Source organism: Gambusia affinis, linkage group LG05 (genome assembly GCF_019740435.1).
Source record: "Gambusia affinis linkage group LG05, SWU_Gaff_1.0, whole genome shotgun sequence".
Taxonomy (NCBI): domain Eukaryota; kingdom Metazoa; phylum Chordata; class Actinopteri; order Cyprinodontiformes; family Poeciliidae; genus Gambusia; species Gambusia affinis.
In genome coordinates, this window is record NC_057872.1 from 27,340,041 (window position 1) to 27,571,898 (window position 231,858).

At 36.2% G+C, this 231,858-nt stretch overlaps 19 protein-coding genes and 5 long non-coding RNA genes across 44 annotated transcripts; 11 read left to right on the plus strand and 13 right to left on the minus strand.

Moving 5' to 3' along the window:
* Positions 1-2,500: 2,500 nt before the first annotated feature.
* On the plus strand, positions 2,501-7,493 carry LOC122830743 (B-cell receptor CD22-like). Its single transcript, XM_044116394.1, has 10 exons — positions 2,501-2,522; positions 2,622-2,990; positions 3,076-3,372; positions 4,188-4,445; positions 4,550-4,810; positions 5,372-5,638; positions 5,720-6,016; positions 6,109-6,196; positions 6,712-6,781; positions 6,972-7,493. Exons 2-10 carry the CDS (start codon positions 2,651-2,653, stop codon positions 6,972-6,974), a joined length of 1,881 nt encoding a protein of 626 aa, XP_043972329.1. The 5' UTR covers positions 2,501-2,522; positions 2,622-2,650; the 3' UTR covers positions 6,975-7,493.
* A 26-nt stretch (positions 7,494-7,519) lies between these two features.
* si:dkey-24p1.1 (uncharacterized protein LOC556718 homolog) lies at positions 7,520-16,225 on the minus strand. Of its 2 annotated transcripts, none has more exons than XM_044116376.1 (17): positions 16,026-16,225; positions 15,285-15,421; positions 14,774-15,175; positions 13,941-14,237; positions 13,295-13,564; positions 12,787-13,059; positions 12,418-12,693; positions 12,042-12,329; positions 11,042-11,311; positions 10,625-10,876; positions 10,415-10,493; positions 10,255-10,330; positions 9,948-10,096; positions 9,687-9,747; positions 9,002-9,093; positions 8,858-8,915; positions 7,520-8,743 (listed from the first exon to the last, which is right to left on the minus strand). In XM_044116376.1, the coding sequence occupies exons 2-17, from the start codon at positions 15,337-15,339 to the stop codon at positions 8,531-8,533; spliced, it is 3,111 nt and encodes a 1,036-aa protein (XP_043972311.1). In that variant the 5' UTR covers positions 15,340-15,421; positions 16,026-16,225; the 3' UTR covers positions 7,520-8,530. The 2 variants fall into 2 exon arrangements, with proteins under 2 accessions (XP_043972311.1, XP_043972312.1); XM_044116377.1 differs by having other exon boundaries at positions 14,774-15,172; positions 16,026-16,224.
* A 1,486-nt stretch (positions 16,226-17,711) lies between these two features.
* irgq2 (immunity-related GTPase family, q2) lies at positions 17,712-18,930 on the minus strand. The gene has a single exon (XM_044116416.1). It carries the CDS (start codon positions 18,928-18,930, stop codon positions 17,791-17,793), a length of 1,140 nt encoding a protein of 379 aa, XP_043972351.1. The 3' UTR covers positions 17,712-17,790.
* A 1,746-nt stretch (positions 18,931-20,676) lies between these two features.
* LOC122830738 (basement membrane-specific heparan sulfate proteoglycan core protein-like) lies at positions 20,677-28,308 on the minus strand. 2 transcript variants are annotated; one of them, XM_044116382.1, is made up of 11 exons: positions 28,119-28,308; positions 27,719-27,854; positions 25,280-25,417; positions 24,943-25,206; positions 24,403-24,666; positions 23,868-24,131; positions 23,450-23,662; positions 22,554-22,829; positions 22,358-22,469; positions 21,959-22,004; positions 20,677-21,788 (listed from the first exon to the last, which is right to left on the minus strand). In XM_044116382.1, the coding sequence occupies exons 2-11, from the start codon at positions 27,765-27,767 to the stop codon at positions 21,450-21,452; spliced, it is 1,965 nt and encodes a 654-aa protein (XP_043972317.1). In that variant the 5' UTR covers positions 27,768-27,854; positions 28,119-28,308; the 3' UTR covers positions 20,677-21,449. The 2 variants fall into 2 exon arrangements, with proteins under 2 accessions (XP_043972317.1, XP_043972316.1); XM_044116381.1 differs by having other exon boundaries at positions 23,450-23,704; positions 28,119-28,305.
* A 647-nt stretch (positions 28,309-28,955) lies between these two features.
* Positions 28,956-33,790, minus strand: LOC122830753. 2 transcript variants are annotated; one of them, XM_044116414.1, is made up of 9 exons: positions 33,685-33,790; positions 33,262-33,329; positions 33,045-33,140; positions 32,639-32,941; positions 31,977-32,264; positions 31,871-31,897; positions 31,519-31,657; positions 30,593-30,659; positions 28,956-29,936 (listed from the first exon to the last, which is right to left on the minus strand). In XM_044116414.1, exons 2-9 carry the CDS (start codon positions 33,302-33,304, stop codon positions 29,580-29,582), a joined length of 1,320 nt encoding a protein of 439 aa, XP_043972349.1. In that variant the 5' UTR covers positions 33,305-33,329; positions 33,685-33,790; the 3' UTR covers positions 28,956-29,579. The 2 variants fall into 2 exon arrangements, with proteins under 2 accessions (XP_043972349.1, XP_043972350.1); XM_044116415.1 differs by lacking the exon at positions 31,871-31,897.
* Positions 33,791-40,654: 6,864 nt separating this feature from the next.
* LOC122830741 (sialic acid-binding Ig-like lectin 5) lies at positions 40,655-46,391 on the minus strand. Its single transcript, XM_044116390.1, has 8 exons — positions 46,260-46,391; positions 45,542-45,946; positions 44,919-45,242; positions 44,097-44,357; positions 43,742-44,026; positions 43,474-43,588; positions 42,632-42,698; positions 40,655-41,976 (listed from the first exon to the last, which is right to left on the minus strand). The coding sequence occupies exons 1-8, from the start codon at positions 46,318-46,320 to the stop codon at positions 41,587-41,589; spliced, it is 1,908 nt and encodes a 635-aa protein (XP_043972325.1). The 5' UTR covers positions 46,321-46,391; the 3' UTR covers positions 40,655-41,586.
* A 2,292-nt stretch (positions 46,392-48,683) lies between these two features.
* Positions 48,684-82,178, minus strand: LOC122830734 (hemicentin-1-like). Of its 4 annotated transcripts, XM_044116358.1 has the most exons (16): positions 81,875-82,178; positions 73,424-74,275; positions 72,936-73,256; positions 71,013-71,315; positions 69,748-70,050; positions 68,485-68,787; positions 59,333-59,635; positions 58,084-58,386; positions 56,835-57,137; positions 55,586-55,888; positions 54,338-54,640; positions 53,076-53,378; positions 51,967-52,245; positions 51,607-51,721; positions 51,462-51,519; positions 48,684-50,613 (listed from the first exon to the last, which is right to left on the minus strand). In XM_044116358.1, the coding sequence occupies exons 2-16, from the start codon at positions 73,563-73,565 to the stop codon at positions 50,305-50,307; spliced, it is 3,951 nt and encodes a 1,316-aa protein (XP_043972293.1). In that variant the 5' UTR covers positions 73,566-74,275; positions 81,875-82,178; the 3' UTR covers positions 48,684-50,304. The 4 variants fall into 4 exon arrangements, with proteins under 4 accessions (XP_043972293.1, XP_043972294.1, XP_043972296.1 ...); XM_044116359.1 differs by lacking the exons at positions 68,485-68,787; positions 69,748-70,050; positions 71,013-71,315; ... (1 more) ...; positions 73,424-74,275; positions 81,875-82,178 and adding exons at positions 60,596-60,898; positions 62,523-62,843; positions 63,011-63,403; positions 63,736-64,197; XM_044116361.1 differs by lacking the exons at positions 69,748-70,050; positions 71,013-71,315; positions 81,875-82,178 and having other exon boundaries at positions 73,424-74,764.
* Positions 53,589-54,806, plus strand: LOC122830769. The gene is made up of 3 exons (XR_006370593.1): positions 53,589-53,706; positions 54,530-54,576; positions 54,747-54,806. It is a non-coding gene; the product is annotated as an uncharacterized LOC122830769 (long non-coding RNA).
* Positions 56,087-57,465, plus strand: LOC122830768. The gene is made up of 3 exons (XR_006370592.1): positions 56,087-56,217; positions 57,027-57,073; positions 57,244-57,465. It is a non-coding gene; the product is annotated as an uncharacterized LOC122830768 (long non-coding RNA).
* Positions 58,585-61,278, plus strand: LOC122830766. The gene is made up of 5 exons (XR_006370590.1): positions 58,585-58,715; positions 59,525-59,571; positions 59,742-59,964; positions 60,788-60,834; positions 61,005-61,278. It is a non-coding gene; the product is annotated as an uncharacterized LOC122830766 (long non-coding RNA).
* On the plus strand, positions 67,655-69,971 carry LOC122830767. Its single transcript, XR_006370591.1, has 4 exons — positions 67,655-67,853; positions 68,677-68,723; positions 68,894-69,116; positions 69,940-69,971. It is a non-coding gene; the product is annotated as an uncharacterized LOC122830767 (long non-coding RNA).
* Positions 70,069-71,581, plus strand: LOC122830765. Its single transcript, XR_006370589.1, has 3 exons — positions 70,069-70,379; positions 71,205-71,251; positions 71,422-71,581. It is a non-coding gene; the product is annotated as an uncharacterized LOC122830765 (long non-coding RNA).
* On the minus strand, positions 77,317-81,326 carry LOC122830749 (sialic acid-binding Ig-like lectin 14). Its single transcript, XM_044116409.1, has 8 exons — positions 80,901-81,326; positions 80,499-80,625; positions 79,770-80,162; positions 79,215-79,535; positions 78,432-78,737; positions 78,009-78,314; positions 77,797-77,905; positions 77,317-77,702 (listed from the first exon to the last, which is right to left on the minus strand). The coding sequence occupies exons 2-8, from the start codon at positions 80,593-80,595 to the stop codon at positions 77,621-77,623; spliced, it is 1,614 nt and encodes a 537-aa protein (XP_043972344.1). The 5' UTR covers positions 80,596-80,625; positions 80,901-81,326; the 3' UTR covers positions 77,317-77,620.
* A 4,993-nt stretch (positions 82,179-87,171) lies between the features above and the next one.
* Positions 87,172-109,674, minus strand: LOC122830740 (myelin-associated glycoprotein-like). Of its 5 annotated transcripts, none has more exons than XM_044116386.1 (13): positions 109,636-109,674; positions 100,922-101,048; positions 98,123-98,225; positions 96,740-96,815; positions 96,267-96,635; positions 95,890-96,186; positions 95,524-95,781; positions 94,022-94,282; positions 93,483-93,791; positions 91,108-91,207; positions 90,428-90,524; positions 90,111-90,164; positions 87,172-89,843 (listed from the first exon to the last, which is right to left on the minus strand). In XM_044116386.1, exons 4-13 carry the CDS (start codon positions 96,783-96,785, stop codon positions 89,685-89,687), a joined length of 1,950 nt encoding a protein of 649 aa, XP_043972321.1. In that variant the 5' UTR covers positions 96,786-96,815; positions 98,123-98,225; positions 100,922-101,048; positions 109,636-109,674; the 3' UTR covers positions 87,172-89,684. The 5 variants fall into 5 exon arrangements, with proteins under 5 accessions (XP_043972321.1, XP_043972320.1, XP_043972322.1 ...); XM_044116385.1 differs by lacking the exon at positions 109,636-109,674 and adding an exon at positions 105,327-105,472; XM_044116387.1 differs by lacking the exons at positions 90,111-90,164; positions 109,636-109,674 and adding an exon at positions 105,327-105,472.
* A 2,129-nt stretch (positions 109,675-111,803) lies between these two features.
* Positions 111,804-123,476, minus strand: lsr (lipolysis stimulated lipoprotein receptor). Of its 2 annotated transcripts, XM_044116396.1 has the most exons (11): positions 123,269-123,476; positions 122,075-122,398; positions 120,768-120,887; positions 120,418-120,474; positions 119,404-119,550; positions 118,415-118,609; positions 118,275-118,325; positions 117,201-117,317; positions 115,906-116,191; positions 113,104-113,551; positions 111,804-112,431 (listed from the first exon to the last, which is right to left on the minus strand). In XM_044116396.1, exons 1-11 carry the CDS (start codon positions 123,306-123,308, stop codon positions 112,396-112,398), a joined length of 1,821 nt encoding a protein of 606 aa, XP_043972331.1. In that variant the 5' UTR covers positions 123,309-123,476; the 3' UTR covers positions 111,804-112,395. The 2 variants fall into 2 exon arrangements, with proteins under 2 accessions (XP_043972331.1, XP_043972332.1); XM_044116397.1 differs by lacking the exon at positions 120,418-120,474.
* A 12,176-nt stretch (positions 123,477-135,652) lies between these two features.
* Positions 135,653-141,201, minus strand: LOC122830757. The gene is made up of 8 exons (XM_044116420.1): positions 141,083-141,201; positions 139,971-140,001; positions 139,430-139,842; positions 139,278-139,328; positions 137,982-138,233; positions 136,725-136,778; positions 136,350-136,388; positions 135,653-136,266 (listed from the first exon to the last, which is right to left on the minus strand). The coding sequence occupies exons 1-8, from the start codon at positions 141,114-141,116 to the stop codon at positions 136,244-136,246; spliced, it is 897 nt and encodes a 298-aa protein (XP_043972355.1). The 5' UTR covers positions 141,117-141,201; the 3' UTR covers positions 135,653-136,243.
* A 3,864-nt stretch (positions 141,202-145,065) lies between these two features.
* LOC122830739 (meprin A subunit beta-like) lies at positions 145,066-152,572 on the plus strand. The gene is made up of 14 exons (XM_044116384.1): positions 145,066-145,224; positions 145,993-146,011; positions 146,113-146,142; positions 146,270-146,295; positions 146,392-146,476; positions 146,772-146,889; positions 147,145-147,323; positions 147,682-147,900; positions 149,133-149,303; positions 149,927-150,157; positions 150,381-150,833; positions 150,936-151,109; positions 151,751-151,859; positions 152,068-152,572. Exons 1-14 carry the CDS (start codon positions 145,162-145,164, stop codon positions 152,144-152,146), a joined length of 1,956 nt encoding a protein of 651 aa, XP_043972319.1. The 5' UTR covers positions 145,066-145,161; the 3' UTR covers positions 152,147-152,572.
* Positions 152,573-155,330: 2,758 nt separating this feature from the next.
* tomm40 (translocase of outer mitochondrial membrane 40 homolog (yeast)) lies at positions 155,331-159,965 on the minus strand. 3 transcript variants are annotated; one of them, XM_044116419.1, is made up of 9 exons: positions 159,122-159,965; positions 158,029-158,261; positions 157,740-157,900; positions 157,540-157,641; positions 157,336-157,441; positions 156,767-156,889; positions 156,584-156,660; positions 155,941-156,043; positions 155,331-155,836 (listed from the first exon to the last, which is right to left on the minus strand). In XM_044116419.1, exons 2-9 carry the CDS (start codon positions 158,240-158,242, stop codon positions 155,697-155,699), a joined length of 1,026 nt encoding a protein of 341 aa, XP_043972354.1. In that variant the 5' UTR covers positions 158,243-158,261; positions 159,122-159,965; the 3' UTR covers positions 155,331-155,696. The 3 variants fall into 3 exon arrangements, with proteins under 3 accessions (XP_043972354.1, XP_043972353.1, XP_043972352.1); XM_044116418.1 differs by having other exon boundaries at positions 159,727-159,929; XM_044116417.1 differs by having other exon boundaries at positions 159,784-159,910.
* A 1,855-nt stretch (positions 159,966-161,820) lies between these two features.
* Positions 161,821-184,955, minus strand: bcl3 (BCL3 transcription coactivator). Its single transcript, XM_044116410.1, has 9 exons — positions 184,156-184,955; positions 182,827-182,944; positions 173,863-173,971; positions 167,048-167,249; positions 165,202-165,290; positions 165,002-165,079; positions 163,183-163,350; positions 162,697-162,796; positions 161,821-162,613 (listed from the first exon to the last, which is right to left on the minus strand). Exons 1-9 carry the CDS (start codon positions 184,667-184,669, stop codon positions 162,507-162,509), a joined length of 1,485 nt encoding a protein of 494 aa, XP_043972345.1. The 5' UTR covers positions 184,670-184,955; the 3' UTR covers positions 161,821-162,506.
* On the plus strand, positions 184,552-205,822 carry cblc (Cbl proto-oncogene C, E3 ubiquitin protein ligase). 8 transcript variants are annotated; one of them, XM_044116398.1, is made up of 15 exons: positions 185,014-185,080; positions 190,014-190,207; positions 190,494-190,618; positions 190,731-191,180; positions 196,774-196,920; positions 197,014-197,170; positions 198,278-198,399; positions 199,132-199,269; positions 199,371-199,458; positions 199,563-199,694; positions 202,386-202,577; positions 203,571-203,696; positions 203,785-203,813; positions 204,581-204,639; positions 205,686-205,822. In XM_044116398.1, the coding sequence occupies exons 4-15, from the start codon at positions 190,807-190,809 to the stop codon at positions 205,814-205,816; spliced, it is 1,695 nt and encodes a 564-aa protein (XP_043972333.1). In that variant the 5' UTR covers positions 185,014-185,080; positions 190,014-190,207; positions 190,494-190,618; positions 190,731-190,806; the 3' UTR covers positions 205,817-205,822. The 8 variants fall into 8 exon arrangements, with proteins under 8 accessions (XP_043972338.1, XP_043972340.1, XP_043972333.1 ...); XM_044116407.1 differs by having other exon boundaries at positions 202,389-202,577; XM_044116406.1 differs by having other exon boundaries at positions 190,800-191,180.
* Positions 205,823-207,773: 1,951 nt separating this feature from the next.
* Positions 207,774-209,944, minus strand: LOC122830761 (trypsin-like). The gene is made up of 6 exons (XM_044116423.1): positions 209,813-209,944; positions 209,468-209,624; positions 208,883-208,981; positions 208,260-208,426; positions 208,037-208,173; positions 207,774-207,956 (listed from the first exon to the last, which is right to left on the minus strand). Exons 1-6 carry the CDS (start codon positions 209,850-209,852, stop codon positions 207,804-207,806), a joined length of 753 nt encoding a protein of 250 aa, XP_043972358.1. The 5' UTR covers positions 209,853-209,944; the 3' UTR covers positions 207,774-207,803.
* A 705-nt stretch (positions 209,945-210,649) lies between these two features.
* On the plus strand, positions 210,650-224,044 carry LOC122831140 (transmembrane protease serine 9-like). Its single transcript, XM_044117093.1, has 16 exons — positions 210,650-210,722; positions 210,810-210,963; positions 211,046-211,305; positions 212,274-212,410; positions 212,504-212,651; positions 218,095-218,245; positions 218,352-218,602; positions 218,711-218,847; positions 219,001-219,102; positions 219,230-219,264; positions 222,462-222,634; positions 222,717-222,867; positions 222,974-223,224; positions 223,333-223,469; positions 223,623-223,724; positions 223,852-224,044. The coding sequence occupies exons 1-16, from the start codon at positions 210,686-210,688 to the stop codon at positions 223,897-223,899; spliced, it is 2,274 nt and encodes a 757-aa protein (XP_043973028.1). The 5' UTR covers positions 210,650-210,685; the 3' UTR covers positions 223,900-224,044.
* Positions 217,878-219,377, plus strand: LOC122830760 (trypsin-1). The gene is made up of 6 exons (XM_044116422.1): positions 217,878-218,012; positions 218,095-218,245; positions 218,352-218,602; positions 218,711-218,847; positions 219,001-219,102; positions 219,230-219,377. The coding sequence occupies exons 1-6, from the start codon at positions 217,892-217,894 to the stop codon at positions 219,275-219,277; spliced, it is 810 nt and encodes a 269-aa protein (XP_043972357.1). The 5' UTR covers positions 217,878-217,891; the 3' UTR covers positions 219,278-219,377.
* Positions 224,045-226,119: 2,075 nt separating the features above from the next.
* mrpl17 (mitochondrial ribosomal protein L17) lies at positions 226,120-228,817 on the plus strand. Its single transcript, XM_044116427.1, has 3 exons — positions 226,120-226,530; positions 228,233-228,301; positions 228,397-228,817. The coding sequence occupies exons 1-3, from the start codon at positions 226,357-226,359 to the stop codon at positions 228,655-228,657; spliced, it is 504 nt and encodes a 167-aa protein (XP_043972362.1). The 5' UTR covers positions 226,120-226,356; the 3' UTR covers positions 228,658-228,817.
* The last annotated feature ends 3,041 nt before the right edge of the window (positions 228,818-231,858 follow it).

A 231,858-nucleotide genomic window follows, 5' to 3' on the forward strand; every position in this document is an offset into this window, starting at 1 on the left:
GTATTGAATATACCAGTAGATTAAAGGGGAGTATTATGTAAAATTAACTTTCTTAGCTTTATATTGTGTTGTAATGTTGTTCCCTCATCAAAAAATACCTGGAGTGTTTCTTTGGTGCATGTTTGATAAACCCTCGACTCTGACAGTCATTTTGAGCTGTCACTCTAGACTGCCCTCTAGATTTTTCTTTCTATTTTTTTTCTCTAACTCTCCCTCCATACTGGGAAGCACTCTAGTTCACACACATTCATACAGACACCCAATTTCATTGGACAGTCACATTAAGAAGAAGCTTGTAAATCCAAACCATAGTTTAACCAAACCTACAATATTCCTACCTAAATAGGACCTGACACTTCTGTCAACAGGCAGTTGTCTTTTTCATGTTATAAGTTTTCACTGTGACATGCAAAATTATTAATGAAGCCATATGTAGACAGAAGTGTTTTTTCTAACTAAATCCACATATTTCTGCTGGCGATAATTTGTTTGAGTGTAAAAGTAGCAATATCAAGTTACATCTGTTGATAAATTGTGAAACTCCTGATCGTTTGAGAACTTCCTCAGTTCATTGCACATGTTAAGAAATAATTTTCCTGTAAGCAATTTCCTGTTGAGGCTGCACAGTGGCGCAGTTGGTAGAGCTGTTGCCTTGCAGCAAGAAGGTCCTGGGTTCCATTCCCGGCCTGGGGTCTTTCTGCATGGAGTTTGCATGTTCTCCCTGTGCATGCGTGGTTTCTCTCCGGGTTCTCCGGCTTCCTCCCACAGTCCAAAAACATGACTGTCATGTTAATTGGTCTCTCTAAATTCTCCCTAGGTGGGAGTGTGTGCATGAATGGTTGTTTGTCTTGCGACAGACTGGCGACCTGTCCAGGGTGTACTGCACCTCTCGCCCGGAACATAGCTGGAGATAGACACCACCAGCAACCCTCCCGACCCCACTAAGGGACAAGGGTGAACAGAAATGGATGGATGGATGAATTTTCTGTTGTTTATTTCTTTTTAAGATTCTTGCTGATGGAAATTTAAATCTTTTGACCTAAGTCATGCAAGTTTTTGAAATGTTCCTCCTTGTATTTGTATTTCCTTTGAAGCCATCTTGTCTGATGATTGCTGCTCAAACATTTAAAGGTATTTAACATACTTTCTCTTTGTGAAATATGTGTATTTTGTAGGTCAGCAGTATAATCATACCAATGATTATAAAAATTGAGTTAATTTATGCAAGTGCTTCTACTCACTAATTGAAACAGTTTATGTAAATTAATTTCACAGACTGTTTTCAAACTGTTGTTTTTGTTCCACTTACAGCTAATGACATGCCATTAAAGATGAGAATGTTACATCAATAAAAAAAACATCTTTTTAAGCGGAAATGTTAACTTGGTGAAAAGCATGTTCAATGCCAGATTACAGATTATTTTCAAAAAGGACTTTTAATTTGACAAATGATCTCCATTAGAAGGCAAATCCTAATTTATTAACCATTACTGTCTTGCTGAAATATAAGTTTTAAGGATTAAATTTCCATTGTATCAATGTTAGATTTTAAATTCTCTGCTTTAGGGTATTTCTTAAGGTTTATCTCTCCTACAGTTTCTTTTTTGGTGCAGTTCATTCATTCTACTTTCTCTCACTGCTGATAATATTATGTTAGATTTATGTTTTGCTAGAGGGAAAAAAATCAGTTTTGAAGAAAATGTGTCAGCCAGTGGACTCTGTATCAAAACCCTGTTGTTTTCTGGTTGCCAGAGTCCAGTAGCACAGCTGCATGTTCTCGTCCAGACAGACACGCAAGGAGACTGGCAAGACTCACTCGCTGAATTGGAAACACTGCAAAGTCAATTCTGGTAAATCTCTGAATTTTTTTTATATTAGATTCCATTAAATACATATAAAGTCTTTTTTTGAACTCTGTAGTAAAGTGAAATAAGTTTATTCTCTTCTGTTTTTTATAGAAAAACTTTGCTAAATTCCACCAAAGTTAAGTTTGGATTTAACATAGTAATTTACTGAATGTTTTTGTATTTATTTATTTTAAATTAAATTATAAGACAAATAAAACAGAAAACAGATTATAGATATCATTTGTAATGTCCGTGGGCAGATACTAAAAGTAAACACAATTCTGCTCAAATCAAACTTTATTGCTCACTCAGGTTGTTATTTTGATTATTTTGTAAAGCAAAGTTTGGTATGACTCCCCATGAAAGACAATTATTCAACTAAAATAAACTGAATAATGTAACATTGGTATTATTATTATTATTATTATTATTATTATTATTATTATTATTATTATTGCAATGCTTTGATGTAAACATCTGTATTAATAATGCTTCAGATGTTTATAACTGATCTTTACTTTTATTTCAGTTACTTGGAAATTAATAATAAAAAATTAAGATTAATCCTTTAATTTGATTCTTTTCTGTCCATTCTGTTCATTCTAGGTTTAATAACGTGAAAAAAATCAATGATGCTCATTGTAAAACTTTTGTTCATATATTTTTCATTTCAAGGTAAGACTTTTCATGCTATATGTTTTTAATAAAAATCTGCTTTTGTTGAAACCTTGCAGTTGTTGAACCTATGTTGATGGACTCATTGTTTTTCCTCAGGCATCTTTAGCCAGCAGTGGTCAGTCTTCATGCCTCAGACTATAGAGGGGCTGAGTGGATCCTGTGTGATCATCCCCTGCACTTTCAGCTTGCCTTCTGAATGGGATCAACACCTGGACCACTCATGTAAAGCCGTATGGAAGAGAGGCAGCTGGAGCCAAACGCAGGTGTTTGATTCCAGCCTGACTGGAGCGAGTGTGAGCTTAAATCTCCTACAGGGAAAGCTGACCGGGATTCTGCGTGACAAAGACTGCACCACCATCTTCACAAACCTGCCATCTAACCATTATGACAACTATTACTTCAGATTGCAGTGTGACAACTCACTGAAGTTTAACTTTAGAAAAAGTGTTCGTATCACCACTAAAGGTCTGTTTAGTAGAGGCTTAACCATGAAAAGCTATATTTTTTTTGTTTATGACCCACAGCTTTTCCTTATTGTTTTCCTTTTCAGATACACTCCCCCAGCCTACCATAACTCCCCCTAGGCTGGAAGTTGAAGAAGGCACTGCAGTTTCTTTGAGTTGTTCAGCTGTTGTCCCCTGTCCTACTCTTCCTCCACTTGTGACATGGACACCCAGTTTAGGGGACATCGAGGAGAATATGGAAGCAAAATCTTTAAACTCTGTCATGAACTTTAATGTTTCTTACCTCCACCATGGACAGAAGGTTTCCTGCAGTGCTGCCTACAACAGACAAGCTGGGTACAGTGACCTTGTCTATGAAAGAAGTTTGACTATACAGGTTTTTTGTGAGTATATTTGTGAACAGTTTTATTTTTGCTTTAATTCAAAATATAATCTAGAGTGAATTGGGTTTATAAAAGTAGAAATAATAACCCAATCAAAAGGCAATCTTGTCATTCTTTTACATATGCAATGGTCAGGTTTTACAATCAATTGTAGCAATTTTTTTGTCTGTAGTTTTGGAGATTATAGTGACACATTTGACAACTTTTTGGAAAAGGATTACAGTTTGAAAAAACACTAGTAAAAATTATATGCTGAAAGTTTTAATTTAAATTCCCTTTAATTATCCAATTTGCAGTTTTATCTAAATAGAAGATACTGACAGTCATGCTTTTTTGATGAGGTAGATATTGCATTCTTCTCAAGGGGGCGCAAAGTCTCCTGTCAGTGGAACCTGAACAAGTCTTTTGTTGCCTGTTTGCATGTCATGTTAATGTGTGTATGCATGGTACTATAAGAAAATATTGTTGCTTACCGTAGGTGGCTGATGATGCTGAAGTTGATACCTGATAGTCTTGATTAAAAAGCTGTTGCTGTGTGATTAATGGATCACAAATTTATTGGATCATCTCTAGTTTCAAATTTTAGATATTAATAAATGTCAGACCTCAGCGAAGTAATTCATAAAAAAGATTCTTTAAAATACATTTTGAGATTTTTGACACATTTGCTTCAGCTTTGAAAACTAAAGGAGCTTTTTAATAGTGTTAGTACAGTGATGTAAAAAGAAGAATAGTTACTATTATAAAAAAAAAAAACATATAATCAACATGCATATGGACTAGATTTGTATTTCCTATTTCTCACTTTCTTCCAGACCCTCCACACAACACATCAGTCAGTGGTTCTGGTCCAGTAATGGAGGGCAGTTTGGTGATTTTGACCTGCAGCACCAACTCAAATCCAGAGGTGGACAACTACACCTGGTACAAAGTTAATGGCGAGCAAGTGGAAGTAGTTGGATTTAAGAACAAACTTTCCACCACAGCTACAGAAGTTGACCGGCAGTTTTTCTGTCAAGCCGATAACGGATATGGAAGCCAGAACTCTTCCATCGCTTCTATAGATGTGCAGTGTAAGTATGTGCTTACTGACACATACTTACACTGCACATACAGACACAACACAGTATTCCCACAGCCTAAAACTAAACTGACTGATACTTGTTTGTATTTGCAGTTTCTCCAAAGGACACAACAGTTCTTGTTGAACCATCCGGTCCAGTAGTAGAGGGCAGCTCTGTGTCTCTTATATGTAGAAGCCGTTCAAACCCTCCAGTGACTAATTACACCTGGTACAGAGATGGTGAAGTGGATCAGGAGACTGGACCGGTCTTGGTTTTAGACAATATCAATCCCAGCCATAGTGGTGGCTATCGCTGCTCTGCAAAAAATGATCTGGGAGAAGAAGCTTCAGCAAAGACTCAGCTGGATGTTCAGTGTGAGTTTGTGCAACTAAGAAAAAATGTTGAGCTACAGTCCTAACAAAAAACAGAGCAGTACATTGTGTGGATTATGGCTTTGCTGTATGTCCAGCTGTGAAAACCAAAACATGAAGTAGAGCCAAGACTTGTTCACAATAGAAGTCTGGATAAATGGACAGTGACACATTGTCATGTTGCCTGACAACCTCAGAACCCTCGCTGTGTCTGACTGACTCTGCTGTGCAAGTGTTCAGACTTATGTGGAAATGTTTTGTTTGGTTGGTCCCCTAATTGGGATGTTTTTCTTTTCATTTCTTCATTTTACCAAACCATGAAGTGTAATATCTTAATTTTATGTAAGGAACACATAAAATACCAAATTATTACGTTTGTAGATGTACTTCTATGTACCTTTTCAATTAGGAAGAAGGAATTATCAAGTAAAAGATTTTGAAAGTGATTTACAACCACCAAGGCCAACTCAAAGTTAAATTTTCCAACTAGATAGAATCTACAGTACATTTCCCATAAGAAAGCAATGCAGCAAAATCAAAATAAAATCAACTGATTTCTTTCAGATTCCCCTAAAAACACCACGGTGTCTGCTGACCCCTCTGGTCCGGTTCCTGACGGCGACTCTGTGACTCTGACCTGCTCCAGCGTCGCCAATCCAGCAGTAGCTAACGTTACCTGGTTCCGAGCTGCTGGAAGAGAAAAGGAAGTTGTCGGATCAGAGCAGGATTTCACCTTCAATGTGACCAAACGCTCAGAAGATCTATATTACTGTGAAGCACTAAATATTCATGGAAATCAATACTCAGAACCTGTCACTGTTGATGTCCTATGTAAGGTTGATATCCATAAAATATTTCTAATTTTCCCAGAATTTTCTCCAGCAAATCATATCTTATCATCTTTGTTTTCAGATTCTCCAGAGATCCTACCGTCTTCCCTCTGCGTTAGAATATTATCCCAGTTCAGATGCTCCTGTGACAGTCAGGGTAACCCGCTTCCTTCCCTGGTTTGGGAACTGGCTGGAGAACCTGTCAATCACTCAGCTGACATCCCAGTACGGGAGATAATCATGGGACATGGGACCATGAGGAGTGTCATCACTCTGTACCGTCTGAGTGCAGACATGCCCACTTTAGTGTGCATCAGCAGGAACTCACTGGGCTCAGACAGTCTGGCTTATAATGTTTCCTCCAGTGAAACTCAGCTGGGTGGGATACTTTAAGATGCTGCATTTATTTCTGTGATGCGTCATTTATATGGTTTTGTTTGTCATCTAACATGGTTTGTTTTGGATCTTCAGCTGTTCAGGTTGTGTCTCTGCTAATCGGATCAGCTGCTGGAGCACTAGGGATGATGATTTGCATCCCATTGCTGATCTTTTTTTGCAGGTAACAAAATAAATAATTCAGCTGGCACTTGTGAAATTATTCACATTAACAGAACTATCATAACAGTGAGGGATGTGTTCATTTAAAGACTATTGTCACAAATATGGCAATTTTTTACCCATAGTTACCTATTTGTTTGTTTTTATGCTATTCTTATTACCCTCCTAGTTATTTTTCTACACATATGAAATAAAGTATTTAATTTCCTTGAAATTAATGATAGAGAACTGTGACAGCAGCTTTATCATTATTGACCTGATATATGACCAACCTTGTAGATGCATGTAACTGTCTGAAAATGTTTTCTATGAAAGTTGTTTTTCTTTTTGACCAAAAAAGGCAACAGGTCTAAAATTGATACATATGTCAATACATTTTTGTCAAGTACATCCAGATCATGTAAGCTTCATAACACTCTGTAAAAATACATTGTGGGCATGCTTTATAAATACTGAGTCAGTTTAAATAAATTTCTTCTTACTCCTCTCATAATCAGGATTTTTCTTTTGTTGTAGGAGAAGAAAAGACAGCTTTTCACTCAACAAGGAGTTGATGGAAACAGAAGAATGTTTAGTCACCAATGTGGTGAGTTTAGTTTTTTGCAGAATCATGACTTATAAATATGCATTAGGTTACATGTAAAACCAGAAGGCATCCATGCATAAACTAACTCTGTGATGCAACATAACATTTTATTGAGAGCCTTCATACTCCCAGACTTCCTTAAATAAATGCAAGTGATTTCACTTCCATTTATTGTACCCTGGTCTTTTAGTAGGTCAGTTCTTCCCCAGAAGACAAAGCTGCAGTGAAAGAGGAGGAAGGAGAGACGGAAGAGCACCTTAACTATGTCAATGTGGATTTTGCTAAACTGCAGGCCAGATCAGAAGGTGAGCTTGGAGAAGGTGCTATCAGGGGACTGGAGTCAAAGACAGCTGAGAATACTGAGATCCGCATCCAGTGCAGAGAAAGTGATGGTGTGGATACAAAACAGCAAGGACATTTCTCAGACACTTCCTTGGGACAAGGAAAAGGCAATAATGATCTTACAGAGGAGGTCATTGCTTAATTTTAAGTAGATTTGTAGCAGAGAACAAGATCCAGGACTTTAGTTTTAGTTCAACATGATTCTGAATGAGTTGATTCTGAATATTTAACCTTACAATGATGTAAGAAAACTATAACAACAATGACTATTAATAATAATAAGTCATATTTGTAAATCAACTGTTTGTCTAACACTGTATTTTACTAATAACTAATAATTTTGTCTCTTTATTAAAACTTCTGTCTGAAATAAAAGCAACAAAGAGAGATCTGATAAACATTTTTCATAACTTTGTGTGTTTTTATTAAATTTACATGTGCGGCTAAATAAAATGTTCTTTTACAGTGCAAAAACATAGACATACAATACAATATTTGTTTCATTTTGCATACATCAGATACAAGCCTCATCATTGTAAATATAGCATAGCTTAAAAAAACAAAAATAGCAGTCTCAGTTTTTAGCTTCTTATATATAGAATTAAATCTTTGTTAAAGCTCAACCTATTCATATATTGTAAAAAAGTATTTGCCACCTTGCAGATTTGTTCTCCATATCCTGAAGCATCAAAGCAGGTCAAGACTTGTACACTATCACCGCCAATTCTGCCTGTTGGTTTTATGCTCATTTTTTTAAATGCTGTGTTAATCTTAGTGCCCTTTAAGTAACTTTGGTTAACGGGTCACTCCTGAGAAAGTTTATGAATCTTTTATCTGTTTGTGAATAATGGCTTTTACTGTGGTTTGCTGGAGATGCAAATCCTAACATCTGACTTTGTAACCCTTTGCAGACAGTTCTTGAGTTGCTTCTGGTAGAGGCTACTTTTTTAATCTTTTAGTTACATTCATATGGTCAGTAATATTCTATTTAAAAATATTTACAATCTGCAGGTTACATCTTAAGACCTTGTTATGTGCATTTACAGTTCATTCACGGTTGAAAAATGTTGTTTCCTGTTTTCACATAGGGTAAGCGTGCTTTTAATAGCTTTTTTTCTTTAATAAGTCAAGTCATAATTTGACTCATTGTTTTATCTATTTACTTAGTTTTTTTTTCTTCAGTAACTTTAAATCTGTGTGACAAAAAAGCAAAAACAGAAGAAATTAGTAGAGGGGCTTTTTTCTGACACTATACATGTTAATTACAATTGGAACACTATTCACTTCCTTATCTCTTCTAATACTTTGTTATTGCACACAAATTGAAACTGTGAATTGGATATTTGCATATCTTTTTAAAAATATGACAGTTACAGCTCCCAGTGGGATTTTAAAGAGTGTATTAAATCACAGTTTGACGTCAGAGTACTGAGTCTCATCGTCAGACGTGCTGGAGTCTGTTGAGTCTGTCTGGCCGGAAGGTTTTGGAATAATGTCCACCTGAGTATAGTTGACCTCCTCTTCATCACTGGTCTCTGAGTCATCGTCAAAATTATATGGAACTTTGAATGGTGATACCACGTTGATGTTCTCATAGTCCTCCAGTTTTTCCTGTGCTTGCTAAAGCAATGACAGAAACATTTAAGAAGTGAACAGTAGTTGGGTTTCATGATCACCAGATACCACATATTTGTTCTGCAATGTAGTTATTTCACATGCAAAGAGATTGCTGACCTGTTTGCATGGGTTTGGCGTAGACACTTGTGAATAGACAGACTCTACTTCTTCTTTCCTGAAAAAAACTCCCACATCAGTACAATTTTGTATATTTATATATTTATTTACAAAAAATGAAAACTTAAAAATACTTTTGCTCACTTCGTTTTTTGAAAGTGTATAGAGGCGTAGTTGAGAGAGTCATCCGCCATACATTTTTGCTGGCTTCCTCCAGGCCTTTGTGCGGATGGAGCCTGAACAGATGCAGACAGAAGGCAGCAGTGACTGTAGTGGAAACTGAATGAGTTCATTCATACAGTAAAACAGAGGCCGTAAGTTGGTTCATTATTCTGTGCTGCAGATTAGTAAATAATTACTGCTTTTGCAAATATTATTGACCAGACAAGCCGCAAGGACACAGCTGCAGCACACAAGCAGCAGCTTTACTGGCGTCATACGCTTGGATGTAATGCAAATCTGCTAAGTTTCTTCACACAGATTAAGACTCGTTTTAAAATGAAAGTAGGCCTCAAGAATCAAATAAACTCTAACACTAGATTTGCCAGCAATAGAAATCTTCTGTTGAGGTATATATTACATAAAATTACCCAAAAAACATTTCCCTTCACTGATGTTTGTGGTGTAAATCTACATTTTCCTAATCGTTCCACTTTGAAGAGGTTACAGTCATTAGCAATGTGTGATCTTGCCAGATAAAAAGAAGTTATTAATGCATTTTTGTTGGAGCTAAAAATTATATTTATTTGAAATTTAAATTTGAAATTACCTTTATCTAGTTATTCACTGAAAATATTTTAGTTCTCTGCTAGAAGTTAACTTGACTCACTTGTTTTTCATATGGCACATTGACTGTAGAATAAACAACGTTAACATGATGGGACGTAGACCTGCAGAACAAGAATAAGGAAAAAAAAAAAACACATGTTGGCTGACGGTTTATTTTACTTGAAGACACTTGTTGTTCCATGCATTCTGTATTGGTGTGATCGTAAACAGATTCTTTTCTCAGAGAAGAAACAGCTGTGTCTCTCTGTAAAACACAATGTCTGTTGTTCTGTGTGGAGACAGCGCGAGGCTGCTCACTTACGTGACGTCTGGACAAGGCTGCTGATGCTGAGCCTTTGGACGGCAGTGTTGCTGTGGCAATAAGTCATCTCGGCTTCTAGAGGTATCTGTTAAGATATTCTCGTTTCTTGCATTTCTCCTTTCAGGCCTTTTGCACAAGCTACAGAAACCCTGAAAAGACAATAGAAGTGTGTAAGTGGGTCCTTCGGAAAAATAAAAGTATTCCCTAGCAGAACTTCCACAACAGCCTCTGTTAATACATGCACACAAACACGCAACACAAGTGTTTCTGTATAGTTTAAAATATTTCAGCAGAAATATAAAAATACCTCAATTATCAGCAAAAAATTACAGCAGGACCATCTATTTGTTGTCCTTTGTCGATTTGCTTTATTCTTTCTGTGCCTGAAAACAGTTACATTCATATATTCTTACCACTTGAATACATTTTAATTAAAAATATACTTTGACATGTTTTTTTTTTTTTACCTGTACAACCAAATAAAGCCGATGATGAGCAAGATCAAGCAAAGCCAGCCAGCAACTTTCATAATCTTCATAATTGTGTCTGTGGTTGCAAGAGACAGAGCATTAGCTTCAAACAGTTTTCAGATAACTGAAAATGATTTCCGTAGTTTTGTACTGTCTTAAAGAAAGAGCAATGAGCACAAAGGATTGTACCCTCCAAATTTTACTTACCATCAAACAGGCTGACTGAGTCTGACTTGATCTGACCCATCTCATTTCTGGCAGTGCAGTAGTACTCCCCTGCTTGATGGGAGTACACCGTTAAGTTCTGCTTGCGAGAAACCTCTGTGTTATCTGTCTTATTGTACCAGATATAATTAGCAGGAGGATAGGAGTAACTGCTGCAGCTAAGTGTCACAGAACGTCGTCCCCCTTGGTGCCGTTGCTCTTCTCCTTTAATGATTGTCGTCCATTTTGGTGGATCTAAGCAGCAAGATTTAATAAGAAACCACAGGGTTTTTTTAGTATAAGAAAATGAATACATGGGCTAAAAGGAAGAAGGAGGGATACAATCAAGGAGCAATTGTTCATCATGTTTCATCTCCCTTTTGCATTAAAATATACACTCGCGTTTTGTTTTATACTCACACTTTATATTAATCTTCACTTGTGATTTCCCACTTCCAATGACATTTTGGACTTCACAAATGTAAAGCCCACTGTCAGAGGGCTTAGAAGAATGTACAGTGAAGGTCTTCTCGGTGCTCACAGTAATGTCCTTATTACTGTTATTCCTTTTTATCCACTTGAACTGAGTTATCAGTGGATTGGAATGGGCAGTGCAGGTTAATGAGAATGACTCATTTTCTTTTACATTTTCTCCAGGTTTAGGTTCTACTCTCACATCTTTGGGAGCATCTGAATGTGGGTCAGAAACAGGGAAAAATTGAGAGGATCAAGCATACTTAGATCTTTAGATATGTGAACATAAATCTCTCTTTTAAAAACTACAACCTCATAGAAACAACTTGGAAATTTGTATTTTCATGTGTTTCAAAAAGACAAAAAAGAGTAATAATAGTGTTCCTATCCATTTTCATTGTGTTAGGCAGAAGAATGCGGTGCATTCAGTTCTTACTCGATTTTTACATCTTAAGTCAAAAAGTTAGACAAAATGTCATCAGATAACAAAATCCCACTACAGAAATTTGGTTGTTTCTTGTGAGTCTCTGCCTTATAATCCAACATGCTTCATGATTAAATCAAGATCTAACTGCAGGAACAAAGTCATCACAGACATCTGCTACTTTGATTTATCAATATACACTTCATAACATTTCTCATTTTAGGAGTTCTGTACAGAGCAAACATCAGTGGGCTTTGACAACTTGACCATCTATCTTGTATGTGATTCATTTCAAAATTTCTCTTGATTACCACTACAAGTACAACCAGTGATTCTTGTAATAGAGTTTGAGAATCTGGGTTCTTGAACAATTAAATGCATACATGTGTGCAGTTTGAATACCCTACTGGTTAGAAACTAGAAACAAAAGCAACTTTCTTTCACCTGAGATTCAGGAAATACTTCTAAAGTAAACTAAAAGGCTTTGATATTCAGAAAACTGTTCATCACAACATGACTCACATTCAACCTCCAGTTTCCTCTGGTTGCTGCTGTTGCGTCCTTCGCTGTTTGATGCAATGCAGGTGTACAACCCTGCGTGGGTTGAAGTTACATTAAATGTGTGGGTGAAAGAGTTTTGTTCATTAAAAGGTGGAGAAAAAAAACGTTCTGAGGATGAAAGGTCAGGTGTTAAAGATTTTCGCAACTCAAATCTTGACAAAGGGAAGCTTTCAGCATTACAGGTGATTGTTACAGACTGGCCTTCTTTAACTTTAGAAACCACAGACAGAGAGATGTTGGTGGGAGGAACTGTGGATAAAAACAACAGAAAGATGATCCTGTAGTGTGGTCTGTAGATGGATATGACACAATTTCATAAATTAACACAATTACTTACAAAGTACTTGAATGCACTTGGGCTGACTGAATTTCCCTCTACCAACTGTGTTGCTTGCATTGCATATGTAACAGCCTTCGTCTGTTCTTTGCACTCTCTCTAAAGTTAGATCCTTTTCAAGATTCAGTGGTGTCCAGTTGGTGGGGTTGGACTGTTTATAACGGTACCAGGAGAACCAGGGCTCTGGGTTTGCCTTGGTGTCACAAGTAAATCTAAGGAAGCTGTTCACTTTCACTTTATTTGTGGCACTGGTAGAAACCTTGCTTTGTGGCTTGTCTTAAAAAAAATACACAAAAAAGGCAGATTTTCAGATGTTTAGATAGAGTTTCAGAGAACATACTAGTGTATAATTGAAAGAGTAAAACTCACATTGAACGTTAAGCTGAAAAGGTTTTGATCTTCCTGAATCAACACTGTTTCTGGCTATACATTCGTAAGTGCCGCTGTCTTCTGGTTTGATGCTGGAGAAAACATATTCCTTCTGACTCCAAAAATTGTTTCCATCTTTACGCCAAGTAATGTTACTTGGTTGTGGATTGCTTCTATTCACATAACAAACAAGTTTAATCTTGTCCCCTTCTGTTATGTCGGTGTGGTATCTTGTGATCAGTAATTTTTTTTGGATTTGAACTGAAGGTGGATCTACAGAGAAAATAGATATTCATTTGTTTTATTTCCTTTACAGCCACTCCTTACCTAATCCCAATAAATGACAAATTTGCAAAAAATATATAAACATTCACTTTCTTATATCATATTTTCTATAAAAATATAATTAGAAAATGTTTACTAGACTTTGTATACAAGCTATAATTGTATTTACTATACATAAAAAAGCCATGAAAAAAATGATTTATATAAATCAAAAAATACTCACAGAGCACATTAATTTGTAATTTGTTAGACTGTTTAGTCCCATGGTTGTTCTGAGCTTGGCAGAAGTAAGATCCGCTATCTGATTCTTTAATTGATGTAAAATGAAGTTGATCTTCTTGAATCTGTTTGCCTTTTTTAAGGCAAACAGATTCATTTTTAAACCAAGAGAAAGTGACATTGGGTCTTCCATTAGCAGAGCATGTGAGAGTCACAGTGTCTCCTTCCTTTACGGGTTTGTCGCTCGTATTAGCAAGTACTTCGTTAGGAGAATCTGTTTCAAGCAAGACATGGCAAGAAGAAAACTCAGTCCACACATAGCAAATACACAAATGGTAGTTAGGAATCTGACTCTGAAAACTTTAAAGCAATTAGAAAAGTCAGCAAGTACCTATAAATATAGTAAATCAAGTAGATAAACACAGCTTGTTCAAGCTAAATGGAACAGCAGTGTACCTCCACATAATAGCATGATTTATTTGGTATAAAATAGTTTATTAAAAAAATATCAAGTCTCTCCAGCATAATGAGTTGTGGCTTAAAAGGAGTTATTTGGACTTCTTGAAATACATACAGTTCAACAAGTTTCTTAAATCAGCAATCATTCAACAACGTCAAAAAAGACACAAGAATATATTTCAGAGACTTACATTCTACAGTCAGGGTTACACTCCGGTTCAAATATTTGTCCTTGTTTCCTGATGTTTGGCATGAAAACACTCTCCCATCGTCCTCCCAGCTTGCAGTAAAGCTATAGTCTGTGCTTTTGGTTGTTTCATTTTTATTCACAATGTTGTGAGAACGTAACCCTTTTGGTGAAGGCTGCTGCTCCAGAGTGTTAATTTGAGGGTCAGAATCACATGAAATGGATGTAGAGCATGTGAGTGTCACCGTATTATTTGTCATCACAGCTGGTGGTTGGCTAAAAGTGATAAGGCATGGGTTTTCTGGAAATAAACACATCAATTTATTAATAAACAATTGAAGATAAATTGTGGCTAATATAAATAGTATTTAAGACATGATTTTTATGACATGAACACATGAATTCATTAAAATCAGTTGATGTTGGTCCTCTGTGGCTTTTTATCAAAACTGTCACAGAATCCTGTTGGCACATTTAAAGCTGCAGATATGTTGATTTCTCCATCTTTGTAGAAATGATCTCTAAACTCATCCTTGGACTTTTAGAGTTAAATTAATCACAAAATCAACTCTTTTTGCTGATAAAGCAAAAATGTTTGAATTTCCACTTTAAAATGTTAAACCAGTTTAATAAAAAAACCTCACTTGGGAACAAGATATAAGCCAAAGAAAGGTACCTTCTTTTTAGAACTTTTTCAAAAATTATTTCTATTTTCTCTCAAAGTTAAAACAATGGTTTTCATTCAGTTCACTAATTGGGTCGATTTGATCACAATATCACAATAGGATTTTCTCTGTACATCCTGAAAATGTTTTGGTTTTTTCTCCTTAAACTTACCCTGGACAGTTAGATTAAAATTTTTTGTTCCCCATTTGTAGGTTTTCCAAACATATCTGAACATATATTGTCCGCTGTCTGTTTTCTTCAGATCGCAGATCAATATGTTGCACACTTCTGATGAATACCGCTTCCCACTTGTCGGTGAGCTGAGATACTTGACTCTGTTTTTAAACTCTGAACTGACGGGACGTTCCATTTCATTCGAGCTGAAAACGTTGGTTCCAACAAAATCCATGGCCTTTGTCCAATTTGCATCCTTCATCCAGAACCAGAAAGCATCTTTATTTATGGGAGAATGACCCTCTGCTTTACATTTGATTTCAATGCAGGATCCCTCTGTAGCAGTTTGAGCACTGCTCAACAAATTGAATTCAATTTGTTGGCAATAATGAAAATCTGCTATGGAGAAAAAAAATTGAAAAATAAAAGACAAGTAAGTAACTTTAATCCATAAGAAAAACTATTTGGTCAGTATATAAGTGCAATGTGTAAAAGAAAGTGTACGTACAATTTATCAGGGTCACAAATATCACCCACTTTACAAAAAGAGTGTTCATTGTCATGCTTCACGGAGTGTCTTTCTTTCTTCTGTATTAGGTTACTTCCTAGGTCCAAAGGGCTTGTGATCTTGATGTTAGAGACATTCTAAAGCATTATGAAGAAATACAGTTTATTTAGAAAGATACAACGGCTAAGGTGTTCATTTTAAATAAAGGATAAAAAAAGGTTCAAAATTGTTTCCTTCTGATGTGTATAGTGGTTGTAATTATATAAATGCAATTAAAGTTAAATAGTTTTTTTGTAGATAAAGAGGAGGATTTTTTTGTAAAATAACTGTGCTGCTTGCATGTTCTTCATTTGCATGCATTTGAAGCAGAATCATAACACGTCAACATGAATATTAAGAGAATGTCTCTCTACATATACTTTGTTTTATATAAACGCAAAGGAAAAACTTTAGACTTGAAGTAGAATATTTAACACAGCATCTGTCAAAATGTCTAAATGTGAAGTATAGTTGAAAAGACTCTTAAAACTTCTGTGAAATATTTTACTTTTTTTGTCCAAGTAAAAGCTGATTTCAAATCAGAAATATTTTAAATCCTCCATCAAAGTGTTTGAGACAAAATACAAACCTTTACTACATACAGACTTTGCAATTAAGCACAAGAGATTATTTAAACTTGATTGAAAAGGGAACTAAGTAAAATAATGTTTAGACAAAAGGAAAAGGAATGTTTGTTCCTACCTCAGACGGGCTACTTGATCTGCATGCAGAACACTCTTCTTAGTGAAATAAAAATGTTCTTAAAAAAGGAAGTTTTCACAGTTTGTCTGAATTCTTAAAGGATTTGCATGCAAAATCGCACAAGCAGGAGGACACAGATACTTCATGACACGTTTGAACAAAACAGTTTCCTTTTTTCAGTTTGCCTGCTCTGATGCACACGCAGTTAAATTTCCTCCCACTTCCTCTGCTTGTTTGATACTGAAACATTGATCAAAGGATCTACAATAATATCTACAAAGCAACATTTGTGCTTATTTTGTGAGTCTTTAATAGAATTTGAATTTATCTTGCACACAAGTCAAAATGCTTATTTTGAAATTATTCCATCACAATGCAGCAATGTAAAAATTAAACACATTAACACAATGTTGTTGTTTTTTTTTTATTATGTGATGGCATTTTAATATGGTTGTTGGCATCAAAGTACCATGTGTCAGAACAAAACAAAAGACAAAGTAAACATTAGGTAACTTTATTGCTTCATCTAACTTAACCTACTGAACTTATTTGAACCAATTTTGTTCAAATAGTTAAGTTAATGAACTTAATTCAAATGGTTATTAAGTTTTGCCCAATTACAAAGAGACACATGGAGTAAGTATTGAATGCATAATGAAAAACTCTGCAAAATAGCACAAAAAGTTAAACAGCAGACATAAAGCAGTATTTACACAGCAATCCTGCTTCCTTACGCCAGTTAGTTTTGGTTTGGTTTAGCTGCAGGTAATAAAAATACTGTTTATGTGGCTCATACACACTGATACTCTGGATACAGATATATGTTTAAATGTCAGAATTTTTCTGTGAACCTCATCAGGGCCATAAGAAGACAATTTCAATTTAAATGAAACAATCCTGTTACGGAAGATGACAAAAAACAAGCAATGCATATATAAGAAGAGTTGCCCATGTGCCATAGTTCACTCCCAGGGCTTCAGAAATTTGAATTAAAGGTTTTTTATAAAAGCATTTAATTATACATAATTGTAAATGCCTCTCTGCACACTTAATGTGTTAACTTCACTGCTGAACAAAGAAAAAGAATGCTGACGCTTTTTAATGTTTGCTATTAGACCAGGCAAAGAAAAGCTAGGAAACATTAATCAATTGGGAGTATAAATATGATTAAACTGAATTCTGGATATCACTACACCCAGCACGCGACAGAGGAGTCCCAAAGCACCATACCAACATTAAAGTCTGGAAGTCAGAACATCATGCTGTGTGCCGAATGCGACAGAACAATACGAAGATGAAACAAGGGCAGACAAACATGGAGCTTGAGGAACTCTTTATTGGTGCCATAATAGTAAATAAAAGCTGTTAGAATCATTCAAATGGAATCAAAGAAAATAAGTCAGAACACCTTAAAAGTTCAAAAATTCAATTATGTAATTAATTTGGCCACATGGGAGATATTCTGATGCTGTCTTTACAAAAAATCTATTCTCTTATGTACTAAATTCATTTCAGAACACATATTCAATATTTATAACCTGTGCTATTTCAATTTGACATAATTTGTGGTATAATTTATTTAGATTTATTTATATATTCGGGTTATCTGGGCAACATCTGATGTGAATTTAATGCCATATATACTCACTACGAACAACAGCGGAGTGTTCAATACCTATCTATTGATCCATAAATAAAAGCCTTTAACATAAAAGTGATATTACATTGCGTAGAAACAAGAATGGACATACACAGGTGTTTACTTTTATTTCCCCTCTCCCAAAGCAGCTGCCACTATCTTCTCAGCATCAGCAGCCATTTCATCAATAGCACCATTCAACGCTTGCAACATCGCAGTGAAGGAGCGACTGGCTGAACGAGCATGTCTAGGCAATGCCATTTCCACTAACTTTGATGAAACTGTAGCCAAGTCCTTCTCAGCTGCTGCAAGCCTTTTTTTAACTTCCACCTTAGTGACCTCCACTGACAACACACAAGTTCTCAGCTCTTTAAATCTTGCTGGCTCCAGGTGCCGCTGTCGAGCCAGTCGCTCGACCGATTCATCATCCACGCACAGAGATAACTGGGCTTTTGTCAAAATCCGCACAGCAATGCTTGAGTCCACCATGGATGCCACAAGGGGAACAGGAATGGCTGACATCCCGCCGGATAGGGAGGCAGCTGCCCATATGAGTGCTTTAAATGCCTCCTTTTTCTTGGTGACCATTCTTAATGTGAATGTCGGTAAAGCCAGCAGAAGGGCATGAGCTCGGATCTCAGGAAGGTCTGTGGCCATGCATGCCAGGAGGTCAGGAAAGTCAAACTTCTCAAGATTGGAAGGTTTAACCAGGAAAACTTTAGGTTGTTTCACACCCTGTGATTTCAGTACTTCTAGACTGGCTTTCCTCTTTTCTTCCAGGCTCTTGTCTGTGTCTTTTACCGAAGTTAAGAGAAGAAAGTACACTGTTTGTTGCTGCAGAGAAAGAGCCTTCAAAAAGACATCCACACTGTTGGGTTGTATTATTTGTGTGAATGTCATAAAAACAGCATTATAACGAAGGAACTTATATCTGTTTATGTATCCCTCTGGTTCAAATGGGGATGTGGCTGGGACAGGTGGTAGGTCCCAAAGTCGGAAGTCAGGGTGTTTCGGATGTGGGTAGCCATCTATTTCCTCTGGTTCAACAGGAGATTGAGAAGGGGCTGAACCGTCATCTTCAGGCCCAAGGCCACGAAGGGAGTTCATGAAGGAGAACTTTTCTTCTCCACGGTCCCCCACAACAGCTAGGTTTATCCTACTGATGAGAAGATCTTCCATGGCCTCCTTTACATCAGATAACTTGTTGTTCTCCATTGACTCTTTGAGAGTTTCAATCAGGTTTAGACCTTTGAAGACATCCGCCATTCCTGTGAGAAAATGAGGATGGATATTACATTAAGGTAATTGACATTACTTTGATCAAAAAGTCTCACATAGATATTTAAGATAATAAAATCTGCAGTTAATAGTTCTGTGTACCCTTTTACATGAACCTTCATAAACCACTCTTGATGAGAAGTAAAGGCATCTTTCCACACTACATTGCTCAGATGATGATTCGTGAGGTAAATAAAACATATCTCCAAACTTCAGATACCCAGAGGCGTTTGATCATAGGACCGTCTGTCTCATTTATTGCAAATTGGACTGCTCTTGTGTTCATTGTAATTTAAATCTAACAAGTGAAATATGCTAATTCTCTTAAAAAATGCACACCATTGTTGAGAAACAATGAGTGGACATATTAAACTGGGACAATCTTCCACCTTCAGCTGACATTCCATTTATTGCAAATAGGATGTTAGCTTGCAGACTATGTTTGATGCAGGGTCACTACATTTTGCAATTTTCAGTTATATATTTTGGTAAATTAATGTTCAACTTCAAGGCAATAAGATGCTTCTGGATAAACAACTCATTACTTTTTATAATCAGGACCTTAAGAACAACAGTTTTTTAGGGGCCAAGCCTCTACTGCAGGATGCAGTTGCCCCTGCTTGTCCCCATGCAAATCAATTCCTGAGCAGAAAGGACTGAGAGATAAGCAAGCGGATCCACATTGTCCGGTAAACATTTTGAATACAATGAAATCATGAAGTTGATTTTAAAGATTTTGCAAAGTTTCCAAATTCTTAATCCTCCTGACCTTCAACATGTTGCTGTTCATTCATAGAAATGGTTTGAGCCTCACAAAGCCTGTGTGACAAACAGCCTGCACAATAACACATTGAAAACAAAACTACCTCATTTTATGCCTTAAAAATTTCACACACTTACCTGACTATTGGGAGTAGGAACAGCTCCCTGGATTTAATTAGCTGTCGGTGCTGATTCCTGCAGCACATGGCTGATCTATTTAAAGTGTTCGTCCAGCTAGTGGAACGTTCTAATCCTACTGGCTCAGCCTTAATCCTATATTAGGTAAATCCAATACATGCATACTGTGTATGTACATAATACTTACCTGAAGCCACGACCCCACCTAAAAAAGTAATACCCATTAACTTGTTTGTTTTTTTATTTTTTTTATTTTTGTTACATATTTTATTGGTGTCCTGCCTACAAATTGATATTGTTTTTCAACATAAATATATCTTTTACTATATGTTCTATTACCTCTGAGGCATTTTTGGGGGGGTTTTCATCATGTCTTCTGGTTCTGACTCATCTTGTTCCAAGATACTGACTGCTTCTTCACCTGGGAAGATCTGGTCCTGGGCTTCTCTGCTCCTTCACTAATAAATGCTCTCCCCACCATGTCAGTTTATGTATGTAGCTATGTATAGGTAGGCTTCCTGTTGTGGAGTACTCTTTCCATTGTTAGCTGATGGATGAGCAGTTCTTCTTGAGGAGCTCAGAGTTTGGGATGTTTTACACTCTTACCGAGCTTTATGTCTCTCCACAACTTTATTTTTGGCCTATATGGTGTCTTAGTTGGTCTTCATAATGCTGCTTGCTCTCTGATAAGCCTCTGAGGCACAGAACAACTCAATCTTAAATCACACAAGTAATATTTGTGTTTACATATTAAGTGGATTTTGGAGGAATTGTTTATTCTGAATTCATTGTAGGGGTGAAAGAATTAGAAGACACTAATAAAGTTTTCAGACATTTTATTTGTCATTTCTTTCCATGTCACAAATAGGTTTCATACTTTTTGCTTGTGTATTATTACATAAAATAAAAGAAGCTTGCAAATTTTACATTACTATGTACAATAGCATTTATGCAAAGCAGTCTATGTGCATGGACCAATTGACAAAATGTGATTTGTTGTGCAAACAAAGGCCTTTTCTCAGCAGGTTGCAGTTACTTAGGTGCTGCAAATTCTCACTGGGAAGCACAAATTTAAGGAAACATGGTATTTATTTATAAAATTACCAGCATGTCTAATAGCCACATTTTTTTTCACAGGTAAGTAAACAAGCACTTAAAAAGTATTTTCTTTGTACATAACATTTCTGCTGCAATGCAACTTGAACAGTTATAAGCAATCTTTTTGTTTAGCTAAGACAAACAAACTGTCACTTCCATACCCACCCCCCAGCCCCCTAAAAAAAAAAAAAAAAAAAAAAAAAAACTTTTTTCAGTCTTACAATAAAGAGGAACAATGTTATGGGGACATGCACTGCTGTTCAAAAACCTTTTAACTAACTCAGGCCAGTTTCACTTTGTTCCTAAAGAGGAACATGCAAAACACATCTGACACCTGTCTGCTTTCCCAGAAGCCACTTTACCATCTTTCAGCACCGTGGTTTCTTGCTAACTTAAACATCCATCAGTTTGGATTGTGAATATAATATTTCTATCTTTTTCTTTCTTGAATTTTTGTTTTATGTTCAAGACAGTTGATGCATAAATACAGTCAACTCCATCTTTCATCTTCAATCTGCTAAAGTTAATGTTTCTTTCATTTGATCCTTCAGTTTTTTCACATTAGAATACACTGCTACAGTCTCGCTCTCCTCAGCCTCTGGCACACAGAGTTTTATCTCCTCCTCTTCTTCTCGCCCTTCTCCCTCTTCCATTTTGCTTTCTTTTTTTGGATTAATCTTAGCATACTCTGTGTCTTCTTTCTTTGGTTTCTTCTCTAAAGGGTTTGCAATCAACAAATGAATATCAGAATATTCTATATCTGATGTTCCAGCTTCTGGGTCATTGGATCCTCCAGCTGTCCCTCTGGCCAGAATGGGCTCATAATCCACAGTGTGACCACCATTTGTCTATGTAAAGCATAAAATGAATTTAAGCGGAAGAAGCAACATTTTAAGCAATATTAAATGAGCTGACATAACTCAAGGCCTTTAATACTTTCTGATCATAACCACCAGATGTCACTAAACTCACAGTGATGGAGTTGCCTAATAATATGAATTACATCTTGAGTCATTACCATTTCTAGAGTCTCAGATGTTCTTCCATGAGACTTGTGCTTTTTCCTACAAAATAAATAAATAAATAAATAAATAAATAAATAAATAAATAAATAAATAAATAAATAAATAAATAAATAAATAAATAAACAGCAATAGTTATTACAGTACAATTGGCATGGAACTTCAAATCATATCTTTGATTAATAAATCTTTAGTTTTCTTGTTTTAATTTACTTCTATCCTGTTCAATTAATTTAATGAAAGACTTCTATCATCACCAATGAGCATTAAAATTGTTATCTACAAATCCTGCAAGTAGAACACGTAAAGAAATAAGTAGGTGATCTCGTTCAGTGACTCATTCTTACATTTGGATACATAAGCAAAAATCTCTAAGGAGTAAATTAAAAGTTTACCTGCAGCACAGCCACAACCAGGAGAAAATAAATGCTGAAACTAAAACCCCGACCAAAAAGGGAATTATTATACCCATCTGTGTGAAAGTCTGTAGAAAGTTTGTGATTTGTCCTGCAACAAGGAAAGAATTACTACAGCAAAAACATCTATTTGGATGGATTTAAAGATTTGCACATTTTTAGGAAATCCACTAACCTTCATCTTCCACCTCATTTACAGAAAGATTCCTGCTTGTTTGCCCGTTTGTATTACTGCTGAAACAAACAGCAGAAATATTGGAGACGCCTTTTATATTTATGGAGACGGTGCTAGTGACCGTGTGGTTTGACACAACAGTGTTGAAGGAGTAGTCTACGTGATTCGATAGTTTCCATGTAATTGTGGGTGAAGGAAAGCCCTGACTGATGCACACACAGGTCAGGACATCCTGCTGAGACTTACAGCCAGACTTATCTAGGATCTGAGGTTGCACTGCAGGGAGACAGAATCATGGTTAAAAACAAACAAACAAACAAAATCAATCATGCTGCATAAGATGAGAATTAATATTGGATATAATTAATTGGAGAAGTTTCATAGTTTCACACATGTAATTTCAATATGTTAAAGTTATCAAAAGAAAATTAAGTGTGATAAAATTACATTAAACAGTACACTAACTTTTCCCCATATATTATGTAAATGCTTTTTTTTCTTTTATGTTTGGAAGAGGTAAGATTTTTTTTGATATTCTAACAGGTCTTCAAAATCTTGTTTTTCAGGGGTTTTTATGTTTGTATAGATTTGATTGTTTTTAATCCTTTATAAAATATAAAGATGATTCCCTTATTATTGACTGCTTGGCACATCTGAAATGAAGGGTGAGTGGCTGTCTCGCATATCTTTTACGTTTTATAAAGTTTTTGCCGACTTTTGTGGCATAAATTTAAGATGTGAGAAGTTCTAACATTCTTCTAGGTGAAACCCATAATTAACAAAAACTAATTCATAGATCTATCAAATGAAGATCCTGTTTTATTTTAAGTGAGTAAGCTTTTAAAAGATTAAAAGAGAAACAAATGGAATTAGAGAAAAAATCGTTATATTCTCACTTTTCACTTTTATGTGAACCTCCTTGGTAAAGCTGATGTTCAGATGTTCTGATGTGCAAATGTACAATCCGCTGTTTTCAGCTACCACATTGAAAATGAGAAGTGTGGCTGAGCCAGTGTCATTTTTTAACACTGTGCTCGAGTTAGATTTGGTCCAGGTGATTAAAGAAAGAGGCCAACTATCGACGCTGCAGGTCAGATTCAGAACATGGCCTGTAACAACAATGTCTCCAGTTATTTCAGGCATCCTCCAATCTGTAAAATGAGATTTTGTACAATTTATGAAAAATAAAGGTGAAATGTTCAGAGAATGCAAAATTTTGTCAGAATATGTAGAAGATGTTATTTAACATAGTTTGATTTATCAAGTGAAAATGCCTCCAGATCAGTCAGTCAAACATCACTATTAGGTACTTACAAGTAACAGTAACATTTATGTCTTGGACTTGTGACTCAAATATTGTTGTACAGGAATACTGTCCAGAGTTGCTTATTGTCACATTTTGAATGATGAGGGAGGATGTTCCGACTTTAATTCCAGTTTCATTGGTCAGGGTTTTGTTCATGCCGAGTTTAACCCAAGTGATCGGAATAGAGTGGGAGCTGTTAACAGTGCAGGTCAAATTCAGAGTACTTCCCTCTCTAACAGTTGATTCTCCCGTGATCTTCATTTCCCATACATCTTTAAAAACAAAGTTGGCTCAGGTGAAATTTTAAAATTTATTTTAAAAGCACACAGAAAAGAGGCATAGAGGTTTTTTTTTATTTTTTATCTTAGTTAGACTTCAAAGTCTGAAATGCAAGTAGGCATTACTGGGATAATGCTACCCCAAAACCTCTCAGTACAAAAGTAGAAAGTGCTAGCAATAAGATAATAAGCACTTATTCATGAATTGTGACACTTGTGAATTCATGTAATATCACAGAAACATTGAAAGGTTTTGTATACTTACTTATCACCGTGATGTTAATGTCTTGCTCCAAGGTTTTGTTTAGATGGTTTGCATGACAAACATACTGTCCAGAATGCTGTTCAGTCATGTTATGAATCACAAGAGGTGATGTTCCATATTTAGTTTCATTGTTTAGAGTTTTGTTGATGCCACGTTTAGACCATGTGATGACGGATAGAGGAAAACTGTCGACAGTGCAGGTCAGATTCAGAGTACTTCCCTCTCTAACAGTTGGTTCTCCCGTGATCTTCATTTCCCATACATCTTTAAAAACAAAGTTGGCTCAGGTGAAATTTTAAAATTTATTTTAAAAACACACAGAAAAGAGGCATAGAGTTTTTTTTTTTTTTTTTTTTATCTTAGTTAGACTTCAAAGTCTGAAATGCAAGTAGGCATTACTGGGATAATGCTACCCCAAAACCTTACTTAGTACAAAAGTAGAAAGTGCTAGCAATAAGATAAGCACTTATTCATTAGTTGTGACACTTATGAATTCATGTAATATCACAGAAACATTGAAAGGTTTTGCTGAGTACTTACTTATCACAGTGATGTTAATGTCTTGCTCCAAGGTTTTGTTTAGATGGTTTGCATGACAAACATACTGTCCAGAATGCTGTTCAGTCACGTTATGAATCACAAGAGTTGATGTTCCATATTTAGTTTCATTGTTTAGAGTTTGGTTGATGCCACGTTTGGACCATGTGATGACGGATAGAGGAAAACTGTCGACAGTGCAGGTCAGATTGAGACCTTCACCTTGCTTAATTGTAGTTTTGCCACTGATTGTTGGTGTCTTTACATCTTCAAAATACAAGGCAGAGAAGTTAAGAAACAACAGCTTGAGAAGAAACCATTTAATAAAGTGTAAACTCACATGGCACTGCTTTGTCCACTGTTAGTTTCCTGTCCTGGTTCTGTGTTGTACAAACGTACTGACCAGAATCGTTTCCTGTCACATTGCTCATGGAGAGGGTGGCTGCTCCACTGTCATTGATCATGCTTGTGTTGGAGCCTAGTTTGGTCCAGATAAGGAGAGTTTGAGGAAAACCATCAAAGCGGCAGGTCAGATTCAGAGTGTCACAGTCATTAATGGTTTGATTTCTAATTTGTTCACATCTGAGACAAGATATCAAGAGAATTACTGAACAATTTTAAACAAAATAAAAACTTTTACTAAATTCAGTCTGAAATTAGATCTTATGCATAAGTCACTTTTTAAGAAGTCAAATGCAAGAAAAAGAGCATTTTAGAAAAAATACTCAACTAAATAGAGATTTAATTAGAATAAAACATATACAAGACAGGAAATCATTGGAGACAAACTTAAACAAAATAACATTGATATCATAAAGTATGAAGTAAAGAAAATGTAGAACTGTATAAATTTCAACAAATAAATCTAGAATTTACACAAGTAAATGAAGTTGGAAAAAACTTAAAGAAATTTCAGTTTATTCAGGCATGTACAATAAATCTAAAATACTGGGGGAAAATAGATGAAAAAAATATATACAAAGACAGGAGTCTTTGTATGGAAATGGATCAAGTCCATGGATAACATTTCCTTTAACATAAATAAAGTCTCAAAATCTAAGAAACGAAACTCAACAGTGACATTTAATCCTTCAGCCAAACATCATGTCTCTGCAGTCACCTGTCAGGTCACCTGCCCAAATAACATAACAGCAAATGTGACAAAAGTTCTCAATGTAACCTGTGAGTAAAACGCCTTTTTATTTTACTTTTCTTTTCAGTGTTTCTGAAGCTCAGCTAAAACTTTTGTCAATGAGGATTTTTATGATTAGATGATTGTTTCAAGCAATCTTACATTTTGAATCCATCCGATAGAACGTAGCTTGAAAAATGACTTTCATTTGTTGCAAAGTGAAGCTCTGCAAGAAAGCCAACCACATATAATTTCAGAATTACCTGCTGTGAAATTACCATCTATTTTTCAGATGGCCGTGTTCATTTGATTCAATTCCTGCAGTTACTCTGTCTGCCAGTAGACGGAGACAAACTTTCTCTGCACTTTAGCTTCAGAAAACAACAGATTCCTCTTTTTATAGAATAGTTTGTATATTAATGACAAAACATCTGAACAACTTGACTTAAGGGATTATTCTTATTGTTACTGTCATAAGTAAGCATACAGAAGAAAAAGACTAAAATATTAAGTTTTTTTGGCAGCAAATTAAAAATTATTTTTAGTTGAATTAAGGATTTTTTTTGCATTTTGTGTTTATTTAATATTTTTATGTTTAGCTTTGTTTTAAATTGTATTTTTATTTTTGGGGCAAATTTTTTTTTTTTTTGCCCCAATTAAACTTCTTTATTAATGTAGTTGCTTCTCTTGTGTTTGGAGGAACCACTCCTCCTCCCCACCCGTCACCCCAGGCCGCAGTAAAATTACCAAGCCTTGACCGGTCCGCGGTGATAAAAAGGTTGGGGACCACTTCCTTAGAGCATTTGGTGTTGTGTTTTCTGTAGTCATCGAGGCAAAACATGAAAACTTTCCCCCCACTTTGTATATTTCCAATTGCTTCTCATAACACACACACACACAAATGTTTTTACTTTGATGGCACCAAGTAATGAATAGTTACATGAGTTATTCGGTCACTTTTTAATGGTGCCCAACACAACAGGGTCACAGTCCCATTTCTACCCCCTAACGTTTCCCATATTCTCTATTGGGGAGTGGTGAAAACTGCAGGCTGGTTCAAGAGCTAACCATCAAAGTGTTACGCAAAGAATTGTGAAAAAAAAGAAAAAAAGAAACACTACAAAGGGAGAAATAACAGTGCAAAAATTAAATGGTTTTTAAAACATAACAAAAATATCTAATATTACCAAAAGTATAGTATCACTCCTCCACAACATTAATTTCAGGTGTTTTAATCACCTGATTAAAACACCTGAAATGCATGTCCAAAGGTGTGATCAAACACCTGGACATGCAGACTTCCTCTACCAACATTATGAAGCAAAACCATATAGATTAAGATTTGGATGTTAATCAACTTCATATACATGATATCTGATGAGAAAACACTTTTGATAGTGTAGTGTATTTGTTTGAAACAGAAATATAGTAATGCAACACCCGCATACTTTTTTAGTCACGTCACATTAATAACTTTAGTTAAAATGACCAAATCTTTCTAAAAATTGCCCTGCAGTTTTATGTTGTTTAATGCTGAATGGAAACTGGACAAGAGAGACTAGAGTATTCAAAAAGGTATGTTGGATTTAATAAGTTAGGTTTATTTATTTTTAGTAAAAGAGAGTTCTTTTAAAATGTGCTTTATACCTGAGCTGGAACTGGTGAAGAGTAAAATTAGCCAGGAGAGAATAAACATCTTGATTTAGTCCAGTCACTCTCTGGGTGAAGACAGTTATTTCTTGCGTATACAAAGAGGTTCAAACTGAATCAGGAACAGCCACACCTGTCAACACAGATGTTCATACAGGATGTTCATGTAATTCACACTGATCTGCATTCAATTTGACTGCACCAGCCCCACAGGAATTAATTCAAGCACCCAAAAATTCCCCTGTAACAGCTCCAAACTTCACATCTATGGGTATTATTCATTCCCCATGAAATAATTTCTATTTTACCCAGCACATGACGGCTAACATTTTAAAAATGTCAACAAATATTTAATTAACTTGATCTAGAAATACATTATAAACATATTGTCTTTTACCTGCATGCCTTTGTCTTCTCTCTCTGCATTTCACTCTGGTTATTTTTAATATGTGACGCTTTCTTTACTTCCCCTGTCTCTTCCTTCTTTTGGTATGCACCCTTGTTGCCTAATCTCGTCTTCCTTCTCACTAACTACCCAGACAGACAGTAACAAACTTAACTTTAGCAGTTTTCCTTTTATGCATCTGACTTCAAACAATTATTGCAAGAAGAATAGCAAAGTCTTTTATTGTAGTTTGTAGGAAAGGAAAGTTTAGGGCACTAACATGAACGCATGCGCACATAAATAAACAAAGAGGAAACTAGTCATCTTGTGGCACCAACAGTGTAGTACTCTTTCTCATTTCCTTCAACATAGATTTAAAAAAATGTGCATAGCACTAATTGCTATTAATGATTGAGGGGTTTTTTCTGCTATAAAGGTGTGAAAACAAAACAAAACTGTTACTTGATGAATGCAATCATTATATGGAAATTAAAACCTAGTTTTCAACTTGAGGAAGCACATTTTAGGTTTCATTTGGTGCAATGCCTGCAGCTAATGTTCACAGCAAAGTCACTCTGTTGAATATTTCTGTACTTCCCCAAAGGACTTCACTATATTTGTCCATTTTTATATTGCTATTCCACAGTCTACCTAAGAGTGACACTTTCCTATAATTGGTGTTGCATATATATATATATATATATATATATATATATATATATATATATATAAGACTCAAGAAACTGAAGTCTTGAAACTGCTCTACTGTAGCCCATTTTTTTAGACCACTCTTTCATACATGCCCAAAAAGGGAAGTAGGTATTGTTCAAGAAAATTGCGTCCTACATTTCAAAGCAATCAAGTGTAACGTCTCAGTTTATTGCAGCAAAAGGGTATGTACAACAAACGTACTGCCTAAAGAAAGACACGTTTTATTTCATAATACTCTATACATAGTAAATGTAACACACATTATAGCTTGTCAAAATATATGTTTTTGTAAAAAAATACTACTTAAAAATATTTGTTTTGTAAAAAGAAGCGTGGCTGGAACCTGACTTGCATTTTTTTTGCTTTGTGAAGATAATACACCAGTCAGCCATGTACCAAAACCTGAAACATCGTTATATAACTTTACATTCTTCAGCTTGGTCATCTTCAACTAGTCAGAGGATGAATTAGGTTTTGAAATGCAAACTGCCAAAGGATTCAAGCTTTTTTCTGATTTGCCTTCACCCTACCGTTTCTTATGTACAAGCTCAAATTTAATAAATATTATTTTTTGTTCTTCAAGAGCTCATTATATATTCACCCACCTTCTTGCTTTACTTGTTCTAAATATAAGCACTTAAAAATGCAAGAAATGCCTCTCCCATGCAAATATGTCTTCTACAAAGAAGAAAGACGTATGCTTTCTAAACTGATGTACGGTGTTCAGTTCTGATCCATGACTTCCTTTTTGTTGTAATAAAGTTAGTCAGCCTCTCCTACTACCTCTTCAGGCACCACAATCTCTTCTGCCTCTTCCTGATGCTCTATCATCACCGCTGTCTCATCATTTCCCTCCAACATTTCACAGTCCATTCCTTCATTTTCTTGTGCCTCCTCTATTTCCCCCCTCTTGATCTCAGCATATTCAGTCTCAGTTTTATCCTCCTTCTCCTTGGCATCTGCAGGATTCTTCTTTTTCAGCGCACAGAAGTCAATGTCCGAGTACACAGTTTCCTTTGGTGACATGTCTGAGTCTATCAAGTCCCCACAAAGCTCTTCACATTCTGCAGCTGCTTGGTTTAGGATGCCGTCATCCTGGAAGAGTAGGGTCCCATCATCCTGTACGTCAAGGATACCATTATTATCTATGTGAGTTATCTAGTTATCCGTAAAATGTAAGAATTAAAAATGTCAGATAATAGTCAGCAAATCACTGTCCAAAGACAATGTATAATGTAAAGACAAATGAAGATGAAGTAATTCACAACAAGTCAAAAATATTTCCAAAATATTCTCTACTGAAGTTCCAAATCAAGGTTTAGCTTGCTGGTAATGTCAATGTAAGATGACCTTTGTAAAGTTTTCTAAAAGTGTAAAGTTTCGTTTCTTCATTACCTTTGATGAGAATCCCACACCATCCTACTGATTAGACTAAACATAGCTGATTTTGGAAAAACTGCTTTAGGTAAGAAGGCTTATTGTGCTACTATACAGCTAGATACACTAACCATTTTATTTTTATATTGTAGTATATGGAAATCTGTCTGAACAAATTTAATAAAAATCTTTTTTCATGACATGAGAGCTTTGTATTTGATTTTTAATGTAAACATAGGATTAATATTGTCGTAAATTAGATATTAAATTGATGAAATTGGATTACTGTCAATACAGTCAAAACTAATATCTTTATTATTTTACTATATGTTCTGATAAATACTGTAAGTAAATTGCCCAACATTCTGCCATGTTTAAAAATGAATAAGTCAAAGTACCTTGAAAACAACTTCAGTATTTACCAGTTCCAATTCTTCAGTAGAATAAGAGCTTTTCTTTTTCTTCCTAAAAAACAATCAAAATTAAAAAAAATTAAAACATTATTTATTAATATTTATGACTTTAGGATGTTATTTTTAACCCCCCGGATTTAATCATTTTTTAATACCACAAAGAACTTCATCATACAATCACACTATGACCGATCAGCCACAGTAGATGGTAAATAGCCATTCACACACACATTCACACACTGATGGTGATGAGCTACCATCAGTGCCCTAGGGGACGCTGGCTGCCATGCACTGCCACCAATGGTCCCTCTGACCCTCACCCATAGGCAAGGTGGGTCAAGGGTCAAGCCCAAGGACACAGCAGAGATGGATGGAGTGGGGCTCGAACCAGCAACCCGCCAATAACAGGTTAAAATCCCACTGTCTCCATCAACGCCCCATAGGATTTTCTTTCCTTTATAGGTCATCAAAAAACATAAAAATAAACACTAGAAAGTGAAATATATTTGTATAGATTGAGAAAATCATTTGCCTGCTGCATATTAATAAGGCATGTTATGTTAATTATTATGTTGAGGTTTCATTTTTCTACATCTTAATGATGATTAAAAGTATAAATATGAACCACAAATGTGGCCAATAATAAAGACAAAAAAAAAAACAAGAAACAAAAAAATAGAAACAAAAACAGAACTGTCACATTATAATCTGAAAAGTATTAATTTATAAGGCAGTATAAATAATTTCTCAAAATTTGTTTGATAACTGAAGTTGAAAAGTGCAAACAAATGATTAAAAAATAACTCTTGATATTTGGAGGAGTTATTTTTAGGAAAAGAAGGAGGTGATAAAATTAATTGGCAGAAAAACTTTGACCAGTTATGTAAATGTTTAAGAAAAACACACACTACCTGTTGCATTTTGTCGCAAGGCAAGCAATCAAAGTTGTAACCAATAATCCGACCAGAAATCCAACTCCAAAAACAATCAGGACAGAAATCATCTTTTCTTTAAAAAGTTCCACCAAATAACTAAAAATATTTAGATGTTCTGCAGGAGAGAAAGAAAAAATCAGAGTCAAATAAATTTAATTTGATTAATAATACAGGCTTAAATTAAATATTTAGGTTATATTGTAATTACAGTATAACTACAATATAACAATATAACTACATGTTATAAATATATAACAGTATAACTACAATATAACAGTATAACTACAAATATACATATATAATGTATATTTTTATACATTATACTTACTTGATTTGTCAGGAATATGTACCACTTCTAAGATTGGAGTAAAATAAATTGAATGTTATATACAAGCTTCCAGTTTAATGTACAGAATCTGTTTGAAAAGACGTACCTGAATTTATTGTCTGATTTACTTCTGAGATGGTAAAGTTTTCTTTAGTTTCACCAATATCATTCCTGCTGACACACTCAACAGTAACGTCCCTAAATTCTTCTAAAGACACAATCATGTTACTTGTGACTGACAGAGCTGAGAGTTTGGTTGACAGGCTGTACTCAGAGATTTTGTTCAACAGCGGCCAAGTGATGTTTGGTGAAGGAAACCCTTCACTGATACACACACAGGTCAGGAGATTTGACTGATTCTGACAGCCAGAGCTGCTGCTGATTCTGGGAGAAACTGTCGACACAGAAAAAAAAAGTTATCATTTCTGCATCAAAAACGAAGTAGATAAAACAGACAGCTACTCATCTTGTGTTTAGCTGTTGTTTTCACATTATTGTAGACAAGAGGCAGAACCTTCTGTCTAAATGCTTCAGACATTTTATCAAACAATCACAATAAATAAATGTTTTTTTACTCAAATCTATTTATCTTGTATGATGTTAAATATTTTCAAGATGGGAAATAATAATTTTATTATGGTTCATTATATGAAGCAAGTTAATTTCAGCATCAAGATCTCTATGATTTACCTTTTTTTTTTTTTTTTTTTTCATAAACCAATTTTTCTTAAGTGAATTTTAAAATGAAGAAGTAAAATTAATACTCACAGCTCATGTTAAGCGTTTTCTGTACTGGTTTGTTGCCAGGAAAGTCGACCATGCAGGTAACGTTCATATTGTGATGTTTAGGTGAGGCTTTAAAAGTCAGGCTTGAGGTGTGGTTCTCTGTCATATTAATCATGAATTCAGTGTCATTGTCTGTGATTCTGAGATTGTCCTTTCCTGCTTCTTGGTACATCCAGGTGAACTGAAGTTTAGATCCAGAGCAGAAAGCAGGAGCAGAACAGGTCAAAGTGATGTTCCTTTTGTTCTTCAGAGAGGCGATCTCTAAAGTCATATTTATTTCCTCAACTGTTTGAAGAATAGAAATGAAAGGTAGCTGGTGAGAAGTTACAATATCTTGGAAATGGGAATGAGACCTACTTTAATTTATTTTAACTGTTTTCTTGTGTACCTTCAACAGTAATGTTTGCTGCTGTTTGGTTTGTCGGTTTTAGAGTAACAGTCAATGTTTGGCCTTTAGATGCCTTCTCACTGCTTTGTGCTAAACCTGAAATGGCGAAAAGAAACAGAAAAGCAGCAACAAAAAACTTTTATTGTGAATAAAGCAAAGCTTTTGGATAAGACAGACAGGTACTTATCAAAAATGTTTAAACATTTTTTTCTTTTACCTGTTGTAGTAAAGAGCAGAGTTACCCAAATCAGAGCAAGCATCTTGTCAATATCAGCCAGTTTGTTCCTGGAAAGAATACATTCTATTATTGAGCTTGAACAAAATGTAGTTAGGACACAAAATTAATATTTTGATGAAACTGGTTCAGAAACCCCTTCATGCCTGTTAGCCCAGATTTAAATACAGGATGCGGTAAGCTTCACTAGTCTTATATTGCATTGAATACTTTTACCTGGATTTTTAAAAATAACTTGACAAAATTTTCTTACTTGAGGCTATAAATCATCATCACATAATCAAGTATATATAGATGTAATTCTGAATTTAGCCTAGTAAATATGTTTCATTTTAAAAATAACATTAGGACATCACTACAGTCATTATAGGAATCAGAGAAAATGTGTTGAAAATGAGATCTTACCTTATTCTTTCTGAATCTTTAGCTTGTTTCCCCTCACTGACCTCTGCTTTCTGCTTTCTCTCTGAACTGACTCTTATTCTCTTCCTCCTCCTTTTCTACATCTTTCTTCTTTACATTACAGGAAGTCTCTCTGCACATCACTGCTTCTTAGTTCCTCCTGAAAGCAAACTTGCTTTGCTACAATGCCACCTTTGGACGTCGACGTTGACTCCCAGGGATGTTGTCGTCCCCCTACTGGCCACAAACAGGAATTATTTCAAGTGATAATTTCTAAACTAACTGGATAACAGTGAACTTTTTTTTTCTTATTTAAGATGACAATAAATATTGCCCCATTTATCATGTTATTAATTGAGCACTTTATTATGTATTGTGCATAGAATCAGTGAATCTTCAGTCAGTAAGAATCTTTGAATTTAAAGTAGCATAAATACAACTATTGGTTATTTCAGTGCAGCTGCTTACTCTGTCAAGGGTCAAACCCAATTATTCTCCTCACACTACCTAAAATGGCAATATGTCATCTCATGAATAACTTCCTGCCCTAAATGAAATCTTGTAAACAACTCTTTCAAGCTGCAGATTATAACTTTCACAAAAATAAGCTTTACAAATATTTCTTACATATTTGCTCGAAATGTCATCATGTTGTGAACTCCTCCCATCGCTATTATTAGAAATCTGCAAAAATGCCCCTGGACAAAAACACTCAGAGACAGGAGAAAGGTCGCAGTGCTGCCAGCCACTTTCACGTACGTGCTGCTCAATGTGCTAATGGTGGCAAAACAACTTGCTTAATAATTGTAACTTAATAATTGTAACAAATATGTAAACATTTTTCACAAAAGCTATACACTGCAGCTTTAAAAACTAAACAGTTTTTTCTTAGACAGATACAGAGGTGGCTGAAAGCAAGAGAACATTTATTTAACAATAGAAGTAACAGTGGACTGATAGTTTTAACATACAGTAGACATCATGTATAGATCCCAAAGGTTTGTTAATTTTAAATTAAGTAGGTCTATAGTTTATTCTTTCTCAAATCTGAGGTTGCTCTGAGTTTCTTACTGAGCTTCTTTTACCTTCCTCCCAGGTCAGGAAACGTTTAATAAGCTTTACATTTCCTTTTTTTGACCAAACAAAGACCCTACTCTTTTTGAACAATCAAAACCCTTTTCACTTCAGATTATTTTAATTAGTTTGATTCAGTCCTCATGATTTCTGATAAAGCGTGCATATGTTCACTCAGTTTGATTTTAAGAGTGTAAGTATCTAGTTCAACATCCTTTGCATTTTGTTAAGATGGATTGTCAATCCATCTTCTATGCTCACTTGTCCGTGCAGGTTGTGTGGGGCTAGTGCCCCAGTGGTCACTAAGCAAGACCCAAGGCTTACCACTCTGTTGTGGAACTTAAAGAGCTCATTCAACCTAACAATCATGTTTTTGGCCTGTGGGAGTGCCAGAGTGTGTGCAGAACTCTTGTATGCACAGGAGCAACATGCAAACTCCACGCTAAGTCCACAGGCTGTGATTCAAAACCAGGACTTTCTTATTAGGAGGCAATAGCACTCCCAACTGTGCCACCTGCAGCCTACTTATTAATTCATTTATTTATCTATTTCTAAGATCATAATAGGTTGCTAATTATTATGAGTCTCCAACTCTCACACACTAAATGCATTAATACTAGCATCACCTAAAAACAAAGAAGTCAAACATTAATGAACACACTTTATAACAAATCTTTTTCCAAACAGTGAAACAGTTCCATTTTTATTTAAAAATACTCCTAGTGGACAACATTATTACTCTGTTATATATGAGAAGAAAGAGTACATTTGTGCTCTAGTGTGAAATAACAGAAAATGCATTAAGCTCACTTTTTCATGCACCACATTACATTTTCTGTGTGTCATCTGTAAAATGAAATGATGGAAAATCCACCTCATATAATCAATCAATCAAACAAACTTTATTTGTATAGCACATTTCAGCAGCAAGGCATTTCAAAGTGCTTTACATCAAATCAAACACAGAAACACAATGCAACATAGAATCAACAACAAAAACACAACATCAAGTCAGATTCCGTCAATAAATTTGCAATTGATTACGTTTCAAATACAACTCTAAACAAGTGGGTTTTTATTTGAGATTTAAAGGAAGTCAGTGTTTCAGCTGTTTTACAGTTTTCTGGAAGTTTGTTCCAGATTTTTGGTGCATAGATGCTAAATGCTGCTTCTCCTCGTTTGGTTCTGGTTCTGGGGATGCAGAGCAGACCAGAACCAGAAGACCTGAGAGGTCTGGAAGGTTGATACAACATATAACCAATGAATTCATAAAGATGGACATCAGGACAAGTTCAATGTGGGAAACATTTCTAGAATAACTGTTCACTACAGTAACTCTTTTAGTTTTAACATCACTTTTTCTAAAGCATGCAACCCAGATCAAATCCAAACTCCATTTTTCTTTTTCTGTTAGTGTCGTAATGATGGTAGTGGAAGACTTGTTTTCTATTAACATAGGAGCACATAAAAGATTACTCTGCACCTCAACTAAATTCAAGCAATTGAGAATCTTGGAAACAAAATTTCATGGGAGAAGAATGTTGTACAGTTTTTATGTTGATTGCTTCATTTTTCTTCATTATACAAGACACTGACTCTTGAGCTGCTTAGCATGTTCAGTAATGGCGATTAGAAACAATTAAGATTTAGCAGAATTAAAAATGAACTTTTTACACCCATTTCATCTGTTGTTTACTTGATATTGCTGATTCATCTGAAAGTAAATTCTTGATGATATGTAAATTCTACATGTATCTGGAGATAAGTTGTTTTCCAATAATATCACTAAAGACGGCTTTTAAAAATAGTTTTAATAAGTATTTTTTTGTCATAACAGCAGTATCATTTGCTGATAGTGATGAGTTCCTATCAAGGGCAATATTGGACAGTTGCAACCATAAAACGAGAACACAGTTTGCATTGAAATGCATCCAGACTGAATAAGTTATCTGAATCAGAAATGTATCAAAAGTGAAAAAAAAATTGCTTCTTAAACAGGGGGTGCATGAAATATTCAAAAAGAACTGTAGCTTTCTGTTGGTTTTTGAGCAGTATGACTATTTTTTCATCCATCCATTGTCGATGTTCACTTATCCATGTAGGGTTGCAGTGGGGCAGGTGCCTTGCTCTAGCAGCCATTGGCTGAGATGCGGCATAGTTGCCAGTCCGTCACAGAGATACACAGAGACATAGAGGACCAATAACCATACATGCACACACTCAGTTTAAAGCTTTTGGACTGTGGGAGGAAGCTAGAGTAACCACAAATATCTCACACATGCACAGGGAGAAAATGCGAACTTCTTGCAGAAATACTTTCTTGCTACAAGGCAACAACACAACCAACTGCCCCATTGCACAGCTTTATATTTTAACCGCTAGTTTATAGAAATATTAATAGATAAAACCTGAAAATATACAAATTAATCAAAATATTTACCTGTTACATTCTATAGTGGAACAATACATGCTTACTGACAATAGAACAAAATGTTTGTTATTGGGCTCTGAAAGGGCAACAAAAACAGAGAAACAGCAGCTTTAAACCATGCCAATGTAAATGTTGAAATGGACTACACTTGGTCATCTAACCACAAGGGCCATATTAAGAAATGAGTCAAGAGAGCTTAATGTCAAAACAGAGGAAACAAGTAGTGGTGTAGCTGTGAAAAATGGGCGTCCCGTGACAAAGTCGTGTATGTCTGTGAGGTTTTCTTTTGTTTCCCCACTACCATGGCAACGGAAATATGCAACACTGATGCTCTTGTGCCTTTTAGAGTTGTGGTGGCTGTTTGTCACCATGTTAATAACAGAGTGCATGAGGTGCTGTGCAGACATGTTTGAGAATACAAAGGTTTGATATTTGAAATTCCCTTGTTGGCTTATCCAGCATCTTCACTAAGAAACATTTGCACTGGGATAATATTTGGCCTTCATGATGGGGTGGGGCGGTGGGGGGAATTTCAACTCTGCCAATCAGACTTGGGACATCTACTGCCATTACAGTTGGATTTCAAATGATTTGAAGTTTTCTTTTGTCACTAGATGACAACACAGATTATTTTGAATGAGTTTATTTTAAGGACAAAGAGAAAAGGGGCAAGACAAGGATCATGCAAATAAAATTCTCAATTTTTTGGCAGCCTTTACAAAGAGTTGCACAGATGAGTGCTGGGCCTCAGGGCTTACAGGACTTCATGTTTTAGATCTGTCTCTGCTCCAGTAAACCAGATCCAAGTGATTGCTTTTGCCTTGTCAGCATGCCATAATATGCTGCAGAAGTGTGTTAATAGTCATCTATTCATTTAGGTTTGTGGCAGGAACGAAGCACTTAAACACATTGGACAGCGGGACCTGGTGACCGGGGTTGAGAAACCCCAGCATAGATTACTAAAACATTGTGCACACTTAAATGGAAGAACCAGCATATGTTTCATACATGTGGATGTGCCATCAGTCTTGACTTGATGCATAAATCCAAAATGTTTTCCTTTGAATAGCCCCTGTTAAAATGGAATTGAATATTTCCGGGGATTCAATATGCAAGTAGTTTCAAGTAACCCTGGATGTTTGACTTGTGGACTGTTGCAAAGATTTTATCCCACTGTCCCTGGATATCCAGCCAAATTTACCAACACAATTAAAAATCTAAAGAATCTATTCTGTATTCTTAGGAAATAAATATTTAGAATAAGACTTTTTTTTTTCTTTCAAACCCTTTAGATTTTCTGTTTAAGTTTGAATGCAAAAAGGTTCTTTGTACCATAAGTCTGTGTCATCTGGTTCTCAGAAGAGGCACCATTTCAATGCGTCACTTCTGTGTGAATACTAAATAAAACTTTGAGACATTTTTCTAAAAGCACAGCCCTAAACATATTCACCACATTGCCCACAATAAACGTTCGAACCTTGCACATACAAAGAAAGAAAAAAACCCGAATCCCCTTTCATAAAAGAATTAGAAATATCACATTACATATGACAAAAAAAATTATCTTTCTTAGCAAACTTTCAGAGACGAATAGTTTCTGCATAATTTGGGGTTGAGCCAGTATCGCTGATGCATGAAAAAAAAGCTCACAGCCTTCTGTTTTAATGGATCCTTCTTACATTCTTGCAGTTAAACTTGTCTCTTACCATTTGTATTTAATGCACTTTCTGTTAAACAGAAGCTTATTTTTTACTTGGTAAAAAGAGATCATTTCCTGTTATTTACAGGAAATGATTGTTTTGGACTCAGTCACTACATAAAAATAAGTTCAAATTTGTTTCAGTTTCTATAGTGCAACTTACAGCAGTCATAATTTTGTAAAACTTACAAAATGTAAAAATAAACAGATTTGTGCAGCATTAATTTTCAGACAAAAGGGGGAATTGTTTTAAAACTGTGGAATTAAATTTAATTTTAATAAACAAGCTTCTTGTTACCATAAGTAAAAATCATATTTCAATCTGACATGCTAACATGTTACTAATATGCTGATTTCTGTAATCAGCATGTTAGTATGCATGTTATTTATAGGTAATGAATATTATAAAACATTGTATTGTCTTATGGTGCATGTTTTACAGCCTAAAAGATCAGCTGTTGTTGTATCAACCTTCCTGACCTCTCAGGTCTTTCGATTCTGGTCCCCAAAACCAGAACTAAACGAGGAGAAGCAGCATTCACCACAAATTTGGAACAAACGTCCAGAAAACTGTAAAACAGCTGAAACACTGACTTCCTTTAAATCTCGACTGAAAACCCAGAGTGAAATTCTGTGAAAGAGGTGTACGGAGCCTCGTGCCAGAAGCCCGTTGAAAGACTGTTTACATCGTTTTAAACTGCGTGATTGTGAGAGTGAGTGGCAATAAAAATACCAATAGGTATTTTGTTCCATATAACACAGTAGGAGTGTAACAGGTAAACTTTTATGGATGCAAAAGCAAGAACCCACCACTTGATGACTTTGAGTTTCAGTGTTTGATATGATGTAAAGCACTTTGAAATGCCTTGCTGCTGAAATATGCTTTACAAATAAAATATGATTGATTGATTGATTGATTAAACCACTACAAATTGCATTAGAGATGAGGTCCCTTTGTTTTTCTGCAGAAGTGGTAGAGTGTAATTTTGTAACTTATGTTCTTTCTTATATTTAGCCGATAGTTTAAGTAGCTACAAGCCAAGGCTTGTAGCTACTTAAACTATTATTTATAGCCTCAGCAGTCTTATGTCCAGTGTTTATTTTGGTTAATCTACACTGAAGTTTAGATTGAAGAGCTCCAGGTACCATTACTCTGGTATCATTAGTAATTTTAGCTTATCTTGGATTTCATTTTAGCTTTTTTTAGAAGGTAGAAAAAGATGCTATATGGTTTGTAAAAACCACTTAGCTTTTGAAACAGTTTCTATACAGGTTCAGTCTCCTCACGGCTATGCTCGTTAATGTTATTGTTTTAACGTCAGTGTTGTTGAGTATCTCTATAGAAAATGTCAGATTTTCAGTTTGTAAAGTAGTACATTTCCCTGTAATGTTTGACAAAATGGCCTCCCACTCCACACCCATCTTATGCTAAACAATCTCCTGGAACTCAAAGGTCAGTGTGGCAAATCAATTGAATAATTGTCAGTGTGGATTTCTGATGGAAAAGAATGCATTAAATATTAAATGATTGTTTCTTACGGCTGAAACAAACATCTATTTTGACAGATTTTTAAATGTGAGTAAACGTGGATTTTGTGAGCATATGGTGCAGTTTGCAAAAGCTCCTAAAAGAGGGTGACAAATAGCAAGTCAACTGATTCTAAAGTTCTGATATTTAAAATACTATAAAGATCAACACTTTATGTTCTTTAAAAACAGGAGATGAATAAGTGTTTTCACACTTATATTTATTAATTCAGATTCATTCATTTTTTTCATTCAGATAAACTTTATTTTGGTAAATTTACAACATTACAAAAAAAAAAAGAAACCAAAATAAATTAATCAAAAAATGAATTGGGTCAAGCTAGGGCTTGTAGCTACTTCCCCACATTATTTATAGCCTCGGCAGTCTTATGTCCAGTGTTATAAACACATTGGACATACATGATTTGTCATGTGTTTCACACATGTTAATCCACTGTTGAAAGGATTCTGTGGGATTAGAGAGTCCTATAACTATCTGATGGTGCTAACTGGATTTCTTAATGCAAGCTTAGTTTCCTCAACATTCTTCTTTCTGCTTAGTCAAAGTGAAGTGTCTGGGCATTCTTTGTTGTTTCCCTATTCTGACTGTACGCTCCGTATCAAGGCTCTCTTTAGAAGTCTTCCCAAAATGCTTAAAACTAGTTTTATTCTGTTCACTGCTCAATGTTTTTAAATAAGCTCTTATACATTAAAACATACAGACAAATGAGACATAAACAAATCAACCAGATCGTTTTCAAAAATTATTATTATCCGATAAACCCTTTAAAGCTAGCTTTATATTTACAGTATGAATACATTTTACATTTTAGCTTACCTGTATTACTAAAGTACAAGTATGATATTATGCATATCCCAGTGTGGAAGTAAAATCTGTACATTTCTTGAACCTTGCTGTCAAATTGGAATCAGCAAAACACATAGCACATCCAGGGAATTGCTGCAAACATCACTAAATCTAAAGTTTCTCCTCCTTTTTCTATAAACTTTAAGATGAGTAGATGATCAAGGACAAGTGGATGTATGCAAAGGACAGATGGATGCATGATTTTTTTTTTTACAATGGAAAACGGCATAAAAATGCTGTAATGCCATTGTCGGAGTGTGCACAGAATACAAATAACATATTTGTCTAGCTAATGAAGCTCAGTTCTTAGATCTCATCTAAAACATCTTTGACAGTGGAGTAAACTGCCTCCACTTCACTCTGGTCCTCTGAGAGACAATATTTCATCTCCTCATCATGCTTTGTTACCAAATCCTCTTCGCCCTCCAGCGTCTCACTTCCCTCTTCAGTGCTATCTTTCCTTTGCTCTTTTGGTCTAGTTTTAATCTCTGCATACTCAGTCAAAGAGCTCGCTTGTTCCTTTGTTGCCTCTTTTGCACTCCTTCTCTTCATGATTGAGAAATCAATGCTAGCATACTGCACATCTTTTGGATCATTGCTGATTTCTGAAGCCCACTTCTCTCCTGCCATAGGTACGTTCTCAGTTTCCTCTTGCACAAGGGATTGGTCATTTTGAACCTCCTGACCATCGTCGATCTGTCAAGTACAGGGAAAAACTAGATATAAAAATAACACACAGCACAGAAATTCCACACAAAGTTTTTTTCTTCAGACACCTAGTAATAGAAGTTTTTCCACTATCAGTGACTCATTTATGACCAGTCTGAAAGGTTGAAATACTCTCACTGATGAATCTTTACTCAGCAGCTTTAAGATTTATTGAGATGGTGACATGCAGCTGCATAAATCACTTATTTTGATTTATGAAGAGGTAAAAAGAAAAGTGTTTCCATTTATCTTTTCACCAACAAATTAATTCTCATATACTACAAGAGCTGCAAACGTGTTTAGAGGTTTTTTCTTTTTTAGCCATAATTTTACTTTTGTTGTAGATGTGACGTCAACCCTGTTAAAGAGTACATATTAAACTGCTTTTCCACACTGTGCCATCATTCATTAATAATGGTGTGCTCTTTTTTTGAACAATGGTAGTACACGTCTTGATTTAAATCCTGTTCAAATATTCACACATTTGTATTTTTAAAGAGGGCAATGCAAATGATGTTAAGAAAAACAGTACAAGCTCTGAAGAAGTGTAGCATTATTTGTGCATGAATATCCTGAATTTGTTTTCTGATTATTTTGAACTGATCATTAGATGTTTTACTTCTAGCAGTGCAAATATAGGTACCAGTGGATCATGTTGAGAGATCACCTCCAGAGTTTCATCCTCATTCTCAGACTTCTTCAGTGCCTTCCTGTGGAAAAATAAATTGTTACATCAACAGATTGAAGATCAATATGCTGGCATCTTTATAGTTTACTAAAAGAATGCTTTATTTCTCCTGAAAAGGGATTCAGTAAAAGCTACTGTCTAATGTATGTCTGCATTCCTCTACTATGTGATAAGCTACAATAAAAAAACTTCAAAGCATCTTGTTGCTTATTCTACAAAGAAAAAAAAATCAAATGGACAGTCTGTATAATCAGCCATTTAATGTATTTAAAGTGGAAGGAACAATATGGTAGTTTGTTATTGCTGAATCACAGTGAACATAAAACAGAAAAGGCAAAAACAATGTCTCTCTGACAAATTCACCCACATAAGGGTATATAGGCTCCCCAATTTGACAATGTCCCAAAATATGAAGCAAAAAGCATGATGGCTGAGAAAAGAAACTGTTCTAATTGTAGTCCTACAGAATATTTATAAAGGATCAGAGAGTGTAGTTAAAAATGCAACCTTTCAAACCTGAGACAGTTTGAGCAATTCATTCAGCAAGAACGGGCCAAACTATATCTTTGTAAAAGCATGACTTATTGTAAAGAAGAGAAGCTGCTGCCACTAACTGTTAAAATAGTGCCATCTTTCTATCTTTTTCTAGTTTCATTTCAGTAACTCTAGGAAATATTGAAATATAAATTTTTTGAGGCAGCTGATTATGTTTCTTTTGGAAAAGTAACAACAAATTTATCTTTATTCTAATATGTGAAAATATTCTTAGAAGTTAATTAAAAACTAGAACAACATACCTGTTGCATTTTACAGCCAAATGACAAATGATAGCTGAAAGTAGAACTCCAATCAGAAAGGCAACAATGACTTCCAGGCTGAAAACCTTTTCTAAAGTAGTTTTAGACTGAATGGCTGTGAGGGGAAAACAGAAAGAGAAAACAGCTTCAAGCCAAGTTATTATAGATCAAATCATGACTGCACTGGCTTTGTCATCTGGTCACAATGATTGAAATGAGGCAGCAAAGAATGTCAAAGCAGATGTGACAAAAAGCTGTGAAGAGGTACCTTCTTTTTCTGTGAAGTATTCTTGGACTGTAAGGGTTTCTTTTGCTTCTTCATTTTCATGGCTGCTGTAACATTCAACACTGACATAATGGAGATTTTCAAGGGACATGATGACAGTGCTGTTAACAGTGTGGTTTAACACAGTGTTAATGACAGAGTACTCTGTGTGGTCTTTCAGTAGAGGCCATGTTACAGTGGGTAGAGGAAACCCCTCAGTGATACACACACAGGTCAGGAGTGCTGACTGAAGCACACATTCAGAACCTTTCAGTATCTTTGAAAACCCTGAAAAAAATTAGAAGTTATGAGTGTAAGAGAAATTATGACTTAGTGCTCTATACTAAAGTTTACTTACAAGTCACTTTTACATCACCATATACAGACACTGTTTCATTTAGGTGAGTCGCTGTGCAGACATATCGCCCAGAATCCTCAGCTGTCACATTCCAGATGACAAGTGTTGCTGATCCAGTGTTATTTTGGAAGTAAATCCCACTTCCTGAATGTTTAGTCCACACAACAACTGATTGAGGAAAACTTTCAACGTTGCAGGTCAGATTCAGATCATCTCCTTCCTTCACAGTAGTCTTTCCACTGATCTGAGGTTGTCTTTTATCTATGGGACCAAGATTGCATTTTAAACAGTGTATTTTTTAAAGTAAGATCCCACTCCATAATGTATAATGGATACTGGATAATGATGTTTTGAGGTAGCTTTGGCTCTCAAGTGGGTAGCGTTCAGCAAAATAAATCAGTTGTGAACAAATGGGAAACACTAGAAACTAGAAACTAGAAAACTATACATTCAAAGCTTGTTATGTGAATAAACAAAAATGCTTTGTCATTTATAAAAATATTGATGATTTTCTATCACTTGCAGTGTTTGACATGGCCAATGATTCTTTTTGAACATCTTACAAAAATATATTTGGGGTTAGGTTAGGGTTTACTTGGTTTCAAAGGACACATTCACACAAACTGGGTAAATATTGGTTTCCTCAGATTGTAAGAAAAACCTCTGATAAACATTAGACACTGCAGTTTTAGTATTTATTGTCACCTTAATTCACATTTGTATCCACAGTGATTTTAGTCATCCTGTAGCCTATAGAGATTCCCTAAATTTAACTGATGAGGCAAATCACAAAACCAACGACCTTCCATATAATATACTCACAGTTTACTTTCAGGGTCACAGTCTCCTCTGTGGTTATGCCACTCATGAAGCTGACCTTACAGGTTACGTTGGTGTCATGATGCTTAGCTGAAGAGTTAAAGGTAAGAATCAAACTGTGCCTCTGTGTGACAGCAGTCAGATTCTCAGTTTTAAAAGAAGTAGTCGTGTTTCCTGTAATATTAGCTTCAATTTCTTCTTTTCCTCTCCACATCCAGGTGATGATAGGAGGAGACCCAGAGCAGAGACCAGGAGCAGTGCAGGTCAGAGTGGCCTGCTGTCCCTCAGTCAGTGGAGGAATCGTCAGTGAGGGCTTCTGGTTTAGATCTGATGGAAAACGTGGTTGATAAATAAAAGCAAGTGGATACATTATTATTTATTTTATATTTAAATTAAACAAGCTAATTTTAGCTTAGCTATAAAGATATTTTCATTGGGCAATCAGAGTGGATTTGCTTAGGTACTGATGCCGTTTCTACAATCTGTCAACAGAGGTCAACAAACACTGACAGATTCTGGCAAGTTTTTGTAGACGCTGTAATAAAAAAAGACTTGAAACAGATTGTACATTTATACAAATCACTGAGTTGAAGAACCATAGATGTTCTTATGATTGCCTTTTATACCTTTCACAGAGAGAATTGTTCTTGAAGAGAACGTAAATCCATCTGATCTTCCATAGTAAAGACCATTAACTCTGAGCTGATATGATCCAGAATCAGATGTGGTGAGGTCATTGATCATGATGCTACAGTTCCCCTGACTCACATCAGGATCCAACTGTAAAACCCGTCCTAGAAATTCTGGTGGAACCTTGTTACGATTTATGTGAAATACTTTGTCAGGGTCACCACATCTCCCTTTCCAGGAGTCACATTTAAACCAGACGATACTTTTTGGTGTAAATCCATCAGCGGTGGTGAAGGAACATGGTATCACAACACACAGTCCAGCTTCTGCACTTATTTCTCCCTCATTGAGAGTAATGCAGTATCCATTGTAACAGGACGGTCTTCCAAGGGCTGATTCAACTGTTAATGTGAAGGAAAAGACCAAAGTAAAAAAAATATATTTGTTTTTGTTATAACTGTGACATCTGCAATATATAGTTTGCAAACTGGGGATATTTTCATCTAACAAATCATTTTTATTAGTACAGAAACAAACAAACTGTATAAATATTTCAGGATTTACAAGCTTTTTAAAAACTTGACCAGGATAAACAAACATTTTGTGATTACATTTATCAGCAAAACAAATTGATTTAATATCAAAGTAAAATATTGTCACATAAAAATTGCTTTAAGCACTATATAATAATAAAAAAGAAAATGCTCCTGATACCTGTATATGTGGTGGAACCCCACAAAAAGAAAAGAAATGTCATCCAAAGGACAGTAAACATGGTTTGATTCCTTAGTGGTTACTCTCCTGCTCCTTCAGTGCAGCATAACTTTTTAAAATGCAGAAATGGATTCAGTGGAAAGTTCAATCTTGAGTAACCAAAATATAGCAATACAGGATGTGGCTGTTTTCCTCAGTTAAACCATTGAGACATTCCACCAAGGGGAGGGGCACTTTCTGGCAGTCAGTTAAATTAAGATTGATCTTTACAACAGATTAGTTAAAGGCATAATTAACACTATGAGCTAATGCAGTAGTCTTTACTATCCTAATTCAGGATGATTTTAACCCAGGCTTTCATTCATATTTAATAAGTTAGTTAACTCATACTTTTTCTTGCAGATCGATGTCTGTGTGAGGACATAAAGAACTTAACTCTATAGAAAGTATCATTGTTTTCTATATTTCGCTGTTTTGAAAATTCCCAGAAACATTCTTCACTAAGATTTCTCTGCCTTCCTTCTCTTTTTTGACTCATTTCCTTTTTGGGAAACATCAGCATTTCACAAAGTTTGTTACCACATTGTTAAAAAAATCCTTTTTTTACAAACAGGTTGTGGCCCTGATTACTAAATGACACTCTATGCTCACTGTATTTTGAAAAACAATACTTCAGGAAGCAAAAATTTATTGGTTGCTGTGTTTTTGTTTTTATTGTTCTCATAATTACTGAAGGGAGGATAAATTTATTTTTGCAAACACAAAAACTCAGGCATCAAAAGTCTGAAAGAAAGATTTTCCCAAGACTTATCATAACAATAAAAACGTTGTTTTTTTGTAGTTTTGGTGATTTGAATCTGATTAAAATCACTGTCAGAGTACTATGCTGTCTGTTTGTCAGAATGTCCATTTACTGATTGAATGAATAGAATAGGAGACATTTCTCAGCTGGGTGTTAAATACTTCTGACAGTTGCTGGCACCACAAGATCAAAATCCCAAGAATTTTCAATCTTGCAAGGATTGGAATGTCATTCCCAGACATGCACTCTGTCTTCAATTTCTGCTCGCTCATCAGTTTGAGCATAAATTCACTAGTATTCATCTTGTTTGAGAAGATGTATAATTTTATAAGGGGTAAAGCAGGACAACTACTATCCTCCAGAATCCAACATTTCCCTTAACCATTGTAAATCCACAGAATTATCTCCTTAAAGTTGACAGTGAATCAACATGCCAAAGTCAGACCCTGACTTTTTTTAAAAAATGTTACTATTCATGGAATGCCTGAACACAGCACTAATTCCTCTTTAACCACTGATAATATCAGATACAAACTAGTGCTCTATGTGTTACCAAAAAAAAAAAGATGTTATGGCTTTGTGTGCTTCTGATACGTTAATTCACAACAACCAACATAAACTGAGAAACACGTGTGTGTTTGAGGTGATTTTCACTTTATTTTTTTATAAGTATTGCAACTAACTAAATTCAACAACAGATGGCGCTAGAGAACTACTCAAAATGGAACAGAAAAATAACTGAATTGGTGGGGTATACATTAAAAATGTAAAATCCATAGAAATATGTAATTTATTCGCAGCTCCTAATAGGCAAATAATTTAATCTCTAAATTTAATATCTATAAAATAATTATCATAATAAAAATATGTAATAAAAAACAAAATGACAAATTCTCCAAATAAAAATAGTGCAATCTCTAAACATCCAAAACGTAAGAGAAATACTTTTGCGACTCCTACCTGACCTTTAAACAAGAGACGTTTAGTCTGATTTTGTGTTTTTAACTGGACTGTACTGTGAAGCAGATGTTACAACTTAATTACCATGAAGCAAAAATGTATAGTAAATGTGTAATTGAGTTTGATTTCATCTTCACCTAACAAACAATCTATACGTCTTTGGTGGCTACTTTCATTTTTATGAACTTCTGATTAATGGTACTTATTGAAACTCTATCAGAAATGTGTTTTGTTGTTGTTGTTGTTGTTGTTTTTTTGTTTTGTTTTTTTTTTACTGTATTCTATCATCTTGTCCTGTGGGGTGTTAAAATGCTACTAAATAATAAATGAATATTGCTTACTTATTGTAGCTGACAAGAGTCCACAGCAGGCTGCAACAGAGATGAATACTACAAAACCACTTTCCAGGTGTGGAAAAAACAAACAAACAAACAAAAAAAAACAATGTCTATAATATAATGCTAACATTGCTTTAACATTGCAAAGCGTTTTGAGACATGGAAAGAGATTGGTTTAATACTTTTAACTATAATTGAAAAAGTTACAAGATAACAAAACCCCATACATATTAGCCTTGACAGAGAATGTTTTATCATGATGGTTGTGAGACTGAGTCAGTCTTAAAAAATTAGGAATCAATGACATTTTCCAGATGTATTGGTACCAACAAGTATATTTATTATGCATTTACTTAAAATGAATACAATAAAAATATATAAACAAAATATTCCATATTTGAGCTATGCCACATTACTTTTATATTATTTTTTAGTCAAAAGTTTTGACTTGCAGGATCATATAAAAGCATCAAATACAGTGCAGCTGATTAATGACAGCAATACAAATCAAAAGGATGAACGATTTTGTGAATGGCATAGTGAGAGTATACCAAAAATAAATATAAATATAATTTCATTTAAAAAGTTGCTCTTTAAGTTTCATCAGATACTATTTGAATACCTCCTGAACATGTTCCCCAAGTCAGAGTCTTATATGTTCTTTGTTTTTTCTCTGCCTTTGAACTTTCATGGTAATGGGTAACAGGTTCAATTTCACATTCAATACATTTAATATCTCTTAGTACACTACATAAAATACATTATTTCTAATTACAGGCATTCTAAAGTGTTTCTTTGACTGGTTACATTAGGAGCTCATTACAACATTGTGTAACATCCAAATGGAGGGATCACATTGGAATGGCATCTTCAAAGTCATAAGTGGTGCTGCAGATTGTCAAAATACAGTAAATGATGCATGTGTTTGCCTGATTCTGTTTGCCATAACAAGCATTAATAAAAGTTCAAATGTAGCAGTTTCTAAATGTATTAAAAAGATCTGTACAAATATACTACACATATACTAACTTATACATAATTGAATATGTGAAAGAAACAATTTTACAATTAATCTCACCCAATAAATTAAAAATAGAAGTCCATTGAGTTTTATTGCGCCGTGCTCACATCCTGCATAATGGACCCAGGTGGCAAGTGCCTCAATGTGAGAGTTGTAAATACATCATATTAAAGTTTTACATGTAGATTTTATATTTTAAACAAAAAGAATAGCATTCATGAAAAATAAGTTAAGTTTATAATTAAAGCTAGTTAAAGGCATGATGGTTATGAAAACATCAACACAGATCTACAAGATTACACACTCTTGCTTGAAGTCAGAAAATTTGGGAGATGTTCTTGTTCATATGTTAATAACCATTTGATCTGCCTTTTATGCATTCAAGCACTAAATCAACATCTTTACAGATAGATGTTCTGAACCATGATTTGTGCAACTGGTTTCAGGAGAGACAAAACATGACTATCATTGATATTTAGCTCTGGGTGTATTTTATAATCATGGCATCCATATTGTATTCTTCAGTATCATTCTGTCTTGCCACTTATACTGCTATGAAGTAGGTAAGAATCCCTGAGTTCATTAAACCCATTAATTTAAAAATAATAACTCTAAAACACTCTCATGTTTAAACTTTTGTTATGTTTCACTCTTTCTCCTATTCCCTCCTGGCCCTCAGCCAACCATGGACCAGTCAAGTTGTTTGCCCTACCCCACTTCCTCTTACAAACATCAGCCTTTCAAAATAAAATATGGTGAAGATTACTTTCCTATAAAATGATTTTAAGTACATTTCATTTTGTTAACACTTATTTATAACAATTTTAACATATTTAAGGAAACATGCCTAACACATTCTAAATTATTATTCCTTCCATGAACTTAACTCATTACAAAATACCCTTATTTTGGACTGGGTTACATTCAACTCTCCTTAACTTTTGCATACACTGGTTCCTCAACCTCTTCTTTCACTTCTTGGACACAGTTTTCCATCTCGCTATCCTCCTCAGTCATCTTCTCTACTTGATGACCTTTTTTCTTGTTTATCTTGATTTCTGCATATTCTGTGTTTTTGTTTTCTGAACTCTTTATCCGTTTTGTGGGAATCTGGTTCAGAAGGGAAAAGTCAATGCTGGCATACACCAATTCCTTTGGACCATTGTTAGCTTCAGGAGCTCCTGCCAAAGCTTCTTTCCTTTCTCTCCCTTGAACAGCTTGGCCATTCGACATCTGCCAGGTACAAAGAAAAACACATCAGTAAAGTTGAGAACCAATAACTAGATGCACAATGCTACCAAACTTTCTTTACCTGTTATTCAGGTGGAGTCAGAGTTTCTGGTTTTCTGATTTGCCTTTTCATATAATCATAGCTTTAACAGCTTAAATAGCTATTCTGTTTTTTCATCCTTCAGAATCCAATTATCAATAAATTCTAATTAATTCACATGAGTCTCAGTTTGGATCTGAGACATTTTCATGTTCTCACAATGTCAATGATTTAATAAACTTAAGAACCCATTGAAGGGCTGAATTCGACTTGTCACTATTATGCTTTTATACTGCTATTATAGCTGAAGAAGGAAGTCAGAGTCATGTTGTGACACGCAGCTCTCTGTTATGACCAACAAAGCTGCGATTCTTTATTTCTGGAGTGCTGCTTTAAGAAAGCACCCACTGCAGGCAACAACTGACCAACTTGTGAAAGATCGAGTGATTTAGTGAGACTTGTTGCAAGGTGACACAATTGTTTTTTTAAAGAGAAGAGAAGGGAAGGGAAGACTACATTTTCATTTTTCTCACAAAATAATCAGTTTCTCATAGAAGTGTCATTTGCTTGTTTATTAAGACTGTACAGATAAACAACTTCTCACACATATGGTAAATATGAGCATGTGTTGCTGTCTATTTTATGTATAAACCTGTAAAATTTTACAATTTTAAGAGACGTGTAGAATATTAAAAACTATTTATGGTTCTGAACCACCGACATTGTGTTATTTCACTTAAGTAGATGTTATTTAGATACTTTATTTTACAGATAAATGCAGAACAATCATTGATATTAAAATTCATCATACCAGTGGCGTAATCATCTCCAGAGATTCACCCACATCTTCAGAGTTCTTCCGTTTTATTCTAGGGAGACACATTATCTTTATAGTAACGAATTAAATATATGTTTATGGTTGAAAATGTAAATTAAGTTCTAAATGTATGATGTACCTGTAGAATTTCATCAAGAAACAGTAGATGATAGGTGCAAGAAGGAACCCAACCAAAGAGGCAATGATGATAACCAGCATGGACCTTTTTTCTGAATTAGTTGTTTGCTTGCTTACTAAAGGAAGAACAGAAAGCAAATGTGACACAACTGTTACTTGTTTATGGGGAAAAATTGCTAAAATAAGGTCAAATTAGTATAACTTTTTACAGCTATGTGACTGTATGTAACTATGTATTTTTGTAACTCAAAAGATGCTTACACAACCATCTGTCCATACAGATGCCAAAAAAAGAATTAGCAATAAGCACCTTAAAGCAGAAGTTACAAATAGCAGAAGTGTTAAAGCTGCAAAAATGTACCTTCTTCTTTTGCCCAGAGGACTGTGAGGTTTTCTTTTGCTTCCCCATTTTCATTACTGCTAATGCATTCAAAACTGATGTTGCCATGGTTTCTAACATTTATGGTAACAGTGCTGTTGACAGTGTGGTTTGACACAATTCTGGTGATTGAGTACTCAGTCTGGTCTTTCAGTAATGGCCATTGGATGTTAGGTAGAGGAAATCCCTCACTAAGACACACACAGGTCAAACCGTCTGGCCAGAGCACACATCCAGAACCATTCAGCACCTTTGGAGGCCCTGTAAACATATAATAATCATCGGTTTCGGATAAACCATGTGTGGCTTAATTGTGCATAAAATATGTTTTCTTATAAGTCACATTTATGTCAACATATTTAGTCTCAGTGATGTTCCCATATATTGCTGTGCAGATGTATTGTCCAGAATCTTTCACTGTCATGTTGAAGATGACAAGAGTAGCAGATCCATTGTTGCTGGGGGAACTACCTCTGTTGCTTGGATGTATGCTGAGTGAATTTTTAGTCCACATGATGAGTAAATATAGTCAAGTTCACTTTAACGTGAATTTTTTCTGCCATGCTGTCATTCTGATATGTTGCTGTACAAATGTAACATCCAGCTTCTTTTGTTGTTACATTCATGATGGAGAAAGAGACATTTCCACTTTTTTCCTGTCCGTAGAATACTGTGCTGTTATCTGTTTTACTTAAGATATTCTCCTGGCAATTAATATTTGTTCCATATTTAGTCCACGTAATAGCTGATGGAGGAACACTGTCAACACCGCAGGTCAGATTCAGATCAATGCTTAATGCTTCCACTTGAGGTAGGACCTCATCCCTGATGTGAAGAAGGTGCTCTACCCTAATCCAGCTCAAGATCACAGCCTCCCTCTGTAACCTTTGTTCTACCAAATATCTTAGGTGTGTATCTATCTAAGGTGTATTGTCAGATATTTAAAATAAGGCATTTTAAAACAGATATTTGATTACATTCAAAATGCTAAGTATTCTGAAGAAATTACAAAACGTTACACTAAATAATCCTGACTTAGAAGCCCAAATAATTATATGCCTTATACAAATTAACTATGAAAATGTACTTACAAGTCACTTTAACTTGGACTTCTTCTGTCATGCTTTCATTCTGATATGTTGCTGTACAAATGTAACGTCCAGCTTCTTCTATTGTTACATTCACGAAGGAAAAAGAGACATGTTCACTCTTTTCCTGCAGGTAGACTTTTCTGCTTTCTGCTTTGTTTAAAATATTGTCCTGCCATTTGGTTTCTGTTCCAGGTTTAGTCCATTTGATAACTGATGGAGGAACACTGTCAACACTGCAGGTCAGATTCAGATCGTCTCCTTCCATGACTGTTGTTCTGCCAGAAATTTGAGGTTTTCTAACATCTATGGAGTACAGATTAAGCAAAAATGTTTTAACCCTTTTTAATAAACTAATGAAACATATGAGGTTGAAACTTAAATATTCATCCATTATCTTTTGCTTATCCAGGGTTGGGTGATGAGGGCAGCAGCCTAACTAAGAAGTCTAGGAGAGGGAGACATTAAAGTCTCTCTCTCCCCAGTCACTTGGGCCAGATTTTCAAAAGCATTCCCAGGCCAGCCAATAAACATCGACCCTCCAGCATAACCTGAGTCTTCCTCTGGGTCTCCGCCCTTTGGGATATGAGTGGAACACCTCACCAGGGAGACGTCAGGGAGGTATCCTAACCAGGTATCCAAGCCACTTGACTGGCTCTACTCTGAATTCCTCCCGAATGACCGAGCTACTCATCCAGGAAACCCAGACACTAATTATGGCCGTCTGTGTCTGGTCTCATTCTTTAGGTCACTATTCAAAGCTCATGACAATAGTTGAGGTTAAGAATGCAGATCGACTGGTAAACTGAGAGCTTCACTTTTTAACTTAGGTTTCTCTTCACAAAAACTGACTCATAAGGCACTAGCATCACTGCAGATGCAGCACCAATCTGCCTATCAATGTCCTGCTCCATTTTCCCTTCAATAGTATCATCCATAAGAATAAGACTTTGAGACGCTTAATGCTTAATGCTTCCACTTGAGGTAGGACCTCATCCCTGATGTGAAGAAGGCGCTCTACCCTAATCCAGCTCAAGATCACAGCCTCCCTCTGTAACCTTTGTTCTACCAAATATCTTAGGTGTGTATCTATCTAAGGTGTATTGTCAGATATTTAAAATAAGGCATTTTAAAACAGATATTTGATAACATACACAAGTACTAAGTATTCTGAAGAAATTACAAAACCTTACACTAAATAATCCTGATTTAGAAGCCCAAATGCTTATATACGTTCTTCAAATAATCTATGAAAATGTACTTACAAGTCACTTTAACATCGACTTCTTCTGTCATGCTTTCACTCTGATATGTTGCTGTACAAACGTAACGTCCAGCTTCTTCTGTTGTTAAATTCACGAAGGAAAAAGAGACATGTCCACTCTTTTCCTGCAGGTAGACTTTTCTGCTTTCTGCTTTGTTTAAAACATTGTCCTGCCATTTGGTTTCTGTTCCAGGTTTAGTCCATTTGATAATTGATGGAGGAACACTGTCAACACTGCAGGTCAGATTCAGATCTTCTCCTTCCATGACCGTTGTTTTGCCAGAGATTTGAGGTTTTCTAACATCTATGGAGTACAGATTAAGCAAAAATGTTTTAACACTTTTTAATAAACTAATGAAACATATGAGGTTGAAACTTAAATATTCATCCATTATCTTTTGTTTATCCAGGGTTGGGTGACGAGGGAAGCAGCCTAACTAAGAAGTCTAGGAGAGGGAGACAGTCAAAGTCTCTCTCCCCCAGTCACTTGGGCCAGATTTTCAAAAACAATCCCAGGCCAGCCAATAAACATCAACCCTCCAGCATAACCTGGGTCTTCCTCTGGTTCTCCGCCCTTTGGGATATGAGTGGAACACCTCACCAGGGAGACGTCAGGGAGGTATCCTAACCAGGTATCCAAGCCACTTGACTGGCTCTACTCTGAGTTCCTCCCGAATGACTGAGCTACTCATCCAAGAAACCCAGACACTAATTTTGGCCGTCTGTGTCTGGTCTCATTCTTTAGGTCACTATTCAAAGCTCATGACAATAGTCAGATCGACTGGTAAACTGAGAGCTTCACTTTTTAACTTAGGACTCTCTTCACAAAAACTGACTCATAAGGCACTAGCATCATTGGAGATGCAGCACCAATCTGCCTATCAATGTCCTGCTCCATTTTCCCTTCAATAGTAACATCCATAAGAATAAGACTTTGAGACGCTTAATGCTTAATGGTTCCACTTGAGGTAGGACCTCATCCCTGATGTGAAGAAGGCGCTCTACCCTAATCCAGTTCAAGATCACAGCCTCCCTCTGTAACCTTTGTTCTACCAAATATCTTAGGTGTGTATCTATCTAAGGTGTATTGTCAGATATTTAAAATAAGGCATTTTAAAACAGATATTTGATAACATACACAAATGCTAAGTATTCTGGAGAAATTACAAAACATTACACTAAATAATCCTGATTTAGAAGCCCAAATAATTATATATCTTCTACAAATAATCTATGAAAATGTACTTACAAGTCACTTTAACATCGACTTCTTCTGTCATGCTTTCATTCTGAAATGTTGCTGTACAAATGTAACGTCCAGCTTCTTCTGTTGTTACATTCACGAAGGAAAAAGAGACATGTCCACTCTTTTCCTGCAGGTAGACTTTTCTGCTTTCTGCTTTGCTTAAAACATTGTCCTGACATTTGGTTTCTGTTCCAGGTTTAGTCCATTTGATAATTGATGGAGGAACACTGTCAACACTGCAGGTCAGATTCAGATCTTCTCCTTCCATGACTGTTGTTCTTCCAGAGATTTGAGGTTTTCTAACATCTATGGAGTACAGATTAAGCAAAAATGTTTTAACACTTTTTAATAAACTAATGAAACATATGAGGTTGAAACTTAAATATTCATCCATTATCTTTTTCTTATCCAGGGTTGGGTGATGAGGGCAGCAGCCTAAGTAAGAAGTCTAGGAGAGGGAAACATTCAAATTCTCTCTCTCCCCAGTCACTTGGGCCAGATTTTCAAAAGCATTCCTAGGCCAGCCAATAAACATCGACCCTCCAGCATAACCTGGGTCTTCCTCTGGGTCTCCACCCTTTGGGATATGAGTGGAACACCTCACCAGGGAGACGTCAGGGAGGTATCCTAACCAGGTATCCAAGCCACTTGACTGGCTCTACTCTGAGTTCTTCCCGAATGACCGAGCTACTCATCCAGGAAATCCAGACACTAATTTTGGCCGTCTGTGTCTGGTCTCATTCTTTAGGTCACTATTCAAAGCTCATGACAATAGTCAGATCGACTGGTAAACTGAGAGCTTCACTTTTTAACTTAGGACTCGCTTCACAAAAACTGACTCATAAGGCACTAGCATCATTGGAGATGCAGCACCAATCTGCCTATCAATGTCCTGCTCCATTTTCCCTTCAATAGTAACATCCATAAGAATAAGACTTTGAGACGCTTAATGTTTAATGCTTCCACTTGAGGTAGGACCTCATCCCTGATGTGAAGAAGGCACTCTACCCTAATCCAGCTCAAGATCACAGCCTCCCTCTGTAACCTTTGTTCTACCAAATATCTTAGGTGTACATCTATCTAAGGTGTATTGTCAGATATTTAAAATAAGGCATTTTAAAACAGATATTTAATAACATACACAAGTACTAAGTATTCTGAAGAAATTACAAAACCTTACACTAAATAATCCTGATTTAGAAGCCCAAATGCTTATATACGTTCTTCAAATAATCTATGAAAATGTACTTACAAGTCACTTTAACATCGACTTCTTCTGTCATGCTTTCACTCTGATATGTTGCTGTACAAACGTAACGTCCAGCTTCTTCTGTTGTTAAATTCACGAAGGAAAAAGAGACATGTCCACTCTTTTCCTGCAGGTAGACTTTTCTGCTTTCTGCTTTGTTTAAAACATTGTCCTGCCATTTGGTTTCTGTTCCAGGTTTAGTCCATTTGATAATTGATGGAGGAACACTGTCAACACTGCAGGTCAGATTCAGATCTTCTCCTTCCATGACCGTTGTTTTGCCAGAGATTTGAGGTTTTCTAACATCTATGGAGTACAGATTAAGCAAAAATGTTTTAACACTTTTTAATAAACTAATGAAACATATGAGGTTGAAACTTAAATATTCATCCATTATCTTTTGTTTATCCAGGGTTGGGTGACGAGGGAAGCAGCCTAACTAAGAAGTCTAGGAGAGGGAGACAGTCAAAGTCTCTCTCTCCCCAGTCACTTGGGCCAGATTTTCAAAAACAATCCCAGGCCAGCCAATAAACATCAACCCTCCAGCATAACCTGGGTCTTCCTCTGGTTCTCCGCCCTTTGGGATATGAGTGGAACACCTCACCAGGGAGACGTCAGGGAGGTATCCTAACCAGGTATCCAAGCCACTTGACTGGCTCTACTCTGAGTTCCTCCCGAATGACTGAGCTACTCATCCAAGAAACCCAGACACTAATTTTGGCCGTCTGTGTCTGGTCTCATTCTTTAGGTCACTATTCAAAGCTCATGACAATAGTCAGATCGACTGGTAAACTGAGAGCTTCACTTTTTAACTTAGGACTCTCTTCACAAAAACTGACTCATAAGGCACTAGCATCATTGGAGATGCAGCACCAATCTGCCTATCAATGTCCTGCTCCATTTTCCCTTCAATAGTAACATCCATAAGAATAAGACTTTGAGACGCTTAATGCTTAATGGTTCCACTTGAGGTAGGACCTCATCCCTGATGTGAAGAAGGCGCTCTACCCTAATCCAGTTCAAGATCACAGCCTCCCTCTGTAACCTTTGTTCTACCAAATATCTTAGGTGTGTATCTATCTAAGGTGTATTGTCAGATATTTAAAATAAGGCATTTTAAAACAGATATTTGATAACATACACAAATGCTAAGTATTCTGGAGAAATTACAAAACATTACACTAAATAATCCTGATTTAGAAGCCCAAATAATTATATATCTTCTACAAATAATCTATGAAAATGTACTTACAAGTCACTTTAACATCGACTTCTTCTGTCATGCTTTCATTCTGAAATGTTGCTGTACAAATGTAACGTCCAGCTTCTTCTGTTGTTACATTCACGAAGGAAAAAGAGACATGTCCACTCTTTTCCTGCAGGTAGACTTTTCTGCTTTCTGCTTTGCTTAAAACATTGTCCTGACATTTGGTTTCTGTTCCAGGTTTAGTCCATTTGATAATTGATGGAGGAACACTGTCAACACTGCAGGTCAGATTCAGATCTTCTCCTTCCATGACTGTTGTTCTTCCAGAGATTTGAGGTTTTCTAACATCTATGGAGTACAGATTAAGCAAAAATGTTTTAACACTTTTTAATAAACTAATGAAACATATGAGGTTGAAACTTAAATATTCATCCATTATCTTTTTCTTATCCAGGGTTGGGTGATGAGGGCAGCAGCCTAAGTAAGAAGTCTAGGAGAGGGAAACATTCAAATTCTCTCTCTCCCCAGTCACTTGGGCCAGATTTTCAAAAGCATTCCTAGGCCAGCCAATAAACATCGACCCTCCAGCATAACCTGGGTCTTCCTCTGGGTCTCCACCCTTTGGGATATGAGTGGAACACCTCACCAGGGAGACGTCAGGGAGGTATCCTAACCAGGTATCCAAGCCACTTGACTGGCTCTACTCTGAGTTCTTCCCGAATGACCGAGCTACTCATCCAGGAAATCCAGACACTAATTTTGGCCGTCTGTGTCTGGTCTCATTCTTTAGGTCACTATTCAAAGCTCATGACAATAGTCAGATCGACTGGTAAACTGAGAGCTTCACTTTTTAACTTAGGACTCGCTTCACAAAAACTGACTCATAAGGCACTAGCATCATTGGAGATGCAGCACCAATCTGCCTATCAATGTCCTGCTCCATTTTCCCTTCAATAGTAACATCCATAAGAATAAGACTTTGAGACGCTTAATGTTTAATGCTTCCACTTGAGGTAGGACCTCATCCCTGATGTGAAGAAGGCACTCTACCCTAATCCAGCTCAAGATCACAGCCTCCCTCTGTAACCTTTGTTCTACCAAATATCTTAGGTGTGTATCTATCTAAGTTGTATTGTCAGATATTTAAAATAAGGCATTTTAAAACAGATATTTAATAACATACACAAGTACTAAGTATTCTGAAGAAATTACAAAACCTTACACTAAATAATCTTGACTTAGAAGCCCAAATAATTATATACCTTCTACAAATTAACTATGAAAATGTACTTACAAGTCACTTTAACTTGGACTTCTTCTGTCATGCTTTCATTCTGATATGTTGCTGTACAAATGTAACGTCCAGCTTCTTCTGTTGTTACATTCATGAAGGAAAAAGAGACATGTCCACTCTTTTCCTGCAGGTAGACTTTTCTGCTTTCTGCTTTGTTTAAAATATTGTCCTGCCATTTATTTTCTGTTCCAGGTTTAGTCCATTTGATAACTGATGGAGGAACACTGTCAACACTGCAGGTCAGATTCAGATCTTCTCCTTCCATGACTGTTGTTCTGCCAGAGATTTGAGGTTTTCTAACATCTATGGAGTACAGATTAAGCAAAAATATTTTAACACTTTTTAATAAACTAATGAAACATATGAGGTTGAAACTTAAATATCCATCCATCATCTTTTTCTTATCCAGGGTTGGGTGATGAGGGCAGCAGCCAAATTAAGAAGTCTAGGAGAGGGAGACCTTCAAAGTCTCTTTCTCCCCAGTCACTTGGGCCAGATTTTCAAAAGCATTCCCAGGCCAGCCAATAAACATCGACCCTCCAGCATAACTTGGGTCTTCCTCTGGGTCTCCGCCCTTTAGGATATGAGTGGAACACCTCACCAGGGAGACGTCAGGGAGGTATCCTAACCAGGTATCCAAGCCACTTGACTGGCTCTACTCTGAGTTCTTCCTGAATGACCGAGCTACTCATCCAGGAAACCCAGACACTAATTTTGGCCGTCTGTGTCTGGTCTCATTCTTTAGGTCACTATTCAAAGCTCATGACAATAGTTGAGGTTAAGATTGCAGATCGACTGGTAAACTAAGAGCTTCACTTTTTAACTTAGGTTTCTCTTCACAATAACTGACTCATAAGACACTAGCATCACTGGAGATGCAGCACCAATCTGCCTATCAATGTCCTGCTCCATTTTCCCTTCAATAGTAACATCCATAAGAATAAGACTTTGAGACGCTTAATGCTTAATGCTTCCACTTGAGGTAGGACCTCATCCCTGATGTGAAGAAGGTGCTCTACCCTAATGCAACTCAAGATCACAGCCTCCCTCTGTAACCTTTGTTCTACCAAATATCTTAGGTGTGTATCTATCTAAGGTGTATTGTCAGATATTTAAAATAAGGCATTTTAAAACAGATATTTTATAACATACACAAGTACTAAGTATTCTGAAGAAATTACAAAACCTTACACTAAATAATCCTGACTTAGAAGCCCAAATAATTATATACCTTCTACAAATTAACTATAAAAATGTACTTACAAGTCACTTTAACTTGGACTTCTTCTGTCATGCTTTCATTTTGATATGTTGCTGTACAAATGTAACGTCCAGCTTCTTCTGTTGTTACTTTCATGAAGGATAAAGAGACATGTCCACTCTTTTCTTGCAGGTAGACTTTTCTGCTTTCTGCTTTGTTTAAAACATTGTCCTGCCATTTGGTTTCTGTTCCAGGTTTAGTCCATTTGATAACTGATGGAGGAACACTGTCAACACTGCAGGTCAGATTCAGATCTTCTCCTTCCATGACTGTTGCTCTGCCAGAGATTTGAGGTTTTCTAACATCTATGGAGTACAGATTAAGCAAAAATGTTTTCACACTTTTTAATAAACTAATGAAACATATGAGGTTGAAACTTAAATATCCATCCATTATCTTTTGCTTATCCAGGGTTGGGTGATGAGGGCAGCAGCCAAATTAAGAAGTCTAGGAGAGGGAAACATTCAAAGTCTCTCTCTCCCCAGTCACTTGGGCCAGATTTTCAAAGGCATTCCCAGGCCAGCCAATAAACATCGACCCTCCAGCATAACCTGGGTCTTCCTCTGGGTCTCCACCCTTTGGGATATGAGTGGAACACCTCACCAGGGAGACGTCAAGGAGGTATCCTAACCAGGTATCCAAGCCACTTGACTGGTTCTACTCTGAGTTCCTCCCGAATGACCGAGCTACTCATCCACTAAACCCAGACACTAATTTTGGCCGTCTGTGTCTGGTCTCATTCTTTAGGTCACTATTCAAAGCTCATGACAATAGTTGAGGTTAGGAATGCAGATTGACTGGTAAACTGAGAGCTTCACTTTTTAACTTAGTTACTCTTCACAAAAACCAACTGATAAGGCACTAGCATCACTGGAGATGCAGAACCACTGTTGTTCTGCCAGAAATCTGAGGTTTTCTTGCATCTGTGGAGCACATTTTAAACAAAAGGTTTAAACACTTTGGTAATGAACTATATATCAAGTTCAAGCTTAGATATTTGTATGTAATTGTTTAAGAAATATTTCTTTAAAAATTAATCAACACACGTCACTGTTACAGTAATATTTTCTCTCTGAGTTGTTCAGATGTTTTGCTGTGCAGATATAATGACCAGCATCTTCTGTTGTCACATTAGTGAAAGAAAACAAGCAACTTCTTTTTTGTTGCTGACAGATTTTTCTGCTGCCACACTTTTTAGATACATTGTGACTCTGCTGTTCAGCTTGTTTTCTAGATTTACTCCATGTGATAACTGATAGAGGGAAACTGTCCTCACTGCAGGTCAGATTCAGATCACTTCCTTGTTTAACTTTTGATCTACCAGAGATCTGAGGGTTTTTGCATCTGCAGAGCAAATATAAACAAAATATTTAAATTTTCAGTAAAGCAGACACACAAAGAACATGTTCTTATGTTACTGGCCAATTTATATACCAATTCATAAATCAAGATAGCATTTTAGATTGGAATTTGTTATGGAGCTATTTATCTAAATAAATATATGTTTTCATGTTTGAGTTTTGAAAAATCTCAGCCAACATACCATTGTTATGTTGATTGTTTTTCTCAGAGTGTTATTCAGATATTGTGCTGTACAAATGTAAAGTCTAGAATTATTTGCTGTCACTAAGTTTAGCACGTTAAAAGGGAGAACTGCACAATTTTTCTTCTATTAAGTCATCTTTTTTTAAATTGGAATTATTTCATAATGCTGAAGGGAAAATGTCAATACTCAAGGTCACATTCAAAGTCTCCCAACTTCACCACAGCATTCTCTGTTATTAAAATGTACTTCACATCAATGAAATAAAAATAAAGTATTACAAGAAAATAAAACTAATTTTAAAAGAGGGGTATTTTATAAGCAAATGTTCTTAAGTTTCAATTAAAACATTATCAGCAGGATTTGTGAGACAATGAGGTACTCACAATTCACATTCAGAGTCACAGTCTCTTCTGCAGTTATGCTGCCAGTGAAGCTGACGTCACAGGTTATATTGGTGTTGTGGTGATCAGCTGAAGAGTTAAAGGTCAGAGTTGAGACGTGTCTCTTTGTGAAAGCAGTCAGAGTCTCAGTTTTTAAAGCAGTAATGTTTCCTATGATGTAAGAGTCTTTCTCTCCTTTTCCTCTCCACATCCAGGTGATTTTTGGAGGAGACCCAGAGCAGAGACCAGGAGCAGTGCAGGTCAGAGTGGCCTGCTGTCGGTCAGTCAGTGGAGGAATCATCATGGAGGGCTTCTGGTTCAGATCTGATGGAAACAGTTCATTGAATGAAATCTCACAAAAATGTTTATCATCTTAAATTTGATGAGACAGATTGAAAAAACTAGATGTTGCCTTACACTTGGGAAAATAAAACGATAAAATCCTAATGTTTAGAATATGATGTGACATTATACTGAAGTTTTTTTCCTACCTGTTACTAAGAGTTTTGTTTTATCAAGATATGTAAATCCATCATTTGATCCCTCAACTCTGAGCTGATACGATCCAGAATCAGATTTTTTGAGATCATTGATCATGATGCTACAGTTTTTCTGAATCACATTCGGTTCCATCAGTGACACACGACCTTTGAACCCAGGCTGAATGTTTTCTTCATTCTTGTGAGAGTGAAATATAATCTCAGACTTGTCACATTTGGCCTCCGATGGTTCACATTTATACCAAATAATATGTTCTGGTGCCAAGGCAAATGTGAAAGAGCATGGTATCACAGCACAGAGTCCAGCTTCTGCTCTTATTTCATCCTCATTGAAAGTAACACAATAACCTTCCTGTTGACAGAACGTTTTCCATTGTAATGCATCTGTTAATAAGAAAGACAAGAAAACTCAGGATTTGTTCAAAAATTATTTCAATAAAATTAAACAATGCCAAAGTAATGACAGTTTCTTCCTGACAAAAGTTTCTTGTAAGTCAATGTCTTTACAAACCAGATATTATTTATAAGATATTTAAACACTAACCATTAATCTTTCCTTAAGTTTCTCCACGTAACAGAAAAACTGTATTTGCAAATTTGTGAAACGGATACATAAACTTTAGGGTTTTGCTATAAAAATTGTGGATACATCTACATATAGTGTATTTAATTTTAGTATTGATTCATGATCATAAACTAGACGATTCATACATTACCGTTGTTAGTAGGGAGAGACACGATTAACCAGATGAAAACAAACATCCTGATATGAAGCTTGAAACATTCAGTCCATTCCAAACAGGGAAGAAACTTTTAACCAGGAGTTTCAGAAAAATACTGAAACTGGAGAAAAGTGCAGACATAACATCACACATGCAATGCAACATTTCTGTACTGGATTTTATTTCAGTATATATAGCTGCACTTTATGAATGTTTTAGATAAAGTTTTGCTACCTAATTATGACTTTACATCTTTTCAGTAAAAACAAACAAATGTGACTGTGAATAATTAAAATTTGAAATCATCTGTGGAATAACAAGGCTGAATAGATTTGTAACCTTGTTCAGTAAAAAAGCACTGATTTTTCTCTTTAACTCTCCCACACCCACAAACACACACAAACATTAAATTCTTTTGTTGATCAGTATGATGAGAGCTAAAGAATTGTGTTAATCAAAGTTTTATTTACCTCTTTTTTTGTCCACCCTTCCACTCGTCTTCAGTGGCTTTCTTCACAGGCGTCTAAACTGCCTTCTTCTTTTCTATTTCATATTTCTTCCTTATTTGCTTCATTAAGAATTGGGAAGTTGGTTTGTGAGCACTTTTATGAAAAAAAGCTGCTCAACCAATGAGTGAGACTTGGGCTTTATAAACTATAAATTTAATAAGTTGTGATAATGCATGTGTTTGTAAATTTTTTCATTATTTTATCATCATAAATCATTTACTAAAAGGTTGTTTTGCATTATTTTTATGATTAAGAACATGGAAAACTTTGAAAACAGTATTTTTTTATGCATTTAAATTGCACACATTATTGCGTTTATGCCTACCATTTCATTTCACTGCTTATTTAAAGAAAACATAAATAAATCCATATTTGCAGAGACATATGAGTTTGATCATCTTCACTAGTTTTTTTATTTTATTTCTTGTGTTCCTTTGAAGAAAGGAAAACCATTGCAAATGTATACCCTATATACAGTAGTTCGTCCTGTGGTAGAAGCCCCTCTCAGTCTGTCTCAGTCATTGTGTCCTTGGGCAACACATTTCACTCATTTGACTGCTGGTGGTGATCAGAGGGCCTGATGGCACAGATATTTGGCAGCGTCACTTCTATCAGACTGTCTCGTAGAAGCTGTGTCTACGATGTATCTTACCACAATCATTATGAATGTGCATCTGAATGGCTGAATGAAAAATTATAATGCTAAAACACTTTGGAATAATTTCATTTACAGGCCACTTCCTAATAGCCACAGACACCCAACTACAACGGTGCTGACACCACTTTAAGTAAAGGATTATTGCAAAGTAGAGTCCTCTACTGCTCACTATGTTGCCTCATGGTTGTTCAGGAGCAGCTGCAGGTAAAGAAGCCAGAGTAAGTTTTCTGATGGCACCATAGTTGTAGATCTTAGTCTTGGCCAGATCTCTCTTGAAAAAGACATTTTTAATCTCACTGAGACACAACTGGGTAGAGAAAGGATTACATTCATACAGACATTACCAACAGCTCCCCCCACCTTTCTGCAGGTTTGAGGTAGAGAGGTTGACAGCATCAACTTCCTGTAGGTTTCATCTGACAATCCAGTGTTGACAAAGCAATTTTTCACAATGCTGCCCCCATCAGGAAAAGTATGTAAACTAAATTTAGGGACTGACATGTTTTTCAGTAGTTATGGAAGAAATATTTCTGACATTTTTGTTTATTACAAACATTGTTTTACTCGATGATAGCATCCGCTGTCTTCTGTACTGTGTTGTTCATCAGCAGCTAAGAGGAAGTGGTTTCATAAGCTCCAAATAAAGATCAGTTTAGTGTCTTATAACAGATTTTATCTCATGATCTCAGTTATGCAGTCTCTTGTCTATTTTTAAGACAAGAGACTGACATGTTTAAAGATGGTCAAAGCTGTAGGCTGCCATATATGGATATATTTACTGGTAGATATTACTGCTAATAATAAAATACCATCAATGATGAATAACGTCTCAAGGCAGGAAACTGTTGAAGAACTATAGAGTTCATTCAGTGACTGATGCATCCTTGGTGTACAAAAGAGCATTACCGAATACGAATATTAGAGTAGAATAAAAATAATCTTTAATGTCTCTTGGTTTGGTAGCAGCAGCAAAGTAACAAGCAAGTTAAAGCATCTAGGTTCAGACAAAGAATAAAAAAAATATTCAAAAAGAAAACAAGAACAAACTGTGCAAAAAGAACAAACTTAAAGCACAAAGTTATACTGTACAATTTTCAAAAACAGTATAATCAGACTCAAAGAAATGTCCAACAGTGTAGGAAAATAAAAAATGTGAATGTACGTTTCTTAATCAAAAAAAAAAAGCATACGATTTACAAAAAAATAACGAATTATAACAGCAGAGATATGAAGACTTTTAGAATATAAAGAGAGTTATGAAATCTAACAGATGCTCGGAGAAGTACACGACAATAGATAATTACAGAGTTTACAAATATTCAACAATTTAAATATACTCTACAAAAACTAAAAATAAACAATATAACTTCAGTAGCAAAATCTAGAAGGGAAAACAAAACTAATTACAAATAAATTGGGAGATCCTCATTTTTTCTTTCCAGTTGTTTTCATGATATATTTTATTCTTATGCTAAGACAGTTACTATGTCTGTATTTTTAACAATTTTAGTGGGACAGATTTCTCTACTCCAGGAAACATAGACCACATGTTGTTTTCTGTTGTGTCTAAAACAGTAGTGATATGAATCTAGTTTCAGCATGTAGCATCCAATTGATAGTAATCCCTGACAACACGTCAGTGTGGTCGTTGAACAATAACATCATACTCTGCTGATTCATTGGCTTTTTGCATACACATGTAAATGCGATTATCTTCAGTGGGTTCAGCCTTTTTTCTTGTGTTCCTATGAAGAAAAGGAAAACATAGTTGTTGCAAATGTACAACCTACATACAGTATTTGGGCATGGAAATGAGAAAATCAACAAAATGTAACTTACCAAATGTGGTACAAGTAGATCATAGAGAAAAGATGAACACTGAGTGAAACACCAGCAACAACCCAGGGAAGAGCTCCACTGCCACACTCACAATGTTTCACATGATTAACTGTAAAATACAGAAATACTGGTTAATTAGGGTTTCTGAGGAGCATAGTTTGAATTAAACATGTCTCATGAATTAAGGAAGCATATGAATTTGACTTATTTACAATTCACTTTAACATAAATTTCTTCTGTCGTGCTATCATTCTGATATGTTGCTGTACAAATGTAACATCCAGCTTCTTTTGATTTTGCATTCTGTCATGTTGTGCAGTGGTGAGGTGAGGCAGAAACGCAGATGAACCGGTAAAGTGTAAAATGAAGAAATTTAATGACAAAACCAGAACACAGGTAACAGGACGATTAAGTGTGACGAGGATCCAACAAGACACAGAGACACAGGTGACACTAAATACACATGAGGTAATCGGAACGAGACACACCTGGGAACTAATCAAGGGGAGACAGGACAACACGGAGACTCAGAAGAACTCAGAATAAACACAAAAAACACAGATCATGACACATTCAAGATATTTCCACTTTTTTCCTGTCCGTAGAATACTGTGCTGTTATTTGCTTTACTTAAGATATTCTCCTGGCAATTGATTTCTGTTCCATATTTATTCCACGTAATGGCTGATGGAGGAACACTGTCAACACTGCAGGTCAGATTCAGATCTTCTCCCTCCCTAACTGTTGTTCTGCCAGAGATTTGAGGTTTTCTAACATCTATGGAGTACAGATTAAGCAAAAATGTTTTAACACTTTTTAATAGACTAATGAAACATATGAGGTTGAAACTTAAATATTCATCCATTATCTTTTGCTTATCCAGGGTTGGGTGACGAGGGCAGCAGCCAAACTAAGAAGTCTAGGAGAGGAAGACATTCAAAGTCTCTCTCTCCCCAGTCACTTGGGCCAGATTTTCAAAGGCATTCCCAGGCCAGCCAATAAACATCGACCCTCCAGCATAACCTGGGTTTTCCTCTGGGTCTCCACCCTTTGGGATATGAGTGGAACACCTCACCAGGGAGACGTCAGGGAGGTATCCTAACCAGGTATCCAGGCCACTTGACTGGCTCTACTCTGAGTTCCTCCCGAATGACCGAGCTACTCATCCAGGAAACCCAGACACTAATTATGGCCGTCTATGTCTGGTCTCATTCTTTAGGTCACTATTCAAAGCTCATGACAATAGCTGAGGTTAAGAATGCAGATCGACTGGTAAACTGAGAGCTTCACTTTTTAACTTAGGTTTCTCTTCACAATAACTGACTGATAAGGCACTAGCATCATTGGAGATGCAGCACCAATCTGCCTATCAATGTCCTGCTCCATTTTCCCTTCAATAGTAACATCCATAAGAATAAGACTTTGAGACGCTTAATGCTTAATGCTTCCACTTGAGGTAGGACCTCATCCCTGATGTGAAGAAGGTGCTCTACCCTAATCCAGCTCAAGATCACAGCCTCCCTCTGTAACCTTTGTTCTACCAAATATCTTAGGTGTACATCTATCTAAGGTGTATTGTCAGATATTTAAAATAAGGCATTTTAAAACATATATTTGATAACATACACAAGTACTAAGTATTCTGAAGAAATTATAAAACCTTACACTAAATAATCCTGACTTAGAAGCCCAAATAATTATATACCTTCTACAAATTAACTATGAAAATGTACTTACAAGTCACTTTAACTTGGATTTCTTCTGTCATGCTTTCATTCTGATATGTTGCTGTACAAATGTAACGTCCAGCTTCTTCTGTTGTTACATTCACGAAGGAAAAAGAGACATGTCCACTCTTTTCCTGCAGGTAGACTTTTCTGCTTTCTGCTTTGTTTAAAATATTGTCCTGCCATTTGGTTTCTGTTCCAGGTTTAGTCCATTTGATAACTGATGGAGGAACACTGTCAACACTGCAGGTCAGATTCAGATCTTCTCCTTCCATGACTGTTGTTCTGCCAGAGATTTGAGGTTTTCTAACATCTATGGATTACAGATTAAGCAAAAATGTTTTAACACTTTTTAATAAACTAATGAAACATATGAGGTTGAAATTTAAATATCCATCCATTATCTTTTGCTTATCCAGGGTTGGGTGACGAGGGCAGCAGCCTAACTAAGAAGTCTAGGAGAGGGAAACATTCAAAGTCTCTTTCTCCCCAGTCACTTGGGCCAGATTTTCAAAGGCATTCCCAGGCCAGCCAATAAACATCGACCCTCCATCATAACCTGGGTCTTCCTCTGGGTCTCCACCCTTTGGGATATGAGTGGAACACCTCACCAGGGAGACGTCAGGGAGGTATCCTAACCAGGTATCCAGGCCACTTGACTGGCTCTACTCTGAGTTCCTCCCGAATGACCGAGCTACTCATACAGGAAACCCAGACACTAATTATGGCCGTCTGTGTCTAGTCTCATTCTTTAGGTCACTATTCAAAGCTCATGACAATAGTTGAGGTTAAGAATGCAGATCGACTGGTAAACTGAGAGCTTCACTTTTTAACTTAGGTTTCTCTTCACAATAACTGACTGATAAGGCACTAGCATCATTGGAGATGCAGCACCAATCTGCCTATCAATGTCCTGCTCCATTTTCCCTTCAATAGTAACATCCATAAGAATAAGACTTTGAGACGCTTAATGCTTAATGCTTCCACTTGAGGTAGGACCTCATCCCTGATGTGAAGAAGGCACTCTACCCTAATCCAGTTCAAGATCACAGCCTCCCTCTGTAACCTTTGTTCTACCAAATATCTTAGGTGTACATCTATCTAAGGTGTATTGTCAGATATTTAAAATAAGGCATTTTAAAACATATATTTGATAACATACACAAGTACTAAGTATTCTGAAGAAATTATAAAACCTTACACTAAATAATCCTGACTTAGAAGCCCAAATAATTATATACCTTCTACAAATTAACTATGAAAATGTACTTACAAGTCACTTTAACTTGGATTTCTTCTGTCATGCTTTCATTCTGATATGTTGCTGTACAAATGTAACGTCCAGCTTCTTCTGTTGTTACATTCACGAAGGAAAAAGAGACATGTCCACTCTTTTCCTGCAGGTAGACTTTTCTGCTTTCTGCTTTGTTTAAAATATTGTCCTGCCATTTGGTTTCTGTTCCAGGTTTAGTCCATTTGATAACTGATGGAGGAACATTGTCAACACTGCAGGTCAGATTCAGATCTTCTCCTTCCATGACCGTTGTTCTGCCAGAGATTTGAGGTTTTCTAACATCTATGGATTACAGATTAAGCAAAAATGTTTTAACACTTTTTAATAAACTAATGAAACATATGAGGTTGAAACTTAAATATCCATCCATTATCTTTTTCTTATCCAGGGTTGGGTGACGAGGGCAGCAGCCAAATTAAGAAGTCTAGGAGAGGGAAACATTCAAAGTCTCTCTCTCCCCAGTCACTTGGGCCAGATTTTCAAAGGCATTCCCAGGCCAGCCAATAAACATCGACCCTCCAGCATAACCTGGGTCTTCCTCTGGGTCTCCACCCTTTGGGATATGAGTGGAACACCTCACCAGGGAGACGTCAGGGAGGTATCCTAACCAGGTATCCAAGCCACTTGACTGGCTCTACTCTGAGTTCCTCCCGAATGACCGAGCTACTCATCCAGGAAACCCAGACACTAATTATGGCCGTCTGTGTCTGGTCTCATTCTTTAGGTCACAATTCAAAGCTCATGACAATAGTTGAGGTTAAGAATGCAGATCGACTGGTAAACTGAGAGCTTCACTTTTTAACTTAGGTTTCTCTTCACAAAAACTGACTCATAAGGCACTAGCATCACTGGAGATGCAGCACCAATCTGCCTATCAATGTCCTGCTCCATTTTCCCTTCAATAGTACCATCCATAAGAATAAGACTTTGAGACGCTTAATGCTTAATGCTTCCACTTGAGGTAGGACCTCATCCCTGATGTGAAGAAGGCACTCTACCCTAATCCAGCTCAAGATCACAGCCTCCCTCTGTAACCTTTGTTCTACCAAATATCTTAGGTGTGTATCTATCTAAGGTGAATTGTCAGATATTTAAAATAAGGCATTTAAAAACATATATTTGATAACATAAACAAGTACTAAGTATTCTGAAGAAATTATAAAACCTTACACTAAATAATCCTGACTTAGAAGCCCAAATAATTTTAAATACCTTCTACAAATTAACTATGAAAATGTACTTACAAGTCACTTTAACTTGGACTTCTTCTGTCATGCTTTCATTCTGATATGTTGCTGTACAAATGTAACGTCCAGCTTCTTCTGTTGTTACATTCATGAAGGAAAAAGAGACCTGCCCACTCTTTTCCTGCAGGTAGACTTTTCTGCTTTCTGCTTTGCTTAAAATATTGTCCTGCCATTTGGTTTCTGTTCCAGGTTTAGTCCATTTGATAACTGATGGAGGAACACTGTCAACACTGCAGGTCAGATTCAGATCTTCTCCTTCCATGACCGTTGTTCTGCCAGAGATTTGAGGTTTTCTAACATCTATGGAGTACAGATTAAGCAAAAATGTTTTAACACTTTTTAATAAACTAATGAAACATATGAGGTTGAAATTTAAATATCCATCCATTATCTTTTTCTTATCCAGGGTTGGGTGACGAGGGCAGCAGCCTAACTAAGAAGTCTAGGAGAGGGAGACATTCAAAGTCTCTCTCTCCCCAGTCACTTGGGCCAGATTTTCAAAGGCATTCCCAGGCCAGCCAATAAACATCGACCCACCAGCATAACCTGGGTCTTCCTCTGGGTCTCCACCCTTTGGGATATGAGTGGAACACCTCACCAGGGAGACGTCAGGGAGGCATCCTAACCAGGTATCCAAGCCACTTGACTGGCTCTACTCTGAGTTCCTCCCGAATGACCGAGCTACTCATCCACTAAACCCAGACACTAATTTTGGCCGTCTGTGTCTGGTCTCATTCTTTAGGTCACTATTCAAAGCTCATGACAATAGTTGAGGTTAGGAATGCAGATTGACTGGTAAACTGAGAGCTTCACTTTTTAACTTAGTTACTCTTCACAAAAACCAACTGATATGGCACTAGCATCACTGGAGATGCAGAACCACTGTTGTTCTGCCAGAAATCTGAGGTTTTCTTGCATCTGTGGAGCACATTTTAAACACAAGGTTTAAACACTTTGGTAATGAACTATATATCAAGTTCAAGCTTAGATATTTGTATGTAATTGTTTAAGAAATATTTCTTTAAAAATTAATCAACACACGTCACTGTTACAGTAATATTTTCTCTCTGAGTTGTTCAGATGTTTTGCTGTGCAGATATAATGACCAGCATCTTCTGTTGTCACATTAGTGAAAGAAAACAAGCAACTTCTTTTTTGTTGCTGACAGATTTTTCTGCTGCCACACTTTTTAGATACATTGTGACTCTGCTGTTCAGCTTGTTTTCTAGATTTACTCCATGTGATAACTGATAGAGGGAAACTGTCCTCACTGCAGGTCAGATTCAGATCACTTCCTTGTTTAACTTTTGATCTACCAGAGATCTGAGGGTTTTTGCATCTGCAGAGCAAATATAAACAAAATATTTAAATTTTCAGTAAAGCAGACACACAAAGAACATATTCTTATGTTACTGGCCAATTTATATACCAATTCATAAATCAAGATAGCATTTTAGATTGGAATTTGTTATGGAGCTATTTATCTAAATAAATATATGTTTTCATGTTTGAGTTTTGAAAAATCTCAGCCAACATACCATTGTTATGTTGATTGTTTTTCCCAGAGTGTTATTCAGATATTGTGCTGTACAAATGTAAAGTCTAGAATTATTTGCTGTCACTTTAGCATGTTAAAAGGGAGAACTGCACAATTTTTCTTCTATTAAGTCGTCTTTGTTTAAATTGGAACTATTTCATTATGCTGGAGGGAAAAAGTCAATACTCAAGGTCACATTCAAAGTCTCCCAACTTCACCACAGCATTCTCTGTTATTAAAATGTACTTCACATCAATGAAATAAAAATAAAGTATTACAAGAAAATAAAACTAATTTTAAAAGAGGGGTATTTTATAAGCAAATGTTCTTAAGTTTCAATTAAAACATTATCAGCAGGATTTGTGAGACAATGAGGTACTCACAATTCACTTTCAGAGTCACAGTCTCTTCTGCAGTTATGCTGCCAGTGAAGCTGACGTCACAGGTTATATTGGTGTTGTGGTGATCAGCTGAAGAGTTAAAGGTCAGAGTTGAGACGTGTCTCTTTGTGAAAGCAGTCAGATTCTCAGTTTTTAAAGCAGTAATGTTTCCTATGATGTAAGAGTCTTTCTCTCCTTTTCCTCTCCACATCCAGGTGATTTTTGGAGGAGACCCAGAGCAGAGACCAGGAGCAGTGCAGGTCAGAGTGGCCTGCTGTCGGTCAGTCAGTGGAGGAATCATCATGGAGGGCTTCTGGTTCAGATCTGATGGAAACAGTTCATTGAATGAAAACTCACAAAAATGTTTATCATCTTAAATTTGATGAGACAGATTGAAAACACTAGATGTTGCCTTACACTTGGGAAAATAAAACGATAAAATCCTAATGTTTAGAATATGATGTGACATTATACTGAAGTTTTTTTCCTACCTGTTACTAAGAGTTTTGTTTTATCAAGATATGTAAATCCATCATTTGATCCCTCAACTCTGAGCTGATACGATCCAGAATCAGATTTTTTGAGATCATTGATCATGATGCTACAGTTTTTCTGAATCACATTCGGTTCCATCAGTGACACACGACCTTTGAACCCAGGCTGAATGTTTTCTTCATTCTTGTGAGAGTGAAATATAATCTCAGACTTGTCACATTTGGCCTCCGATGGTTCACATTTATACCAAATAATATGTTCTGGTGCCAAGGCAAATGTGAAAGAGCATGGTATCACAGCACAGAGTCCAGCTTCTGCTCTTATTTCATCCTCATTGAAAGTAACACAATAACCTTCCTGTTGACATGGCTTTTTCCTTTGTAATGCATCTGTTAATAAGAAAGACAAGAAAACTCAGGATTTGTTCAAAAATTATTTCAATAAAATTAAACAATGCCAAAGTAATAACAGTTTCTTCCTGACAAAAGTTTCTTGTAAGTCAATGTCTTTACAAACCAGATATTATTTATAAGATATTTAAACACTAACCATTAATCTTTCCTTAAGTTTCTCCACGTAACAGAAAAACTGTATTTGCAAATTTGTGAAACGGATACATAAACTTTAGGGTTTTGCTATAAAAATTGTGGATACATCTACATATAGTGTATTTAATTTTAGTATTGATTCATGATCATAAACTAGACGATTCATACATTACCGTTGTTAGTAGGGAGAGACACGATTAACCAGATGAAAACAAACATCCTGATATGAAGCTTGAAACATTCAGTCCATTCCAAACAGGGAAGAAACTTTTAACCAGGAGTTTCAGAAAAATACTGAAACTGGAGAAAAGTGCAGACATAACATCACACATGCAATGTAACATTTCTGTACTGGATTTTATTTCAGTATATATAGCTGCACTTTATGAATGTTTTAGATAAAGTTTTGCTACCTAATTATGACTTTACATCTTTTCAGTAAAAACAAACAAATGTGACTGTGAATAATTAAAATTTGAAATCATCTGTGGAATAACAAGGCTGAATAGATTTGTAACCTTGTTCAGTAAAAAAGCACTGATTTTTCTCTTTAACTCTCCCACACCCACAAACACACACAAACATTAAATTCTTTTGTTGATCAGTATGATGAGAGCTAAAGAATTGTGTTAATCAAAGTTTTATTCACCTCTTTTTTTGTCCACCCTTCCACTCGTCTTCAGTGGCTTTCTTCACAGGCGTCTAAACTGCCTTCTTCTTTTCTATTTCATATTTCTTCCTTATTTGCTTCATTAAGATTTGGGAAGTTGGTTTGTGAGCACTTTTATGAAAAAAAGCTGCTCAACCAATGAGTGAGACTTGGGCTTTATAAACTATAAATTTAATAAGTTGTGATAATGCATGTGTTTGTAAATTTTTTCATTATTTTATCATCATAAATCATTTACTAAAAGGTTGTTTTGCATTATTTTTTATGATTAAGAACATGGAAAACTTTGAAAACAGTATTTTTTTATGCATTTAAATTGCACACATTATTGCGTTTATGCCTACCATTTCTTTTCACTGCTTATTTAAAGAAAACATAAATAAATCCATATTTGCAGAGACATATGAGTTTGATCATCTTCACTAGTTTTTTTTATTTTATTTCTTGTGTTCCTTTGAAGAAAGGAAAACCATTGCAAATGTATACCCTATATACAGTAGTTCGTCCTGTGGTAGAAGCCCCTCTCAGTCTGTCTCAGTCATTGTGTCCTTGGGCAACACATTTCACTCATTTGACTGCTGGTGGTGATCAGAGGGCCTGATGGCACAGATATTTGGCAGCGTCACTTCTATCAGACTGTCTCGTAGAAGCTGTGTCTACGATGTATCTTACCACAATCATTATGAATGTGCATCTGAATGGCTGAATGAAAAATTATAATGCTAAAACACTTTGGAATAATTTCATTTACAGGCCACTTCCTAATAGCCACAGACACCCAACTACAATGGTGCTGACACCTCTTTAAGTAAAAGATTATTGCAAAGTAGAGTCCTCTACTGCTCACTATGTTGCCTCATGGTTGTTCAGGAGCAGCTGCAGGTAAAGAAGCCAGAGTAAGTTTTCTGATGGCACCATAGTTGTAGATCTAAGTCTTGGCCAGATCTCTCTTGAAAAAGACATTTTTAATCTCACTGAGACACAACTGGTTAGAGAAAGGATTACATTCATACAGACATTACCAACAGCTCCCCCCACCTTTCTGCAGGTTTGAGGTAGAGAGGTTGACAGCATCAACTTCCTGTAGGTTTCATCTGACAATCCAGTGTTGACACAGCAATTTTTCACAATGCTGCCCCCCTCCGGGAAAAGTATGTAAACTAAATTTAGGGACTGACATGTTTTTCAGTAGTTATGGAAGAAATATTTCTGACATTTTTGTTTATTACAAACATTGTTTTACTCGATGATAGCATCCGCTGTCTTCTGTACTGTGTTGTTCATCAGCAGCTAAGAGGAAGTGGTTTCATAAGCTCCAAATAAAGATCAGTTTAGTGTCTTATAACAGATTTTATCTCATGATCTCAGTTATGCAGTCTCTTGTCTATTTTTAAGACAAGAGACTGACATGTTTAAAGATGGTCAAAGCTGTAGGCTGCCATATATGGATATATTTACTGGTAGATATTACTGCTAATAATAAAATACCATCAATGATGAATAACGTCTCAAGGCAGGAAACTGTTGAAGAACTATAGAGTTCATTCAGTGACTGATACATCCTTGGTGTACAAAAGAGCATTACCGTATTCGTACTTCTCTACGCATCTGTTAGATTTTCATCTCTCTTTATATTCTAAAAGTCTTCCTATCTCTGCTGCTATAATTTTTTATTTTTTTGTAAATCGTATGTTGTTTTTTTATGCAGAAACATACATTCACATTTTATATTTTTTATTTTCCTACACTGTTGGACATTTCTTTGAGTCTGATTATACTGTTTTTGAAAATTGCACAGTGTAACTTTGTGCTGTAAGTTTGCTCTTTTTGCATAGTTTGTTCTTGTTTTCTTTTTGAATATTTTTTTATTCTTTGTCTGAACCTAGATGCTATAACATGCATGTTACTTTGCTGCTGCTACCAAGCCAAGAGACATTAAAGATTATTTTTATTCTACTCTAATATTCATATTGCAGTCAGTCTAGATCTTATTTCTGATATATGAGTGTAAATTGGCCCATCTCAACCACCTCCCTTTTTCCCTACTTTCTCAGTACATGTGGTAAAAAATGAAAAGCATAACCAATAAACATTGACTACTGAAGCAAATATATTTTCTGTAAATTAAAGTGTAATTTGCTATATTCAAGGGTAATCAGGTTTTTCTTTTCTAGGTATGAATTTACTTCTTTTTTTATTTGGAAAGCAGAAAAGTGTAACATTTATTCATGCTTTTTCTACACCGACTAACCTTATAGGATTCAGAGAAGCCTTTAGAATTTTTTCTAGCAGTCCATAGGAGAGATATACGCTGAATAAATTATACAAATATACACACTAAAGTTCAAACTAATATAATATTACCTTTAATGTATTATACAAGAGCATCAAGAACTGCATAATGTTTTATCCATAATTTATTTCAGAAAAACTATTTTCTAAAGTTCATACATGACATGTCAGGTAAAATGAGAAAAAAAAAAACCCAATTGACATTTACAATTGAAATGTAAGTTATAAAGGATAATCTTGCATTTTAAGGAAGATATCTTGTTTAGGCATATATAGACATGACAATAGATATTTACAAAGTTTATAAATATTCAACAATTTAAATATACTCTACAAAAAAAAACAATAAACAGCCAAAAAATAAAATTTAAAAATAAACAATATAACTTCAGTAGCAAAATCTAGAAGGGAAAACAAAACTAATTACAAATAAATTGGGAGATCCTCATTTTTTCTTTCCAGTTGTTTTCATGATATATTTTATTCTTATGCTAAGACAGTTACTATGTCTGTATTTTTAACAATTTTAGTGGGACAGATTTCTCTACTCCAGGAAACATAGACCACATGTTGTTTTCTGTTGTGTCTAAAACAGTAGTGATATGAATCTAGTTTCAGGATGTAGCATCCAATTGACAGTAATCCCTGACAACACGTCAGTGTGGTCATTGAACAATAACATTCTACTCTGCTGATTCATTGGCTTTTTGCATACACATGTAAATGTGATTATCTTCAGTGGGTTCAGCCTTTTTTCTTGTGTTCCTATGAAGAAAAGGAAAACATAGTTGTTGCAAATGTACAACCTACATACAGTATTTGGGCATGGAAATGAGAAAATCAACAAAATGTAACTTACCAAATGTGGTACAAGTAGATCATAGAGAAAAGATGAACACTGAGTGAAACACCAGCAACAACCCAGGGAAGAGCTCCACTGCCAAACGCACAATGTTTCACATGATTAACTGTAAAATACAGAAATACTGGTTAATTAGGGTTTCTGAGGAGCATAGTTTGAATTAAACATGTCTCATGAATTAAGGAAGCATATGAATTTGACTTATTTACAATTCACTTTAACATAAATTTCTTCTGTTGTGCTGTCATTCTGATATGTTGCTGTACAAATGTAACGTCCAGCTTCTTCTACTGTTACATCCATGATGGAAAAAGAGACATGTCCACGTTGTCCCAGCCGGTAGATTACAGTGCTGTTATCTGCTTTGCTGAAAATATTGTCCTGGCAATGTGCGTTTGCTCCAGATTTAGTCCATTTAATAACTGATGGAGGAACGCTGTCCACACTGCAGGTCAGATTCAGATGGTCTCCTTCCATGACTGTTGCACTGCCAGATATCTGAGGTTTTCTAACATCTGTGGAGTACATTTTAAACAAAAGGGTTAAACATTTTGTAATGAATGAATAAAACACATGAGGCTGAAACTTAGATAATTGTATAAAATTGTCTGTGAAACAGTGATTCTACACACATTTCACTGTTACATTAATTTCTTCTCTCAGAGTGTAGTTCAGGTGTTGTGCTGAGCAGATGTAAAGTCCAGCATCTTCAGCTGTCACATTAGTGACGGAAAACAAGAAAATTATACTCGTATCCTGATGACAGATTTCATGACGGCCATGCACTTTGATTAGATTGTGGCTCTGGTGTTCAGCTTGTTTTGTAGATTTACTCCAGCAGATAACTGAGGGAGGAAAACTGTCCACACTGCAGGTCAGATTCAGAACATCTCCCTCTTTAACTGTTGCTCTGCCAGAAATCTGAGGTTTTCTTACATCTGTAAAACAAAATAAAACAAAAATATTTTAGCTCTCAGTAAACACATACCAAGAACATATCAAAAGAACATTGGCCAAATTACCTACTTGTATATAATTAATTAAAAATGGCTTGTAGAATGTAATCTAAAAGGCATTTTGTTTAGATTTGTCATCAAAAGAAAAATATTTTTTTCAGGACGACAATCAGATTTTTTGCTGCACAAATGTAAAGCTTAGGAACGTTTGCTGTCACTTTAGAAATACTAAATAAAATACTCCTTTGGTAATTCAAGTTTGGAAACCGTCAAAACTACATTCAGAATTTCCCTAGCCCCTTAACAGTATTTCCAGTTATTTGAATTTCCTTCCCAACTATGAGATGAAAATAATTAGTGATTTTAAAAAAAGCATAACATAAAAGAGGAACATTACTGAGCAAATGTTGTATTTAAAGAGCATCTTCAAAACGAGTCAATAGATAATAAGGCACCCACAATTCACATTCAGAGTCACAGTCTCTTCTGCAGTTATGCTGCCAGTGAAGCTGACGCCACAGGTTATATTGGTGTTGTGGTGATCAGCTGAAGAGTTAAAGGTCAGAGTTGAGACGTGTCTCTTTGTGAAAGCAGTCAGATTCTCAGTTTTTAAAGCAGTAATGTTTCCTATGATGTAAGAGTCTTTCTCTCCTTTTCCTCTCCACATCCAGGTGATTTTTGGAGGAGACCCAGAGCAGAGACCAGGAGCAGTGCAGGTCAGAGTGGCCTGCTGTCGGTCAGTCAGTGGAGGAATCATCATGGAGGGCTTCTGGTTCAGATCTGATGGAAACAGTTCATTGAATGAAAACTCACAAAAATGTTTATCATCTTAAATTTGATGAGACAGATTGAAAAAACTAGATGTTGCCTTACACTTGGAAAAACAAAACGATAAATTTACTTTTGTTAAAAATAAACTTTTGCAATCTGATCTAAGAGGTAAATAAAAATAGTAAAAAATAAAATCCTAATGTTTAGAATATGATGTGACATTATACTGAAGTTTTTTCCTACCTGTTACTAAGAGTTTTGTTTTTTTAACATATGTAAATCCATCATTTAATCCCTCAACTCTGAGCTGATACGATCCAGAATCAGATTTTTTGAGATCATTGATCATGATGCTACAGTTTTTCTGAATCACATTTGGTTCCATCAGTGACACACGACCTTTGAACCCAGGCTGAATGTTTTCTTTGTTCTTGTCAGAGTTAAATATAGACTCAGACTTGTCACATTTGACCTCTGATGGTTCACATTTATACCAAATAATATGTTCTGGTGCAAAGACAGATGTGAAAGAGCATGGTATCACAGCACAGAGTCCAGCTTCTGCTCTTATTTCATCCTCATTGAAAGTAATACAATGACCTTCCTGTTGACAGGACGTTTTCCATTGTAATGCATCTGTTAAGAACAAAAACAAGTAAACTTTTTTATTATTTCAAACAAGTTAAAAGAGATCAAAGTAATGACAGTTTATCCCTAATAAAAGCTCATTGTTAGTCAACGTATATACAAACTTCATGGTGATTAAAAAACATTTTTAAATACTAATCATTACTTTCTTTTATTTTAATGTCTGCATTATATAAAAACTGTATTTATATGCACATTTGTGAAAGCAATATATATCCTTTTAAGGGTTTCCCATGGATATTGTTACAAACAAATATAGATACATATAGTATATTTACTTTTAGTATGGATTTATGTTTACAAATGACAAGATTCATACATTACCGTTGTTAGTAGGTAGAAACATGATTAACCAGATGAAAACAAACATCCTGATTCGAAGCTTGACATATTCAGTCCATTCCAAACAGGTAAGAGACATTTACGCAGGAGGTTCATAAAAATACTGAAACTGAATCAAAATGAAGTTTAGACATAACGTCACGTTTAATACAACATTTCCATACTGGATTTTATTTCCTGATAGCATGACTACTTTGCAGAATGTTTGAGATAAATCTTGCGGTTAGTCAATTGTGACTTTTCAGTAAAGACAAATGCATATAAATATGAATAATATTTATATTTGTAATCATTATATTGTTCATTTAATTTCATTCAGCAAGAAAGTGCTGTTTATCAATCTGATGTGGGCTAAAGCATTGCATTAATCAAAGATTTATTTACCTCTGTTTTGTCTTCAGTGAATCTCTTCACTGAAGGTGAAACTGCATTCTTGTCTGCTTTCTATATTTCTTCCTGTTTCTGCACCATTAAAAATGGGGAAGTTGGTTTGTTAGTATGTTGTTGCTTTGCACTTTTTCTGTGGCTAAGGTTATGTGCAACGTTCATAAAGTAGTTTTTATACATTTAATTCACAGCCACTATTGAACTTAGTGGTCTACCATTTGCATTTAGCTTTTTATTTAAGGTATACATAAATAAATGAATATTATCTTTATATTTTCCTCTTATATTATCTTTGCTTTTTTGTGTGTGTTTCTACATGTGAATTAGGGTTTCTGTGGAGCAGAGTTTGAATAAAGGATTTGAATACTTTTGATTTAAGGAAGCTTAGAAAGTTGATATGAGATAAACTCAAACATAATGTAATGTTTTGTTTTGATATCTGAATTTGCCCAAACATGACAAGATTATACATAAAGCACGCTGTTTCTGATCTAAATGAACAAGGAGGAAAAATAGGAAATAAACATGCCAAACATAAGCTCAAATATGTGAGCTTTGAGCTTGTGTTTAATCTTGATTAATCTTCTGACAGCTCTCGATGCACCATGAGGTTTTCTTTGACTTCCCAATTTTCATTGCTGCTAAAATATTCAACACTCTTGTTGCCAGTGTTTCTAAGAGATTGGGTGCTGTTGACAGTGTCGTTTCACACTATGCTGATGACAGAGTACTCAGTGTTGTCCTTCAGTAGTGGCCATGTGATGGTGGGTGAAGGAAACCCCTCACTGATGCATACACAACTTAAGACCTCTGCATGTTGCACACATCCAGAGCCTTTCGGGATCTTTGGCAACACTGTGAGCACATGTTTGTAAAATATCTCATAGCTGTGGTATAGACATTTTACACTTCATATTTATAGAATTGGAAGAAACTGAAACCCACTACAGTAAGATACAGAACACACTTACAGCTTACATCTAGAGAAACTGTCTCTTCTATCGTTATGTCTCCAGTAAAGCTGACTTTACATGTTACATTGGTGTTGTGGTGCTTGGCTGAAGGTTTAAAGGTCAGAGTTGAGCTGTGTCTGTGTGTGACACCAGTCAGATCCTCAGCTTTTAAAGCAGCCGTGCATCCTGTGGTGATATAGTCCTCTATTTTTTCTCTCCACTTCCACTTCCAGGAGACCCAGAGCAGAGCAGGAGCAGTGCAGGTCAGTGATCTGCTGTCAGTCAATCAGTGGAGGAATCATCACTGTGGGTTTCTGATGTAGATCTGATAGAGACATAGTTGATAAATAATATCAATAAGTGATGTATTTTAAATTTAGATGGAAGAAATACATTTTATAGCAATAAAGTATTGAGCATGTTTAACTCAGTATTAATGCAGTTTCTATGGTCTGGTAGTAGACGTAAACAAAGACAGTTTCTTGTGAATTTTTAGACACAGAATTAAAAAGAAACGTGAAACATAATATAAATGTATGCACATCACTAAATTGCTTTTGTGGTTGCCTTTTATACCTTTCACAGAGAGAATTGTTCTCAAAGAGAATGTAACTCCATCTGACGTTCCATAGTAAAGACCATTAACTCTGAGCTGATATGATCCAGAATCAGATGTGGTGAGGTCATTGATCATGATGCTGCAGTTCCCCTGACTCACATCAGGATCCAACTGTAAAACCCGTCCTAGAAATTCTGGTGGAACCTTGTTACGATTTATGTGAAATACTTTGTCAGAGTCACCACATCTCCATTTCCATGAGTCACATTTAAACCAGACGATACTTTTTGGTGTAAATCCATCAGCGGTGGTGAAGGAACATGGTATCACAACACACAGTCCAGCTTCTGCTGTTATTACTCCCTCATTGAGAGTAATGCAGTATCCATTGGAACAGGACGGTCTTCCAAGGGCTGATATAACTGTTAATGTGAAGGAAAAGACCAAAGTAAAACAAATATATTTGTTTTTGTTATAACTGTGACATCTGCAATATATAGTTTGCAAACTGGGGATATTTTCATCTAACAAATCATTTTTATTAGTACAGAAACAAACAAACTGTATAAATGTCTTCTTCTTAATGACTTTAAGATGGCAAGTTTGAGATGCCAGATGTGACAGAGTCAGCTATAATTCTGAAAATAATGTTGATTGGGTGACTGTTAAACCCACATGATGAGCGATGGAGGGAAATTGCCAACACTGCAGTGAGTCTCTCCTTCACAGTTGTCTTTCCCAAAACCATAGGTTTCCTTTGTGTCTGTGGACATTATCGCGTTTTAGATGTCACTACTTTGAATTGGGCAACTGTTTTGTCAGCAGTCTCACTGATACTTAATGTGAGTTGGTATCTATCTCCAGTTCACATGTGGAGTGGTATGGTGGGGATTCAACAAGGATTTTGTTAATAGTTGAACTCTTATACATTTTAGCTGCAATACGTTCCATCATGTAGCCATCCCTATGCATTGTATAGTGTGTCAACATTGATTTCCTACTTTAGTAATCCTTTATCACACAATGTAGAGCTAATTGTGACATGCATTCTGTTTCTGCATTGTTTGCTGTGTTGCAGTTAAAGCTTCAAAGACTCTAAGAAAGATGAAGTAATAATTGCATGTCAATTATTTAAAAATTGTTTTCAAATTCTTCCCAGTTGAATTTATGACAGTTCAGTTACACATTTGGGTTTTGTTGTTTCTTTCTGTTATAAAGTTGAGACCCAGAGCAGAGCGACAAATATTACATGTACACTGTATCTTACAGTTTTATTTTTATCAGATCATCTCAACAGTGTCTCAGTGTTAGAAACAGATGAAATGAGCAATGCATCCAGTCGTTATTCACTGATCAAAGCTTCACCTTACCATATATACCAAGACAAGCCACACCAACATGAAAAATGACGGAACAACCCAGCAGCTGTTTTATTTAAAAGCCAAATCCTTCACTTTATTTTAGCTGCTAAAGTGAAACTGTAAATATATAAAATCTTTTGACTGTCCATTGCTTTGTGCACATTAGTTTCAAACATGTTTGGAAAGTGCCAAAGGTTTTAATGCACACTTGTATGTTAATGGTAGGCTGCCCTCTGCTGGCTGTTACTACAAGCTGTGGAAGTGTTTCATTCTAAATGCCTGCTTAACAAGCATCTTGCATCTTTTTTCTTATAACTTCATCCACTTTTACGTGTATTGATGATGTTCATATATTGTACACATAAACACAGGCTTGCATTGTGCATAGTTTTAATGAAGGTTATTAACCATCTTTATACCACATCCAAAAATCATTAAATAATTAATTAAATTTGATATAAAATGGCAATACAAAGTTTTAATAAAGCAAAAATAACTAAAAACAAATGTTGGTCAGCCAGAGGGCATTGCTACATTACAGAACACAATTATAAAACATTTTTGTTTGTACATTTGATGTGCACAAAATCAACAATCCCACCTAAAATTGTTAAAACAAATACAATTTGCCCTTGATAAATGGCTTACAAAAGTAATAAATTATATATATTTTCTTTTAATAAATTCTGACACATTTAAGTGATTCTTTAATTGGCAAATTGTGTATAAATTGCTTTTATTGGATGTTGCGAATCGGTCAGATTCTCAGGATTTAAAGCAGTCATGTTTCCTGTGATGTAGGGGTCATTCTCTCCTTTTCCTCTCCACATCCAGGTGATTTTAGGATGAGATCCAGAGCAGAGACCAGGAGCAGTGCAGGTCAGAGTGGCCTGCTGTCCCCCTGTCAGTGGAGGAATCATCACTGAGGGGCTTTCGGTTCAGCGCTGATGGAAGCACAGATCACAGGTGAAATCATTTCAAAAACTTCCTTTTTGATTGAGTTATACAGAAATTCGCAAAGATTCTTTGAGCTGAAGTCGTAATACTTCAAAGAAGGAAAAGATTGTCCTACCTGAGACAGAAATGTCAGTTTTATTGTTGTGTGAAAATCCATCAGGATTTCCACTTAGATTCCCATTCACTCTGAAGTGATAGTATCCAGAATCTGACTCAGTGAGACCATTGATCACAATGCTACAGTTCCTCTGATTCACATCAGGCTCCAACAACGACACTCTTCCTTTTACCAGCTTCAGTATTTTTATCGCTGTCAGAGTTAAATACACACGACTCTTTCTCATGTTTTTTGATTTGTACCAAACAGGTGTAAATTCTTTATCAGTTTTGAAAGAACATGGTATCACAACACAGAGTCCAGCCTCTCCTGTTACTTCTTTGATAAGAGTAATGCAGTAGTCCCCCTGCTAACAGTACGCTTCCGCCAAAACCAATGCACCTATCAGCCAAAGATTATCTTTCATTGGTTTGTTTATGATGTACTTCAAAAAGGCAGATATTTAGACTCTCAAAAATATGCAAAGAAGTACTTTATTATTTCAGTGTGAATTTTTCTTTCACAGTAAACTAAAATCAAATACAACATATTTTAATTTAATTAAAACTTGATGTTGAAAATTTGAAAGTGGATATTTTACCTGACAAAAACATGATTGTCCGGTCAAGAAGAAACATGTTGATGTAATGCTTGAAGTATCAAGCTTATTTCTCCACAGGATACTGTTTACTGCAGCATCAGAATAAAAGCAAATCCAACATTAGGTCTGAATGACTCTTATAAAACTTTGTAGCTTTATAAAGAGTAACATTACTCCCATCAAACTGAATGTTGTTTAGTCACAACATTGAATGTTGTCACTGCACTGACTCTTATCTGTGTAAGTCTGAGTTTTTTCCAGCTGTTATTTTAAGTTCTCCAGGAAGTTTGTAGGTGTACAATTGTTGCTTCAGCTTGCTGTCTACAGAAAAGGGAAGTTATTGTCGATACTAACGCAACACATTTTCATTACTTTGATATTAATGGCCTTTTACAAAGTAAAGCATGTATTTTCTATCTATGATGGGGTTGAAAATATCAATATTTTGTCATTTTAAGTGCTGTAAATGATCTCTTTTACCACCTGATATTTGTATGCCCTCTTTTAAATAAAGCAAGTATATTAAACAACAAAGGACTGAAGCAAAACCTTTATCTCCTCATCATTTTTCTGCAGCTACCTCCAAAGATCCAAAACCATAAAATATGTAATAGGATAACAGGCCACTCAACAGTGATTATGTAAATCTATTGTATGCCTGGAAATTGAATCATATATAACCAGCAAGCATAAACTTTTCACTGTCATCAACTTCTTCTTTTGCTGCTTTCGCTGAATGGCTTGGGTTTTCTCCAGATTCTAACGCACAGTTCAAAAACAGATGTAACTGTTAGGATATTTAGATGTAATCAAAGCTAATAAAAATAAATGTGGGTCAGAATTGAGACACACCAATCTGGTTTTCTTTCGCCATGATGGCAAGGGAGCAAAACCTCAACGACAGAGACTGAATAATACAATCAAACTTTTATCACACTATAACTAATTAGATTTTTGTGATATTGATTAGTAATAATCATAGGCTTTCATAAATGGTTGCCACAAGAACAAAATGTGTATTGAATTAGAATCATTACGGGATTTGAAACTTCAGTTGTATGCTGCTAGTGATATGTTCTTGGCATGACTTTCTGAGGTTTGAAAGATGAATTATGCTGTTGTCGTTTTGGCCCCTTTCTCCACGATTGCCACGGTACTGCAGTGGCAGACATTTCACACTGGATGCTCTTCCTGACACACCCTACTCACACCCCAGTCCTCCGATCATCCCTGGGAATGGAAGGAGCAGGATTTGAACTCTGGTCTGTGACCAACCTGCTCTAGCACCCAAGCCACTACTGCTCCCACTGAGAGATGATTCATGTAGAAGCACAAAAAATGTATTTTCTGTTTCATTCAACTAAAGAAAAAACAAACAAACCCGAAAACCAAAAATTACCATAATTTTGTTGTGTTTAAAAACAGCACACCGGACAATATATTGTTTTTTTTTTACCAATAATCCACCGTTGTTCTTTGTTTATTTTTTTATTTTTTTTGTCTTTTATTTGTATTTATTTGGAACAGAAGACAGATGAATTTTGAATTGCTTAAAATAAAACAGAGCAAACCATGTAACAAAACTGTCATACCTTTGCAATCTCTCTGATAATTTGCAGAGAGATTGCAATTATTGATTTGAATTATTGTGTCAGAATATCAGAACTGTAGAAAGAAATCTGTAATGATAATAATGATCACAAAGTATTGGACAATATAACTGTACAACACACCGTGACAAAGAATTAGGTGTATTTAATACTTGTATGAAAAGAAAAAAAAACTAAATAAATAAGAGGCATTGTAAGACTGCAAGCCAGCATATCTGGAACCCTCCATTAAAGTAACAAGAACACTGTCTTAATAAAAGGCTGAATTAATTTGAATTGGTCAAAGCTGACAATGTTTGTGTTCTGTAATAAACACAACTTTAAAAACATTTTTCTAGTAGTTGTGCCATTCTTACCACACAAATTCTGCCCTCTCTTGGTGTCAGGTAATATTAGCAATTACCTTTTTAGTGTCATTATTTCTTTGACAAACATCCAAATAACACAGAATATTTCAAACTGGAATCTTGCATATAGATTTTTCACACTATATTTTTGTGCGGTACCTTTGTGATACCTTGGATAAAACCATTGTACTATTTAATAATTATGACAAGTGCATCCATTACTTTGAGGTTTTACAGAAGAAGTAAAGAGTCAACTTCCTTTGGAAATTTATAACTAGTAAGGCTTCATTTGGAATCACTTAGCAGCTGTTAAATGCTGTCTGTATTTCATGACTATTGCAAAGAAAAGAAATCATCCCAGCAGAATCCAAAACCTGTGCAGCATGGGCAGATGTAGGTGTAATTTGGAGGTGTGTCCTTATCGATCATTTAGGGAGCTCAGAATAAACCAGCTTCTATGTATAGTAGATTATATTTTATGGAGAAGGAAAACTGGATTGTTTGCTATAGGTGGTCAGGAAGATTCTTTTAGTTTTAGCAGTGGGGGAACCTGAAGCAGAAAACTGACATTACAGAGTATTTTGGTAATATGATAGAAATCCTGCCTGCATGGTGAGTGTGGTAAAGAAATATCCTTGACATGACATGACAGACTGCTTGAGATAGGAAAGCCATGCAGGTACACACCAACCCAGCTGGATGGATGCCACCACATTCCTTCATGTCCAAAGCTGGGTTTTGATACATTGCTGCGACAAATTTGTGTGCGTACACCAACCAGTCGAGCAACTCTCACCGTTCATGCAAGCCCACAGCATTCGATCCTGGCATTTATTCTGGCTGATTTTCAAAGTCACAGTATGGTCTTTATCCAATGAGAAGAGTGCCTAGCATGTATCACAACCTTAACTTTCTTGTACATTAGGGAGTTTAATAAAACTGAGGTCTTAATAAATATTTTAAGCTAGTTGATTTTAATTTGAAATCAGTGAAATTAAGCAGGCAGTTTTCTTCTGAATTTTTTTGATTTGACTAGTTAAGTTCAACATTGTTTAATATTTGAAGCCTATATTAAGACAGTGTTTATCCAGACTGGCTCTTGAAATGTGTAGCAAGACTGCTTTTAAATGTGTCAAACTGGTGAAACACTCATGCAAAATAGGTTGTAAACACACTGCCATCATTTTCTTCATAAATATACATCAATTTTATTTATTATAAGACATCATTATCAAGTTAGACTATTAGTGGGCTTTAATATTACATCACAGGTTCATCAAATGTATTTGAGCAGCACAACCAGTTGACAAGTTGGCATTACTTTTTTTCATTCATAAGTTTGATGCAATCTTGTGGGAAGTTAACAGATACCCCACAGATCACAGACATCTGATCTTTCGGCACAATTTCAACACACACGCATACAAACACACACATTGTCTAGAAGAGATAACACTTTGGCCCCACACACATTTACATGTTGTGCTTTAAGTTTGTATTTTCTAGAATGTGTGAGAAAACATTTGTTGGAGAAGAAAATAGACATTTTGCACTTGCCACAATAAGCGAAAATTGATATGAATTAAGAGAAAATGCTTGAAATGAATTGTGGCATTTTTTGTAAGTGGGTGGCATGTCACTTAATCTTTCAAATTGCTGTCAAACATAAGTGACACTTTTCTGTTTCCTGTGTCTACTGAGTTCCACAACATATCAAATACAGTAATGATGAGGCAAGATACCGAGCTATATAACTCTGTTGTGCCTTGATACATTTATGTGCTTAAGATGTAATGAACCAGAAAAGAGAGGATTTAATCTCTGTTCAGAAAACTGGAGAGAAACACAGTAACTCCTTGCCCTGATGCTTCGACCGGCAGCAGACGCAGTGACAATAGTCAGACAGATCAAATAGTGAGACAGATGAGACACGGATAACTTCAAGAATAAAAAAATATGAAATGATGTAGAAACAATGTACAACAATTGAATCTTGTAATTAAAATAATGCATGATTTGGTCCTGTGAGTCCGGCTCCATCCTGGAAAACTGGCAGTTTTGAGTGGCATATAAAAAAGGATATTGCATATAGAAAGGGGCACCTCAAAGCGAGAGGCCACTGTCAGGGAGTTGTACATTATAAATTATACATAAGGATAAAAAAATGAAACAGTGAGTCACCATAATCAGGGAGAAATCCAGTGAAGGAGTTAATAAAAGTTTTTGTTGAAGATGTATGTAACTCATGGCTGCCACTGCGTCTCGCATAGCCGAGGGATCAGGGAAGGATCGCGATTCATTTGGCTTTGATTTCTGTGTAGTTGCTGCCGTCATCTCCCCTCCCGAATGACCCCTCCCTGGGCCTGGCGCCAATAAACTCCAGAGAAGCGTAATTCAGCTCTTGCCTCTCCAGTCCTGCCACAGAGCCCACAGGTTGGTAATCCCCGTCTTCTCCCTGCAGACAGGAGGAGCATTCACCACCACTAACTATCAAGATCCAAGGCATGAACAAAAATCAGTTAGGAGTTACTGGTTGACATAATGACAATAGGACTGACGATGTTTGGTGTTAATCTTGCGGTTTGTGTTACAAATGAGAAAGCCATGCAGAAGGCCTTTCCGGAAACAAATTAAAGTGAACAGAAAAGAGAAGCTGATATGCAAGGGGATGCATCTGTCTCTGTGGCTTGTGTTTTAATAGGGATTCGTTTGGGAACCTTACCGTAGTCTCCTCTAGAATGGAGTTAAACTTTGAGCCCAACAGCTCTGTCTTAAGCTGTGCAAGAGTTAGGGGAGAGAAAAAACAGACAGAAAACGCAGAGAAGCGATGAAAGCAGGAGAAAAACAGTGTTTCGAAAGGTCATTGTTGGAGTTATTAGACTGCTAGTGGGAGAGATTACTTCATGACCTCTTTTCAGAGCTTAAAATGGGGTCTCATATTATTTTCATTACACAAAATGTTAACCCCAAACATTCTGAGAATGGTCGTTCAACCCCTCCGTATTTATAATCTGAATTATTGACATCATTATGTCTCACCACTTTCTTCCTCAGATTTTGTTTGTCCTTCTTGACTGCGCTGTAGTACAAAGCTGGGTTCTCCAGGACCACGTCCTGCCTAGGGTTGCCATTCTCTCTGAGGGACGGAGTCACATAATCAGACTCGGTCTCAACTGCCAGTAAAGCTGGGCGACACGCCAAGCCTGGGCATCCATTTTAAAACAAGCTGTTTAAGGTTATGCTGGAGGCCGTCTTTGGCTGTGAGTGACGTGGTTATTTGATGGGTTTAGTCGCTGAGATTGCTGTTCTACTGAAGAAAGCTTGCAAATTTGAGGATCGAATGAGGCCTTGGGACTAAATTAAAGCACCTTGGTTAAGAGGCTACCTGGGTTGTATTTAGCACAGCAGGTCAAGGATACGGAAGCAATGTCAGAGCAGAGAATCATGCCTGAAAAATATAAGGTTAGTCCAGCTTACTTACTACCTCCACAAGGCAGCCAGTGTGAATTTGCAAAGATTTCATCTCAGTTTTGTTGTAGCAAATAAACTGAAATTGCTTTAGACAGAAGGTTCTCACGTCCACATCAACCCCACATTCACTCAAATACAATCTGCATACATGTGTTTTAGAATGGATGACTAGGCTTAAGTGTTTTCAAGGATCTCATAAAATGCTTAGAAAGCAAAACGTTGTCTATTAGTTTGTTGTTTATACTCACTTCTTGTTATTCTGGCCCACATATCTCACTGCTGCAATAATGAAGGCAATGACTGCAACTCCTCCAATGGTGCCAACTATAACTGCCATCATGTACTTTTCTAAAAACACAAAGGTGATGGACTGTAAACTGACAGTAACATTTGCACAAATATTGCACAGATAATGTTAAGCCCAAAATTATCCATACCCCGGGACTATTTTGAATATTTAAAACTATTTTTTATTAAAGCAATAAGTTTGTTGAATGCTAAATCTGCAATGGGGTGTGAATACATTTTGGCTCAACTGTAGAAAAGGTGTTCAGCCAGTGATCATAATGTACACATGCTACAATAAATGCACAAATATTGTACAAACTATATTTCTCATAAAAGATTTACTTAAGCAAATGTAACCCAATCAGTCAGTCAAAAAGGTAACTTAGTTCTTTGCTTTTCAGTGTGAAAATAGTAATGCAAATAAGTTGGAATGATCTGTCCCTACTTCTCTTTTAGTTATAGTTCTAGTGAACTTCCTAAACATTGAATCTAAAAATGTCTTTGTGTTTACAATCAACATGTTCAAACCTTCTCAAAAAGCTACTGTTCATTTACGGTCTTTTATTGCTAGAGTACTTGTGCAAGTGATGGAAGGCTTACCTAAATCACTTCTTTATTTAAAGATAAAGAGTTTCTGTTATCTGAGTTTAAAGGAGGTATAATCCAGTTTTAAACTAAATGTAAAGATTTAGCCCTAATAATATCACCACATACCAGGAAGAGTGTCTCGACTATGTTTTCCTCCTATCTTATTGTAGTCCCTTGTGGTCATCACTGTCTCGGCACAGATCCTTCTATTTTCTCATTTTTGACTCATTCTCATGTAATTTTCATTTAAAAAATATCCACAGTCTTTGACATTCTTCCTTTTGATTTACTGGTTCAGGCTCAATGCTTTTTCAGAGTCAGTGATTATCATGTTCTAACTTCCTTAAGATACCCACAGCTTGAAACCAGACTGCACGGTTAGTAGCACTGTTGCCTTGCAGCCAGAAAGTCCAGGGCTCAAATTGTAGCCTGGGCATTTCTACATGCAGTTTGCATGTTTTCGTTGTCTTCTCTGCAGATTCTCCAGCTCCCTCTCACAGTCTAAAAACATAACCGCTTGGTCAACGGGTCTCTGTAAATTATCCTCAATGAGTCCATGTAGGCATTCAGAAAACTCCCAGGAGGAAGATTATTGGAATACAATAAATTTGGGTATATTGGGATGTATCACATTCTAAAAATAGTAGATGTTATGTTACTGTAGCAGGAGAAATAGTGCTTAATTTGGGATTTATTTTTGTTGTAGATCAATGCAGATTTAATTTACTGGAGCAGAACAGAGTGTGTGTGATTAATTATAGTCTCTGAGCCTGTTGTAATGAAGGGCCAACATCAGCAGACTTTTTAAGTGATCCAAGAAATCGATACAAATCTGGCGCTGAGATCTGAATAGCTACACCAGGTTTTTAGAATCATTAAAGCGATCTTAAAACTTTCACTAGGTTGGATAGGACATATTGTGCATTCCAATGTATGCGCTGTGTTCATGTCATGCAACAATCAAAATACCAGACAAATGAGGTACTAACCTGGGTGAATGTACAAACACTCCAAAATGGTAACTGTTACAGAAATGGCCAGCTGTAGGGTAGCACATATGAAAAGGGTTGCATTGTGATTTTTTTTTTTTTTTTTTTTTTATCAGCTTTATACCAATGTGAGAGCATTCCAGGGAAAATTTCTTTTGGGGAGAATCTGAGAGTCAAGTTGTAGAAGAAATCTCTAAAGAATTATGCATATCATCCCTACTTGTACATTTCAGAAAATACAAACGCCTGCAACATCTGGTTTCAGTTATTACTCAAAAACTATCTTAAGAGCATATCTCCTTCAACATTCCCAAAGTGTGCCTGTTGTCATAAGAACCTTGTACTCCACAGTCAGCCTTAGACAAACAGGAACTTTGTCAAAAGGGGGTATGGAGTGTTAATGACAAAAAGTTATGTCTCCTAGAAAAAGTCTGACATCTATCATTTCTTCAAACACATAATCTGAGGCTCTAAACACGATGAAACTATACTAGAAATCCCTCACTTATATAAGTGGAAGGCAGCACACTGACAATGTTTTTTCTAACATGTACAAATTATTTTCTCCATTCCTCCCTGTTAAAATAAACCAGTTTTTGTTTTAATTGCTTAAAACAAGTTAACCACCTGGTTCTGCTGTAAAAAAAAAAAGATCATATTTCATGTTGTTTCACATTAAAATCCAACTCTTGGAACTGTGTTGGGAAAATGAAGGGACATGAAAACAGTCAAGACAAAAGTAAATTCTTTGAACTCACTTTCTTGTTGGAGCTCCAAAAGGACGCTCTCCCTCCCATAAATGTTGTACATGTTGCAGTGGACGTTCACGGCCGGCCCGTTGTTGTCAGCCCGCTCACCTTTCTCTCGTAGTTTGATCATTGCAGTGGATGTGTGACCGTCCGTGTGAGTATAGAAGTTGAACCGACCGTCGGTTTCGTTGATGGTGATGTTGAAATCAGGGAGGTAAAACTCAATCGTGGGTTCAGGGTTTCCCACAGCCACACAAACACACTGGACGCCCTCCCTCACTACTGTGCACTTTGACTCCTCCAGAAACACAGGGGCATCTGTTAAAAAAGGACAAACAGATATAGGAGTTGATAAACAGAACATGCCTGTAAAATATTTTAACACTGTCAACATGTTGTCAATAAAGTCACCTTCTAATTACTGTAGGCTCGATGAAAAGATATAGACAATTAAAAGTTTCTACGATCCCCATTACAATATTCCATTTCTATAAATATACTACCATAAATTTGCCAAAGAGAATAATCCAGGACAGTGAGACACTCACATTCCACAGTGATATTGAGGGAAGCGCTGGCTCGTCCATGCTCATTCTCTGCCAAGCAGCGATACTGTCCTGTTTGCTGCGGCGTGATATCCATTATCTCCAGCACCGAGAGCTCGCCAGCAGTTATAGAGCCTGCCAGCTCCCCATCCTTCAGCCAGGTCAGGGTTGGAGCCGGGCTCCCCATGGTGTTACAGTGCAGGGCCAGCGAGGAGCCCTGAACTACTGTCATGGAGTCATTCACAACTGGTTCACGTGGAGGGTCTGTAAAAAAAAAAAAAAAAAAGAAAAGAAAAGAAAACAGGGAGAATCTGAGTTTGTTTTCATGTTTGCCACTCAGATTTTTAAAAAAAATAATATATATTGTTGATTGTTAAGAATGTTCTCACAGTAACAACATATATTTAAATCTGACAGTAGTTTATTATCGTGTTATGAGGTGATTGATAAGAAACTAAAAAGCTGAAAATCAATGCTATGACAACAAAACATCTCAGACATTTCAGTAGAACAGATAATATCAAGTCACAAAAAGTATTTAATACCTCCATAAATCTCTTGTCTAAATACACTTTATCTGTTTAAAAAGAAGATCTAATTACTCATAAGATTTACTGCAGTTCTAAAGTTCACTTTCAGTTTTAAAACGACTAATGTAGGGGAATGAGTTGATTCCCAGGAATAAAATTAAATGTAAAATTTGTCACTAAAAGAATAGTTTAAAAGACTGTATTTCAAAGGAATAGTTCAGAATTTTATTAACTATGGTTTTGTTCAAAGACTGTAAGATCATAATATTAATAGTATTAATAACTCTCTTCAGACATTTACTTAGTACAAATTATTTAGTCCTAAAGGCAAAAGGAACCCAGACTAGTACATTTTAAAACAATCTCAAAAACATAACTTCCTTTTAAGCAAATGCTATTTAAACACCTTGCAATTATCATCAGTGTGTTGGCCAGCTATTTCCATAAAAACATAAAGGGTTAATGGAGTAGTGAGACATAATGATGGTCCATCACCAGTAATCTTACTTTTTGAAACATATGAAAAACAGAACATGCAGTGCTTTCAGTCAATTAAACTGATGCAAAATTAAAATAAACATCACGTTTTTTTTAAATAACCAGCTAGTGAATAGTTGACTATGATTTTAAAGCATGGCATCAACAAAGAAACAACATGCTGTTTTTGATATTTGAGTGTATTTAAGAAGCAAAGTAGGAATTTAAGAGTAGGACCTTTTTGGATTGGCCAATACTTTTATCCTGCAGGACAAGCTAATCTGAATAACAAGTGCATAAAGGCATCAAAAGAGATTTTACTGCAGGTAAGATACTAACTTCTTATAACTTTTGAACCAAACCTCACTTCAAGCGTCCAAAAACTGTCTTTTTCTTCTGTATACTAGAAAACATCCCTTGCTAAGACCATAAACTGCAGACTTTGGAGGGAAAAGGAATAATTGTGCCCTGGAGCACATTTCCAGTCACCAGACTTACATTTCACAGCGAGGTACAGTGATGTGTTCATCATGCCATAGCCATTGTCTCCAACGCAGGTGTAAATCCCTTCATTTTCAGGTGTAACATCATCCAGGGGGAGAGAGATGTTGGATGCTGTGTCCCATAGCACCTCCTGGCCTCCAAAAAGCCAGGCGACACGGGGAGAAGGGTTGCTGTCCACTTCACAGTGCAGCGTCACAGAGCTGCCCTCCATCACTTCAGAGGATACATTCACCCAAACTGATCGTGGAGAATCTAAAAGGTAAAAAAAAAATTGGTCTTTGTTTCTTGGCTCTCAAGTTTTCAGATGCCACTTCCAAAAAGGAGACCCACACATCACCCCAACGGTTTCAATGCACTTACACTTGACATCTAATGAGATGAGCCTCTCATAGACCAGTGTGGTGTTGGGGAAGTAGACCCTGCAACCCAGCAGCTGGCCATTGTGCATAGGTCTGGGTGTGAAGGTGAGGGTGTTAGAGATTACTGCTGTATTGCTCTCCTCCGTATATTCAGCGCTAAACTCCGGATCAGGCAGGTAGTCGGTGTACATCCACTGGATCTCTGGAGTCATGTCTGGGCAGTTATCAGGAGCGTAGCACGTCAGCTCCAGGATCTCATCACTAACAATCTCCTCTGGTATGTCAATGTTAGGCTGATCTGCAGAACAGAGCGTAATCATTCTCAGTTTAAGTTTGTCTGGGTTACCAATGAGAATATTTGCTTTATTATTGGCTCACCTAAAACTTTGAGCTCAGCATAGTCTGGGTAGGAATATTTGTTGGCTCCACCAATGTCCGCACGGAAGTAGTATCTTCCTGAGTGCTCTGTGCCAATATTGCCAATAAGCAGTGTGCAGTTTCTCTGGTTGAGGTCGCCCAAAAGCTTGGTGCGGCCCTTGTAGCTCTCGTGCACAACGTCTGTGAGTGATTTAAAGACTACAGGAGGGAACAGTTGTGGATAGGGCTGGCCAAAATACCAAATACCATGAACACCCCGGGCAGGCCTGATTCCAGATGGGTACATGAAACTGCATGGGATGACCACACAGGAGTTTGTCATGGCTGAGATGTCCCGAGGTAACCAAATATTCCACTGACAGTTGGCATCTGTACAAGTAGAGGGAAACAAAGTCAAAGTTCATGTCCATTATTTCAAAGTAGAAGAAAAATTACATGATTTGATTGATTATGAAAACACAGAAATGTATTACCACTGATAATTAACAGCAGAGGTATGAGCAGCTCCAAACACCACATTGTCTTGGCTTAGGACTGGACCATAGACTTCTAAAAGAAACAAACACACATTCAGTTGCAGCACAGCAGGAGGGGAAAACGTCTATATAATGTGTATGCTTGGATTATACCAACGCTGATCAGATAAACTAATGACTATTTTACCCACATTAAAAGATTTATTTACCAGTTTGGTCTATTTGTTTTTTATTACTGGAATAATCTAAAACCTTTATTTTAAATATGTGGAAAACATATTTTGATCAAATTTTGCCAACCCTTGACTAAAGTGTAGTGAAGTATCTAAAATGTTTGATTCTTACACATTTGCCAAGCTAGATCAGATTGGTGGATAAGATCGGCTTCATATGTAAAAATCGGCCAATCACAATCTCTCAAAATTAAGGAAATCGGCACCCCTATTTTATTTCCAAGTTGCAAAAGTAAACATTATTGTGCCTCTAAGAATTGCACAATATTATTACTATGAAGCCATAAGGACAAATACACTGACTCTGCAAACAGTTCATACCTCAGTTTTTGTGACTAAAAATTATTTTATCATAAATAACTTCACAATGTATTCCACATTTGATTTTTATATTTTTTTTACAAATTAACTGAAAAACAAACCATTTCCTTATGGAGAAAGCAATTCAATAACCTGGTTGCATAAATGTGTAAATTGTTTAACTATTTAACTGATTCAGAGTTTTTGAGTTCATACCTGACACCAGTTAAAGTAAATCTGATGAACAGTAAGTAAAGGTCAGCTGTCCTGGTAGGATTTTGCTCACATTTGCTCATTGACATCCTTCAGCTAAAGTAATAGCAAGAGTGCTTAATGTTGATGTCCCATTGGCACATCACAAAACCCTTGTATTTATTCACATGCTTTGGAAATCCACTTTAGTTGCCAGAGTAAAACAGATAGAATGTAATGATATTCCACACAAAAACAAATAATTCATAATTATTTCACAAAGTGGATGTCATATCACTGTATAGGAAAGAAACAATGACATTTTTAGAGCAAATCTTTAAGATTTTGTAAAATGGTATTAATATATTTTCTAAGTTTTATTAAGCATCAGACTACTCTTTATCAAAGGACTGCTTAAAGTATTCAGCATTGTTAAAAGTTTTTATCCACCAGTTTAACTAACTCCAGTGGTACTTGTATTAATCTTACTTTACTCTAAATCCCTTCACTGAAATGAATAAAAACTTGCACTGGCAGACTGCCATGATCATAACTTCAATTTTGAGATGTAATAAAAATTAAAAACTAATATTTTAAGAGTCATTTTGTGCCTTTGGACACTGATTTGTAAAGAACAAAGTGAGGTAGGTTTTACCTTGAAATGCTGATAGTTCACAACAGACTGAATCACTGCAGCTTATCAACAGCTCCACTAGAGGGTGCTTAATCACACCCAGACAGCTTGACAGCCCAGTTCTCTACAAGAAAGAAACAACAAAAGAAAAAAAGAAAAACATTACAACTCCCATCACCATGATCTGGCGATTACATCAGACTCACTCTGACACAGAGCAGTAGTAAGGCCCATAAACGCAGCGTCAGTGGGCACCTGCTTTCTCCCCCTCTCATTATGGTGGCCATACGTAAGACCTCACGATGAATGACCCTCACTGTTAGTTGAGTTCTGACATGAAGCCAAACACCAGTCACCACACATCATGTCATCAGTAGATTACTGATGCTATTTGTGCTGTGCTAGAATTAAATCAGGAGCGAGGGAGAGACTTATAACACTACACACTGATGACAACGTGGGTGTAAACAAGTCTCACTGGATACATTAGAAAGTCAATACTAAAAAAATGCCAAAAAAGCAAAGCAAATTAAAATGCATATCAAATTTGTCCAGTGTTGATTTACATCACATTTTATCGATTGCTGAGTCTATGAGAAGCTGTAATTTCCACCAAAGTGAAAATAGCACATTAAAAGCTTTGAATAACTTCAATGTTTCCAAACAAAAACCAACATTAAAGAATATTGTAGGCATTTTATGTCTTGCAGAGACCCAGTGTAAGACCCAGTGTCCTAATATAGCTCCAGCAAAAGGTCACATGCTCTGGGAAACACAAGTAGGTTAAAAGGTAAAAAATCAGAAAACATAAGCTTTGGTATCACAGTGAAATGTTTTCACAAATTTAATGTTTCACAAATCAAAAGTATGTTTTAGAAGAATCTTTGATCAATTTTGTATAGTCTTGAATTGTTTATAGATTGTGGATTTTTCGCATGTCCCAACCTTGAAGTGATCATAATACTAAAAAAGATGCTATTTTTATGTCAGCGCAAAATAATCCTGCTTAGGTCTAAGCAGTCTAAGTATTTTATTTGTAAAACTACAGGTGGCCAAATATAGTCCAAATAGAAAATCATCATTTGCCATGACTGCCAAGTAGAAGTCTACAAATCAGATTGGCCAGCAGCAATGTAAGGCAACTCCCTGACTGTGCATGCAAGTAAGTAATAGGAAACCCACTGGTTTCTGGACTAACATAACAGAATACTGGATTCCAGAACTGAATTTGGGAATGACACCAAGTTCAACTTAGTCACATTACAGTTTCAAGTCCAGAAACCAGTGGGGTTTCTAAATTGATATCCTTAAAGACCTGGCTACATGGCAGCAAAAATTGTATCAACATGTACAGTAAAGAATGCTGTGTATTGCTGTTTGTGTGGAAGATTTATTTCTGTGCAAGTCATTACAAGCGCAGCTGCCGCCAAGTAACTTAACACAAAGTTCTTTACAAGTTTGCTGTTTGCACTAGACAATCTGATGGAAAGTAATGAGAATCAATTGAATTTTCAGCTTCAATTGAAGCTGAAAGATCAATTGAAGGTAATCGCTCAATTAAACCCATTTTTTAAGCAACTATGTCATTTCCACAAGAATGTTTTAGATTTTATGGAAAATCTTGACAAACTGAGGTCCTGTTATACAGCTGCTTGAAAATCAGTATGTTGGTACTTGTTATATAAAACTGAGATCAAAAATAAATATTTTTGCATCATTTTAATAGACGGGAAGAGAGTATTTTTTGATGAAAAATTCCTTCATTAAATTCTTGACCAAACTTTTTTTTTTTCTTTTTCTTGACAGCTAACACCTGACCTCTGATGTAAAAATCAGTGTCCAGAAGAATTTGACGTGGATTTCTTCAAATCTTTCTTACAAATTTTATGATTCAAAACATGGGAGTTTCCGAATTCCTACTGTCAGTTTCATGGGTTTCCATTTCTAATATTAAACCTAAATTTACAACAGTTTTAAAATGGAACAAAAACCAAATGTTCACCAACAAAAGGATGAAAAATTAATAAACATGAAAGACCAAGCAGAGGATTTTGGCTTTGTGGTGCACCAGCCGGTGTGTGCAGATGGCGAGACTGGGAGTGGATGGTGCTTCAGAGATTCATGATTAACACATCCCATCATCCCCCAGAGAATCCATGACCAATATTAACTTTACTGAGTGACAGCAGGGAACGTTTCTGTTTGTTTGACATGGCCAGGAATGCGTCATGCTGCTCATCATGCAGCCAAACCTCCAGAAAAATACCCACATAACTGGTGATATTTCAACATGTTATGAAGCTTGTCTTACTGCTAAATAGTTCCAGTTTCATGCAAGTTTGACCTTTAAACCTGCATGCTTGTTCACTTTAGCCACATGGGGGCAGTAGAATTAATTTCTGAGCAGAGCATCCTCACACTTAAGGCTGATATGATGACCTTTCTAGCTGTTGACTATTCCAACACTTGAAATCTGAAGCAGCATTAGCATGAAGTAGATGGAAAGTGAAATCTCACAAAATTTAATTGTGTTCTAAAGGTGACACAGACAAAGAGATACTTTATGAGACATTCAGGCCCGGGGCAAGAGCCTGGAAAATCTGCACTCAACAAAAGGCCAAGAGTTTTATGAGTATGATCTGGAGAGAAGGAGGTTGTGTAGTAGCAACAGCAGGAGAAAACAGAGCACAGCAGCCAGGCATGGCCAGTGACACCACCACCAACCTCAACAACGGCCTCATTGATGGGCAGACAAACGGCTGGCACAGAGCATCCTGCATACGTGTGCACGCTTACAGGGCCCACACAGAAAACACTTGCCTCATACCAGCCTCAGCACCAGGCTCCTGCTGCCTCGCGGTCCTGAAGGCTTCTTTTTTTGTTTTCTTCACGTTGTTTTTGTTCTCCCCGAGCTGGTGGTCTCACTCCAGTTTCCAGATGTCAGACTCTGTGTGTAAGAACACAGAAAAAGTGGTAATGTAGCACTGTTTCTTGGACACAAGAAGAATGAGGAGCCTACATAGAGCCTGTCTGGAAATGAGGAGCCTACATAGAGCCTGTCTGGAAGTAGGCAGATTTAAGTATGTCCTCCGTCACATTCAGAGACGTCAGTGGCCCACTCAGCATTCCTTCCCTCTGTTTTATGGTTTCCCTACGATGTCTCCATGCCTTGATGTCTGAGTCAGAGGCTGGTGCGACTTCAACTTCATTCTTTATTTTAATAGTTGATTTGTAGGGGAACAGCTGGTAAGTATGAACAAATACAGCACCTTTGACAAGGGCTTTTGGTTGAATGAAAGCATAAAGAATAATACACACTGTTTAAAATGCAAATACAAGGCAGAATAAAAATAAAATTATCATTAAGTCTCAGGAAATATTTCATCCCTCAGATTTCTACAGTTTTTGCTTTTGTGTCACACGTTTCATATAAAAGAAAAAGTTATCATCAGGCAACCTAAGTAAATACAAAATGCAGTTCATTCATAAAGGGGGGAAAAAACTATCCAAACCAAAATGGCTCTATGTGAAAAAGTATTTGCTTCTTAAATCTAGTAAGGGCTGGCACAGAGCATGCTAGTCATCCCACTGCTTGTGCCAACCATGAGACAACAGTATGTTTTTTTTTAAATGCTGTTTTAGGCTTTTATCAAAGCTATGAAAATAAATAACTTTTAAACATTCACCCCAGCAAGTAGAACTTTTTCCCAAAACTCCTGGGAATCATCAAGGCATTTTTAGCAAATATAAAAGCAATCATGATAAAGATTATTGTATTAATCATTGTGGGGAAATTATGTTGTCCTTGCAACAGAAACATAAAACAGTAAAAATATAATTACAGTGAAAAAAAGGGCCTTGAGGTCTTTTGATGAATGGACACGGGGGTTGTTCAGCAGTGGTCTTACCCTTGGATTCTAATTTCATCCATTCTATTTTTTTATTGCTGAATCATGAACACTGCCTTTAAATTAGGCAACACTAATCTTAACTAAGGCAAGTGAAGCTTGCATTTCCTTAGCTGTTCAATAGGTCTGGCATTAACCAGGTTTGGCTCATGAAATGTAACAAAACATTGTTGTCAATTCAGTGCATTTGATTTGCTTAGCTTCTCCCCTAAATAAATAAAATTTGAAAACTAAAATTTGTAATTAAGTAAGTTGTCTTTACATGATTGTTGATCTGAAACATTTGAGTGAGACACAAAACACAGAAATGTTGTAAGAGGCAAGCAATTTTTCTCATCACTGTAATAAAAAGAAAAACACAATCTATTAAAATTAAACAAAGAACTATGCTGATCTGTTAGGACTACATGGCTGATCTTTGCTTAGAAACTGCTCCAGTTTCATAAGTAGAATCAAATGGTCACTAAACATTCAAGAAACCAGAGAAGCACTTAAAACTAAGTTTGAAGTTAAAACCTTTGACAATTTTTTTTAAAAGGTCCATAATATTCTGCTTCTTGGAAACAGTGATCTGATCTAACAGGCTTCCTGTCCAAGATTTTAAGCTTCTAATTATAATTTATCCTCAGAGGCTTTATTATTGCAGATGCAGTTTGTGACTAAGAGGTTGAACAGTAATTTCATGTGAAAAAAAAAAACACATCAGCGCTATTCCTGCTTTAGCATGAAGAGAGAAGCAGCGATGACTCAATATCACTTTGAATAAGGCGTCATTAGAGCAACATATGAAGTGTAGGAGGAACTTGTGAAAAATATGATTATGTAAAATGCAAAATTACATTACTTTGAAACACTTTGATCTTTAACTTTATTTTTTCAACTGCATCTGAACAGCTCTATAATTAGAGCCAAGAAAGTGTTTATATCAGCTTCAGTTTGTGGGCAGATTTTATGTCTTTCCAGGCTCATGTAGATCTGATATCTGCCCTGATGAGGAATGTGTGGAGGTGGGGTACACAAACATGGATCCATGAGAGGTCCACTTAGTTACATACTAATGCAACAAGGCTAAATTGTGTCTCCAGTGAGCAAGGTTCTCCAACGCCTTTGTTGCAACTGGAGTGCGTCACTTGAGCTGAAAAGCCTTCAGACGACAGGCCGAATGATGGCATCGAATGAGCTCAAGGGAATCCCTCTGCAAACAGTCTGGAGTGGAGCTGAACTGAAGAATGTTACATTGAGGCGCTGGAGACGTGGACTAATGAATAAGCAGCATGCCATAACCCCCTACACATGCGTGCAGCATAAGGCAAGCTGGCTCAGTCTTTGGTGTAGGGCACATTGATATGTGACCTTCCTCCACACTCCCTCTGCACTGGTTGTAAATTAAGCATGCACTATTGTCCTGCTGGGAATAAAGTCATTGTCTATCAGACCAACTTCATATGCATTATCAGTTTGGTTCTCTCACAAATAAAGGTGTAGATATAAATTTAAAGAGAGAATTTTATTTAATATTTATATGGCGTTGTGAAAGAGACCCTTCTCTAATCAAACCTCAGTGGTATTGCTTGTTCAAAATCATTCCTTTGGGATATTTGTTCTACTCAAGCAATCAGCCCAGATAAATCGAATCTTGACACCTTTGGTAATTCATCTATGCAACAAAAACTGCTAATACAAAAACAACTGGCCGTGCCAAGGATAACCTTTTCATTGTTAATATCATCTGCAGCCCGTGCACAAGAGCAGTGGCTCAGCTCCTTAGATGAAGGGAGAGAAGGGGAAGAATGGGAACCTTGTCTGCAGAACACTGCCCATTGTGCAGGGGAACAAACTGGAGGAATTTTTTCCGGAACAGACTCGCTCACAGCTTGCACTTTGCTGCTTGCCTGTGACGCGCATTGATCCACCACAAGCTAAGGCTCCCACCAAAATACTCAGAGGAGCAGATGGTCTTAAAACATGACTGCTCCCCCTCCCACACATGGAGCGCTGAGCTGTGATGAGCACACACACACTAAAAGACACATGGTATAAAAGTAAAAAAAAAAAAAAAGATATGCCAGCATCCAGTCACACAGTCTGTCAAAAGAAAAGAAAGATTAGACTTTTATGGGATAAAAAAAGAAATTGTATTTAATTTGTTTTTTGCGCATAATTTATGAGATGTTTAATCATTTTTACATTTTCAGACATTTCCTCCTTTAAATCTTCAGTAGGATCCATCACTTTTCACCCCATTTTCTATTCAGTTTGTACTGTAGTTTAAATGTTAAAATCCACTTTGAAATGTTTCTCTCCCACCATCGGTTTAATTGTGAGTCTTTTACCAAGAACATTTATCAACAAGGAGAGCTTTAGTTGGCAGATCTCCAACAAAACAGCAAACCAGGAGCACAAGCAGCATTTATTTGTCTTCTTTTCCACCTGGCAAACAAAGCAAGACTGGCAATCCCCATCCCGGTGAGCAGATGGTGAGCCACAGGCCTCCACTCTCATAAGAGTGCACTCCCTTCCGCTCTGAACTAAAGGAGGTGAGAAACAGAGCCGTCACCTGTTCATCAACATATACAAATAAAACGCAGCCCCTTCCAAGGACTTCTACTTAACTAATTGTTACAAACAGGGAGAGGTCATTTTACCACATCACACGTCTGGGTTGGTTGAAAATTTAGATGACTGAAAATTCCTTGCACTCAAATTTACGCTGGTCATAGAGGGTCAGTACTGGCTCTGGTAAAGAAAAATATTTTTCTTAGCTTAGCATTGCAATCTATATGTGGATAATGTAATGCTAAAATTTGCTAGAGTGAGAAGAAATGCTAAATCAATTACAAAGCCAAACTTTTCTATCTAGCATTTGGTGAGATGTGGAAATCCATTCGATCAATAAAAGATCTGCAGAGCGTTAACAACACCGGCACTAAATCCTGTTCTCTAATAATTGGCAGCTCTGACTAGCATCAAACACCCTCTCTCATGTGTGAACACTTGAACATCACCACAAGCATGTTCACTCATCCAGGCATTTACGAAGGAACAGAGAGTCATACACACTTATTCATTATCCAATGCCATCTAACCTGTGACTCATTCACTTTGAGCTCTAGCTCATCAGTTCTGAGGGCTCACACAAACAAGAGCAGACTCCCATCATGAATGTTGGTGTTGTATCTTATAGACAAAGGAATACAAATTGGAAAGGAAAACAGACTTGCACAATTCACACAGTGCGCTTGTCTCATCTTGCTTCCTTCTTACAGGAAAATATTACATTTGAATGCAAGTCCGATAAAAGATCTGCTGCTGCTCACCTGTGTAGGTGACTGTGGCCAAAGTCCAAATGTTAGCAGTTCCTCTAGGAGTGGTTCTAGCAATCTTTCCTCAGATACTCGCATGTAAGCAGTCACGCCAGCAGAACCTCTCGCCACTCACAGTACCAAGCCCCAATAGTGGAGAATAAACTGCCCTCCCCACCACCAGTGCCGACATCAGCCCCCCTCTCTTATGAAAATCAGCCCTTCAGTGTAGCAGCATTGTTCTGAAGCTTCGCCCAAAGGCTCAACCATTCATAAATACATGGGGGACCACAAAGGGCCACACTGTTCCAACTTTCCCCAACATGGGTGAGGCTTTGAATTTCAAGGCGTTTCGACTCCACTTGTCCAGTTGGTCTGAGCTGGATGAAACTGATAACTTTTGATCATTTAGGATTGATAGACAGCGTAGTGTTTTATTCTATAAACCAGCGATGAAGTCATGAAGGGAAAATAATGGAAGTTACAAGGCAAAGGATTGAAAAATTCTTCATATTTTTAAAATGTCCTTTCCAAAAACCTATTTAAAGTCAAGCAGAATCATCCGTTTTGCCTTTGAAATAACAATGTTATGTTTCAGAAGCTAAAAGCCAAAACAAGCATATTCATGAATTCTAAGGGATTTTATCACAGCAAAAATAAAGTTGTTAGATGTTAGTTAGATGTTTCTTTTTTTATCTGCAAGGCTTAAATCATTACCTTTTAATGAGCAACAAAAAATGAAAAACTATGTTCTGTAGCTGAAAATGCAGTTATTCACACCGTTTTTGTCTGCAAAAATCTGAACAACAATTATCTTTGAGGGATTATTGAAAGAAAAAGAGTATAACCTTGATAGTAACTTTAGAAAAAAAAAAAGGCTTTTTAAATTGTTCCGTCTCAGCAAGCTTCAAAAGAACCAATGAGTTAAAGGCATCATTTAATGTAATGGAGCATGACACTGCTAATGTACATGTAACTCATATTACATGCACATGTACTTTACAGGCACCTGATCAGATGATAGGGAGATGAATGGGGACAAATGTAGGTTCATACTGGAAGAAGACATGAGAATGGAACAGATGTTCACACTGGGACAGTGACCCTAAACATCCAGCCAGGTCACAATGATCTAGAAGCATATTCATGAATTATAAGGGATCAGTTTATGCTAAATATTTCCTTATTTGAAAAAATTTTGAAAAGTCCCTTTTCTTTGACGTTACAAATACACTTCATTTTGTGTCGGTCTATCATATGAAATCCTAATAAAACACATTGATGTTTTGTTTTGGGTTTTTTTGTGATGAAAATGCAAAAACATTTCAAGGATACAAAGACATATCATTTGAAACACTGTCGGTACTGTAAATGGTATTTACAGTAACATTCAACAACCCATTGTAGAAACTGTATAAACTTAAAGCACAACCAGAAATCATCACACATTTTTAGGGTTTTATAGAACGGGGTGTGAACAAGCTTCCTGCGTAATGCTTAGATTTTGGAATAATTTTCAAAATTTGGTGATCTTCATTAAATAAAAAAATACTCTAACAATGTCCATTTAAACATGCTAAAAAGCTCATTAAAGAACAGGCTGACTATTCATGAAAATAATTTTATTTTGCACATACAGTACAAACTGACGTGTTTTGTATGAAGAGTTGCGTATGAACAGCTTCTCTATTGCTATCTCTACAAAGACTCAACACTCCTGCATTCCCATTAGATGGCTCACACAGTCAACTGGTGTCACTCTGAAGCAGCTTTTAAACATGGCTCTATTTTCTGCCTGAAGCTAACCCTCACACTGAGCAGGACAAACTGAAGATAATGCAACGATAAACTGGAGTTGCATACGAGATTAAAATCTTGAGCCTTTTTAAGCTCTGTTAAGCACTTAACCAAATCTAAATATATATATGTTTAACTTATTCAGATATTTTTTTTCATAAAAATATTTATAATAATAGCCTCAACTTATTTTTGGCTTTTAACATTTTTAGTTAATCCAATTTAAAAGATTTGCAAATCATTACCTTCTAGTTATGTTTTAAGGTGAGTTGTGATGCTATTAATACACATATTAACCTACATGGTATTAGCATTGTCTACAGACTTGCATGGTTCTACGACAATGACATGAAAATCCAGGACCAGCTAACAAATGCTGTCCCTCCTCCTGAAACAGTAGCCATTGTCCCCAGAGGGTTTCTGGGACAGAACAGCTCAGCTCGAGCCTGACACCGCACAACACTGGGAAGTCGATGCACACAGATAATTGTCTTTTAATCAAAACAATCCCCTTTTCTCTGCTCTTGCTTGTTTGTCTTTGTCCCTTGTTTAACCTTGCTCCGCTGGTTGTAACTTTTATGAATTCTGGCAATTTTAATCAGTCACAACTTGGGCATAAGTTAGGAATTGTGGGTTTTATACAAGAGTAATCGATGCTGATCATCGATAAATTAGAAAAAGATCTTGCAGGAGTGAAACTCAAATTACCTAATCTTATTTATAGGTTTATATCTAAGTTTAACAAATGGTTTGTGATGTTGATGCAGTAACATCTAACCCGAGAGAAGATAGACCTAACATTCAGTGATTGCCAAGGAGAGATATTTTTAACCTACAACTTGAATGTTTTTGCATCATTATTTGTTGATATTTGATGCTAACTTATCTCTTTTGCACATTTTCCCATCTGTTATCTAACAAGTGAATGTCATTTCAATAGTTTATTCCAGTTCAAAGACTAAGCACACTTCCATGAAGATTCTAAGATTTTTATTTTTTATTTTTTCAAATGACTGTGCCCAGCAAAAGTCAAACTTTCCATAATCCTGTCCATGTCATTTTTGATGATTGAGAGGTGTTAAAATAAACAAGAATACTAACTTGCAGTGAGCTGTAGCTCACATTGTGTAAACTTCACAAAACAGGGTTCAACAGGAAGATCATCTTCAGCCAAAACAAAAATCAGACAGAATCCCTTCTTGGTCACTTGAGAGACACTTAAAACAATCAAGCCTTCAAAAAGACTATTTTAATCAACTCTAACCACAAAGAACCAAATAAAAGCAGTGTAAGCACAAACACACACAAAAAAACCCATTTTCACAGCTTTACGGTGCGATTTGGGGGCCAAATGGGTTGTGGGGAGATTGTGTGGGTGGGTGTTAATGGGGGCTGATAGGATTGTGCTGGACAGAGACGAGTAACAGAATAGCACATTGAGAAAGGATTCATTGTCCACCCTATCCACTTTATTGGACAGAGGCTGGCTGCCATTTGCAAATGAATACATAGTTGGAAAAATGCTTATACTTCATATCTCACTGTTTCATTTTGCAGGTAGTTAGACAAACTGCTTAACATATCCTCATATCATACATAACAGAAACCCTATTTAAATATTAAAAAAATAACAATTTTGCATGACCTCATTTTATTGTAAGTCAGTTCAAAAGTATTAAACACCATGCTAAGGGAGACTGAGTAAAACATAAAAAAAGACATTTAATAAATAATTGTTTCAGTTGCATATTATTACAAATCATGAGAGAAAACTCGACTCACAAGTGAAAATTGAAAGAATATTGACCTCATTTAGGGTGCTTGATCCTAAGTTGTGATATGCTGCTGTCCTGGGTTAAAAGGGGTTTTTACTCCCAAAGGTGCACCATATCGGATTTGTCCTACTTGGTTTATATCCCCTTATTGTACTCCAACTGTCATTGCTTGGATTTAGATTCTGTTTGATTCACAGCTCAGTTTAGGTCTTTGACACACTCAACAGAATGTTATTGCATTTTCTTTTCATATTAGTAGAGATTAATTGAAACTATCAGCATATTCTCTGATATAAGTTAAATTTTATGATACATACCAACAAAAAATATGTAAATTGTGGCTGTGGTGATAGAAAATGTCAAAACCTATGGTTAGATAATATTTTAAGATAGAAAATATTCTAAATGATTTTGAAGATATGTAATACATTATACAGTATATGACAAATTATACAAGATTATGTACTTCGATGTATTATTTTAAACTCTAACCCAGAAGACATAGGTACATGTGCAGTTTTCAATATAAGAAGTTCATAGATCAGAGATACAACATTGCAATCAGATAGCATCATATAGTTCTATTAAATTATCACCACAACACGTTCTGTTGAAAGGATAAAGTTTTACAGTGAACACATGAATTTATGAGTGATAGAGTGGAAGAAGACAATAGCAGGTTTGATTTTTTCTAAAATGAAAATGTAAGATTATTATAAAAACTGCCAGTTATAGAGTGAGATATCTCTTACCTTATCAGCTGATATGATCAGAAGCCAGTGAGAGTCCTTCTCTCTCCTTCAACATTTGTTTACTCTGCTGCTCTCCCTCCTCCCTCTCCTTCACTCTCTCTGTGTCAGCAGATTGGCTCTTTGGCAAAATAAAACTGTGATTTTATTTTTGGGCAAAATAACTGTGGAAAAGCAGATTCCACAGTTATTTAATCAAAGACTAATTACATTATACCATGTAATGTTTTTTATTGTTAGGACAAGTCTGAAATGTGTGCTACATTGCAGCACTTTTACTGACAGATATTAAGCAAAAGTATAAATTGCATTAGTGGATGATGGCATTCCACATTAGTTAATGTTCAATGTTTAATTTCAGGGTTGACTGATAAAAGCATTTCTCATTTTAATTTTAATAAACCGTGGAATGTTTATGCTCCTCCAAACTGGAGCAAATTTCCAGAAAAACACTGAGCTCTTAAATCGAGGCTAAAAACGCAGCTGTTTAGAGCTGTCTTCTATAAATACCTGGAAAATCATAAAGGTTAGTCTGTTTTTCAACGCGTCATCATTTTCACTTTGTCGGCAGTTATAATCATCAAAACTCTGCTACTGTCCATTTCTGTATTTCTTTGGAGGAGGTCCTCCTACAGCCAACAACAGTTATGCAACAGTCTACATGCCACTATGCGGAGCGCACTTGGTGGGGGTGTAACATAAATATTTGGATCAGAAGTTTGCCAAATACTATAACCACAGAATATTTCATGAATAATGAAAACCTTTGTGTGAAGGATATGCAGGTGCACATAGACATGAGAGAATGTGTGAAAGTTTAACAATAGTCTCGATTGAAATGCATTCATAAACTATAGTTTATTGGTTTTATACAATGATTTCTTGTGTGTTTTAATTTTCATGCCATGTTTGAGAAGTTCTGTGATTTTTATCTGTGAAAGGTACAATACCCTGGTTACTAACTTTTCTTCACCAACTTTTAAACTTGCTCAGGAATGTTCTCAGAAATGTGCTAGGCTATTTTATTTCTGAACTCAGTCTCCAAAAGAACATAGAAGTGACGAAAAAAACAGCACAACTATTTGTAATTGGGTTAAAGCATACTTTTTTTTTAAAAGTAGAATATAGTAACACTATTACTTCATTTTGTATTCACCCATAATTCACTACATATCATAAAATTCAAGCAATTGTTTTACCATGAATTTGTTACAATCACTAAACTTTAAACAAAATGTCTCATTTACTGATTTGCATTGCATCAACACAAAACATTTCTTGCAGTTAAATTTAATATTGTTCTACAATATCAGAAAACTGGGCTGCACAGTGGCGCAGTTGGTAGAGCTGTTGCCTTGCAGTAAGAAGGTTCTGGGTTCGATTCCCGGCCTAGGGTCTTTCTGCATGGAGTTTGCATGTTCTCCCTGTGCATGCATAGGTTCTCTCTGGGTTCTCCGGCTTCCTCCCACAGTCCAAAAACATGACTGTCAGGTTAATTGGTCTTTCTAAATTCTCACTAGGTGTGTGTGCATGGTAGTTTGTCCCGTCTGTCTCTGTGTTGCCCTGCAACAGACAGGTGACCTGTCCAGCACCTCCCGACCCCACTAGGGGACAAGGGTGTAAGAAAAGGGATGGCTGGAATATCAGAAAGTTGATTCAACTCAGTTAATCAGAAAATAAACTTGTTTTACAAACTGAGGGTAACTGGAACCCAAATGTGGTTTAGGTGGAGGCAATTTTTACCTTACATGGAGCCAGTTTAATATGTAGCCAATCAAATTGACTCGCAGTCAGTAGAGTTACAAAAAAGTGAAACCTTGACTCACTTGTCAAGATAAAAAGGTGATGTAGATATTATGTACAGCCTGGGTCAGTTAAAAATGGAGTAAACTACAGATATAACTTTAGTTTGTAACAAAAAATGTCAAATTATGCAAAATAGAAGATTTACTTACCATTCTAGTGCTTTTGATACGGAAGAGGATTAGGGCCACCGAAAAAAAAAAAGTCTGACTTTAAAGTCAGAATTCTTTTTTTTATTTTTTCCGTGGCCCTAATCCTCTTCCGTATTTTGATAAAGAAAAAGCTTGTGTACAACAGAACCATTACAGTTGTAAAATAAACAACATAATGACATCTAGTGGTGAAACTGTTTAAATTCAATGCACAGATTAGCAAAAAAAAATCATGTTTATTGTAAAATTAGATTGCATCACATATTTGAATGTTCAAAGCATAAAACTGGTCAGCTGTACATCTCAATATGAATTAAAACAGCACATTTAAAAATTAATGAAAGAGTAGGTAGTCAATAAGAAAAACAAATTCATTTAAACATACATATTTCCATAAAAAAAACACAAGTACAAAAGCACCTTGTATAACAGCATAACCCCTAAATTTACATAAACACCTGCAATTTAACAAAAACTACTCACTACTTCAAAGGATCAAAGTATTAAAACCCAACTGAAGCATATTTACTTGAACTAGTCAAGATGTAAATGGACTAACAGAACGGGATGGTTAAAATGATTTAGAATCTACAGCTGTAACTCTGTACACATTAAGGCACTTGTGGCAGCCACAATTTTTATACATTAGGTGGCACAGAGTTGTACCTCCAAAATTATACAACACAACTTTTAATTAACTACCAAACAAATAAAATCAGGACATCGGGTTAGCAGTGGGAGTAATATTTACAATGTTAGAAACCAACTGTATCTTTATTAATCGGTCAAAGCTGCATTGAAGTTTGGTTCACACAACCAGGCTCTCACGACTCACCGCTCCATTCTGCAAAGCAAGCACAGATATCTCAATTTTACAAAATAACCACATAAATCTACAAAAAACATGCTTCAGAAGCGTTTTCTGTAAAGTCATAATCTTTATTTTCTCTTCCTGTTCTATGTAGTTAGTCAGTCAATAAGTAGGAGAGCAGTAGGTCTATTTCTACAACTTAAATGTGTACAATAAAGTAAACATTCTTCAGCATTGAGTTATCTACAATTAAACTGGTAATTCTGTATGATTTATGTAAGGGATGTTAATTGTTTGCTTCTGTAGAGCTCTGCTAAAGATCACATGCTCCAACATTGTCATTTCCAATTTTCAACAAAATATGCCTTGCACTGGGATAAGACTTCAGTAGAAACGGGACCGATTTCAGTTCCTTTTTCTTACCAAGTTTAGCTCCTTCCTACTTTTCTTTATGAATTATAGGGAAGATGGTTAAAAATATTTCTTTCTAGCCTTATTGTCACAAGTGAGTGACACCCCACACTGTGACTGAGTTGCTGTAAAACACTAACAGATGAAATGATCTTAAGTTGACATTTCATGTGCCATCAGAATCATCTATTAGCAGCAGTATATTACTTACACCAACATCCGTCTCCATTTGTTTTCTTTGAGTCAGAACCTTTACTTGCAAGTTTCTAAAAGCATTTAGAAGTCGTGACTTACCTTGCGGAGGTTAGTTTTCTTTGAAGATGAGACGCTCTCATTGTCACTGTACGGAGGCGGTTGAGGTGGTGGGTAATCGTCCCGGTGACCAGGAATTCCAGACGGCGGGTTCAGCGGAAGTGGTGGTGGCCCACGTTGTCCCCTTCCCCATTCTGACCGGTCACTCTCACTGTCCAGTCGCTCCTGGCTGCGCGCCCTCTGTTGCTCCCCCAGCCGTTTCCTCTCCATGGCCTCTCGTAGAAAGCTGTCATCATAATCTTCCCTGCCACCCCTGGTGCGGCCACCGTACGTACGGTCCCTGTCCATCTCCATGAGGTCGTCGCGACTATGGGTACGGCGCCCGGCGTGTGGCCCTCTGTCTCTTCCTCTGCGATCATCAGGGGAGTAGTCACGACGTCGCCGGTCATCATAGCCGCTGCGAGCGCTGCTGCTCCACTCATCATCAGAGCTGATAAGACAGCAAGAACACTCTTATTGCAGTTCTGATCTACAGGTCGAATCTTTTGACCTAGAGCAAACTTTGAACATCATAAGACTACAATGTAGAACTACTCAGTGCTACAGCTTCCACATCATTAGTACAACTTTTTTCTTCTTCTTGTAAGTAAACTTTAGCAGTAGTTCTGCTGACTTCCTGGTTGTTTTCAAAAATATATCTTAAAGACAGTTGGTGATGTTGCACTCTTTTTAGTGGGTGATGCTATGGAGTTAAAACTTTTCCATCTCCACCCATGAAAAGTGATCAAATCTTTTGCCGAAACTATTCCAGGGGATAGACCTTGTCTCCTTCCTGTTCCTGTTGGTGGGCTGTATGTAGGCCTGTCACAATAGCAAATTTTGCTGAGCGATTAATTGTCTCAAAAACTATTGCGATAGACGATAGTATTGTTTGAAGACCTTTGTACATTGATTTAATGGAAATGAATTACATAATCATACATGCGATTTCCTGCCAAAGATAAATACACTTTATTTCAAAAGAACACTTAACACTGGAACTGATAATCAAAACAACCAAAAACAACAAAAATAAAATGGATTCTCAGTCTCCATTAACAAAAATGTACTTGAATAAAAACACCAAGGTGGAAATAAATACTACATTAAACCAAAAGAGTGCCGATTATGAAGTCTATATACTATGTTGCCCTTCAGTAATCATTAGATTTAAATAAAGATTGGCACATCGACTACATGATGCAATAGTTCACACTACATGTTAGTTCACACCTACATTTTCCCCTTATGACAATCTTAGAACGTTGATCGTTCCAAGATTGTCGCTTGTTATCATCCTGTAGTGTGTGTGGTGTTATGGTAGATCATTGTGGCCGGTCTGATCTAAATCAGGGTTTTCCCCACTAATGTGACAGGTAGCCAATCAGAAAGCGGGGATTCTCCTCAGCGCTTTCTGAGGGGAAATTACAGAGGGGAATCACAAACAGTTGACACAGCAACCCCAAGTCCAGCGGACATTAGAGATGATTTGTGGAAACAACATTAATGTTTAGAAAACATTTCATCCAAAGAATATAGAAATGACGAGGGGAGGAGTTGGAGCGAAATTGCTGATGAACTCGGTAACTTTTCAGCTGTTCTTCGTTCGTGACATGAATAGGTTCTAATGATTTTCATTCAGTCAGGACGTTACGCTGACACTAGAGCCACATGCGTTGCAGGCAGATTGTAGTAAAGCATTGATTAATGCCTGGTTTTAAAATTAGTAAACTGGACTTGTAGCCATTATTTTGTGCTCATTGTAGGACACCACAGAACCCGATCGAACCGTTATACCTTGGATTTCTGTCGGCTAATGTGTGATCTCCCAGGTTTTGAAAATGGGCCGACAATCAGCCGACAGCTCTAAGATGGTGTAGTGTGAACTGGACATTACACTAAGGAAATGAGGAAGGGAGGGTCAGTGGAGTTGAGCCTTTTTTCATTCTGTGTCATCAACAGAAAGAGAAAAAGGCTGGAAGAGACGATAAAGGCGATAATTAAAATTACGTCGATAGTTTTAATTTATCGTACGATTAATTGATTTATCATTTATCGGGACAGGACTAGCTATATGTATACATTTGATGTGGCTAACTGTTGTATTTGAAATTTATTGAAGTCATTTGTTGTATAAAAAGCTATGGTTTGACCAAATGTTGACAAACAGAAATTTATTTTAAAACTGTAGATTTTAAGCAAAAACTTGAAAAAAATTTTTTTTTTCTAAAAACAGCTGGTAAACTTGAGAAGTGGAGACTGGTTGCTTATAAGATTTTTGAGGCATATTTAAAAGCAACAAGAATCTTTATATGCATTGACTTAAATCTGACTGAAGAGGCGTTGCTGAAATAAAACATGTGGCTTTGTTTCAATGCAGTATCCAATAACTGATATGACAGTTGCTCTTCAGTGTCATGTTGTGAGCCTAATGTCTGACACCACAAAACAGTTAGTAAATTAAAGGAAAACTCTTACACTGTGGCTATTTAACTGTTGCCCTAAAAATGGCATCTCACTCAGAAAATATATCCGAAATAACTTTACCAAACACAGTTTGTTCAGTTAACCTGAAAAGAGAGATATTAACTGAGAGGGAGTGGAGGAAACTACTGGAAAATTGCAACTTATGTATCAGCTCAAGTGCTGTTAAAACACTTAAAACACAAGAATGTAGTAATAAACGTTAAATTGCAGTTATTTATTCATGCCTGTAAAAGATTTGGAAAAATTTTTGATGTGCGGTTGCATCGTTGGGAGACAGAATAGTGAAATACTGGATTTGTGCAGAAAGGTAAGACTTACCCTCTTCTACCTCTGGGCTCATCGGGGCCCCTGTGAGGTGGGTAATTGTTTCTGTGTTGCCGTCCAATGTCATCTAGGTTATCCAAAGAGCGAGCACGTGCCTGATTACTCATGTGACCTCCACCATGGCGTGGGTAGTCATCACGACGTTGCCCTTGCTGGGAAACGCTGCTGATGGTGCTCATGGCTTCGTCTCGGTCGTAAAGTGTGGGCATCGGTGGGCGACCACCGCGTCCTCGAGGTTCCACGCTGTCATGCAGGGAGCTGACTGTGCTCATGTTTTCCACTAGAAAAAAATAATAAATAAATAAAATACAGAGAAATATTGATGTGAAGTTTAGGTAGAAGCAAAGTACCAAACAGAAAGTATTGTACAGGAATCACAGATTACATCTGAAGCTTTCCTTAAATTTACAAAGGCAATAATTTCCACATAAACTTTCATGTGTTTGAGAAAAATACATTATAAAGTTATTTTTTAATGATAAAGAATTTCCATAGTAACTTTAACCACTTTAAACAACAACAAAAAAGGGTTCAAATGTTATTACTATTGTACTTTAGTTTTGAGCAAAACTACAAAAAACTCAGGATTTTAAGTGTAAGGAAAAAAAAATAATCATGAAGTCGCTGAAAACTAATCTGAAACCAGAAGGTAAAATCAACACATGTAACTGTAACTTGATTTCTCAGAAAACATGAAACAGAGAGGGTGGAGAGTCTGAAACCACAGCAGCCTCCACATAATGAGAATGGCAGTTTAATCAGATCTACAGTCAGGAAAAAAAAAAAAAAAAGAAGATCTAATGTATTTAGTTTTTTCACATTACTTAAATTTAAATTACTTTATTTATTGTATTTATTTTTAAAACTTGATTCATACTTTAAATTCACAAGATTATATATGGTACTATGTATTTAATAGTTTACGAGGCTTACTAATATACAGTAAGCCATGGCAGTCCATTAAATGTCAAAATTTATTTAGAAGATTATTTTTAAGAGTTGTTGGCAAAAACTACATTTCATTTTACTTTTTCATTTTATGGACAGGTAAAATGTTCTAATAGATACAGATTTTCCATGCTCTCCTATCATGGGAAAATATTAAACAGTAAACATGAATATTTTGGGTCATAACTCTTTCAGACACTGAAGAATTGCAAGGAACTACTTCAGTAACATGTTGAACCCACCAGCAATGATTAAGTGACTCTTTGACAGAAACTTGATTTATATTTAGCAAGAGTAAGTCGTGGTAAACCAATATGACAAAACCACAGGATGTCACTCACAACGGCTGTAGTTTGCAGGTCTGGAGGGGTCTAATGAGGCCAGCTCCTTCTCCATGTAGTAAATGGCCCGGGTTGCATTTCCATCTTGGTCCACCTGGATGCGATAACCACTACGAGCTGTGGAGGAAAAAAGGAGTATATTTATCGCTAAAGAATTAGAGCCACTTTTGAAACTTCTCTTAATCCTGAAAAAAATAGAATACTGATTCAGGTTAGTCTTTCAGAAAAAAGTCCATCATACTGCACATAAATAATTATGACTTTTTCATTCTAATTTATGTATACCATTACAACAAGTAATACAGTAAGAACACATACTTTGTGTCAAAAACCCATTCTTATACAGGCCTTGATGTGAGGGTTTCCAGCATAACGTGGTGCTGTTTTTTAAGCAGTTGTTCCTCACTTTGTCATTTCTGATCAGTGCAGAAATGTTTGATTTACAATTTTAAAAATGTAAACCTTTGTACTTAACCTCCATCACCAATAGTTTTATGTAAATAAGAGCTATACAGAAAAAGATCAGCAAGAACAGAAATATATAGATAAGGAAATTAGCTATGCTTTAACATTAAATCAAAAATTATATAACAGGCTGCAAATAAATAAAAAAATATATACTTTTTTTTTTTAAATCACAAAATGAAATGTAATCTTTGTGAGTGCATCTGGCTCCTCCATTGATGTTTGCAGGTTGTTTTTATAATTTCTTTTCTTTGACCTACATGATTTGCTGTTTTTTTGTTGCTAAATACTTTGAAGAACCATTGAGAATACACACTTTAGTACACGATACCAAAGTGAGACACCAGGGGGCAGAAATTATTCACGTAAGAAAGAAAATGTTTTTATGTACATCAAATGGCTTTTTCTTGAGAATTAATGTTTTAATAATTTATAGTTATCTAAACATTATTTTTGAATTTGGTGGAGGAAATTCTACCCAGTTTCCATTCTTAAAGCCAACTTTAGTCGTTTCACAACTAAGCAAAGCCACTTGAAACATCAAGATGGGACAATCCCCACCCCACATAAACACCTTGACACATCGAATGTTATTTTTCCTTAACTCACTGTGATCTCCTCCACTGTCCTGCAGCAAAGGCACATGAGATCCCTGACCCACTGCAAAAAAAGATGAAAAACTTACTTAGGTTCATGTCATTATAATAATTAAAACATCCACTATGTCACACTATTTATTGTAAAGTTACCTGAGCTGGCACCATCATAATCGTGGCCATAATTGCTTTGGGGTTGTCCAACTCCGTTGTGAATGGGCAGCAGGGGCATGACAGACTGGTTACCTTGTGAGCCGCCGTACACAGGCTGAGCATACATGGCAGAATACATGGTGGGAGCATACTGACTGAGCACACCTTTCTTTGCTGCTTTTCCTGCCTCATACACTGCAACATAATGGGAGAGAGCAGATAACATTTGGAAACAAAGTAGTTTCATAGTTAAAAGATTGTTCAAGGACAGAAAGCATAAAATCCAACCATGCAGAAGGGCAGCAAACAAAAATCAATGCAGCAGTACTAAGAACTTCCACCATTTAAGACCTTTAAATAGATCATCAGCATGTAGTTTGGAGGACTTTTAATTAAGAAGCCAAAGACTTGCAATACATCCTCTCTTTGGCAGCATAGATACTGGTGACAAAAATATCTAAATCATTCAAAATGAATAATACCTAAAAGAAAACAAGAAAATAATATTTGATAAGAACTTATAAGTGCACGTCTGATGGACTTCTAAATAAATTAAAAATCTAATTTTCCAAATTGTGTTTAGTCGTGGAAGTTTTAGTATACAATCAGACTCAAGGTGTACAATTATTATTAAGAGCCTCTTGAATATTAACTTGTATTGCTTTAAAAACATATATACACATTCCCTTTAACCAGAATGTACAAAAAATACTGTTTATGGTTTATTTACAGAAACAATGTTCGACATTTTATTAACCTTTCTTAAGGAGAGATGCATGGCACATGGTCATAGCAAAAAAAAAAAAAAATGCTAATTTCCACTTGCAGGGACTGCAAGTACAATTAAGAGATGATTAAGAGATCAAGACTTAGTGAAAAGCCAGTAAAATAATCAACTAAAAGCATATCTGATAACTCATTATTTAGGTCTCACTAGAACCAAATATTAACAAGATGAAATCTTCATTCTTTTTCTACTTGATACTTACATGCTCGCGGACAGCAGCAGCGTTCTGGGCAGCAGGGGCAGCTGATGAGGCAGCAGCAAGTGTGAGGGCAACACTGGCACCAGCAGATCCCAATCAAAAGAAGGAGCAAAAAGAAGCCCAAAACTACCAGAAGAACCAGTAGCCAGTCTGTGTGCATGAAAGAGAGACGCATATGATATCATAATGTTGAAGGTTTTACAGTCTGTCTCTACTCCAGAAAAAAAGAACACTACACTACCCATGAACCAAAAAGGTGTTTATAGGTAGCCAAACACATTTGTTTGTAGATACAAATGTATACTACAAACAAAGCAGGAGGAAATGAATCAGATAAAAAAGTAAAAACAAACTGAAATTTTTATTACCAAAGACTTTGTATTAATTATCTAGGCAGAACAGCAAAGAAGAAAGTCTGTATTATGAAAAGCCAATTTGGTGCTTAAAAAAAAAAAACCCAAACAAAAAAAAAAAACATTTGAGCTCTAACATGTTAAAGTGAACATTTTTAAGGACATGTCAAACTGGTAAATCCAGATTACTCTGCATGTCTGTTCAGGCAGCCCATAACACAGACACAGGGGACACTGAGGATGGAAAACAAAACAGAAAGAAAAAAAACAACCTGCATACAAATAAAGAAATATGCACAGAGTTGTTTTTGTTGTTCAGTGATTAAATTTATATTGCAACTGAAAAGAAAGAAATGCAGTTCAGAAAATATAAAGATATATAAAAAAAGAAGATGAGAAGAACTCCTTAATGTGATGTGTATTTGTCTACATCAGGACTTTTAGAAGTGCACCGTCCCTAAAAACATGAGAGTACTTGGTAATTGTTCTCACAATTTTATATTAAAACTGTTTAGAGTTGAGAATTGTTCATTTTATTTAAGGAGAGCACACAAGCTCAAAGTCCCTCGGTAAAGCAGTCAGAGGGCAGAAACATCCCATCTATAGAATGAAACCTAATGCACCCAATATCCTTTACTCCTCTTACACAAACATATTGTACTACCTTCCATAACCAGTAAGTCAATGCCAGGCAGGAGGTCAGTAGTATTAGTCTTTCTCTCTGTGAAAGACAGATAAAGCTGCAATTACTTTAGGGTGGTATCTAACTCTGCTGCTTAATCAGGTTTGTGGAAAATATCTTCTTGACTACAAAATTTCCAAATAGTTCAGTAACTTGCACACTAAGCGTTGCTCACACTGCTTTTGGTAATTATTAGTTTTTACTGTTATATTTCTGAATGTGTAATAGTTTTAGTGAATGGGAGCAGAAATGAGAGAAGAGATGGTGAGAAAAGAAAATAATAATCAGGAAATGTAGACATAAAATGAAGTAATTAAAATAGCAAAACTCACCAAGCACAAGTAATTCAGTGAATCCTTCATTAGTCCCTGAAATATCCTGGGATGATACCACAGTGCAGTAGTAAACACCGCTTTCCCCCCAATGAGTCTCAGAGATTTGTAGGTCTGCCTCTGTGAGGGAGAATTTATTTAAATTATTTACCATTATTATAATTGAATTTCATCTTTATGGCAGTACTTTCACACAATAAAACATGGACCACGCTGTGATTTCAACCAGAGAGGTTCTTGCTGCAAAGCAGCAGTGCTGTTTCAAAACAGTTATGATGAAGCAAAGCCCCATCCTCGTTACCACAGAAATGGTGAACAAGACATTACATTTTTTATTATTTTGCTAGAACATATAAAATTTCCAGTGGTGCCTAAAATAAAAAAATCAAAGAAAATATAAAATGTACAGAGGATAGATTGAAATGGCAGTGAAAAATACATTTTTACTGAATGAGGCAGATACCAACAAGATGACTCACAAAAATATCATCCAAATCCTTATAAAAACAAGCACCACATGATTACACAAGTAAACCTTACAAGTGCATTAAGTAAGATTTATTTTGTTTCTTTTAATACTATATTTAAATAATTTTTATATAGTGCAACACAGAAAAGTACCTTCTAAAAATGCACAAGGGTTGGTCTAACAAGCATCAGGGTGCTGACAGCAACAACCCAGCAACAATGATTTATACAAAAATTCAAAACTTCCCTTAACACAAGTACAACAGATATATCCAATCAATAAGTAGGGCCATTTCTTCAGGTAGCCAGTGTGCCAATAGCAGTTTAAAAAAAAAGAATTAGCTTAATAAGAGGAATGTGATGAGTACTTCAGCTTCAGATGCCCTTTTAACATTTTATTTTTGTACTGTAGTTTCTCAACTCTACCTCACAAAATTGTTTTACTTGTTCTGAAATTATAATTTTTGCACTTTATTTATTTATTTAGTTAGCATGTTTTAGAATGATTTGTCTTCATCATATTTTTGAACCCATCACTTCGAAAGGCAGATCGAGATAAAATGTCTGATATTAAATTATACAAAGCTATGACAGAGCAAATATGCTGTATAACAATAAAAAAAAACTGAAGCAGAAAATATTTCAATGATTTGAGTGTGTAACTTGAGTGTGATTTGTTGACATCAATGTTTAATACAGAAACTCCACATTTTTAAGAAACCTATTTTTCTTGATCATTTTCTTTTTCTAAAACCAGTTCATCTGTCAAAATACATTTTTTTTATTATACTGCATTCAACCCTTAGTAAAGATTTATCCAGTAGTGTTTATTAACTTACTGTTTATAATGGTGATCTTGCGAGCTGCATATTCATTGCCCAGTGAGATGGAATCGCCCTGCTTAACTGCCACAGTACGGATTGTTCTGTCTTCGTCAGGACAGTTGTTGCTGGGGTTAATGTTGGTCTGAGAGATGGCGGTATTCGAACTGCTGGAGCCAAGTGCCACTTGGATGGGGTCCCGGCAGAAGGATTTGTACTTCCATGTGACAATAGGATCCGCAGTGGCACTCGTCGTGAACTTACAATTGAGTGTGACAGGTTGGAAGAGCATGACGACGTACCTCTTTTGAGGACAGCTAACCTGAATAGCCAAAGTAGACTCTGGAAAGGTTTAGAAAATATTATAAGTCAATAAAAAGGTCTACTACTGTCAAAATATTACATTGCTTTTGCAAACTTGATCATGTAAATCACTGTAGTATGCAATAGTCAAGGTGTGGTGCCTAAACAACGTTTCTTCATCGTATCACTCAAAGAGTGGGCAAGTTGAGTCACAACCATGCGTCATTCTTTCAGGCAGACCCACATTAGTTATGTCCCACTGATGCCCATTCCCTTGATATATTATGAAGCCGAGGAGTCAAAATAAAAGCTTTTGCCATTCTGATTTTTAGTACATGTATCTTTGGCCACATAAATGAGTTGGGGCTATTTAAATATCTACTCTAATGTGTTCACCCCGTTTTCACAGGCCTGTAGGAAGAGGAACGTCGCTTCGAAGAAGATTAAAATGTGGATTCAATCCGTCTTCTAAATAAATGCATAGCTGACTCTATTCGGAATAGCTTACAAAATGAACTTTAATATATTTTATGTGGAAATGTTACATTTTTATTAGGCTTAAGAGGGCAAAGTTTCAGAGTCAAAATCACAAATTAGACATTATTTTCTTCTACAATTACCCACAAAATCTGACGCATGCTCTTAGGAAATATAATTACAATGTTCCGTCACAAAGCAACAGAGAAACGAAAAGGGAACCAAAGGCTTAAGTATTAAAATTGAACTCTTTGAATAACTTTGTGGATTAAATACATAATTTTACAATCTGCAACAAATAACCGTAACAACCCAGAAAACTATTTGTTACTCTGTAGGCCAACAGATAAGTTATTTTGTACAGAGGCGCAGAAAAACAACGGATTTCAAGGAAGGGCCCACCCTGTCTGAACGACAAACAGGCCGACTCACCTGTCGCCATTAAAACGGCGACGAAGACCGTCCAAAACATTTTTAATTCTCGTCCCTCGATGACTTAGTTAAAATGCTCTAAATACAAATTCAAAGTAATTTTTAAAAAACAAATAATACTGCAGAAACACGTATTTTAATCTCAGCCAGGCAGCGCCCACTCCATTTTGAACGCCCTGTTAGGAAGAGGAAGCACCTGAATGCTTCATGTTAAAAAAACAGTCAACAGGTAAATGTGCAGACATGTTGCGAAACACAAGGGGGTATCCTTTTTTTTTCTTGTTTTTCTTTCTGATGTGTGTATACTTATCCCCCAAATCTGATTAGGAGCTTTAAAGTCGTTTGAACTGTGTCATTTCACTTCATAATTTCACTGCAGTAAAAAAAAATATAGCCGGAAAAATATAGTTTCACAAGTGTCTCCTACCCGGAACTACTTGGTACGATCCAGGCACTGCCATCAAAGTTGAGATTTGTCAATGTTTCACTCGGTGATTTCGGCCTGTTTGATAACGGGCTTATCTTTCATATTGCTCAGTGAAACCTTGCTTTTCTACAATAATCAGAATAAGTGTACATCAAATATGGTGTATTATGTAATGAAGTCCTTAAAGTTGTGCCTTATAGCCAAACATCTGAAAACAGTTTTCACTGTGGCTGACATTCTGTAAATGCACCAGTAGAAAAGGAAGGTTTGCTTACAATCCCCCCCCTACCAAGATGAGATAGGGCATTGTACAGGGTGCTTCAAAAGGACCCAAATACTAATACACAGACTGCGTGTAATGAGTAAATACAGGTGCTTCATAGATTGAAACCACTGAAACTCTTATTGCGTCTCTGTAATTTAGATCAAAACCTGAAAGTCAATTATTTTTCGCACATGGTCATATAAAATATGTGAAAATGTGAATATTGCATAAAATCAATTAAAAAAAGATTCTGAAAACAAGTGTCACTTTCTGACATGTTTAATTTTAGCTTTGTATAGCAATAAGTCAATCATTGACATAAACAGAAATACTTGAAATATATCACCTATAAATATTTGACATATCATGACTCATGTTTTGAAATAAATTACTAAAATAACTATACATATATATATATCTTAGATATATATATATATCTAAGATATATATATCTTAGATATATATATTTATATATATATATATATATATATATATATATATATATATATATATATATATATATATATATATATATATATATCTTAGATATATATATATATCTTAATTTCTTAGTTTCTTAAGAAATTAAGATATGTATTTACACAGAGAGAGAGAGAAATAAAGAATGGGTTTCATCTTAATGTCAGTCATAAGTTTAAGGATGAGAAGTACAAGCTTTTTACATCCATATAAAAACTATAATTGCTGTCTAAAGCAGAAAGCCAATTGAATACACATCGCATGTGACTTTGCAACATAGCAATTTTGGATGAATCTCACTTCTTAGTTTTAACCCTTGCTCCTGTCCTTTCTACAATCTCTTGGAAGTTAATTCAGGCAGTGGTATCCCAGTGAGAAATGGGATATGTCAAGAAGCTGACACATCCTCAGATCATCTGTAGATGACTTATTAACAGAATGCACCAAATGTCACCATACATAAGTTATGCCTATTAAACAGGAGTGAAGTGGATACAGGCTAATTCCTCTAACACATTTTGCTGGAAAAATTAAGAGGCTAGATGAATTAAAAACTACACTCATGATTTATGTAACATTGATTATATATTATGGCCTCTGATTTACTTTACTGTTAGGCAAGTGACATTGCTCATCTTAAATATTTATCCGTCACATTAGGTATGTATATTTTTTGTTTGTGAGCAATTTGTAGTTTCTTCTGAAACATCTGTACAGAGCTTGAATAACCTGGTGATAATATCAGTGTAGTATGTAAGCATTTCCATTCAAAATCACATGGCACTCCTACCTGCAGCTTGGATGGATGATGAAGATGAAGATGAAGATGATGATGACGATGTGACTGTCCCCTTAACTTTGCTGTGTAAAGCAGCAGCACATTTACCTTGTATCTCTGATCTGGCTACTCATGTGGTCAAATTTAGATCAAACTCTAGAAATTACAGTTTCACATTTGAGTTTCAGTTTCATGACTGGTTGTGACTTAATCAACAAAACTACATGAAAGGTATTTAAATTTTTAGCTGGTTTTTGACTTGACAAATAACCTCTTAGATCTGTTGTGGCAATACCCACCTTATGCCATTAACCAGAGCCTAATATAACTTTGTTTTTGGAAATTAATTGCAACTTTTGAGCTTAACTTTGATATAACCACCTATTATAGAATTTCCTATAAATATTTTTCTTTCAATGTAACAATGTTTTTAAGACCAATTAATAACTTTTCTCCAATTGTTCTTTCATTTTATATGTGTAGTTTTGGTACTATTTATATTTAGAGCTCTCTGAGTCTGTGTTACACATCTGTGATTATTTTATGCTCACTAGTTTTCATATTTTGGCTTCATTTCAATCATGATGTTTGCTTGTCTATGTATTTTTTCCAGTTAAAAAAAAGGTCCTTTCCCACTGACTGTCACCACTGTGGCTGAGTCTGGAAGCATGACTTTATAACATTTTTAATCAATTAAGATACTTAATATGTATTGTTTTATAGATATAGCTAAAACACTTTTGCTATACACTGTTAGCCTTTGCTGTATTTTCTACAGCTAAATACCGCAAAATGCCCAGTAAAACTAACATAAAACATCTTTACAATTAGTTACTGTAATTTGCATTGCATTATGGGTAAAGGACATAGTATTACAGTAACTTACTGTATGTTTTGAAGTTGCAGTATTTTACTGTTTACACATTGCAGTAGTGGTACTGTATTTATAATGTCTTGCACTGTTACCCTTTACTGTATTTTTTACAGCTAAATACCACAAAATGCCCAGTAAAACTAACATAAAACATCTTTACAATTAGTTACTGTAATTTGCATTGCATTATGGGTGTAGTACATAGTATTACATTAACTTACTGTATGTTTTGAAGTTGCCGTAATTTACTGTTTACACATTGCAGTAGTGGTACTGTACTAATAATGTCTTTGCGCTGGCCATGTAAGAATTCTATTTGATTTCCAACGGTCATCATAGATGTTTCATCGTGGTTCCCTGTTTCTGTATTTTTACTCCTTTAGTGGTTAACATATTTTTAAGGCAGAAAGAGAGCATGTACTTTTGTTTTTTTCACATCCTAGCTAACATTAATATGCAGTTTATCTAGCTACGTCATCAAGGGTGGCTTCGCTTCCAACGTTTTTCTGATGATGTTTGTTTTAAACTCCGAAGCTTTTTCCGTCCAAGTGCAAGTGCAGCTCTGTCGCCGTGCTGTGGGCTCACACTGCTTCAGCTCTTCGCAATACAGGTAAAAAAACACTTCTTAGAAAACTGTTTGAAGCCAAAACCTAATCTGGATATGTACATTTTAGATGGAGCTAACGTAACTTATAGCATCATGCTATAATGCTATAACTTAGCATGAGGTGAAAGATAGAAAAATATGATGGTGTTATTTTTTGAGCTGGTTCGGAATTAACGTTAGCTAAGGGGCTAATTTTACCGAAGGTTTTAGCTTGACTTTTGCTGCTAAATCTTCCTCGAACGACTAGCTTTGGGTTGAGATAAGCTCAGTGCTGAGTGTCTGTTAGCATTGTTGTTACATCCTTTGTCGAACAATATAACGTTAACTGATAATTGATCCCCCTTTTTTAAAAAAAATAACTAATAACTAATTATCTAATTATTTTATTAGATAATAAAATAATCTAATAACCGTTCATTTGTTTAAACCATGACCTTGCAAATGTTAAGAGTGCAGATTAGCTAGGTCAACAAGGATGAATTCTAACTTGTTCTTTTTTTTTTTTCTTTTTGTCAGATGACTTTTTTTAACTCCCAAGCTTTTTCCCTCCAAGTGGCTGTGCAGTTCTGTCCTGCTGAGTGCTAACATAGTTTCAACTCTTGAAAAGACAAGACAACAGGTAAAAAGACAGCTCTTCAAACATATTTGAAGCCACAAAATAGTCTGGAAATGTAGAGGAGCAGCTAACCTAATCTATAACTTTGAGCTTGCTACAGCTAGTTAGCCTGCTAAAGTACCATTACATCTCCAACATAGTGTATAAGAGTCTGTAAATGAGGACAAAGGTGGAAAACATTCAAGTGGTTTCTGTTATTTTTTGAGTTGGTTCAGCCACAGTGGCAGGTGGACAAAAAAGTTAATTTCCAACCCTGGTTACATATAAGGACTGTTCACCTGTTTAAACCATGCTCTTGCAAATTTAAAGTTAAGTCAGTACTAACAGGTGCAATTATGTACAGGTGTAAATTCTGCAGCATTTGTACTTCATAATTTAGAGAATTTTGTACTCATGTGAAGAAACATCAACACACAGCTAATTATCAGTTTCGTTGTGGAATAGAGCAATGTCCTACTTCCGTCAGAGAAAAAGAAAACATTTCGAAGAAAAAGACTCAATCTTCATCTTGGTTGATGTAATTTTATATCGACTCTTAACTTAAAACACACATCTTAAATCAGAATTGTTCAATTAATTTGTTAAAGGGATCAATTCACCCAAATTACAAACATTTTGTTAACCCATATTGTACTTAGCCATTCAGATACTGTATTTGTGGAATGTAATGCTTTAAAAAATTCATTTAGCCTCACAAACTGTCATTCACATCCGCTGTTTCTGAGTGGTAGCAGGATGTAGGGGTAAAGTCTAGTCTAGTCTCCGGGGTGAGGTTCTCAAAAACCTGTTGTAATCTGGGTGAACTGGCCCTTTAAATATAAATTACTACCAGTAATTCATATTTAAGAGTTTTCCTTTTATGTTTCAAAGGTATCTTCCACCAAGATGTCTGTTGAGATGGAAATGACCTTACCTACAACACCAAGGGTAATCATGCTTGGTAAGAGGAATATTTTCTATCACTATAATTTTTTTGTAGCAATGTATGTAATAGTTATGGTAGTCTGTACTTTTACTCACTAGCGTTAGCCTGACAAGGGTTTGTCTATTTTAGGAAATAGCTTGATGTCTGCAACCCGGTGGATGGTCAGTATGGAGGAGAAGGTATTTTTCAAGCCTGAGCAACTACATGACTTTGCCAGTGTCCTTGCTGTCTTTTTGGGTCATATTATGACTTCAATCTGGAGTATCAGGAGTCAGCATCCACCACGCTGGAGATGATACAACGGTAAGTACTCTACACCAAACCATTTATGAATTAAATTTAATGACAGTTTGACTGATGATGAAGAACCATAGCTGATTGCTGTATTGTATGTCTTCATTTTAAAAAATACAATTAATATATTTTATTTCTGTTAAAAGATTCTTTGTGAGGATCAATCCAGATGTTGGTACCAAATGCACAGCCAAAGTCAGTACAAGCCGCAAGACGGGAAGTCAAGAGGAAAGTAGTCAGTGTCAACTCCCGGATCAACACCTTCCTTCAACGACTCGCTGAATTTGAATAGAAGACTTCCAACTAGGTAAGCATTTTACCAAATGTTTATTATTTTATTGTCTTTATTGTCCACCAACAAAATGACTAAAAAGATTGTTATGACATGTTGTATTTCATCGTCTCCTTGGGGACATTTGCAGGGTCTCAATACAGTACGCAATCGTTTGAATTAGTGAAGACTGACTGACTGCTTTTGCCATAAACAATCCAAAAACCTGAAGTGAAGCCAGTCCTGCTCATTCTTTATGCAGCTTCTATTATCACTTCAGTGCAATTGATTTTTTTTTAAACAAATTATCACCTTAATGCTGCTTTATACCAATGGTTTTATGCATTTGGACATTGTCACTTCAGTTTAATTTGTCAGCCTTCCTGTCGATTTGAAAATGTAGATAACTTCCTGACCATCTCATGACCTCCCACATCGTCTGTCTTATTCTTTACAGTTCAGCTTCCACAAGATGGATCTCACTGATTTTGTTTGACGAATGGAATAAAAGTTCTTCTAATGTAGGAAATGCATCTGATATAACAATATTTATTGATATGAATGCCTACCATACAGTACATTATCACACTTGCACTGTTATTGTGATGTATTGTGTAACAGAGCACATTTAAGCTACTGTTAACTGCTTTCTGACAATGCAGCCTCTGCTGGTTTTTGACTGTTCACCATTTGAATGATATACGTGTTCATGTTGGTGCATACCTGATGTGGTACATAAAATTTGTAGTGCCCAATTTTTGTTGTTGTTCTTTTGTTGTACAGTGTGCAACAAATAGAAAAGATTATGTAAAGATTGTTACTGTTATTGGATCCAGATGCATTCAAGTGTCCATATTGAATGAAATACAGTTCATATTCAAATGAAGTTAAGTATATTCTATATTTTTTTTTAAAGTCAGTCTTTTAATAGTTTATGGCTGGTACTTGATGCACACGTTCATGTTGCTACATACATGTGCCATAAAAATATTGACATGACCTGTAGTGTGTTCTATGGTTTTGTTGTTTTATAGCACATTATATTGTATTGTGACATTGTTCTTTATGACATTGTGAATATACAAATGGATTTCATTTCAACAAATCTGCTGAAAATAAATACCTGTTTTTATTCACAGTACTTGGACTAAAATTTCTTTTATGAAATTTTTCGGTTTATGGTAAAATATTCTTGTATTAAAAAATGTAAACTTTAATTTACAGTAAAACTGACATTATGTTGTGAAACAAGTTTACAGTAGACCAGCTTTACTATAAAATACATTTACAGTTTTATGCTATAAACTACATTTACAGTAAAGCAGTTATAACTGCAAAGCACACTCACAGTAAAAATTAACTGTGAAATATGATGACAGTAAAGGTACCGTAGAATGGTAATTACAGTAACCTACTGGCAACACTGTTGCCAGTAAGTTGCCAGTAAGTTACTGTAGAATGGTAATTACAGTAACTTACAGGCAACACTGTTGCCAGTAAGTTGCCAGTAAGTTACTGTAGAATGGCAATTACAGTAACTTACTGGCAACACTGTTGCCAGTAAGTTACTGTAGAATGGCAATTACAGTAACTTACTGGCAACACTGTTGCCAGTAAGTTACTGTAGAATGGCAATTACAGTACCTTACTGGCAACACTGTTGCCAGTAAGGTACTGTAGAATGGTAATTACAGTAGCTTACTGGCAACAGTGTTGCCAGTAAGCTACTGTAAAATTACAATAAAAAGTCTAACAGTGTAGATAAAGAAATAGTAAAACAATGTAAAAAAGAGGATTAATTCTGAAAAGGAGAACAGTTTACACTGGTATTTTGAGTATTTATTTTTCTGAGTTACAAATCTTTGAGTTTTCCATTACCAAAATCTATAGTTCCTTCCATAATCTTTAGCTCCTTCCACATGTTCTCTATCAGATTCAAGTTGATTCTTGCTGGGCTCCAAAACAATAATGTTATTTTTAGTCAGAAGAAACATATTGTTGCCAGAGGTATGAATAATATTAGGCTTAGCAATAAAGTGAAATAAAAACATAACTGGTTATTTATTTCTAAAATGAACTCAGATTTAATTTATTTAGGATTAATTTAAAACTGGAAGTCAAAACAGAACAGTAAACAGACCTGCAGTTACTATTTAATGAAATCATAATCAATTAAACATTTTTTGAAATGTGTTGACATCTTTCTTTTCTTCCCATGTTGATGAGCATCTGTGGAAATGACAGAAAACAAATGATTAAAAATACTGTAAATGTTAAGAAGCTGCTGTCAAGCAAAGTTGACAGGATTGTGACTGAATAGAGAATCCATTTTGGTGGTTGAAATATTTTGGATTTAAATGACCTGTCTTTCCTCCCTGTCAAATTTAGTTAAGCATGTCATTCATTACAATAAGTGTGGCTTGAATCAGCCCTAAAGTTAGATGAAACATGTCTTGGCTCTCCTTTTCAGGCGAATTGATTATTTCTTCGGGCTGCACAGTGGCGCAGTTGGTAGAGCTGTTGCCTTGCAGCAAGAAGGTCCTGGGTTCAATTCCCGGCCCGAGGTCTTTCTGCATGGAGTTTGCATGTTCTCCCTGTGCATGGTTGGAGCTCCCTGTGCATGGTTGGTTCTCCAGCTTGCACAGGGAGCTGTGCAAGCTAGAGAACCTCTCTGGGTTCTCCAGCTTCCTCCCACAGTCCAAAAACATGACTGTCAGGTTAATTGGTCTCTCTAAATTCTCCCTAGGTGTGAGTGTGTGTGTGAATGGTTGTGTGTCCTGTATGTCTCTGTGTTGCCCTGCGACAGACTGGCAACCTGTCCAGGGTGAACCCCGCCTCTCGCCCGAAACGTAGCTGGAGAGGCACCAGCAACCCTCCCGACCCCATTAGGGAAAGAAAAAATGGATGGATGGATGGATTACTTCTTCCCTCTAGGGGTCAGTAAAACATTTCTGAGTCTGTATGTCTCTGCAGCACCAGCACACTTACTGTATAGTAAATGTTTTGGGGGGTTTTCAAAGCTCATAATTCATTTCTTGGCATCGATACATTTTTTTATGAAGACAGGAAAATATCAGATGTCAATGCACAAACAAAATTTAGGATGATTAAGTTTTTCAGTAAAATGTTTTGAAAGTTGTGTGATGAATCAAACTTACACTGTGTATGATCATCCAAGCAAGATGACAACAAGACCTGTAATATAGAAACATATTTTTGTCACCCACTGAGTCAACAGCAGTAAAGTATTTTCAGAAAGTACACCTTTATAGCATTGTAGATGTAATGCATACACAGTAATACATACCAACAAAGATTAAACCAGTGTGTGCAGAAATCTGGCCTTTATTAGGATACAGAAATCAAGCATTATTAACGTTAATTTTGTTATATATTTAAAATATGTATGTTCAATTTAAAAGTGAATCTTCTGTTTAAAAGTAGATTACTACACACATACTACTGACAGGGGAAGTGATATAATATTGCTCTTTTAGTGAATAAGTAAGCATTTTGTCCTCATAGGTCAGCAAATTTGAGAGGAGCCAAATTGTGATGACTAAGAAAATAAGTCAGAACTTCAAGAGTTAATTCAAGAACAGGGAGTGTAAAATGCTCCCCCAAAGTTTGCAGTGTTGGTGTAAAAAGAGTTAAAATAGTTTTTAAAACAGCATCCATGGACAAGACACTTTTCTCACCTTGCCTGCTAATGTTGGTCAGAAAGGCAAATAGCCAAAGCCGCAGATTTGCTTCTGTCAGACTAGTTACAGTCCAGTAGCTTGTCATGTTACGCTATTGGATATTAATTAGAATAACACTTGAAAAGTAAGGCTGATAATTTTATGTTTCTGGTTGTTAATCAAGTTTACTCTGTAACTCAATTTAACTCTAGTCAAAGTAAAATCCACTCTGAAAAGATAACGCTGAGATCAGTGTAACTTTAACACTGTAAAGAGTGGAATCATATGCACCTTAAGCTTTTGGACATCTTTCAAAAGCCTAGTGGAGTCGATGCATCAATAACTTATGGGTGTTTTATCATCAAATCGTAGTTAAATATGCCATCACCTAGGAGGTCATGTCCTGATTGATTTAAAAATAAAGGCTATAGTGAGCTTATGTTTTTTGCCTCTGTTGTGTGTGTATGCGTACTTGCACCAGTAATCAGTCCATGGGATGTACGGTTAGTGTTTTGCTCTTCTTCACCTACAAAAAAAATAAATAATAAATAATTTAAATTACACACACACACGCACACAAACACATATAGGTTGGACACACTTTCTAACTGAATTCAATTAGAAGGTGTGTTCAAACTTTTGGTCTGTACTGGATATGTATGCTTTCTCAATTTACAGTAGAAAATAGATTTGCTATTAAACAATATTATTTCAGTGATGACAGTCACTTATCATCAAAGATGAATGTTTTGCAATGCCTTACTTACACCCTTTAGATATGTTGGTAATTTTCAGCCCATTCATCTCTGCCTCAAATTTCTGGATGCTTTTTGGACAGTAGATATTGATGTTGGAGTTGGAATGGCACACTGAACAGTTCTTTTCTACTCGACGAACTCCAGAACAATAGGGAATGTTTTCTTCAGGTTCTTTTTCAAAGAGAAGAGAGTCATGAGGTCCAAAAATCCTCACTATTTTTGGGCATCTGATCTTGTCCCTGCAGGTAAAGCAGTCGTGTGTCATCCAATCTAGAGAAACGTGGATAAAATGAAGATATATAAACACATAATGTGCTTCAGGTTCACTGAGTAAAAGTTAAAAGACAATAATTAACCTGTTTAAAAAATACATTACTCATTAAACAAGGGTAATTAAAATTTATGGCCAGTCATTTTAAACATTTAAAGAAAAGTAAGGTATTATAAGTGTTTACAAACATACCAGCAGATCCATGACAGATAGTAGCTAGTGTCTCTGCTACCAGACAGCAAAGAAACACTGTAAGAGAAATAAAAGTGCATTTCTACTTATGATAATTAATTTATAATGTATATATTAAATTACTGAAGAAACTTGAGAAGTAATTTGACAAATTAGCCAAATTACTTATGAATTGTTACATGTCTATGTCTATCATGTTACTTTTTTTTATAAACATCGTTTTATATCTTTGTAAGAAATTCCAAAAACATTAATATCATAATAACATTCCTGACAGCAATATGGTACACTCCAAAATATAATTCAGTCAAACACAATTATAGGGTTTTTATAGTGAAACAAACAATAAAACTGCATTGAACTGGATAACAAAGAGTAACTTACACAAATAAGGGTTTTCATTTATGTATGCAGTGGACCTAGATTTAAAATCATATCCCTAACCGGCAGAGATTTATAATTGTTAATCTGAACTTTCGCTTTCTGCAAAATAAGTTATTGTGATTTTGTCTTTTCAGATCTTCTACTGCACTTTTTCTGCCCTCCATTTCAGAAAGCATGATGCAGCGGATTATAGAGTCTCTGTAATGGCTGTTGTCTTAACTGCTTTTGCTGTCATAATGTTTTATCACATATGGTGTGCATGTTCAGTAGCACAGGTTTATATCTCAGAGGATACGGTTTATTATGTGTTTTATTACCTGAGAAGAACATGGGAAATCAAAAAAATACATGTTTAGTTTCTTTAATGTGATTATATATATATATTTATTTAGCAAATAATTTTCAAAGACTCTAGCATTATATTTATTATATTTAAATATTGATAGTCAAAAACTGTGAAATACCTGAACATTACCAGGAATACCTGAACATTCTTGGAATGCCCAAGAATGAAAACAGTTAAAAGCTTTGAATGAAAACTGTTAAAAGCTTTGATACTAAATGTGTTAATCTCATTCAGACCAGAACAAAAGCAATGTTGCATCAATTGTTCATAATATTATTTAAGGCTGAGGGTTTTGGCTAACCACCTAAGTTTCCCACCAGCTGTTTTTGAGGCTTATGATGAGCGAAAGAAAATTAAAATATAGCAAAAAATACAGTGACTTGTTCAAGCTAAACTAATCAGAAACTGAAAAAATAACTTACATTTTGCCTGTGGCTTGGTGAACGCACGCATCATGATCAGTTGCTGTTGCCACAGCTATCTGGGGCCATTTTGACTAATCCAGGAAGTTATGTTTAACATTTAGCCTCACCACAGATGTGACCTTATTGTAATTTTCCACTTCACCTCGTGGATTTTTGGGTAATCGAAGGTGATGCTAGGAAGAATGCTTGTGTTTAGTCTGGTATAAAATAATTATATCTCAAGAATAAACAGGTTTTGAAAGTTTACTCAGTTAACTTATTACAAGCTTTTAGGTTTTAAAAGTTGTTCCTCACAGAACAAAAAAAAGAGAGGGGGGGGGGGAATGAGGAAGAGAGAAACTCCATTTCACATCAACTCTTAAAATTATTTACACAACACTCTTGTAACTCAGAAAAGTTTTGGCCTCATTGTAAATGCAAACTTGCAGTCCTTTGAGTGTCTTCTTGTTGATTTAATCGCTTTCTATCAACGTATTTCTGAGCTACTGTTAATGTTGCTGTAATGTAAAATATGCTTTGGGGAAAATTAACTGGGGAAAAAAAGCATTGTCAGAGTTCAGAGACTGGTGTAATAGATTCAATGACACTTTAATACACTTTATGCTTCATTGATGCTTCAAGCAACCAGATTTCTGAACAGCGATATCTCCCCACACAATATCTTGTTCTCATTAGTGGTCATTTTGTTTAATCAATGACTCAACAAAATGGGCAATATAAATATAATTTTAACTTACTAAAACCACAATAGCTTTAAATAACCAGAACCGTACCATGTTGGAAGTATTTTTATTGTTTATTAATTGCAAACAGTAATATGTCATTAAGATTAGCATGCATTTAAAAATTAATTAGCCTGAAGGATTTTGTATTGACTTAGCAATTGATTGATTAGTAAGTCATAGTAGTAATAAGTGTGATTAACTACAAAGAAAAAGATCTAAAGCAAATACACAAGTAGAAAATAGCAAGCAACAAAAAAAGAATCAAGGGAGTAATGTCTACGGGAGCAGTTTCTACCTGGATTTTCTTTAGTGCTTTCATCACATTTCCTATAATACTAACAAATACAAAAAGGTGTTACTGTAAATAGTTAGAGATTAAAAATATTATAGCTAACTTACTTTATTTTTGGGATTAGTTGATTTTTGAGTTTATTATACATATACAACTAAAATAACAAAACATCACACAAAAAATATCAGAAAATTAACAGAAATGTTAAGAATTATTTAAAAATCCAACTCTATGAGAAATTTAACCAACCGTCTTCATTCTTCCAGACCTGAAAATAAAAATTACATTGAAGCACAAATTGTGACCAAATAATAGCAAGTTCAGTCTTCACAACCAGGCACACTCATGATGTAGATCACCGTGATTCAGAGCAGCATCACAACAGCAACTGTAAATGACAACACAAGTTGAGTCAAAGCAAAAACAAAAGGCTTGATGATCTATCCCACCGTCAAGATCCATGATACATACCAGCACTACACATGAGTCCAGTAAGTAAATGAGTGTGACCTACAAATGAAGCAAAAGAGAACAAAAACTAGATGTTAAATAGATTTTCAAAGGCATTTTGAATTGTTTTTTGCTTGACTACCTTCTCAACAGATTAAGACAGCACTGCTATCTTTCTCAGGGCTCAGTGGTAGAGAAAGACCCATATGTACTGATATCTGTTCTCTGTCCAGCTATATGTGGTTTGACTCTACACCTATAGCCAACTAGAATTGTCAGTCTTTATTTTCTGCCACATTGCAATAAAAGAAAGAGCACTAGAAAACTGTGCTTTTATGACAATTATCACAGTTAATTTCAATGGCCTGCAAAGGCCAAACCATATACTGTACATACTCGCTTTGTTAGCTGGTCCATTAGGTGCAGGGTAAGACTTCTGCTGCTCATCACCTGAAGGCAAAAAATAAAACATAAAATTGAGATGAATGGGCAAAAGAATTGACGAGAGGAAAGGAATTTTTTTTTTTTTTATCTTCTCCTGACGGACGAAATGTGAACATTTGATATGATAAGTCCCAAGGTATAACTTTTGTTTTGACTTTAGAATTTATAAGCACTGGTACATCACATATATTTTTCAGTTTACTTTAAAATGGCAAAACTGTGATGAAATTTCAAAGCTTTCAGGACTGACACGAGTCCCCAAGGTTTCAACATTCTAAACACATCTGCGTTTCAATATTACTTGATTAAATGTCTAAACATGAGTTAAAAACTATACAGAAAAAGTGAAATAAGTGGAAAAGAAAGTGTAAACCTAAAACCAGTTAACAATCTCAAGTAAGATTTATACAAAGACACTCCTCATCTAAGCTGACTGACCTTGAGCTATGTTGCAAAGTAGGTTAGATAAAAATTTCAGACTCCTTATATTAAAAGCTGGAACAGATCTATCCCTATACACGTGCAGCAATAATTGCAGCAAAAATAGTTTTACAAAACATTGACTCAGGGAAAGAATACAAATGTACTTTTTTTGTTAAGAATTTTGAATCAATATCTCTTTTACATACTACTTTGTGTTGTCTGTTATATGGTGGCATAATTTCAGAAATTTGTGATACTTTTGCAATAATAGTATTGATGTCTTTTAAGCCGAATTTTTTTATTAGTATTATTACAAAGGGATTTAAATTAATAGAACTTAACTGAATTTAATTGAAGTCAGAGTTAATTCAATTGGCAAAGTACCTTAGAGATTATACAGGATGAGAAAGCAAAACACTTGAAATGAGATTCTACCAAATATTGCATCCAAGTGGCCCTTTGTGATTGTAATACTACATGTACTGATATTGTGATAATATAACTGATATTATCACTGATATCACTGATATTGTGATAATATCACAATATTATTAGATTATTGTGATAATATCACAATATTATTAGATTATTGTGATAATATCACAATATCAGTACAGTTTGATGGACTGGGCAGCTCTAGTCTGTTGCATAAGTTTGTGATGAAAATATGTCCACATATACAATGTTCAAGGAGTTTAAAATATTCTGGAAGGAACTGCAGCCAAGTTCTTTTTCATGAACTTATGCAGTATTACATAATGCATAAGTACTTTATGAAATACTTACACCCTTTAATGATGTTTGTGATTCTTGAACCATTGCAATCCTCAGCCTCAAATGTTGTGATGTTGTTGGAACAGTAGATGTTCACATCTGACTGAGACCGGCACACAAAACAGCCCTGTGTGATGGAAGGGGCTCCAGAACACTTTGGGATTTCTTTTTCAGTGGGTCTGTCATAGACTAGACGATCATTTTTCACATATATTGTTATCAGGTTTGGACATCTGGCCTTGTCCATGCAGGTGAAGCAAATGCCTGTGGGTCCAATGTGAGAAAATAAACAGTGACTTGACTTAGATTAAAAAAAACAACTAACAAACACTTTTACTCAAACTCTTGGTTTTATGTTAGCGCGTCATGTTAAAAAGATGTTAAAATAAGATAAATCTTGTGATAATTATCATAGTCTGTACTAGTTCTAAGAGTAACAAGTCTAAAACTAAATATTGGAATTTTTCTACTTTCTTCAGATCTGGCAATACAGAAATACATTAATATAAAGTAAACATTTTTTTGGAGAACATACGTGATTTCTACACAAAATGAGAATATACACTATGCAAAAAAAATGTTTTGTTAGTGGAAATGTCTCAAAGTTTGTGGTGTTACATTATTTTGCTATTTAATTTGGAGAGTAAAGCAGCAAAGTTTTGTTAGGAATGAGAGATCAGTTAATCTATGACGGCCACAGATGATAGAAAGGACTTCTCTTTAAACTCTACTTGTATTATATTTACAAATTTCAATCAACAATGATCAAAACAGATTAAAATATGAAAGACTTGATATCACATCACTTTGCATGCCGTATACCGACTACCTTTATTAGATGCTTCATTATTGTTGACTACAAATCAACTTCTTGAAGCTTTTATAATAGTGAAGTAGAGGAAATAATTGTTGTATTTTTCGCCGTTGGGCACTGACATTCCCGCTCTAGTTGGAATACATCCCTATCCACACAGATGGCTTCTTCCTGTCTTCATAAGAGAACACTTTAGTTTTCCTAAAGGTAAGAGTGAATGATAGAATTTTAGAATTTTTCTGTCAAATCCTGAAGGTTTGAATTAAGTCATAATTAGTTTTAGCTTTCCAACTTTAATTAATGATTGGCTCATTGACCTTAGTATATATTAGTGAAAGTAGTGAACCTGCATTAGTCAGTGACGATTAATTTTACACTTAAAATAGACAAATATATCAGTGCTCTAATAATTCTTGTTTTGTAAGTGAAATGTTTCTGGTGGTTTGAAGTGGAGTTAAAGAAAGCACTATATTGAAAAGTTTTTAAGTACATACCAGCCGATGTGTCACAGACAACTAATTGCATTGTCATGATGGAACAACACACTGTAAAAACAGAGAAGAAATACAATGTGTGTTTATTTCTCATGCATATTGTTTCTTTAACTTTGAGCATAGAAAATATAAAAAGATTTCAAACTTCATACCAACAATCAAAGTTTTCCACTTTAATTTTGTGCTGTGGCAATTAGTAATTCTTCGTCCTGGAACCCTTGAATGACTCTTTTGAATTTTTTTCTGAGCTTTCCGTCTCGGGCGGCAAGGAGGACACAATTCTTTCAGTCGTCTGTCCATCTTTCCTTGAAATGGTTGCTCTTCTGAGTCAGGGCTTGATCGTTTCCTCTTTCTCGTTTCACCCACGTTTTTCTCGGTAGACACAAGGTAGTTAGGCTGGAACCCCACTGGCCTTTCCTTCCTTGCCAGCTCAGAGATCTCTGCCTCAATAAACATGGGTCTCACAGAACTCTTTTTATTTGCATTGGGCAACCCACATCCAGCAATGTTGTCTTGGTAATTGTCACTGAAGACGTGCTTCATGTCTGCTGAGAAACCTGCATCACTGTAACAGACAAACAAATGTGTTTGCATGCAGTTTCATTTAGAAAGTACAGAAAATATTAGTTTATATTTAAAAACGTTGGCATTTATCAAAATGACAGTAAAAGGGAAGACAATGGATAAACATACCCACTTTCCTGTGTGTGTAGACCTTTCCCACCTTTAAGATTAAAACACAATATGGTTAGGAGTAGATTACAAAGCAACAACATTCAAAAACATCAACTTAATATTCTGAAAAATGTATAATATAAAAAAATGTAGAAGAAAATATTGTAAAAATGAGAAAAACAATATTTAACAAAGTTAGAATGCAACTTCTTAAAATCTGTTCATTTGCACCATATGCTGAGCACAAATTAGTAGAAACTGATGGTCAGTGGATGTAAGGTGCTGCTTAAATAGTGACTCTTATCTCCAAATTAAAGCAGATGGCTTAAATTTGCTGAACTGGTTCTGCTAAAGATTTCTTCTTGCTCAAAAGAAAATCCCCTTTTGCCACATGTTTGCTCTTGACTGCTGCAAAGTTAATGACTCTGCATTTATTTGTGCCTCCTGACAAATATTAAGCTATTTTAACTGAATATATTGTAATTGTATTGTAAATAGGATACATTCGGACTGTAATTAAAAATGCAACTCTCTGTGGTTTGTGTGATTTGATCCATATAAAACCAATTCAAACCTTCTCTCTTATTCTAGGATTTTGAATCACAATTTTGCAAAGTAGCAGTCGCTTTATATGTAACGGTAGAAAGATACAATTTATGGGTCCTCTATGGAGCAGTAAATTTTTAATATTCACTCGTATAAACCACATAGTTTTTGAAACTAGGGCGGGGCGGGTAAATGACGCAGTAAAAAAAAGTTTTAAATCGTCCAAAAATAGGAAAGTACTTTACAAACACGCACATCTTCTATGTGAACTTAAAACAGAGGGATTTGGACGCTATAATGTGTGAAATAAAAGTCAACCGCAGCCTGCAGTGTTCAGGCTGCATAGGCTGCATAGGCCTGAACACTGCAGAGCAGAAGAAGTTTCTAACTTACTGTCCATTTTTACTATGATACTGTGAAACTAATCTAAGAAGAATAATTATGTATAACACATAAATTAATGTGTGTTTCATAATCGGATACATTAAAAAACACTTAGTACCTGTTCAAGTCCGGAATGAATGAAATGCCTTCATCAAAAAGTAAACTTTCGTTAATTCAAAAATAAATATTAACAAACTTACTTTCTGGTTGTGGTTCCTCGCATGTGAGAGCCATTTTAGCAGAAAATACTCTGATTATGACTGCAATAAAAACAGAAGGAAGAGAATCAATGTGACCGGGTAATCACCATACGAAGGCAAAGATCGCCCTGCTTCCGCTTGTTCTCTTTACTGTCACAATTGCTGTTGATATTATTTTTCATATATTGCCTCCCTCTGCTGGAGAACTGAAGCGTTGACCTCTCTGCTCACATTATCGTAAAACAGTCTTAGTTGCGACACTTTTATAAATCGTCACCTCCCTAATAGTTTTTTATTTTTTCTGGGAAAATGACTTAGGTGACAAAATGCAAAAGTATTCATTCTTAATTTAATTTACCGTAAGTCTTAATTCTTTGCCTCCAAAAGTCAAATTAGTTGCTGCTTCTAAAGTTTTAGTATTCAATTCAGCTTATAGTATGTCAATTCACACAACACATGCCATCTAAAGACATTTCACAAAAAAGGAAAAAAATATCAGTCCAGTGACACACCTACTGGTGCATTTCTGATTTGCATTATAGATGCAGTAGACAATACTTGTTTGAAGCTAGAGTTTCTTTTTGTGCATTCATTTTGTTATTACAGGCTAATTATGATGAATTTAGAATATTTAGATGTCATAATTGCATTAAATTGTCTGTCGGTAGCATATTTTACAATTGTTCTTGGTGCTACATTTGAATAAAAAAAGGTTAAAAAATTAAATGCACATTTATTACAAATTCACAAAACCGTCAACATCTATATTCAGAGCAGTTTATTTAAGAAAGCCACTGTTAAATGTTACAGTTCCATTTTATAGATAATGCCCATTTTTTTACAAAGTGTTTCACAATGACAAAAGTTAGCAATTAATGTGTGGTCTTAAAATGTTTACATATTTCATTGTTTTAACCCTTTGATGCACAACATGGGTCAAAAGTGACCTGGCTGAGTTTTTATCTTCTATATCTTTGCAATAAATTAATTTCATCATTCAGTATTCAAGGTATTCCTCAATTAACTTGTTTTTAATCATCATACATCCTTAATTAATTTTTTCCTTTCTTACTTTTTGAACAAAAACCCTTTTTTTATCACTACCCTTCTAACACAACATGGGTCAAAAACGACCCGCATTCATTTTCCAGGTTACTTCATGTATGGTTGAGTGTTTCTATGATATACTTTTGAAATAAATTTATTTAGTCATTTACTTTTCCAGATATGCAGTAAATATCTTGTTTTTGTTTACCACAAATCATCATTTTTTAATTTTTATTTCTTAAGTTATGAACAAGCACAGCTTTTGTAATTCTACATCAAGTTTACACACATGGGTCAGAAATGACCTGCATGCATTTACTACAGCATTTGGTGGGAACTGTCCTTGTGTCAGATATTTCACAGCTCAGCACAGCACCCTTTGCCCATCTAATACATGTAAGTATTGTTTTTCAGTTGTTCTAACTTTACCTTAGAAAAAATTTGATTTTGTTTAGGTTACCTTGAGAGTGGGTAGGTTACTTGTCAGAAAAGAAGCATATTATTGAGGCAATGGGAAGGTGTGGGTTTAAAAAAGACACAGCCACCACTCAGCTACAAGAGGACATCAGACAGGAGGGCCAAAGGAAGAGGAAGAGGTGCGCGATCTGCCCAGTTTCGAAAGACAGAAAAGCCAGCAGCTGGTGTTCCCAGTGCACTAGGCCGGTGTGCAAGGAGCACAAAAAATTAGTGATCATTTGTGAGGCATGCAAAAATTGAGATGGCAGTTTGTGTTCTACTAATGTGTTCAGTTGTGTTTTATTTTGTTTGGTCACATTTCACCAGTTTACAGTTGTTCAACCACAGATAAAGTTCAGTTCAATAGCTGTTATCTGTTATCAGGATTTATGTGTATGTGTGATAAAATGACAAATGTGTTGCAAATATTAAATAAATAACTGTTTGGCCCCATTCACTGCTAAAGTAATTACTTGAAACATTTTTTTATAGTATTAAGACATTTAATTTTAAATCACACTTGGATGACCCATGTATAGTAATATAAAAAATATTTTTGTTCATAAAGTAGGAAATAAAAAAATAAATTAATGATCTGTGGTAATTAAAAACAAGAAATTTAAAGAATACTTGGAATATTCAATCATAAAATGAATTGATTTCGAAACACAGAGCAAAGAAAAACTCAATCAGCATGAAATAACATAGAAAATGAATGTGGGTCATTTTTGACCCATGTTGTGCATTAGAAGGGGTGTACATATGTTGTGCATCAAAGGGTTAAACAGATTTATGTTGTGTAGATAATGATCACACAATACAAGAATACCAATAATGTTTGTTTAATATTTTTCAGAACACTGCGTGTATTTTTATTTTAATGTCAAGATTTTGTTAGTTCTGTTGCTGAAAAAATTTTGAGAAGTAATTAAAGATTAAAATCTTTCAAAAGAGGATACAGTTCAGTAAACAGACACCCTAGGGAAGTTGGTATACATGACAAATAATTATAGAAAAATATAACAATAAAGTGGAAGAATTTTAACATTTAATACTTCCTTATTTTGGTATTTGCTTTGAGTGTAAAAAATTTCTTTGTCCTCAGTACCAACCAGTCTTATGTATGTGTGTATATTTGTTACTTATCTCTCATTTCCCTAGGCAAACCTTGCTATAACTAGGTTTACAACATCTAGGCCAGCGGTCCCCAAGTCCAGTCCTCAAGGGCTACCATCCTGTAACTTTTAGATGCATCTTTTTTGAAACACAAAAACTGCTCATCAAGTAAACTGCTCATTACCTGGATCAAGTAAACTGCTCATTACCAGCCTATTGCAGAGATGACTGGATGCTGGTGAGGAAATTCAGACATTTTGGAGCAGAGATGCATCTAAAAGTTGCAGGACTGTAGCCTTGAGGACTGGACTTGGGGACCCCTGATCTAGGCCATAAAGTCTTTGTTACAACTTTAGAGAAGGTATTACTCCTTTACATTGAAAGTAGAGGACAGTGATGGGGATTGGCAAACAAACTCATTGTCACATTCAAGAAACCAGCTTTCAATGATTTGTCATTATCTGTCATGAAGTGAGTGTGTCAATGATGAGGATTTAAGCTGTGAGACCCAGGATAAGGTGGAGAAATAGTTTAATGCAGTTTAAAATTGTACACAATGCCAGGAACCACAGGTGAACGAGACACAAATGCAAACTTAAGGAGGCAAACAATGATAAGGATCCAGTGGGGAGCAGGAGACACAGGTGAAGTTAAATACACTAGGGATTAATCAGGGGAATGAGACACAAAGACACAGGGACCAAACAGATCAAAATATATATACAGAAAACACACATCCTCACATTATTTACTGGAAGTATCAAATGAAAGAGGGATAAACTGTGGTCAAAAAGGAATGAATATTGTCAACAGTAATACTAATGGTATGCGGTGGCAATGTTTTACTTGTACTCTTTGACTAAGTTGATAAGTTACCACCACCTTACCAACCTTTCATTTTTATGCCAAATTCAGATCCTCAGATTATTTTGACTGAAGACTCATTTTATCAAAAAAAAAAAAAAAGAAAAAAAAAAAAAAAAGCTTTTCCAGTCTTTGATTGTTCAGCTTTGAGGAGGTTGTGCAAATGGTGGTCTCAGATTTCTGTTTTTAGTTTGCAAAAGACATACCTGAGAGTTATATACGGTCTTGATCTTTCATTTTTGTTATGTTTTTGGTTTGGTATTTGCCCTACTTTTTTATTCTACTGCCTAGGCTGTGTTACAGAACATGTATTTCTACCATATCACAAAATTAAGTTTCCTCTTTTGTATCAGTTCCCCCTATTCACAAAAAATTTGAATTTCATATTAAGCAGCTGTGATCTGATTCACCACCAGCGTTTCCTCTTTAGCCATCTTCTTATATTGCATATAAATGCTTGAGTCTCAGTACAGCCCTTGTCCTTATGTCTGTGTTTTTGGTTTGATTTGATACACATTTTGATGATGAGCTTTTAAAGAAATGCAATGCCTGCATTTCTTTAACCACTCTCTGCAACGCTAAGACTTGCCAAGAAGATGCAAGACGGCATTTTTCTTGTCTGCTTGGTGGTTTCATCCACCACCCTCGCCATGAGCGTGGTAAGTATCTATGCTTTTATGTGAACTACCATTTGTTACTGACTGAATGTAATCTATTTTAAGTTTAAAAAGGAAAACGTAGGACAAAAGATAATAGGAGTTATTATCAGAATGTGATGGATTTTTTAACACATTTTAGACATATTATCTACAAATCTTAAAAACACAAATGTAATGTTGAATCTTCCATTACAGTCAATCAAAACATCCAGCTGGTTTTCAAGGTTTTTGCTCTCTTAAGCCACCTCAGCATTTGTTCAAACTTGAAAAGGCTTTTTTCTTCCAAAGAGATCCAGGAACAACTCATCTCAGTGACATCTTTTATTTATCTTTTTTTTTTTCTTTTCTTTAGATGAATCTCATTGACAGCATATGAACAAACATGTGGCCACATGTAGTCACAGAGTAGGCTGAAAACCTACAAATAAAATAATTATTAATTACAAATAAAATTTGTTCATTTTAACTTTAAGTAATTAACTAATTTCTTTAGTAATGATTTAATAATTTACCTGTGAGTTAACAGTGAATGAATAAATAAACTATTCCAAAGAGTGCAATTAATTTGTTTCCAAACAAATGAAAAACATTGCATCAAACAAATCTATTTTGGTCTTCTGAATGCAATTTGAATAATGCAATAATGACTTTGTTTCACATATCAGGATGCTTTTCTGCATCCTTAAGCTTCCTATAGCAGCCTTTTTGCATCTAAAAAATATATTTTATATAAGATTTTTTTAAACTCTTATATGTATGTTTTTGTAGAAGGAAGCAGATATGATTGGTAAGTTATTCTAAGTTTTGTTTTTTCATATTTTTTTAAATTCTACTTTTTGGTCTTTGAATACCACAATCTCCAAAGGATTCATTTTGTGTTTTTTGCAGACATTGATGAGAACAAGAACATCACAGATGGTAAAACTGATTTTCCATTATAAGAAAAACTATTTTTACATCAAATTGTACAATGGATATTTATTACCTTTTAGTTCCTATTTTGTTTTACTTTAAAAAAATCATTAACTTTTATGTTTTATCTTAGATTTGTTAGTTGATGACATACATGAGGTAAGATTCTTATTTTTGCAGGCAAACTTTAATTTATTTAAACATTGTTTGACAAAAATTGTCACACAAACTCTTCTCGTATGATTATTCTTTTAGGTGCTGAAGAGTGCAAGAAGTACTATTTTAGGAGGATCTGGTTTGTGGAAATCCCCAGTTCCCTACGTGTTGGACAAAAGCCTTGGTAATTTTATTGTCTGACTTTAAAATATACATATGTATATTACATAATTGCATGTTGGTTAGCTGATAAGAAAAGAAAGGATTACATTTATTGAAAGCAGAACATACAGCAAGCATTCATGAAACAGTAGTCATCACACCTTGAGCAAAATAATAATAATAAAAAAAAACAATGCAGACTAAAGTGGAAATGTTTTGTTTTACTTGAAATCTGTCTTATTTACCAACTGTTTAAAGAGGGTAACTGTCTTTGTTGTTGTTCTTTCTCCACTGCTATTTTTTTTCATTGACAAAAGACCTGAATGCTAAGGGAGTCATCTTGAGAGCTTTTGACCAGTTCAGGGTGAAGTCATGCATTGACTTTAAACCAAGGGATGCTGAGGAGTATTACCTTTCATTCCAAAACTTAGCTGGGTATGTATGTTTTGCATGTTTATGCAAAGTTCAATAAATGCAACTCAGTAAACCTCACTTTTCACATTGACATTTGTGTGTAGTCTTGTGTCAGCAATAATACATTCACAATAATAAAAAAAAAAACATGAAAAATAGACAGAAATAATAAGCAGTGTATATTCACTTATTAGCCATGATAGGTATAGAGTAAAACAATAATCTGTGCACTCACACTGCTATTTCTGACAATAATCTGTAATTTTTCTATTCTAGGTGCTGGTCATATGTTGGCCGAACACTCAAAGACGGACAGGGGGTCTCTATTGATGCAGGCTGTGATCACATTGCTATTGTTGAACATGTGATTCTTCATTCTCTTGGCTTCTACCATGAAGAAATCAGGCATGACAGGGATGACTATGTGCAGATAAACTTTAACAACGTCATAGCAGGTTTAATAATTTTATTACAATGTACTTTTTCCATTTTGCTGCAACAAGATGTTTGATGAAATAAGGGTATAAAACACTTTGTAATTGCTAGACTGGAAGTATAATTACATGAAAACAATAAGTCAGATTAACATAGCTTATTCTGTATGACATTTAGTTTTAACAAATTTGAGGAAGTTTGATTGTGTACTTTGTGCAAAAAGTGTGTAATGAGTCTTTCAACCACTTTGTAGATTTGGAGCAGGATTAAAATATAATGTCTAATTTTGAATAGTCAGTCATTAACAACATTTATTTTTAAGCGTATTTCCATAAAAAAACTCTTGTGTTCAGTATTTGGGAATTTTTGTGTTCTTAGGACAAGAAGTTTTTTTGAAGAAGCTCGGCAGTGATCTGAGCGACACCCATAATGTGTCATATGACTACCTGTCAGTGATGCACTCTCAAAAATATGTATTAAGCAATGGCAATGGTCCTACGATTATTACCAAAGACCCCAAATTCCAAAATGTTATTGGTCAAAGACTGGATATGAGTCCTCGAGATGCTCAAAAGTTAAAACTTCTCTACAAATGCGGTAAGTCAATAGTGACTATTCAAATTACAAAAAAAATAATTTTATTCTTAAACTTGAGTTTATGCACATATATACCACATGTATATATGTGCATAAATATATGCACATATATTTAGGTTGTATGTGCCTCTTATTGAGGCACATACAACCTAAAGACTTACACTTTATGTATTCATTGATAAGTGCACACACTTTTTGTGAATGAGTGCAAAATTGTCCCAAGGAGAGAGGGAGGCTGTCACATTTCAAATGTGATAGAGGTAAAATATCTAATGGATTACAGGAATTATTAGGACTTTCATGAAGTTAATTTTCATTGCATTTTAAGTAAATTGTTTTGAATTGGAACAACAGAATTGGTTAAGCTTTTGGGAAAATACGTACTATTGAATTCAGTTATAAGATGATATTGTATTGTTTTGATCAAGTAAATATTAAGCATAGACACAACATTAATAATTTTGCTTTTTTGGCAATATTGAAATGTCACAGCAGTTCTGTATACTGTAGTACAGTACAAAGGATTTTATGGATTTTCTATTAAAACAATTTAGCTCTACATACAGAAAATTGTGAAATGGAAAACATGCAGATGCATGAAACTTTGCATGCACATAAATTTAAACACAGTCAATGTAGAATTAAGCTAACATAATTGAATGCCAGACTCCTCCAATGACAGACTTTTATTTACATATGGAAATAAATCTTTGATGTAATTAAGTAAATCAGAGGTGTAAAAAATCCTTGAGCATGTGCTTTTCTGGTAAGCACAACAATAAAACATGTCTACAGCATGGAAAATGAAGAAAACAATGGAAAGTGAATTGTAGATTATCTTATTGAGGCACATACAACCTAAAGACTTACACTTTATGTATTCATTGATAAGTGCACACACTTTTTGTGAATGAGTGCAAAATTGTCCCAAGGAGAGAGGGAGGCTGTCACATTTCAAACTTTTGGCTGTTACAATTGAAAACAGAAAAGCACTTTAAAGCTTGTATATATAAAAGATTTTTTTTTAAAAACAACTATGCCATAAAGACAATTAGATTTTTTATTGCACCCCTGATCCTCACTGAACTCGAGGAAGAAGTTGCTTACAAAGTATTATTTGATCTAGATATAAGGTGTAGCATGTATGTATCCTTTTGCTTAACTTGCACTTAAGAAATAATAAAACTTTGGTCAAGACAAAGATTTAAATATTCAAAATATTTTATTAACAGATTCCACAGTTGCCTTTATGTTTTTCTGTGACTTTTCTAATGGGATGATGTGCCAAATGAGCCAAATGAGCAGCTGTGCACAGAGTGGCAGTGAGTGGGAAGTGGTTACACAAGTTGATAGTGGTCCAAGCACTGACCACACCACTCTGCCTGCTGGAAACGGAGAAAATGGTAAGCATATTCATTACATTTTATATTATGAAACATGAAATAGTTTATACATAGCATAATTATCAGACACAGGATAAAGTTCAAATTTACTCAAAAGTAAATGTAATTGCATGTTCATGTATATCTGATTTATATTTGTACTAGTGTAAATATGTGAAATAATATATTGATATAATCATATTTCTGTTTACACATTATAAAAAGATACATAGTCTTTTTCTCTCACTGCCACACATTAAATCAAATCTTGTTTTTAATGTATAGGTCTGTTTGGAATACCAAAATTATTTCTATTTGCTGAATTAAGTAACAACGAGAGAGAAAGATGACTTGATAAAATAAAACAAAATTAGACATCACTACATATGTGATTTCTAATTCGCATATGTAGTGAATTAGACATCGCATACTAACTTTAAAATTTTAGACAAACGTATCTAATTAACTTGACATTTAGAAATAAAGAACATTCAAACAGGAAAGATCTAACTCACAATGACTCATTGAGAAAAAAAAATGTGTCTGATTAGATAATGTTTATAAATATCTGATTTCAGCTGAATATGTATATAGGTTGATGAAAGAACGATATTGCCACATTGTTTTTAACCTTATAATTCTAGGTCAGGAAACAGGATATTTCATCCATGCTAGCACATCATCAGGTCAAGTGGGAGATTCAGCTTGGCTTGGGACCAAAATCATGAGTACTAAGAGGGAATGTAAAGTCCAATGTCTGCAGTTTTACTATTTCCACAGTGGAAATGAGTCAGATGAACTTAATATCTGGATCAGAGAGTTTCAGGATGAGCACGACACCAGAGGAACTCTCCGCCTCATGGGACAGATCACTGGTAATATCTGAGACGAAATCATGCCTACATACATGCCTACAATCATAAAAATGCTTTTAGAAATTTCTCTAAGTATCTTATATTTTCACGATAATAAAGGCCTTTATATTTTATTTTGTTATTTTCTGGCAGTGAGTACCTTTAGACAATATGCATTTTTACAAGTGCACAAACCAAGGTACTTAAATAGTATCTCATGGTGACCTATAAACATTGTTCTCAGGTCCACCAACATCTCACTGGAAGCTCCATCATGTCTCTCTCAATGCCACCAAAAACTTTCAGGTGGTTTTTGAGGTTCAGAAAGGAGCAGGGGACTCTACAGGCGGCTTCTCCATTGATGACATCAATCTCTCTGAGACAGAGTGTCCACATGTGACCCTGCAGATTGATGACTTAGAGAGACTTTTAAACACAAGTAGCTTTAGAACTGCAATATACAGTCCACGGCAGTACTCCAAAGAGGGCTACGCTTACCAGATAGTTGTTGTACTCTACCAGGCATTCATTGGAATGTACATGAAAATCTTGTCTGGTGACAATGATGACCAGCTGAAATGGCCTTGTCTACAAAAACAAGTGACCTTCCAATTGCTAGACCAAACCCCTAACATGAAAATGCAAATGTCAAAGCAATGGAGTGAAGTTACACACGAAACTCGCAAGCTCCCTAATGGTAGGTGAACTACAAAACTTGGAAATTACTGTAAGGAAAATCTCTAATACTAAAGTGATAATATTTTCTTTGTCTTGTGTTGAAAATGATTTATATAAACAGGTATCAGTGCGTGGGACAACCCTCGTAAAAATGGAAGCATAGTTTTTTATGAAAATGGTGAGTCAGTCTATGGTGGAACTTTATTTGGGTACCACTATTTTGCATTTTTGGAAGATCTGCAAACCAGGGAGTTTCTGAAGGGAGGTAGTGCCATCTTCATGTTCAGCTTTGACGGTAAGTAGGCATGCTTTGCTCAGAGTAAATTAAATGCATGTATGATATTGCTTTCATATTAAAGACTCATAAAAGCCACATATTCATTTAATAAAAGGGGTAGATGCAAAAAGCAGCATTACTTGGGCAAACACAAAACTGCTATTGTTACTAAGAACATCTGGTGTTTCAGGTTTTATTTATGTGACAAACAATACAAGACTGAATGAAAATTGAAGATGTTTAAACCATTGCGGAAAATTAGAAAATGCTCAAATAAAATTAGGCCTCTTCAGTAAGCTGTTGTTTAATGTGACGGTATTTAAAGAAATATAGCTTCCTTTGGAATAAATAAACAACATTATGAGTCCTAGTAGGAAGAACTCATAATGTTGAGTTCTCTTAAAGAATTTTCTTAGAGATCCGTAACTGAAATAATGCTGGCTCATCCATTGTGTGGACTAACAAGTTATATGGCAAACACTTTCTTCTACAATGATGAGAGGATATTTAGAGTATTATCTCCAGAAATCTTGGGGTAGGACCGATGGGCTGAGTGGGTGTGAAAAGTTAGGGTTGTTTAAAAAGAAAACCTTGTCAGGGTGATTAAACTGAACTTATCTTTTCTTTTACTTTTACTAATTTTTTAAATCTTTTGGTAGATCTCACTCCTCTGGTTAATGGAAACTCCCTACCGTGTCCTCAAGTGCAACAAATGAACATCAAAGCTCGCGCTACAAATTGGGATGAAGGCCCATGTTTCTTAACAGGGTGAGATTTAGCATCAAACATAGTTTCACCATAACAATGTACAAATGTTAAACAAGTGAGATAACCACAACTATCCCAGAAAATAAATACTAAAATAAAGTCTTGACATCCAATTAGTGCTGTAATGCAGATAATCTAATAGACAGACAAAATATGCAATGTAAAATATTTTAAAATGTTTTAATCATCTATTTTCTTTTTATTCTAGTGTTCCTGGGTTCTCTCCTGGTTTGGTTGCTTCTCTGGTGCTCACCCTCCTGCTGCCAATCATTTTTATGCTGGCTTGATGAGGCTCCAGAGCCGTAGATCTTTCCTCCAACTATTTTGCCTTCGCACAAACATTAACAGTAAAGCTTCTGAATCTCTATGAATATTTTTTTAAACTATGATTAAGAGAAAATCCTGCACTATAAGCATTTTTTTTTAAGAGCAACTGTATGGGATGAAAAACTTATATTATATAAATGTTTGGTGGTGGGAACACATTTTGTTTTATATGTATTTCTTGATATTTTTAAAATATTGGTAAAACAAAAAAAAAACAAAAAAAACTTACTGTTGGCCTTCTTTTGATCAAATTTGAAGGATCAACCAGTGTTAGATTTGTTTTGGCTTTGAATTTCCAATGCTGTATTTAGCAATACACTAACATGCTTTACTATGGATCTCTGGGCTTGGTGGCTTAATAAAGCAGATGAAAGTTTAAAAACAAATTGTGGGGCCTTTTATGCAGATACAGGTGTCATAAACTACCACAAAATGTATTTTACTCAATGTTCCTTGTGTTAAACATCACTGTATTGTGTAGCCTTTTTTCACAGCTGTGTAACAATATTAGCTTTTATTGACCGCAGGCTTCAACCCCTGCTGCTTTTTCACTGCTTCCACAACTGTGGATAACATTTGATTTAACTGATTCATAAGGCAGACAGATAAAGAGAGAAAGAAAGAGAGAGAGAGAGAGAAAAACTTTATCCAGAATAGAAAATTGTTCTGTCATACAGTCTAGCAACTACAAAAATAGTTGTGGGGCCTTTATAGCTATCGCCACAATGATAGTGATAGCTGTCATAGTGAAAGGAACCTAACTCTATAGATTTTCTTCAACAAATAAGAAATAGGAATATGTGCAAATAAAAGCCTTTATTAAATCATGAGTGAGGATGGTATGATGAGGTTTCATAAATATTTAGGGGTGAAATCTAAATTCAATTTAATTAATTTTATTTGCAGAGCACCAATTCACAGTGAATCTCACAGTACTTTACAAACAAAAATAAAATGTAGACATAACTACACACATGCAAATTACAACAGGGGATTGAATTATTAGAAGGTCACTAATTTCCTACTTATTTTGCCAGCAAGGACATTTTCAACAAATGCTCCGTTTTCTCAAGACACCACTTTTGGTGTATTTTCAACCCTTGTTTTAAAGTAGCCAAGTCATTCTAGCTTATTATTCCAGTAGGTACAAAAGAAACTATGGAAACCCATCTAATTGCATCAATCATCACAAAGATCCCAGATTCCAGGATGCGATTGGTCAGACACTGGGCATGAGTCCTTCTGATGCTCTGGAACTGAAGCTCCTTTATAAATGCAGTAAGTGCTTAAAGATTAATCAAACCAAGAATCTCACACATTGTGGCTGTTTGTTTCAACAATAGTAATTAGAAATGGGGTAAAAACAAATACTTTTATCCAAAGAACAGTAACATTTTTCATTTTGTAAACTGATTTCTCTGTCGTATTAGCAGTGGTGGTTTTCTGATATGAGCGACATAAGGCGGCATCTTGTGGGGGAGGGGAAGAGAGGTGTCATGAGTTTCTACTTAAATACACCAAAAACACACAGGATGGTTGATGTGCAACTTAGATAAATTAACCAGCTAAAACCGACTATTAATGCTACCATTTTTGGCTTATAAAGCATTAGTTTCAAAATGTTACTCCTTTCATTCTAGAAGATACCAAAGGAAAGACACCAGTGTCAATGTTGTTTCATCATCATTTGAGTGAACATCTATTTTCTCCAAATAAACATGTTTATTTTTTCCAAATGTAAAAAATTAATATTTTTTACATTTGGAAAATGTTTATTTTCCAAATGTAAATGGTTGTTTTGTCAACTATTAAAAACAAGACAAAGTTTTGGAGCATATAATGGAAAAGCTCACTACCTGGGGTAAAACCGAACTGCATATTATGTGCAACTTGCCAGACGGTCAGAGTTGGGGTTTGAACTGGCAACTCACTGGTTACGTTACAATCTCCTACCTCCTGAACCACCTTATCAATGAAGCAGATCAAAATGAATTTGTTTCAGAAATCTTCCTTTATTCGGTTTTTCTATGCAACATTTTTCAGTCTGTGCAGTATTGGGCTTGATGTCCAGTGAAGCAAAGTTTATTGGTATTCCGGGGTATAAATACCAGCATATAAGTCTTGTTATAGCAATTATGCAGAAAAATTCCAGCTTTGTTAATTTCTTAATTTAATATACCGTAATTGATTATCTTGAATAAACAAAAATAAAAGGTTTTAATTATATAACACATCAGATTTCATTATACCTCAAAATCACATTGAAGCCCAATGTGCAAAGAGTGCAGCAGTCATGCTGCTCATGATTTGCTGAATCTAAGAGATCCAACAACAGATGCAAGGTCAGAGTAGTCATTAATAGATTGTCTCCCACTGTGTACGGTTTCTTTTTTCATCATATAGAGGGTCTTTAACAATAGCCACTTCAGTAAAATGTTTCATATAAAAACTTTGTCCTTGTGTTGCAGCATCTTTAGTTTCTCTCCCATCCTCACTCTGCTACTAAGCCTGAAGTCTTTGGAGCTTTGATCAGTATCTCCCATCTAAATATCACCTCTTTATGTGGAAACCTACAGCCATTTACCTAAACTGATTGCATACATGTGTTCCTTTTACTTATCTGGAAGCTTCGATTGTTTTGAATCACAAGCAGGATTTTTATTTATGTTGGTGAAATGGCTTCTTATCTTATGTCTTCCTTTACCTATTCAAGAAAAAATAATAGACGGTGATATTCAGTAATGTTGACTTTGGAGTTTTGGTGGAGATTCAGATGGAATCAGCACTTCACATATTGCTACACTGACCTTCTGTAATTAGGGCATAAACTGCAAATATTGCAATAATAATTCAATGTTACATTTTTATCATCTGTAATACATAATCATCATCAGAAATATAGGATTTCTGTATTATGTGCATTGCTTTTTGAATTTAATGACATTGACTTATGACTATAAATTGAGGGCCCTTTCAGATAAAACCAGCATCCTACATGCAAAATCTATTGGTTTCTTGTAGATACAGAAAGACATCTGATTAACTTTTAAAACGGTATACTGTTTTGCAGCTCAATTTGTTGTTTATCAGTTCTTAGAAACGCCCCAGATCCAGTTTTTTAATAAAAAAAATCTGATCAAGTTGTACAAAAGGAAATGACATTTATTTCAATCCATACATGATATATTATGTCTTACTGTACCACTTACTTAAATTTTCACGTCACATGTTCTCATGCATCACCTGAAGCTCTCTGATAAACACCATTCTAGCCTCTCAGAATATCCAATACACCACACAGGAAAGACATTTGTGCTACAGTATGTAGGCATGGCTTGGCCAGTCCTGGCTCCTTGGTAGTTCTCATTTTTTCCTCCCCGTCTGCCCCAGAAATCACAGTTGTAAAAGAGTCTTTGAATCCAATTCCTAAAACATAGTTCAGGTTCCTGGGTGTCTCTGCGCCAGTCCAAGCCGTGGTCTGTAAGCTGGTTCCAGGCAGCCTGTGCAACTTTAGCCAATGGTGACCCCAAAGCCACACTGGAACTTGTTTTTGCGATGGTTGAGGAAAGCCCCCAAAGCCAAGGTAAGAGGAAGAGGTACTAGTTTCTTTTCCAGGGTTGCCCCAACCACCCAATTACTGTCAACTGTTCCTACAGAGTCAAAAAAGGAAGGCACACAAAGAAAACATGTTTCTTGTTTCTTTCTTTTACAATTAATGTCACAAGAGGTGAGAACTGCAAACCTTTATATTTACCTTTAAAAAGCAAATTAGCTTTGGGAACGTCCAGCTGGTAACCAAAGGATGTTGTGGTGTCTTGCATCCTTGTGCTGGCTTCAAATTCAACTCCTACCTGCAACTGTGTCACAATGAAGTAAAAAGATATTACAGTCATGTTACTACTACAACCAAGAGATGATGCACAGAGAATCTGAAGGAAATTGTTTTCTTTTCTCAATTCCAGCACAAGAGCCAAAGGCCTGTTTGGTGCAAAAACAGATTTTAGCACTTTTTAAAATCTCAATTCAAGGTTCTAAATCTGTAATGCATGTCCCACTTGCTATTGGGTGCCACTAGCACTTTAGCTCCCTCTGGTGCTAAACATAAGGCTGGATGATGTGGTTAATAAATAAAATCAGATTTTTTTTTTTCACACCAAGTCAGATCTTAGTTGATTTTGTTTTTGACCTGATGCAAGCTGCTAAAGCCTAAAAACTGACTTGAGACAGACTTTAGAAGAAGTTGTTGGTGTCTGAAGCCTGTTGTGTAATATTTTAATTACCGGTACTATAGAAAATAATCTTAATATTTTAGCTAAATGTACACATGTAAATTCAAATGAAGCAAAAGAAGTGTACACACAAATATATGATCAGAAAGAGTTACTAATATTCAGTACCTGGTCGTTGGCTTTGTGATAGTATGTAGCATGAGCTCCAGCACTGCCCAAAGTTAAAGTTGCAACAAAGTTGTCACCTGAGGAAAAAATTAAAACAAAAATATTGTTCAATACTTATGTTTACACTTAGACACATATCAGGTCTGCTAAGCAGAGATTAAAAAGTAAAAAGAATATTTTTACCTGTATACCTCCCTAAGAGAGATGTTACAGTTCCTTCCTCCCCTGGTCTCTTATGGTAAACCAGTTCTCCACCTAGAACCAGTGCTGGTGTAATTGACTGGAGATAGTGGGCCACAACAATGCCTGGGATAAAATCAAAGTAGAATGAGTTAAATTTATAGTACATGTACATATTTTTTTTTCAATGGGAATGCCTGACCTTTTTTCAGTTCATTATTTTTTTTAGTTTCTGTGTGCTGTGAAGAGCGCATTTGTGCATTCTTTTGAAATTTTTTATAAAAACTAAACAATTACATCTTCTTTGTTAACTGTTATTTTATTATGGTTTGGGATTTCCCTATTCTGAGCTACTTTTATTTGTTATGTAAGCAGCAAGTGTGTGCTGCTTACATGTGTGCAGCAAGGTGAAATAATGCAAGATTCTTTTGGTCTGACATGTTCTAGCAATGTTGTTGCCAGCAGTTCACCATCAGTATTGACACATAAGCAAATGCATTAGTTTCAAAATGTTTGTAATCATACACATTGCATTCTGATGGTCTTCCTTCCCGATCCTAACAAATACATACCAGATCCAACAAGTACATCCGGGTTTCCAAGAGTCACCGCAGAGGTGAAATCTTGACCGCGATACTCAAAGTCACACTGCCAGTTGACAAACTTATGTTGCTGAGTCTACAACAGCAAACAAAAACCACACAACTTATGAATCTAATTAACAGGGTGAGAATGTATGTATAAAATAAAAGCAAATCTCGAACTGCCTTACACACCTGCATTGCTATTTTGGAGCGTACAGCATTTGTGAGCTGGTGGATGACCTGCGCATTCAGACTGCCAGTGTTGTCCATGTCACCAACTATGACCGGAAAAGACTAAGAGCAAAAATGTACAAATGTTTTTATTTTTTAAAAACTACAGCGTATCAAACAGAATTATGTAATCCAAAATTAGAGGGTACAAAATTAATTACCTCCGCTGGTCCAGTCTGTTTACTTCCAACATATGTAGAACCAAATCTATATCCAGAATCGCCCAGGGTGCTGAGAGTAATGGTGTGGCTGACTTGGAAGTGGTTGCTTAAGCCTTTGTTTACTACTAGTCTCACCCCTTCCATCTGCATGGGGAAGACCTCTAAAACAACAATAACCAGAAATGGTTATTTAAACAAATATTTTTCCAGTTCAAATAAAATTACACCAAATCTAATATACTTATATTAAACTACTAAATGTACGTGTCCAGACATTAGCTCTTGTTACCTTTACATTTCCTGTGACACTCCTCATATGTGCCAGGGTTCTGGAGTGGTGAATCTGCATCCGCTTTCTGCTGGTCAGATTCGGACCCTGGAGGGACAGAAGACACTGGGGGCATGGTGAAGCCGGGGGGAACGGAGACCAAACCCGGGACCCCTTGACCACCAGCTGGAGCTGGGGCCGGACTGGGTGAGGCAGCAGCCAACACACTGCCCATGGTCTAAGACGCTAACAAACTGCAAGAGAGGCAGGCAGGGAATAAACAATATTTTTCATCATGTTAGATTATACTTTGTAACTGCTTTACATATAAGATAATTGTATTCTACTACAATAAGGAGCATAATAAGACATTTTAAAATCAGTTACTATAGCAGGTTTAGTTAACCTCGTTTTAAAGCGAAACGTTTTTATTTTATAGGTTCTTCAAAGACCATTTGTTTTAAATAAAAAAAGTGTTTTTTGTGTCAAAATTTTCATTTCGAAAATGAAGGATAAACTACCCTGGATTTCAAGTTTTAAAATAAGGTAGATGTCTTACACACATGATCTTAATGTCCTAGGAGAGTTCTGCTAATGCGTCTTTAGATTAGATAGACTATTTAGATATGAAACTCAGAAAAATGTTGCTAATACTTCAAAAAATAAATTCTAAACAACAATTATACTTCCATTAAATTCCCATGTTACACTGCCTGCAGCACTACCCTGTTGTACTGTACTGGCTGTAATAGTAAGGCAGGCTAATTGTAGCAAAGGCCCACTCTGGTCAAATTCTACATATAAAATACGGATGCGTAAAAAGAACATATATCACATTGCAGCATGAGCCATTTTTAAAAGCGGACACACATGAAGGTTAACACACAGATGGAGGAAACTATAAGAAAACTGTATTTAATTTCCCAAGGCTAATGTAAGGTAACATGGTTGGTGTTAGCTAGTTGGCTAGGTAGCCATGTGGAGGCAACCACGAGATGTCTTCGTTTACAAATGGCCTGCATAACTGGTAAAAATACTAGCGCTGACAAAGAGACACTATCTGCCACACTCATATTATAACACCCATATATAGTATTATAATGCTGCTACTCACAAAGACGAACAGGGTCCAGGGGGCTTGTTGCAAACCGGTAAAGTTCGCGACAGCGTCCGTGAACCGTACTTCACAAGCACCCACCCATTTTCCGCTTCTGACTTTTGGATTGGCTGATTGATATTTTATTTAAATCGTGATTGGCTAAGAGAGATAGACTGGGCGGGCTCAGTGTTGCTGACGTATGGTAAGGTTCATTCGTTGAACGTTGGATTATTTCAGAGTCGCACTGAATGACATTCCAAGGGTACGCCTAGTTTAAGTTCCTTACCACACTTATGGAATTGCAAAGCTTCTAAAGCTAAATTTGAAATTTCTGCATCTGTTGCCCAAGTTTTATTCCAGACATTTGAGACTGATAAAATATTTAAAACAGATAAATGTAAGAAGAGTTAAATAGAGTAAGCATTCTTTTAAAAATACGGTTTCACAGTGAGACAAATCATGGAGAGAGCAAGGGATTGCTTAAATAAAATACAATTCAACAACCTCATGGTAGATGTTTTAAAACAAAATAGAGAGCAACTCTGGTGTATTGAAGAAATCACTTGCACATACTAAATTTAGCACAAAAATTAAAATATATTTTTAAATAGAAATCTTACACCCTATCAAAAGCTTGTTGCAGAGGTGAGTATATGGATTGTGCCATAAAAACTTGCCAAATCCTCACTGCACTACATCTGGTGGAGGGAGTTTGATGGTATGAAGCAGCATGTCCATCACTGGAAAATACAAGGCATTTAGGGTAGTGTTTCTTAATTCTGGTCCTCACGCACCCCCGCCCCGCATGTTTTAGGTGTTTCCCTTCTGCTACACACCTGGATTGAATCTGTGAGTGATTAACAGGCTTCTGCAGCACTTGATGGTCATGGTCATTTGAATCAGCTGCTCTGGAGTAGAGGGACATCTAAAACATGCAGAGCAGGGGGGCCTGAGGACAGGAATTGAGAAGTGCTGATTTAGGGTCACCTCAGCAGTGAACAATCAAGATAAGATTCTGGTGCCTATCTTCTCCCCAATCATCCTTTATCACAGGTGTCAAACTCCAGTCCTGGAGGGCCACTGACTTGCAACACACCTGAATAGAATAATTAGGTCATTAGCAAGGCTCTGGAGAAGGTGGAGGTAATTAAGCCATTTCATTCCAGTGATTTGTACCTGTGGCACATCTAAAAACTGCAGGACACCGGCCCTCCAGGACTGGAGTTCGACACCCCTGCTTTAGACTGAGCTCCATTTTGCAACATGTCAACGCCCTCCTGTGCAGAGTGTGAGGTTGATCAGAAACTGCCTCTGATTGAAGAGGATGAATCAACCTTTACCTAACCTTATCTCATTAATGATCTGCATCTGTATAACCCTCAAGCCTGAGGACTCCGAATGTCTTTGCACTACAAAGTTGCCACAATCGGTGCCACCATCTTAACACCATCAGTAAGCCAGGGGTGCAAAGTGTCTAAGAATAGAACGACTGAGATGGGCAAACCAGACCTTTGAACTGGCAATCCACCGGTTTCAGGACAAATTCCTATCTTCTCATATAAGGATGAGCTACTATTTTTTACGATTCTTTCACATGACTGCTGTGTTATGCTTGCTACTGCTTGTTTCTTTGCCAAACAGCATGTGGTACAAGCAAATTTTGACACATATTCAGTCTGGAGCATGAGGAACACAGCTGCTCACAGACAAAGAAAAAAACTATTGTTTATGACAATGTATTTTGACAATGACAATGTACAAAATAATTATTTTCACCTAATGAAAACATAGTATGAAAGACTGTTAAATGTATGAATGATAATGTAATGTAAAAACATTTTATCATACAAAAGGGAAAATATGTGACCAAGATAAGATACATGCAAAATACATTAATCTAATGGGGATGGGAAGATATATAACTGTAGTCTTGTTTAATTGCACTGCTAGAACATGGTCTAGCCACTGATCTTAAAAAAGATTGCAAAAATTAAAAGACAGTAGAAGAGTTTCTGAATGAGTTAATCCTTTTGCAAACATGCTGTGAAGACAGCTGGTAGTCTGTGTTTATCAGCTTTGTTCAAATCTAACCTGACTATTGCTGAGAGTTTAGAGAGGCCAGCCCTTTAAATCTTCTAAAACTGAAGGTAATCTTCTTGGGGATAGAGGATGCAATCCATTTAGAATGTCCTGTGTATTTGTTCCCCTCTAAGATAGACACCATGTGCAGTTCTTAGCAAACAATAAAGGAGTTAAATGCAAAGAAAAATAGTTTTTGTGTAAGATAATTATTCAGTGACCTTAAAAATATTAAAGTACAAAATGATTTAGTACACAGTAATATCAAGTTTCTGGAAGGATAAGATGATGCTGGTAAATACAGCACCCATTTTTGTCAGAGTTCAATAGCCATGTTGAACCTAGTTGATAGAAACATGGAGTTTTTATCCTTCTCCAAATCAATTTTGCTTTCCATGTGTAGTTATATTTTATTGTGTTGAATGGTTGCAGCATTTACTCTATATAAAGTCCAGATCATTTAGGTGTAAAATTGTAGTCCCATAATGAACTGTCACTTCTACATGCGTGTATATGTTGATGGTTTAAACTATCCAAAAAAAAAAATCAACCAAGTCTTTTTAGTTTTGTATGGCCAATGTCTTGAATCTTCACTGGCACTTAATTTCATAAATGCAACAGAGTTACAACACAAGTGAAACTGTTGACCAAACTTTATAAAAAAAAAGTCAACTTTTGACAAGATATGAAAATAGATACAGGCATACAAACACTAACACTGAAACAAGATACCATTTCCAATCTCGCTTGCTTAAATATGGAGGGATTTGTTTCCTTACAGTCTGTAATGAAAGGAACATTCACAAAAGGAATACTGGAATCTTCAAATAAACTTTGTATCACTGTATGTCCTTAAAGCCTCTTTCATTTCCTAAAATATTCAGTTTATGGTTTGACATGTATCAAAAATAAAAAGGTAGGAATTCTGATTTTATGTAATTTACAAATATGTGCAAGTAACTCAAAAAACGACAAACAAAAAAACTTCTACATTCATACATGCAGTTTCCCCATTTCTGTTCATGCCGACTTGGACATGAGGAAACTCCTAATTTTTTTTAATGTCAGCATTACCCAGAAGTTTTATTTTTATATTCACAAGATAAGTGTCCAAAACAGCAGCTGTATGATTTGAGATGCCTCATCTGGCAAGGCAATAAAAGCTCAGAAGGCCACATTTGGGATGTGGTCCAGTGTTGAGTCTAATGCTGATATTTTCTGGCTTTCCCTCATATGAGGCAAATCCTTTGCTGAATGCCCTGAGTTTGATGAGTAACTGTGTGGAGGTAGTTGCAAGATCCACTGGAAATATTGCACAGAGCTAGAATAGTGCAGACAAAGTCTTTAGGGGATCGGAAGCACTAGGAAGGAAGCTGTGTGGCGTTGTTGGAGGTGAAGATCCACGACTGTGGTTTGAAGAAGGGGATCCTAAAAAAATTGAAAAAGGAATAAATGAGGAAGTGAGGAATTTTTATTGACTGAGCACAACTGTCTTTGTTAAATGTTCTCACCATTTTCCGTATAGCAACTCTGATGCGGTGAGCCCGATACACAAGGCTGCTCTTGAACTTTGATCTGCTTGGATCCTCTTCCTCGTAACACATCTGTTATCTGCAGAAGATTTTAAAACTTATTTTAGGTTTTGTGCAACACACTGGTATAAGTACTTAGAAAAACAGAATACTACAACTGGAGAAAACATTGCACCATTTAGGTTTGGCCACTAGAGGGAGGAATGCATGCATTTTTGGCTCTACCCTTTTTCCACTGTTTTAACCTGAGCCGAGTCAACTTGGTTTTGCAATTGTTTGTGTTTGTTCTGATGTAACTTTAGTGAATAGGTGGGATTTTCCATATTGAAATTATGGTGAGACATTAAAGTGTCAACAAATACACAACTGGACATCCCTCGGGGGTTTTCCTGCTTTCATGAAATGAGATGTTCCTAAAACCAGCAATCTTAAAACAGAGTTTAAAAAATGCAGTTATTTTCTTACTTTTTTATTCTTGGCCACCATCACTGGCGTATCATTGTGGTAGTTCTTGAGACTACTGTCTGCTCCGCTCTTCAGCAGCAGCCGGACGGTATCCACCTGACCTCGGCCACAGGCGATGTGCAGGGCTGTGTTCCCGCTGTACGACTGGCTGTTGACGTCACAACCACTCTTTGAGAAAGACACAACAGACTGATTCATAAAGAAAACCAGACAAGATGATGCTCAACATAAAAAAAGCCCTGCTTCAGGATGGTTTGATCGTAACAAGATAAAGCAGAGAGAGTAGTTTCAAAAGAAATGTGATCAAAACAGGAAAGAAAAGTCCTCATATGCACAGTTCCGCAGGTAAACGCAGACAATGAAGGCAGTCCCACATCATTTCCCCCCATTTCTTAGAAATATGCTTCTAAAAGTCAGAAGGAAATAAGTAAAAACCCTATAAGGTAAAAAAAGAAGCTTAAGAGAAGAACTTGAAAAAGTATTTATATCCATTTAACCTTTTCTAAATTTAGCTACATAACAACCACAAACTTAAATGTGTATTATTCAGATTTTAGTTGACAAACAACATAGAACATTATTTTGAAAAAAAAAAGGAAACAATTCCTAGTTCATTTTTTATTTTTTTGCTACAAATAAATATGGTAAGTTGGTTAGAGGACTGTATTTGCATCCATATCCCTTTAATCTGATATTCTAAATAAAATGTAGTGCAATTGACCTTTCTAATAATTAGTTCACTTCTAGCAGAGTCCGCTTGTGTGCAATTTGATTTCAGTAAAAATACAGTAGTAACATGAGAACGTCAACCACATCATGAAGACCTAGGAGCAAACCAGATAGGGATACAGTTGTGGAAGAGTTTAAAACAACAGTAAGTTACAGTTAAAGTATAAACATATCAAAGCAAAAATAATAATGTTATTTAGCTATGGAGGAGCTGCAGGAATCCATGGCACAGGTGAAAGAACTGTTGACAGGCAATTAGTACTCCACAAACCTGCCATCTATGGAAAAGAGGCAAAGAGAATATCATTGTTGAAACTAAGTACTAGAAGTTTGAGTTTACGACAAGCCAGATAGGAGACAGTGCAAACATTAAGAAGGTTTAGTCATACAAGTCAAAATTTTTCTTTCCAGCTTTCATGCACAATGCCATGCATGTCAGAAAACTAGCAAAGGAAACCTAAACACACCATACCAATCATGAAATATGGCAGTGGTAGAATCATGCCATGGGGATTTCTTTTCAGCAAGGACATGGAAGAGGGTGTCAGATGAGAAGAGTGGTAGAGGTAAATACATGGCAAAAAACTTGCTAGGCTATGATAGAAGTGGAGGTTCACCTTTCAGTGGAAAAACAATCCTGAGCATTCAGACAGGGCTGTTAGGGAAATGTTCGGAATGCAGCATATCTATGCGTTAGAAAGGCCCCGACAATCTGTAACGAGACTTGAAAAGAAAACTTTCGACTAACGTTCTCAAACCAATCTCACCATGCTTGGATTATTTTGCAAACAAAAATGGGTAAAAATCTTTGCTTCTAAATCACTCAGTTGTAATTTTGAATGAAATCTGGTGGAACAAAGCACTGATTCAGGGGGCTGAACGCAAATTAGTTTTATTTTAAAACCGTGAATCATTTACATTTCCTTAATTTTGTTCCATCATGTAAAATTTAAATAAAACACATTGAAGTTTGTGGTTGTAACAACACTAGATCTGAAAAGAGTCAAGGGCTTTGGTACTTTCTCCAGACACTGTAGCTGTGTCACCAACCTTTCCCCCCTTTCTTTCAGTTACCACAAAGCATAATTACCTCAATGAGGAAGTGCACCATATCTGCATTATTGCTTTCCACGGCATGCATTAGAGGACTCTGGCCACTTTTAATGTCCTGATAAGAAGAAGAATAAAAAACAACCATCAACATGATAGTCAAAGAACAAAGATACTTGCCACGCTGACCTTTACATGCTGTTTAACCCACAGTACAGAGTTTGTGGATCTGGGACTGACCATTGCGTTGATGTCTGCTCCTGCATCCAGCAGCATTTTTGTCAAGTTTTTATGGCCTTGCAGCACAGCCAAATGAAGAGGACTCAGACCTGAGGACATAAACAAGTAAAAATTCAGGTTGAAATATTTGGCTCACTTTTCCAACTTTAAAAATGTATAATTCACAATAGTGTAAAAAACACAACATGAATTTAAGTCACAAGTACTGCTTTAATCAATGTAAGTGGCCAGATATGTGTGTACACAGTCACGGAGTCAAAATGATACTATTTACCTTGACTTGTAACTGTCATGCAAGCAATGTCTTCTGTGCTGTGCAAATATTAAGACTTGACAAACGGAACAGACTGCAGAGCAAGGAAACGTTCTCATCCCACCTACATAACCTATAGCTCGCAACCCCCACCTGAAAATAAATTGACCTTTTTTACAGCCCCCCACAAACTGTAATGCACAATTGAGGGGGTGGTTTGTGTTTTTTCAGGTATACTCAGAAAAGGTGAGAGCACCAAGCAGCCGTGGAAATTGAGCCAGACTTTAAAAAAGACCCAAATAGTTAAAAAAGGCTACTAAAGTCAGATTGAATTAACTTTTAATTCAAAAGTAGAAACCAGGCATTTCAGATGTTTAAACTACTGATACTACAAAAAGGTTTTCAAGGCAGCAACTAATTTATAAAATGTGGGAACAAAAAAAAGGACTGAAAAAGTTATGTACAATTTTACAAACAAGCAGACATGAGCTCACAAAATCCCTTAATGGAAATAGTTATCTTAGATCCTGTTCATCTCATCATCATCATCACCATCAATAAATTAAAATATATTTTTAAATGATTGGAACTGGATTGCCAAACTAAACTCAACTCTCAAATGTTTTGTTGTTTGCTTTAACCTCCACCAAAATCCCCAAAGAGCTGTGCAACGGGTATTATAAAAGCAAATGTTGTTTTGGGTGGACAGCATATAAAAACTATATTATAGGTAGGCATGTTATTTTGTTGACTTTGCTGATCTGGGTTTTCCCCAAATAATTTCAACCTTCAACAAAAGTTATTCTATCATCATGTGATTTTAAAACAAACAAGAAACATGTTAGTGTTAGCCTAGAGTTCAGCTAAGTGATATCATCACCAGAATGTAAGACACAATTTTATTGCTGATTGCAGTGATATAGGTGATAGTAAAAATATAAAAATCTGTGACTGTCACACAAAACAAACACTGCACAACATCATATGTTAAATGGAAAATGGCTACACCTATGTGGAGTAATACTTATGTTCTCACCACTTATGCTTATTAAATCTAGTGAATTATACTATTGCACCTTAAAGCTATTTAGCTGTCAAGCATATAAACAACATTTGTTTTATTTACATAATAAACTGGGACCTGGTATGGGTAAACATCTATTCCTAGAGGACTCTGATTCATATCAAGCTTAAAAAAAATCCTCATCAGGAAATCTCTAAATGGAATGTGGCACAACAAATTACATTAATAACAAACAGTTGGAAAAGTGAAGACTTGACAGACGGAGCAGATCCCATAAATGATTGATATTTCATTAATTTCAGCCTGCATTTAATGCATATTTTTAGCAGGTAAATGGTATACCTGAAAAATCACTGTTCTTATTGAACACAAGAAACACCTGTAAGTGAAACTGGCAACAAATATCAATATTCACAAAGAATAATATTTGTTGTTTTAGAAACTGCATGAAGTAGACACCACATGTCACAGCATCCAGTTAGGAAATGTTGTTAAGAGAGGTGGTGATGTAACAGAGATTCTGTGCATATGGCTTTGCTTTAAGCAGAAGAGTACACATTATAACTCACCTTCAAAGTTTCTGATCTCCAGGCAGGGTGAAGATGAGGAGAAAGACAGCAGCACAGACAGGCATTTGAGCAGCTGATATTCACAGCAGAGATGGAGTGCTGTTTGGCCATGGCGGTCCAAGACAGCAGGGTCGGCCTCTGCTCTCAACAAAACATCCACCATGTTCGCTTGCTTGGTTATCACTGCCAGATGAAGAGGGGTCTAAAGGATAAAAACATTCAGTTTAGATAAACCAGTGTACTTAAGAGCATGGAATTAAAAAGTATTTTGCTTTCCCAAAAAATACCAACACTTTTTAATTCTGTTGCACACAATAGAAATGTTTGCCAATTTCATGATATTTTATTCTGACTTCAAAGTGATACTTTTCTTTCTTTCCTTCATTTGCTGTTATAAATACATATGCTATGGCTCACAAAAACAAAGATATAATGACTAATTACTCTGAGGCTGTCAGAAACAAATAATACCAACACAAATTGTCTGTATGGGATTAGTGCCCAAGTAAAATATCAATTGTGACATTTAAAATCCATATAAAAAAAACACCTTTTTTTCATGCCACACAAAAAACTGTATCGCAATTGCACAAAAAGGCATTTGATCACTCATAATCTCATCAGCAGAATAAAATCAAGCTACTCCTGTAGTAAGTATTATGTAAAAACCAACGATCTAGAGTCAGTGCACAGCTTCATTTATTACAACTAAAAACCAGCAATCAGCCTGAAAGCTGGGAGTAGTGATAGACTCTGACCTGAACATTCAGAGCCACATAAAGACAGTTACAAAGTCGGCCTTCTATAACCTGAAGAACATTTCCAGGATTAAAGGACTAATGTCTCAGCCAGATCTAGGGAAACTCATCCATGCGTTTATCTTCAGTCGTATTGATTATTGTAACGGCATCTTCACAGGTCTGTCCAACAAATCAATCAAACAGCTACAGCTGATCCAGAATGCTGCTGCTCGCGTTCTCACTAAAACCAGGAAGATAGAGCACATAACACCAGTTTTAAAGTCTCTCCACTGGCTCCCTGTAGCTCAAAGAATAGACTTTAAAATACTGTTGCTAGTTTATAAATCACTGAATGGTTTAACACCACAATACATTAAAGATCTGCTGCTGTTGCATCAACCTTCCAGAACTCTCAGGTCTTCTGGTTCTGGTCTGCTCTGCATCCCCAGAACCAGAACCAAACGAAGAGAAGCGGCATTCAGCATCTATGCACCACAAATCTGGAACAAACTTCCAGAAAACTGTAAAACAGCTGAAACACTGACTTCCTTTAAATCTCAACTAAAAACCCACTTGTTTAGAGTTGTATTTGAAACGTAATCAATTACAAATTTATTGACGGAATCTGACTTGGTGTTCTGTTTTGATTGTTGATTCTACGTTGCATTGCGTCTTTGTGTTTGATTTGATGTAAAGCACCTTGAAATGCCTTGCTGCTGAAATGTGCCATACAAATAAAATTTGATTGATTGATTGATTAGTCCACAGTATATAATGGTAACGTGTCAATATACAGATTTTTAATAAGCGAACACACTGAGAGAACAGCAGTAACAAAGTTGGTTAGTGGTAGCAATTGAGAGATAAAAAGCCTTCTGAACTACAGGAAGGGGAATCCCCATCTTGTGTATTCAGCAAGCAGATGGGCATAGTTAGTTTCAATCTAGTAACATATATACATATATTATAATTAGTATAATTATAGACTAATAAAATACCTATGGTCTAATATTTGCAGTCTCTTTAAAGCCTGAATTATTATGGGACTAAAACTACATGTAGGTTTATTTCTGCAACACCAAAGCCAGTCACTGCTATTAAGAGACCATGAGCTGCAGTTGCCTATTCTTGAATATAGACAAATACACTTGGCTAACACACCCATTTTAAAAATAATAACAGGATAGAAAAAAGCAACTCAGTTGTGATATGCCTTAGTCATTTCCAAATTACAAAACTTCTACTGGTGCACAATTGATTCAGCATAGTCTGAATCAATTGTGCACCATGTTAACTTGTTAGGAGGAACCTGTTCATGACTTTATGAGTTTCACATGATCAAGTGTGTTTTCAGAATCAGCTGAATGAAATATGGTAAAACAATCCAGGATGTACGTAGAGGTCATCATGAATGATCTCATGATGACCAGACCAGAAGGACACCGACCACCTGCTGTTTTAAATTAGGCAGTAATCAGTTCCAAATGTGTCATAAAGGGAAGTTTTTTATTGTGGGATTTTCAGCTGCTACTCAAAGTTTCACAAAAATGAAGCAATCAGGAACAAACTGTTGTTCGAAGTTTCACTTTAGTTGTATTACTAGTGTGTGTGTTCACACCCACTGACATTGTGTTCCAGTAAAGACTATTTTAAAAAATCCTTGAGCCATGGAAGAGCCAATTTGTGGAATTCTTCCTTTGTGTCATTGTAATGTTCCTTTCTTTAACTCTTGCTTCTCTGAAGTCTGACTCATATTGACAGATGAGCAAAGATGTGAAACCATTTCCGTAAAAGTTTTACTGTAGCTTGCAGCATTTGGAGTTCATTCTTACACTGCACTTCTTCCAAGAATAATACTCTGATTATTATAACTTTGCAAACTGTACGCGATGCATCCAACACACTTAATGATAATGCCTGGGTTTTCATTGTTTTTGGGGGACCAATAAGCATCCTTAAAATGACTGGCGCGATGCCTGGAGTACGGAAGCCTTTCTCCTCTGGGAGCTGCTGGTTCAAAGCAAACAGCTGGTAGAGCGCTGCAGGAGTATTTATACAGGTGAGCGGATAGGCTGAACACGGTGGGTGGCACAGTAGTTGATGCTTATAGTGCAAGTGTAGCTTTACGGACGAACCGCACAATAAATTTCATATCATGGGTGGCGGAAATCATCATGGCGGTACATGACTGGTAGATGAATTTCCGTAAACGGGATGTTTACGAAGGTGCCGTAAACATCCCGTATTGCTACCCCTACCCCCGTTCTTACTTCTCACTCTCGTCCGCTGGTATACCAGTGGTTCCTTCGTCTCCTCCCCGGACTTACGTTCGTCAGTCCCCTGGTATTTTCTCCTCTCCACTCCCATCTCACGTTTGTTCGTTCGCCTGCTCCCCACCCCCACCACTCCTAACTCCCCCAACTCCAGGCGACATTTCCCGTATTCTGAAACCCAAAGCTTGACAGGTATGGGGCAAGGTGAGAATTCATCTATTAAACTCACTGAAAATGAATACATAAACTAAAAGCTGGATCATAGACATTTTTTATAAGCGTTTTTGCGAGCTTGCCTCTTTATTATTAAATTGAATATAATTTCAGATTTCTGTATAACTTTTCTTCAGGTTAACTTCTTCAAGTGAGCTATTATTGTTACATGTTAGTTTTCTAAACTACAAAAAAGTAACTGTTAATGATGCTCAAAAATGAATAATTGGACTGATATTGATATCCAATCGTAACACCAGTGTTATGCCAGATTTACCAATATTTTATTTTAGATTTTTTTTTTCGGTTACTCGCTTCATCGTAAGAATTGATAGATTACTTGGTTAATAAAATATCCATTTACAACAGCTCTACCTTACTGTAATGTCCACAAAACAATAAATTACTGGAGATGTTTGTCTGTTTTTTCCCCCCAAAATTTAATACCAAATATGTATTTAAGAGGAAGTATCCTATACTAGCTTTCATAAATAATCTCTTTATCCAAAAAATATCTTTCCTTATATTACCTTTTAAGACTCTTTTCTGCCCTCCCCACTTTGTGACTTATGACTTTGCCATAAACTGCTCACAAAATTATCTGTCCTGAATGATTCAGAGAGCAAATAATTCTGCAATCCGAAGCCTTTTATGGCCTTTTAAAACAAACCACAGAGATTCAGGCCATAGTTTCTCGTAAAAGGACTTCAGTGACTAAGCAAAACTCTTGCATTTGATAAGACCTGAGGTGGAGAGGGAGAGCTAGGGTGGGGAGGCACAAGAATGAGGAAAAGAGGAAGCGGTGGAGGGTAGTACAGGGGAAAGACAGGATAAGAGGGAAAATCCCTTCTCTTTCCCTTTTAGTGTGTTCTGATATACAAACATTCCTGCAAAATTAGCCAATCAACATGCATGACGGGAAAAGACGAAGAGAAAAGAGGTTTATAGAGATAAAAAACAGCCCGAGGCCACAGACAGTGCCAACCAGACACAAACATGGAATGCAGCACAAAGAGATAAAGGCCTTCTGCAGAGAATACTGAAGGGCAAAGTCAGTCATGTTGCACACATAATCATATGCTCTTACGTCAGTATCGTTGACAGTTATGCTGATAGCATCTGACAGTTTATCAGTTCTGGTTAGAAACTGAGATCTTAAAAATATATACGCAGCAACAGATATGATAAAAAAATTTAAAAACCAATACTGAGAGAGTGAGGCTGACAGACAGAGAAGCACGCGCAGGAAGGGAAAGTCCCTGAAAACTACCCTCTGAACCTCAGTGCAAGGTATGTTGAGAAACAGCCCTGAGCATTGCAGGCAGGGAGGGGAGGGGAGGGGGGGTCATGTGACTTCTCGGAACAAGAATACTAAAAACACACAAACACACAGTTGTTTCGTTTATGTATGTGCACGCATGCACACACACACATGCAGACACACACTCTTAAGCAAAAAGTAAGCATGCCACCAACATGCCGTAAACTAGCGACACATTATTGACAACAGCAGGTGCATATAGATGCATGTGTTAGAGTTGGCACTGCAAAGGAAATAACTGATTAAGTTTTATCAATGTTAGTACCATGCACAACATAATCAGCTGTCAAGACCTTGCAGAAAGAGAGAGAGAGAGAAAAAAAAAGCTGTGTGTTTTGGTTGGCATGACCGACGTGGGAGTATCAAACAGCTGGCTCCAAACCAATCATGTGAAAGGAAAATCATTCACCGACACTTGCACAATTGTTCAACAACGGTACTGATAGTAACACTCTGTCAAAAAGTTCCAGATGCAAAACCACAGAAACCCAGGATTTGTCATCAATATTGGAAAAAGAGACTGCATAATAATTTCGGTCTTTGGGAAGTTGCTTAATGCTGGAAACTGTGTCCAACTTTGTCAACCATCTTTTTTTTTTCTTTTGTTGTTTTGAAAAGTAAAAAGTTCCCTGGCCTCATTTAGAAAAGTGCGTTCTTTCTGCCTGGTATTCTGTCAAAACCACACAATCTGGTAGGCAAATGACTGTGATGGGACCTGCGCCTGTGAATCTCCCCTTTGGTTATAATTGCATATGACACAAAGTGTGTATGTGTCTTTGTGTTTTTATGCCTCTGCGAGGAGTGTGTGTGAGAATGTGTTGCGTGCAAGCATTTCATACACAGGGCAGACACAGGATATCACAAAACCTATACTGTCAAGCCTCAGCGATAAGGAAAAAGAACAACCGATGATAGCACCGGCATTATTTCTGGTAAGCATGCCTGCAGCGTCCTGTGTGGTGTGAAACCCCAGCCCTGAGAACGACAGCTCTTGCACTGCTCAGGTGCTTTTTTTCTGTTGAGGGATGAAAAAGATACAGCTGGCAGAGACCAGATAAGGAAGGCAATGAGGTTAAGACAACAAAGGGAGGTAGAATGTGGAAGTATTGTCTTAAAAGAAGTAGTTGGGAAAAGCCTGGATTGGGAAACAGTCAAATGTAATTATTTGAGAACATTCCGGTAAGCTCTCTTTAGGAGACTCAATGTTTCAGTGAAAGTGTTTTCAATGTATACCATTTGTTAATTTGCATGAGCGCAAAGTCCAAAGTTCCCTTCCACATTTTGAACAAAAAAATATTTATAGCCTTTATAGAACAAACGTCTATAAAGGCTATAGGAAGATTAGCATTATCTTCTGACTTGAACAATAATAGGGCAGCCTGCTTACAATCACTAAAAAAATATATTCTTGAGGGCAAAGTGATTGCAAAACAACTATGGGCAATTAATAAATAAATAATAGTAGAACTTGGAATAGACACAAAGCCCTTCCCAGAATGCTCGTTACTCTGGTTTATGGCAAGTACAGGTGGAATATCCAGGAAGGGTAAAATTTACCGCATAAACCTCAGACACTATGCCAGGAAGAGAATTTGACAACACAGCACAAGCAAAGGAGGAAACCAAGGCGCTTCCTCTTTTATTCTCCATTATGCTGCAGTTACTAGCTGATAGATATGTTTTATATATTGTCTTATTTGGGAAGATGTGACTCAATAAACATTTTAATCATCAGAGCAATTTTTAGCCACTTTACTTGTTAAGCTTTTTCTGCAATACAGTTATCATTACCTGAACAATAATCAGATAATTGTATTGCTTTTTCTGCAATACACTTATCATTACTGATAAGAATTTTCTGATCAATAATCAGATAATTGTATTACTTTTTGTGCAATTTTGTGCATTTCCCCCAAATCAAAGTAAAGTCTTCTTTGAGGAGTAATTCTAAGTTGAGCTGTAAGTCTATGGTGGGCATGTCCAAATCAATTTTCATGTGTTTAAGCGGCCATTCCAAGTTAAGTCTTTGTGGAGCAAGTTCATGTTGACCCTCAAGTCTTTGAGAAACAAGTCTAAGTGAAGTTTCTCGCCTTTGTGAAGTAAATTCAAAATTCAGGAGTGAGTATGGATATGCAATATTGTTTGTCTTAAGACTCAGTGTTGCCCTGTGAAAAACAGTACAAAGTGTACCCTATTCATTATCCGTTACTTCTGGAGATAAGCTGTCATGATATTAAATATGCCATTAATATAAATGCATTATTTCACCTGACGAAGATTGTTGTAGATATCGAGGCCTCTTCGAGCCAACGCCAACAGGTGGATGAGTTTGTGGACGATGGTCAGTTCCCCTTGAACCACAGCTATATGGAGGGCTCTGCAGAGGACACAAATACAAACATTTTCACTCAGTTTACAAGAGCAGCATTTATAAGTATTCAGCCTACTCAACCAAGAATCTGGCAGTAGGGGAAAATTTGTGACAAGAATAGTGTTATTACTTTAGAATAATCCAAAACATGCAGCATAGACTTTACTTCTTATGTCACTGGACTCAAACTGCATTCCTCAAGGGCCAGAGTCCTCCAACTTTTACATGTGTCCCCTGTCTTACATGCTTAAATTAAATGACTAAACTGCCCACCAGCATGAAACCAAGCTCTACAGAATTCTGCTAATGAGCTAATATTGGAACCAGATGTGCTAAGGCATAGAAACATCTAAAAGTTGCAGGACACTGGTCCACAAGGAATGCAGTCTGAGATCACTGTAAAGTGTTTACAAAATGAAATCCCCCCTAATATAAGTTGTAAACAACAAACCAAAAAAATAAGGAAAGGTGTTGCCATTCTCATTTTGCAAGGCTCCAAATACATTAAGCCAACAAGACATGAAACATAAGAATTTACATGCTTACATGTTAACTCGGCATGGGTTGAAACTCAAAAAATATTTTGTACTTTATTTAAATATTCTCACTGAAAAATTACAGCATTAGCCTAAAAGACTGGAATGAGAATCAAAGAAGAAAAACACTGTAGCCTGTGCCATAGATGTACAAGTCTGACTCACAGTACTCTTATCAAGCTGCCTTAGTGGGAAACCACTATCTGTGGTCTGTACGTGAGGCAAAAGAACACAGGCTAGAGTTCAAGACAGGGAAGGTGCAGGAAACTGAGAAGGGGGGAAGGCATGCAGTTGAAAAGCAGAATAGCTTTTTTGTCTTTTTTACATATTCTTTCTCATACTATCAGAAGAAGCAGCTTCCAGTAAGAGCCAGATTTGTTTCATGTCACATCCTGTTGTCACTGTGAGAGGCAGCATTCGTTTTTTTTTTCTCTGGCTTGCTTTGTGTGTTCTAAAATCTGTCCATGAAGCTGCATGGTTTCTTATAGGGGCTTTCTGCAGGTTTGCACTGCCAGCTTTATGGATCAGACAAAATCAGTAAAAGACGTTGCAATTTCATAACAGGGAACTTCTCGATAAATCTACCTATACACAAACTTATGAGGCCACAAATTAGTTTAATGGTGAAAAACGCTGTTGCACTTCCTGTCAATGATGAATTTCTGACATCCATCTTTATCTTGTCAAACAGAATTATATTTTGTCTTCACTTGCAGAACAAAAAATAAAGCCAAATAATCAGAAAAATATGGCTTGCATAAGCAGACATTTATATCCCTAAATAAAGTCCAAGTGACTGATTGCCTTTACAACCTCCTTAGTATAAAGAATGAGTGCAATTTAACATGTATACATTCTGTGTTCAACTTCTCTAAGGACTGTTCAATCCATCCTCTTAAACTACGAAGAGTTTGACAAAACTGCTCAACAAACTGGTTGGTCAAGGAAAACCTCAATGAAAGAAGTAGCAAAAAAGCCTATGGTAACTCTGTGGGAGCTGCAGAGATCCACAGCTCAGTTAGAATAATATGTCACTATCAAAACTACAAGCTGTGGACTCTAAAAAGCTGAACTTTATGAAGAAGTGGAAAGCAGAAACCATTGTTGGTAAAAAATACCATGGGAGGCCCAGTTTGGAGGGACAAAAGAAATATGTAAAAAGATACTCTGGTTAGGTGAGCCCAAAACAAAACTTTTTGGCCCTCATGCATACGGTTGTGTGGTAGACAACTAACAGAACATCAGCTGAAGATGCCGTTCCCATCATGAAATACAGTGGTCCCAGCATCATGCTGTGGGGAACTTTCTTTCTGCAGGCTTAAGAACCTCTGATCACACCATTGGACAATAAAGGTGATACTGAAAGAAGACCCTCAACCATGTTGAGATTTGGATTGAGGGTCAACTTCCAGAAGGATGACCCTAAGCATACCAGAACTGAACTGCAATGCATTAGAATGGGCCAATCAAGGTACTGGCATAAATCCTATTGAGAATCTGCATCAAAATCTGTGATTTTCTCCATGTAATCTAAGTTTGAACTATTTTACAAAAAAGAATGAACAAACTTTAGGCTTTAGATGTGCAAAGCTGGAAAAATAGCCCCTGAGCCCCTCAACAAAGATTCTACAAAGTACTAACTCAGTGGGGCTAAATGAACATGCAGGTAACTTCTTCCGTTTTTGTTTTCTTTTTAATGAACAATTATGTGCTCCTTTATGGTGTCCCTTTCTTTTAAAAACCCAATGTATATCTTGAAGTTTGGAATTTTTATGTAATAACTGTGAAAAAGGTTTGAGGGCTGCATATATCTGCACAAACTATTATTGAAAATGATAAAGCACTTATGAGCATATCTGCCCAACTTGTTTCTAAAACCTAAAAGCTATAGTGTTATGGCGAACTGGAAGTGTGACTGTAAAAGGCAAATGCATATTTGCTCCTGATATCAAAGCGAAAAGCAGAACCTTTATATGCAGAGTGAGAATGACGGTTCTTTCCTCAGTATATCCCTGTTCCTGTAAGTGACCTCAGCACTGTATATCAACAAACTGTAAAAAAAAAAATAAATAAATTAAAAAAAAAAATAAAAATACAGATCTGGAAAAAATAAAAACATAAAAAAGTTCAGTGTATTGCTCTTTCATAGTTTTGGTCAGTCATGACCCAGCATAGTGGTGTCCAGTAGTAGCAAACTGTTCAGGTATGACTCAAACTGAGATTTGTCATTCAGAGCCCAGAGGAAAGTGCTGTGATTAGTGATGCTCTGGTGAAAAACAAACAAAACAAAAAAAACAGCAGCTGCAGTTTGACTGCGTGAATAAATACTGCATCAGAACTTGGTTCCAAAATCTGAGCTCACTGAACTGGGTGCCTCAACAAAGACCTGAAGTCCTCCTGCCTTCTATATCTGCACCCATCTCTCTCTTTTTCTCCTAAGATGAAACTGTACTGTTTCTGCTTCCTAGAAGTGGGGTAGACTATAGCCTGAGATAACCTCAGGCATAGCAGTACTGACGTAGACAGAAGTCCCAGGCCTGCTATGTTACAGGCAGTCAAAGTGTGTGTGTAAAGAATAAAAAAAAAAGAGAGAAAAAAAATGAAGGACAAAAAAGAAGAAGGCTGAGGTAAAAAAGGCAGCTTGTATGTGGTATCCTGTTTGGTGTGAAGGTTGAAGATACAGCCAGACGTAAAACAAACTGAATGTCCTGTGGTCTGAGGACCAGCAGAGTAATGATGTGATGCATCAGTTTGGGTAAATTGTTAAAGAAGGAAATTAGTGGTCCAGTTCACAAGAAAAGAGGATAGTACAAAACTTCCTGTGCACGTCAATGCTATTAAAATAAAAATCAAGATGATTATTAAGTAAAGCAAACTTCAGTACATAAGAACAGTTCCAGTGAAATGTTTATATACACACACTTTTGTTCATGACTTTGGTCATTTTTATGTGGGATACATTTGAATTGTTCATTTTTTTGGAAGCACTGATTATACAATTTCAAGAAATTTCAAAACTATAAACTGGATGGATAAATTAAAAATGTATGTGGATTATCCCTAATCTACAAATGGCCAATATTATACATGCAGACTCAAAAATAAAGACACATCTCCACTATTATTTGGAGAAATGTCCCTTAGAGAATTGAAACTTGACCACATGCAATTTTAAGTCATGCACAAACTTCCAGTATATTTTTATGTAGAAATCTGACTGCTTATCTTGGCATAATTGGTACGGTTGATTTAAATCAACATGCCGATTTTTAGACATTGTTGCAAAATTTTCAATAGGGTTGGTGTTCGATCAACCCTATCTGACATGAAGTAAAGTATGAATTCTTTACTTCATACTTTCATATGAAGTACAGAATACATATGAAAGCAAAGAATGCTTCAAAGCAAGCACATTTCTTCTCTACTGAAATTTTCAGCTGCCCAGAAGTACTAACAGAATGCCATCTAGAGAAACACTTAATGATCGGTGAAGATTTATCCATATTAATAAGAAAAATGTTGGAGGTGGCATTATGAAATAAAAACTATCTGTCGAGATGAGATAATCTCATCCCAATAGATAGAAGGTTGGAACTGGGATAGAGCTGGGAGTGCTAGGACAATGATGCCAAACACATCAAAGATGTTTTTTGAGTGAATCAATAAGGCTAAAATTAAGGTTCCGGGGTGGTCTAGACCTTTAATCTATTGAAATGTCTACCATTACTATTTATTCTCACCTGTGATTTACAATAAACATTACATTATATTTATTGTTTATCTAACAATTGTGTTTTGCCCTTGAATATCATCAATGCAGCATTAACTGAACTGTTACATGTCATGCTTATAGGCTCCATGGAAAACTTGAATCCAGTCTTAGTTACTATAAACCAGGGGTGGGCAATCCTGGTCCTCGAGGGCCGGTGTCCTGCAACTCTTGGATGTCTCCCTGGTCCAACACACCTGAATCTAACAGCTGAATCACCTCCTAAGTGCAGTCAGGTTCTCCAGAGTCCTGCTAATGACCTCATTATTTGACTCAGGTGTGTTGAAGTAGAGACACATCTAAAAGTTGCAGGACACCGGCCCTCGAGGATCGGGAGTGCCCACCCCTGCAAACCATACCCTAGTTGTAAGTTTTTAGATAATAAAAGGTCAAAGGGGTGACACATTTACATTATAAGCCAACACTGAGTGCCATGAAAAAATAAACTTTATAACTTAAGTAACTTTTTATCTTTGCAGAACACCATTATTATAAATCTCCATCAGCACTCTAAAGAAGGAATGGTAGCTTCAAGAAAATGTTAAGTATAAACCAGGGGTGCTCCAGTCCATTCCTTGAGAACTACAATCCTGCAACTTTTAGATGCATTCCTGCTTTAAAATGCCTGAGTCAGAAGGCTGAATTCCCTCACCAGCAGTAACTCAGATCTACAGAGGCCTGGTAACAAGCCATTTATTTGATCCAAGTGTGTGAGATAAGGAATGCATACAAAAGTTGCAAGATGGCAGCTCTTGGGTGGATACACTGGGGGTTATCATCTGTTTGAAAATGGAACATTGCTATTACCTCTGAACATACAAGACAATGTGCTGTACTTCTCTGGACTTAATTTTCATGGCCATGATGAAAATATTTTCTCCGTTTCCCCCTGAAGTTAAGAGTTCAGAACTTTGTGGGACTCCTTGGTAGTGGGGATTAAAGCAGATAACAATGTTACCAAAATAATAACACATACATTTAAAATTTCAAGGCAATATTCCTCAATAATCTTGCACACACCAACTGCTTCTATATGTGGAACATGAAGTGTTCTTTGTAAACTGAGTATAAGTTAGTCAATTAAGTGACTTAAACTTTGGAGTAAATCTGTTGTTCAACTTAAATTTGACATCTGCACATTCTGAGTGCAGAAGACAGTGTGACACACAACATAAAAGGAGAGAGCAAAAGAGAGACAGGGCGCAAGATGGGGCTGATAGAAAGAAAGCGGTAAATGAGGAAGTGGGGAGCGGATGTTTGGGTTTTTTGAGCCCATTCATTTAAAAACACAGAAGAAAAAAAGAGAGAGAGACAGACACCTGAGAAAAACCGCAATCATGTTATAAAACTGAGCTCTCACTGGCTTTCCCGAAACTAAAGGGCTCATTGACGTAAGAGCAAGCGTGAACACCATCACTCACATTATGCATGCACGCACAAGCACACACACATTCGCATACATACAGTGCGAAAAAAGGACATGGGGATGAGAATGTCTCTTTCTGAAGAATTCACACAAAGTGTCAGGCAACCACAAAGTAACACATACTGTAAAAGCAACACAATTAGTTTAGCATAGAGGTTTGTCCGCAAGCTGGAATTAAAAGAAGGGATGACACCTTACAAGCATGTAAAATGTAAACCATTTAAAAGCTTAAACTAATAAGATCTATTAGGCATCCAGATAAACTGTATTCTACCTAATATTTTTTACAACCAACAGCAGATGTGCATGTAGAATAATTAGAAACCAGCACAACATGAGATCTATGGCTCTTTAAAATGTTGGTCATCAAATTTGTTTTGAGTGAATGCAAATTAAGCTGATTCTTTTTGAAACTGCAACATCAAAGTGTCATTTAATTCTTGGACATGCTTAGTTTTCAGTCACATGACATTTGCTTGAGATTGCACTCGTGCTCTTGTGTCAGTTTCTCATTTAACTTTGTGTGTGGGAAGGAGGTAAACCTGTAGACAAAGGGTGGGTAGCCATGCGTTTAAAGTTTAGTATTTGCATTCATGTGGTCTGAAGACTGTGCCCTGTGGACAGCATCATTCCAAACACCCTTACTCCCACACGCTGAAAGACTGTTAAAGCAACTGCTACCTAGTCTGACAGCTCAAGTAGCTATAACCCAATGTTTTGCAATTTTACTAAATTTTTGCATTCACATTTAATGAATCAGCTATGATCAATGCGGAACTACTTTCCCTCATGGAAAGTTAGACAGCAGTAAAGAATTTGCCTGGATTTGTTTGCAGTGTGGAAGCAGTACTGACTATACCCACTAAATACCTAAAGACAGGTGAGTCATTGAGGCTGAAACTAATAAACTGGGATGATACTACAAACATTTTACATAAACGTTGTGCAATATTACATTTTTTACTCATGAGGTTTTGCACTGAGACAAGGCTACTATGGAGAAAGTCAAATTCAGTGTTGAAGTAAAAGAAATGGCTTGTAAAGATTTAGTATCTTACATTTATCTTTAGTAAATGTGGCATTCATATTATGTACTTGTCTCTTTTGCTTATTCTGCTAAATGAGCGCTGCACAGTAGGGCAGTTGGTAGCACTGTTGCCTTGCAGCAATAAGGTCCTGGGTTTGATTCCCGGCCCAGGGTCATGGAGTTTGCATGTTCTCCCTGTGCATGCATAAGTTCTCTCCAGGTACTCCGGCTTCCTCCCACAGTCCAAAAACATGACTGTCAGGTTAATTGGTCTTTCTAAATTCTCCCTAGATGTGAGTGTGTGTGTGTGTGTGTGTATGGTTGTTTGTCCTGTTGCCCTGCGACAGACTGGCACATAATTCACCTTGCATCTCGCTCGGAACGTTAGTTGGAGATAGACACCAGCACCCCTTTCCAACCCCATTAGGGACAAGGGTGTTAGAAAATGGATGGATGCTAAATAATATCAAATGCAACCTACAGCCTTCATAACCTACAACCAGCCATCATCCAAAGTTAAAAGCTACTGTCACAAGAGCATACCTAATAATAACATACCAGTCCACTCAAATTGATAGTTTAAGAAACAGCCAAGAGACCCATTTTAACCCTGGAGAGCCTGCAGGAGACACACACCTTAGGAGGGAGACTGACACCACATCAACTATTAGTTGTGCATTTCAGAATGGCTGGAAGAAAGGCATCTTTTTAAATGCCTTTGTAGGTCGTTAAATATATATATATATATGATATCTTGTTTGCAGCTTATCCAAAACCATGTAATGGACAAAGAAAAGACATGGAAGAGTGGAGAGGTTCTACTCAGAAGAGATCAAAGTTAAAATTATTTAGGTTGACAAAAAAATGCAGTGTGTGATGAAAGAATACCCTATCCTGTATATGTCGGGATGTTGCATATATGCTGTGTGTTTGTCACTAAAATTCAATTGGGAGTTTAATTTTTTAAATGTTTTCACTGTTTCTAAGTTTTACTTTGCTACTCATTCATTGTCCTTCCAGTACATAATGCAATTCAAAAACTTGAGTGGCTATATATGCAAAACTGCATTAAATACAGATCTGAGTATTCAATGAAACTTTCTAGGGTTAGAAATGGAGCTGCAACCCTATGATAGGGTAAACAAATGAATATAAGTCAATGCTCCAGACCCACGTACATTTTGTTTGTTGCTATAAAAACTAAATATTTTTGTTTTGTTTTAGGTTTACCTTGTATTTAGGAACAGCAAGCCATGCCCACCGTGTTTCAGAGTGAAAACAAATTTAAAAAATCACATTCAAGGTGACATGTAGCATCAGCCTCCCACCAGCTTTAAATGTAGGCCAAAAGGTCAGAGACTCTTGATGTGAGTGATGGTGGCAAAAACAAACTACATTGTTTGCACTACACTGTAGAAAGCTAGCAAAAGCTGACAAAAAAGTCAATAATGCAAGCATGTGCATGTGGAATGTCTACAGTGTGAATGGCTCCTGCAACCTTTAGAGCAAAACAAACTGAATCATGAGAATCAAGGTCCTCAGATAAGATTACTAACATAAATCTGTACGAATCGTATCAGCATTAAAAAGAACCAACTGCTTAACTTATCTACCACCATGACAGATGTGTTAATCACTGAATGTGTTCAGAGTGAAGAAGAAAACAACACAATTAAAGTCCTAGATTCTGAAGGGTTTTGAATCCCATATCTCATAAATTTTGCTTCCAAAATTACAGAAAATGATTTTAAAATTAAAAAGTTTCAACTGTTTTAAAGTTAAAAAACAGTTTAAACATATCATTTTATGACTCAATCTATCGATCTCAGCAATGTATACTACATAACTTAAAGACAATGTATCTGCTCAGAGACGCATAAATCTCATGAATCTTATGAATCTCGCAGGCTCTGTTCACTACACCAACTTTCACTTTACAACACGACCACCCATCAGACTTCATCTGTGATCCTGACAATCCAAGTTGGGAATGAATCATGGAGACATTCTAAGTTTACCAACAGCCCTGAGGACTTGGACAAAAGAAGGCTATGCTCACTGATAAGTTGCACTGCAACCACAAATTCTGGCACATCAACATACGTGTCTCCGTCTTCATCCTGACGAGTGGCCAGAGAAATTCCTGCCAGTAGGTCGTCAGTCTGGTGGACTCGTGGGGGGTGTGGCTCTGGAAAGGCAGTCAGGCACACTGGGTAGTGACCTGAGGAGAAATAGCAAAAAGAAAAAAGAAAAAATCATAAAATGCAAAAATAAAATAAAATGAGTAACACAAAGAGGATTAGAATTGGTGAAGAAAAAAAAGAGATGAACAAGTCTTTTTTGTAGTAAGAAAATGTGCATCTGCGGTAGGGTAATGTAGAGTGTATTCATTTATGAGTTGACCCAGAAAGTTGATGCTCTTCTGTCAGTTGAGGAGTAACTGACAGTAAAGATGAATGGCTGCAGAAGAGCTGACTGGAGATTTTCTCAGCAGAACTGTTGTATCAACTACCACTATGCTGGGAAGAAAAACTAAACTTTGCAAAAACCTATGCTGGTATGCTGTCTCTGAATACATGATACATAATAAAGACAGAACTCATCATTTTAAAGTTAAATGAACACTGTTACATTGAATCCTAATTTTATTAATCTATTGAAATTCAGACACACTGCAATTGTTTATAAGTAGATCGGTGATCGAAGGTCTTATTTTATTTTTATCTTTATCATTTTTATCCTTGTTTGTGAACAAACCATGGCAGTTTGCACCTCATTCTCAACTCTTAAGGCTTTAATTTTGTCATAGACTTAGCTGGAAAAGGACCTCTTCTGGTCAGGACCTGTCCTGAACTCAAGTAAAAAATATGTCCCCACAAATAGAGACCTAAATTGTTAAATAATTAGCTTTATCTGTCTTTCCATCAAGTCTGACTTAGTTGTCTGTCTGCTAAAGAAAAGCATACCCAAACCATAACTTTCCCAACATGTATCATTATTAGTAGAAGGTGATGGGCAGAGTTGTTTTTTTTAACTCATCTGACCAGAGCACCCTCTTCTATGTTTTCTGTGTCCCTACATGGGCTGCAAAATCAAACCACTGATGTAGAGGGGGAGTGATGGGCTTTGCTCCTGTTTAAATATATAAATAGCACATTGAATTAATGAGTGGGTATATCTGGCATGAACTGTGTGTGTTTGGTGCAAGCTTGTTATAAAACCTTTGGCTATTTATTCACCATGTTGGCAATTAAATTTTTCTACAGAGGAAAAACTGTCTTACTGTCTTAACTGTCTTGATGTCTATGAAATCAGAAAAATGTGCAAGACAGATTTATTGCAGAGCTTAGGTTTAGTTTAGGGTTAAGAAAGACAGATTTCAGAGAAAACGGGGGAAACATAATTATGTGAATGTTGGTCACGAGTGCTTACCGTAATTAATAATGGGCAAAATGCAGCAGGAATAGCCTTCCGGACTGTGAGCTGCTTGCTCGGTCCGCCTGTGGGTCACCGGTGCAACGGCGAACCTGCTTTCATCCGCTGCTCTCTCCAAGCGACTAGCCGCATTCTTCCGGACTTTCTGCTCCTCTGCGGGGGAAGAGCAGGATGAGCTTGCCACTGAAATCGGTGCAGCCGGCTTCTGGACCTCCGGTTCGACGGGAAATGTGCGCTTCCTAAAAGGAAGCTTCGATGGAGTCTTTATGGGAGATGAGTCCGCTGTTCGTTTGCCGAGCTGAGTGCTTTCCGCGTCCGGGGAGCGGCGAACCGCTGAACTGTCCGTCCCGGTGCTCGCAGGAGGCGCAGGTGAACCGCCGGTCGCCCGGGCGTCCCCGGCGCAAAAGGCTAAGTCCCCCGCGCTCCTGCGCCCTCGAGCTGTGGTGCTCAGATCCAGCGGCGCTGCGGCAACCGACTGGTGGTCAACACTCATTGTAATAAGACTCGGCATCAACTGAACCAGGTTCAGGTAACAGCGCAACTTTGGCCACGTCCAGAGAAAAATACTAATTATATCAAACAAACCAAAGTGAGAAACTCCAACATCTAAAGGGGGAAACCGGGCGGCGATCTAATCAAACCATTGCCCCGTTTCCCTTTTTTGTCTCTGATCAGATAAGCGCTCAAATGTTCAGACTCGTGCCAATATACACGAAGGAAAACCCAGGAGAACTTATAGACACATCAGTCTATCCCTGCGCACCTTTCTGAGCTACCCTCAAAGGAGCTGCGCATCTGCTTTTATTGAACGCCTGTTTGACGCTGTAGGCCTGCTTTCGTTTTAAAACGAAACGATGAACTCGAAGCTGTTAATTACACCGAGCTGGGCAGGAAAGGAGTTTAACGCTGCGCTGAATTCGTGGTAATTTTTTTGCATTTCCGACCTAGTGTGATTATCTGACTGTTTTGCAGACGAGTTCAAAACATTTCTTGAGAATTTAAAGCAGGCATACTTGTCTTTTCCTTTCTTTTCTTTTCTTTTTCTTTTTTTGGAGGCAGGCAGTTGAGAAAAAAGGGAGACCAATACAGAAACATGGGACACAAAGCAACAGATTCAAATACACCTTATGCCATTTATGTAATGAAGGAGATTGGTGGTCTTAATGCCAAGAATGAAATATTTTCAGCTAATGTTCAAATTTAACAGACTGCAAGCTTCCACATACTGGACGCAGTCCTACTTACCTGACCGATTTGAAGTTGTTTCCAGTACCAAGATAAACTAAAAGATAAACTTCCTGTTGGAAATTTTTATGTCCTCTCATGTTTCCATTAACATAATTTTGGACCTTTTGAATTGTATGTTATCCATCACACATTTTGAGTGCCTCGTGTTCATTACAGTTGCCCACTTCCACTTCTAAACTGATTTGATCTATTTTCTGTGAAAAACAGACAATAATTTCCTGGCTGTGATGCATTACAGTTGCTTTCATCTGCAGAAAACGTAGAGCGTCTTTGGTAGCAGCATGTTGATCTTCCAGATTTACTTCTCTTCTTCTTTGCTTTTTATTTATCTAAATGCATTATCTAATATTTTTTGACAAACCTCTTTTTCTTCTAGCATGCAGTTAATTATTATGCACATCTGAAATCTGCATCTGACCTTAGATTTATACATTTTCTGTTGCTTGGGTTTGGGAACAATACTAACCTGCACGTTAAGCTGAGCTCAAGAAACCACAAACAGATGAACAAGGAGAGTAGCAAACAGTAGATGCTCCATCATGACTCACGAAGCATTGCTGCTAGTCCTACTGCGACTTCACACACAAGCAGACATAGTCTTTTTTTCCTATAATCCTGTCTTACCCCACCCTTAGCAAGGTTCTCATTACCTGGGTCAATTTGGGACTTTCCTCTTTCCACTGAAGTGTGGAGTGGGCAACGGAAAGTCAAGCTGTGTGTCTAAAGTCCCTAAAACACCCTGACACTATCAACAAGCCCTGCAGCTGTCAGTGCACTCAACCATTATGGATAAGTGCGGAATAATGTGTAATTATTTAACAAAAGTATATACTTGCTTGCACATTTACTCCCTGCTTACTCCTGTAAACACACCTCTTAAAGCCTGCAGCACAATGCAAAGCATAGAGCTCCATTGATCTTTCCATTCATACTGACTTTCAACAGAAAATATAATAATACTCCTTAATGTATAGGTTCACCCTTCAGCAGAGGGCTTTCACCGAAAATCACAGGGTAACACATCACAGTACATGGGAGAAATGTGGCCCTCTTGTGAGAGGATGGCAAAAGTGCAACACAGCTCTCAAATTACAGTGTGATTAAATACTAGTTATTAGATACACAGATTGTTTTAAACTAATTTTGGACTTTTCATCTTGTACAGTAGGGTGCTGAGTGATTTTTGACTGCCATTCTCAGCAGCAGGTGTTTTAACTGCGAGCAGTTTCATCTTTGCTTTGTTCCAAAAAATGAAAGGTGTTTCTGTTTCCCTTTTTCCCAAGAAAAAGTGCAGAGTTAATTAGTTCTTTTTAAATAACTAACTTGAAAGAACAATCCTTTTAAATTAGTGTCCCCCCTTTCTGGAAGCAACGATTAAGTTGTACAGCACAAGGCCATGGAAGTTCTATAGCAGTGACATGTTTTTTGTAAATTAAATATTTTATTCATTAGGATTTTAATAATAAAAAACATAATTTACTACTTAATTCCTGGTACAGTAACATACATGTATGGAATTATGCTGGTTAGTATTTACAAAGTCCTCTGTAAGTCTGCTGCATAGTATTTTTCTAAAGTAATACATAATAATGATGTAGGAGAAAAATGATGGAGGATTTTCAGCAATTTTCACAAATAAACTTCTGAAAAGAGAGGCATTACTTTGTACACAGCCTTCCTGAGACAACATTTTGTGTAAACCTTTTTCTTGCAATTATAGCTTGAAGTATTTTGATGTATGTCTTTAACAGCTTTAGACATACTGACTGAAATAATTTGTCTTTCTTCTTTGAGAAATAGCAAAAGCTCAGTCAGACTGAATTGGGGGCATCTGCCAAGATCAATTATAAAGTCTTGCCACACAAACTATCAGTGGATTTAAGTCTGGACACAGAATAGCTTTTGTTGTATGTTTATAGTCATTGGCATCCTGCAACACAAACCTTTGACTAAGTTTCAAGTCTTTCACAGCATCGCACAGGACATCTCCCAGTACTTTTATGCTTTGGGCTCTGTCAGTTTTTCCATAATTTGTGCAGTTGTTGAATCACTGTAGTAGGAAGCTGAATGTTGTTCTCCGGACTTGGAGAGGACAGGCTATTTTTACCAGGCCATTTACTTCAAACCACAGCTTGATGCCACCTTTTCTCATGGGGAATGTGTGTCATCCGGATGATTTGTTGCATCAGTTTTCTGTGACACATAGAGACTGACTTCATTAACTGTCAATCTCTGCAGCTCTGCCAGAGTTATCATGAATTTCCTTCTGCCTCTTTCCCTAGTTAAACCACTTTTTGCCCAATTTAATAGTCTTATAGAGTTGATACCAAAGGTTTGCATACACAATACAATAAAAAGACAAATATATCTTTTTCCATGATTGACAGATAAATCAGTCAAAATTTTTCGCATTTTAGAGAAATTATATGTCCGATTTATTTATTGATGGCTTCAAAATCAGAAGATCACACATAGAAAGATTACTATGTCTGTAAGTGATGAGGGAAACATTTGGAAACTTCTGATAGGTTAACTGACACGTTTTAGCTAATTGGAAACCAAAGACCTTATGAAGATGCTGGTTGAAGCTGGTAAGACAGAGTCATTATCTACAGTGATACTAATATGTGCTGAACAGTCACTAAGCAAGGAGGAAGCCATTACTGCAAAAGAAAGAGGGAAAAAAGCCAGTGTGCTGTTTACAAACGCACACAAGGACAAAGATCTTAATTTATGGAGACATGTTCTGTGTTCTGGGGAAACTAAAGAGGAACTGTTAGGCTGTAATGATGATTGTTACGTGTGGAGGAGAAAAGGGGGCGCTTGTACGCCTGGAAACACCATTGTAACTGTGAAGTATGGGGGTGGCAGTATCATGTTGTAGGGCTGTTTACCAATAGTGTTTGACGCAAATCACATAGTTTAACGACAATGCTACCAGCTACTGAGGAAACAAATGTTTCCTCAGTAGCTGGAAACATGTGTTTCCAATTCGGAACTTTGAAGACATTGATAGGTAAATCTCTAACATATTATGTCGCTCATTATTGTGGCATTTAGCAAGTAGAATCTGTATTTTTTTATTCTAACTGAACTACAAGAGAAGTTTGGACTGATTTAACATTGTACAGTGAGAAAAAAGATCCATGTTTTTTTTTTTTGCAAACTTCTGTTTTCAACTGTATGTCTTTCAACATATACCTACTTTAAACATCTCCATTAATTTATCTCTGAACAGAATGTGGGGTTCTTTGGTCTTTATTACAGTATTTGCATAATAATGTACTTGGATAAACCACTGAGAACATCACAGAAAGATTTTATTTAGACTTAGATTTAATTATGTACAGATGGACTGTATGGACATCATTTTCCAAAGGTTGCCCTACATTTTTTAAGGGTATCAGAATTAAAGGTGGCTAAATAAAACAAAAAAATATATGTCACACTTTAGTTTCTTATATGTAAAAATCAAACCATTTATTATTTTCATTCTATGTAAGAATTAAGCACTACTTAGTGATTATGTAACACAATAAATCCAAATTAAAATGTTGCTATAATGTGACAAAGATTTGAGGGACATGGATACTTTTCCAAGGTCAAGTACAGCACTCTTTTTAAAACTAATGGAAAATATAACAAAAATAGAACATTTATATGAATATATCAGGTTCCTCCTATTTTATATTGATGCTTTCTCTTAATTAAATGCTCTATATATTTAGTTAGGTGAATAGATATCTCATTGATGACCCCTGTCCAGTCAGCTGACCAGGCAAGCTTAGAGCAGTGTTTATCTGCCTTTTCTGATACTCTGTGGATAAGCAAAATTACAACTGGTTTACTTTTAAATCTTCTTTGAGTTGCACAAAATAAGACCAACAAGAAGTATCACAAATATTTCCTTTATATCCGGTCAATTATCCTTGCTGCTGAAATGTGCTATATAAATAAAGTTTGATTGATTGATTGATTGATTGAATAATATTTATTTTTGTGATTTCCTGGGGGTGCGGAGTTAAGGAATTTGTCAGTTCTATTAAGATTGCTTTATAATAGCTTTCATTTGTGTCAAATCTTAATTGTAGTCTATTTTAAGTGGAGTAGCAAACAGCAGCCTCATGATGGTGCTAGAGGAAAGTAGACATTTGACTTATGTCATTTGTATGGTGTGAATGTCTGCACCAATAAACATGCCATTCAGTGGAAAACTGGTAGTTTTTTTTCTCGTGACAACATCTGTGTTTGACCTCCTCGCAGGTCATTGTCTGAAAATCTCAAAATAGATTTTAAATCATTGCATAAAGGCCAACTGAAGAACTTAAAATGAGTTTCCTGCTAACAACTGAGAATATATGATGGTATTTTGGCATAGTCATTGTTTTCTATACTAGTTCGCCCCTATTATCAGAAAACAATGTCCTATTTTTGCTCTCCCAGTGAGTGGCTGCCTTTTGCTTTCATTCTAGTAAATCTTTAGTTATGAGTGCACACCTTCCTGTCTACCTTAATCCCTCCCATCTCTCTTGTGCTCTCTCTTTCTTTCTTTCTCTCTCTCTCTCTTTCTCTTTCTCTCCACCCATACTTTTTTGCCTGAGCAACAGAGCAAAGAAAACAGACCTGTTTGTCTTACTGAAACCAGGAAACCAATCAAAGGCAAGACAAGTAGGAACAAAAAGGGTGACCTGAAGAGAGAGAGAGAGAAGAAGCAGCTCTTTTTCCACGGTGCTGCATGTAAATATACCTGCTCCATTGACTCTGAGATTGTAGGATTTTTATGCTGCTGAGATAAATCCTGGTAAGAAAAGTATGGTGTTAAAGAGTGACTCTGTGTGTATAGTAGAAGAGAGTAAATAGGCTAAGAAGCATCCATAAATGCTGCCTTTTCTTGTTTTGTCTACTTTAACAGAAGGTTGTGTAATAGACCTTACATTAAATTTTCTTTTCAAGTTCTAACATAGAAATTAGAAGGGGACAGCAGTGTTTACTCTGGCTGTAAGTTCTCCATATATTTTTTAGGATGCAGTAGTATGTGCAGTCCAGTATAAAACAGTATGATGTGTGATGTGTGTTGTGTGTGTAAGGTGGAACAACACCGGATGCTGTTTGAAGAGGATAGGATGCAGTGCACTCAGATCAACTTGGGGACTCTCAAAGATTATTGTACTGACTGCGAGTGTCAGTGTGATCGATCAGAAACCTGAACTTTGTAAGCCCTAGCTCCACCCATTTTCTGCTTATCAGTTCACATGCATTCAAAACTGAACTTTGACATCTCATGACACATTTTAATATTTATGGTTAATCACCCTCTTATGCAGACACATACTGAAACACGGACGTTTGAGGTACTTTTTGCTTCACTTCACTTCACTTTCAAACACAACCAGGATCTTTATGGCAGAAGCTGGTCTAGGAGTCTCAAGAAGCACCAGAATGAGCTGCAAACCCTTGACTGGTGAAGACCTACGACTAATGGAGAAGACCCTCAAGAGACTGGAAAGGCTTTCGGAGCTGTGTACGAACCCCCGCCTTGGCCTAAGGAACAGTCCACCATTTCTGCCAGATCTGGTTCGAGAGACTTCGACTTTGCTCACGCAGGTCTGGCTGCCCTATCGAGATGTCAGGGCAGGAGGAGGCTTGGCTCCACGAGGGGATGAGGCGAGATATATGAGAATCCATATCAGAAACCTGCTGGATAAGACAGACCGGGCCATGCTGCTTTTCAAAGAGGGCCGAGAGAAGATATTTGATGAGACATCCAGCTACAGGTAATAATACTTCCATATTTTTGAAACTCTCATATTTGCTTACCCTTAACAAATATTTAAATTAATTAAAAATTCTTGCCCCAAATAAATTTCACTCAGAATTGCCAGTATTTAGAAAAAGTATAGGAAAAAACTGTATAAATATGACTGTAAAGGTAACTTTACATAATGAGGCGGCTCTTTCCATAAATTGGCCAGGTGAGAATTTTTCTCTATGATTTTACTGACAGCTACTTCCAGTTCTAAGTCAACCTTTGCGATTTGTTTATTACGTGTTTTGTTCATCCACATTCCATTCAGAAACAAACCAGTAATATCACACATAACTAAAAAGAAATTTTATAAAAACCCATCTCATTTACATACTTAATATTTTATTTCCATCCCAACCAGACTATTCAAAACTAATTTCCTTTTCTGTCCTTCTATTTATGATTTAAAACTCTGCTATATTGGGCGGATGCTTTTATTACACAGTGCAAGTTTATGCCTATTCATAAAATGTCCTTTAAATTTATACTTAACTTCCAAGATAACATGTTTAATTGGCCCAAAGGAAGTTTAATAACACTAATAAAACCCATGATAAACTGAACTCACTGTTTCTCGGAGTCTTAATATAGAACTTACTATCGTCACAAAGTGACGACGAGTGTAAGCGGTTCTCTTTAAGAGGTTACATTCAAACAGCTAAGTGGAGCTTTCTTGGAGGCTGGGCTGCCTTTTCCTGGTAGGAATACTAATGATAATTGTAGAAAAGGGCCACAACCTGCATCTTTGTAATGCTAAGAGGAAACCTGAAAAAGCAACAGCAACAAGAATTTCCTTTGAATTTGAACTGCTTGAGAAAGAAAGTGCAAGAAATAGGTTGCGAACAAACAAATTGTCTGTTTATCCCCAAGCAGCCTGAACAAGCTCTGCAGGAAGAAGGATATATTTACCTCTGTGTTATGTTTCATTCAAATATTTTCTGACAAGACCCAAATCTGACTTGTCCAGTTGTTTTCTTTTGAGATGCACATCAGTAAAGCACTTCTATTGATTACAAATGCTAGTTAGTGGAAGTGGGTTTTTAAATTGTGTTTTTTCTCGCTACAGTCTCCCTCTTATCACTGAGGCAACAATTCGGAACCTAATTATTCTCTAGTATTTGTAGATGTCCGTTTGGAAAATAAACTTATCTGAAAATCAAACAGTACATTTTGCTCATATTAATAATGAATGATACAGATGAAGTATCAAACTTAATACCAATCAAGCTTGGGGAGCGCGACAACAGTACAGAACAAAAACAGAATCCGGTTACTCTGATGATCTGGTTCTGGAGTTATGCAAAACCAGATCATAACTCTACCATTTATGCAATACATTTAGTGAATAAATATGCAGATATATTGCAGAAAATTGGACTATTATCACAAGTTACTTTGTTTAGATTGATTAATTTAAGCAAAAGTGAAATTCTGAAAAAATGAAGACGTATTAATATAACTGAAATATTTATTTCTTTTCATTATTTAATATTTTCACAATTATAAATAACCCATAATTATTTATAATTATGTTTCTTTATAAATCTAGAATTACGTTGTTTTGAAAATATAAAAATAACATGAAGTAAATTTTAAAGACAGTATTTTTAATACCGAATTGCCGGCATACGGAAAAGTATTTACATACACAGTAGAGTATTTTTATTTTAGTCACATGGATTACTGCATCAGAGTGACTAAATCATTCCTAAATCCTCACTGATTGTGGAAACGTTATTCTGGAGATCAAATGTTATTTTTACTTTTATATGACAAGAGAGCTTTCAACTGTTAAGCAGTACTTCAGTCTCTTTTCTCCTAAGCCCATGTAAGACACTTTTTCTGACACTTTGGGTTCAGGTGTCAGGAACATAAAAAATGTGTAAGATGGAAACCATGTCCTTGATCCTTCTGTATGAAGCTCCTAATGTACTGGGGCTTTAGGCCATGCGTTGTGAATTTTACCCAAATTGGCTAATGGGCTCTGGTCACACCCAGGGCTTTGAATACTACTGTTTGCATTTTCACTTTCTATCATGTTTTCTCCTTCTACTTGACTTTCACTTAATATACTTGGATATAGCACTCTACAAACAGTCAGCTTCTTTACCAATGATCTTTCGTGGCCAGCCCTCCTTAAGGAGCATGATGGAAAACTGTTAAATTTGAAGATCTTCCTCAGGATTTTGTAGACCACATCATAACCATCTCTGTATGAAAAATGTTTTTTTTTTTTGTCTTAAATGCAATTCAAACATTCTGAGAAACAGAAATCAAGTCAAGACTATGAACTTTATTTGCTGAAGGTCATAGTCACCAAAATAAAAATGCTTGAAACATGTCAAGCTCATTGTAAAGAATCTATGTAACTCAATTTGTTTTACTTTTTAAATAGATTTTTTTAAATAAATTGATGTTTCTACTGATATTCTAATTTATTGAGATGGATCTGTATAACAGCACAGACGTATACAACTAGAGAATATCTTTCAGCAAAATCTGAAAATTAGATAAGCCATCTTTTTGAATCTCTTTCCACAGCAGATGGGCCTCGTACCAAAGCAGATCTGCATGGGCAGTCAAGTAGCAAGTTCCCATACTGTTATATCAGACATGGGTTGTGGCTCACATGTCAAAGTGCATGAATATCATCTTCTCTGTTTTAAAAATGTCTCGCTCCAACATGCTCTTTGTTGCGGTCTTGTGAGCAAATTTTCTGTTTGTTTATGCAAAATTTAATGTTTAGTTTTAGAATAACGCAGTCGGATGTCAAACGAGGCCTGAAGCAGAACTGAGATCTGGCTGACAGTGAAGGAGGCAGAAACACACTGCGGAAGGTGCAGCGCTTTTTGTATAATTGTTTGCAAGACACTGGAGCCTCCGTCTCCTTTGACAGAAATTTCAAAAGAGATGGAAATAAAAACAGTGTCTCTTACAAAGTACGTTTTTATGGGTCCCATACTGCTTGTATGGTTTCGCTAGAGGACGTCGGACCAACATATGTTAAATATCTTTGTTTATTCATCCACCAAAGACAAAAAATTAAGGAGAAATACCACAGAGAAACACATTACAGCCTTTATTTTTTTTGGTAAAAAAATATTTAGAGATATATATTTTCCTTCTTCCTCATAATCCATTACATATTTATACAAAAAAAAGGTTTTAAATAGAAACAACTACATGTGACATACTAAAAAGATTAATTTCAAAGGACGTTTACGTTATTCTAGAACATGTAAATGAAATGCAAAAAGTAGTTTGTACGTAAGAAGCACTTCTCTAAATGGATTTGCATTTCTTCACAGCCTCATAGCCATGCCAATTTAAGACTTAAACGTATTTAAATTTTAGGAAACAGGTCGGCAATTTTTAAGTTGACGAAAACTATGAAAGATCAACTGAGTCTGCAGACTGAAATGCCAAACGACAAAAAAAAACCAACAAAACAAGACTATCTTTCTTGCTAAATATTGTGTTGGAAATTAAAAGGATATCTTTAACAGAGGCAAACAACAAAAACAAAGTAATTTCCAAAAGGATGTATATTAATATTTGAATGATAACTGTACGTAAACCCCTTCTGTGCTTATTTCACTTAAATATGTAACTTAAAGTAGAGGGATACAAAGGAAAAGAAAATAATTATATTGTGCTTCATATGTGCAATTATGTTCAGACACAAAATAATGGCGCAAACCTCTTCGGGTGGAGTGTGCATATATTTTTTAGGCTTTATTGGCTACACTGGCCTTTAATTGAGAATGGTCAGACGGAAAAGTGGGTTATGAGAGTGGAGAATGGAATGCGGCAAAGGTCATCGGGCTGGGACTTGGACCCGCATCGGCCATCGTTGTAGTCCACAGAAAGATCATGTTTGTTGTTACTGTAAATTTTACCACAGGGTCGATGTCCTTTGAAATGTATATTTAAACACATGGGCTCAGCCATAGCGAGAGATGTGGCTTATGCATTTCCTCCCACCTCCACCTCTACTACTCCTCTTTCTCTAACACTCAGCAGAGGTTGTCCTTTTCTCATTCAGATAAAAGTTCACAACCACTTGTCAAATATGTTAAAAATTTCAGAATCTTGGACAGATCAGAGAAAACTTTGAGATTAATTTTAATCGGTCCATTTTTGTAACATATGTACCGTTACAAATGGAAAAATAGCCAAACTTTGTATTCTATTATTTTATTAGGTTTCCTAAAAACTCTTTTACGTCACACAGAGGTGTTGCTAAAGAGTATCTGCTGTAGGTGTTAAAATAAGTCTTAGTGATTTTCAATGTACTTTTTAAGGTGTGACATCATGCAGTGCACAAAAGTTACATGCATGAGAAAAAGTGGAAAAACACATTAGCAAAAGCAAAAGAACTCATTTAAAAAAAGTAAAGTGAGACCTCTTAAAAGTGGTCTGAAGTGACATACTGGCCAGTGGAACATTTTGTGGTATTTACAGACAAGCTTGCAGAAGCCAGCATCCTGTTTGCAAGCTGGACTACTTGTTATGTATTTACCTGCGTGTGTGCGTGTGCATTTGTGTGCATGTGTCTATGTAAAATACCAGCAATGCTTCGATAACACTGCTGCCTGACACTGACTTACTGCACAACAAGCTGTTAAGTCACAGCAAGGCCGTATTTTATATGCACTGAATATGAGCAACTGGGAAAACTTGAAACAATTGCAATGTAACAAATATAGACATAAATCTGATTTTAAACCACCTGAACATTTTTTTTCCTTTTGTATTTTCTCACATTACCATGACAAATTTCTTCAAATATTCTTTGGATTTCTTGTGATATACCAGCACAAAACTGTGTAAAACAGGAAGTGGAAAAAAATAATGCAGTTTTATGCATCTTCTTGTTATTTTGTTTTTATAAATTAAAGTCTGTGTGCATGTGTTTGCAATTAGCTCAGTGGAGTCAAAATTAATAAAACCACTCTGACCTACAAATACAGCTGCAAATCTTCTGTGGTACATCTCTACTAGTTTTGTACATCTAAATGAGAATTTTTGTATAATTTGCTTTTCAAATTTGTATGTCCACCTGAGACATTTTTAGTTGAATTTAGGTCTGGATTTTAAGTGGGCCATTCAAAACATGTCATTTTGATTTCAAAGCAACTACTATGACCAGCTTCTTCATCCTTGTGGAAAAGAAACATACCTTGATGCTGGCACCATGTTTCATGGGTTGTTCAGGCTGAGGTGTAGCGTTAGTTTCCACCACAAATACATTTTTACAAATGGGTTAAAATTCAATTTTAGTCTCATATGACCAGAACATCTTAATAGACTTGAGCCTCTTATTGGGCTTATTTTAAACTGTAAATGGGAGGTTTTATAGATTTTTGTCAACAACCCCTCCAGACTTACAATGGGCTTCTTCCTTGTTAGTTCACTAATGATCTCCTAAAAAATTGTGGGGGTAAAAATGACCTGGAACTATATATTTTTCTACTAACGCAAAGATATATCTTAGTTTTACTCAGAGCTATTTTGTTCTGTACCTGCCTCTGAAAGTTTACTGTGTTTTTAATTGTCAGGAGGAATTTGACCAAACTGTCCTTGCTGTTCAGTCACATGCTGTGGGAGCTCAAGGCTATGTTTCCAGGGGGATATTTTCAGGGTGACACCTACAAAGTGTCTAAGGTGGAAGCAGATCAATTCTGGAGGAAATATTTTGGAACCATGTAAGTTTAGTACTTTTTACTATATCTGTAGTACAAGCTTAATATTGCATTTGTTTTATGTAACTATATCTGAATATTGTTGTGCTCTGATAGGTGTATAGTGCCATGGAGAAAATTCAAAGAACAGTTGAAAAGTGCACATCCATTTGAGGAAGGGATGGAGGCCATGGCTCTGAAATCAACTATTGATCTTACCTGTAATGATAACATCTCAGTGTTTGAGTTTGATATTTTCACACGGCTGTTCCAGGTAAGTAAACAATTTCCAGAAAAAGTAAGAACCTAGGTACATCAATAAAACAAAAAGAATCTAAATAAATATGTACAACCCCTTGGTGATGTCACCCCCATCTACCTGCTGGAGGGCAATCTCCTGAAATATATCTCAATATTATTTTAACAGATAAGGATATTTTGTTTGGGATAGAGAAATGTGAACTTGTCAAAAAAGAATTTTTATATCTTGTTAACTTATTTATTATTTATGGTACCTCCAAACATTTACAGCAAAAACCTAATTTCCAGATTTTATTAAATTCTATTAATATCTATATAGAATCTTTAAAAATCAGCTCAAATGTTAAAGCAATTCAAATCATAACTGCCCTTAAAGAACTACAACCCTCGAGCACCGATTTAATTTTAACATTGTAAAATAATTGTTCTATGTTCTGTAAAGCCCTCTGATGTTGTATCTGTGTAATTATTAACGTTCTATGTTGTTCATATATGTTGTCAGTTTGCAATAAAAAAGAAATAAATAAAAAATAAAAAATCTCCTGAAATATTAGAAAAAGGGACGTTGTGCTTTGCTACCCATTGTCAAAACTACAATAACTAGATAACAGGTCAGGAAAAAGTTTACAGAAAGAAATTGTTATTCGTGCTTGACTTTGACAACCGTAACATGTAGATGTGATGCAGAATTCGGTGTGTTTCAGTTCAGTTAAAAAAAAATGTGAAAAGGCGACCCAAACACTAACTCTGACAGGTATTTCTGTGTAAATTTTCCCTTTGCTGTGGCGCACTGTATTGAATTAATCACTTCATCTCCCGGTTTCATTTTTTTAACGTCAACGTTCTACCGCGGCAGTACAATTTATGGATGGCATGTTAAAATTTTTTCTTTTGCCCTTCAGCATTGTACGCATGCGCGAAATTTCTAGTCGTAAACAATAAATAAAAAGGGTCCACATAAATTATTGTCGAGACAACGATACAGTCACTCAGCTGGCTTATTGAAATTAGTACAACAGATGCAAGCACATTTGAGTAAGCACAAAAAGTAAATTGTAAGAAAATGTTTTTGTGATGTCTTTGAAAATGACTAATCAATTTACTGTTCTTCCTCTTTTAGCCTTGGAAATCAATCATAAGAAACTGGAACCAGCTTGCTGTTACACACCCAGGTTACATGGCCTTTCTTACTTATGACCAAGTTGTAGCTCGGCTCGAACACTACCTGCACAGACCTGGGAGGTAAGCACAGGCGCAATCTTATGCTTATGCTCTTAAGTAAAAGAGCAATGCCAGTTGCTATTCAATATTTAATGTGCAATCAGATTCAGTGTATTTTAAAATATCAGAATTAGTAATTAAAAGGTTGAAAATTAGGTTGAAATAACAAAAGCAATAAATGACGTGTCAGTTTAGAAGCAGCTGTTAAAAATGTCCAAAACATAATAAAATAGTTATAGCAACATTTCATTTTTAAAATTATTCTATTTGAACTTCTCCCATCACTGCAAGCTCCCAGTTTTTTCAACATTCCTTCTCTACGGTGTTCTGTATACTGGTGTAGCATTTCATTCAGGTTGAGGTTTGGGAATTTATACCTCCTGAGGTCTTAATACATATTTATGTGGCCTTACTGATGAGTTTGTAGACCTTCATAATGTTTGTCTAATAATATTCTGTTACAAACATTCAAGGCCTTCACAAAACAATAGCATTTTTATTTCAGGTTAAGTTACCTACATGTGTACTTTTATTACAAACTAAATGACTTATGAAGGCAATGGTTGTTTTTTTTTTATTCAGGGATGCAATAGTGAAGAGCACTCATTGTTCATATTTCTTTGTATAAAAAAATTTACATAAAAAGTTTGTGGCTCCGATTAGGAATAAGCATCAATATATTTTACTACCCATAAGTACAGTGACAAAAATGATGCACAATATATTTTCCTTTATATCATTAAACATTTCCAGCTTCATCTTTCGTCTGAGCTGCACCAGAATGGGTCAGTGGGCCATTGGTCATGTGACCCTTGACGGCGACATCATCCAGACTATTCCACAGAACAAGCCTCTATACCAGGCACTCATCCAGGGCTTCAAGGAGGGCTGGTCAGCACAAACACACACACACATGCATACACACATAGGTCTCTTTTCCCCCCCCCTCAGTCTAAGCAACTTTTAAGAACTGTCTGTTCTTGTAACTGCAGCTACTTGTACCCAGACGGCCGTGACATGAACCCTGACCTGACAAGCTTGTGTGAAACGACCACCAGAGACAAAGTCAAAGTTACAGAAGTAAGTTAATACACGTTTGCATGTATTTAAAAGAGAATCTTAATTTTTTTATGATAAAACCTTATTGATAATCTGCTCTGCTTTAACCAATTAACCATCGAAAGGAGCAGTACGAGATGTACTGTGAGATTGGAAGCACTTTCCAGCTGTGTAAGATCTGTGCAGAGAGGGATAAGGACATTCGGATTCAGCCCTGTGGACATCTTCTGTGCCAGCCATGTCTCACGGGGTGGCAGGTAGGAATCCCATGCATTTACAAAAAGATCCCCATGCTGATCAGTTTTCAGATTTGCAGACTGAGCTGGAGCTGAATCATAAACATCCCCTCAGACTTCTACAGTACTCTTCTCCATGCTCAGTGAAGGGAAGCAGACCAGATTGTCTGAACAGGTTTATTTTTGTAATCTATGGTTTAGTATTTGGTTTTATCATCATGACACTATTACAATGCTGGTTATTTGAATGTGGTTTGGGGTTAAGGTCAAAATATCATTTGTGTTCTCTATGCAAACACTTTTTTTAAATGTTGAATTGCCAGGAAGTGACTACTTTGTTCATAAATAGTCTAATGTAATTCTAATCATAGATAATTTAAAACTTTAATCTGCAGGAGAAAGTATGACTAACATATGCAACTTCTCAGAACATTTATTAATTATGCATTAAATACGTTCACTCTTCTGATCAACGTAGTAATTCCTAAACCCTCTTTTGTTTCAAGTAAAACATTTACATTACTAATATGAGCCATGAAATTGATCTTATAAGGAATAGCTGTAAAATTGTCACTGTGTATTCTATCTAAATGTTAAACAAGGACCTGAATTTCTTTTGAAAAATGTTAAGAAATTTCTTTTAAAAGTTGAATTTTTTAACAAACACATCTTTGATCTCCTTAGATAACACATGGCTCAGAAAGCACAAGACTCCTACTTGTTTGAGTAATCGCCTTCTTTGACAGGTGACATATACATTTTTCTAACACGTTGCATCCTTTGGTTCAAGGTTATCTTTTATAATCAATATACAATATTCCCAAAATTTGCTATCCAGAAACTACGATAAATTACACATTTTCCTTCACAATTACTGGAACCATCATGCTGACTAGTTGTTTAGGCGGTATCCTGACTGTGTGCTATCGTCAGATGAGACTAAGACTGGGTTGTCAACAACAAACACATTGGGTGGGTCTCAGGTAAAATGAAGGAAGAGTATAAAAAGTACCTTGTTTGTTTCACGAGACACAAAGTTGATCCTCTTCAATAGCTAAATCAGTCGTAATAAATAAATCTTCTTGAAAACCTCGGGTGAGCTGAATGAAATACAGCATTAAGAGAGAACATAGGACTCTGTTTGCTCTAACTTTATGAGGTATTATAGGAGAATACTAAAGGCATCAAAAGAGTTTTTGAGTGTTTGTCAGCAAGGGGCTTTGTTAACATTTTTTAATTATTTTAATGGGCTTCCCAATCCTTGGATTAAAACAATAATAAGACTTTTCTTAAAAAAAATCTAAATTTGCTTTGCACATTTTTTCCTCGGGTGCAAAATATAGATGGACTTATATGTAAATTATTTTAAACCTAACATGTTTAATACAAAGCAAATAACATTGTAAAAGTGCCAAAACACTTTTGGACATGAATTTTAAAATATGTGAATTTACATTTGAGTGATTATTAGCTAGGAGATAATATCCTGCATGTTTGTTGTGAATGAGCCACTCTGATCTCAGACTATGAATTCTTACTGTTGCATCATTACCCCTTCTGGTCATATACAGTATACGACTTAGAAAACTCCAATCTGGTGCACAAGATTGATTCTAGTGCAGGGGTTGAATAACAGAATAACAGGTTTTTTGTAGATAGACAAATCTTCCCTTCCTCTTAACTGAGAATTTCCGTTTAAGCTTTGATTGCACAACAATCTAAACCGAAGTACTCAGAAGACTGTGAAATATGAGATTAATTTAAGATTTTCATATGATCAAGGACTGTAAAATTACATATTAGCATTTTTTTATTTTTATTTTACTCTGGTAACCTATTGGGGCATTTGGAAGTTTTAATGAAGTACCTTTTCCACATATTGAACTAACACGGATATCTGAAAGTAAAACAGCTGATCAAAGCAGAAAGGAATGTATCTTTGGCTGATCCAGTCTAACAACAACTCTATTAGCTCCTGCAGTAGCACAGCCTTACCTTATGTTTTAAAGCAGATAACTACATAACAAAATTATAGCTGCTATTGTAAAATTATGTTATCTTGCTTTGTAAGCATTTCAATTAGCGAGTCAGGTTTTTTTCAGAAATGAAGGCGCTGTGTCCTGACATTTGGTTAAGAATTTCCTGTGTGAGATCCGCTTAACATCCTCTTCAGTCACATTGACTTTGAGTAAAAGTCAATCCACGTGTGTGCTTTCACAAAAGAATAATTTCTTTTGTGAAAGCACAATTGAATAATTGTGAATAGAATAATTGGAAGAAGAGAAAAAACATACAAAGAAAATAGGAGAAGACTCATCTTTGTGAGAGGTCAATGGAAGAATTACTATCTTTTCTTAGATTGCAGAGTTTCATTGCTGATTGACAGCAGGATCCGGTTGCCAAGGCGTTCAGAACACAATCTCTTACCAGACATGATTTAAAAGCTATCGCTGGATCTTGCAGTCAAAACACTAGACATTCATCTCCCCATTTGGCTACAAAATGGAAAACTTCAGTCGAAAGTTTCTGTTGAAACTGTTGGTATTTTTTAGCACCTTTTGAAACACTTTCTTTGAAGCTAAGTTCAACTCTTTCCACTACACATTGTTCAAAAAGATCTAAGCTTCTACTGACTGTATGTGACAGTGGATTGCTACTTGTGAATTGTCTTTCTATATCTTTACCTGTGTTGGGTTTGTGATCATAATTTAGCAGAAGTCAGCCGGCCAAACCTGCCCATACTGCCGCTGCGACATCCAAGGGACCGAATCCATCCTCATCGAGCCATACATGAAAGTCGGCCATAGGTGGGGGGATGATGGTGATGAAGATTATGATGATGACGGCGAGGAGGATCATGAGGACATCGAGGTGGTGGTAAAGGAAATGGCTGCCCTCCGGAAGGTGTGTGAATAATAAAATCTGTTTTTCATTTTGTCTAATTTTAGCTACACTATCAAGTTAGTTCAAGATCAAGAAATATGAACATTAAATTGTTTATAGTGCTTTTAGTTAAATTAATGTTATTACTATTACAATTATCAATAGTGTGAAAAGGTGTTTGCACATTTATAGATTTCTTCTCTGTTTGTTTTTTGTCACTCTTAAATGTTGCAGATCATTCATTATCATACCAAGATAATCATAGAAAATGCAAATTGTAGTTTCAAATTCTGATTTTATTTAATAGAAAAAAGCCATCCAGCATTAAAAAGTACAATTCTTAGCTGAGCCTCTTTAACTGTCCTGGGCCTTAGGACACATCCAGTATAATACAAAGTTTAGTCAAATACAGAAGGTCATACAGGCCCTGAAGCAGAAAAGAAACCCTGGAGTATCACTCTGCCCCCACCATGTTTTGCTGTAACAATCATGTTCTAATTTTGAAATGCTGTCTTAGTTTTATGTGAAATGTATCAGGATGAACACCTTGCACAAAGTCCCACATTTATCCCATCTATGAAATGGCAGTATGTGACAAATAATCAAATCCTAATAAAAAAAATATAGAATATATGAAGTGCACTCTAGAAGCATTTTGTCAAAAAAAATGTTTGTATATAATATTGCTATGTCTTTATGTGGTTCCGTTTAAATCCCAAATACTTCAATAATCCAAAAGAAACTTAAATTAAATTTGTCCCGTTTCTTTTTTTAAACTAATTTAGACTTGACCTTTTTTTTTTTTTGACTCGCATAAAATCTGAGTACTGCACATTTTAGAAAGTTTCTGAACTCCTACTGCCTTGTTTCTGATCATTTGTTCTGTTCTGCTAACCAGTTTTATGTACGAGTAGATGCTTATCAACATCAAGGAGACTTCATTTAAAACATGAATCAGCACTTCTTATGAGGGAGAAAGGTTCTCCACTGACTAATAACATACCTTTTCAACAGTTCTCAAGTTTGGACTCCCAGATCAACAGTTCTCACCTCAGAGCTCCACCTTTACCCCCTAAAAACACCGCTAACCCAGACTGCCCGTCTCCTAAGCCGTTTAGCAGACATTCTCAATCTTATGATGTAGGTTTGCTCATTTACTCACTGTCATAGAATATTGATGAGATAAACTGATATAATCTTTGTGACCTGATTTTTCTTTTCTCTGCAGGCGGCATCTGAGAGACCAGAGGCGAGCAGGTAGGGCACTGCTTATGTATAGAGCAGATACAGCTTGACACTTCAGAGATGTAACACTTAAACATGTAATTCTTGTAATTTACTCTTGTGGTTTGATTTACAGTAAGTTGGTAAAAAGCAAAGAAAATCATGAAGGGAACATACAATCATAGTATTTAACTGTAAAATGACTCAGCATGTCATAGGCAGATTTTGACAGTAGTTGCTTAGATTTTTTTTGCTTGTTTTAATTTGGCTGCACAAGTATATATTCTAAAGACTATTTGCAGTCGTCAGAGAATTTTGATGTTTAAGGAAAGATTTAAGATAAATAAACCAGTTTAGCTAAAAATGAAAAATGTGGCATTTTTTATGCTTGTTAACATTTTCATGCTTGTATTTGTCTTCAGGTTTTGCATCTGTCTGTTTTCTGTTTGTTGCACATCTTCTTGCACTCTGTCTCTAGACTGAGTTCTCATTGTTCATACTGCTAATAAGTTCACATTCAGCAAAACAATGTACCTTCAATGCTGTCATGATATGGATAAAACTGTTTTCACTTTTAGAAATGCAAAAAATAAAATAAAATGCAAAGAATAATCTCAAACATTATTCATGAATAAGAATAAGTACACCGTTTTTACACAAGTGACTTAAATTATCTTGAAAATTTGTTAGAAAAACAGCAGAGTTTTATTCTTGATATTGAGTTTCATTTCAATTGTTTCTAGTTATTTGCAAATATTTTCATCTGGATTAATTTTTCATTTAAATTCCTTATCAAATAGTTCTGGATTCTTTGGCGAAACAGATTCTTCTTCTTCTTCCTCTCAAAAGGCTGCAGACTGTAAGTTATTACCTTGATCCATCAAACATGAATCCACAGTGCAAGATTATGTACAACGTACTATTTTAAACCAAAAAAATGGAATTGAATGTTCAAACACAGTTCAAAAGTAATAACATTCCAACATTTAAAATCAGATCCATCACTGTTTTGATAGAAAACATATACTCTACACAGTAAGTAATTGACAGTGGTAGATACAAGAAAGCACACAGTCATGAGTGCTGCTGATTGTATGTACCTGGATCATTAAATGAAAGTCAGTGTCAATGATGAGTTCAGTTAGTGAGATTGTTTATTGTGAGAACTAACATGTGTCAAATAGGTGACATTTATTCAAGGCAAAGGCAAAAAGTTTAGTAGAAAGGGGAAACAATTCAAGAAGAAGCAGAAAACGATAGGCTGCTCTGTTCAAATGACTTAAAATTATTTGCCTAACGTGTCTTTTTTGAAACACATTTTTACTATATGTCTTTTGGTCGGTTGTTATTTTGAACAACAAATGGATTAATGCAAACATCCATTAAATATAATTAATGATTTAAACAGTCCATATCTAATTTTGTCTTAAAATCAAATCTGCAAGGTCTAAATTAAGTTTGCACCATCTTCTGTAAAACACTGTCTTAACCACTTCCTGTTTCAGTTGGAGGGTTTGGTGTTAATGAAGGAAGTGTAGCAGAGCATTTCTGCTGAAATTACAACACACTGTATTTCACATTGGGTCTTTCTTAAAAAATACAAGTGGCTATTTTCCAAGTAAATGTTTTTTCACCTAAAATGCAAAGGAAATTATTTTATTAAACGGATGAGAAGAACAAGATACTGTTGTTCCATCTGAACTAAATCACCAGTGACTTGCCAGAATTGATTGATTCAAAGCCAAAACTTGAGGAGGAAACAAAAATACACATAGACTAAATGTTTTGAACATAGTGAAATGGAAAAAAATAAGGCTAATTTAGACTATTGTACCACAGCTGTGCGACTTATGAGAGTGGTACGCTATAGTGACCTATTTTTATTTACTTTTTGGTCGTTTGTAGGTGCAGCAGCATGGGCCGGACCTTCCAGTCCAGTCCAAGAGAGAAGACGTAAAGAGATGGAGAGAGGCGCAGCAAGACTCAGAAAAGACAAAACTGGCTTCGGAGAAATAACAAGAACTATGTCCTCCTAATTGAACAAACAGAACGACAAGGTCTGAAGTGTAGGAAATGTTTAACAAAGAAGTAAGGGGGACCTGAGATAACTTTTACATTATAAGACTTAAGTGAATGTAAAAAAAAGAAGAGGTGGGAGTATCTCATGTCTGAATGGCCATACCTGCTGCAAATAGTTCTGATCAGAAGTTTACATCAACTCTTCATCAACAGGAGTGCTATTTTTATTGTGGGTTTTTTCTTATTTGCTTAAATTATTTGTTATTTTCTGGTGGACTGATAACACACCATACAACTGTAGTCTATTTCTGAAGCAATTTTAGATTTATTTTTGGATTGTCTCTTGTCCACTCAATGTCAAGCAGATATAAAACGGCTGAAATATTCACATACACACACTCTATTTTTATATCCGTTAACAAGTTGAAAAGAAGCTGTCATTCTTTTTAGCTAGCTGCAAGGTCATGGCACAATTCTCACTGGATATTTGATCACTCTTTTTATGAAACCGCTAATTTCATTTGGTTGATTTAGAGGGTAGAATTGAGTAATTAATCACTGTCCTTAAATTTAAATGAATTTTTCCGCTGCCTCAGAAGCTTAATGTTAGCGTACTGTATTCATTCCAAAATCGGTATTGTTGTGACAACTGTTCTAAAGTTCAAATTTTACACACGGAATGAGAGGGTCTCCATAAAGATTTGAAGCTGCCAACAAGAACAAGACAAACACAAACCAATTTCACAGTGTCACCTAGAATACTTAGAGGAGTAAAAATGAGGCCATTAAATGTAGTAATATTTCACCCTCTTTCAACCATGGTATGATGTTGAAGGTTGGTACTGAGACTGCTGTAGCTAGTGCTTTGTACAAAGAAGGTGAAATGATGAAGGCTACCTCCAGATGCTTCTATTTCATCCAGTTGGTTAAACTTGGACACCATGGAGTGATGATTACTAGCATACATCAAACCTGGTTTTTAAATGACTAAAATTGTCTCACCTTAAACTTCTGGACTGGCCAAAAACTCAACACTATTGCTCATTTATGGTTTGTAGTTAAAGCAAGGTATTTGCCAGCAATCCAACTGATTTGAATGAGTTGTAGCCCTTTTTTTCATAAAATTGGTGGAACATTCAGCTAAAACTATGCCAATGGCATGTTGATTGCTACAAAAAGAGTTTACTTTCTCCACAACTTGCTGAGGGTCAATAATCCAAATACCACCAGGGCTATATGTGTATGTAAGCCTAGCAATTATAGGAACATCCAAAACATTTTCCAATTTACGTACACAATTCCTGGTTTTAAAAAATCATTACAAGTGGAAGTTGAAGTATCAGCTCACAGTGAAAACAGAATGATCTAAATAAATCATTAAAAGGCACAAACTAATTTGACCTTCATCTAAGTGATGGTGTGAATGTAAACTTCCGATGAGAACTGCTGCTGAAAAAGAGGAGTGGGAAGTAATCCCTCTGTGACAACCTGCTGTTCAATAATCACATTGACATTATCACCACAGTGAATTCATCTTAACTTCTATCTTATTTGTAATCAAATCATCTACTCAGCCTCTTAGATGTAAAACAACTGACTCGAATTATAAATGAATTAAATTATGAAGACACTGGAAGAGGCTAATTGCTTGCCAGGAGGAAACATTGGGTAAACGATGAAAATTGCTACCTCACCCATTAGCCACATTCAAAGATGAAAAAAAAAGCTTGTGATTTTTCTTTTTTTTCTGTGTGCTTGAGTTTCACTCAAGCTGTTTCAGACTTATTAGTATTTACTTCCTGTTGAAAAAGTGTTTTAAACCCTGATATGTATTGTCTTTAAAATATGTGAGAAAGTGTTTGAAATTATTAAGAAAAAACTCAAGTGAGTTCAGAGACCTGAAAGAGAAGAACAAGGAAAAGTTAGAGAAAGTAGAAAAACCCATAAATTGTGAAAATAAGGTCAATGAACTCGGTTGGGAAGAGAGAAGGATTTATGTATTTTTTAAGGATTGGCTGCAAGAGTGTCTTCAATCCAGTAGAGGAACTCGCATACTTTAACATAAACTCCAGGGTAGTTGGGCTGAGCGCAGCCTTGACCCCATGACACCAGGCCATGCACTTCTCCAACACACACCAGAGGGCTGCCAGAGTCACCCTGAAACACACACACACACAGTAAACGTGTGAAGCTCTCAAACAGATCCACATCTGTTGGTTCAGTTCTGGGAGACTCACATTGCATGCGTCTCTGCCTCCATCCATGTAACCGGCACACACCATCCTGCGCGTGATCATGCCTGGATAGGCGTTTTCACAGTCCTCATCATCCACTATGGGTACATCCAAGCACTGCAGACGGGTGGGCATGTTTACTGTAACAGAAACACAGTGGAGACTCTTACAGAAACCCCAAATTATTCACGCAGTTACAGGATTGATGTTGTCCGATTTGAATCACCTTCTTCACCATCTTTAGCAGTGTTCCCCCATCCAGACACGGAGCAGGGGAGGCCTCCCATTGGACAGCCGGTGGGTAGTGAGATGGGTGCAACTGCCTCAGTCACCTCCACTGGATGGAAGAGCTTGATCAGCATGATGTCATAGTCCAGAGTCTGGTAGTCATAGCTACACATGGAGAAAACTAAAACTCAAATGCTTCTCTGCACTGATTGCTTGTATGAATTAAAGATACTGAAGCTTGCTGCTGTATTTTGCACTATGCACTGGTATGAAAGAAAGAGGAAAAAAAAGCCTTTTTATTGTTACATTCTGATGCTTTAGCATTTTTTGATATTCTGTTTTTTTTAAAGCTGACTTTGTGAGCTTATTAGCCTTTAAGGTTCTATCATGAAACTTTTCTTCAGGGTGACCTAAATCAGCCATTAGCTCAAAGTTATCTCCAGCTTTCTTATTCAAAATTCCTGTTTGGTAGATGATGATCCCCAATGGTTTGGATTTTGAATCCTTTCTTTTGATATGCACACAGAGCTCGCTATAGACAAGAGGGAAATAACTGTGAAGCAAAGCTTGTGCTTAAAGGGAAGAGACAGGGAATGTGGGCGAGTGCTGTGGTGTATTCACTTTGGGTGCCAGATGATGGTATCAGTCTTCATGAGTTGCTCTGTTCCCTCAAATACACGTACATCATGTTCTCCCAGGAAGATCTGCATCGAATATGGACTGACGGAAGAAACATGCACAGCTTGATTCAGGATAAGACTTTCACAATCACAGATACAATGCTGTGCATGATATCAACAGGTTCATGTATTTTAACCATGTATTTATTTTATTGTTGGTCATTAAAGCTTAAAGATAATGGAAACTCATAATGGAGTTAACATAAAATATGATTAATATGATTTTTTTTTTTTTTTTTTTTTTTTTTTTTTTACCAGTAAAACATATTGTAATACAGATATGTTGGCCTCCTGAAATATTTGTCCATGTTTTGGATAGTATGTGCACTTAATAGTCTTTTTGAGGCATGGAAGCTATCAGCCTGTGGCTCTCCATCGGTTTCTCTCATCTCCCTCCTAATAAGGGTTTAAACTTCCCCTCTACATTTATTGCCATTTGAACAAGAATACAAATATGCAAAATTAACACCAGATAGAACAAACCATTTATCATAAAGCAATTAATTCTCCATATTTGCATACATACTTGTACCAGCAGTGTGCAACAGAGAGCACCCACTGAGTACTGATAAGCACTCCTCCACAGAAGTGGTACCCATAGTTAAGGGACGCCATGTAAGGACGAGAGTGTGGCTCACACTCCTGCCCACCGATGATCCTTCCATCATTGTGGGGAACTGCCACTGTTACACACACACATAGGAGAAAATAGAAGACATGTCAAATAAAATATGGTGCAGTACCAGCCTGCTTTTTACTTTTACGTTTTACAGTGCATATAACAATGTGCTCACACGCTTTCATGGATAAATAAAACAAGGTGTTCATGATATTTGTGTGCATCCTTCTGGGTGTATTACAGCATATTTACCAGCAGCTCCGATAAGCAGCAGAACATAGAGCAGTCTCATGGTTTTAAGAGATCAGAAGGTATCTAGGCCCACAGTGAATCATATATATATCCCACTAGCCTGCTGAGCTCAGCCTTTTTCAGCCTTCACTTTTTTCTTTTTTCTGTGAAACCATGTTATTTCTGAGTTTTTAGGTTTGTTGCTGAATGTTTAACCTCTAAATGTGTTGTCTTATCATTCACTACATTTCTTATTTGTCGAGCCCAGCCACACCACAGCACACCCACTAATGTCATCTGTCATTTTCACACAATTAACTACTATCAGTTGTTTTTGGTATTTTCCAGTAAGCTAATCAATGTTGCATTGTTTATAAAAAAATATAAATAAAATATACATTTATAAATAAAAAGCTGTCACAATCAAAATGTTCAAATAAAAGCTGTGGCAAAACAAATGAGTAAATAGTAAAAGTGCTGGTGTATGTGGTTTAGGTCATCATTGAGTAAAGCTTTAAAACTTTAAAAGGTGAGAAAAACGCCATCTGTGGTGTCTAAAGCAGAAAAATGACTAAAACTTGTCTTTTTTTTTCACCCAGGGAAGTCAGTCAACAATTTTATGAAAAAACTAAACAGATATAAGCAGTTCGTATATTGTCAAAGTATATATTGTATGTTGTTTTTATCTTGTTAAGATAATTCCTGGCTATGTTTTCTAAAAAAAGAAAAAAATACAGACCGAGTTGTGGGTAGAGATCGGGGTGGATGTGAATGAGGGTGGAGGTGACAAGATGTCGAGAAGGAGGAGGGATCCAATGGAGGTCACATAAATGCTGAAGGCAGCAGGTCATCCACATTTACTCTGGTTGTAGAAAGTCAGGAGTAAACCACAAAATGAATGTCATTTTTTTCCTGCTCCTGGGAGCTGCAGGTAAAGTCTTTGCAGTATCTAAACATGATTTATGATAAATAAATTTGCAGAAACTTGAAGAAGATGTGCATTTTGCTGATGTCACAGCTGCGGCCGCCCTGGATGACAAGATAGTGGGAGGCTACCAGTGTGAAGCCCATTCTCAGCCTTGGCAGGTGTCCCTCAATATCGGCTATCACTTCTGCGGAGGCTCTCTCATTAATGACCAGTGGATCATCTCTGCTGCCCATTGCTGGCAAAAGTGTGTACTACACCCACAACACACAAATGCCTCAATTTAACTCTTCAGAATGAAAATCATGTGTTGCTTGTCTCCTTTTCAGCCCTTATTCACAGATTGTCATTTTGGGTGAGAATCACATCTGGATGCATGAAGGTACTGAGCAGTTTATGGCTGTTGATGCCATCTACTGGCACGAGAGTTACGATTACCAGACCTTCGATTATGACATCATGCTGATGAAACTGGCACATCCAGTGGCTATCAATGAGTTTGTGAAGCCTGTTGCTCTGCCCAAAGCCTGTCCCACACCCGGAGACATGTGTATGGTATCTGGATGGGGGAACATCTACACTGATCAAGGTGAGATGTGCCTTATTTTGGAAAATAATCTGTTGTTTTTGTTTGGGTTTTTTTCCCTAATCTCAGACGTATTACTGGCTTCAGTCACAGCAGGAGTAGCACATGAATAATGTTAAATTATACTCACTTTTGCATATGTGCAACACCTCTGGGTTGTTGTAGAAAAACAATGATGTCTGTGCTTTTTTCACATGTACTTTATATCAAATATTACTGGTTACAGGAAGACAATAAAATGTATTTGTTTATTTTAAATATATATTTTAAGCAGACTTGATCTTAGTTTTTAGCATTTTCTTACTAAAAAAATATTTGCAAGAATATATCATTTTAAAAATTTCAGTATTGAACATTGAGAATTTTCTATGAAATTATGCAAAAACTTCAGTCATCTTTGAATAATAGTCATGCATATCTTTCTACCTACCTATTTAACTGTTTTCTAAGTAGTACATAATAGTAAAATAAAAAAATGTTTGATATTCTATCAATTATTTTAGAACCTATACTTGAAATATGGTATATTTCATGGGAAAAATGGGAATTTTCCCATGTAGACTAAATATAAACATATTTAGTCTACATGGGAAAATTCCCATTTTTCTTTGCTGAATACACCAGGTGCAGCGCAATGGAGCTCAGTTATTTCTGCCACTTCCATTTTTCACCAAAGAAATTGTGCGTTTAGAATGCATTAGTTTCTTCCACGATTAAATTATAGAGAGGCCATAAAATTTGATTTCAACAGCATTAAATGTCGAACATTTCCTTTCACTTTTTTGACGTTATATTACATTAAATTTAAGCACAATGCATTTAATTAGTGGATATAACACTACAAAATGTGGAGTAACTCAAGGGGTATACATAATTTTGCACTTACCTATCACCGATGCCACTGAGATTTTTCTTTCAATAATAAAAAAAAAAAAATTAAAATGTTTTTTCCATCTTTTCTCAAATTACAGTGTTCAACCCATTTTACCTCCAGTGTGTGGAAGTGCCCATATTGTCCAACAAGGAATGTGAGAACTCCTACCCCGGCATGATCACTGAGCGTATGGTGTGTGCAGGATATCTGGAGGGAGGCAAGGATGCTTGTCAGGTATTTTATGCACAATTGCACAAAAATGGATCGACTGTACAACTCTTCTGAAGGATTTTTTTTCTTGTTCCCACCTCACTCTGTCCTGCTCAGGGTGACTCCGGTGGCCCTCTGGTGTGTAATGGAGAGCTGCAGGGAATAGTGTCTTGGGGTCAGGGCTGCGCTCAACCCAACTACCCGGGTGTCTACACCAAAATTTGTGCTCTCATGCCCTGGATCAACGAGATACTTTCCAGATACAGCTAAGGCTGTGATCTCATTTTATGGAACAACAGGAAAAAAAGGAAATGAGAGGAAATAAACAGAGGCAGACATAATGAGGAGGATGTTGAAGATGGTTCAGAAAAAAATTAGCAGCAGAGCAGAAAACCTGCTATTGGTAGAAGGAATCATCTAAAACCAGTGAGATTCAAACATACATCAGAATAATCAGACAATGGCTGAATTGAACTGACTGTAAACAAAATATGCATATCTCAGTGGTGGTCTTTTGATTAACAATAGTGCTGCTTTTCTTCATTAATCTGATTAATTTTAATCTGTTTTGACAATATCAGAGAGAAACAGTTTTATCTCTACCAACAAGAAGTTAATTATTTCCTTTAAAAAAATACTTGTGTGCGCAAATCTGTATGCATGCATATGATTTTTTAAAATACATATTGGGTATCCGAAGATCACTTTGAATTTATTTATTTTTTTTTCATTTTGGGACATTTTACTGAACAAGACCCACTATATTCTGCTCCTGCAATATCCATAAAGAGAAAAAAATCCATTTGTCATTTTTTCCCACCCTTCTGGCTGTAAGTGGAATCTAAAAGCCTTTCACTTTGAAGCTTTTCTCAACCAAACAAATAAAGATAAGTGCTGCTGTCTGCTCTCTATTTCTGCATGCACCCTCTTTCTAGAATGTTCCAATAAGTGTAAGCTGAAAGTGCATCCTGTCCAGAATTATTATGTATGACTTGCAACATAAAAAGAGTCTTGATTTTACTTTGTCTCAGTTTCCATTATTTTTAATGCAGCTTCACGAATGAGAACAGATGGTATACAACCTAATATATTAATATTTGCACACATTATTTTAACCTTCACTCCTGAGATCTTTTCACTACTGAAATCTTGATCAGAAAAAAGATTTCAGTAGTGAAATCTTTTAAGGAGGTTCATTTGATGTGAACCTCCTAAGCATGTCAGAGACAGTCAAAAATATACAATGATCAATGGATATTCATTCAGTTACAGTCATTAAGAAACACAATCTTTCTAAGAATATGAAAAATATATGATTTAGGAAAGTGCAAAAACAAAACAAGGAAACAAATTCTTTGTGAGGCATTGCAAGCTTAACATTATGTCTATAAACTATCTTTGAATTAGACACTTTCCCAAATCTACTCAGGCATTTAGCAGAATTCTGAGCATATGCTTATCTGCGCTGATATTTTATCTGCTGCTGCCGTTTTCAAAGTTCCTTCACACCACAGTAGTTTACTGTTTTAAATATTTCCATTACATTTTTCTGACTGTATTATTAATACATTTATATAGCCCTCATTAATATGTAATTGTTGTCTTGTTAAAGTGGAAACTATTAAATATATTCTATCAAGTTCAGTATTTGTACTAAAGAGGATATTAATTGCCTTTAATTGGTAAACAAGTTTCTCCAAATGGGCAGTTAAATCTTGTTATATTGAATTGTATATCTGATTATTAGATTAGCTTAGAAAGATTAGATATAATAATTTTAAAAGAAAAACCCCAAATTTTTATATAGTATATTAAAAAATCACTACATCAAATGTTTTGATTAAGGTATTTTGATCTGTTTGAAAGTAAAATATATATTTTTAAATGAGATGTTCTGATATTATTAAAAAAAATTCAATTACTGTACTGGATTTGTGTGAGAAGTACAAATTTACCCTACATTACACTCTTTCCAAAAAGGTATTTATATGTTTATACTTTTTATACTAAAGCCTGTTGTCACAAAGAATTACAAACCTGTCCTGAAAAAGCTATGGGAATAATATTGACCTATTCTCAACTGGAACAATTTCAATTCCACAAAGAAGAAGGGAAATTAAACTGGACATGTATTTGTTGCATTTATATCTCTGCTCAGTGTGCCACATTGAACATATACTGTTAAACTCTGTGGTTCAGGTGAATAAACTGGATCAGTTAGTTGGCCCCAGTACTCTACAGCCATTTGTTAAAGCTACAGACTTAAAAGAGAATAAAATCAGTGAAAGTTCAGATAAAGTTCAACCTTACTTTAATTCAAATATTTTATTTTCTGGTTGAAAAGTACCGTGGTAGTTCTTTTCTGAACATCCAGTACCCTAGGATAAAGCACCCTGCAGTTTACCGTTGCACAGGAGGGCCACCAGAGTCATTCTGGGGACAAAGTGTTTGATTCAGTTTGAAATTCTGATAGAGCTCAACATGGATTACTAGGTGTTTAATATGCTGATTCATAAACTCATTTTAATACCTGGCAAGCGTCCTTGCCTTCATCCAGATATCCCGCACAGAACACGACGCTGTTGAATGATACCAGAGTGTGAGTTTCAAGAGACACTACAGACAGGACTGGGATGTCCACACACTGCAGCTTGGAATCATCAACAGCTAAAGAACAAAACAAATCTGAGGATATGTTGAGAATGCAGATACTTCATTCCCACCCAGGGCTAGCTAATTTACAGTGGATTTGGACCTGAGGCTTCTTGTTTTGGTAGATTTTGTTTCCAATCAGCCATCCTAATCCCAAAACAGAGGAGGCCGAAAGCACACATACATACATACATACATACATACATACATACATACATACATACATACATACATACACACGTATATATATATATATATATATATACAGAGAGAGAGAGAGAGAGAGAGAGAGAGAGTAAATACATATATTTATTTATTTCCCTCTCTAACTCTCTCCTCTATTTATTTATTTAGCTGCATATTACTTTGGTTTGTTCATACTTACCCCTTAATGAGACTGGTGTAGGTACGTTAGGTCTGTCAAGACAGGAGTCTGAATACATTCAGTATTTCTTGCAGTTCTTTTTTTTCAACATAGCAAGCTGTCAGATAGAAATTTGAAAAATGTGTAATGTAAGTTTGAAAAAATATGAGAATGGTGTATGTAATAAGCTTACCAGGGTCTTCTGTGTTCCCCAACCAGACACTTTGCACGTGACACTCACAGGAACACATCTGGTCGGCAGAGCCACTGGCTGCACGTACTCGTTGAAGGTGACGGGCCTGCTCAGCTTCATCAGCATGATGTCATTGTAAAATGTTTGAGGGCTGTATTGAGGATGAGGGACGACAACAGAGCTGCTGATAAACTACTCGGTTCCTTCATGGACCTCAGTGCTGTGCTCTCCAAGGCGCAGTTCAATGCCACTCCTAATAATTTTAATGAAGCAATGTGGTGTAAAAACACACAAAATGTGCCATTAAGGGCAAATATAAGTCAAATAAACTTTTCATTTTAGAAGAACAGGACAACAGTCCACTTACACAAAATTGCAGTGAACTGAAGACACAGTCCAGTTTTCATTGACCAGAGAGCCACTGGAGAAGTGGTAACCATAGTGCAGAGAAACCTGATGTGGTTGACACTTATACTCCCCAATGATCTTGTCATCATTGAAGGTAACTGGAATAAAACAAGCAACTAGTAAAGTTTTTCGTCTTTACTAGCTGTCAAGTAGTTACTAAATCTCATCTACTAAATTAGGAGTAAATATATATTGTATAAGGTTTGTCGGTATCACAGAAGACACCCACAAGCAGCTCCAATGAGGAGAAAGAGGAGCAGTGACTTCATGGTTCCTTCGTGTTCTCATTGGGGAGAGGATTTCACTTGAAAATATGATTTGTATTACTAGGGAGAGCTGCCTCAGCTGTCCAAGCATGCTCTTTAAACACATATAGTATATATGGGCGACTCATTTCAAATATTATCTAAGAAGAGGTGTGTAAGTAAATTTGGAAAATTGCATGGAAAAGTCAATCAATCAGTCCCACTATTTACTAAGCACAAATGTATGTTAACAAAAACTGATCGTTTTAATCTCTGTTTGGAGGTTAAAAACAGTTTGGAGTGCAAAAAATGAAAACTGATTACTACCATCAAAAAAAAGATAAAATCACTGACTATACACAGTTATAGTTGCATTTCTATTCCTAAAGAGGAATAGGTAAACAGAAAATAATATTAATTTATATGCGAAATCCTAAATAAGATGAATACGTAAAATCAATATTGCTTTTTTTTTGTTAGTTTTACATTGCTAGAGTGTTAATGCTTTACCAACTCCATTTTTAGACGTCTCACAGCTGTGCGTTTCCCAGCTGCAAATTCTGTCATGGAGGTTTTGACATCCTTGTAAAGTTTATTTTTCTTTCCAAATGGTATTTGGAACAGTAAGAAATAGAAAATAAGAAAGTGTTTCACATTTTTAAAAATAGAGTAAATAGTAATACCCCATGTCAAAAAATATTTAGGTACAAAGATCACATTGAAATGGAGAAATGCAGTTATTACTACTCTCAGATCCTCAGTTAATTTCATATTCACCATCTTTCTCTCCTCAAAATGTTTCTGTTTGTAAGTTTTATTAAAAGAATGACAGGTTTTTTTCTGCATATTGTTTGTGGAGTCTGTAGATATTCCCGTCAAGTAGAGCAGATGGAGTTTTCACATTAGCCCTTCACTTCCAAGGCAGTAGATCCAGTCTCTGTCAGTATTATAAGGATTTTTGGCACAATATTGTTTTTGTTTTCTTTTCTTTATTTTTCAAGTAATTGATAAGAAAGACATTACTGTGGGAAAATGTGTGCATTTGCTCAAATCTGTCAAACATTTGTAGATTTTCTACATTAGTTTTTTAATACTTTACTTCATTACACTTTGACTGATATTACTGATGTTAATCAATTAACTAGATGGCCTGTTTCTAGCCCGACAGTGTAGAATGATGAAAATAAAATGTCAAAATATCAGCACTGAATATTGAGTAAGTGTGATATGTTAAAGCTATAATAAAAGTTAATGTAAATGAATCCTTATGATGTATATTTTTACTTAAAAACAATAAATTATACAATAATTATTTGTAAAGATGTATTATTTGGTCAAAATTGATGCAAAGAAGTAACAGATTTTGCGACAATGAGAGTGTTATTCTACATGAGTTGTACTTTTCCAAAGATTTCCCAATAAATGTGTCTCCAACACAGTTTCATGGTTAAAGTGAATCTGTGTTAATCTCCTTTAATATAATTTAAACCTCTCCTTTTTTTCTTGATTATTTTTAAATCCTGTATCTCCATCTTCAGCTGTATATAGGAAGGCTCTTTACAAAAAATGTTTGTTTTTCCAACATTCACAGTAGGTTTGTTCTAGAAGCTGGTTGGTCACAGATAACAGCAGTAGGTTTCCTCATGGGAAAAGCTCAATCCACCTTCCTATATAAACCAGGACTCCAGACAAAGTTCTCTCATCAACAAGATCACTCAGCAACCATGAGGTCTCTGGTGTTTGTTCTGCTCATTGGAGCTGCTTGTAAGTTTGCCTCGATAAAGCTACTGAATTGAGTTTTAAAATGTTTAGTTTAACACTGGATTTCATTTGTTTGTGTCTTTAGTTGCCTTGGAGGACGACAAGATCGTCGGAGGGTATGAGTGCACACCCTACTCTCAGCCTCATCAGGTGTCTCTGAACTCTGGCTACCACTTCTGCGGTGGCTCCCTGGTCAACGAGAACTGGATTGTGTCTGCTGCTCACTGCTACAAGTCGTAAGTGCTCAACATCCCTCTGGTCTCATGACAGAAGGTCAGATTTACTTAGATTAGCCATCTTGTGTGTGTTTGTTCTCACACTCTCTTGTTAAACTCTTTGCAGCCGTGTTGAAGTGCGTCTGGGAGAGCACCACATCGGCATCACTGAGGGAACTGAGCAGTTCATCAGCTCCGCTGCTGTCATCCGTCACCCCGGTTACAATAGCTACACCATCGACAATGACATCATGCTGATCAAGCTCAGCAGGCCCGCCACCCTCAACCAGTACGTGCAGCCTGTGTCTCTGCCCAGTGGCTGTGCTCCTGCTGGTACCATGTGCAAAGTCTCTGGCTGGGGCAACACCATGAGCTCCAGTGAGTAACATCTAAATGCTGATTCTCAGACTTAAAGAGTGCTTTAACATCTGATTTCCTCCGGCTTATAATAGAGACTAATATGATGTTTTGCTTTACACAACTCAGCTGCTGACAGGAACAAGCTGCAGTGTCTGGACATCCCCATCCTGTCTGACAGGGATTGTGATAACTCCTACCCTGGAATGATCACCGACGCCATGTTCTGTGCCGGATACCTGGAGGGAGGCAAGGACTCCTGCCAGGTAAGGAGCAATTTAGATCCATATTCAAGGATTTGAACAGGACACTTCAGCTGCTGTTCCATCAATGTTGGAAATATCTTTTCAGTAATTTAACTTATACATTTTAAGTTTCAATTCATACGTTTCAATAATTTTCATCTGCTTTGTTGTCAGGGTGATTCTGGTGGCCCTGTTGTGTGCAACGGTCAGCTGCAGGGAGTTGTTTCCTGGGGCTATGGATGTGCTGAGAGAGACCACCCTGGTGTCTACGCCAAGGTAAAACGAAATTTTATTGTATTTGAAATTATACAGAAACATACTAGAAAAAGTTACAATTCATTTGGTTTATTTTTTAAAATACAACCTCCTTTTCCTAATCTGTCTTACTGTCCTTTTTTCACAGGTCTGCCTTTTCAGTGATTGGCTGCAGAGCACCATGTCCAGCTATTAAACTGGATCCTTCTACAGCCCTCTAATGCTGCTGTTTGTCTACCATCATCCTCAGCACCATGCAGATACTTTGACACTAATAAATAATTCATAGTACCTAATATCTTTTGGCTTTGTGTCTTCTTGTGCCTTTCTTTTCCTACATGTTGTTGTTCCCAAATTTTATGCACAGCTTTGAGATACTCTTAACACAACAGATGTCATAATACTGAAAACTTTCCACTGGTTCTGCAAGAAACACCTCTATGATTCCGCAGCAAAAAGTCATCTTAAAAATCTGTACATTTCTTATTATTGCCATGGGAGAACAAAACTTACTGTATATTAACTTTATAGCATGGTAACCAGAAAAAACAGTCATAGCTGTATTGAGCCATGGGATCAGGGTAATAGCACTAGCTGATAGACTGATTTGTTCAGTGTTTATGTAATATTTGTTTTAGTTATGACTCTTAGAGTTTCCAAAAGGAGAGTGGGAAGTGGATGTTTTAATTATCACATTTCTCTACTATGCAGACACCTTGCCTGTAAGATGTGGCCTCTATATTTTTTTATTTTTGATAAAGCTTATTTTTAAAGACTTAGGATTGTCTGAGCTTTCTCTGTTCTTATAAGCTTTGGTTGTTGGAGGATATACTGACAGCCATTTCTTTCTATGCTTTTTTCTCCTACCAATATCCACTTATGTCTTGTTTGCCATCTGCAAACCTTTCTGGATTTACCTTTGAGTTTTCTCTGAGTTTCATTCTATTTGGTCCAGTATTTTTGTTTAACCTATGACGATGGACATCAGTAGAGCTATTGCTATCAGTAGCTTTATTTTTTCTTTTTATAGATAATAAACTTGACTGTGCCTTTCTGTGTTTAACCCAGTGTCCTTCCGAGGCAGAAAAATTGAAAGAGCTATTACCGTCACTAACTAGATGTACTCTGTTTTAAGGGCAATGGATTTTATTACTGCCTTAGAGTTCATATATTTAACTGAATTCCACACTTAAATGAAGTCACTAACAGATGTATTGACTCCTTACTTCTTTATCACAGAAAGCCGTTCTGGGCCAGAGCTTCTGTTTTGTTTTTGTTTTTTTTATGTATGGCAAAATGGTTAAATGGCTTGTACTTGTTTATCACTTTATTAAGTCTAGAGGATCCCAAAGCACTTCACACTACAGTCAGCCATTCACCCATTTACACAGTGAAAGTGGCAACCCACTGAATGGTAGCCACAGCTGCTCTGTGGCAATCTGACAGAGGAGAGGCTGCTATGCGCCTGCACCACCGGGCCCTTTGACAACCGTCTACTTTGTCTGCTAAAACCCCCAGTAGTTAGTGGCAGGTAGCTGCTCACAACGAGCCAAGTTTTGTTAGTGGTTTCTTCCATAATAAGGGAGGTTTTCTTACTACTGTCACCACATGCAAGTTAAGGAGGAGGATAATTACAAATTTGGTGATTCATTTCCATCCCTTCAGATGTAAATCCTTTTTACCACTTGGGATATAAAACCATTGAATTAATTCTAAAAATCTGAAACTTTTATGCATTTCCTATTTATTGTTTCAAAATAATGTCTCCCAGATTGAATAATTTTTCTCACATAAACTGCAGCTTTCACTGGTGCTGTTGTTTAAAGTTGTGAACAACAGTTTTACCCAAAGAATAAGTTTGTACTCAAAGAGAATATAAAGTAAAAATACAAAGCATTGAGTTCAGTGTCTTATATTACCTTACCTCACTTACTGTAGACTTCAAGTTGCTGTGAAATTAGTGTACCATACTTTCAGGTAGTGCATGTTCAGGCAGTGTCACAAAGGTCTACTTGGTGAACTATTGGAACTATTTGACTATCTTAGACACAAATATGGTGTAAAGACTTTTTATGTAGACGCCACTGACACTAAAAGGAACTGGGATCCATCCATTCATTTTCTGTACACCCTTATCCCTAGTGGGGTTGGGAGGTGCTGGTGTCTATAGCCACCCTGGACAGGTCGCTGGTCTGTCGCAGGGCAACACAGAGACAGACAGGACAAACAACCACACACACACACACACACACACACGCACACACACCCACACACACGCACGCACACACACACGCACACACACACACTCACACCTAGGGAGACTTTAGAAAGACCAATTAACCTGACAGTTATGTTTTTGGACTGTGAGGAAGCCGAAGTACCCAGAGAGAACCCACGCATGCACAGGGAGAACATGCAAACTTCATGCAGAAAGACCAGGGCCGGAAATTGAACCCAGGACCTTCTTGCTGCAAGGCAACAGTGCTACCAACTGCACCACTGTGCAGCCCTAACTGGGATCCACTCAGTTTTCATCATCACTATTTCAATAGAGCAGAAAAAAACTCTTGCAAATGTGTTAATCATTGGACAATGGTGTCCAACCAATGTGTCATTGGTTAGATACATTTTCCTTACTCTTTTGCAAACCAGTTAACACAGATCTCATTCCAGCAGTCCAAACTTTATGGTTTTAAATGTGGTAACCAAACAGAAATAATTTGTTACTAACTATTAGACTCTACCTAGATCAGTATAAAACCACTGAAGCATCCTCCCTCCAGAACTTAACATCATCTTCCTTTTTCAGCAATATCCATCCTCCTGTCTCAATGGACCCAATTGTTCCAATTCTTGCCAGTCAGAGGGGGAAAAGTTATATAATAGTTAGTATCAGCTGCCTGATATGAATGTCTCCTTTCAGAACATTTTGCTGGACCTTTAATAATATTTAACCCGATCTGATTGACACAGATGGTAAATTCACATGATACCATTAATGCTCAAGGCAATGCTGTCAATCATTATCAGTAGTGTTACCGGAATTAAGCTGGCATAAGAGAGAGTTAAATAAAAAAAAGTACTTGTTCATCATATAATAATATTGTAAAATTAGATCCGAAACATATATTTTTTATTAACATTTAATTAAATATACAACTGGTTTCCAGGTTGATTTTTTATGACAGACAGAAGTTTGCGGAAAGAAAAAACTCCTAAATGGTCAAACATCTTATAAAAACAAAAGAATATAAATCTGTGGAATGTTTTAAAGAATCTTCTCCTTTTTTTCTTGATTATTTTTAAATCATGTATCTCCATCTTCAGCTGTATATCTGAAGGCTCTTTACAAAAAATGTTTGTTTTTCCAACATTCACAGTAGGTTTGTTCTAGAAGCTGGTTGGTCACAGATAACAGCAGTAGGTTTCCTCATGGGAAAAGCTCAATCCACCTTCCTATATAAACCAGGACTCCAGACAAAGTTCTCTCATCAACAAGATCACTCAGCAACCATGAGGTCTCTGGTGTTTGTTCTGCTCATTGGAGCTGCTTGTAAGTTTGCTTTGATAAAGCTACTGAATTGAGTTTTAAGATGTTTAGTTTAACACTGGATTTCATTTGTTTGTGTCTTTAGTTGCCTTGGAGGACGACAAGATTGTCGGAGGGTATGAGTGCACACCCTACTCTCAGCCTCATCAGGTGTCTCTGAACTCCGGCTACCACTTCTGCGGTGGCTCCCTGGTCAACGAGAACTGGATTGTGTCTGCTGCTCACTGCTACAAGTCGTAAGTGCTCGACATCCCTCTGGTCTCATGACAGAAGGTCAGATTTACTTAGATTAGCCATCTTGTGTGTGTTTGTTCTCACACTCTCTTGTTAAACTCTTTGCAGCCGTGTTGAAGTGCGTCTGGGAGAGCACCACATCGGCATCACTGAGGGAACTGAGCAGTTCATCAGCTCCGCTGCTGTCATCCGTCACCCCGGTTACAATAGCTACACCATCGACAATGACATCATGCTGATCAAGCTCAGCAGGCCCGCCACCCTCAACCAGTACGTGCAGCCTGTGTCTCTGCCCAGTGGCTGTGCTCCTGCTGGTACCATGTGCAAAGTCTCTGGCTGGGGCAACACCATGAGCTCCAGTGAGTAACATCTAAATGCTGATTCTCAGACTTAAAGAGTGCTTTAACATCTGATTTCCTCCGGCTTATAATAGAGACTTATATGATATTTTGTTTTACACAACGCAGCTGCTGACAGGAACAAGCTGCAGTGTCTGGACATCCCCATCCTGTCTGACAGGGATTGTGATAACTCCTACCCTGGAATGATCACCGACGCCATGTTCTGTGCCGGATACCTGGAGGGAGGCAAGGACTCCTGCCAGGTAAGGAGCAATTTAGATCCATATTCAAGGATTTGAACAGGACACTTCAGCTGCTGTTCCATCAATGTTGGAAATATCTTTTCAGTAATTTAACTTATACATTTTAAGTCTCAATTCATACGTTTCAATAATTTTCATCTGCTTTGTTGTCAGGGTGATTCTGGTGGCCCTGTTGTGTGCAACGGTCAGCTGCAGGGAGTTGTTTCCTGGGGCTATGGATGTGCTGAGAGAGACCACCCTGGTGTCTACGCCAAGGTAAAACAAAATTTTCTTGTATTTGAAATTAGACAGAAACATACCAGGAAAAGTTACAATACATTTGGTTTATTTTTTAAAATACAACCTCCTTTTCCTAATCTGTCTTACTGTCCTTTTTTCACAGGTCTGCCTCTTCAGTGATTGGCTGCAGAGCACCATGTCCAGCTATTAAACTGGATCCTTCTACAGCCATCTGAGGCTGCTTCATTTCTTCTAATATGCTATCGATGAGGAGATTTCGCAACATTTTTCATCATCAAGGAGTCAGTTTCTTGCCAAATAATACAAAAATGAACAATAAAATCTCTTTGATTTTATTTATGTTTTGTTTTACTTTTAGAAAGACTTCAGGTCTTTGCATACTCTTATGGCTTCAAGAACAAAGATCTCACTGCATAACTGACAAGAACTAAAGTCTAAAATGTGCATAGGACATTTTTACGAGTTGTTCCAATTGCAGCGCACCCACTTTATATTTCAAGAACAATGTTCTGCTCAAATTATATATGTAGAATAAGCTCCAAAACCTCCAGGGCTGTGGAAATATAAGGATGTCATTTTTTTCATTCAGCCCTATAAAAGAGCTAGATATCAACAACTGTCATCTTCTGGTGGTTTGTGAGCTTAAACTCATGGTTTGTCATTTAATTTTAAAATGTGACAAGTTATGTATTATAAATAAAATTTCACATACCATTTCATTTTCCGAGATGACACGCTCATTTCATATTTCTTGATGTACTACACTTGGACAATCCAATAAATACTGAGTTTTGCCTGGTCCAGTGGGAGAAAAGCACAAGTTTTTTGGGTATCATTACATGCATTTTATTTGGAGAAGAAATGGCACAGTGCATCACCCTAAACACACCACATCAACAATCAATCAATCAATAACATTTTATTTGTATTGCACATTTCAGCAGCAAGGCATTTCAAAGTGCGCTACATCATATCAGACACAAAAACACTATTCAACATAGAATCAACAATCAAAACACATTAAGTCAAGTTCTGTCATTAATTTGTAATTGATTACGTTTCAAATACAACTCTAAACAAATGGGTTTTTAGTTGAGATTTAAAGGAAGTCAGTGTTTCAGCTGTTTTACAGTTTTCTGGAAGTTTGTTCCAGATTTGAACAGCAGATTTTGGAAGAGGGACCATTGTGTGGGGGCTGTTTTTCATGTTATAGCACTAGCACATTCCAAATAATTAAAGACTGAGTAAATGAAAAGACGCATCAAGGCTTTTTGATGAGGATCTGAGGATGTGCTAATTAGAGCTTTTAGCAAAAGTACTACACCACTACAACACTTACTTTTAGAGGACAATGTAAAACTTCTAGAATAGATAAATGTATGTTTGTTTGCTTTTTTGTTATCCTTGGAGTCGATGGAGGGGAGGAGGTAGGATTGCTACAGGCACCTGATGTGAATTCCATTTCCACAGTATTATTAGAAATATATCAACTGAGAAAAATGTTGATGTTATGCTTCCCTGCTGAATGTTGAATGACGCAAGAAGTACTGTCAGGGCTTAGAGTCTGCCTTTGAAATTTAAATACACCATTTATTTGAAATTTGTCCCAATCACTTACATAGGATGCCTTTGTTCTCCAGAACCTTTACCTGGGGAATAAGCAGTTGTGTAAAGCAGAGCAGCAGGGAGCTGTTTCTTCGGAGTTCAGGATGCATGGAGAAAATTCACCCCAGTGTTCATGCTGAGAAAGAAAATAAGCAAATGGGTTTTTTTTTGTTGTTTTTTTTTGTTTTTATTTGCTTTCATCAAGCATGGATGAGTGGTAAATTCTTACTATGCTGCTATTAATACTTTACTAAATAATACTGTAATTTAGTTACACAATGTATTCAGTAAATGTAGGAAAATAATATATCCATCCATTTTCTTACACCCTTGTCCCTATAAGGGTAAGAGGGGTGCTATCTCCAGCTAACAATAACAGGGGGGTAGCCGACACCCTGGACAGGTCGCCAGTCTGTCGCAGGGTAACACAGTGACAGAAAGGACAAACAACCACTCACACACCCACACATAGGGGGAATTTGGAGAGACCAATTTACCTGACAGTTATGTTTTGGACTGTGGGAGGAAGCCAGAGTACCCGGAGAGAACCCACCATGCACAGGGAGAACATGCAAACTCCGTGCAGAAGAACCCAAGACCTTCTTGCTGCAAGGCAACAGTGCTTAGAAAAATAATTAACTATCCACACATATAAGTGGATATGCATTCTATTTCTAATTTTCATTAATTCATTCATTCATTCATTCATTCATTCATTCATTCATTCATTCGTTCATTCATTCATTTGAAAAATAAACGTCGGTTACATGTTTATTACGTATGGTTCAGCGGAACTGTGGTTTTCTAGTTTCGTAGCAGGTCGGACACTCTCGCCGCGACGCACAAACAATGTCAAAGACAGTAAAGTTACCGTAGAACAAACTGAGATATTTTTTCATCTTAATATCCCCTCCTTTTTCGTAAAAGACAGACTGACGCAGCACTTCGCTCGCTCTATTAGGTGCGTTGTTTATTGTTATTTTTTATAGATCAGTTTTGCTTAACGTGGAGGCTCGTAGTGTGGTGGAACCCACTCGACGCGATGCGCCTCACGCTGCAGATGCTAATCTCCCACGGCCGGGTGGCCAGGAGGATCGGCTTGGGCCCGGAGTCCCGAATCAACATGCTCCGGAACATCCTGACTGGACTGGTCCGGCATGAGAGGATAGAAACTACGAAGGTCAGAGCCGATGAAGTCCGCTTCTACGCCGAGAAGGTGAGGAAGGCTGGCAGGACGAGGCCCGGTTCTCCTGATCAGACAGAAACAATGGCTCATTGCAACTCTGACCTGTTTCTCTGGAGCTCACAAGCAAAGTGGGTTAAAATCGTTATCTCTTACAAGCTTGAATGTTCCCAAATTCCACATTTTAAAATATACGGTTGTTTCAAAAGACGGAAAATTGTTCGTTAGTTTTCATGTACTCCTTTATTTATTTATTTTTTTGTTCACTGCACAATTGAAGACATACGTTAGACTCTACTCCTTTTCATACTGACAATAAATTAGACTAAAAGTTTCATTTTCTTGTTAATTTCAATCCGCTTAATGGTATTTTTGAAATAATTACATTTCAGTACTTTGTGGAAGGGAAGAATAGCCAAAAATGTCTGTTTAAGTCGTACTGTTTAAAAAGCTATTATACCAAATTCTAGCATTTAACAAATAGTCATAGTTTCATGAAATTCTAACTGATATAAGATGGGAAGCGTTTATTTGATTTGATGTGAGACAGCCAGGACCAAAAGTCACATATAATTTTATATCAATGATGTAAACTGCTGGTTTCATCAGTGTAGGGTAACATTGTCTTATTTTGTCAGATTGTTCTGCTAAATGTTGTTATTTAGATAGTTTAGAAGACACAACATATAGTATAAATATTTAAAGAGCTTAAATCAGTCTGCAGGTCCTTTTTCAAGATTTCTGCTTGGTGTGTTTTATGCACAGCACTTTGATTACAGTTTGACACAAATTGCTAACAGATGCAAACGCCAGTGATGGTGTGACGCTGATCTCGTCAATGATCTCTGGAAGACTTCTGCCTGCTGAAGGTGGTTTCTGTTTCTGCTAGACTTAGTGAAATCTCTCCCAACATATCTCACCACTGAGCTTAAAGCAGACCCAGAAGGTGGAGCTCCTGCATAGGCCTAAACTCCAAACTCCTTTTTTTGCCCTGAGGATATTTGAACATGTATCCTCTTTGCTGCTGCTGATGTTGCTAATGTCTTTCTCCACAGATTTCTCTCTATAATCCACATGTCATCAATAAATAGATCACACAGCTCTGAATCCGACAACTCGCAGCTATTTTCATTCCTTAGACGAAACATGTGTTCAGCTGAACGAAAGGTTAAGGCTTCCCTGTGTTTGATTTTCAGTAAAATAAAATTTATATAATATATGCTATGTTGTCTGCTGAGAAAACAATATCTCTTTAGAAAATACAGCAACATTGTACATATTAAAGTGTCTAAAAATACAATGCTTTGTTTCGTTTTTCACACATCTATTCAAATAATGCACTGACTGTTCAGCAGCTACAGATGAATTGATTTTCTTCAAAGATCCCAATAGATAGCGACACCAATAAATAGACAAGTTACTCATTTATATTTTAAATTTAAATTAAACCAGGAAAGTTAAATATCTACACTTATTAAAATATGTCAGTTATGTATTGAGAAGTCAAATTGTAAAATTTGGCCCTCACCTGTAGCTCAGCTAAGCCTGGTCTGTCCTGGGTTTTCTCCTTTTGTAAAGCTTTCTAGTAATCCTGCAGATTCTCCTGAAGTCTGGTTGAACCTTATGTAGAAACTCTGTTACCTGTTTGTAAATGTAATCATGCAGCACAATCTGAATTCTCTTTCAGAGAATGAAGTCTTTCTGACTGTGCATATATTTTGTTTCATCTTCCCAGCTGATCGACTATGCCAAGAAAGGAGACACAGATGAAAAGGCGATGAAAATGGCCAGTTTTTGGCTCACGGTGCGTGTTTGCAGCTCTCTTCATCCTTGTGAAGGTAAAAGCTGCGTAATGGAGAGTAGTTTATTTGAAGTTTACCTCCTGCTCCCTTTCTCCAGGAAAAGGATCTCGTCCCAAAGCTCTTTAAAGTCCTCGCTCCACGTTTTGAAAACCATTCAACTGGCTACACGCGGATGGCCCGGATCCCCAACAGAGAGAACCTGGACAGAGCCCAGATGGCTGTGTTGGAGTACAAAGGCAACCCGTTTCCACCTCTTTATCCTGTGAAGAAGGAGAATGAACTGACTCTCATCAACCAGCTCCTCAAAGGCTACAGAGAGGAGAGGGAGAGGGCAAGAGCGTTGGCTGCTGAAACCTAAATACTCCCATGTTTTTGTTTTTTCGTGTTGCAAAAAGAGCCTTAATACAAGTCTTCACATGACCAGTTTTAAAGCTCCAATGTGATCTGAAAACAAGAACTGATCTGTAAAATAATAAATCTGATTGTGTGATAATAAAAGTTTTATTTTCAAAACTAAAGTTCCAGGTTTGCCTTATGTCTTCAGGGTTTGAGTTTAAATTAATGCAGGTTCTGGCCATGGATCTTCTAAAGAAGATAAAAACTGCTGCTGCATAGGCATCTGTTAAAAAAAAAAAAAAAATCAATGAAACCGCCTGCTGTAAATTGTTGCATGAAAAGGTTATTGATTTCTAATATAATGTGTCTGAACCTCTTTAAAACACAATTATGCACAAAATAGTCTGATGAGCTTTGAACAGTTGAATAGGATTCTGCTAATGAGTTGTAAAACAGGGAATGTGTGCTGTGAACAACAAATTCCGCTCCCTTCATAAAGGTTGAACATGAGTGAAACCACAAAACCATCACGCAAAATTCAAAGATGCAATGAGTAAAATAAAGTTACGAAAATAGCTGAGTGATGCAATAAATGTTCTTTCAGTCTTAAAAGCTTGAAGTTTATGCATTAAGACACGTCTGGCCTTTTCTTACTTGTTTCACATGACATTTGTTTAGTCGCTCCTGAAATCTTAATTCCTGCTGTAAGTGAACATCAAAAATAACTTTGTATCAGTGAATCTGCAGTAGTGTTCGGTTCCTAAAGGCTCATGTTGTGCATGATATTTTTTAGTTGTATTTCAGATCTGCAGGTCTTAATTAGCTCGGTTAAGGTCAGCGTGCCTGACAAAAAGATTTAGCACAAATCCAATCTATGGAAGAGTTAAAAATGAACACAAAGGACCATATCAGGTCAATATCAAAAAGAACATTTTGATGGTCCACAAGACCTTTCAGAAAATATTCTTTTCACTGATGCGCATCACGTTATCTGACATAAAACCAAAAGCATTTCAGCAAAGGATCAACGAGCTACACAAACATGGTGGTTGAAGTGTGTTGGTTTGTGAAGAATAGAATGAAGTTCACCTCTGAATAAAAGAAAAATAAGGAGTTTTGAGTGGTTGTGATTTTGGGGCATGGCCTTAATCAGGTCTGTCATGCTTGAAAAGACTCCAGTGTGGCTGATTTAAATAATTCTGCAGATCATAAACAGCCCCAGAGCCACAATTTGAACATCCCTAATTTAAATGTTTTCATTTGGTACTTCATTAGCTGTAAACTAAAATCCTTGACAATTAGAATAAACATATTACACTGTGTAATGATTCTACACTGTATTTATATGAGAAATACATTCATCTTTCAAAGAGACTGTAATTTATTTAATTTATTTAAGAGGCAACTTTAATTATCTACACTTCAGTTAGAGTGTGCAGACAAAAAGGTGTATTTAGCTCATAAAATGACAAAATTTTTCTCTATGGAAAAAAGGTTAAAGGAAGTCTTTAAAATATGAATTTAGACTGAATCACAACAGAAAGAAAATAAAGATCTAATCGCAAAACATTCACTGAAAGCTCAGTAACGGCTTTGAACAGTTCAATTAGACAGATCAACATATTGGTAATGACTGTAAAACATTCATATCAGGACCAGGCTGGAAACCGTCCCCAGAGCGTTTTACTTTAATAGACCCTCATAATGAGAACAAATCCCAAACACTATAAACAAATATCAGATTTAGTGTTTGGACTCGTGCCCTGGTTCCTTGCTGGAACGCCACAGGCTCAGAAATCAACACAGCAAGCAAATAAAACAGCCAGACAACGCTTTAAATAAAACCATATTTTAATTAGTTATTTTGAGAAAAAGGATATATGTACAGCATCTTTATAATTAATATTATTTGTCACCATTAAAATGCATCTGAATGGTGCTTTTGTGATGTGCTCTTATCCAGATCGCTCTGAGTAGCCTATAAGCTGTGCTGTTCTCCGTCATGCACACATAAATCTTTTCTTCAAGTTCTTTCTCCACAACACTTTATAATAAATCAAACGTGAGCATTGACAATGTTAAGCAATGTTCCGAGATCAGTGCTCCTCTCCCTGTCTCTGTGTGTGTCTGTTCAGTCAAGTCATGGCAACAGCAGACAAAGTGGCAGACATGCCAAATACAAACCAGACATATTCAGAAGCAACAATTAGTATTCTAATTCAAGTATCTGTCAGTTTCACAAAGTTACACTTCTGGAAACACTCTTACAGGTTACACACCACAGTCCTAACATTGGTACTCCATGACAACAAGTTTGCCACTGATTAATCTGACGGCTTGAAGCTGAGCACAAGAGTTTCTCTAATTCAAGATAAAACCACCGAATTTGTTTAGAACAAAGCACGAATTATTCCCAAAAATGTCTGAAAAACCGTTTCAGTCCGTATTTACAGCTAGGAATAATTCTCCATGAAGTGTGAATACAGGTTTTTAAAGCAGTCCTATAAGATGGAGCTGCACAAATAAACAGACCAGGAACATTAAAGTGCTCCATGCAGGACAGACAAAATGTACAGTTATGTTGTTGCTTTCACAGCTTCTTCTACAAGAGTTTTTTTTCCCCCAATGTAAGGGGATAACAAATGTATGAATATTTGTTTAGCGTTTTGCACAGCTTAAACATTAAGGTGTAAAAAGCCAACAAATGCAATGATTTATGGTTCTGATACAAGACAGGGGTGAGAATAAAGTTCCTTCTTTAAAACACTGAAGAGAGAAACAGCCTGATGTGTTTATGCTTGTTTTGGTAATTGGGTATGAAACCAAGAACTGAAAACAACAGCAACAAAAAATATGAGGTTATTTGATTTTAGTTTTAAAATAAAACATATAAAAGTGAAATACACCTTTCCATTGTTTAGTAGTTAAAACCAGATGAGCAGGCATTTAAATGTCCTCCTCTATATTCAAATAATTTAAATAATCAGCAAAGGAAAACCGAAGATATTATGTCAGAAATTAAAGAAGATTTGATGTATTCTTGTGCAAATAGTAAAAATATATACATAAAATATGTTTGAAGCAGACAGAAGGACCAGAGCCTCCAAGTATCACAACATGCAACCATCACATAATTGGTTGGTTGACTAGGAATGCAAAGTAAACTGGTCAATTGTGAATATCTTAGAATTTAAATATGAAGCATATAAAATTAAAGTTAAAT

Excerpts from the sequence above, each read along its gene's own strand:
- LOC122830743 (XM_044116394.1), top strand. The coding sequence starts at position 2,651 with ATGCCTCAGACTATAGAGGGGCTGAGTGGATCCTGTGTGATCATCCCC. Across the intron at positions 3,373-4,187 it reads TTTGACTATACAGGTTTTTT|ACCCTCCACACAACACATCA; the intron begins GTGAGTATATTT and ends ACTTTCTTCCAG. Across the intron at positions 4,446-4,549 it reads CGCTTCTATAGATGTGCAGT|TTTCTCCAAAGGACACAACA; the intron begins GTAAGTATGTGC and ends TTGTATTTGCAG.
- si:dkey-24p1.1 (XM_044116376.1), bottom strand. The coding sequence starts at position 15,339 with ATGACAATGAACACTCTTTTTGTAAAGTGGGTGATATTTGTGACCCTG. Across the intron at positions 11,312-12,041 it reads GAGGAAACTGGAGGTTGAAT|ATGCTCCCAAAGATGTGAGA; the intron begins GTGAGTCATGTT and ends ACCCACATTCAG. Across the intron at positions 8,744-8,857 it reads CGCCAAACCCATGCAAACAG|CAAGCACAGGAAAAACTGGA; the intron begins GTCAGCAATCTC and ends TCATTGCTTTAG.
- irgq2 (XM_044116416.1), bottom strand. The coding sequence starts at position 18,930 with ATGGCGGATGTCTTCAAAGGTCTAAACCTGATTGAAACTCTCAAAGAG.
- LOC122830738 (XM_044116381.1), bottom strand. The coding sequence starts at position 27,767 with ATGTTTATTCTCTCCTGGCTAATTTTACTCTTCACCAGTTCCAGCTCA. Across the intron at positions 22,470-22,553 it reads AAATGAGGTGGAAGATGAAG|GACAAATCACAAACTTTCTA; the intron begins GTTAGTGGATTT and ends TCCTTGTTGCAG. Across the intron at positions 21,789-21,958 it reads CATCTGAGACTCTAGAAATG|ACAAATGGTGGTCACACTGT; the intron begins GTAATGACTCAA and ends TGCTTTACATAG.
- LOC122830753 (XM_044116414.1), bottom strand. The coding sequence starts at position 33,304 with ATGCTTGCTCTGATTTGGGTAACTCTGCTCTTTACTACAACAG. Across the intron at positions 32,942-33,044 it reads AGCAAACATTACTGTTGAAG|TTGAGGAAATAAATATGACT; the intron begins GTACACAAGAAA and ends TTCTTCAAACAG. Across the intron at positions 31,898-31,976 it reads AAATCAGACAATAAATTCAG|AAGTGGTACATATTCCTGAC; the intron begins GTACGTCTTTTC and ends CTCCAATCTTAG.
- LOC122830741 (XM_044116390.1), bottom strand. The coding sequence starts at position 46,320 with ATGTTTACTGTCCTTTGGATGACATTTCTTTTCTTTTTGTGGGGTTCC. Across the intron at positions 45,243-45,541 it reads AACAATTCTCTCTGTGAAAG|ATCTAAACCAGAAGCCCTCA; the intron begins GTATAAAAGGCA and ends GTTTTCCATCAG. Across the intron at positions 41,977-42,631 it reads TCTCTCAACATGATCCACTG|ATCGACGATGGTCAGGAGGT; the intron begins GTACCTATATTT and ends TGTACTTGACAG.
- LOC122830734 (XM_044116358.1), bottom strand. The coding sequence starts at position 73,565 with ATGGAACCGAATGTGATTCAGAAAAACTGTAGCATCATGATCAATGAT. Across the intron at positions 58,387-59,332 it reads AGTCCAAGTTAAAGTGACTT|ATGTTAGAAAACCTCAAATC; the intron begins GTAAGTACATTT and ends TGTACTCCATAG. Across the intron at positions 52,246-53,075 it reads AGTCCAAGTTAAAGTGACTT|GGCCTCCAAAGGTGCTGAAT; the intron begins GTAAGTACATTT and ends ATATGTTTACAG.
- LOC122830749 (XM_044116409.1), bottom strand. The coding sequence starts at position 80,595 with ATGTCTCTTACCTGTTTGGAATGGACTGAATATGTCAAGCTTCGAATC. Across the intron at positions 78,315-78,431 it reads AATTAATGTAACAGTGAAAT|ATGTTAGAAAACCTCAGATA; the intron begins GTGTGTAGAATC and ends TGTACTCCACAG. Across the intron at positions 77,906-78,008 it reads AATTTATGTTAAAGTGAATT|TTAATCATGTGAAACATTGT; the intron begins GTAAATAAGTCA and ends TGTATTTTACAG.
- LOC122830740 (XM_044116386.1), bottom strand. The coding sequence starts at position 96,785 with ATGTGGTGTTTGGAGCTGCTCATACCTCTGCTGTTAATTATCAGTG. Across the intron at positions 96,187-96,266 it reads TGCTGAGCTCAAAGTTTTAG|ATCAGCCTAACATTGACATA; the intron begins GTGAGCCAATAA and ends TCTGTTCTGCAG. Across the intron at positions 91,208-93,482 it reads TTTGGAGCTCCAACAAGAAA|AAAAGTACATGATGGCAGTT; the intron begins GTGAGTTCAAAG and ends TTGTGTTTTTAG.
- lsr (XM_044116396.1), bottom strand. The coding sequence starts at position 123,308 with ATGTTTTGGACGGTCTTCGTCGCCGTTTTAATGGCGACAG. Across the intron at positions 122,399-123,268 it reads CGCCGTTTTAATGGCGACAG|AGTCTACTTTGGCTATTCAG; the intron begins GTGAGTCGGCCT and ends AAACCTTTCCAG. Across the intron at positions 116,192-117,200 it reads ACCTGCAAACTACAGCCGTT|TGGAAAACATGAGCACAGTC; the intron begins GTGAGTGACATC and ends ATTTTTTTCTAG.
- LOC122830757 (XM_044116420.1), bottom strand. The coding sequence starts at position 141,116 with ATGGCTCTCACATGCGAGGAACCACAACCAGAAA. Across the intron at positions 139,843-139,970 it reads CTACACACACAGGAAAGTGG|TGATGCAGGTTTCTCAGCAG; the intron begins GTATGTTTATCC and ends TGTCTGTTACAG. Across the intron at positions 139,329-139,429 it reads GTGGAAAACTTTGATTGTTG|TGTGTTGTTCCATCATGACA; the intron begins GTATGAAGTTTG and ends CTGTTTTTACAG.
- LOC122830739 (XM_044116384.1), top strand. The coding sequence starts at position 145,162 with ATGCAAGACGGCATTTTTCTTGTCTGCTTGGTGGTTTCATCCACCACC. Across the intron at positions 146,890-147,144 it reads TCATTCCAAAACTTAGCTGG|GTGCTGGTCATATGTTGGCC; the intron begins GTATGTATGTTT and ends TTTCTATTCTAG. Across the intron at positions 151,110-151,750 it reads CTTCATGTTCAGCTTTGACG|ATCTCACTCCTCTGGTTAAT; the intron begins GTAAGTAGGCAT and ends ATCTTTTGGTAG.
- tomm40 (XM_044116419.1), bottom strand. The coding sequence starts at position 158,242 with ATGGGCAGTGTGTTGGCTGCTGCCTCACCCAGTCCGGCCCCAGCTCCA. Across the intron at positions 156,890-157,335 it reads GGATGTACTTGTTGGATCTG|GCATTGTTGTGGCCCACTAT; the intron begins GTATGTATTTGT and ends ATTTTATCCCAG. Across the intron at positions 156,661-156,766 it reads TCTCTTAGGGAGGTATACAG|GTGACAACTTTGTTGCAACT; the intron begins GTAAAAATATTC and ends TTTTTTCCTCAG.
- bcl3 (XM_044116410.1), bottom strand. The coding sequence starts at position 184,669 with ATGCCGAGTCTTATTACAATGAGTGTTGACCACCAGTCGGTTGCCGCA. Across the intron at positions 182,945-184,155 it reads TTTGCCCATTATTAATTACG|GTCACTACCCAGTGTGCCTG; the intron begins GTAAGCACTCGT and ends ATTTCTCCTCAG. Across the intron at positions 173,972-182,826 it reads CAGGATGAAGACGGAGACAC|AGCCCTCCATATAGCTGTGG; the intron begins GTATGTTGATGT and ends TGTCCTCTGCAG.
- cblc (XM_044116403.1), top strand. The coding sequence starts at position 190,807 with ATGGCAGAAGCTGGTCTAGGAGTCTCAAGAAGCACCAGAATGAGCTGC. Across the intron at positions 197,171-198,277 it reads TTTTCACACGGCTGTTCCAG|CCTTGGAAATCAATCATAAG; the intron begins GTAAGTAAACAA and ends TTCCTCTTTTAG. Across the intron at positions 202,578-203,570 it reads AAATGGCTGCCCTCCGGAAG|TTCTCAAGTTTGGACTCCCA; the intron begins GTGTGTGAATAA and ends CCTTTTCAACAG.
- LOC122830761 (XM_044116423.1), bottom strand. The coding sequence starts at position 209,852 with ATGAGACTGCTCTATGTTCTGCTGCTTATCGGAGCTGCTG. Across the intron at positions 208,427-208,882 it reads ACCATCATCTGGCACCCAAA|CTATGACTACCAGACTCTGG; the intron begins GTGAATACACCA and ends CTCCATGTGTAG. Across the intron at positions 207,957-208,036 it reads GAGGCAGAGACGCATGCAAT|GGTGACTCTGGCAGCCCTCT; the intron begins GTGAGTCTCCCA and ends TGTGTGTTTCAG.
- LOC122831140 (XM_044117093.1), top strand. The coding sequence starts at position 210,686 with ATGAATGTCATTTTTTTCCTGCTCCTGGGAGCTGCAG. Across the intron at positions 212,652-218,094 it reads CGAGATACTTTCCAGATACA|TTGCCTTGGAGGACGACAAG; the intron begins GCTAAGGCTGTG and ends TTGTGTCTTTAG. Across the intron at positions 223,470-223,622 it reads GAGGCAAGGACTCCTGCCAG|GGTGATTCTGGTGGCCCTGT; the intron begins GTAAGGAGCAAT and ends CTTTGTTGTCAG.
- LOC122830760 (XM_044116422.1), top strand. The coding sequence starts at position 217,892 with ATGGGAAAAGCTCAATCCACCTTCCTATATAAACCAGGACTCCAGACA. Across the intron at positions 218,246-218,351 it reads GCTGCTCACTGCTACAAGTC|CCGTGTTGAAGTGCGTCTGG; the intron begins GTAAGTGCTCAA and ends AACTCTTTGCAG. Across the intron at positions 218,848-219,000 it reads GAGGCAAGGACTCCTGCCAG|GGTGATTCTGGTGGCCCTGT; the intron begins GTAAGGAGCAAT and ends CTTTGTTGTCAG.
- mrpl17 (XM_044116427.1), top strand. The coding sequence starts at position 226,357 with ATGCGCCTCACGCTGCAGATGCTAATCTCCCACGGCCGGGTGGCCAGG. Across the intron at positions 226,531-228,232 it reads TCCGCTTCTACGCCGAGAAG|CTGATCGACTATGCCAAGAA; the intron begins GTGAGGAAGGCT and ends TCATCTTCCCAG. Across the intron at positions 228,302-228,396 it reads TGGCCAGTTTTTGGCTCACG|GAAAAGGATCTCGTCCCAAA; the intron begins GTGCGTGTTTGC and ends CCCTTTCTCCAG.